This window comes from Pholcus phalangioides, unplaced genomic scaffold, assembly GCF_987345545.1.
Source record: "Pholcus phalangioides strain wild (caught in Gottingen) unplaced genomic scaffold, Ppha-v1.0 ptg000012l_1, whole genome shotgun sequence".
NCBI classification, from domain to species: Eukaryota; Metazoa; Arthropoda; class Arachnida; order Araneae; family Pholcidae; genus Pholcus; species Pholcus phalangioides.
In genome coordinates this window covers 10,303,305-10,547,097 of record NW_028301605.1, presented here as the reverse complement: position 1 = coordinate 10,547,097, position 243,793 = coordinate 10,303,305, and the positions used below count along the sequence as shown (strand labels likewise).

General features: G+C 36.4%; 1 protein-coding gene across 1 annotated transcript; it reads left to right on the top strand.

The window, feature by feature from the left end:
* Window positions 1-13,696: 13,696 nt before the first annotated feature.
* On the top strand, window positions 13,697-109,616 carry LOC149079519 (uncharacterized). Its single transcript, XM_089240165.1, has 15 exons — window positions 13,697-14,199; window positions 29,770-29,839; window positions 33,596-33,904; window positions 38,845-39,114; window positions 42,871-43,149; window positions 43,253-43,501; window positions 46,358-46,648; window positions 48,141-48,398; window positions 60,584-60,759; window positions 87,258-87,391; window positions 88,474-88,616; window positions 95,148-95,229; window positions 101,130-101,283; window positions 101,398-101,620; window positions 108,947-109,616. The coding sequence occupies exons 2-15, from the start codon at window positions 29,785-29,787 to the stop codon at window positions 109,189-109,191; spliced, it is 2,868 nt and encodes a 955-aa protein (XP_089096291.1). The 5' UTR covers window positions 13,697-14,199; window positions 29,770-29,784; the 3' UTR covers window positions 109,192-109,616.
* The last annotated feature ends 134,177 nt before the right edge of the window (window positions 109,617-243,793 follow it).

Genomic DNA, 243,793 nt, shown 5'->3' with positions numbered 1-243,793 from the left:
TTATTTATAAAGGTTCATTTTCTGTGTGATTAATATAATATGATATCAAGGATACATATAACACCTTATTCCATGTTTTATATCATACTTTCAATTAATGTAATGTTTTTAGAATTGCTTGCGGACTAGATAAATTATTTAGGAAAAAGCTCAAAGTATCTCGTAATCCGGAATTTGTGTGCATCTATGCTCAACTTGTCAACCACCATTTTAACAAAATTTGGCTTTATTACCGAGTTGAATCAATCGATTTTATTATTTTATAACAGCGGGAAACAGTTTCTAAATTTTCGGTAATGTTTATTTCGTTACAGACAGTCAGGGGTTAGAGTACTATGCAACATGCCATATTTTATCGTACAGGGTGCTCAGGCTAAAAGTAATGGCTTTTAATGAGAGAGCACCTGATTATAAAAGCGATTCGCAAAATAAAAATACCTGCGTAGCCACTTATGGTGATCACACTGACAAGCAAAAAAACTTAAGAATGTTAAATTTATAAACTTAAATTTATAAGTGCTCCTAATCATCTGTGATTCTCTAACTGTAAGCCGTTACCTATGGGTATTTCGATGCCGAACAAACTGTGTGATCAAGGCTGTAAGAAGTAAAATAAAAACTGTAAGACACCCCAGGAACTTAATTATGATATATTCAAGCGATGATTTAAATCCATTAAAACATAAATATCAAAGTTGGATGTCGACTTTATTTCAGACCGTAGAGACAAACACATGTGTTACATCTGAAATGATATTTACACACACTTTTTTACAGTAATACTAATAATTCAAAAATACACATCATCAAAGAAATGGATTGGAGTGCTTGCTATGTAATTTGCGTAATTCTTCAGGATGCACTAGTCACATTTCCATCTTTGTTTCAGTAAATTATTTTGTAGTAAAGGAAGAGCGAATTTTTTCTTTCACAACTTTTCCATTATTCAATTGCCCAGGGCTGCAACTGGATGCTTGGTCAGCCGGGCGGGGAAAGCACGCATTTTGGCGCCCCCTCATAATGTCGAAAGAGAGGCCAAATAGTGAAATTTGCGCCCCCCTCTAGTCCCGCGCCCGGGGCAGCAGACCCGCCTGCACCCCTCCCCATTAGTTGTAGCCCTGCCATTGCCATATGTATACTCTATTTATTATACAATCGATCTGAAATCGCATTTCTGTTTAAATGAAGATGCCTCTATATATTGTGGTTGTCGATACGCACGGCACATCCTCGGGATTTCAGTGGCCAGAGAACATAGAGCCACCTGTAGCTGATCCCATGTAATGTACTAAACAACTTAATTATCGAGTGCTCACGCGATGATTCAGATCCACTAATTAACCATATCACTATCATACCAGCCTTACCTTGTTTTATACCTTCCCACATACACTGGTACACGTACATAACGCATTGATCCATCAATTTTAATAACATTCGTCGAACCAAACTCAGTTTCTAGTAATTCTCTACATGCGAGTGTTTAAGAGTCCCTCTTCCAGTAGGATTTACCCGTCTATCCCGCAAAGTAATCGGACAATAGACAAGGCATCTCGTTTCCACTCCACGCTAACTCTTCCAATTTAGCGTGTTCTACATACATCTGGAATTATCGAAACGAATAGGAGAGTATACGTATATAATGTATAATATTACAAGTTCCCTACCGGAATGGCATCACGAGTAGCGGGCGGGCAAAACCGTTTTCGTCGAGATCTCACGAAACCTGCCGAATCACTAGAAACTTCACGAGACCGTGCATTCCTGGAACACGGTGCAGCATTCAGTACTGGAAGAGGGTGGATGATGTGCGTATCTACACACACACACATACAGCCCTCCGAGCACAGTTTCCACCATCCTTCAGCAATTAATCAAAGCAACAACTCGTTATCGAGCTGTTGTTTGGTCGGTGTGTATATGGCGGGGTGGGGTGTACATTAACTGTGAGACGGAGGGTAAAATCTCTTATCGCTCGCAGAAATTCGAAATTAAATGCTTAGGCCCTCCTATATGAACTCCAACGTCTATAAATTTACTCTCCCTCTCTTTCTCTAATTGTGAGCTGGATGTTGCAAGCAGTTGCCGTTTGAGCGAATTTTCATAATGCCACTTTAACACGATCAGTCATCGTATTCAAGGCGGCTCCGGAAAATGTAGTTTGGTTATGTTATCTGGAAACGAGAGAGAGGGGTTTTGGGAGAGAGAGAGAGAAGAGGAAAAGCGTTTATTACAACATATACTTGAAACCAGTAATTAATTTACACACTGGTGATGTATATCGGTGAATTTACTTATTCGGCGGTACTGCTGGCGAACGCGCATCCTTTTGAGGACGTGGATCCGAAACCGTTTGATGAATTGGAAATTCGCAGCACTGTAATTTGTCAACAATGTCATATACCGGTCAAATTAGCTGAGTTCCGGACAAATGTCGTCAATGGATTTTCTTATACCGATGACTAAAAGGACCTAAGAGTTAACATACAATACTCAAGAGAAATACATTGTCTTGAGCATTGATGGAAATGGTTTTTGGAGTATGAAATAATATGAACACAATTCCGTTATCAGTAAAACAAATACTATTTTATAAATTTAAGTTGTGCATAATCAGAACCTCATTTCTTTTGTATATAAGTAGAAACAATTATTATTTTTCTACAATTTTCGGTAAAAATTTCAAGGGGGGGGGATATATATATATATATATCGAAATTGTTGAAAATGCACTGTCTTGAGCATATTTTTGTTAATACATAATTTGGAACATCGTTGAAAATACGTTGTCGTAAGCATTGTTGGGAATGCGTAGTCTTGAGCATTGTTGGGAATGTGTTGTCTTGAACATTGATAGAAATACGTTGTCGTAAGCACTGATTTAAGTACGTCATTTTGAGTATTGTTGAAAATGTTCAGTGCCTTGAGTATTGTTGGAAATGGGCAGTGACTTGAGTATTATTCGAAATGGGCAGTGACTTGGGTATTATTAGAAATACTTTGTCTTAAGTATTATTGGAAATACTTTGTCTTAAGTATTATTGGAAAGGCATTGTCTTGAGTATTATTTGGAATACGTTTTTGTTAGCACTGGTGTAAAAATTACGTTGTCGTAAGCATTGTTTGAAATATGATGCCTTGAGTATTTTTGGAAATGACTATCATTTAGAATACGTTTTCTTTGAGTTTGGAATACGTTTTCGTTTGGAATACGCTGTACCGAGAATTGTTGTGTTTTGTTTTATTTTCAAGTTTGTAGGAAATTCTTTGTAGTGATCATTTGTTAGAAACACCTTGTGGTCACCATTGTTTAAAATAGGATATCTCGAGCATTAATACGTCTATAAATTTATATATATATATATATATATATACTCTCCCTCTCTCTCTCGATCTGAATGCTTCAAACAGTTGCGGTTTGCGCGAATTTTCATAATGCCATTTTAATACGATCAGCCATCTTATTCAAGGCGTCTCCGGAAAATGTAGTTTGCAGTTTGTAGTAAAAGCGGTTTATTACAACATATACTTGAAACCAGTAATCAATTTACACACCGCTGATGTATATCGGAGAAATTACTTATTCGGCAGTACCGCTGAGCAAACGCGCATCTCCTTTTGAGGACGTGGATCCGAAACCATTTGATGAATTGGAATTTCGCAGCCCTGTAATTAGTCAACAATGAGATATACCGGTCAAGTTTGGTGAGTTCCGGAGAAATTCCGTCATTGGATTTTCTTATATTGACGGACAATAATAATTATGTCCCAATAGATTATAATTGGCTTCATTTCAAAAATTATTATCTTACAAATTTTTTGAATTTTAACCTTTTGTTCATTTCTTGTTGAATAATGATAATGGGTGGGGTTTTATATATATATACAGTCAAACCTCGTTAGTGCGCCATCCGGTTAACACGTCACTCCGCTTACCGGAACTTTACTTTGCTCCACTTTTTGGAAGTCCCTATTTTCTTCGGGCAGGAAATGGCACAGCTATGGCTTACTCCGTTTAATGAGTCACTCCGCATATCAAGTCATATTTTTGCTTTCCCAAGAGTGACTTATTAACGAGGTTTGACTGTATGTATAATATAAGATGTCTGAGTAACATACATCCTTAAGGTATTAGTCTTTCAAAGTCAATCTTATCTAGACATAACAAGTCTTTTAGACCAGTGGCTCCCAACATTTTCGAGCCCGCGGCCCAGTTTCATTAATTTTTGTCAGTCGAAGGCCCGGTCAAATACATGACCAACGTAAAATGAATAAGGGGAAATTAAATGCTAATCAATGGTGGCCCGGTATGAATGTGGTCAGGGCCCGGTAACGGGCCTTGGCTCGGCGGTTGAGAAACACTGTTTTAGACTCGGGAAAGTCACTCAAGAAGGTCTTTTCACACAAAATCAGTTTTGCAGAGAAATATTTCCAAAAAATAAAGTGTTTTTCCCTGTTATTTATTCCAGACGCGACCAGTCTTTCGGACTCCGTGTGGTGTAGCAGTAGTAGGTAGGGCCTCCAAAAAATGGCTCGGGGATCCATGATGTTCTTAAATCAGCCACCTCGTTGGGCAATTTGCCTGTTGTGGCGTGGTATTTGTATTTGAATTTATTGTATAAGAGAAGGTATTAGTACAGTGCCTTGCTTTTTTGCCCTCAGCTACACAAACTTGTTACGCAGTTTTTTTTTTACTAGTTCTCTTCCTCACTTTTATGCGTAGTATATAATAGAAGGATTATTATATGAGTGTGTGGGGGCGAGATGCCATGGGTGGGGGGGGGGAGAGAAAAGCTGAGGAGAACCGCCGCCATCGTTGTCAGCTGATCGTAATCTTGTTGAGATATCAGGATGTTGGTGAAAGTTTCATATGGTTATAGTAACCCTTCGTAATCAGGGAAAAAGAGGTTGAAGAAATATATGAATTCATTGCACTGGCGTTTGGACGCAATATTACGGCCCTGATCGTAAAGGGGTTGAAAGCTCACTTAGAGACACATTGATAGGGAAAATAATACAAGGCTACGGGGAAGTTGCACGTAGGGAACACATCCTAGTCCGTGTAACTCAATGATTACAAGGGAAAGTGGTACACATACTAGTTCATCATCAACTGCTTGGAGGAAGAAAGCACATCCCAGTATAGTTTCCCTACCCGCTTGATAAGCTTTCAGCTTTTCTATATGCACAAAGGACGCTTGGGGGCGTGGTATCCCAGGTCGATAAGATACTCGCCTAAAGTACCAAAGGATGTTTAGAGGTGTCGCGAGTTCGATACCCGGTTCGTCCTTGTCAGAAAACTTTCCTGACACAGGGGTACAACAGAAACGACGACATGATCGCCGAAAACATTGCTACCGCAGGGAGTCCCCCATCGAGGGGTTAGCGCGCCAACGTCTCGATCAGTATAAAAAACAAGCCTGCCGTTCGGAATCCGCAATAAATTGTAGGTCCCGGTCTAATTAGCCCTCGTGTGCAGAAAATGACCGTGGTGCGACAAAAATGATCAAAGGACGCTTGAAATTATGATGTTGCCTGGGCCAGACTATGAAAGTCTGAAGGACCGTCGAGGTCCACGGGTTCGAATCCGGGCAAGAACATTAGGAATAAGTTCTTTACTTATCTAGCCTGCAGCGACGACCAATAGATGGCGCCTCCATTTTCACCCAACTCAGTTGAATGGAAATTGCCGTATGGCGATATATGACAGGAGTTGGTGTGCGGTAAAAGAATCTCCTGGACATACACATAAGGGGCCATCCAAATATTACGTAAGCAAATTTTCACCATTTTTGAACCCCTCCCCCCTTGTCAGCAATATTTCGTCATCACTGCCTCTTACTGCATAGTCTTAAACAACTGTACTTGGGATATTTTTATATTTATTTATTTGTTTTATATTTTGACAGACAAAATTTAATTTTTCTCGTCGCTGTCCAGTCCGAGGGGACTGCCTTGCGACTTATAGACTGCCCTTGCTGGATATGAAGGGGGTTATAGACAAGTTTGTGCGTGTTTGTGTAGATGTAAAGTGCTTGTAGTTAATGGAAAGGAAAAAAAACACAAACGTACTGTCCGATAAATGCTGCCATCAGAATACTACAATACACAAGGATCAGTCACTTATACTTCATCAAAATGTTACTCTATGCAATAGAGTTGATCAGTGAAATCAATAGTAAGAAAAGAAAGATTATGCGATAAATACCAGTATTATAATGGATAAAAAATGGGATCACTCATGTACAATTCACCAACATGTTACATAATGCATTAATGAGAAACAAAAAAATAATAAATCTAACATGCAAAGGAAGTAAGAGAAAAACAATTGTGTTAGCCGAGATTATACTAATTGGTACAATGCAAGATCAGCCATTGTACATTTAACCACAATGCTACTCTATGCAATAGAGTTGATCGATAATTTCGATAGCAAGATACAAATACAAAAAAATATTATGATATACAAAATTATACAGAGCTCAGTAACTCACACTCTAATGTATTGACCATGGCACGTGCAGCGCGTTTTGAGGCCTGAGAAATTTTAGTCTTTTACGTGGGTTGCAGTCGACCAGCTCTTATTTGTTTTATATTTTGTATTCATTTATATCTCGCATTTATTTTCGTACAATCATTTGGAATCAACTGATTATACATTCAAAAATATTCTCGGAAACATTCGAGTCATTTCTCAGAAAATTATCATCGAATCAAATTGTGTTGAAAATATTTTTGTAAATCTAATTTCTCCGGAAACGACATCAAAATTCCACAAGAAAAAAAAAATCACGAAAATTATATATTTCTTCCGCAGATAAATCAATAAATAGTTCAGGTAACAATTTCCTTATGATTTCCGATAGAGAATTGATCGTTTCTAATAATTCCAGAGTGAAAAAAAAAACCATCATTTTTGATATTCCAAGACATCTATCATATTCCAAGAAACAACTCCGAAGACATCGAAAAATATTGGGAAGAAAAAGAAAAAAATTGCAATTTCGGTTCATATCCATCAACAAATTTTCGTCCGAGAATCGATCACGGACGCTATTGAAATCAGTCATCCGTTCGTATATCGATGATAGAAATATCCCAGACAAAACAATTTAATGATGAAAACGACAACACACTTGTTATTTACATGCCTTTGGAATTTTCCGAGAAATCCAACGTTCGATGACCATCAGTGAAACTTCTTGGAAATGGCTATACTGAGTATTATTTAAGCAAAAAATGAAATAAATTTTATTCGATATATGAATAAATTAATAGGAATAATAACGAAATGCAATTACGTTGCTGTTGAATAAAGATACCGGTGGCAATAAATATTGTCTTTAGAGACATTTATCCTCGACGCCATACGAGTCACACTTGGAAGGCATGTTTGATTACACGGATGTGTCTTGCAGAGCGTTACTATTTGCGCCCGAGTCAGTCAGTGTCCCGCGTTCACGCCACGCGAGTTGACACTGAGCCCTGCCAGCTTTTGACAGCTTGAACGACAAATCTCTCATTATCTCGGCAGAAGCCCTTTAATCTTCCCAGAAGAAATAGGAATGAATAAAAACGGAATAAGAGAAGAAGGGAAAAAAAACTTATTTATAAGAAATACCACCTATATTTTCTATGTGTTAGGACTTTTTTGTTCTTTTGCCTCAAACTTGCAGTCTAAGATATATAGTGTAGCATTCGCTTAGAGCGTGACGGACACGGGACCTGTCATTTTCGTCTTGGGTGGCATTTTCTTATGGTGTTCAGTGGTAGGAATGAAAAATCCCCAGGTAAGTAATTTGTAAGTCACTGAGAGGTGTTTAGAGTTATCGAATTTTTTAAAAGCATTATGCGAGGCAAATGATGCAGGGTGTCGGGCTCAAATGTCACTATATTTGAGCAGTTCCTACACTTTACAAGAGTTTGGAAATGATAAGAAAAGTGTGTACAGGTTGTTTCAGGATTCATGGCGCGTACGTTAGATAACCGTTTCGCCCAATCAGGGCGAAGAATCTGGACTCTCGAACATGTTGTCTGTAGATATGGTGAACTTGCGTCTCTCTCTAAGTCACTCTTTTGGACACTCACATGCTCGCACACTCTCTGAGTCACTCTTCTAGTCATTCACATACACGCACTCTGTTTTGGTCCCCTCCACGTATACTTGCACACGTTCTAGGTCACTCTTTTGATCGCTCAATGACATGGTGCCTTGCTTTATAGGGTACAATTTTGATCATCTTACACGTTCACGCATAGGCCAGGGGCTCTCAAACTTTTCCCATCCGTAGCGACTCCTTCCCTAATCAATGCTTATCCGTGGCTCCCCAGCGCAGTTTAATAAAGAATCTCTTCGCTCTTCAGGCCACAGCTCCGTTGCACCCCTGACAAAAGTTGGGGGCACAGCAGTTGCGCCGCGAGGCACAGTTTGAGAACATACCTCTAGGTCAATGTTTTGGTCATTCAAATGCTTGCACAAGCTCTAGGTCACTCACTGTCCTGGTCCCTCACTCCTTTGTCACTCACGTACTTGCAAACTTTCCGGGTCACTCTCTGACCTAGACCCTTATTGCCAGGGAGGTGGATTTATGAGGTTTTTACAAAAATTTTGCCGTCCTCCACCCTTCCTCTAACTTTGTTGGCCACTCATTCCTAAAATTTCCCTCTCATCTGAACGTGCCACCCTGGAATATAGCCTAGGAAACCCCCCCCCCTCCCACTGTAAATACTCCACTGACTAGAGGGCGCTTCGTAGCGAACGCGATAAGTACGATGTTCACAGCAGCCGTCGCAGGGCTATATAGTCAGGACTGTTTCATCGCTTTGATGCTACACTTGCCGCCCTGTCTCAGCGACCGTGGTCTCGGAGCTGCTGTGCACGGCCCTGCTACTTTTTCTCTCAGACGCCATCAGCTCACAAATCGTACTGCATTGAAGAGATTTTTTTTTTTTCAATTTTATTTGGTTATGTTACTGTTTCAAATGAGTGATCTCTCGTTCATGGAGTCGATTTAATGGTATGCACGCGGGTGATATAGTATTTAATACATTTTTTTCTGATTCTTGTCTAAATAAGTTGCAAGCAAATGAGTTATTGTGTGACTGCAACGTGGAAAGAACTATTCTCGAAAGACAAAGAAACTTGAGATTCAAGTCACTTATCGTACCTTTCGTAAATACCCAGAGACTTGCAACATATGGGTAACCAAATGTATGGGGCTCAATTCGAATGGGCTTCCAATCAACCCAATAAAAGTTAACTAACGTACGTGATTCAAATAAATGGATGAGAAAAAAAAAATATATACATATAGATACAGCCGATGCTCGTTATAACAACCAAGCGTTATATCGGCCATTTCATTACAACGACCAGAAGGATAAGTCTCAAATGTTTTCATAGAAAGAGTATCATATATGTTTTACTTTCAATATGACGACCCCTACTCGTACCATCGAAAACCGACGATGTATTGGGTGGTTCGTTATGTCGGAAGTGAAACGTGTATGATAGTCGTTGTATGAAAACATTTTGGACTTATTATACCGGTCGTTGTAATGGAATGAATAATAGTTGAACGAAGCAGACCAATAAATACATAGTTACTGCACATCCATATTTATTATGGGCATCTTTTTCACAGCCACCTCGTTGGGCATTTTGCCTGTTGCAACCTTGTATTTGTATTTGTAATGAAAATAATCGATGAGATAATTTTGGGAACAATTCAGTTAAATGGGAAGTATAGATAGATTGTTCAAAAAATACCGTAATTAACAAGATAGCCAACAGAGCACACTCGTTTCTGCAGGGTAATGACGTCAACTGGTGCCAACTGCAGCGCTTCATGAGACCGCTCTTGTTATATGGCCCTGAACCGTCGTCATTTGTGCTGTGGATCACCGACGAGATGAATGCGTATACGTATCAGGAGAATGTTGACATGCTTTACATGTACGGGGTTGCGGACGGCAATGCAAGCGAAACCCGAAGATTGTACCAACCATAGATTGTATTGCAATCCTCCCCCCCCTGTCTCTCACCTCTCGACTTTTTCCTCTGGGGTCATGTGAAGCGCCTCATCTACGATAGAAGTCCTGTCGATTTTCCGATGCAGACCTTGTTTTTCGGAAAATCCGTAGCTGCTGCCACCATACGAGACGTGTCTGGTGTTTTCGCTGATGTCCGACAGTCACAACACCGACTGTGTGAAGACTGCGTCACTGATAGCGGCTGCTTTTTTGAGCGTTTGCTGTGATGTCTCTAAGTAATTGAAATCTGTTTTTCCCCGTAAATTCATTAGAATACATTTTGCCTCTGGCTGTCGTCTTTCCTCATCAGTTCATGACACAGCACATGACGCCCTCTAGCACTCAACCACGTGAGTTCCAGGCACGAACTGTATGGTTATTTGTGATTGTCTAGTTGTGCTCCATCTTCCCCCTAACGTATGCGCTATGGGTTTTGAAACACCCTGTATAAATAGAAAGCTTCATTCAGAAAGTTCATATTAAAAAATCAGTGCGATTCCACAAGTGGTCCGTCTTTTACCCGGAGAAACCGATCCGATGTCCATAATTTGTGGAAGCGCCCGACACAGATTGATTTCGGGATCGTTCCTTTCGACTTCAAAAATTGCATAAAATTTTTCTTAGCCTGAAATTCGGCAATAAATTGTGCTTATCAACCCTGTTGAACACGTGATATTATCTCATCTGAAAAAAAAAATAAGCAGGAAATCAGGCTATGGCTCTCTCTCTCTCTTGTGCCTCCAACTACATGGTGTGGCACTATTTTTCTCTTTGTTTGTTAATGCCACAACAATATGTATATCAGTATCAGCGTTCGTAATGACGATTTCGGAAAATTTGTCACCAAACTCTCAGAGTTTGCCAGCCAATTTTTTTCTGATATCGTCAGCCAACGTGGCTCGCTTTTTGAAATTATGGACATTTGATCCGAACATCTTGTATTTTGTAGGACCGTCCGATTCCAGTGCGCAAATGAAAAACAATTATCTCCCAGAAAACATCTCAAGGACCACACAGACATAATAGGCTACCTACCGATTAGTAAAAAATACGTTACACCACTGAAAACCGTAAAAGACTCAAATAGGCCCAGTGATGGTAACTTGTGGGAAATTTTGAGAATTTATCAAACAAAAGAATTTTTGGAAAAAGTAAAAAAAATGAATGCAGTGCAATACTTTTCTATTGTAAAATACTTAACTACGCATTTTTCCCGGTAGATGGCAGTGCATTTTCCGGAATGCGTGGGAAAAATTTAGTCAAAAGTCAAATTTTGCTGGACGAGGTTACCATCACTGAATAGGCCGATTGAAAGGGAAATGTAAATGTACAGGGCTTGTCACTGAATTGACCTTTCGGAGAAGGGCACAAGGAATTTCCTCTACAGTAATTTAGTTACCAATTGTCAAAAACCATTCATCATCATTCAACCATTTTCTTTCGATATTTTAATTTATTTTCTTTATGAAAATGTTTAAAAAGAATTAAGTATTTGGTTGGCTTGGGAGGGAAGCATCAAAAAAGTTTCTTCACTGAGAATGGAGGGAAACTTCAATTTACATAACATAAAACTTCAGGGGAATCATTTATTATTCCTGAATATTTCTTTTCACAATACTAGAAACATTATTCATTCATTCATTCTGAATTTTAATGAATCACGGAATATATTTTTCCATCTATTCCGAAATTATTTCTACCGATAATATATAATGATATTATTTCTTTCAATAGTACAATTCTGTAGCATTTTGTCAGAACATAACTCCATAATCACATTTTTGAGATATAATAATTTTCACTGTCATTCAAAAATGTAAAATAAATCATACACACAAATATTAATGAAAATATCATACATCAGCATGTTATTTAGCCGTACGCACGTATTTGTGCATTCATCTCCCTTCTAATTAGATGTAATTAGCAAGACTTATATACGTTTAGATCAAAAATCAATTTTTTGGAGATATCATGTTCTGACCAAACACAACAGAATTATTCGGAAGCCTTTAACAGCTAGCTGATGCGAAGGTGAATTTAGGAAAGTTAGAAGATTCAACTACCCGCGGGGCACTGGTGGCAGTGTCAGCAATTGTGAGCTTTGGTCTAAGTTAGGTACTACCGTCCATGTGCGGATCCGTTCATTGTACACGAGCTCTAAGGGAAGATTGGGATTCGTTGCATTTATGCGGTCACCCGCCAAGTGGAACAACGTGGGTTCGATTCCCCGCAAAGGCCGTTGAATTTTCTTTCTTTCCTCAATTCATCTTCACATCAGCCAGCTGGCCTTCGTATGGAGAGCGCAGAGTGGCGTCATCCTTTGGAGGAGTAAAATTATTACTCATCAATTCAGAAATTAATTCTCTCATTAGTCCTGAATTGCTTTCTGAATGTGAGTTTTAAATTACTACTATCGCCAGATCTGGAATACATTTCTTTCTGCAAAAAGCCTCGCGGGACATGCGTCTAAACCCCACTGACTTGTACAATATATTATAGAAATTAAAATAATAATAATAATTTTTATATTAAAATTTGAATTTAAATCATTGTAAAAGTTCTATTAATATGAACTAACTAATTTTATCAGATTAAAATTCTTCCGATATCATAATTCCATGAAAACTTCACGTACAATGTGACAGATAAAAAAAATTTAGTTGATCCAGTTAAAAATATACTGATCGAAAATCAAGAATCATCATTAAATTTTATTACGATTTGATTTATATTGGAAATAAATTAAAGAAAATATATAAACTATCATACTCACAGGGCCTTTGGATTCTAAAAAAATAATCATTACTTACAGAATATGTGTGAAAATTATTTGAAAAAAAAAACCAAATTATTGAAGAATCGTCACGCAAATGCAACGGCAGTCAAAAATAGATCGATAAGTATTATAATTACATCTAATTAAAACCAAAACCATGATTGTTAAAATAATATAATCATCCCTTAACATTTTTTTTTTCCTAAGATTGTTGCCGATTAAAAAAAGAAACCGAAAAAGAAACAATGAATACATTACCCTCCAAACAGTGTAATAACGTAACATGACCTCAACCTTTGTTTTATAGACATTTCGACCCCCGTAGCTTTTGTCTGACATTCAAACATTCAAAAAAAAACAACCCCTTCAACAAACACGCAATGAACCAATAAAACAAAGCCTTACAAGCAAATATATTGTTACAATAACGAAAAAAAACCACAAAAAAAAAAGCGCACGAATATCCCATATCTCAAAGACATCTCACGGCTACAAAATAAAGAAGCTAAAAACCGTTCCATCAGATATTTGTAGAGGGAGCCGGCCGCCTTTCATAAGCTTACCGTGCAAAAAAGGTCGATGGTAACAATGCCCGGTACTCGCGTAATGACAAGCGCAAATGTTAGGTAAAGAAGAAAATGGCCGAAAAAAAATAAAAAAAAGACAACTTTCTTATTTTATTATTTTTTCTCCTTTGCCCCGTAGAACCTCTTATGATTATTCCAAGATTTTTTGCTGTTTTATCCTCAAGCAAAAAGGAGTCGTCAAACCCCAGTGCACTTTCGCTACCTTCAAGGGGAGAAAAGGTAAAAGTAGTCAAGCAGGTCCTGGGTACTACTATCAAAACAGAAACCATGCAGACACGGAACATTGTACTACGTGCATAACGCGCATACGCACTCCATACGCAAGTGAAGATCCCCCATCTGATGTGTTGTGTCTTTTAGATCGACCGAAACTCATCAGAGAGTTGGAGCGATCTATGCGGCAGGGAGTTGGTTCCAAGGGTGTTATGGTCCATCTAGTCTTTAAAACATTCAAAACGTAACGTTCGATCGATATTTATTAATACTTCCGTTCATGTTGGACATTCGTACTATCTTGGAGAGAGGGATGTGTATCGGATTCACATAGTTCGACGACGACGATGATGGTATCGACGCCACTGTGATTACGGATTTTTTTTTTTTTCGGCTGTTGTTCCTGGTTCGTGTTGGAAAGTTATTGACCTTTTCCTTGTCTCTTATTCTTTTTTCTTTCTTTTCTTGTTTCTGAGAACTCGTTAACCGTGCTCTTGGCCGTGAAAATAGTCAAGTCAACACCGCCGGAAGAAAGTTCCAACGACTTTCCATTTCCATATAGCATTCGAGACAATAATACAAAAGGTAAGAAACTGATTTCTTTTACTCGTTGTTGTTATTGAAATACAGTCAAACTCACTTTACAACACCTCCCCCATGATGATTCGAGAAACGTGTGTTATAACCGACGTATATCTTAAATTAGATTATAGCAGCTGTATGTGTGCCTACACTGCTTTAATAAAATCGTCTCGGACGGAATTAGCTTATATATAGCACGCAATTGAATTTAATATAGAATTTTTGAGTTGAAAGTTTTAATAAGAGTTTTTGGTTGGTATCTCCTGAGAAATTATTGAAATTAATCGGAGTACACAGTACATACTTACACAAAACATGCGTACGGGTTTTTCTCAAGTTAATTGATTTGACTAGTATTATTCGAGAGTTTATGGTTTATGCTAATGGTTTTCATTCAAAGTTGTCAGCATTTATGCAATAAATTAGAAAAGAAAAGCCGCTAATATTCGTGAATTTTACATATATCGTTTTTGCATGTAGTCTTTTAATGGGTAGAGATTTGATGCTTTGAAAACAGAGATAAAGTGCGGATTTTTCATAATTTTGCCTGAACACAACAATCGTTTATTACTGCCATCTACCAAGTAATCAAAGAAATATAGTATAAGTAAAAATTCTGTAATTTTGAGAGCATGAACCCCATGTACTTTTTCACAGAAATGCATATTGAAAGACCGCATTTTTTTTAAATAACACAAACATTATTTGTTACTAACAGGTGGCGCTTTTTAGCTACAGACTGTTATAGTACTAAGGTAATTATTTTGACAATAATATACAAATATACAAATATACAAATACAACGCCACAACAGGCAAATTGCCCAACGAGGTGGCTGACTTAAGAACATCATGGATCCCCGAGCCCCTACCTACTACTGCCACACCACACATGCACCCCCCCCCCCCGCGGAACCCCCCAACGAATCGGTACGTGCGGGAATGTGCGTGTAAGTGTAGTGCAACCTGACGTAAAGTTTGTTTCTGTGTAATGCTTGTTATGTGTAGTGCTGTCATCTGCTCCCAATTTTACTAACTATGAGTGAAGTGTTATGGTTGAATGATTTACCGTTGTAGGACTGTTGCTCTCTGTGGCGAGACTTTTTAACGGGGAGATCGGCTCGCATTTGCGCCTTGAAGTTGGGAACCACAGAAAACCAACTTCAGCCGACCACCACTGTGGGGTTCGAACCCGGATCCTCGCATCACGAGTCCGGCACTATAACCACTCGACCACCACAGCGGCAAATTATAAATCTTTATTAATAAATCTTTCGTTATTATTAATGACAAATAAATCCTGTTCCGAATTTTTCATAGCCCTCGCTATAGGGGGTCCACTAGAAAAGACTTCACATTCCTGGTGTTTCAACATCATAGCATTCCTTAGCTTCCAAAAAAATGCATACATAACTCCCTGGAGTTCAAACGCTATAATACCCCTGCGCTCAAATGCCCCTATTGCTTGCTTTAAGGTGTAACATCTCTGGCATTCAGACTCCACATTAATTTTCTGGCGTTCAAACGCCACATCTCTTTCATTCTGGCGTACAGGAGAATAATAGATATGATACAGCACTATCTTGTGTCTATGACTGGATCTGAAATGTCATATTATCTCCCCACTTTCAAATGTTACATTATAGGCATTCAGACGTCACATGCTTTGGCGCTCAAGCGTCACATGGCCTCCCAGTGTTCGAGCTACAAATTTAATGATTTATTTTACGAAAATATGAAATGAAATATATAGGTCCGAACCAAATACCCTCACGACATGATTATCCCCAACTAATTTCAATAATGCAGAATTAAATGAAGCTTGCAAAACCTCCAGGTGCTTGCATAATTAGATGCAGAAAACGTTTCATTAGAATCTGAATTAGTGATAAATATGTGTCAAGTCTTTGCTCTTAAAATACACCTTAAAATTATAACATGAAGTAAATTCCAGAAGTTTTCTCTCCTTTAGATAAAAGACGGAACTTTGAATATATAACGAATGCCCGGATTAAAGGGAGTTCTAGATTCTGATCATGCTTTTAGCTTGTAAAGGGTAAAAAAAAGAAGACATATATTAGGGATCTACGATTTCTTGGAATTCTATGCACAAAGATTAAATTCTCATCAACCCGACGAATACATTTTTATTTGTACGGTATGAAAAGAGTATATGGAAAAAATATTACATTTATAACTAAAACTATTAGAATTTCTCGAAGAAACAAAACTGAATCTGAAGCCAAAAGTGCCGAAAATCAGTCCTTCCATTTCCACGATGTTAAGAGCGAATGATGAATCGGTTATTATACATAGTAACCGGTTGTTGTGCATACTTCGCCAATCGTCTCGGCAAGTTAGATGAATTTATCACTTTTAGCCGCGAATATGTATAGGCTAATAGCCAGGCGTCGTTGGTAAATTTGATAAATACTTGGAATTTATCCCCTTTATCTGTGATTATTCATAATATCCTAGTGCAATTTATGAATTTGATAAATATGGAAAAAGTTCCAAATGAGTCTATTGTGTGTGATGTAATTATAACAAGTTGTGCGATCGTACTCCGATATAATGATGCAATATATGTATGAATTATCATCATATAGTACGATTTATCATGCTTACCAACGAACAGACGCAAATTTCCCAACGATGCTTTGATAATACGCATAATGACCGGTAAAAAAGATATATTTAAGGAATTTTTTCAAACTCACCAATAAGCTTGGCGATTATGCGTGGTAAGCGGTTATTATGTATAATTACCTGATTTATCACATTTCCCGTAATATTCTTTTTGTCGTTGTAACCAAGCTTGATCTTACATTAAGTCATCAAAAAATTAGTGCGTTTTTTGAATTCGCATGTTCCAACTTTTGCTGTATTTTGTCTTCCCTCATTATTATCATCATCATATTAAAATACAAATTTCGTGGCAACACATTGAAGTTGAAAATCTATTCTCTACGTTCAGTCTGGTAATTTCATCATAATCCACTTATCTTATATTTACCTTTCTTTCTCATTTTTCGATTTCTCACCTTTTCCTTATCTTTCTTTCTCATTTTCATTTTTTTTATTATTTTTCTTTCTATTTTTACCGTTTTTCTTATCTCTTTTTCTTTTTTTTTCTTAATTTTTCTTATCTTTACCTTTTTTCTTATATTTTTATTTCACTGTTTTCTGATCTTTTTCTTTTCACCTTTTCCCTTATCTTTCTTTTGCTACCTTTTCCCTTATCTTTCTTTTGCTACCTTTTTCCTTATCTATCTTATTTTCAATTTTTTATTGTTTTCACTTTTTTTCTTATTTATGTTATTGTGTTATCTTTGTCTCTCATCTTTCTATTTTTCACCTTTTGCTTATGTTTCTTATTTACCTTTTTCTCATATTTCTTATTTAGGCTACTTTTTTCTTATCTTTCATACTTTCACTTTTTCTTATCTTTCATATTTTCACTTTTTCTTATCTTTCATACTTTCACTTTTTCTTATCTTTCATACTTTCACTTTTTCTTATCTTTCATACTTTCACTTTTTCTTATCTTTATTATTTTCACCTTTTCCTTATCTTTCATACTTTCACTTTTTCTTATCTTTATTATTTTCACCTTTTCCTTATCTTTCTTTCTTATTTTCACTTTTTATTATCTTTTTTTCTATTTTTTTACCGTTTTTCTTCTTTTTTCTCATATTTAACTTTTTTTATTTTATTTTACTGTTTTCTGATCTTTTTCTTTTCACCTTTCCCCTTATGTTTCTTTTGCTAAATTTTTTCTTATCTGTCTAAGAAAAAAGGTAGAAATAGGAAAGTTAAGAAAAAATGTAAAAATAAAAAAAAAGAGTTTATGACTGTTGTGGCTTCACAAGTTTGTGTATTTGTATAATACTTCTTATCCATCCCTACAATTTTTTTTCAAAAAAATATGCCCAAATTAACAATTTATGCTTGTAATATCCAGAAGAAATTTAAGACATGCTTTTCACTTACGCAAAGCTACGCAATTACGGGTTAAATTATAAAATTTGTGTCCGGTTTTCGTGTTTAAAAATTTTTTTCAGTCAATTTGCCTAAGCTATTTTCTTATTTTTCAGCAATCTCTCTGATTTGTTCTTATATTGGTATTAAAATGCGCCGAAGAGTATCATTTCCCGGTTTAGTCACACACAAAAAAAATTCTATAAATGTCGATATTCCATCAAATCCATCATACTTACCAAACATATTGTATCATCTCTCATTTCTATGTAGTTCGCTTTAATTAAAATCCATCATTTAGAATACAAATCCGATGTGTTACCGCCAAACTCCACGGAAACCAACTTTTTATCTCAAAACCAGTTAAACCCTATGAGGTTGGTATCTTGAAAAAGTTAAAAATAGGTTTCGAAAATGGAATAATTCGTACATTAAGGGGAAAAAAAATCCTAAGCCTTTACTCGTTCGCTGAAAACGCGCAGAACATTTGGGAAAATAACAACGGATGCTTTTCTGGTTACAAATATTGACTTCCTAAATTTTCCAAATAATGCCTAATTCTCGAACCAAAGTTTCATGAAAACATTCTGATATTCTACCATGCATATTTTATCCCAGTGATTACCGATTTTAATTCCTACACGAGGAATCATTCGGTATGAATATTAATTAATGACGGTTGTAAAATATTTTCTCCCGGGTGATTATTTTCACAATGCTATACCGGATTCGACATCGAAACATCCGAATAGTTTGAAAATGCGGAATTCCCCCAACCCACCCACGTACAAAATATTATTGTTAATGAACATCAGTTTATATGTTGATTCTTCCCGAAAAATATTTGGAAATATTTCCGCGAGAGAAATTGTTCGTTTCGTTAATCTCGTTGCACGAAAAATGGATTTCACTTATGGGAATAGGTTCGGTTATCAATTATTTATTTAATGATGTGACTTTCATTAAAATTGTTACCAAATGAAACAATTTTGTATCTATGTACGAACAAATTAAGGTTATTAGGGTTAGAGCTTGTATATTCGGTGAACGCTTCTCCGGGAAATCGATCGAAATTTTTCTGATGAAAAGTTATTTGAAGTCGTTTGATGTCATGGCATGGATTTTTCTGCAAGTGAAATATCGAAAACAAGGGATAAGCGAATTTGGCTGTTGTATTGTAGATGTGAGGATTGAGAAGTTTCCGTAATTTGAGATTTTGACGTGTTCATGTGTTCAATAAGCGTCATACACCACGAAGAAATAAATACGCAAATCTTACTGTAAAAAGATGTTGATTATCGATGCTTTAATGTCCTTTAAAGTCAATATTTATAGCAATTAAATTGATTAAAAATCTAAAATTTTCGAAAATGTTTAACATTATCTTCTAAGTTCATACGCCAATCAAGGCAGGACTGAGCTATAAAACTATGACAAAAGTAATTTTATAAAAATGCTACAAATAAGCCGAATATAACCAACAAGATTATTGTTTGTTTTGTTTTTTTCAAGTTTTGTGAAAGAACTTTTGTGTTACTTTTATAGTTCGATCCCGGCGTTACAGTATTTTTTTTTTTTTTGAACATCACTTGATCCATTGCAGATCATCAGATCAATGGTCAGTGGATGATTTTATCATTCCCCCGATTTATACCACACAACGTCAGTAAGTTCCTCTATTTACAACATCATCCTTTGAAGTTCAAACGTTACTCTTTGTTACCAATGTTATATCTTGTGCCAAAACGATATATTATCCCTTGAAGTTTAAACGTCGTGCCATCTCTTGCGTTCAAATATCGTGTTATCCCTTGCCTTCAAATATCGTGTTATCCCTTGCCTTCAAACGCCGTGTTATCCCTTGCCTTCAAACGCCGTGTTATCCCTTGCGTTCAAACGGTATATTATACCCTGGATGGTATGTTCAACGGTATATAATCCCCTGGATTTCAAATCGTATATTATCTCCTGGAGTTCGAATAATACATTATTTCCTGGAGTTCGAATAATACAATATTCCCTAGAGTTCATGTCGTGTTATCCCTATATTTCAGATGACGTGTTATCCCTAGAGCTCAGATGGCGTGTTATCCCTAAAGTTCAGATGGCGTGTTATCCCTAAAGTTCAGATGGCGTGTTATTCTTTGAGTTCAAACTGTTATCCATTGAATTTTAAACGGTAACCTCCTCCGCCCTGGAGTTTAAATGGAATATTATCCCCTGGTGTTCAAACGGTTATCATCCCCCTGAAGAGTTCAAACGTCGCGTGATTCCTCTAATTGAAACTAGTGATATCCTTCAAATTTATACGTATTGTTATCTGTTGAAATCACGTTATCTCCTTAGTGTCCAAACGTTGCTCTATGCGTGTTCAAACGGTATACCTTCACCTGAAGTTCAAACACCTTGTTATTCCTTGAACTTAAACATCACAACATCCCTTGCGTTCGAACGGCGCATTACTCCCTCAATTTCAAGCGTCTCATTATTAGCTGGTGTTCAAACTGCGCATTATCTATTCCGTGGTTTTCAAAAGCCATACTATTTCCTTTTGTCATTGAATTTGTTATATTATGCTCAAATGACTTGATGTTCCATCGATTTTGAATGATTCATTATTTCCCAGATACCAAATGTCACTTTTCCCGTTGGTGTTGAAACGACACATCGTCAACATTTTTTCGGAAGTCTTACTATCTTCCGTGTTGGAACGTCACATAAGGCGTTCAGACATCAAAATATCTCCTGGTGTCCAAACATCAAATCGTTTCTTAGCTTTCAAACAGGGGGAAATTTTCTGCTGCTGAAACGTTCCTTTTTCCACTGGAATTCGAACACCCTTTTACCCACCTGAAGTTCAAACGTCACTTTTTCCACTAGAGTTCAAACGTCACTTTTTCCACTGGAGTTAATACATTACATTACAGATATCCAGACGTTATATTATCTCATTACATCAAAACACATCAGTTTCTCCTGATATTCCAATGGCACGTCACACTAGTATTCATCACATGAACAATAACCTTTATCGTACTAAGTCTCGCTGAGCAAGTCTTCTTACGCTCGCAATAGGCAATTGGCACATGGAGACTTACATTTTCAAATTTATTCCTGAAAATGTCTGCGCTAAGCATAAATGTACATTCCGAAATGACCAGAATGTTTCCCCCTTACAGTAGGGTAGATGACGGAACACACCCACCACCTAAATCTCCCCAATTACTAATATTTTCAATCAAGCATAGCACTCCTGTCTTGTCATTACAGGCAATAGTTATGGCGATTATTTTTATATTAAAGTGAGAGCGTGGCTCTAACAAAGTGAAGGACCCCCAAGCGGCCGCACCTATCACGCACACCCATAAGAACGGCTTTGGGTGAGTTTAAAGGCCTGATATGAAGAAAATATTGGGATGTTCAATACACCCGATAGCCGATATATGTAGGATATTTTGCAATGTAACAGGGGAGGGGTGAGTTGCATTTTATATTTATCGATAGTTGAGGGATGATGTAATTATCAGATAGTGACCAGGTCCCTTCAATACACCGAAATCTCTAATTCGCTGTTAAAAAAATCCGATCAAAAAATCTAAATTAGAGAACATCCCACATGCTATTGAGATTTATAGTCGCTGAATATTAATTAACATCTTAACCAAAAACCAGAGTAACATTCCAAGAGAAACGGTAAGAAAAACCCCTTTTAATCATCGTGAACTGGAGAAAAACAAATTTAATAAATGAGGTATAATACTGATATCATTAAAACGAATTTTAATGCTACCCATGGGAACCGCTAGGTGGTGTGTACGTCATTTATATCAACAATATCTAGAGGTAGACCCTTTCTTTTAGACTCACCCATGAATCTATCCGATAACGGTCAGATTACACTATGTAATTACGATGATTTTTTTTCCTTCAGCAGCCATGAAAGAATCGTTTCATGAATACTAAGTACATAGCCACATATATATATATATATACACACACACACACATGTACATGCAATAGAACCTTAATTAAGTCCCTTCGGCTTGACGGCTAGGCAATATATATTGAACAAGATTCCTATGAGGGCCGAATAAACCGTTAATAGGATATCCATGCAAAATAGCGTACGTAAAAAGCATATGTTACGCATATGGAGACATTACCCGATCAGAATTCGTGGGAAATGCATATTTCTTAGGGCTAGGAGGTGGAGAATTCCTTATGGTCTATTACCTGGTTAATTAAAAGGTATGTACGGGAATGGTTTTTATTACCTATCCTTAAGAAAATTGTCCTTAAAAAATTGTTCACGAAGTTTGTAAGAACCCATTAAATATAATGGCCTTAGTGTTAGTGTTTGGCTTCAAGAAATTTTGGTCCACCATATCATTTTTGGATCTTTCGAAAACAAAGGACCAATGATCATTCGAATAGCATACCTTGTTTTGTTTTACCATCGTTATGTGCATAACGTCGACCGTAAACGGGGCGCTATCAAGTGCGTTTAGATGATGGTGATAGAACAATAATGATAGACTGAAGAGGACACTTCTGGTTGTCCTTGACTTGTCGATCGCTATTGCTATTATTATCATTAATATTAGTCTCTGAATACCGTTATCTGCCCGGTTTCTTTCTCGATCCACGGATTTTTCTAGATCGAGAATATTGGAAGGCACGGGAAATATCCCGATTTCATTTTCATTGTTAAGAAAATAAATCTCGTAAAATATTGTTGGCGACATCGTAAAATATGGTTGTCGTGTTGACAAGTTTAAAATGGCAAACTCAAAATGACGAAATGGTGCACACATAACAAAAATAATATGAAAAATTAAAAATTTGCAACATGATCCAATATTAGATTACAGAAAATTCAAATTTAAATTTTTCAACATGACATGGTTAAGAAAATGTGACATCGTAAGTCATCATAATTCACTAAGTCACTAAGTCATCATAAATTATTGAGAACAAAAGACGGAATCGTAAATTTAAGCCTTCGAAAAATTTTGCTAAGAAAATGAGTCATAGTAAAGTATTATTAAACAAAGACGGCATCGTATAATATGATTAAGAAAATGTGACATCGTAAATATGGTTAAGTAAATACGACATCTCTTAAAATAAGCCATCGTAAAATAATATTTTTAGGAAATGAATAATCGTAAAATATTCTTAGGAAATAAACCATCGTGAAATACTTTTGAGAAAATACGGCATCGTAAGATATTGTTAAAATACGACATCGTAAGATATTGTTAAAATACGACATCGTAAGATATTGTTAAAATACGACATCGTAAGATATTGTTAAAATACGACATCGTAAGATATTGTTAAAATACGGCATCGTAAGATATTGTTAAAATACGACATCGTAAGATATTGTTAAAATACGACATCGTAAGATATTGTTAAAATACGACATCGCTTAAAGCTAACTTTTAGCTAATTTTTAGATCCTAAGCTAAACTTTTAGCTTAGTGTCATTCAAGTATTACGTCAGCATCGATGTGGGGAGAGGGGGGGGTTTCCGCTTTTCTGACTTTTCATGAGAAGGGGGGAGGGGGGATGGATAATGCTTACGTCATCAACCACCCTTTATGAAGATATGAAATATTCTTCATGACATCTTATTCGGTGCGCCATGAACGGGAAAAAAACCTTTCGATAGTTATTGGGCACCAGAACTAACATTCTCCCTGTTGTAAGTCCCCTACAGAGCCACTTTAGTGATCTCTAAATGTTTCACGGATCCTTCAAGTGCTCAGGAAATGTGTCTGGGCCACTTAAGTGCTCTGGAACTGCACCACGCATCACTCAAGTGATCCGTAATTATGCCACGGATGACTAAAGTAATCTGGGAATGTTCCCCGGGTAACTTGGATGGTGTAGAACTGCACTGGGGGTCACTTAAGTGCTCTAAAACTGTGCCACATGCCACTCAAGGGATCTCTAAATGTGCCACGGATCGTTAGTGTGTTCTGAAAATGTGTCGCGGGTTACTTAAATGCTCTGGCATTGTGCCGCTTGGTTCATTTTTACAAAATTAGTTTTGTGAGGCCAAGCCACATCAGATTCAGGGCCACAATTGTTTAAGGGTTTACCATATGTGGCTTAAAGGGTGGGATGTTTTAAAGAGAAATTTGAAGTTCTTACCCTTTAAATGACATTGAAATTAAGAGCAATCGATTATAATAACACATATAAAGGTATTTTCTTTAGAAATTTTAATTTTTTTAAAAATATCTTTGCATTAAAATTTTTTTTTCGTGTGGGGGGGGGGAGGCGCACGAGCCCCCTATGCCCCCCTTCCTCGTACGTTTCTGATCCCACCAATCTGCGTTAAGAGGTAGGGGGCAGTGCTGACGAAATTTTGCTGACAAGGGGAGAAGGGGTGTCAAAAAGTCTAAAAATTTGCTGACGTAATACTTGAACGGCCCCTTATGCATCAAGGAATTTTGGACTTTCATATCATTTTTGGGTCTTCCGAAAGCAAATTACCAGTGGTCATTCGAATAGCCTCCACTCCGTTTTGCTCTTCCCATCGTTCTGTGCATAACTCTGACCCAAACGGGACGCTATCAAGTGCTTTTAGATGATGTTCATTTAGAGCAATAATGATAGAGTAAAGGGGGACACTTCTGGTTGTCCCCCCTTGACTTGTCGATCGTTATTGTCATTATTACCATTACTATTAGTCTCTGAATACCGTTATCTGTTCTGTGTCTTTCTCGATCCCACGGATTTTCCTAGATAGAGGATATTGGAAGTCATGAAAAACACCATATTTCACAAAACTGGTGGTAAAGAAAAAACAAAATTTTAGAAACTGTCGATGAAGCCACAGGTGCGGAAACGTCGATAGTTGGGAGCAGACGCGGCTCAAAAATCTGCATAAACACGTTTCGGTTTATAATCAGATATGCAAATGAGACAGAAAATAGAGATACAGTACGAGTGTGAGGCGCCATCTGTCATCTCGAAGCGGTGGAAGAGTAATGATCGTCATCTCCTGGAGGTAAAAGGGTTTACAAAATGGAATGATACACTTTTGGTTTCATTGGAGCGAAAACTCTCCTGTTGCTCGATAAGCTCTGGAACTCGTAAATTATTGTCCTCGGAGTGACTAATGATTTTGCCTGATAAGTTGAAAGAAACTAATGGCAAAACATAAATATTCATGGGAGAAATACTCCTATTATATTCTGTTTCAGCGTATAATTACGTTACTTTTGGCTTATGTAATTTATTTTTCGTTCAAAGATAACTTCTTCCATCAAGATGACCGAATGATTAATTTTAGTCTATTATATTGAATCTCATAAGCATTTCTCTCTTATTGAGTCATGTTTGAATAACTTTACTCTTATCAGTGTTACTTGTATTAATGTATTTTTTATCTTTCACTGATTTCGTGATTGCAATTGTTCTATGGAATGATGTCTTATAAGATATCCAGATGGAGGTGGTGAGACAAATTAGCTCGTCGTAGTTTGATTCGCATTTTGGTCGTATAGTTCATATATATTTGTTAACAATCCTCAAACTTTTTTAACAAAATATGACTTCGTTAGGAAAAGAACCATCGATTCGATGGTTCCTAACAACAACAAGGAAAAGAAAGATTACGACATATCGTAAAATGTTTTTGATAAAATAAATAGGACATCGTAAAATATTCGAAAGAAAAGACGACTTTGTAAAATATTGTAAAGAGAACACGACATCGTCAAATATGGTTAACAACATGTGGCATCAATATTGTTAAGAAAATGTGACATAAATATTGTTAAGAAAATGTGACATAAATATTGTTAAGAAAATGTGACATAAATATTGTTAAGAAAATGTGACATCATAAATATTGTAAGGAAAATGTGACATAAAAATTGTTAAGAAAATGTGACATCATAAATATTGTAAGGAAAATGTGACATAAATATTGTTAAGAAAATGTGACATCATAAATATTGTTAAGAAAATGTGACATAAATATTGTTAAGAAAATGTGACATAAACATTGTTAAGAAAATGTGACATAAACATTGTTAAGAAAATGTGACATCGCAAAATAATGTTGTAATAAGCCATCGTAAATTATTATTAAGAGAAAACGACATTGTAAAATATGGTTAGAAAATGTGAAATCATAAAATATGGTTAGAAAATAAGAAATCATAAAATATGGTTAGGAAAATGTGGCATCCAAAACTAACATTTTAATTAGACATCGTAAAATATATTGTTATGAAAATAAGCCATCGTGAAACTTTCTAAGGAAAAGACGAATCATAGAATATTGTTAAGTAAAAACGACATCATCGAAAGACAATATTGTAAAAATCCTCGTAAAATATTGTCAAAATACACCATAATATATTTTGTAATTGAAAATATAAACCACACAAAACAAATAAATCACATCACTTTACATACAAACGCATTCATTTCCGTCAGTAATTATCACACAACATCATTCATGTTCCACACCCTTCCTGTACAAACATCGATTTTTCAATCTTATAATGCACACAACACTGAAACAAATATTACTTTAGGTAGATTATGGAAAGTAAATACTAGTATGAGAGTTGCCGCATTTATGTCTAATGGGCAAAGAAATCTTTCCTTTTGTCTCATGCCTTTTTTTTCCTTCCGGTTCAGAAGAAGGATAAGTGTAACATCTCGGACAAGTTTAGTCGAACTCAGCAAGTTTGTTGACTCGATTAATGACTGGTCAAAGAAGAATGCTCACAACCCTTAAAAGAAAGCGGTCGTTCTTTTTGCTCCTTACGGTTATTTCTTGCTCTCGGCCGCTGACAGATGAGGCGTGGTGGCCTTTGTTAATGGTCAGATAAGAAGAGCCATTCAAGACAGTCACTAGAGGAAAAATATAACGAAAAAGTAAGAAATCGATCACTAAAAACCGAAAGTAATCCATAAACGAAAAAAATCTCTCAGGAATTTTGGTATTTATTTACTGGAGAAAAATATTGCGATAAGTACGAGGGGGATAACACGATCAATATGAAAATTATTGCGGAATTACATTTTGTTTATGAGAATAATTCGTGTTCTTGAATGATGATGTTTTGAGATTTTTCCTTGATGTACATTGACATTTGTTTTGTTTATTGGTGAGTTTTTTATAGCCCTCTTTCTGTTGTGGTTGCATTTTGTTGTCTGTGTTGTATTGTCTCTCTCGTCGCTCGGTTTGTCAGCCGTTCTCTAACAATCTATCTCACTGCCAGCCTTTTTCTGCCTGCCTCGCCCTGTTTGCAAGGATTTCTCCACCTGCATTTGACCACTCCCTCAATGTCAGTTTGTGTATATTTGTTTGTTTTCTCATCTGCCGACTTCTGTCTGCCTCCGAACGTCTCTCTGACCATCTGTTCGATTGCCGCGCTGTCATTCACCTGATCATTCCCTGCACTGCTTACATACCAATTTCTCTATCTGTCCATCTGCTCGATTGCTCACTTGCCGACTTTTGTCTGCCTCTGGCTGTCTGTCTGACAGTCTCTCGACTGTCTCACTATCATTCACCTGGCCATTGCCTGCACTTTGTACTTGCCAATTTCTCTATCTGTCCATCTGCTCTATTGCTCAACTGCTGACTTCTGCCTGCCTATTACAGAGTATCTGACCATCTGCTCGATTCTCTCACTGCTATTCATCTATTTCCTGGACTGCCCACATGCCAATTTCTCTATCTGCCCCTCTGCTCAATTTCTCAACTGCCCACATCTCTCTGTCTCCGACTATCTACCTCATTCCCAGCTCTTGTTTGCCTGTACAGCTTCTCGAGAGCCTAACTCCCAACTTCCTCTTTTCGCTGGTCACCTATCTTAATTCCAGCCTACGTCAGCCTGCATGTCTCTGATCATCAACTACAATTCATAGCCAGACCTGAAAATACGCCTCACCAAAAAGCTTCTGTACACCTTCATTAGGCTGGCGCCTTCATTAATAACTTCTGTCTGTATCTGAAATTCTGTCAGTCTCTGTCAGTCTGTGTATGAGCAGCTTGTTGTGGTCATGTGCTTGTTTCCAACGTCCGAGTGGCGCGTTACGAAGGTTACCATCAAGATCTACTGGTTCGAATCCGGGCAAGAGCATAAGAAACAAGTTATTTACCTATTGATCCTGGGGCGAGCACTGATAGATGGCACCTGCATTTCCCACCCAACTCCACTGGTTGGAAATTGCCGTATGGCGATATATGACCTGTGTTGATGTGCGGTAAAGTAGTGTGCCTGTCTCTAACATAAAATCTGCTTCAATGCGAGCTCATGTTTGTGTATCTCTCACCATTCGTTTCACGACGAGCTCGTGCCGGTGGTCTCTTACTGTGAACTTGTATCAGTGGGAATGTGAACAGAAAGAAAAAACATTATGTTTCTCTCTCGAAATAAATTAACCCAGAACACCCATAATTAGGAAAACGCATTGATATTTCTCATAAGATCTGAAGCGGGGTGAATCTGGTCATGCCATGTGTCCGTGTGTCTCTCACTATTTGCCTTAATGTGAGCTTGTATCTCTGACAGTGCCGTCTTAAGGCATGGGCCGGCCCGGGGACCTCTAGGTATGAGGGGCCTCACAAAAATGAGATCTGGTTGAAATTTTCGAGGATTTGCCTTGTAGAGCCTCAGAAAAATCCCTTGACCCGTGGTGCTCTTAAGACGGCCCTTATCTCTGTGCTTCAGCCAACACCTGCCTCACTGCGAGCTTGTATCTGTTGGTCTTCAATCCGCTTGGCTCTCTCGAAAAAGAGTGAATAAAATTTATTCACTTTTCTGTGGTTATGCTGCTTATTATGGTGCAATCAATTTGCACAATAATTCTCGATATCGCAATTTTTTGCCTCGATTCCCCTAATTTCGTAGGTTCGTGCGTCATATAAATATGATGAATTCTTCAACAGAAAAATCGGAAACTAATCATATTAATCTATATTAATCAAATAATATTATTAATATCGTATTTAAGAAATATATCACTCCATAACTACAACCTCCTTAACTTAATGGAAACCGACACATAAAATCACAGCAAACATTATTAGCTTCTATGAATTTCTATCCGGGTATGACATCACAGCGTAAAGGGATAACAAGGAATAGAAATACGTATCGTCTGAAAAGAAATGTTACATATTTAACCAAACTAATAAAGAGGAAACTAATAAGAATTTTTCATCGGGAATTCCAGTGAGAAAAGAATCGTAATTAAATAGAATATTAACTTGATAGCCACATAGGAATATTTCAATGGAAAATTCTCGTTAATCCGCCGTCCTGAAAAAAAAAGAGAAAATAATCGAAATGTGAACCTCGATCAGGTATGAGGTACTCATACGCATGTGTTTATGCCAGTATGCACATTCAGGATACTAATTAAAAAATAATAATCCCTTTAGGGGAAACCCGATTCTCATCGCGATATGCATTAATAACGAAACTAATACCATTGTTTTCTTTCTGTTTGTGGCATATGGCGATGGGGAATCTAATGGAAAACCTTAAAGATGTTGATGAAAATGTAATATATATTGGTTATAATGTTGTTTTTCTTCTTCACTTAGGCTATTCATTTGAAAATGAGCTCATATCTATACTTGTTCCTGATTTATGGTGTGGTTTCTTACGTAAAAGGTAAACTTTGTTTGGTTAATTTGTATTTACAAATACAAATACAAATACAAATACAACGCCACAACAGGCAAAATGCCCAACGAGGTGGCTGATAAAAAGATGCCCATAAAAATATGGTTGTCATATGTTTCAAAAATACAGCAACCCAATTAAAAATGCAATTAACAAACAATTAGAAAAACATTGTGTATATGTATGAGTTTATTTGAACTTGGTAGTATCGTCAGTTGAAATACGTGAATTTCGCAAGTATAAAATCCAAAATTTCATAAAAATATTTCTTATTTGTAAATTTTGTATTTATGTACAAAAATAAAAATATATTTTTTTTTTCTAATAAACTTTGAAACATGAACGAGAGGGGTAATCAAATCTGACTATCCTCTGCATAACTTTGACAGGAAGCATACTTGAGGAAAGTTTTATAAACTCAATGTAAGCTATTTAAATAATGTAAACTCAATGTAAGTTTTTGAGCTTCTACCAGGAACCCGCGTTGATTTTCGGATGCCAGACTTGAGTGAACGTGTTTCCATAGATTTCTGTTTCGTTTTGGGAAAAATAGCAGAAATAAATTCATTTGCATGAGCTCCAGAAATATACAGGTAATGCTTTAAATTCGGATGTTGTTCGGCAGCAACTCTCCCGGCAGCAAGCGTGTTGAAATTCCGGACTTAAAGTGGGGGTCTATGAGACCCCAATAATTATTTTAGTGAGAAAAAAAAAAACCAAAGTAAAAAAAAGTAGTAACACCTATATGTATTTATATATGACATGAATGCCGCTCTCCACTTGTTAATACAAGATATGCGGAAGACTGGATGTTGTGAAGATATTTAGTATTTGAGATGTTAATTTTTTAAGGAAGGAAAAAACTCATCTTTGCCTCTACCGGGAGTCGAACCCGGGTCCCTCGATTGCCGGACGAGTGCTCTGAGCTACAGAGGAGATAGAGGTCATATATATAGCTATCTGGTGGCTCGTCGTCCATGAGCTATTAGCTGATCGGTTCACCGTCCATTGCACGGTTCCGTTCGGCACATATACGCTCTAGCGAAGGAAAACCTCTATCTCCTCTGTAGCTTAGTGGTCAGAGCACTCGTCCGGCAATCGAGGGACCCGGGTTCGACTCCCGGTAGAGGCAGAGATGAGTTTTTTCCTTCCTTAAAAAAAAAAAAATTAACATCTCAAATAATAAATATCTTCACAACATCCAGTCTTCCGCATATCTTGTATGTATTTATATATATATGAAATTTATTTTCTGTGTGTGTATGTGTGTATTTGCTCTATACAAATCTATAATTTTATATCTATCGTCGTTAAATTTTGCATATATACCAAATGGGACCCGACTTGAACGACAGGCTACTTTAAAAGCTTGTCACAGCTGGGAAAATCCCGAAATGGGCGAAAAACTGTCGGGCAAAAATGGTTTCTCGGCCTGAACAATCACTTTCAGAATGTTTACTCTGGTTACCGTGGTTCCCTATCAATGCGTTTCAGACATTAACTTGCCTTTAAAATGGTTTGTCACTTTTTCAATCCTCTCAGTAATCGGAGAAGACCCGGGCACACACACACGTTGCCGGGTATTATAACTAGCTTGAAATAAAATAAAACAAATTATAGAGTAAGGACATTTTTCGAAAGACAATTGCTAGAATTAAACAGAGTTTTCTTCATTTTTAAATTGCGTTTTCCGATCTTTCAATCTGCTTTGCACACTGGAAGTCGGTGTCAATATCGCTGAAAGTTACTGTATCACTTACGTTGTTGAATTTGTTGTTGCTTGATTTATAGAATGTATTTTTTTAAAATCACATTGAGTCTTCATAGAGACCAGTAAATAATTATTTTGAGAAATATTTTCAAAATATGCATCGAAGATTCAAAAAAGTCCATTGGATTTATAGACAACCATTCACTCTCCTTATAAACGGAAAATGAATTTGTAACCAGAAAGATGTGTTGTTCAACTGCACCACGAAGGTAACAAAACCTAAAACTCAGTACATTGAGAAGGAATGAAGTTTACATGTTTGAGTTGGGAGAAGAGGAGTCTATACATATATACATTTACGATCTTCACTTCCAGATATGACGGCATTTGTCTTCAAAATATGAAGTTGATGACGGCACCCGCGAAACAAACACAACTCCGATATTAAATACTTTGGGGGCCCACATACATTCAAAATACATATTCTGGCACGTACCGATTCGTTATAAATTCCGCAAAGGAAAATGTATTAGGCGCATGTGCGTTTATGAGATAGTAATAGTTATATGGTTGGAATATTTTTCAATAAACACATTTTGTGAAAGTGCATTTTTTTTTCAAAGTTTCCATTCCTTCTACTTATTGAAGGATGTTTGGATTACAGTAAATCACTGACTCTCAAATTCTGTGCGTCGCAGCTCCAAGGAGTGTCGTTGTCGCGAGTAGTTGGTGTAATGCTTTGTACCTCTTCAGTGCTTTGAAATTATTCTTTTCTTGACTATTCTGGGGAGCCGAGGATATGCGATGATAACGCCAAAGAAGCCGTGGGTGTAAAAGGTTGAGAACAACTGCTTAACTCATTTGCATCCGTAAACGGAATAGTTCGCACATGGTTGGTTTCGCCAATCCCCCGAGCTCGGCAATGGTCACCGCAGTCATTTTCTGAGGGTAGACTATATCTGGGCAGTGTGGTTTGATTATTGTGGGGAGTTACGGATACGGTTAACTACTGCGCGGAAGCCGCTCGAGACAAGAGTTTGAGAAACACTGCATTAAACCCCCCCCCCCCCCCACGTCGCCGTTTTGTATGACGCGAAGCTTTTGCTTGGGAAACATTATGACGGTTTCTCTATCGCCGTAATCCCTCCACTCCTCGAAGAAAGAAGAACTTTATGAAAGTCTGTTATGAAAAACAACGATCAAGTTCAATGGCAGTGGCAAACGAAAGAAATTACACTGAATTTATGAGCCTGTGGGGATTATTATTATAATTATTTTTGTAAAAAGCATGTTTTGGCCCGATGAGCCAATTTACCTTGTATAATTGAGCGAGTAGTTGTCCTTTGTTACAGCCACGAGGCTGAGGCGTTCCCAGTCAGTTCGCTCTGGATTTTCGACATGTAGTCTATAGTTGGTTCTCAATTTTCTCCGTGTATGTTTTTTTCCCTTAACACTTGTGATGTCGTATTTAATTGTGGATTAAAATGTTTAATACGATCGCGAGTCGCTCATCTCTTTTTTCCACATCATCGGCAATATCCCGATAAGCCTTTTACAAGGACACTTCTAGGATGGTGCAGACGAAAGTCAAGAAGACGCACCAATAAGAACACGGAAATAGCATATTCTCTATAGAGGAAACAAATTATCGTGACTTGTATAGGTTCTTCAATGAATAAATGAGTAAAGTAAGTTTTGTGGGGCTGACACGAAGACATCATCAGGACTGATGCAAAGCGAGGATGACAATTTTGAAAGTTGGAGGATGTTCACGGCATGAAAATAGTGTCGTGGCGGCCAAACATCCTTCATTAGGAAATTCTATAAGGGATTTTTGTCAATTTTTTTTTAAAAAATGAACAAAATAGTAAATATTTTTGCTTGAATGTCTTGAATTTCGATGTCGTGCAAGTATTTACTATTTCCGTAGAGATGAAAACAAATATTTCCTTGTTTCTTTAAGTTTATATAATTTATGTGATATTCATTCATTCATTATGAATCCCTCTGATTTACGTTCTTATTGTCTACAGCGAAATGTGCCAACGAAGGCAAGACGGAATCCTTCATCCTGTCGACTCACCTGAGACCTTCCAACCCGGTACCGTATAGGATCCTACACGGAGTGCCGTTAGTCGAATGTTCCAGGCAGTGCCTTCTGCAGTCCCGATGCAGGTCCGTGACTTTCGTGCGTACGAGGAATGACATGTCTTGTCATCTCTCGGCCTCGTCCGGCGACGCCAGCAACAAGGATCATTCGAAGGGTTCTGGCGGTAGTAGATCGTCGAGTGCTTTCGAATCCGAGAAAGGAATTTATTACTTCGAAAAGATATGCTTGACAGGTAGCGTGAAACGCCAAAGACAACTCGTCATCCTTTGTGGTGGTGGTTGTACTACACTACTTTTCTTTGGCATTCGTTTATAAATGCGTTTTGTGTATACGGCATTTTCTTCTGTTTTAATTTCTCATGTTCTTTTCTTCAGGAATTGTATATGTAATACATTTTTGTTCTTCTTTTCTCTCTTTACGAAAGTGAGATGAGAATGAGAGAGAGGTAGAAGAAGAGAGAAAGGCTGCATGGACAGAATTGATCGTAAACGCCTTAAAGAATTTACTCGCCAACTTTTATTGCTTTTTACGGTCATTGACCGACGTTGCTTCACACAATACTAGTTTCTTTCTATATATGTGTGTATATATATATATATATATACTGTATACAGTGTGTTAGGTCTTTTTAACGTATATAGTTAGGAGTGGGTAATTGATAAGAAAGCCTAGGCCCTATTATTTCGGGATGTATATAAAGAAACAATTAAAATAAAATGAAAAGACAGGGTACAGATTATATATTAATGCTGTCAATGTCATTGGAATGGTCGATTTTTGGCGTGTACCAGCCAATTTTCGTCTTATTATTCATTGAAAAATCAATTATTATATTAACGTTTCTACGCAGGAGAGGGCACGGTAGCCTAGGTCGATAAGATACCCGCCTAAAGTACCAAAGGATGTCTAGAGGTGTCGCGAGTTCGATACTCTGTTCGTCCTTGTCAGAAAACTTTCGTGACACAGGGGTACAACAAAAATGGCGACATGACCGCAGCAAAAATTGCTACAGCAGAGAGTCTATCCATCGAGGGGTTAGCAGAAAATGACCGTGGTGGGTGCGACAAAAATGATCAAATGACCACGCAGGAGAAATTAGTTATTTTATTAACTCTATTCCAGGACAAACTATCAGTTTGGTAACCATTCTAGGAAAAATCATCTAAACAGTTAAAATGTTTCAGTATGCTTTAAATTGAAATACAATAGATATAGATAGTATGAACATTATTATTGTTGTCCAATAGCTGATTTCTAAACCGTTTGCCTTATAAGACTATAAGTAATCTAACAAGAAACATACACTTTTGTCTAAAGCAAATTCCGTCCACTTAAATAATGATAATAACAATAAATAAATGAAAGGTAATTGCTGTTTTTGTCATTTACAGTCATTGAATACAAAAAATAAACTATTACTGTGTATGCGATATAGTTACGATTTTTTTTATGTTCCTCTAGTTTCTGAAAAAGTTATAGTTACTCAGGCATTCTTCAAGCTCCGACGTGTGAAACATAGAACATTACTTTCTTCTACGACCAAAATTTGCTTAGTTGCCTTTTAAAACACGCTCAAAAACTTTAGAAAGTACAAGTAGGACTGCAATGGGTCTGTAATTAGAATGTTGGTTGATGTCATCCTTTCTAAAAATCGGTGTAATAATGTCTTGAGAGAGTACGGAAAAATACCCTCATTTACAAGATCGTTATACAGTCTCATTAAAATATTAATATGAGTTTTAGAGAAAGTGTTTAGTCAATTGGGACATCTACCAGCCAATTCAAAATATAAAAATACAAAATGAAAAGAATATGATCTCACACCTAATGCGAATTTTTAGCTCCCACTGTGTGGCTGCAATAATGAACATTTATCTCTAGAACGGCAGAAGCGGCCATTCTTACCGCTATAGGGATTTTCAACTAATATGATTGCAAAACATGTGAAACGAATATTTTCTTATGCTAAAATTGACATTGTGGGAACAGATGTTCTAACTTGTTAATCGCTTTTTCCCCAGTACTTATTTTGTACTATTCACAGGTGCACTTCGAAAGAAGCACGTCGTCGTACGTTACTCAATTCATTTAGCGTTTTCAGCTTACGATGCGATCGAAATCGAAAAGCTTTCTCACGCTATCATTTCACATTGCTCAGGATTTTTCGGCTATTAACGGATTATTGTTCATTCCGCAAATGCAATCTCGTCGGAAATTTCTTAAGCGTATTATACTCCGCAACTTGCCAATGCACTGCCAACTAAAAATGGAACCACGAACTGCAAGAGCTCAAAAAAAAGTAATAGTCAAACCTATTTTTAAAGTAACAAAACACGAGATTAGTCTTTGTCATAACGAGCCATTTTGTCCGAAATTCCAAAGAAAAAAAAAACCGGCAAATGAACAAGGGTTTATTGCAAAAATAAGTCAAAGAGACCGAATCAGTGTTATCCGAAAAATTAATTTTGAAGAATAACTTCACTCCTCTCCTAAATTTTAAAGGGTAGTTTTGTAAAAAAGAGTTTTAAATAAAAAACAATAACGTTAATTGAATTTTGATGCGTGTGCAATGTTCTGAATAGGTGCGGTCTTAAGAAGTATCAGTAAATGATGTATATGTTAATTTTTCCTTAATACCCGCTGTCCGTCGATCGAAATCCTCGCCGTTCTAATGTTATAATTGTTATTTATATTTTAACCTCTCTGCAGGAAACACAATGGTCTATAATCCCAACTAAAATAAAAATCATATTTTTATCGTGTGAAATGCTCGGACTGTATAACTAATACACCAAACATCAACTCTGAGCATATCGCTATAATGCAATTTACTGCCATTTATGAGATGAGTTGGAAATGAAGGCGCTGTCTATCGATAGCCTAACGCTCGTAAGGGAAAATATATTATCTATTGGGTTTAAACCTAGGACCGTCCGCAGAGAGCAACATGCCTACAACGGTAAAATCATCAAAAACATTATACTTCACTCATAGTTCGAAAAAAATATGTGATAGATGCCAGCACTACACAGAAACACGCTTCACGTTAGGTTCACAACACGCACATTCCAGCCTGTAACAATTCGTTAGAAGTTCCGCAGAGGAATATGGACGAGGTACATGTGTGGTACTCCATTCGGGACTCTCGGACTGTGAATAACGAAAATTATGTCACGTGGATCTTAATGAATATTAAATGTACTTGACTGGCGATAAAACCATTTCGGTTTTCGATTTCGTGAAAATATTTAAAACCTTGGCAAGCGTCAGAATATTCCAAACCAGAAATTTGCTAAATTGTTTGATAGCGTGTCTAGGTTTCTAGTTAATTGTGTAGAAAACTTCGGAGAAAACCCATCGTTCAACGACACATTTTAAACGAAATTCGTGTCTTGTCTTTTTTCCCCGGAGGTTTATATAGTACAAGGTATTTACAAGGCTGACACGGCCCGTCGTCGTCTTTTAACTCAAAACACCTTGTTTTAAGGTGCGTCAAACTTGACAGGAAACTTCCTTTAATACCTCGCAGCCATTTCCATGTTCTCTTCACTCATTCTCTCCCCACCTTTCCTTCGGCGATGGGGCGGAGGGGGGGGGAGGGGGAGGGAGTAGTATGGATTTCACTGAGACCTCAATTTGAATTTGCTTTGGCATGATTAAATTAAGCTGGTCCCTGTTCGAACGACATGGGTTTTAGTACCGGGTATAGAATTAGAGTTGTGTTCCTCCTTCTCTCGTGTCTCCGTCCGTCGCGTGTTAATTTACGGACGAATTCCGTGAAAGGAACATCTGAATACATTACTATGATTCCCGTAATTCTAATAGGTCATTTGGTGGTCGGCGGGCGTTAGTGCGTGTGTTTGGTGTAACGTTCGTTTAAAACCTCCCCGAGCGTTTGGGATAATGTGGGGTCCCGGAAGGCATCGACTATCTCTTGCCATGCTCTAAGTAGTGACACACGTCGTCTTAATCAAAGGCAGTGGGGTTCTCAAGTCTTTCATGTGGCTCTTGCAAATACGTAGGCCGCTTAAGTCCGCTAAATATGCCTAAGAGCGAGCTATTCTGTTGCGTACTCCTAGAAATGCACCCTCTCCCCTTCCCTGAAATGCATTGGAAAATTGCTTATAATTAAAACGTGTGCGTACCGAACGAAAAGTGTAGCAAGTTCGCTTATCCATAGAAAAAAAAAGTGCGCCTATAGATTGAAATGTTGAGGAAGGATTGCTCAATCCAGAAGAAATGCGCGTATCGATTGAAATATGTATGAAGCTTGCTTATTCTTAGAAAAAAGCGTATCGCTTGAAATATGTAGGATACTTGTGTACCGATTAAATGTGTAGGAAGTTTGTATGCCGAGTAGGATGTGTGCGTATACAGATGATTTAAATGTGTGTGAGATGCTTGCGTAGCTATTTAAATGTGTGGAAGCTTTGCTGTCAAACACCTCTCCTCCACTGAAAGTGCATTCGAGGCTCGCGTTTTTCCAGAAATGCGTTTTTAGCTTGCGTATCTCATGTAACGCATGAGGGAAATTGCCTATCTGAACCCCCCCCCCCCCCCCAACATGGGCACGAGGATATATACTAACCGAAATGCATAGGAAACGGGTGTGTAAACCTTGACATATTTAGGAGAGAGAGTGTGTGTGTGTGTTCCTACAGATGCGTTGAATACTAAAAATGTATAAAAAACTTGCGTTCTCCAGAAATGCATTAGAGGCTTGCATATCCCTAGAAATATTTTGGGTGCTTGCGTATCTCTAAAAAAGCATTCGAGGTTTTTGCCCCCGTTGCATAGAAGAATTGCACTAACCTCTCTAAACGTGTCATTTGAAATGCTTAGAAAGCGTGTGTGAAGCATGGGATGTGTATACAATGTTTCATTTTTATAGATATGTGTTTAATGTCTCACTAATACGTGTATAAAACGTGTGTACTCAGTGAAATGCGTAGGCTTTTACAGACCACCTTTGTGCTCGGTTTAGAAGTAAAAGTACCTTCTGAAATGCGTAGGACGCATTCATATCCCTAGAAATACGTCGAAGACTTTGCTGACGCCCTACACGTCAAGCGCATTTCGTTCTCCTAATAATGCTTGAAGTTATAAATACTTGCGTTTTACTTGTTGCGTTTATACTTCTGTACTGATTTCGATTTTCGATAATTCCAATAGGTGCCTGCGACCACTTGTTCGCAGCCGAATCCATCCAGGGTATGGAACTGCAGGGCCACGATGACGTAATAATAGAGAACGCCACGAGGTACTCGTGCCTGGAGAGTTGCCTTCAATCAAAGGAAATAGCCTGCAGGTCTCTGGAGCATGACGCAAAGACTTCCTTGTGCCGCCTCAGCAGCCACGACAGGTTCGACAGGAAATCCAGCTTCAGAAGGGCGTCGTCTTCATCCGTCGAGTACATGGACGTCTCATGCTCCAGCCAAACACGTGAGAATTACATTAGAAAGTCTGTCTTCCTTTTTTGACATGCGTACATACGTACACTTGATTTTACGGCATGATCAATCACCATTATAATACGCACCGTCTTCTATTAGTCTGACTGGTATCGTTACCTTTGACACCTGATTTCTTGTGAGGTTTTAGAGTTATTAGGGGCCAGAAGTCCGTCGTGTATCGTATCCGGAAAGCTCACCGAACACAACTCACGGTCTCTCAATTCACTGAATGGAAAATTCGTCGACAAGGGAATTCACCGACAGCTGTCCGTTACCGGACAATCGAGTGAGTGGCTGAATCAGTGAACGAGCGAATGAACACTCATTAACTTTTCACTTACTTTTCATTCTCTAACTCATTACCTCGTTCTTTCACTCACTTACTCAATTGCCCACTCATTCGCCTACTTACTTGCTCGCTGATTTGTCTATTTACTCACTGATTTGTCTACTTGCTCACTGATTTGCCTACTTACTTGCTCACTCATTTGCCTACTTACTTGCTCACTCATTTGTCTATTTACTCACTCATTTGTCTATTTACTCACTCATTTGTCTACTTGCTCACTCATTTGTCTACTTACACTCATTTGTCTACTTACACTCATTTGTCTACTTACACTCATTTGTCTACTCACTTAATTGTCTATTTATTTGCTCACTCATTCGTCTATTTATTTGCTCACTCATTCGTCTATTTATTTGCTCACTCATTCGTCTATTTATTTGCTCACTCATTCGTCTATTTATTTTCTCACTCATTCGTCTACTCACTCGCTTTTGCATTCCCATTCACCATTCACTTGCTCACTTATTTGTCTACTTACTTGCTCACTCATTTGTCTACTCACTTGCTCACTCGCTTTTGCATTCCCATTCACTTGCTCAATTTTTTTTCGCTCGTTCAGTTTCCCACTCTTTCATGGACTTCATGTACTCGTTCAATTGCTCACTCACTCACTTACTTGCTCACTCATTTTATACTCGTTCAATTGCACACGCATTTTCTCTCTCATTCACTTGTTCACTTATCGGTTTACTCACTCTCTCACTGGCTCACTTGAATTATTCACTCACTCACAAATAAATTCTCTCTCACTTTCATCTTTACTCACCCACTCTATTGCTCAATTTTTTCTTTACTTGCCTACTCACTGACACAATTTCTTCTTCACTCGCTCACTCATTTGCTCAATTTCTTCTTCACTCACTCATACGCTGACTGTGTGTGTGTGTGTGTGACTCAGTTACTCATTCATTCACGGAAGTGAAATTTTTGAAGGTAAAAATTTTCCATCAATAACTTCTCTTTCAGTGAATTTCTATCGGAAAATTTTTCTTTCAGTGAAATTTTTCTTTGTTTTTCATCTGTAAGTGGTTGGCGGTGAATTTGCCGTGAGTCATCGCGTGACTTTCACATGAGGGGGAAAAAGAAATTGTGACGCTTTCTGGTTCATATCAAATTTCCATTCTCATTTATTCGAGTTTGATACCTGGAGGTTGCAATTCTAGAAATTTGTACTAGATCGTAATTTGTCTCCCACGAAACCAACTCCCTGTTCAATCGGGAAAATATCCCATTTGTAAGTACCAGGAAGTTGAATTAATAATCCGTTTCATCCGCGCAGAGAGCTCCCAAACGTCAGATTAACCACGGATGCCTTGAATTCCTCGTTGTTCTTCTGTGAACCGCACCTGCTACTTATACGCTGGTGGTTATTTATAATTACCTTCCATCCGTTCTTTCGAATTTACTTCGCTCCTTGTTTTGTGCTCAAATACCCAAGAAGGAAAAGTACTTCCGAGCCATTCATTCTTTTTAATGTAGTAAATTGATTTTCCCCAATTTTCTTTGTGAAGTATGTTCGATATCAGTAAATGCAATTTTATTCTATCTATTTCCGCCGTATGCCTCTAGGGGCGGGACAGCAATATATATGATTGATTGATATTCTATCTATTGTACATCGCAGTGTGTCTCAACCATGACCCCCCAGAAAGGTGGGACTGACAGGGCACGGGACAATTACAATCATTTTTTTTCTCATGCTATAAATTCACTGTAAAAGGTCTAGTGGAAAGTCTAGCTTAGGGGCCCGCCAAAGAACTCTGCCTAAGGGCCCTGCTCCGGAATGGGAGGGCCATGGTCTCAACCAAAGTTTAGCTGAACGAGATATTGCCAGGTGTGGTCCCGCTCATATATTGTTTTGCACCCGTATCGTATGTAATGCAAGTTGTCTTACAGATAAATTTAGCCCGCATAATGCCTACAACCCACACCGGCACATACCGGTACAGTTTACATTTTTGCACAGTGCCTGCATCGTTTACATCTCTGCTCTGTACGCAGTAGTTGTATATATTTTTCCGTTCCATGCCCGTAGAGACATGATCTTGCATATGCTTTTTTCTCATATTGCCTTGTACACACTGTATATAATATGTCCTGTCATGTATTGACTTCAAATTGTTTCAAATAAAACAGCCTGGCGAACTTTGGAGCAGGACCGCCGGGTGTGTGGCTGGGGGCGCATTTGGCAGAGGAGGGAAATTCGACAGAGAGGAGGAGGGGGGGGGGACTTTCAGGAACAACGGGGTTCGGAGAACATTCAGGAACAACATTGTGAGGCTGCTGGTTTGAATACCATTGCTGCTGGGGTTACAGTGAGATGCCGGAGGTCGGAGGGCCGGGGCGGATCCCCACGGGATATTTTCCCATGGGTGCCCACCCCAGCCTTCCGACCCTCCCCAGCAAGACTCAACCCAATCGGCTTATATCCCTTAAGGGACAGAGTCTGGGTCTTGTCTGGCTCTTCAGGGGTGGTCCCATGATCGATAGTAATGAATAGTAGTTGAAGTAGTTATAGAAATCAATAGTTGTGTAAATATTTTATACTAATGTTGTAACTAAATCATCCCGATCTAGAACTCATATCATGCATGTCTGAGGATATTTTGAAGTTCATCTGCAAGAGTTGTCCCACATGCGTTTTTTTTTCAGATACCAGACGCAAACGGTACTTACGACGACGACGAACCCACACATGCATCTCATCCATTTTTCTCTGTGGAACTTCTAACGAATTGGTACATCATTGGTCCTGTGTGATGCTGTAATCTGCCATCAAATTTGATTTCAAGGGACGATAACGTTGAATATCGATACAACGATAATTCCTGTAAAACTATATTTTCTCTTACTATTACTATATTTCATCATCATCATCATCAACAACTCATTCTCAATCCACTGCTGGATGAAGGTCTCCTCTAAATTTCTCCATTCTGCTCTGTCTGATGCTTTAGCCATTCAGTTGATTCCTGCCACTTTCCTGATCTCGTCAATCCATCCTGCGTGGGGAAACCTTATCGGACGCTTAACACTACGGGGGTAGTAATCTAGAATACTTGTGGCTGCACCACGAGAAGGTGTGGATTAGACTTTAAGCCTCTGCTCCTAGTCGATTCCTTCAAGTCCTTATAATAAGCAATTACTTCTCCTAGTTAACAAGTCAACTCCTAGTTAACCTAGTTAAAGCCTATTCAACAGCCCATTACTATATTCATTACTCATAATATCCTCATATCGAGGTTTCTCTGCACTTTAATTTTAATTTTTTAAATAGACGTAGAATTTTTATTCTTTCCTAACACTACTCCATGAAACACCTGTTATGTCAATACGATATCCTCAATTAACAATACGTAACGATGATGACTTATTTTACGATTCTCTGTGTTTCAGAAAACGAAAAGAATCCATCAGCTGACATATCCGTGCTCGGAAGTTTCGAACACCAGTACAGTTTGTTGGAGTTTTACGGAGTCACGGCAGCGGAGTGCGGCGACCTGTGCGTCCGTAACACTCTATTTCCATGCAGGTCGTTCCTATCCGGACGGATCAATGGTTCCTTGTACTGTGGCCTAGCCCATCAGGACCGCGAGGGCTTCATGCAGAAACCCGGATCCCTGCAGCAATCTTCCAGGAGCCTCAACTATTACGAGATCTCAAGGTCGATTGAAGGCATGTTACATGTTTCGTAAAATTTACTTAAAATTTTGTTGCCGTTGAAATTATTCTCCTAACGCAATATTAATTGTATGCCGTTGTATTTGGTAATTCACAGAGTGCGAGCCAGAAAATTTGCATTTTGAACTGATTTCCGGAATGGTCCTGAATGTCAATCCTTACATGGTGACGTCAGACCTAACTCCGAAGCAGTGCCTGGATTTCTGCAAGAGGGACCGTCGCTGCAGATCATTGGGGATCGATTACAGGAAAGGTGCTTGCCAGTATAACTCGGAAGCTGTCGGCAGCTCTAGCGAGATGCAAAAGAACGGCAACTTCAACTATTTTGAGAAGATATGCCTGCCAGGTAAGAACAGTTTTATGTGTGTGTCTTTTTGTTCTGTAGGAAACTGTAGTTTCAATGTGGTCTCTGTTGCCGTCAGTATCTCTTAAAAATAGAGGGTAGGTTTGTTTCTTCTGATAATGATTAGACCTCCTTCATGGTCTGAATCTGAATGTAACTCAGAAGTTTTTCATATTGATACCAGTAGGGCGCGAATCCAAAGGAAGGGGGTCGATAGGGAAGGTCATTCTCCCCCCCCCCCCAAGAGCAAAATTACATACAGGAAATAGGTCTGTTCCGTTAACACGAGGCTGTCTGTCACCACAACTGTACAACTTACAGGTCGTCCGTCTGACATATAACTGTATCTACACTGTTCCGAATGTGAATTGTATCTTGCAAGTGATAACAACTCCTATAAGCATACTGAACTGTAGAAGTTTCGCCGTTTTGACTGGTCTATATGGGGAGAGGTAGCCCAGATCGATAAGATACTCATCTAAAGTGCCAAAGGATTTTAAGAGATGTCGCGAGTTCGATACCCGATTCGTTCTTCTCAGAAACCTCTCTGACAAACGTTCTTGCTTGATGTATTAAAATGAATTCCTCATCCCAATATATATATACGAGGTAATTAATCATGAAAAATCCCTGCAACAATTTATGAATAATAGAGCACGCTGTTGAATAATTACGCCGAATTGCGCATAAGGTTTCATGGTCACACACACACCTCGTCTACTAATAAATATATTCTCTCTCAGCGCATCTAACCAACGAGTTTGATGTAAAAAAAGACGATGTGGATGCATGTTAAGCGTATGCAGATGTTCCTATAATTAGGGTTTCGCAATATTGTTGACAATGTTTTAATGAGAAAGAATGCAGTAATTTCCCAGGAGACTTTCCTTCCCTCCTCCCCCCATCTTTCACTAAATAGTGTTCATTTTGGCTTCTCGATAATTGGAAGAGGTATTTTCATAAAAGATTGGATCTATATCTCCCTTTCCTCTCAACCGCCATAGTCATTGGCTTCACCCCTGACAAGCCCATTGTCTTTTAGTATTATGTTGTCGTTGTTCGAGTCTTTGGGGGGAATGAATACCTTTAGTTAATTTATTTTACACATTCTCTTTACGCGCTGAAAAATTCAATGTTCTTACATGACTACTGGTGTTTTTTTTTGTAAAGATTTCATTTCTTGTGTTATTTATAGAAATGTGGTGTGTGGTTATTTATGTTGACGATAATTATATGTATGTGTGGTGAAAAATTTGAGTGTGTGTTCTTCTTCTCACATGGGATATTTATGTTCACCGTTTCTTCTGGCGTGTGGAAACATTCGCCGTAACATAATGGTTTGACGTGATGCTTGGGCAGTGATGTTTTGACGTGATATTTCGACAAGCGATGTTTTGTTTGTTGCGACAAGCGATGAATGGCTCGACATGATATTTTGATACCCATGTTTTGATGAGCGATGTTTTGACAAGCAACGAATGGCTCGACATGATGTTTTGATAAGCGATGTTTTGACAAGCAACGAATGGATCGACATGATGTTTTGATAAGCGATGTTTTGACAAGCAACGAATGGCTCGACATGATGTTTTGATAAGCGATGTTTTGACAAGCAACGAATGGCTCGACATGATGTTTTGATAAGCGATGTTTTGACAAGCAACGAATGGCTCGACATGATGTTTTGATAAGCGATGTTTTGACAAGCAACGAATGGCTCGACATGATGTTTTGATAACGATGGTTTGACATGATGTCTTGATAAGCAATGCTTTAACATGATGTCTTGATAAGCAATGCTTTAACATGATGTCTTGATAAGCAATGCTTTAACATGATGTCTTGATAAGCAATGCTTTAACATGATGTCTTGATAAGCAATTTTGACATGATGTTTTGATAAGCAATGTTTTGACATGATGTTTGATAACGATGATTCGACATGATGTTTTGATAACGATGTTTTGACATGATGCTTTGATAAGAAATGTTTTGATAAGAAATGTTTTGATAAGAAATGTTTTGACATGATGTTTTGACATGATGTTTTGATAAGAAATGTTTTGATAAGAAATGTTTTGATAAGAAATGTTTTGATAAGAAATGTTTTGACATGATGTTTTGATAAGCAATATTTTGAGAGACATGATGTTTTGACAAGAAATGTTTTGATAAGCAATGTTTTGACATAATGTTTCGACAAGCTATGATTTAATGGCAATGCTTTGTCGCTATTCTTTAAGAAGCGATTTTTTGACGGACGATATTTTTACAAACAATGTTATGACGGCGATATTCATACAAGCGATGCTTTGACGTGAAACCTAATCCATGGATCACGTTGAAAAAACATCGGAATTCCTAAGTGCGTGCGGATCATATACTGCTCCGTCTTATCTGTTGCTTCTTCCGAGAGGGTTGATTAGAAATAAACATTTTGAAAATTAACCAACTAATTGAAAACGGTTTTTTAAACATGACGTAGATGCGAATATAACTATTTATTTTCATTTATTTCTTACAAAAGTGCAACAACTACGACATCTTTGTCATCGATTTTTAATGGATAAATTCTGAAATATACTAGTAAAGACGCTTTTGTTTATTGCATCTGACGTAGTCACTTTACCATTATCTAAAGTGCATGGCAGTAGATCTCTTTGATCGTATGTTATTCTATGATGATAGGACTTTCCTATGCATTTCACGTAGCCATCTTTCTAAATTTTTTAAAATCTTATTCTGGATTTCTGCGCTTATTTTCTGCATCAAGCCTTTCGTAAAAATTGCTACGTTGCAATATTTGATAAATTATTACATCAACGTCATTGTATTTTTTTCTTCTTCTTCTCAAAACAGCAACTACTGGGACGCATTGCAACCGTGACTGGGCGTTTGAAAGAAGCCCCGAAAAGCAACTCGTAGGCATCGAGCACGAGAAAGTGATCGTTAACGGCGCCAAGAACAAAGAGCAATGTCAGGCCGCCTGCCTTAATCACGCGGATTTCCTGTGCCGTTCGGCAGAGTTTGATCACGGTTCCAAGGAGTGCAGGCTGAGTCCTTACAACAGGTTCTCATCAACCGAGAAAGGGGTTGCGTTGAGTCATTCCAGAACGGCCATTGACTATTTCGAGAACAACTGCATAACCGGTAAATGTGGCTATTATATATATAGTATAATGTTATTTTTCTCTTCTTTCTTGATATTTTCGCTTTTCTTTTTTTTATGAGTGTGTGTTAAAGTAATAATCTAGAAAGTATCATTAAGTGAACCGCTGCACGCTTGCTGCCATTGAAAATGTTACTTTAACGGTACCTTGATACGGAGCGCCATATTTAGCGCATGGCTTGGCAGCGATCAATGAGTAAGTAGATGGATCACTCACCCATCCGCTGTTGATTCTTGTTGAGTCATTCTTCCATGAAACGTGTCAAATACAGTGTGTATGGCATTTTAATTAAGATTTATTAAACACCCCATTATAAAAAAAATGCAGTGTTGTTTCATAGCATCGTGGTAGCCAATATGCCATTGGGTTATCAGTATCTTGAAAACCCTTTGGGAATTTATTTTGTTAAAAATGATTTTTTTTGGAACATTATACGACACACACACACATCTTCCACACAAGTCTCGGTGAACGAACGCTAGCGCATTTGCAGTAGTATAATCGACTCCTACGCATTTCTTGGCAACGCATAACATCTAACTCATTTCAATAATATGCAACTTACAATTATGTAAGTTGAATATTAACTATGCAATAATACATATTTCTAGAAATATGCGTATGGACATATCTCACATTTTTGCTAGGGGTACGAACTTCTGTGCATTTCCTGCACGAAAATGTTTTACCTCATAGGTAGGGGGTACGCAAGATTCCTAGGCACACATATCTACAGAAACAAATGGCCTGGTTGTTTTTAAAGAAATGCCTGCGAATTTTCTACCCCAATGGGAGAGCTTCCTTCGCATACCTACGTGTTCGCACACCTCTTACATAATTCTAGAGGCACGAACACGTGCGCATTCCTAGCGGTATACAAAACCTCTAAGTGTACAGCCGCCTTTCACATATTTCTAGTGATGCGCAAGAGTTCTACTGATTTCAAGAAGTACGTAAGTAGGATGTACGCAACCTTCCAATACTTTTCTAGAGGGTACTGAGGCTGGGAGGCTGGTTCATTGTAATTTTAACTTCCAGACGTTTCGTTCACATCTGTAGAGGTTGATGTTCGGTGGTAATCGAAGAGGAACTGATTTGGTGACAATTAGGTTGTGTTGGCGGCCTATTTGGGTTCCTCCCCTCCCCCCCGGTAGATTTGGATAAAACGTCTGGAAACTTAACCTTTGCTCTACGAGGACACCTTGCCCCCGAGTTAACTTTTTATCATTTCAGTCTATCTCTTCTATATTCGTAGTAATGTAAATCAGCACGTTTTAAAAGGCTCTTCGAAGGATGCCTTTTACGGGCTTGGTTGTTCAAACCTTATTACGATGCGGTAATTATGATTTATGATGAGGAAATGTGTTTTTCGGTCTATTCTTCACAATCCCCTGAAATTTTGTGGCTATGTATATATATTCTTCGTCTTTATACTTTTCAAACATCATAATTTACATTTCGAATTTCTGTAGAGACTCGTGGCTTCTGTAATACCAGGCTCATCAAAAGACTGAAACTGTTACTACCGGAGAAAGTCGTCTCTGGTGACTCGATGAGCGAGTGCCAAGAAGCCTGCTACGCCAACGAGGGTTTCATCTGCAGATCTGTCACTTTCGACCCAAGGTACAGGACGTGTGGGTTATCTCATCACACGAGAAAATCCGCACCTCAAGAATCCATCACTCGCGTCGATAGCAGCGAATTTCTGGAAATATCGACATGTTTCAGTGGTAAGTGTGATGTCAATTCGTCTACTACTAATTTGATCAATGACTTTTACAATCTAATCACGGGCGGCTACTGAAGAGGATGCCAAAGCACGTGCCTCCCTAAACGAATTTAAGTCACTAATTCAATTCTTCAAATGAATTCGATGCCAACATAATGATATTGAATCACTTCCAATCAATTCGAAAAATTTAGGAAATATTTTCGAAAGTACGACAGATGCGGAACATTGGCTGAGTGAGGATATATCGATGTTTCAGGAAAGGGAAATCCATCTCTGCCCACACGGGGACGTTATCTGGTGGCCCTGATGTCATCTGTGAGCTATTAGCAGAATGTTTCCGCCGTCCATTGCACGGAGCTATTGAGCATATGCATACGCTCCAAGGAGGGGAAACGCTATCTGTCTTCATAACTTAGTTGGTAGAGCCCTCGTCCGGAAAACGAGAGACCGTGGTACGTGTCCCCGTGAGGGCAGAGATGAACTTTCCTTTGCTGAAACATCGATATCTCCTCACTCAGCCAGTGTTCCGTGTCTGTCGTATTAACAAGAGAGAGTGACGTCTTTCGTCATATATTCAAAAGTGCTGATCAAAAAACGCCTCCCGTTAAATACGGGCGGGCGTATGGTCACCCCATATTTTTCTCAAATACCAAGATTCGGTAGCTCATTCCAATCACGCCTCCAAGAGACAACCTTAGCAGTCAGAAACATGAGGAATGGAGAAAGGGGGAAAGGATGCTATGTAGGTTATTACACTACTCCAGGCCACGTGGAAAAAAGCACCCACGGATGTTATGCTGCCATCTGCATCCTATCATTTATATATTCATACCATATTTGAAATCAGAATATAATTGCATATAAAATATGTATCTATGAATCTTTATATATTAGTATGTAATGCATCTATTAGATTAGAAAATATTGAAAAATGAGTATTGCATTTTCACAATTTGCGAAAAGTAATTGCCGATGGTTGAACCTGAACATGATGATTTTCAACATTGTTGAGGTACGGTTTCAGGCTCACTATACAAACTATTTAAGTTAATGTTACTACGTTGATAAATAACTATTTGTACTGCATAGATGTCTGGATGATGTGAAAAAATAATTCGATGAACACAAATAGTAGATTACCCGTATCCGGGGTGCCCCGTTTTGATTTCAGTGGACCCTGAGCAAAGCAGAAATTAGTTTTTCACCCCCCTGCAACTGTGGTCAAAGATATTTGGCTAGTCAATGATTTTTTGCTGAAATTGTTTGGTCCCCCCCGAAATCATGAGGTACAGGCAACTCCCCACTTGTCCAAGTACAAATCCCATCCTGCCCGTACCACAATGCAAGACAAAGCCATTTTCCTGCTGCCCAGAATTTTTTGCGACGCGCCACCACTGAATCTCCGTGTAAAATTCACCGACAACAATTCACCAGTAGGAAAATTCACCGCCAGCAATTCACCGACAACAATTCACTGCCATGCAATTCACCGCCGGAAAATTCACTGCCATGCAATTCACCGCCGGAAAATTCACCGCCAGCAATTCACCGCTAGGAAAATTCACCGCCAGCAATTCACCGACAGCAATTCACCGCCGAAAAATTCACCACTAGGAAAATTCACCGCCAGCAATTCACCGCCAGGAAAATCACCGCCGGCAAAATTAACCGCTAGGAAAATTCACCACTAGGAAAATTCACCGCCATTCAATTCACCGCTAGAAAAATTCGCCGCCATGCAATTTACCACTAGGAAAATTCACCGCCGGCAAAATTAATCTAGGAAAATTCACCGCCATGCAATTCACCACTAGGAAAATTCACCGCCATGCAATTTACTACATACAGCAATTCACCGCCGGAATATTCACCTTTCGAGTCCGTGAATCTCGCATACGCACAGATAGCAATCTAGCTATTTAGATTTAACCACGAATTTCATCCATCGATAAGCTGCTCTGACCCTCAAGCGAAATTGCAGGGATTCACAATGAATAGGCGATCGGAAGATTCCCCTCCCCCACACTGAAATTTCAGTCTAGCCGGGCTATGAACGAAATCCTTTGTTCTATCTTGAACTCGGGGTCATAACAAAACACACAGGTTTTTCTTTTATTTTTTGAGCCTGTCTGAGATTGCATGAATAAGTCGTACATCCATATTACTGTAATTATGAAGCCACGATCCTTAATAGCGTGTCTCTTTCTCAATGATACGAACGCAACTTTTCTATTTTTGTTGTTTGCAAGTCTTTATGTAAGTTGGATGTTTTCCGAGCTCCAGACTAGTCTACCCAGACAGTATTTTATACCTGAATTAGGGGGTTCGAGAATATGCACGTCTTCACTCGACAATGGGGTTTTTTTAGTGTTCTTGTATACGTACAATGGATGTCGGGAAAATTTTCATTTAGTCCTCACCGTCTTTTGTACTCGTAAATTCGGATATATAACTATTGTTATAGCCGTTGGATATGGAACTTGATCTTGAATATAACGCTTACAATGCATTTTTGTCCATTCAGGTCCGAGGTATTGTCGTAGATATTATGAAGTTTTTAGTATGTGGATCGCTGCAGATGTGGATGATGTATTATAATTTTAAATTAATTCAGACAACAGCGCCGTCTTGAGACGGAATTTGTAAATAATATGGAAATTCGGTGCAATTAGAATTTTCGAGTTCTCCAATTAAAATACACTTAGTGCTCGAATACCGCCAATTACCAAGATGCCTCATACAAATATGTAAAATAACAAACCCTTGCGCATTTAGGTAAATTCTTTTGCATATTTAAGGGGGGTAAACCCACCTCTTACAGATTTCTACTGATACGCAAACATTCTAATCATTTCAAGAAATCTGAGCATTTATTACGCATATTTCTGGTAGATGGCCAGAGCGCACCTTTTACATATGTCACACCAATGCCGGCGCATTTTCTGTATATATGGGAAATATTTTTCCCTTATTTAGTGAGTACAAACGACACTTTGGCATATCTATAAAAAGGTCACACTTCTCCCACACATATCTAGGGAAACAAATTTCTTCGCATTTTACACTGGTGCAAGTGTTCTTCACGCATATGTACGTGTACAGCTCTACATATATTCCAAGAAACTCTATTTTTTCGTTGTACACCATTAAAGTTGCGCACCCATTTTCAGACGCAATGTATAGGTATAACTGCAATTATTAATTCACTGAACTGCAGTAGCTACCACACCAAGAAAAATCTGCCCAAATCCTTTCCCCTGAAGCTCCTAAATGAGAGCTCATTTACTATTAGCTTTCTATATACAGGGTGGGCAAAAAATCCGTAAAAACTTTAAAAATGAATAAAAACCGGAAAAATAACCGAAATAAAAAAAACTGTTTCCAGGGTTAGCATCGCTAGGTCACAATAAATTTTTTAAGACAGGAAAAAAAAACTAAAAAAACAGCCGATAGGTGGCGCAGGTACGAGCGACTTCGGCGGAAATATGCAAATGAGACGGATATAAGAACTCGAAGCTCCACAACCAGTTCACTGTTTTAAACCGTGTATGTGGACCTACTGCACTCTGCCGTTGCTGGATTTGCTCGCCTGCAATGTGTTATCCCCTCCCCCCCGTGGTGGAGGTGACCACCATGAGGAACACATACTGCTGTAATAAACGATTTGAAGGCATTCTGTTCGTTATTTGCGTATCGTATCTTTTGTTTGACTTGTGTATTTTAGCGCCACTTATCGGCTGTTTTTCAGTTATTTTTTTCCTGTATTAAAAAACTTCATCATGACCTAACGATACTAACCCTGCAAATCGTTTTTTATTTCGGTTATTTTTCCGGTGTTTATGATTTTTTGAAGTTTCTACGGACTTTTTGCCCACCCTGTATATACGTGGATTCGTCTCCCGTAAGTTTTACAAATGTAGACCAACTCACACCGGCTCCGTAGATGTGATTACGATCTAGGTAAGCTTCTTAGATATGGGCTTACTCGCGTGAACTCCTTAATGGGGACCAACAACAACAAACCGACCATGACCCCCACTCTAACCCTATAAGGGATACAGGCTGGCCACCTTTGGTCCGTGGTCGTAAATGCAGACCGATTCCCGTGAACTTCGTAAAAGTGAACTTGATATTTTAAATTTGTACTTGCCTCTCATGCGTTTAGTTCGATGCTAAACCTCTTGAATACTTAACTTTCTATTACTTAGATCCCTAAGCTTCCTCCTGCAGAATTTCTTGTTCTAACATTGTGAACTTAGACACACACTCAATTAGCTCTTAGATCGTGGATTTGTTTTCCCCGTGCTTCTTAAACGCCTGTCTGTACGCATACCTTGTTGCCTTTACAGCGGCAATCCCGAATTATCTCGGGTACTTAAATTCCTCTCAAAGAGGCAATCCCGAAATAACTGGGGTTCTTAAAACTCTCTCAAAACGGCAACCCTGAGCCCACATACCTATGTCAGTTTTCTTCTTCTGATAGCTTGTTGTGATTCCAACCCGTCCTGTGAATCAATTTGCCAGTGTACGGAGTCAGCTTCTATTCAGAGTCTGATAACAGAAGGGGGAAGAGAAAGGATGTTTTCCCTTCGAGATCGTATACGGTAATTCTTACAGCATAAATGACGGAGAACACACGCGGTATTTTTTTTTATCTTCTTTGTTTTATTATTATTATTTGTTTTTGTGCTGAGGGAGAAAGCACTGATCAGAGCTCGCATTCTGGTAAAAAAATATTATTCTTATAATATAGGTGGCAATTTCTAAAACGTTTGGCGATTTATAATGTGACAATCATATTGTGGATCAGGAAAATTCTAAGAACAGCTTAAAGAGTTAAATGTAAAATATAGATTTGTTTGGCTTGAGATTCTTGAACCTAGACGTGCATCCAATGAACAGAAAAATGTACATGCTTTTTTACCGAACATCTTGAAAATGTGCAACTTACTTTTTGGAGTTTTCTAAAAACTGACGCGTTTCCTCCCGAGCTTCCTAAATGCAGATCTGCTTACTCTGGGATCGCTAAACGTGGACGTGCATCTAGTGAGTTTCGAATATGTATAATTATTTACCTCGACCTTTTTAAATTTAGAATCGATTCCCATGACCTCAGCAAACGTAGAAAATACTCCCATAAGTGTCATGAATCTTCACACACTTACCTCACATGAGCTTTCTAAATGCGTATTCGCCTCCCATGAGCTTTTTTGAATGCAAGCGCACTCATCTGAGAGCTTCCTAAATACGTACTCAAGCTACTTCCATGATTCCATGAGCTATTGCGTCTCTACATGGACTCTCTTCCTAAACCTGTACATAGTTACTTCCCATGAGCTTCCTGAATTTGAACACGCTTGCCCTGGATTTATGTGTACGTTCACACCTTCAACAAACTACTAAAATATGTGCTTACCTTCAATGAGCTACTCAATATGTGCGCACCTCTCAATGAGCTTCTCAAATACGTGCTCACCTTCAACGAGCTTCTCAAATACGTGCTCACCTTCAATGAGCTTCTCAAATACGTGCTCACCTTCAATGAGCTTCTCAAATACGTGCTCACCTTCAATGAGCTTCTCAAATACGTGCTCACCTTCAATGAGCTAATCAAATGCATACTGGTTTTTGAATGAGCTGATTAAAAGTGTACTCGCCTCCCAGAAGATTTCTAAATGTATACTTGCCTCTCATGAGCTTCCTAAATATTAACACACTTAACGCTGGGCTTCCTAAATGTGAGCACACTTAACTCTGGGCTTCCTCACTTGTATTTAGTGAGGTACTCAAATGTATACTCGCCTTCAATGAGCTACTCGAATATTTGTTAATCTTCAATGAGCTACTCAAATATGTGTTCACCTGCAATGAGCTACTCAAATATGTGTTCACCTGCAATGAACTACGCAAATATGTGCTCACCTCCAAGAAGCTACTCAAATGTGTACTCGCTTCTCATGGGCTTCCTAAATGTGAACAACCTCACCTCGAGTTTCCTAAATGCATACTCACTTTCCATCAGCTTCCTAAATTCATGCTGACTCCCCATCAGCTTCTTGAAAGTGAACACGATTACCGCGAGTTTCATAAATGTTGAAACACCCTCCTCATATGCCCTACTTCAATGCAAAATACTACTTGAAAAGCTTCTCACTGAGTACCTTCACACATTTGGAGGTTTCGCACCCCAATTTGGAAATTTATTAACCTTTAATTTAATCCATAATTACCATTCTCAAGCTTCGACAACATTCATGCTCATCTTTAGCTCCAAAACACTATATAAATTTTTTTTTTTATAAATTATATTTTCACCTAATACCTGAAAAAAAAAAAAATATTCAGTAACTTTTAAATTCATATAAAAAATAATAAGAAACAAATATAATAGTTTAAAATGTTTTTTTTTCGTAAATTCTCTAAATATTTATCGACGTAACTATTCAAAACACTTCAAAGAAAAAACATTTTTTTTTTCCCGGACCGCATAAGTATCCTTGATACATTTTTCAATGGTTAAGGAGAGAAACAAAAAACTAACGAAGTGTTAGAAGAGAGAGAGAAAAAAATGAAAAAAATTGTTTTTCAGAATTTTTTTTTTCCCGATCCCGGACTTTAGGCTATAAAAATATATTTCATATAAACGAGAGTGAAAAAAAAGAGGATTGTGAGAAAATAAATCACACGTTTCTCCGGGACTATTTTTCTTTCTTCTTTCCCGGTTCTGTTATTGGTAGATGTTCTCAGCTGTGTTTTATGGGAAAAATTTGGGATAAGAAAAAAAAAACATCTTCAAGGGAAAAAAATCCCGAAAAAAAAAACTGGGAACAAGTTTCTAACAATACATTTTTTTACGTTTTTCTTTATTCTTTTAACAAGTATTTTCCCAAAAAGAGTGTTGAAAAATATTTTTTCTCTGTCATGAAAATAGCGGGGGAGATCTTTCCGTTGGAATTCTTTTCTCTTAAAGATTGACAACAAAGAATTTCCATGAGAACTGCTTTCTCCGCTCAAAAAAAATGTGGTTTCGTTATCGTGTGAAAGTTTCTATATTTCTAATTTTTTCCCCAATTCTTTCTTGAGTAGATGTTATACGTCACCGATGGTCTTTTAATGAATGGATTCGTGATTAAGACATTCACTGTTGTATAGAACTGCAAACTGGAGAACGGGGAGGCAGTCCGTGGGCCAGATATGCGGTATTTCCACCACTCGCGGCGCCAGAAGCTTGTACAGGGTGGGCAAAAAGTCCGTAGAAACTTTAAAAATGAATAAAAATTCTCGCCACAGAGATAAACATGCCTACAACGACACGGTTATTCAATCGTTCCGTTTGACTCGTAGTCTGAGATATCGACGGCATATGCATTGCACAGAAACAAACTTAGCATTACGTTCATAACTCATACACGCGCATTTTTCAGCATGGTCCGGCTCTTCTCCGACCACTTGCTTGTGGCTCTTCATTGAGACAGAGTGGCGGGTCATGATTTAGTTTAGGAGGAGGTCGTTTTGTGCACTGTTGCTGTAGAAAGTTTAGATTTGTAAATTCGTATCTAGCAATTTTGGCATGTACAGGGTGTGATAATATTGACGGACCCGTTTGAAAATATAATAATGAAATAGTAGGAAGTATATCAATGCAACCCCCGATGTCTGTAATGTGCTTGGAAAAATGAAAATATTCATTCCGACAAAATTCGAAAATTACTTGAATTTCTGTCCAACAGATGGCACTGCGATCTGAGAAATCGAAAGTACTGTGCCATAAATTCGAAATACCACTATTTTCAGCAACAACATGGTGCAGTCACGGAACAAAACTCCCAGAAAAAAGTGCGAATGTTTCACCCGGGATTCGGGAAATAGCGTATTTAAAATTTTATAGTTCAGATCTCCATCTGTAAATGCATTTTGTAACTAGTTTCAATTCGATTCAAACCAACCCGAATGAGATGATTGCATAAGTTTTAGCGAATTCTGTTCCATGTTATTGCTACAAATGTTAGACATTCTGGAGAATATAATGGATTTTTACATATTATACTGCAGTCAGGAATGACATTTCAAGCATTATCCATCAGTGAATAATTTATTGATATCGAATAAATAATTGCTTTTAACATTAATAGATTCTAGAGATTTTGATAATTCTAACGGTATTAACAGTAGGCAGTTTTTCCAAGCAATGATATACCAAAAAACCCACTAGTATAACAATGACGTTTCTAAATATTTAGCTACTTGGGATAGCATTTTAAACAGTTCACTAGTAAAAATTATTTTCCATTCGATTCACTGATGGCAACGCCATTTTACGATCACCGAGTTTCGCATTAATTGCTATACGCGCATAAATTTAGCAAGAACTGGCTTATCGAATACTTTTCCTATAATTAGGCCTATAATAGTCCTAAATTAAAGCTGAAATCGCAATTACCTTGTCTCGAGCTTCTCATTTGCATAATTGCTGGCTTTCCAGCTCTGAATCCAACTTCACATGGAATTATTTTGGACCTCACCATCATATAGTCTGATTGCCTAACTCATACATAATCTTCTATGCTATCACTTTCTCTACAAACTGTCCCCTAATTGTGTGCACAGGGGATTATTAACCAATCTATATAACCGTTGACTTCGGAATTGCGTTATTTGGACCCATGGGGAAAAAAAGATAACTACGATAAAAAGCGTTACTTTTGCACCAAGTGGTCAAAAATTGAACTATTTTTCTTTTTATTGAATATGTCTATTACGCCCAAGGGCCGCAACTAGGGGTGGGAGCAGGCGGGTCTTGTACCCCGGGTGCTGGACGGAAGGGTGCACCGAATGCACCCTTTAACTGCTTTTTCTAGAAAAAAAAGTTAAAATTAGAACAAAAACTCTAAAATTAGAACAATAAAAATAGTACAGTACGTGCGAATACAACGGAGATTTTTGTGAATTTTTTTCGCCAAAAAAATTCCGCCAAATATTAGTGAAATTACCCAATGTCATCAAGAAAATTACCAATTTGGCAGCTTCAGCTTTACGCAGGGCCGCAACTAGGTGTTTAGTCAGCCAGGACAAGCCTCAAAATGCGTTCTTGCCCCGGCTGAAAAAAGTATCTAGTTGTTACCCCCATGATTCATATATATCCTATAGTGCAGGTGTAGGGCTAAGAAATTCTGAGATCTCCACATTACCAACCAATCAGACTCAAGCAACTGTGACGTCATAGAAACGTCACAGCAGACCGCGAGGCTACCGCAACTTTTGATCCATTTGGCGCCACCGTATTTCCTGGCGACATTTAATAATGGATATACTAAATTCAACTTCAGCTCGGCAACCACCATTGGTACAGTGGGAAGTTCACGGGACGCTTAAAACGGATGTTGTGAGTTCGAGTCCCTTCGAACCCGTCAAATTTTTTTTCCTAACATCGTCGTTTGAAAAATTTAATTTCTTATTGCATTTAATTTCTTTTAATCGTTGCACAGGATAAATATGATTTATTATATTATAATTAATCACAAATTGCCAGATGCACGGGAATGGGTGGGTGGGGGAGGGGGTTGTTTCCAAACAGCGAACTTGCCGATACAGGGGAATGGGGGGCGGGCACCCCCGTACAATAAGTTATCGTTTATTGAATCACTAAAAAATGTTTTCATTTGATTTCTGATTTAATCCAAATGTGGTTCAGTTGCATCAAGTTCACAATAATAAGGGCTCGCGAAGCTGGCCCTGCTATCATTTATTGATTCATAGAGTGCCGACCTATTCCTTTGTTATTGGTTCATAATGGTAATAGATTCATCAGGAAACCAAACATAGAACTTGTGTTTCGGCAAGCCACTGTATTTATTGCATGTCAATATATAATTATTATTATAATATATATATATATATATATCATTATTATTATGATCGTTATATTATAGTATTGTTAAATTATATCATTGTAATATTATCGTGTGAGCAACGAGACGTCATTACAAAATAAAAGCGAAATCTTTAATAAACGCTGGTGCTTGGCGATAAGTTGCCAAACGTAACAGCAGGAGATACACTTTACAACGTCATAGTAGCCTGATTCTGATTGGCTGATAATGTGGTAAGACGAAAAACTTAGAATTTCTAAGCGTTAGTTACAGCAAGTTTTATCAGAATACCTCCATCACAGAATAGGAGCTACATGCGTCTGAGTAGTGTCAGTTTATTTACGACTACCCTGTACGTATTTTCCATTAAAATATTTCGAAAATTACCGAGCAGTGGATTCATGACAATCCACAAATTTCCGGATGAATTAAATGGCTCGTGTTTGAAACGCACACAACGGTACTTTGGGTGATATTAATAGCCGTTATAAAACGAGGCCCAGAACTTTGTCACTAGATGGTGACAAAATTATGAATCCAAGCGAGAAAATTTCGGCATCTTTCCAAAAAAAAACCTTTTTCTTCCTAAAACATGGCGGAAATTTCTAGAGTTTGTATTATATTCACCCGATTTGTCACCAACTACTTATCTACATGTTCCTAAAGGAAAGATACGTGCCAAAAATGTCTCTGTCCTCGACGTTTTGTGGGGTGAATTCCACCGATGAGTTAGTTGGAAGCAAATAATTATGCATGTTATTATTGTTTTAGAGAGATGGTTTTGTGCGTGCCAAAGCATCTGAAGTGAGGGATCTCCGCTATATTGCTAATTAGAGCATTAAAACTCTGCGACGGCTAATTGGGCTCTTCGCTTGTCGAGCGTATAGTTATACTGTGATAAGCACCTAATATTCGGTCTTCTTATAGTCAGAAATTGTGTGGAAGTTATGATAAAGTCCAAATACAATTTTCTCAACCAAGAACAGCGCTATTGAAATTGTTAAAAATTGCCACTGAATGTTCAGTGAGGAATTTGTTAAATTTCATCAGAGCTGTTGTTTCTGTAGTGTTTATAATGAGTGTTAATTATGTTGGTTGTAATTATCTACGTGTTTTCGTTGACACAGATGTGAAATCCGCGTACATGACTCAAATAAGTCTAGTGCAATTATAATTTGTTATAGATTAAAATTCGTATATACAGTCGAATCCCGTTATAACGAACTCCAAGCGACCGGAGAAATCAACGAAATTTCGTTATGAAGGAATTGCACGTTTTTGCATTGTTTCCATGTAAACTTATCTGAGGATTAGAAGTGTTCGTTAAAACGGGATTTTTTCTATAACGGTATTCGTTAAAACGGAATTCGACTGTATATATATATATATAGATACGTGTGATGTGTTCCGACATCTACATGTGGTGTTCCTTAAACTCGTAAATAGTTTAAAAATTCGGGGAAAAAAATTGACTTAATTGGTATATTCCAATGCAGTTTTTGAGAAAAAAATTATTTCCACGAAAGAATAATTTTTTCGGGTATAAAAAAAAAGTCAGTCTAAATTTTTGTCGGTAGAAGACGCTGCATGAAAGCACTAGAAGTATGCAAATCAGAATGCAGGAGCGTAGGATTAAGAGCTCATTTCTGAATTTTCTTGTTACTGGCACTTACATAAGATTTTCATTGTGATATTGACATGGATGGATAAAACCCTATTGTTGAAATTGCTTTACCTCAACCATGTATCGCCTGCTGAAGCTTCACGGACGTTTCAGACGCAGAAGAGATTGAAGAAAAAGGTTCAGGCTCAAAACTCTATGATTTTCTTTTGTGCAGCGCCGTATGTCGACAAAAATTGGTTTTTTTTGTACTTTAGTTCAAAATCTCTATTCGTGTGAATAACTTTTCGCAAACCGCATTCAAATATGCCTATTCCTTACGGCGGCGTGACCACGAAAAAAAATTGTTATCGCTGGAAGTCTAACACCGAGGGGTTAGCGCACCAACCTCTCGGTGATTACGAAAACAGGCTGGCGTTCGGAATCGCAATAAATTGGAGGTCCCGGTCTAATTAGCCCCCGTGTACAGAAAACGACCGTGGTGCGACAGAAATGACAAATGACCAATTCCTCTTCAATTTTTACAAGAAAAACGGGGAACCTCGTATTTTTCGGATTGTTGATGATTGTAATGCAAACTTGGAAGGAATTGATTTTTTTTTAAATATTTATTACCTGAACACCATAGAGTTTTCATAAATACAGTCGAGACGTTATATGATGATTAAAAATAAATCCATGTTTTTCTCTCAGTTTCGGTTGAATGTAAGCCTGACCTCATACTCGCCAAAGTCCAGACAAATGCTCTCTTCAAAGGAAAAGTTTACGCCAAAGGTCGCCCAGTTACATGCTCGACAGATGTCAGGAACAGTTTGGAGTTTGCATTGCCCATACCGTTGACGGGACCCGACTGCGGGACAGTGACAGAGGTAAGTTCCACGATGAAAAAAATGTATTATGGTGTCAAATTGATTGTAACCATTGAAGTAATTGGAAGTGTACTTGGAATTCAAAGACTCGATTCAGTGCAGAACAGTTTTTTATGCTCAATCATGCTCAATCCTTTCCCCCCTCCCCTTTTTGGGCTATTTCATTCTCTTCTGAGGACCGAGCCGTAAGTGTATAGTGAAAGCCGGACCCTTGTCTTTTACCCCTGATTTTCATTTGTGCTCCCTCCTCAGCCATGGATCTCCTCATACGTCGGGTGACCATACGTCCCGTATTTCCCGGGACAGTCCCGGGTTTTCGGGGTTTTTTGGCTGTCCCGATTTTTTCGCAGAAAAGTCCCGGTTTTTCGCGTATTTTCAACGAAGCCAACTTGATTTTTTATTCTTCATTTCATTCATCAAATCAACGAATAAAATTATATTCCCAAATTACGACAATTACTTTAACAAATTACAATGTTCATCTCGTGTAATTACAATTTATTATTTTAATTCAATGAAATGTCAAATGGAGATTCATTTCCCGCGATTGGCGACTTTTCTGTGATTTTCACATGAAATGGTAACTTTACTCACTTTTGGCATTATTTTTGGCGATAAATGACAATGTCCCGTATTTTTCCGTATTTCGAAGACGAATTTCCCGTATTTTTCTCGAACAAATATGGTCAGCCTACTTATGCCTGATTTTGTCGTAGTCACCACTCAGATAACTACCACGGCTCATCTTCTACCTGATTTTCACTCACCGCCTCCCCTTAGCCAACCGTCATGGCTCTCCTTCTATCTACTACTAAACCACACATGCACCTCGTCCATATTCCTTTGTGGAACCTACGTATAACGAATTGGTACATGTTGGAACGTGCCTGTACGTATAGTGAAACCTGGCATGAAGTTTGTTTCTGTGGTAATGCGTGTTATGTGTAGTGCTGCCATCTGCCAACAGTTTTTCTAACTATGAGTGAAGTGTAATGATTGAATAGTTTATCGTTGTAGGCCTGTTGCTCTCTGTGGCGAGACTTTTTTAATGAGGAAATCGGCTCGCATTTGCGCCTCGAAGTTGGGAAGCTCCCCTTCTACCTGATTTTCACTCATGGTTCCCTCAACCAACTGCCATGACTCCGCCTTCGACCTGACTCCCTCGTGGCCTACCTTTAGCCAATTTCCATGGCTCAATTTCTAAATGATTTTCACTCGCGGCCTTCCGTTAGGCAACTATCGTGACTCTCCTTCTACCTGATTTTCACTCGCATCCGCCCCTTAACCAACTATCATGGTTTCCCATCAAACTGTCGGGGCTCTATTTTTACCTGGTTTTCACGTTTTTGCCCCGTTAGAATAGGGGGAAGGGGCGCAAATGGACCATGCGGCACCAGTTTTAGATGAAACCGGAGTAGAATTTAGTCGGTATATAAAATTACTTCAGAGACAAGTTATCAGTAGAAATTGCTTTAATTTTCAGAATCTCGTCGACAGTTTCACGACTCGAGTGATTCGGGGGAATTATAGAGGTCAGAGTATGTACCAGGGTTTAGTGGCGAATGGGAAAGCAGGCAGGAGTCTGACTCATGGAATCCTGTTACGAAACCCCAAAATGCATCTGCACTTACAACTAGAGTGTTTGATTTGCATCGGGAATCGAATTAAATGCCGTAGAATTCCGACCACTAAATCTTTCGAAAGCTATAATTTTCCGTGCTGTTATCTACGTCGGAGAGAAAACGTCTTATATACGTTTCTCTCTTGGGCCACGAGCGTTTACAGAAGTAACGTTTTCCCTCGAAAATGTTATTTTCCATTCCTCCCCCCACTCCATCCAATCTCATAAGATACAGTAGTAGTAGTAGTAGCTCCACCAAGCCGCCGTAGACATTAAAACGAATTCCCAATGCCTTTTACGAATGCCGGCTGTCAAGATGTTTCCGAAGGATTTCCTTTTACAAGATCCATTGGCTTTTCAAACTACGGGTGGTATTCAAGTTGATGTATAACTTGGTAACAAGAAATATTTACAAGGTATAGCAGAGGAACGTGTAAAACCCCTGTATGCGGTACGGAGGACGAAGATGGCGCATATTCTCCAGAGAGATGCGGAGCTTGGGCTTATCACATTGAGTGGATGGAATCGCGGGTACATTTTTCTTGTAGATAAAGATCGCTATTTCAATACCTCTCCCAACAGATAAAGGGGGCCTTCTCTGCAAAGTTCCGAGAGCCGTTCACGTTCATTTTATTTGCCCCTGTTTATAAAGTCAAAGATCCGAAAGCTCTTCGCGAGTAACAATCGCGATACTTTTTCTTAAGTGCTTGACAATGCCTTTGGAAACGAATTTCACTCGTTACTTTTCAAGTCCAGCAGGGAACACTTTTAGAATGGCATTTAAGAGCTTTTCTCTACGAGGAATCGATACCGGTTTCAATTAACTTAATGGATAATTTCATTAGCTCTGGATTATATTTTGATGATTATTCGGGCGGGCATACTTGAGAGTTTTGTTCCGAAAAAGGAGCCTTTTATTTCCACTAATGATTCTAGTCATCAAATTTAAATCCCCGTGTTTTCTAAATAATCGCTTTTGATTCCGTTTTGACTCGGTGTTGATCGATTTCTTTTTCGCGGCCAGAGTACTGATGAAACTGTGAAAACCGCGTGATTTCTTTAGAACAGTGCAGTGTGATCGATCAGCAGAATACACATATCATAGCAGGATGTTCTTTTCTTTATTATAATATACTATATAGAATAACAGAAATGGCCAAACAGCGGTTTATTAGCTCGAACATAGACTTTCAATAAAAAAACTTCTGATGTGTTTCCCAAATGTGTGTGTTGTATGTGTTGTCCCTTAAAAATTTTCATTAGCTTCACCAAATATGTTTTTGAATGAAATTTTTAGTATACTGACCAAAATCTGAGGTATCTCAACTATTGTTTTGTTAAATTCTTTCTAAAATTCAACAGAGCCTTTTGAGACGCTTTGGGGTTACCGAATTGCTACGGAAATCTGGATAATTTGATTTCTTTGGCGTTACGTTCACGCATTATTTAGAGCCGTATTCACCGACATGGTTTAAACTGTAGTCACAATTTTTGGATAAGTGATCAATAAAGATTGGTTGAAAACCTGAATTTAACTAATCCGTGTCGATCTCTTATCAAAAAATTGTGACCATAGTTAACACCATGTCGGTGAATACCGCCCTTACCACTCTTCTAGTCTGTGACCGAAAGCGTAATTTTATGAAAACATTATTATGGTAGCTGGTTACTTGAATAGCGTACTTGAGAAGTTTAAAGAATTTTCACATTAATTGCGTTTTTTAATTTTTAGTTGATGTTACATTTCAGAATAATCATTTTCGTTATTAGTATATATTCACGAATTTTATCTAACTGATGATACGGTGATGTTTAGTGAGATCATGTGACAAAAAGTTAAAAAAATAATTATATTTGTATTTTTTATAAACTGATTTCTGAAAAAAATAGAAAGTAAAAAAAAATTGAAAGTAAATCCGAATTTCGAACTGCAAGAAAAAAATTACTAAACTTCTATGTGAATAAAATTGCCAAAATACTATGGTACCCCATGAATATAGACGAGTAGATCACAACTTTGCCCAAGAAGTCACCAACGAATAAGATAAATGTATGAAAATTTCACACTCCTAATACATTTCGTCATACAGTGGGTGCCGTCTTCAGAGGGGAAAAAAAATTTAACTTTAACAACTAATGAGAAGCTGACCGAGGATCCACTTGCGTTGGATGCCAACTCTCAGTTGCTCAGCGGTAAAAGTACTTCTGATCACTTCAAACGTCGTGGTCAGAATGAAGCTGAAAGCCTGCGTGAAGACTAATGAAACGCCCAGCAGGCGCTCAGCTTCATTCTGACCACGATGTTTCAAGTGAAGAGACGTACTTTTCTTCGGTTGAGCGACAGAGAGTTAAGATTTGGTATCCAACCCAAGTGGGATCCTCGGTCAGCGTGATTAGTTATTAAACATTTTTATTTTCTCTGAAGACGACACTCACTGTGTATTTTTCGTAATATTTGCCTTATTCTTTGGTGACTTCTTGATAGCATTGCATATCTTCTGATTCCCGTAAATGAAAAGATCTCACAAAAATATGTATGGAAGTCACAAGAAGGAAAAAAAAAGTTTTTAATAAAGCAATGCACCAGTCGAAACGACTCAAAAATTGTTTTTACAAAACCATGAAAAGAAAAATGAATGTAAATTTCCATCATGTTACGCTCTCATTAAAGTAGTTGCTGTAAAAAGTCTGAGTAATTTCAGTGTTAGAGCAAATTTGAAGGTAGATGTCATTGATTTATATTGTCTTTTTTTATTAGATCTCAAAATATGTGTTTCAAAAATTGTAAACAGAAAAGAAATTAATATAAATCAATAGAAAAAATTATATATTTAAATTCAATAAAAGAGAAAAATCTCTGTGATAAGATATTCTGGGATATGTACTTCCTAGGGGCTCCACGGCCACTCGAAGATAATATAATAAATTAATAAATTTGATAAACAAACAAAAAAAGAGGCCTAAAGGGTGCCACCATATAAATAATATATTAAAAAGGGTTCCGCCATAGAAATTATACACTGAAAAGGGTTCCGTGAGTCAGAAAAGGTTGAGAATTGCTGATGTAGAGAGGTTATATCGAGAAGTAGCATTGCCATTAGGTGCAACCAAATTCATGGTGTTGTTGGCATCTCTTCTGAATTGGAATTGTTAGTAAAACCATATAACGCATTTATAAACATTTATTCGTCAGGAAAATACTCTAATTGATTACATGATGAATAAAGTTCAGTTAGTATTTGCTTCACCCCTGTAAAGTAGCTTCCTCGGCGTCAACATAACATTTTGTACAATCTGTGCCATAACTACGCAGGTGCAACAGGTGCACCCACTCAACAGGGGCACAGAATGGGCCTGAATGCAAATTCTTGCACAGGGCACAGGAATGGCTAGTTACGGCACTGTGTACAACACAGAAAAGAGCTTCGCTTAACACTTTCGGAGGGCAGATAGTACACAAAATACCCATGTCATTAATCATCCTCGAAAGAACAAATACTGACGAGGAATTTAAAAATATACGTAAGTGATTTTGAGTGAAATATAAAGATTATCGTTGTGTAGCAGTTTGACAATCTTCTCAAGAAAATATGGTTACAGAGGGATTTATCGTAGTAAATGATATCTTTGTATCGAGATGGGTCTCTCATTAATCTATAGGAAATTCCAAAAAAGATTCGAGAAAATATCGTTGTGTAGATGGATTTATCGTTATATCGAGTATCGCTGTGTAGATGGATTTATCGTTATATCGAGTATCGCTGTGTAGATGGATTTATCGTTATATCGAATATCGCTGTGTAGATGGATTTATCGTTATATCGAGTATCGCTGTGTAGATGGATTTATCGTTATATCGAGTATCGCTGTGTAGATGGATTTATCGTTATATCGAGTATCGTTGTAGGGAGGTTTCACTGTATTAATATCCATTGGATTAAAACTTAAAATTAACGTAGAATTTGAAAGAGCAATAATTTTTTTTCAAAAGATTACTAAAAAAATTGAAAATATTATTCAAAAAATTTGAAAATTCGCAAATAAAATAAAATAGCAGAAATTGAATATCAGTTTAAAAAAAGCATACAAAACATAAAAATCTATGAAAATTAAAAGAAAATTTTAAAATGAATGCCCTGAAAAATAATTTTAATCAGAAAGAAATACATAAATAAGACAAAAAATAACAAAAAAATAATAAAAAATTATCTCAAAGCCGGAAAATTTAATGAACATTCAAAAATTAAAAAAAAAAAAAAAATTGAACAAAATTGAAAATATCAGAGTAAAGCCTGAATTACACTATAAAAGTTTGATAAAAGTCCTTTTATAAAACTTGAAAAATCCAACCAATACAATTTATTGGTTACATTCTAGAAAATGCAACCGGTGACCTTATTGGCTGCCTTTTTCAACTTTTATAAAAGGACTTTTACCAAACTTTTATTGTGTAATCCCGGCCTAAGAACAGAAGTTCATGTTAAAACAACGGAATGTATGACTATTGGTAAAATCAGTTTTTTTCTTTTCGTCGGATTTTTTCCATAATTCCTGTGAATTTTTCTCTTCATATTCTCTACGTACGTGTATGTTACTGCCAAATCCCGAAGTGCGGCCAATTCGCGAAAGGACCGAGAGGTTTGGCCAATTTCCGAAATGATTCGGGCTTTGGCAGACAAATTCAGACTCCTGTCCAAAGTTCGATGTACTGATGCGAGACTGTCCGGTAGACGCAAAAATCCATTTATTTTCCTCGCCAACGTATGATACATGGCTATATATAGTTAGCCGTATTGTATTTTCACCATGGGAACGAGAGAAAAAAAAAACCTATTTGTATAATATAGACATGTTTTCTGTCAAATCTTGAAGAAGAAAAATGACTACAGCATCATTACTGCGATTGATTGGTTGCAGTAACTAACGTGGACATAATTATCACGGAAAAGTGCGCCAAATTGGCGATGGCCCCCCCAAATTATGTCTTTTGTTATCCGAGAGAGTTCGACGGGGGATCTTCCGCCACTTCGTAAACTGGCTACTACTTCTACTAAACCACCAATGCACATCGTCCACATTCCTTTGCGGAATTGTCACATGTTGGAATATGCGTGTACGCGTTGTAAACCTGACATGAAGTTTGTTACGAGTAGTGCTGTCATCAACCATCAGTTTTTCTAACTATGAGTGAAGTGTAATGACTGAATAATTGTACCGTTGTGTAGGTTTATTGCTCTCTGTGGCGAGACCTTCGAAAGGGAATATCGGCTCGCATTCACGGCTCAAAGTTGCGAGCGAAGTTCGCGAACTGGCTGGCCCGAAATTCGGACATTGACCAGGTCAATATTCAACGTAGTCATCCAATCGCGAACTGGAGAATTCCCGGCTTTGGCGGTCACAGTACAAAACTGAATAATATTATTTAAATAGTATTTCAAAGTTACTAACCTAGTCTTTCGATAAATGATAATAACTTTCTCCCGAATACTATCTCTATTCCTGGAATTTTTCATCCGGAATACTACAGTAAATACAGAACAACGAGTGCCGAGAAAGTCCCTATTAATATTGCAGTCAAAACAAACAGTTCTGTCTTCACAAAAATAGCTCAGTGGATACTCCGTAAGCTTGTCCAATCCTAGTCACTGCCAATGACAAAAAAAAAAAAAAAATCGGAATCGGATCCGAGATTTGACAATAATAATAAAGGAAGAAAAAAAAGATTTACGTAGGCGGGTGTATACAGTGTGTGAATCCAGGACCCGATCAAGAATTCAGACCCGTATCTCCCGATCCGGAAATCCTGTCTTTTCGATTCTCGTCACATACCCGCTCAGAGCTACAAGATAATCGATGTCAACAGGATCTAAGTTTCGACGATTTTCGGGAAATAGCGGGTAGCGAAAGAAAGAAAGAAATGCCCCGAAACATAGTAGTTTTCGGTGCCGCGTTCGCAGCAGTCAACTGTATTTTGGTTGGAATGTTGTCCGGATTTCTCCGGGTGATAGTTGTAAGCACTTTATTACTTCCTTTTCCTGTTCCATCGAGAGTGAAAATCTTCAGAAGTTTTTTTGTTTTTTAAAAAAAGGGAAGAGAAGGGGGGGGGGGGTGCGAAGCGTAACTATATCCTGAGAGCTCTCTTAAGTTCTGCAATAAAGCGAGGATATTGCTTTGTGATTGAAGTGACAGATTGAAGTGGACAACTCTCACACACACACGTGCGCCGAAAAAGAGCTCCTTTTAGACTTCGATTAACCTGACGTGACGGGTGTGATGTAAAAAAAAAGTGTTGTGAAGAGCTTAGACCTTTTGAGTAAACAGAGGAGCCACATTTATGGTTTTGCAGCCCGTGGGCTACACGAATTTTGCAGCCCTTTTCAAAGTTCTTTGGTGTAATTTTTCCTAAAATTAGCCACCCTGTGGTAGAGAACCCGCTTGGCCTCCCCACCTACTCCTGCAAGTATACCTGTGTCTCTAAGTTACTCTTTTGATAACTCCCATGCTGACGCACTCTTTTGGTCACTCGCATACTTGTACGCAGTATAGTTCACTCTTTTGGACGCTCACTGGCATGGTTCCTTGCTTTATAGGTGACTCTTTTGATCATTTACACTTTTAAACATGCTCTACGTCAGTAGTTCTCAACCTTTGGAAGCCCACAGCCCGGTAGAATTATTCTTTTGAGTGGAAGGCCCAGTCGTGAGCTCGCTTAACTGGAAATGAATTGGGGGAAATTAAAAACGATGAGTCACTCACGGACCGGTTTGACTGATCTCAGAGCCCGGTGCCGGACAGAGGCCCGGCGGTTGAGAAACACTCTCCTAGGTTTCGCCTAGATAATTCTCGAATCTCTCCTTCCTCAGCAAGCCAACTTCTTCTTACCTGTCCCACAAGTCTTCTCTTCACTTCTGATACTTGTGAGCACGGAGCCCACTATATACTATTATCCTTTGCAAACTTTTTCCTACACAACCCTGCCTCTTTTGAGGTAACGGAAGTAAGTTGCTCTGCACCAGTCCGGGTTGTGAGTGGATCTATCTATCTGTCTATATGTACACAATAAAAATCTGCTCTGGCATGAAGCGTCAGAGAAATGGCAACACCATTGGCAAATATGCACAACTGGAAGAAAAGTCTTCGACGTAATACCAAAAGTGGGTAAAATGAAAGAAGTCATGCCGAGAGAAATAGTAATGTTCCTCACACAACACGGTCCATTTGGTGAATACATGCAAAGGTTCAAAATCAGCCAGACCAGAACGTGTAGATGCGGCCATCCGGGAAGCGTAATACACTATGTGACACAGTGTGAGTACACAAAGGGATACCATTTACAGGCGCCACCGGACGGACGAGAGATCTTGTTTAAACGGAACATTATTTTACAAAGAACTGCAATGACAAAACTACAAGACTTGAGCTATCTGATGAACAATAAAGAAACTATTTTGATAATAACTGGAAGCAGTGAACATTCCACTAGTGATTTGGAAGTAGAATCTGAAACAAACGCAGATTCAATATAAAGGGGCGCACTTAGGCTCCCATACCATAATATTTAAGTAATACACACTGCATAATTTATGATTGGGAATCAAGGACATGTTGTGTATATGTGAGCTCTTTATGAAAGTAAAGAATTAGTATCCTCACACACCCTATCATAAAGGCGGCACACGCACACTCAGCGACCCTGTCGTAAACAATAGGAAGAATAACCAAATGTTTTTTTTTTTTCACTTATTATATAGTATAATAATTTTGTAACCTTGCATATTTTTTTGTATGAGCTCATATAATGACATTTGTTCCCAATATATTGCACATTATGCGCATCACCAATTATATAAAAAGGGAAATTTATATTATGTAAATAGCGTATATTATATAAATATATTATGAAATATATGCGAGTAATTCAAACGCGAACGTCAAGCACTGTGAACGGAGGTTGTGTTTGATTATTCCCGTCGCACTTTTATAGTATGATAATAATTTTGTAACCTTGAATAGTTGTATGAGGTCATGGTCATATTTGTTCCCAATATGTATTACCTTCATAGTAATGTTTATGTGCATTCCAATAGTAATGTAAATAATATATGTGAGTAATTCAAATGTGAATGCCCAGCACTGTGAACGGAGGCTCTGTTGATTATTGCCGTTGCAGTGGAGGCTCTGTCTGTTTTCTGTGAGTGGATATTGCATATTCCGTAGAAGGAAAGGGAAACAAACCTGCCCAGCACTGTGGACGGAGGCTTTGTTTCTTCGTCAGACTTTGTTTCCCGTCACCGAGGAGGCGCTGTATAGATAGATAGAACCACTCACAAACCCAGACTAATGCACAGCACCTTACTTCCGTTACCTCAAAAGAGGTAGAGTTGTGTCGGAAAAGTTAGCAAAGATTTATGGGGTGGCTCCCCTTGCACCGTGCTTGCAAGTATCGAATCACTCGCGTCGTTCTCCCCCATGAAGACAGCCATCAACTCGATGCAACGTACAAGCCATTTGACTTAAATGGATAGCTGAACCCAATGACTAGGAGGAAAATTTACACGTGTGCCCAGTGGCACATAATGGCTGGAGACCGCAGCTTGGGATTGAAAAGTGTGGAAAAGACTTGTGGACAAGTAAGAAGTTTGCATGTTGAAGTGAGAGTGATTTGAGAATTGGAGGTGCTGTATATGTATTTTGTGTACATTGTGTATTTAGACCATTGTCAAATATCGCCCACTTCAACATGCCGACTCCTTACTTGACCCACAAGTCTTTTCCACACTTCTTTTGGAATCCTAGGCTGTGGTTCCCGGCCCTTATGTGCCACTGGGTGCACGTATAATTTTTCCCCCTAGTCATTGGGTTCAGCTATCCATTTCAGTCAAATGTCTTATACATTGCATCGAGTTGGCTGTCTTCATGGGGGAACGGCGCGAGTGATTCGAAACTTGCGAGCACGGGGCGCCACCACTATAAATCTTTGCTAATTTTTCCGACACAACTATGCCTCTTTTGAGGTAGCGGAAGTAAGATGCTTTGCGTCACGTCCGGGGTTATATATATATATGAGCGGTTCTACCTATCTCTATATATATGTAAACAAGCGCACACATATTTTGTATGAGTATGTGTTTAAGCCTTAGATGTTTCAGAAACTCGCGAGAATCTATCTCATTGGAGATCTCTCTGAGATGCTATCGACACGGAATTTCTGGTTTTCCGAGCCAATTGGTTGACGACACCTTCATATCTTTGTACAGTTCGATGAGGCGGAAAAATTGTAGTGCTCCAATAGATACAATTCTGGAATTGTTCAACTTAGGTGTATCAACCCGAGTTTCGATGAGGAGAATCTCAGTGAGGTTAAAACTGCAGCTATTGGTTAATTGATAACACAAGTTTTTTTTTTTTAAATATATATATAATAAAATCTTTCGAAATAAAATCAACCGACATTAAATATAAGAATTTTGTCAAAAACATTCAAAAGCAAATAAGCAAATATATTTTATATACTTAAATGTAATTCGTGATGCAGGTAAAGTGATACCAAACTATTTAACAAAATATTATAGGGTGATAAAACACATAACACCAGCAATTTGGTACGACATAAGTCACAAACCGATAGATAGCGCTGTCATATTTCTCTTATCTGAGCTTCCAGAACCGTAACTATTAACTTTTTTGTGTCAAATGTCGCGTCCACCCTAACTAACCCCACCATAGGACGGCATGGAAAAGTACTTAACTTCATAGTTACAACGGGCTTTTATTATAAAGGCTAATCCTAAGATGCTAATCGCTAAGAGGAATTCGGCTTCTTAGCAAGACATTTTACATATAGGCTACGAAAACCACAAAGCAACAAACATTCAGGAGCTGTCCTCATTGTTGTGGACGGCTTTATAAAATACGAACTGTACCAGCGAAGGACCAAAAAAAAAAAACCATCTGGACCGCAATCCAGGGCTATGAAATATTTGGATTGTCTAAAGCTACGAATAGTGGACAATTTTCGAAGATTTTCGAGAGACCAAAAGTCGCTGAAACGTTTTTAGGGTGAAATCACAGTTTTCATGAAAGTGTCTAGCCAGAAAAACAAGCACTTCTAAAATCAACAAGAAATGAGAATGGTTTTGCTGGAGATACGTAGATAGAACCACTCACAACTCCCGACTAATTCAAAGCACCTTACTTCCGTTTCCTCAAAAGAGACAAGAGTTGTGTCGGAAAAAGTTAGCAAAAATTCGTAGAAGTACCCCTCCCCCTGCCCCATACTCTCAGATATCGAATCACTCGCGTTGTTCTCCCCATGAAGACAGCCAACAACTCGATGCAACGAATAGAATCTGAAACAGACAGGGGCTGTTTCAGATTCTACTTCCAAATCACTATTGGAATGTTAAGTGCTTCCAGTTATTATCAAAATTTTATTTTGCTGGAGATGTCTTTAGGGGCCGTTCAAGTATTACGTAAGCAAATTTTTAGCCATTTTTGACTTCCTCCCCACCTTGTCAGCAAAATTTCGTCATCAGCTCTGCCCCTCTGAATCCTAACGCATGTAGGTGGGATCAGAGACGTACACGGGTAGTGGGGCTCGTGCCCCCTCCCCCCCCCCCCCGACGATCAAATTTTTTTTTTTTTAATGCAAAAAAAAATTTTTTTAATTGAAATTTCGGAAGAAAATACCTTTATATTTATTATAATCAATTTCTGTTAATTTCAATGTTATTTAAAGAATATGAACTTAAAATTTATCTTTAATAAACTGATTGCGACCCACAATCTATATAAGCCTTATAATGATAAATCGCATAAAGTTCCTTGGCCCGCGAACCGAATATGGCCCTGCCTTTGGGTTATCTGATGCGGCCTGCCCTCCTCAAACCTAATTTTGTAAAAATGAACTAAGTGGTTCATTTACTTGGTTTATAGCGGTTCATAACTTGTGTCCCGTGGTACAATTCCAGAACATTTAAGCGGCCCGTGGCACATTTTCCGATCACTTAAATGACGCGGGACACAGTTCCAGAACACTTAAGGTATCCGACTACCATTCTTGTCACTTTTCTTTAAAATGTTTCTGGAGTGAACTTTAAATACATTTTTTGATAGAAAGTGTCTCGAAATGGTGAAAACAGTGACAAATTTTGGTCTACCTATTATATTTTCTATGAAAAAGTCGTTTTTATGTCAAATTTTAGGCAAAATTCATGTGGTATTCGAAACACGATTGCAAAAAATTGTCTTAATGAAATGCTTTGTGATTTTCACAGTGCATTAAGCTAGTAATGTTGCAGGTAATGAACCAACATTTAAAGGATTGCATGATATGTTCATAAGTTACACCAAAATATATTTAAGTATGTGTGAATTTTTTTGAAATTTCATCCTACATTTTGTCTACGAAACACTGTAATTAAAAAAATATATGTGATAGACCTTAGATTTTGGTTCATAACCTCAACAATGTATAGCAAAATATCACATTAAAATTTCGTAAGGATGCAATGCATCAATTTTTACGAATCATGCCACAAAGTCAAGTAAAATGTCAAAAATAGCATTCTTCGTAAAACACGTTTAAAGTCTTTATTCGCGTATTACTTGCATGTAAAAACGCAACACTAAAGTGAACGTAACTTCGATTCTAAACATCATATAAAAAAAACAAGGCCCGTTTTGGAATTACAACAAATAGGGCTTTTATAAAAAAAAAATGAAAATCCATATTTTCTTCCAAAATGACATTTTCAACGTTGTCGGATACCTTAAGAGATTCGTGACACATTTCAAGATTCCCCTGAGTGACATGTCACGCAGCTTTGGAGCACTTAAGTGCCCCAATGCGGTTCTACATCACTCAAGTTACTCGCGGCACATTCTCAGATTATTCAAGTGATCCGCCGCATATAATTACGGATCACTTGAATGATCCGTGGCACAGTTCCGGAGCACTTAAGCGGCCCGGGAAAAATTCCAGATTACTTGGATCCGCGAAACATTTAGAGATCACTAAAGTGGTTCTGTAGGGCACTTATCTCAATAGCGGGGGGGAATGTTACTTCAATTCCCCCAAGTATCGAAAGGTTTTTCTCGTTTTTGGAAAGGGTGGTTGATGACGTAAGCATTATCCAAAATCCCCATCGATGCTTTTTAATACTTGAATGGATGAAATTAAAGAAGTAATCGTCAATTCCTTTCCTGACGTTCGCATGGACATTCAGGCACTATAACAACATCCACGAATTTTACCCATGTTACGCATTAGGGACTTTTGGTACATATAATAATGTATTCCAAAATAAAATCAACAAATATTTTATATGAGAACTTTCTAAGAACATTTGAAGAAAAAAAATGCTTTCTATGTTTATAATTATACTAGCTATAATACCCGGCGCTACCCGGGTTTTCGTCAATGAGGCTTTTTGGATCACGTGATACCTATCTCTTCCTTGAAGGGACATACATACCGTGTTAACAAATATGGCGACTTCCTGCGCGACTCATGAAAGAAAACAAATCTAGATTTAAAGAAACGTACAAATGAATATATTTTTTCCCTTTTCTAAGAGGCGCTATGTATTTCGATTTTCTCAACCTCCCTCGAAGTTCCAGTTATCCATCTGCCTGTTTCTGCTCCAAAAAATGCTTAATTAAAGCTGTGGAATTCCTTCGATGTACTTTACGGGACTATAATTAGTTTAAAAACAACCTAAACTATATGAATTTATGCAGTTGAAAATTAATAGATAATACGGAGACATTAATTTGAGTCGCCCCCCCCCCCGTATTCGCGGGGGTTACGTTCCGGGAGTGACCGCGAATACGGAAATCCGCGCATAACAGAAACCATAGGCTTTTTATTGTATATCTCGTTTATTGAATATCATGAGAAACAGCAGGGTGACGCAGAGGTAGAAGGGAATGTAAGAGAGGATGCAGCGATTGTTGGCGATGTTTTCTGAAAGAATGTTGTTGTTGTTGTCATTTTTCTGTTTCCGGTGTCTTCTTCATATCATTAAGTATGTCAGAGTATGTTGGCAAGGCTTCCTCTATTAATTTTTCTACATGTGAAGAACGTAAAATAGAGGGATCTATGTTATGAAAATAACCTATTGCTGATTTCAGCTTGCGAATCCCTTTCGCTATGTTACTTGTGGTGAACTTGTCTTCTACTTCTTTATCTCGATCTCCTTTATCTGGTACTGCTTCAGTTTCAGTACCAGTTAGCTGCATTAACTCCTCCTCGATCAACCCAATATCAAAAGAACTTTGAATAGCATGTATTCACTAACAAGGTACCTCTTGACTTCTTAAACATATGAGACAACCTTTACTTGCATACGATTCTGATGAAATAGACATTTCACCAGCCCTTTCCTTATGGAATAGTAAAATTTTTCGCATTTTCTGTTATAATATTACAATCAATTGAAATACTTTGTACTCTTGTACTCACAAAAAACAGTATTTTCTGTACGTGAAACACATCGATCCCATAGGTGCTGCAAAGTTTTGACTGCCACAGGTACGGCTACAGCTACGACTGAACGAATTTCAGATTCCATTTTCTTGATATAACTCACCGAACATTCGTTGATTCCGTGATGGCGGACCACAGAAGGTATTGACTTCGCCAAGCAGTCAATATATCAAATTTTTCTTGTCAAGTTTTCATTTTGATTTAACTTTTCAAAGCATTATCAGTAGCACTAGAAAAATGGAGCCATCCTAAACAAGCACAACTCAAATTTTGTAAATAAAACACGTGAACGACGATTGCTGAGTATTTTAGAAAAAAATTCCAATAAAGGAAAAAACTGCGAATACGGAAACCGCGAAAACGGGGGCCGACTGTATCATGCTTCAGAAGATATAAACAAATGGTTCAAATCAATGTTATTGCATGAATATCCAAAAGTAGGTCCGGCTAACTACTTCATATTTAGTCTCCTGGGCTTCGTATATCTCTAAGCGAACTCGATATTTCAAAAATCGAGGATTCAATACAATTTTTAAAATTATAGATGTGACAGGAAACCTCCACTAAATTTCCGTATTTATAAAGTAAAATCGGCAATTTTAACACTGATTTCTATGGGGATCATCCTTTGCCTAACTCTCGAAGTGATGCTGATGATGTTCATATGAAAATGTGTTCGCATGACCACCACCACAGATGACGACCACAACTTCACCAACAAAGGTTTAACCTTCGCGCTCAGAATTCTTGTGCACACACACGGTTTGCAACGGTGAACTGCTTGTGGATTAGGAGCGCAAGTTTTTTTTCCTTATAACCGTCTTATTTGCATATTTCCACCGAAGTCGCTCGTACTAGCGCCACCTATCGGCTGTTTTTGTTTTTCCCCCCGTCTTAAAAAAATTGCCGTGACCTAGCGATGCTAACCCTGCAAACCGTTTTTTATTTCGTTTATTTTCCGGTTTTTATTCATTTTCAAAGTTTATGTGGCATTTTGCCTGAACTTTCACGCCCTACTTACCATATATATTCTATTTTGAAATATCGGATAATTCTCTCTTTAAATATGAACTTGATATATTGATTAGCGCAGAAGTATAATTCGATAAAATTGCATTGTATGATACATGGTAGTTAGCTCATCTGAGTAAAGCCATTTTTTTAGTTTTGACATATTTTTTTTAAAATAAAAATGTATTTCTTATTTGGACGTTTTTGTTTTGGAGAATCTCTCGCGACCACCCAGGACATTGAAACGTTGGGAACCAGTGGCTTAAATGATCTGTGCCTTATTTACAAAGGGCTAAAATGCCTTCCGGCACATTTCAACATCACGTTAGCTACTCGTGGCATATTTACAAAGCACTTAGGTGACCCACAGCACATTACTAGATCGCTTAAGAGAACCGTGGCATAGTTGCGAATAATTTTTGCAACCAACGGTGTATGTTTACATATCAGTGGCACGCCCTTAAGGCCGAACACTCTGTTTTACAAAAAACACTTCTGCAATCCATGATGCAAATGACAATAAGTGACAAAAACAGCTTCGTGAGTTTAATGACAGTGCCTTCTAGCGGTCTACGGCTTCCGTTGCTACCGTGTATTTATTGTATGACGGAAATTGCTGGCTTAAATGCGTTCTAACAGCCCTAAAGTTTTTTCCCACGAGGTTCTGATTAACAATGTATTTTTTTTAAATTTATATTAGAATTCGTTAAGAAAGAAAAGCTTGTATTTTTTTTTTATTCTTACAATAGAATCCATTTGCCTAAACGCGAATTTCGATGGTCGCTAATTCATTTCACATGTTCGAGGATATCGGTTATCGGTGAAATCAGCAACCCCTTAGTACTAAATCGTGATTCGATCCTTCCCTAAATCAGTTTCAGTATGATTTTACGTCTAGTGGTCATTCGATGTGAATTCGCGGGTGGAACGAGACCCGCATTTTGATAGAACCGAGATCATCTGTCATCCTGATACTGATCTCTTAATGGCCACGCAAAACACACACACAGACACGCTATCTCCAAGATGAGAACTTGGTTGTTTGTGCATCAGGTCGGTGTCGTATTCTAAGTGAGCGAGTGAATCTATCCGAACACACTTGGAAATTCGATATCCCGATATCAGGTGTTTACTCTGTGATCACCCACATACACACATATACTCAATGCAAATAAGTACTATGGAAATGTACACTCTATGCTCGTGATACCTTTACGTAGGAATGGTCCATTTAAAGTTTATAGGAGCAATACTCGAATTAACCGTTATTTTGCTCACAGGATTCAGTAATTTAATTGGAAAGAGGTGTAATTTTTGTGATGTGTAATGGATAATTAACAAAGATTCTTTAAAGCGGCTGTTTATATTCAAGCTCTTTAATTTTTTAACCCTTACAGTGACAATGTCGAAATATCTCTCCAAACTTTATTTCGGAAATCACGAAATGTCTCACCTTATGAAAACCCTCTTATTTCGGCAATGGCGAGCTTAGCTACTGCGTTGTAGTTGTTCTTACAGTCAAACAATCCGCTTCAGGACCAGCACATGTTCTGCAGAATCGCGTATTGATTACTGTTAAAGGATCCCTAAAGTGTGTTCCTCCCAAGCCCCCATGTATTTTGTATGGTATACTACTTTATTTTGTTGACAGTTGTTAACAGTTTAGTTGACAATGGTTAACAGTTTTGTTGACAATTGTTAACAGTTTAGTTGACAATGGTTAACAGTTTAGTTGACAGTTGGCTAACAGTTTAGTTGACAGTTGTCACTGAAACAAACTTCACAATAGGTTCACAACACGTACGACGCGCACATTCTGGCATGTACCAGTTCGTTGGAAATTCCGTAGGTGAATATGTATGAGGTGCATGTACGTTCACGCAGTAGTAGTAGTAGTGGACTGGGTAGAAATTAACAAATAATTTAAGAGCCGACAGGAAATACGTAAATACGAGAAATAATTTGAGGACAGCAAAAAATATATAGATAGTAAGTAGAGAAGTGATTTTAGGACAGACAAAACCTACGCAAATGCGGAAAAATAATTTTCTGACCAGCAAAAGAAATCCACAAAATAATTTTACGTTGGACAAACAAATGCATAAATACAAGAAGTAATTCGCAGACCCGCTAACGGCTCAGACGAAAATAAAAACGAACACATACACTATATTTTATCTGTTAAATCTAGAACTATGTAGTGGTTACGTGAATTTGACGAAATGTTTCAGGCAGAAAACTCACCTGAACCAACACTACAACAACGCAGCTTTCGTGATAAATCTTTTATATTGAGTTGACGTATTTTGGTTATATTTGACATTCATATTTTTTATGGGCACCTTTTTTCAGCCACCTCGTTGGAAAATTTGCCTGCTGTGGTTTTTGTGTTTGTATTGCATACCATGCGAATCAAAATGACGGCGAATCTGAAACACTGTAAAAATGAGGCCAGGCTTTGAATAGCCACTTGAAATCAATGCCAAGATGAATGGAATTCTACTATTTGGGCAAAATAAATCATGAAATAATGAATGAATTCATTACACACAAATGATTACAAATGACTAATTCACATTAGCATCAGTTGACTCAGTGTTTCTCAGCCTTTTTTTTTTTATCTATGGCCTCCTTTGGGACCCTTTATCTTATACACGGTCCCGTCCCCACCCTCATCCAGGAGTAATCTTTTATACTTGTTTGATTGATTTATAATGAATTAGAGAAAATAACGCGTTGATCTTCCTATCCCTGGGTGGGAATTCTCTCTTGGTTGAGATTCTATGCAGGGCCGTCTCAACGTCATGTCACCACCCCCCCCCCCGGATAAAGTGATGTTCGGGAACTGCAAGAAACAACTTATATATTTTTGCATTCATTTTGGAAAACAACAGTAGTAAGTTTATAGAAACTTATATAGAGAGAATAACCTCAGTATACACCATATCTCATCATGTAGGCCCGGGTTGTCTTAACAGCATCATGGGCCCTCTAGCAGAGTGACTTTTCTGGGGCTCCTCCTACCTCGATAGAAGTATCTGCCAAACAATTTACATGCTCACTTTCAAAAAACTGTGAATAGATCTCATTATCATGAGGATTCCCTCCTGGACCCATCCCTTGATTGGTAGATGCATGAAGGTGATCCCGGCTGTAGTGCGGTTTCGCTGAATTCTAAATGTAGTAACACGTCCCAAAGTAGTCGCCTGACGTCAAATATGACGTGAAAATTTGGTCATTTTTTGTGAATGACGTCTGTCAAAAAAATAATCACATCATTTGAAAGTTATTTAATGACCACGAACAATATAGGTCAGGAAATGACGTGATACTTGATGACCTTAATGAAATGTCAGGTCATTTCATGACCTTCATTAGCCACGAAGGTCATGAAATGACGTGATATTAAATGCCGCAAATGCTTTTGCGTCAGAAAAGTCACGAATTTCTTTCGAACTGAAAAAAATTCTGTTCCGGATGAAAATATCAAAATTATCCAAAATGTTTGTCAAGGAACTTTCAGAGGGTGTTTCAAAATGATCCTAGGCCTATTCGTTACTAGTTGTCACAAGAAAAATGAAGTAATTTTAATTGTGACTTTGTTTGAATGGAAATGTAAGACTTTTGAATGAGAAATTGTTCATATAAATTTATCAACACGTTAAATTATAATTGCATCCATATCATGTTTTTTACGCGGAAGATCAGAGAATCTGAAATCTGTCAACAATTGATGCAACGAATTCTTTGACATGTACATTGAACTAAAAAAATAATTTTTTTAATCTTTTTTTTTCGATAATTATAAATCACGCAAATAATTATATTTATAAGTATATTGCTATATTTTTCAAGGATAAAAAAATAAAAGAAACCGAAAGAATAACTGCCATCGGCTAAACTTAGCAAGAGATTACTTAATGGTAATTGTAACATAACTAATCAATACTTTTAAAGTCTTCATAAAATTCCAATTGGTTACTGACACGATAACGCGATCGGTAGAGGTATAGCGACAGTCCTCGAACGAACTGGGTTCGAATCCGATCTGCACCACAGAGTAACAATTTTTCCTTCTTTTCAAATAGCGCCATCTATCTTCTGAAAGTCGAACTATTTGCAAATGGTCATTTTTTGACGTTTCCAAAATGGACATAATGACCATTTTATCACGTCATGTTTGAGACATTTTATGACTTCCAAAAAATGTTTTTATTGACGTCAGGCGACAACTTGGGCCCCCCCCCCATCATACTTTAGATCGGTCAGACTATTTTAGACTATATCAGATCAACATTTTTCCACAGCACTCTGTAGTTATCTTAAGGCTCTTCTTTCCCTTAATTTTCAATCGTGACTTCCCCCTCCCCGCCTCAACGTTCCAGGACTACAAGGACACATATGGCCCCGGGCTAAGAACCACTGAGTAAACGTAACACGAACTGACAACAGAGATAAGCCGACACTCGATAAACGCCAAAAAAAAATTGGTATTTGACGTAGAACTGACTCCCGTAGAACATCACTTGGACACCAATAATAAAATTACATTATAAAAAAAAAAGAAGAAATAAACGCCTATAAATATGGACATCTTCCGTCACGGATATGCAATTTGCCGCCGATCTTGTTGTCCGGCATCACCTGTAAATGAAGATGGATAGGTCGAAATCGCATAAAGGAGCGAGGAATAGCCAACCAAAAAAAATGCTATTCGTACACACACACACACACACATATATAGATAGACAGAGTCCTCTTGGGCACCCAACGAAGCATAATAAATATTTTCGCCCGGTTCCTTATCCTATCTCCTTCGGAAGTCATCCGGTATTCCGGAGCGTAAAGACAAGGAGCTGCAGCGACTACAGACCCGTGAACAGCTTCCTATGTCTTCGAGACCCCTGATGTAGAATTACCGTATCGCACATTCTATATTATCATCCCTCACTTCGATCAACTCCCTTGGAGTGGAATGATCGTGCTTAGAATCCCGCATCTTACCTCCTTTTTTCCTTTATATTTTCAGCTTTTCTTTTATATATATTATTTCCAGCCTTCTTGTGTTGTCGACGTCTTTGGAGTCCGAATGCCCTCTCTCTCTCTCAGCCCCTGCCGCCTTACTATTTGCTCTCGCCGAGACCTTTCGATTTCTTCGAGATTATTCCATGAAAAACAGCTTAAAGGGGGGATTCTGTTCAGTGCTGCGTGTGACATCGTGAGTGTCTTATTTCTTGTGAGAAAAAAAACGAGAAAAGAAAGAAATCTAACACTCTCTTTATACCTTCGACGTTTCTGTTACTGACAAGGGAAAATATAAATTGAGAGAGGAGTTGAATCAAATCCTTATTTTTCTTTCTTGTTATAGAAACTCATCATCAAGGAAATGCCGTTTAGCGATTTCTTCGAGAATTTCACTTTCCGTTTGCAAAGCATTTTACTCCCATTCAAATATATACAAATACAAGGCCACAACAGGTAAAATGCCCAACGAGGTGGCTGAGAAAAAGATGCCCATAAATATATGAATGTCATATATTTCAAAAATACAGCAACTCAAGTAAAAATGCAATTACAAACAATATATATACGCTTGATAAAATATTATACAATGCCCATAAAGAATACTTATGGTTGTCTTATTCTAAGTATGGATAGCTTCTCTCGATTTACTCATGTTTATCGTATTTCTTTTTAAGAAACTAGTGATGTGTCTCGTAAATTACATTTTTATTTGGATTTCTTGTGATTAGTTTAGACCTGTTTGCTGTTGTCGTATATTTTCTGAGTTGTTCACAGTATTTGAATATCTATTTATTTAATTATCATACATTAGTTAAATATAGGTATTAACTTCTCACGTAAGTTGTCATATCTTAACATGTACAAGGAAACTCCTGATTTTTTGGGTTTAAAATTGGATTGTGGGGAGGTTGATATAAGATATAATTACAATGCTATCCATGCATAAGGAACTCCTATATTTTCAAAAATCAAAGATCATCTAGATGAAAAAAAAAATTTATGAGAGATATGAGATCAAATCAAACTGATCTCTCCTGTATTGCTGAGTTATCTAAGAATGTCGGTTCATCGTACTCAGAGAACTTCAATTCAAAGAACAAATTCTTACTTCGAAAAACTGGTAGAGACAAATTACTAAAGAATTCCAGACATATAATTTTTTTTAGACTCTTTTACATAATACTATAATTTACTCATTAAAGAAGAAAATTCAAAAACAATTTTTTTTTCTGAATTCCTTTCAAGAAATCAGCATAGCATATGCGGAATAACATCCTTTTGTGCGCCGATTCAGGTTCAGAGAGCTCGGGTTCACGGCCACCATGCTCTCTCTTCTCATAATAGTAATAACCATCATCATCTTCATTGCTCTCACACGTATAAACGCATGACCCTGAAACTTATTTTCTCCTATATAACTCATTGTATTCTATACTGAGGAAAGGAATGGAGTTTGGCATGTAAAAACCACCAGCCACCGGGGTTCCCTCCAGTCTCTTCAACCAAAATTACGAGCTTTCATTAGAATGGAGAGGGAGACCGGGTGGGTTTCTAGTTGATGACTTGATGCAAAACTGTTCATGACATTAGGCTTAAAGAGGCTATATTCTAACTATATACATATTTTACCCTTTTATTATCCAGTATAGTAGAACAAAGGATCGACATGATGCAGCTTCAGCTGTCAAAAACAAATAAAAAAAAAATTGAATTAGCTTTTTGACTTTCTTTGTCCTTTTATCCCTCCTTTCTGAGGCTGTGAATTATATAATTATTTCTTTTTAGAGGCTATGCATAATTGGGAAGTGCCATAATCAGCGGAATTTTCGTTAGATTCAATGGAAAAAAGTGTTATAAGATTAGTTTTCATCGGAAAAAAAATAGTAATAATTCCATTCTTTTCTCTTTTATGGGATCAAATCTGATCAGTCGGGAATATATAATTTAGTGGAGATCTGGAATCCTTTTATGAGCTTTATTTTTTTTCCATAATTTGTGATTTTCGGATAATTTTCTTATCTTCAAAAAAGCAACGTCACGGAAACTTCAAGGAGATTAGCCGCATCTGCTTTTTATCAATCAATATAATTCCTTTTTTTTTTCTGCCATTATAAACGCAGTTTTTCCTTTCATTGAATTGAAACTCACTTGACTTTAATTGGGATGTGCTCATTAAAAAACATCATGTTCACAATTTGGTTTTTTAGTTGAAAACTTACGAGAGGGATGATATAATGAGATGAGAATAAGGGGGGACTTTAAGTAATTTTTTCCGTCTCTTCAAGTTAAGGTTTCGTTATTCGACGTGGCTGTTGTATCGAGGTTATTTCTCATGAGTCCGCAGAATAATATGACGTTCCTGAAACAATTTTTTCTTCGTATTTTAAATTACAGTCGAATCCCGTTATAACGAAGCCGGAAAGACTAGAGACATCCCTTCGTTATAACGAAATTTCGTTACAAAATAATTCCAGATTTTTGCATTGTTCCTTTGTAAACTTATCTGGTGGAATTAGAAAAGTGTTCGTTAAAACGGAATTTTCGCTATAACGGCATTCGTTAAAATTTAAATACGTCTGTATGTTATCTTTAGATATTTAGATATCTAGCTGAAATTTGTGAAAATAGTCTTAATAATCAATTTCTTCAAAGGAATACCTGGTTAGATTGCATACATTAAATTGTCAACAATTTTTTAAATTAGGCTTAAGGCTTAGACATTAGGCTTAATAGGTTGCATTGAAACTACATGCGTATTTTGCTCTTTTATTATCCAGTAGATACAATAAAGGATCTACATGATGTAACCTCAGCTGTCGAAAACAAATTAATAAAAGAAAATGAACAAATTTTTTTTGATTTTATTTGTCCTTTTATTCCTTTTTTTGAGGCACTTTCAATTATATAATTATTCCTTTTGGTGACTATGCATAATTGGGAAGTGCCATAATCAGCGTAATTTTCGTTGAATCCATTGAAAAAAAAGTGCTAAGTGGGAAAAAAAGCCCATTCTTTTCTTTATGGGATCAATCGGGAATATATGATTTAGTGGAGATCTGTTATGAGCTTCATTATTATTATCTTTTCCTTTTTTCACAATTTGTGATTTTTTGTATAATATTCTTATCTTTATAGCGACGTCACGGAAACTTCAAGAAGATTAGCCGCATCTGCTTTTTATATCAATCAATAAAATTCCTTTTTTCTGCCATTATAAAAGCCGTTTTTCCTATCATTGAATTGAAACTCACTTGCCTTTAATTGGGATGCGCTCATTAAAAAACATCATATTCATGATTTGGTTTTTTCGTTGAAAACTCACGAGAGGGAGATGATAACGAGATGGGAATAAAAGGGGGACTATAAAGGATTCTTCCATCTCTTTAAGTTAAGGTTTCATTATCCGACGTGGCTATTGTACCGTAGATATTTCTCACGAGTCCGCAAAAAATTATGAGGTTCATGAAATATTTTATTTTTGGTTACTTTAAATTATTATTTCGTTATGGAAATATGTCTGTTTCTGTTCCATGAATGTTCCGATGTATGTCTGGACTTCGTGGAAATAGCTCGTGAATGTTTCAATAATGAATTCGTTTAAAGGAACGTCCAGTTTGTTTCTGATTGCATACATTAAATTACTCTGATAGTTTTTGATCATCTGAGGGTTAGATATTCGGACATTTTTTGTTTGTATGTCACTGGATATGTTCTTTTAGATTTCATTATGGGCTACTAAAGTTTTGAAATGAAATCATTCCACAGTGGTGTGTCTTTAAAAGTTTATGTACATTTTTATATTTTAAATAAATTTTCTGTATTTGAATGCTTTGTTGGATTAGTGTGTATTTTATGTGGATGGTTTATGATTTTTGGACATCAATGGCTGTTCTTGTTAGCAAATACTCTCTCTATTAAGTATCAATGACACTGAACATTTTGTGAGGAAATTTCCTACAATACTCTAATGGTTAGGTCTTTATGAGAGCACTTAATAATACGCATGCTTGTATAATGAATTTGATGAGTATATACGACAAACAGATACTTTAAACTTTCTTACTGTTGGTATTGAGAGATATCTGAGACTTTACTTAGCAATCAAAAAGCTTTAAAAACTTATACTCTTGTCAGAATATCATTAAATATATTAGTTAACCATTAATTTATTTCAAATTTAGTACGCATATTTTGGATTACATATGCTGTTGTATGTATGTATGTATGCATAATTTTACGTAGCTTGAGTACTTATGTTTTTGCGAATTTTTAAACAATGATAAAACAAATTTTAGAAAATTGAATGAAAAATGTATATGTATTGTTAAACCTTGCGAGAATAATAAAATAATGACATCAATGTAATTTAAGATTTAAAATTTAAGAGAAAACGATTTAAAAAAGAGACATTTCATAGGTTCATCAAATGAAACAACGTGTTTGAGATCTTTTCATAAATAATTGGTTTATAAAAAAGAAAAACTATATTTATCTTTGATATTTTTTTTTTCAGTTTTACATCGTAAATAACTGATTTTTTAAAAGAAAACTGCATATTTTTTTATATTTTTCAAATTTTTAATTAAATATAATATTATTAGAGAATTAATTGTAAATAATATTAATAATTATAATGTTATTTGAGATCCCCTCAAAAATAAGATTTGATTTAAAGGAGGAAACTATTTCAACTTACTTTTCAAATTTTGGATTTTATTTTAAATTTAAAGAAGGTAAGAAAACATATCAAAATTTCTAAGTTTTTAATTTTATATAATATTAAGTCAATGGAATTTCAGTCTTTATTTGATAAACTAAACAGTTTTCTTTTTCGAATCAATTTTCATTCAATTAAACTCATTTCTTGCTATTTAATTTTTCGTGCAAAATGTTAAAAACACATTTTCTTCTTTTTTTTATGAAAATTTGCGACAAATATATTCCGGAGATAAGTAGAACATACGTTAAACTATAATACCACATGAATTTAAAAATATTGGTAACAAATTTTGAACAAATCAATGGCTCTTAATGATACTATAGCATAGTTTTTGAGGCTGTTTGAATATGTTACAATGATTTTTAAGCTTACAAGGTACGAATGCGACCCGTAATGAAGCCCGATCCATACCATTAATGAAGAACGATCGAGGCCCTTAATGAGGCCCGTATGAGACCCATTAACTAAACGAAGAACTTTATTATTGATAACATAATAATAACTTGGTGATTCCTCTGCTAAATTTTCATTTAGTTCTACAAAATTTTTAAAACTGAAAAGGTATTCATTAACATTTTAATGTAACTGCATGAAAATGTGAAACATCAATATTATTTTTGCTTCTCTTACAGGAAGAAGGAAAATTCTCCAACGTATTGGTTATACAAAGCAATGACCACGTCGTAACTGCCTTAGACAAAGCCGTCGGAGTCCATTGTTCTTATGACGTTGGGAATAAGACTGAAGAGACAGAAATAAATATAACGTACGTGCGAACTTTGAATATTTTCAAGTAATATACAGTAGTTAATTTTCAGTTTAATATACAGTAGTAATTTCATATTCATGCTTAAGCTCGTTATACTGTATGCAAGTTAAGAATTTTGGGAACATTTTTATCTAAAGCAAGGCTTCTTATTAACCGTTTTCAGCCGCGACCCAAAATCAGCAACAAAATCAGCTTCCCAACCCATGTAACTGTTTGTCTTTAAAAATCCGTGAAACCTTTGACGCGATAAAAGCATTTATAACAGAACTAAATGGATTTGTGCTGCGATTCATCGTTGGAAGCCGCTGCGATGGTCACGATCCATACTCAAGAATCCCTGACTGCAAGTAGATTTGTACGCGCCTTGGCGAAAGCCCCCGTGAATCAATTCTGGGTGGTGTTTGTACAATCCATCTTGGAAGCCGCTATGAATCAGTTTTGGGTCGTGACCGATGGCTCAAGAATTCCTGACTATGAGTGGGTTTATACCAGCGTTTCGCAATCTATGGTCCGCAAACCTGAGGTGGTCCTCGACAATGACAAAGGTGGTCCACGGGCACATTTGATAATTAACTTCCAAATCTATAGCAAAAAAAAATGTTTAATTAGTTGACATTAGTGATACACTTATTGATTCAAATAACAATTGCATCTTTATCAATTGTCATCAATTCTGTGGTAAAATTAATTTAGTTTTTTGCTACTCTTAATTAACACCCTCACTCCCACCACAAGTATCTGCATTTATTGCATGATTGCTTCCTGATTGTGTCTTTTGCAAATGAAATTGGAGTTCATATTACTATTCATGTGATTAACAGTATGGAATAGATTTAATATTTTAGGAGCAACGTTGCAAAAATTATTTTTAAATAATGCTCTATTGACTCCTGGTACCAGTTGATGTTCTATAGATTTTCATTTACAGCCTTATATAATGTACTGTTACAAATTTTATAATTCTATAAATATAGATTTGTCTTATGCTTAGTGTGTGACACTCAAATTTTCAATATAATGTGATTTATTTTTTGTTTTACGTATAAAAATCATCAATAACAAAAACTTTTCCCGTTCAGTGATCCGAACTCTAGTGACAAAACCAGAGGATCTCCAGAGCTTCCTGATCTTTCTCTCCACATTGTGGACATGAAGGGCAAGGAGAGAGACACCGTCTCACTCGGAGAGCTGCTCAGAGTCCAAGTTCGTATGTCTGATGAAGGTGAGTAGATTCGTATCTCAGAAAATCTTAGAATATCTACCATTTTACATCAAGTTTGCGGTTAATGTCTCAAGTCTAGGCTAATCGAGAAGTTAATATAGACTGGACAGCTATTTAATGAAGTGGCCCAAGTCTAGACAGTTCACACATTCACCAGACTTGGCGCTTTAACGTTATCATTTATTATACATACAGGTTTGGTCTTAATTGAAGTGTCTCTATTCCAGTGGTTGTCAACCATTTTACTTAATATGCAACATAAACGCCAGAAATCTTAGCGTGCCGTTTCCTAAAAAAATAAATATAGTTTCACATCCTCTTTTTTTTCAAAACGTTGGAATTAACAATATCATCATGTATTTGAATGACAATCTCCCAGGGTTTGAAAACATTTAAATTAAATTTAAGAAATATGAACTTTTTCCTTCTGGAAATTGTCAACTCTCAATTGTGTGCCCAAACATAACACTCGATTCTTTATATTTTTAGACAAATTTATGAAATTATTACATTTTCAAAACTAATTTTTGGGAACGCGACATAGAATGTAACTTTATTTCTGTTTAAAATTTTAAAAAAAGATATCCCCATGAAACAGTATGTGTCTATATCTCTAAATACTGTATTTTCACTATTCTGATAGGGTTTTATGAACAACTTTCCAGTTGGCCACCCTTGCCACAACCAGAATGTTGGCAGTCGTTTCAATCCTTCAACATACATAACACGAAAAAATTCAAGCATTTACCTTCTTTACCTCAAAATACAGAAGCCAGGTGGCAGCACCAGCGGAACAAAAAACAAGCACAACTGTTTTTACATAAATACGTTTGGGTCTTACACATTCATTCAGGATTCAGGACGCCACGTTCCTTCATGTAGCAATTTCTTAGAAATCCCGCAGAAGAATGTGTAGCACGAAGTTTATGCACGGGTCAAGTTGTAGTCATTTCATGAAGATTTTAGAGATTTTTGATTAATGAAAATACTTGAAAGAAATTCTGAGAAAGTCTATGCAAATATAATCCTATACAACAACTTTGGCAACGATACGGAGACACATAATTCCCATTACCCATTAAGGCTCTTGAATCTTTTGTTTGCTTATGATCTGAAATAAATCCCAGTCGACTTTATTCCACACGTTCCACCCATTCTGTATTCATAATCCTGAATAGGTAGGCCTACATTATAATTTTATTAGAAATACTCAGTATCTAAATGAAGTTACTGAATTTAAAATGCAGATGAAACATTCACTTATGCATGATTGCATTTGAAATTGATTTCCAGTCAATTTTCTTGTACGTTTCTCCCCAATCAACTGATTAAAGTAATAATGCCAAGATCTGGCTAAATCTAGAATCCCGTAGAAGTTTGGAAAAGGGTCTCAAATGACACTAATTAGCTGAAGAATTCGAAAAAAAAACCCCCAATAATAAGTGACGTCATCTTTTGTTCGTGAAAGGAATAACCTAGGTACCAAATCACGTCAAAAATGACTACCAAAGGCCGTAATTTGAAACGTATCACTCCGGTATTGAACTAGATGGATGTCAAATGATTAAACTTCCAATACAAGAGCTGTCGTTGTGTGTTGTTGTTACCATTTCATTTTCGTCATTTTGATCTTCCGCATGTTTCTACGTCTAATCTTCTCGATATCGATTTCGATTGCCAAGGAGAAAAAAAACACACGCACCAAAAAAGACGACATAGTTTTTCCTCTCAGAGAGATAGTAACAAGTCAATTTCGCGTGCGTGTGATCACAGATGAAAGACCCTCCCATCCCGATTATCCTTGTTATCTACCGCGCTTTAAACAGGAAAGACACAATATTAATAAAACACGAGCTGTCTATACCTACCAGGAATTTTTCCTGTTTCCCAGAGATTCATCAATGGAGTGAAAATATTCCGCTTAATAGACGTTAGCGCATAGATTGGTACATCAGTTATGGACATAACACTTAAACAGTGTTTATCAAACTTTTTTGACCCGCTGCTACATTTCCTAACTCATAGTTTCTTCGAGAGGCCTCCAGAATAGTTTTAAATAGATCCTTTTTATAAATGCACAGAATCTATAGTAGCATGTGAGTGGCGCAGTGGTAAGATGTTCTGCTCGTCTTTACTATGAAGGCTACTGTCAAGATCCACGGTAGAATTCGGGCAAAGAATATCAGAAACAAGTTTTTTTTTACCTACCGAGCCTGGGGCGACCACTAATAGATGGCGCCTTGACTTCCCACCCGAATCCACAGGTTGGAAATTGCCGTGTGGAAATATATGACTGGAGTTGGTGCGGGGCAATATATATTATCTGTAGTAAAGGACGAACAAATCGATATTGCCAGCTCACCCCGAAGTTTATGCAAATATTTTGCGTAAAAAAAGCCGTAATTGCCCCTACCACGCGTTTTCTGAACTCTCATCGTTTTCATGAATTCCCCCATGATCTGAAATAAATCCCAATCAAGTTTATTAGATTGAGTTGATTCCTTGTTCCGAATAGGGATATTGTAATCAAATTATAAAAAATCAGTATAATTATGTTAATAAGTCCATAATGAGAAATTCATAAAAAATTAGAATCCATACTTCGAAATGAATTTTATAATATTGATTTTTAATCACGATATTATTTGAATTTGAAATCATTTACTTATATATATATATATTATTATTATTGATAAACTGATAAGGATAACATTTCGATGAATCTGGAATCCCGTAGAAGTTCCAAGGAGGAAACTCCCGGAGAAAGGTTTCGAATGCCACTAATTAGCTCAAGAATTGAAGAAAAAGTAGTCGAAGTGACGTCATCTTTGGTTAGAGGAAAGGAATAATCCGGATACCCCAAATCACGTTAAATACGACTACCAGAGGCCGTAATACTAGACATACCATGCTAAGATTAAACTAGATGGATGTCAAATGATTGCACTTCCAATACAAGAGCTGTCGTTGTTACTTCATCTTCCTCCGCGATCTTTCTACGTCTAATCTTGTCGATATCGATTTCAATTGCTCCCAGCAAACACCCACACACAAAATACGACATTTCATCGACAAAACAGTTTTCGTCTTTATTTTTCCTACCTTCAGATTAGAGTCAGTCAGTTTTATAGTTTTCTCTCAGAGACAGAGAGAGAGAGTAACAAGTCAATTTCCCGTGTGTGTGCTCGCGGATCAGAAACCCTCCCATCCCCCTCGTTATCTACCACGTTTAAAACAGAAAAGTCACAAAACCAGCAAAACACGAAACTTTCTCTCTACCCCTACGATATGCCATGTCATCTAGGAATTTTTCCTGTTTTCCCAGAGATTCACCAGTGGAGAGAAAATCTTTCGCTCAATAGACATTAGCGCATAGATTAGTGCATCAGGGAGGACTCATGATGACAACGATGAAGCAATTAGAGTCACGGACCTCCGATAGCGTAGTTTAATTGTTTTTGAATCGATTTTGAGGTGGGGGAGAAACGGGGGGGATCGTCGGAGAGAAAAGAATGGTGAGGATGAAGGTGCATTTAATCGATCACCTGAGAACGGTGGAGGGGGTTTAAGCGAACTAATGAGTGGGAAACACACTACGAAAGATGGTGGATCGAGAGAGGAGAGAGAGTGGATGTGGGGCCCATTGGCAATAGCGTTAACACAAAACAACGGAGGATGAGGCGGAAGGATGTTGTTTTCGGTAGTGATTCTTCGGATTGATCGTTTCTTCAAGAAAAGGACATACACACGCGTACAAGTAGAAGTCATTATACCCAAAGGAGGGCGTTGGTGAAGGAATGTGAATTCGACAGTCCCTCTCTCCTCTCAATTCTCTGGGTCGTTATCTTGGTTCGTTCGTTCGTTCGTTCGTCGTCTCAGAAACTTGGATGATGATGGTGATAATACGTGGAGCCGTTTATCAGTGACTACTGTGGATGGAGTGTCTCTTGATTGAGAGAGAGCGAGTTGAAAATCTTCCCCTCTTTCTAATTTCTGAGATAGACGATATAGGGGAACTGATGATAGTTGTTGGCTTGTTGTGTAGTTAATGAGTCGTGTGAACCAAACCGCGTACCACCGTGATCAGGGATGGATGGGGGGGGGGGGGTGTTTCAAGCACCGTTGACTTTTTTAATCCTCTCCACGTTGTGGTAATTATTTATGGGTGCACGATTGCGTGAACTGAATATCAGACGGTTGTGAGACCATCGAGAGGGTCCATTAGAGATTTCTGATCATTAATAAAACGTGATGTTTTTCAATTTATTTTTAGTTGATGTCGAAACGTTTAGGAAGAGGTGAAAAATGTTCAGGGGAAAAATGGCTCTTTTTTCTGGTCTTAAAACATTGATGTATTGACACGGATAGTGTGTCGGTATTTTCTGGTAAACGCTTTGTTGAAGGCTTAAACAGGGACATCAAATGGTGTCATGAAGTGGGTAAGTACCGGACTAAAAAAAAATTCCTACAGAGAGAGTAGTCAGGGAAGCAGTATTTAATATTCACGCGTAATGTGTGCAGTCAATAACCTGACGAATTGTTGCTTCTGAATTTGGGGGACAGGTGGCAGTCGGGAATAGGTAACAAGAACATTCCCAAAAACAATCAAAAATTTGATTTGAAGCACATATATGGCATTTACCGACATGCACCAATTCATTGGAAATCCATCGGAGGAATTTTATGAAGAACATGTGTAATCTGGCGATAAAAATTTAAGTATAGAGTAATACTAATCCGCCAGAACTTATCATAAGTATAGGGACCCCAAAGTTTTAACAACACACATCCGCCATCCGCTGACCAACCAACGATCTTTGACCTTATGTCACAAGGTCACTGATTTCTGCATTTTTCAAGGCTCAACATGCATAAGTCGGGAGAGAGCCCCCTTTTATGGTACGAATAAGTTTATCTGATTTATTCGTATTTATTATTATCAAGGGTGATATTATGTGGATTTGCATGAACATTTTTAAAGTTGAAGTCCGGCCACGTGCCGTTCTATTGCCAGAAAAAAATCTTAATTTCAAAATTAATTTCCCATCCCAGTTACCACGAGTGCGACACGCCCACAAACGCTCGGCCAGGAGCAACGCACCTGTAACCAGGGGCTAAGCGGACTATATATAACTCAGAGCGGCAAGCTCGGTGGGGCGGCTAATTTGAGGAATTTTTAAATTTGAAAAAAAGAGTTGTCAAGAAAATTAGACAAGAAAGGCGCTAAATTTGAAAAATGCGTGGTAAAGATAATTAGAAAAGTAGGGTGGCAAATTTGAAAAAAAATGTGTGGTCAAGAAAATTAGACAAGAAGGGCGGTAAATTTTAAAAATTATTGGTAAAGATAATTAGAAAAGTAGGGTCTCAAATTTGAAAAATGAGTGGTCACGAAAATTAGACAAGAGGGGGGGGGGGTGTAAATTTGAAAAATGAGAGGGCAAGAAAATTAGATAAGAAGGGTGGTAAATTTGAAAAATGAGTGGTCAAGAAGTTTAGACAAGAAGGGGGGTAAATTTGAAAAATGAGTGGTCAAGAAAATTAGGCAAGAAAGGCGCTAAATTTGAAAAATGCGTGGTAAAGATAATTAGAAAAGTAGGGTGGCAAATTTGAAAAAAATGTGTGGTCAAGAAAATTAGACAAGAAGGGCGGTAAATTTGAAAAATTATTGGTAAAGATAATTAGAAAAGTAGGGTCTCAAATTTGAAAAATGAGTGGTCACGAAAATTAGACAAGAGGGGGGGGGGTGTAAATTTGAAAAATGAGAGGGCAAGAAAATTAGATAAGAAGGGTGGTAAATTTGAAAAATGAGTGGTCAAGAAGTTTAGACAAGAAGGGGGGTAAATTTGAAAAATGAGTGGTCAAGAAAATTAGGCAAGAAAGGCGCTAAATTTGAAAAATGAGTGGTCAAGATAATTAGAAAAGTAGGGTGGCAAATTTGAAAAAAATGTGTGGTCAAGAAAATTAGACAAGAAGGGCGGTAAATTTGAAAAATTATTGGTAAAGATAATTAGAAAAGTAGGGTCTCAAATTTGAAAAATGAGTGGTCACGAAAATTAGACAAGAGGGGGGGGGGGGTGTAAATTTGAAAAATGAGAGGGCAAGAAAATTAGATAAGATAAGAAGGGTGGTAAATTTGAAAAATGAGTGATCAAGAAATTTTGACAAGAAGGATGGTAAATTTGAAAAATGTGTAGTCAAGAAAATTAGACAAGAAGGGTGGTAAATTTGAAAAAAAATGAGTGGTCAAGTAAATGAGACAAGAATGGTGGGCAATTTCAAGAATATGGGAGTCAAGACAAGTAGACAAAAGGGTGGCAAATTTGAAAAAAGAGTTGTCAAGAAAATTAGACTAGTAGAGCGGAGAAATTTTTGGCAAAACAATTGATCCGCCTCCGTCTGGGCCCTACTCATCCCTTAACTATAAAATTTACGATCTACAGAAATTTAAAAAAAAAAAAAAAAAGTAGAATCCAGAGCAAAAATAAATAAATTCATTCCATTTTGTTGATTCCTCGTTTTTCTTTTTTGCAGACACTTACGGGATATTCGTTCGGAACCTCGTGGCCAAGGACGGAGCCGGTGGGAATAACTTGACCCTGATCGACAACACAGGGTAAGTGGCTCCACCTAACGACTAGAGATCGAAAAATTTCTCCGATCCGAACAACAAAGAACGTAAAAAGAGATCTCCAAATATTCCTAACCGATAGAAAATAATTGTTTTCTTTTGGCAATCTCTATCACCTTTCCAATGATGCTCAAAATGGACATTTTGGTCCCTGTTGTGAAGTCCTAATTATTTCTTTTAGCTTTTTGCGTATTTGTACCAATTTTTTTATTATTAATTTATTATTGAGCTTTTTTTTTGAATATCGACGATATTGAAACGAATTTTTTTTTCATTCACATATCACTTATCAGGGGGCATTATCATGATTATGGCAGCTATTTATACATTTTTTTTTTTCATCAGTTATTTTTGTATTTGTCTATGCAGTGTATGTGGAAGCTTGTTTGTTTTTTTTTTTTGTTTTCTTTTGGTACTTACGTTCCTATTTTTTTTTTTTTTTCAATTTGCTATTTAATTATTAAATTCATGGTTTTTGATTTTCTATTCAATGGTTTTATTTTTCGTGTTATTTTGGAAATTATTATTTTCATGTGTTTGCCTCCTCATACGAGATTAAGATCGATATGAGATTTTGGAGGGCGGTTTCCAACAATAGCAGACCAATAGCCACACTCTAATGGCTAATCGGATCAGCTGATATCACCAAACAACGGAATAACATATGCTCAAATCCTAGTAGAATCACACGTTTTCGAAAATTTTGCAACATTGATGGACCTCCATCATAGGCGGTGATAGACTTGGAAGTCTGGGGGGGGGGCCACGGTCATTATTGCTGGGGGGGGGCACGATGATGATGATGGCAATTCATATATGCATGTATGCATTAGATCAGTCTACTTCACCCTTGACGGGGGGGGGGCTTGCCCCCTCGTATCTCCGCCCATGACCTCCATCAACACAACACGCAACAAATAAAATCACATTGGCCTCTACAGCAACGAATATGTTATAGGTCCTGACCACACGGAACAACAACAGCAAGAAATCACATCGGCTGTGAACAAGCAACATAAAAATTGAACAGATAGCAACGGACACACAACCACCGCTCTCAGAACTGTGACCTCACACAGAAACAACGCTGTCCTTGACTGAAACTATTCACATGAACTCCGACATCGAAAGTAATAACAATTCATATGAGTTTCGAAAGCAATAATTCATGTGAGCTTCGAAAGCAATAATTCCTATGAGCTTCGAAAGTAACAACAATTCACGTGAGCTTCGAAAGCAACAATTCATGTGGGCTTCGAAAGCATTAATTCGAGTGAGCTTCGACAGCAACAACTCACGTGAGCTTTGGAAACAACCTATCATTTAAGCTTTGGGAACAACCTGTCATTTTAGCTTTGGTCAACAAGTCATGTGAGCTTCGAAAGCAAAAGCTCATGTGGCCATCAAAAACAAAACATCAAATTCAAGTGAGCTTCAGAAGTAACATTTCACGATGACTTCGAAAGCAATAGTTCATGTGAGTTCGAAAGAAACACTTCAAGTGAGCTCTGAAAATCCAAATGAGCTTCGAAAGTTCACATGAGCTTCGGAAACAACAATTCATATGCGATTCGGAAGCACCATTTCATGTTCGCTTCGAAAACAACAATTCATGTTCGCTTCGAAAGATATGATTCAAGTGAGCTATAAAACAGCAAAGAAACATGAAGCTTGAAAGCAACAAGGCTTCGAATACAACAATCCCCACGAGTCTCGACAGCAACCCCAATCAGCCCCGAGAACAATCCGACGACACGAATGTCGACAGTATCATATTACATGAGCCCAGCCAGCAACAAACATAATCCCTGACCATATTGTCCGTGACAACAGCAGAACACACGAGACTGGACACTCGAAAATCCACGAAATTCACTTCGAATGCAAGGTCTACATTACTCTCGTTAAAAGCATTGTTTGAAATATTCAGTATAAATATCATCGATCTAATAACATATGGATATTGGCGATTGTGTTCTGAAGCAAAAATGACTAATTACGAACACCTCGATTATCCCTGCTAAATATTGAGCTATGACATCGACATTGCTCTATAATTAAATATCGACAAAAATTCGGGAACACCAGTATATACATATATATATACCATACCTCACAAGCACAAAAATCATCGGAAACATCACCTCAAATTACAAACATTAAATAAATCCATGGCTACGAACCATCCTTCACAAATCTCGCCAAGTATCAAGTCGCCACTCCCAACTAAAAGCCTATTATTACCAGTCAGCTAGGCACTACGTATTTATCTCTAATATGTGAAAATTTTCGAAGGTGAAAATCGTTCAACCTTTTCCACAACGACAAGCTGTTGAAGAAATTTTTAAAAATAATAATAAGGCAAAAATTCCGCAGTTTTGTGAAAAATGCTTCTTTTACAACAGCCTACGGCCCCGGCATTTTCAACAATTAATCTTTGGCCGGTGGTGATTCGAGGTCGCGAGATAAATAAATAAATAAATATATAACAGATAATAAATAAGTATAAAAATTTTCGACCTGAAAATTACGCCTCTGCTTTAAGAGGGGGGAACGCAATCAATCTTCATACCACAAGTCATCTGACAGGTCTTGGGTCGTCTCCCGGTCGCCCCTTCACCCGGGGTAATAAATTGCCGTCATTGGCGGAAGTTTTATCGGGAGTTTGGTTGGATGTTCTCCTGGAAAAATCGGGGAAAAAAAAATATTTTACGAAATAAAATAGCGGTGAGGGGGGAAAGGGTCAACGTGTGAACAAACCATCTGGTGCCTCTCAGATGCACACGAGATAGGCGTGAACTTAATTCATTTTCCACTCTCTTTTGCCCTCACTCTCCGGCTTTCGTCGGATTTTCCAACGGGAGGGCGTTGACTTCTAATGACACTGGTGTGACACACAGCGGAGACAAGGAACTCGGGTGAACGAGAAGCCCCCCCCCCCCCCAAAAAAAAAAAAATTTTTTTTTGTTCATTAATTAAAAGAAATTTGTTATGTTTGTTTTCAACACATGTTAAATGATTGATAGTTTATTTATTTATATCTGGTAACAGTTGCATAAGATTGCAAAAACAAAATTGCTTTTTTTTTTTGTTCTTGATCATTTCGAAGATGTTTTGGAATCGGATTTGAAGCTCCTGATGCAGATTATCTCACACAGAAGATAAATTAGATCATGGACGGACATTTAGAATTATATGAGACTAACTTATGACGAGAAATACGCTCGTGGATTATCAACCAATATGGCGAGGGTCACTCCATTGCAAAAAAACTCGTCGTGGTGTGTTATGTATCAAGCTGGTGCGTACTACTTGTTCTCGACCCGAAAACATGCACCTCGTAAGCATTCCTCTGCGGAATTTCAAAGAATCTGTACATGGCGGAAAGTGTGCTGTATGCGTATGTGTAGCCATAGCTCAGGGGTTCTTAAACTTTTTTTCAGCCGCGACCCCAATATCAACGACAAGATCAGCTTCGTGACCCATGGTGCTATTTAGTTTTCGAAACGAATGATGTAATAAGTGTATTTCTAACTGGACTGTACGTGGGTTTGTACAAATCTTCTTGGAAGCCCCTTTGAATCACGTCTAGGTTGTGACCCATGGCTAAATAATCCCTGGCTGTAAGTGGATTTTTACGACCCATATCGGAAGACCCTGCAAATCAAGTTTGGGTCGTGACCGATAGCTCAAGAATTCCTGGTTGTAAGTGTATTTGTGCGACTCATCTCGGAAGCCTCTGGGAATCAAGTTTGGGTCGGGACTCAAAGCTCAAGAATCTCTAGCTGTAAGTCGATTCGTACGACCTATCTCAAAGCCCCTGCGAATCAAGTTTAATCGGGACTGATAACTCAAGAGCCATGGCCTATTAGTTGATCTAAACGACCCAACCCAGAAGCCCCGGTGGTACATGTTCGGGTCACCACCCACAGGTTAAGAATCCCAGCTCTACTTCGTTTACGTTAGAAAAAAATTATGCTTAATTTGTGTTGTTGCTGGTGCCGGCACCTGTTTTCCATATTTTTGAAGTGAAGATGGTAAAACACTTGAATTTTCATTCTATACAAGTATCTTGTTGAAGGTGTGCTTGTTCTTTGAAAGGGAGAATTTTTCAAATGAGAGGCACCTCGAAGTTGGAAAACACTGATGTATATTGTAAATGATCAGCGATTTCACGTGATTAGATGGAGAAATTTAGAAACAAAAAAGAAATCATAGAAGTGCTTTCTTTGGTACCTTATCAAGAGGCACTCAGAAAGAAGCGACTGCTCCTCTAACAAGCAATAACCATTCCAACCACCCGTAGACAAGTGGCTTCATCTTCACGCGTACTATTATCTGACAACACCATTTGAAAGCACTTGGCGAAAGTCGTTTCATTGTTCCCAGTGACCTGAAAAGTCAACGAAATAAAAAATAATCAAGGAAAATGTAAAAATATGTGGCAAAAGAGTCAGGGAATTACGCAAATGTTCGATAAAAGTCAGTGTTGAAAATTCTATGAAGAGAGGAAAAACAAACTCAATAAACAAAAATTCGAAATTTGGAGGAGAGAAGAAGATTATGATTTTCAATGATATACTTTTTTCCTGGGAGTTCTGGTCAAAGAAATGATTAAGCTGTTGTTACTGGGAGCCTCATTTCCTGTTCTGTCACATTGAAAGCCACACACCATTCTTTTAGATTCATTGTAGTGTTATACAATGGTGAAACTGAATTTCTACGGAATGAGACTAGTCTACATTTTTAGGCAGTGGCTCAGACTTTTGCCACTCGTGGCTCCCTTGCCCCTATTCATGGTTTATATTCGGCTCCCCAGAATAGTTTAGTAAATGTTATGCATTCATAAAAGAAGCTCTTCAAAGTTAAACAGGCATAAACATCAATAATTCTAGTTTGTCACGACGCCGCTAGGAACCGCAACGCACACCTTGAGAAACACTACTTTTAGGGATAAATCAAGGAATAAAATTCCAATGCCGCTTCTCATGATATGAACAAGGTTGCCACATTTGGGTGACTTCTGAAGTGGGGATAATATATATATATATATCTCGAATAAAGAGGGTTGATACCCCTTGGGTTTCATTTTAAAAATTGTTTGTCTTGATGGCGTTCCATCAATCCTCACATTCTGGCGGTGGCGTTTGAGGGGAAGTAGGTGTAGGTCGATTGATATCACGCTTTCAGAAAGACAGGTCATTTGCCCTCACTATAATTTCTGAGAAAAAAAAATAGACCTATTCATCCCGAGGGTAATCAACCAGTTTGGGGAACACTTGAAAACTGAAACCATTTTATTTTGAGAGCAATCGACTGACCCTCGTGTTCTGGGATACCACGTACATATCTGTTCTGGAGATGAGATGACCGCAACTTCTGTTGGAGGTGTCAACGTGTGTTCGCGGTATCCGTTATGTGCGATAGAAAAAATAAGCTGTTGACTTCGACCAACAATTCATCGAACTCTCATCTTCTTCCCACTCTGAAAATCATTAAAGCTATTCTACTGAGCATCGTTTCTCAGAAATCATAGAAATGCCTACATCTTACCGAGAGCTTTAATTGAACCAATAGAGATTGAATGAATTCGAATTCCATGGTCACGAGATCAATTTCAAGGTAAGTATAATTCCAAATTGCGGATGTAGTCTGATCTGTTTTCTTTTCGTTGATATTGCTCCATTTTTTTATTTTGGATGAAGCTGGGAAGGAGGTCGAACTTCACTAAAAAAAATGTGCATGATAATCATGAATTATCGGGTCATTTTTGAATATGGGAGTGATATATTTTCCGCAAGCAGCGGACTAGGAGGCAAAAACAAAAAAGTGAAGTTCGACTTCCTTCCCCAGCCTCATGACACTTTTCTTTTCTCTTCCTCTAGGTGTCCGGTCGAGGTGAAGATGATGAGAGAAGTGAGGACCATCGAACCACAGAGTAAGAGCCTCGAAGGTTACCTCGAAGCTTTCACTTTCACGGGCAGCAGTATGCTTGAGCTCGAGGCTGAGGTCGAGACATGTCTGGACAGCTGCAAACCGGTAATAATTAAAATTAAGTTTTAGTTTTATTGAATGAATTAAGCGTATGTATGGCTTATTCGTTCTGTCGCACCATAAACACCGTTTAAATTCCCACTGTTTCTGCATCTGTAGGTTCTGTGCCAGATTCCGACAGGCCGCAAGGACGATGACATAGAGACCGTATCTTCTTACGGTAGGAAGAAAAGAGAAGCTGGCAAAGAGGGTTCTTCGAAGGTCCTTGCATCGACGAAGTTATCAAAAAGTCTCTCCATAGACGCGAACGACTTCGAAGTTACTTCGAACCTTCTGCCAGAAGAAACATTTGCGTTCCCGGTTACTGCACCATCTGTGATAAGTATGCACTTCGCAGTATCATCTCTGTATGTAATTGAAAATACCCTCACCAAAAACCAATTTTTGTGTTTCTCTCATTGTCACCAGCACTTAAATTATCTCTCGAACTACGACGCTGCATAGCCTTGCATTTTTTGTCTGTCTTTGTAGAATGGTGTCTTAATTCAGGACCAGGAATCTCTCACATAGATAGCTTACTGACATCCGAAACTGAGATGTTAATAGAATAATGCTTCACCTATGGCCGATATTACACTATAAACGTTTGATAGAAATTATTTTGTAAAACTTGAAAAATGCAACCAATAAGCACATCTATTATGTCCGAGCGAACTTGACTAATCTGCCAATTGGTTGCATTCTTGAAGTTTTATAAACGAACTTTTATCAAACTTTTATAGTGTAATGCCGGCCTCAGTCAGAGTTCTGCAACCATTTTCACCGGGCCGCAATTTCTACACTCTCAGACCGGAGAAAATAAGAGGAAAATTTGAGGACAGGCATGAAAGAAATTAATAAGAAAAATAATTTGTGTGTGTGTTTATGGACCGGTAAAAGATCAATAAAAATAACTAGTCAAAAATAATTTACGGACTCATAAAAAGTAAATAAGTAGGAAAAATGATTTGCGGACAGCCAAAAAAGAAATAAATAGGAAAAATGATTTGCGGCAGAGCCAAAAAAGAAATAAATAGGAAGGACAATTTTCGGACCGTCGAAAGATCGGTAAATAAATAGGCAAAATAATTTGCGGACCGGAAAGAAAAATAAATGGGATGAGTAATTTGCGGACCGGAAAAATATCAACAAATGAATGAGAAAAATAATTCGTGAACCGGTGTAAAGTTAGCAAAAAAGTAAAACTGATTAGTGGACTCGGAAAAGATAAATAAATAGGACAAAAATAATTTGCAGACCGGAAAAAAGTAAATGGTGAAGAACGTTTGCAGACCGACTAATGTGTAAAAACAGAAGAAACAAAAACAAATTTAGAGACACGCAATATTTTATTGATACAAAATATGAAATTATGCAGCAGCTATATAAAGGAGGCAATTTTTTTTTTTCGGAGAACACCAGTACATATAGTTCTTAAATTACATACCATGAAAAATTCAATTTAATCCTATTTATAGAAAACACTTGCTCCATTTCTCATTGGCAAGCTGATGTGTGTAACAATAGATATTCTGGTTAGTACTTTTTATGCTAGGCATTTTATTCAAAATCGTTTCATACTTCTAAAATATCGAAAATAATCGACTGCTTTCAAATAACCATGAGTATTGGAAATTGTATGTACCATAAAAGTCACTTGTAACAAGAGCTTAAAAGGAAAAACTAAACCTGAAACAGAAAGAAAAGAAATGTTAAAAAAAAAAAAAAACTTCAAATAACTTTTATAAATCTTTCCAAACATAATACAAAATATATATATACGCACATAAAGATAACGAAATCATTTTGTTTTTCTATAATGAGACTTTCTCCAGGACGGATAGCTGCATGTATGGCAATCTATACTCACAGTGTTTCGCTCTATAACGCTCGAGAAATATTTGAATAAACAAAACGAAGAAGAAGATGAGGTAAATTTAAATTGGAAATACGACGAAAGGGAAAAAATCGGGTTTTTTTCGCTTTATTGAAATATAAAATTTCAGAAATGGAAAGGAAAATAACCCCTGGCAGTACTCATTACTAGAACAAATATTTGAGATTCTTCATACTCTAAGGAAATTTCACTTTCTCCCTTTTTTTTATCCTCCATGAAATTCGAAACAACGGTGAACCTATTACCGATTTGTTAGATATTTTAAATTTTACATTAGAATTCAAATATATATATATATACATATCGATATTTATTTATGAATATATGTACCCGTGTCTTTGTTTGCCCATGGCTGCCTTTGTACTCTTATCCGGAAGACAACGAAGACAATTTTATCGCACGGAAGTTTGTTTAAACATTTTGTGAATGCTTGTTTTTCCAGGTATGACAGAAATTATCGGGACCCAGTAGAAAAATATATATTTGTTCAATATGGCTTTCAATACGTGAACAATAAATTATTCAATAGATATCTATTTAAAATAAGCTTTTCGGTTTTTTTTTTCTCTTAAATTATGATTTCGAGCCTTACATTTTGATGCAAAATCGATTTATACTAATATATTTATAAAGAAAAATAAAACTAGGATATTCAGATGTCAGTGTTCGAGCTGGAATGCTGACATAATCAGGTATGCAGGGAAGGAAAAAGTATCCCCCCCGAACTTCTCGGAAGACCATGATATACAGAAATCAACATCTGACTCTTTCGAGGAGGTCGTTTGTCTCTTTACTTTACGTAACCCGCACCGATGAAGTCCACTGCAGTTATGGACGAAACATCTGGTGGGGAAAATGCTTTATTAGGGCATTACAGCCCAAAAAATCTGAATATTCCTGTGGATTCCACACATAAAAGTCTATACTTTCTCTTTTGAGGAAAAAAATTATTTTGTTCAATATATATATATTTTTAATTTCACTGATGCATTATCCATTTTGGATCAGTGATATTTCATATTGTGTGATAATCAGGATATTTACTTTGGTCGTGATGTCATCAATCTCAGCGATCATGCAAAAAATTATTAATCAGATACAACACTTTTCTTAAATTGCAATTATAGAAAAATATAGGAAAATAAAAGAATGGAAGAAGAGAGTAGAGTGGAATACAGTCAAACCTCGTTAGTGCGTCATCCGGTTAACACGTAACTCCGCTTACCGGGTCACGTTTTGGAAGTCGCAATTGTCCTCAGGCAGGAATTGACTTACTTCGTTTAACGAGTCACTCCGCTTACTAAGTCATATTTTTGCTCTGCCAAGAGTGACTCATTAACGAGGTTTGACTGTATATCATTTGCAGGAAAGGGGAAACATTGAAGGATGAAGAGCAAGAACAAAAATTTTATGGAAGAAGGCACAAAGGGAAATGATGAGGGAAAAAAATGTGTAGATGAGAAGCAGAAAATAAAGGGGAAAGCTGTGCAGATAAAAAAAACCATAAAAAACGGGGGAGGGGGCGAAGGAAACAGCTGTGCAGATAAGGAACAAGGAGGAAAAAAAAGTAGTGCGAATTGCGAATGTAAAGGAAAAAGAAAATTAAGAAAGGAATATCATAAGATGCAGAGTTGTGCAGGTGAAAAAAAAACCCGTGTAAATAAAGTTCTGTCTGCTGGTGAAAAGTAGGGTGCATAAAAAAAAAAAGAGGAGGAAAGAAATGCTACGCAGATATCAAAACAGGGGAAGAAAAAATTCTGTGATTAACAAAAGAAAAACAGCTGTGCAGACAAAAAAGAGGCGAAGTAAGCCGTACAAGCACCAAATAAGATGAAGGGTAAAGTTATGGAGAGAACAAAAGAGGATGAGAAAAGGGAAATAAGAAAGCTGTGGAGAAAAATAAGAAGAAAGTATGTGAGAAAAATAAGACAGAAGAAAACTATAGGTAGATAAAAAAAATGTGCAGATGAAAAAAGACAGGGTTAAAGCTACGTAGAAAACAAAAACACATGAAGCAAAAACTTATGCTGATATCAAAAAGAGGACGAGAAAAGCTATGCAGATAATAAAATGGAGAAAAGAAGAAAGCTGGACGGATAGCAAAACTAAGAAGAAGAAAGTATGCGAATAAAAGAATGACACAAGAAGGCTGGGCAGATAAATAAACAAGTTAGAGAGAGAGGACGAAGGAAACTATGCAGAAAACCAGAGGAGATTGTTGTGGATAACAGAAAAGCTGACGACGAAGATGTGCTGATAAAAACAAAGAAAAGAAAAGTGGGCAGATAATAAAACGGAGAAAGGGGAAATATTTGAAGATAACAAAAAATAGTGAGAGTGAGTGATAGAGTGAATTAGACTTACAATAAACGAAAAGATAACTTCCATCACAAATGAAATGGAATTTTAGTGATTATTTTATGTTCGAGTATTAATGTCCCTTTTCGTATAGTTCATGCCGTCTTAGAAATGATATTAGCGAGTTAACCATTTGTAGTCATGTTTTCAATTTTATTTCATTCTTATAATAAACACTGGTTAAATAAACTCAGAGGAAATTATTTTGAAGTGTTTATGGATCAATCCAATCATTATTCAAGGTTGAAAACAATCATTGAACAACTATATTTATAGGAAATGAAAGCAAAAGGAACGTCTCACCTACAATTCCGGTAACACATTTACAGTATAAAAGTAGGATATAATCGTACAATTAATTCCAAACGGAATTAATGGAAATTTCGAATGGAAGTGGGGTCTCGGAGTGCGTGTTTTATTTTATGTGATTCCACGCACGTATTAGGAAAATCTCGAATCTTCCTTCATGACAGTGTCATCCCACTAAGGATTAAAGTCACGGAGTTTGATAATTTAAGAGAGAATTTCTGTTGTCTCTTGAGACACTCGTTGCTGAATAGTCGAGCTGTATTAACTTCTTACACTAAAGGTGATCAAAATGCAGAGCCATATGATAACGTTCCGAGTTGGAGAAAATATCATTCCTCTTTCTCTCTTCAAGGAACTGTAATTCGGTTAATTACAACATTTCTCGCAAGTCACACCTTCTATTTCTCACGCAAACATTTCGAACATTTTTTTTTCTTCTTGGCCTCAATTCAATCAATCTCTTCAAAACTTTTGGATACATTTTTAGAAATAACAGATCAATCACCTAATTACTTCTAATAAACTGGGATACACTTACTTATAGGAATACTTACTACTTGGGTTACTACATACTTATTAAATACTACTTATTAAATACTACTTATTAAATACTACTTATTAAATACTACTTATTAAATACTACTTATTAAATACTACTTATTAAATACTACTTATTAAATACTACTTATTAAACTTACATACTTATTAAATACTTACTACTTGGGTTACTACATACTTATTAAATACTACTTATTAAATACTACTTATTAAATACTACTTATTAAATACTACTTATTAAACTTACATACTTATTAAACTTACATACTTATTAAATACTTACTACTTGGGTTACTACATACTTATTAAATACTTACTACTTGGGTTACTACATACTTATTAAATACTTACTACTTGGGTTACTACATACTTATTAAATACTTACTACTAGGGTTACTACATACTTATTAAATACTTACTACTTGGGTTACTACATACTTATTAAATACTTACTACTTGGGTTACTACATACTTATTAAATACTTACTACTTGGGTTACTACATACTTATTAAATACTTACTACTTGGGTTACTACATACTTATTAAATACTTACTACTTGGGTTACTACATACTTATTAAATACTTACTACTTGGGTTACTACATACTTATTAAATACTTACTACTTGGGTTACTACATACTTATTAAATACTTACTACTTGGGTTACTACATACTTATTAAATACTACTTACTTACACACTTACTACTTGTTAAATACTACTTACTTACACACTTACTACTTGTTAAATACTACTTACTTACACACTTACTACTTGTTAAATACTACTTACTTACACACTTACTACTTGTTAAATACTACTTACTTACACACTTACTACTTATTAAAGTGGAAGTTTAGGCACTGAAAACGGTAAAAATAGGTAGGCAAGAAAGAACTAAAAATGCATAAAATAGGCTAATAAAGGCGTTTATTGTTTATGAAAGGAAGAAATTTAATAAAAACTGTGATATTAAGTGTTGGGTTCACCTTTATTGGTGGGTGAACTTCAATTCCCTTTTTTTTTCACAATAATAAAACTTTTCACATAATCAACATCACACGTATCTGCCACTTTGCATGATCTTTATTTGATCACTCAATAACGCAAATGGTCTCCATCATTTTACAAACTACACGCCTCACATTCACGTCTGCACATAGGCAGCTCCCGAGACCCACTGATCGTCCAAGGTCTCTCTTCTGTCCTCCTTTGTCCCTCAAAGGCAGGTGTCCCGATGTTTCGGCGATTCCATTTTAAAGAACAAGGAGGGTTCTCTTCGCTTCAACTTCTGCCATTCGTGTCTTTAGGAAGCACATCTCACATTAAGGGTCTAATAACTAGCTGAAAAAAATGATTGCACTTAATCCGTCCACTGTTTTCGTTTTAGTTTACAATAACTGCGTTATTATCCACGTTAAGTTGATTTCAAGTCCAAAATAAAATGTTAGTAGACCATCAGGTAAGGTGAACTTCAGGGCCACCATTACCAGATGCGGAGCTCGTTGAGAAAATCATCTGTGGAGCTCCTTCGAGATGTAGCTATCTTCATTTTTACAGTTGAAATATAGCTATACGAAGGTTTCTAACAGCTGGCTGATGCGAAGGTATATTTAGGAAAGAGAGAAAATTATACTGCCCTCTTGCGGGGGAATGGAACCCACGTCCTCTCTCTGGCCGGGAGAGCGCCCTAATCAACAGAGAGGACGTGAGTAGTGGGATTCTCCGCAAGAGGGCAGTAGAATTTTCTCTCGTTCCGAAATATCTTCGATCAGCAAGCTGTTAAAAACATTCTTATGAATAGCGGAGAGTGACATCATCATCGAAACATAGCTACATTGTTCTTTTTGTTTTAAAAAAGAATGAACTGATTTTTACATTACCACATATGCGGGACTCCTTCAGATGCGGGACATTGTGTGGCCGCATCTGTCTCACACCACATACGAGTGACTCTGGTAAATTTAATTGAATACTGAATAAGCATGTAAAATAAATAGCCATGGTTTCTGGCAGCGCGTTTATGGTGTAAAAACTAAAATCAAAAGAACATAGGCCCCAGAGCCCTGTCTGTGACCATCCCACTTTGCGTGAGTCGTGCCGCCAACTGATGAGCTCTTGGAACAGAGTCAGATATACCTATAAAATACAGTTCAATGCCTGAGCGAGCCATGTTACGTGAAGCATGTGGATCAGGCATCCTCAACCCATTGCCCGGGAGCACCAGCACCCAGAGTGCTCGATGCTAGTGTTCGATTTTCTGTTCGCGAGCATTTGATCAACGTCCCAAGTAAACACCTTGTACAAATTGTATTGATGGATTGAAATCATCCTGATTTCATGCATTCGTACGCCAAACTTGCCGTAAGAGGTGCTCTTCTTTTGATGATGGGTACAGGCAGTGCTCGCGACTGGAAAAAAGGTTGAAGACCCCCCGCTATAGAGTCCACAGTGTATCACTTTCAACACTATAGCTAAAGCGATTGAATCGATTTCTATCATGTTTTGAAACATCCGTTACATCGCATTATGTTGTTTCTTTCCAGATGACCAAATGGACATGTTTTTCGCATTCGGACATCCAGGAATCGACCAGACGTTCTGCTTCGATCCGACATTGTTCACGGTGATTGTGGGATTCTTTTTCTGCGCCGAGTTATGCGGATTCTCGGCGTGTCTCATAGGGGCTTGCAGATGGAACAGGAGGAGGAAAATCGATCACAAGAAACGACATTTGTCCATTTACTACGAGAACAGCATATCGGATGGTTCAGACTTGACCACGAATTAGTAGTCAAGTTATCACCGTGGAATCTGTATCGAAATTCATTTCCTCTGCGTATAAAGACAATTCTATACAAAGAGAATAAAACAATAGAAAAACCATTATATGACTATGAACGCGTATTCGCAAATGTAGTTTTCGAAATTTTATATTTTTGTAATAGAAGTAATTATTTTTATCTTTTATGCAAAACGTTTTTTCATATGGCAGCTATTTTGAATGTTGTGAATGTTTTATAGCAAACTATTTATTTTTTCAACACACAATTCATTGAATGCAACATGATTGTATGATTGTTTCGTCTGACTATATAATAGGGCTTGTGTCCTGTACGTGATTGGGTTATGATTTTTATATGTTCTGGATGGTTGCTTGAAAATAGGTGTAAGCCGATGCTGTATTTGATTTTCAAATAAAATGATGGACTCCAATGATGATGCAGTAATTTTATTTTTAGTGTTCCAGATTGGGGTGTGCATCGCAGGTGGGGTAGCCATACATCCCGTATTTCCCGGGACAGTCCCTGTTTTTTCTGCTTTTTTTTGGCTGTCCCGACTTTTTTGAAAAAACGTCCCGGTTTTTCACGTACTTTCCACAAAGCAAACTTCACTTTTTATTATTTAAATCAACGATTAAAATTATCTTTCAAACACAGAAATTACATTACGACAATTACGACTACAAACAAGAGCATATGCATCTCTCACACATTTGTCTTTTTTTTTTTTTAAATTCACTGCAATTTGAAGCGGTGCTGCATTTCCCGCGATTGGTGCCATTTCTCTGATTTTCAGCACGAGTTGGCGACTTTGCTTACTGTTAGCATCATTTTTTGGTGAAAATTGGCTATGTCCCGTATTTCCCCGTATTTTTCTCGAGTACATCAAAGCCTCAGTGAGTAGCAGTTCCAGGCCAAATTAGATTTTAGAATGAACGTTTCTCTCGTGGAGGAGACGAAATTATTTAGCCGAGATCTTTTCCTTGGAGTTCATACATTTATATGAAGGCTTTAGAGAGAGAAATATGGAAGTAAAACACTATACACAGAGAGCTAAACCGAAACCTCGTCTCAAGCCCACAGAATGACTCCAAAAGGGGATCTAAGTGTGTAACTTGACCCTTAGAGATTCAGTTCTCTTTCGACTCGACAAGTTTACTCTCCTCTATGAAAACTACTCTGGTACGGAAAACTCTCCGAAAGGGCGAATTCAACTCATGCGAGAAATGCATTGGCGAGAGAGAGAGTTAAGTTTGATATGAATTATTCAATCCTCTATAGAGTTTTCGGAAACAGATTATACAAAATTTTCAATGCACTCTATTTTTATATGACACGTACTCGAGAGAGACAAACATTTTAATTCCGTCATCAATTGCAAAAGTGCTTAATCGCCTGTATATTCTGTTAAAATGCCCGTGTTGCGCAGCTGGAATATAAACTTTCGAAATATAGAAATATTTTCTAGATTTTAATATAAATATTGTAAATTTTGTTAATAATATAGATTTCACTCTCTTTACTTTCATATGATCATGGATCTGCGAGCCACATTTGGCCCTCAGAGATGTTTGTCATCGCCCGCTGGCGATATTTTGAAAAGGGTTGAAAACATTGAAAGAAGAATTATTCTGGAATTAATGAAAGAAATAATTCTAGAATTAATGAAAGAAATAATTCTAGAATTAATGAAAGAAATAATTCTAGAATTAATGAAAGAAATAATTCTAGAATTAATGAAAGAAATAATTCTAGAATTAATGAAAGAAATAATTCTAGAATTAATGAAAGAAATAATTCTAGAATTAATGAAAGAAATAATTCTAGAATTAATGAAAGAAATAATTCTAGAATTAATGAAAGAAATAATTCTAGAATTTACCATTTAAAAGCCGAACTAAGAACAAAAACAACATGTTAAGGAAGTCATGTATCCGTCCAGTTTTTTCGAATGTTTGTCATAATAAAAAAATATTTCGGAAATAATTAAAGAAATTTGAAAAAAAATTATGTAGTGAACTAAAAATTGACGGATGAATGAAGGCATGAGGACTTTTATGAAGACTCTTTTTGTTGGTTTTCGAAATGCATTAAAACTTGCTGGGATCCAATGACCCCACGACGCCAGTTACGCACAGGATTTTCACGACGATAGTTAAGGGTTAAGTTGCTAAATAATGGTAGAAAAGTAGAGAGATCATTAAGGTAAATAAGAAGCGCCAACTACACAACTTACAACTTGAGTCTTATTCTGAGACCTTTGTCTGGACATTTTGGACACTATTCTGGACATTTTGTCTGTTGTGAAATTGATATTTGTATTTAAAGATATTATTGCAAGAATCAAATTTCAAAAATCAAAATTTCTGGTAATGAAAGATGAATTGAACACCCCGTATGTTACATATATAGGAAGCAAAGCAAACAGGGTTGCATGGCATTTTACTGGAGATAACTACTGAACGCGATTGGTCGAGATTGCTAGAAATCTTCTTTAATTAAAGACTATATGGAGCTCTTTTAACATAAAAATATCTCATTTTGTGAATTTTCTCCCCAGGAAACGATCTAATTTATGTGAACGCCACTTTCCGAAAACGCACTCGAGAAAACACTACCGCACAGGCCACAAACTCAAGCAACACTAACTTCTACATTCACAGAAAGACAGGAGACTGGAAATTAGGAGGATTCTTCAAGATGAATATTCCATATTCCGGTTATGCTCAGAAGAGAAAACCGTTTCCTTCCTCCATCTCTTCTTTTCCAACTCTTGCCGAGTTCCTGCATTAATTAATCAATGGAACCGGGCATAATTAACGTTGAAAAGGAGCATTGGAAATGGTGAAAATTGAATATGCCTGTCAGAATGTTTATGAAGAACAGACACGCACAAATCCAAGAAGATCCTCCAGCTAATTTAGTGAATGAGAGAGAAACAGACAGACGGGATCTCATTATGGAGTTAATGAGCACTTGCTGTACGGGAGATCCACGTGCACAATACATTCCACATATACGTATTGTTGTCAATTTTTGCGGATTGTCACCGAGAGTTATTATGAGATGGTCTTCTTCCTCCCAATACCAATCTGTAATAACGACTGGAAGGAATATATGACGATATTTCTTAAAAGCGCTGCAGATAATTCCTATTACGTCTGGAATGAATAACGGCGCATTGTTATAATTATTGTTATTATCGCAGGAAAGAATTGCCGAGAAATGCTTTTTGTTGTTGTTTCTCGGAAATTACCTTTAAAGAGAGTTTTGTCGTGGTTTTCGGATGATTTGGACAGAAAATGATTAATGACGAAAGATTGGTTTCAGTCAGTGTTATTAGATTTTTGCGGAGAAGAAACTCGAATTGTCGCGGTTACAATAAAAATTCATCCTTGGAACTGATGGGATGCAACGAAAAATGCGATAATATAATAAATAATTTACTCGGGGTAGACATATTAATATGGACACATATTATCAAAATTTATTAGACGTTTCTCCGGGTTTTTACTATATATACAATAAGGCGCTGCTTTCAACATTTTCTTATTATTGGATCGGTGATATTAAGTTAATAACTTCATGGACTGACATAAATGTGAGAAATTAATGGCTAACCCGTGGAAAAAATAATAGGAAAAACATTTCTTTCCCCTATAACCTTCTGATCATATTTCATATTTATACTAGAGTGGTATATACGAGAAAAAAATATCTGCACTGGGACTCCTGCTGCCACCTATGAAACAGAAACAAAACCATCTGAGATAGTTGTGGAAATGGAATCGATTATTACTTACATGCCGGTGTGCAACAAGAAAACGAACAATATTTAGTACGATACCAGAGTAATGTTTATGAATCATAGTGCCGGTCATGTTTTCATACTTTGCCACAGCATGTCACCAATTACATATATATAGCTGAAGCTATCCAGAGCAATAGGATATTCCCGCAGAAAATCCACTAAAGTGTGCTTTTTTTGTAGATATCAGCAGGAGTTCCACTGTAATAATAATGCCATGATCTATTATTACACACAAAATAAAACTTTGCGGTGAGACCTCTGGTGCCACCTGTCAAAGAAAAATGACTATTTGCCATAATTCTTGAAGTTCGTTTGATTGTTCGTTTAAAACCGGTGTATAGGATCAAAATGAAAAGTAAATCGCAGGATATTAGATATTATTCATTTTCAGGCTATTCACGGTGTAAACTTCATGTTGCATAATATCGGATAGTAAAGATGGCTTTTCTTCCCAAGTTCACCTCAGCATAATATCAAGAAAATGTGTTTCCTTTACTCACTTTGAGCAAACATTTGAGTTTGCCCCCAGAATGTCAACAATTGCTGTTGGAAGTAGCGAATATGAATGTATGTGTACTTTTGAAACCAAATCGGCAGTGTAAAAAATTGTGCGGAGGGCATAATTGAATTATTGTAGGATGTAGCAGGAGTTTTGTGGACAAAAATGGTATATTTTTTATTGTTAAGTATTTATGCGAAAATTAGCTTCAAACCAGGGTACTTGCTGCCACCTATCAATTAAAATCAAACTATTTGTATTTAAGTAAAATTCATTGTTTGTTTTATACTGGTGTAGAGCATCGAAATGAATAAATGGTATGATACATTTTTAAAAATGTTTATTTCATGATACGCACTCGTTTAAATTTTATGCACCGTAATATCCGTTACTAATGTTTTTATAGTTTCCACAGTTGATATAGCTTTACAAACTGTGGCGGCTGTATATATTCTGCTGCTTCTGCGGACCCTTTTCTTCGGCTCCGAAAAAGGGATCGCATCATCTTCACAAATGATTCTCAAAGTCTGAGTCGAGGTTCCTAGGGGAATCGCGGCGAGCTCGAGGAATTGATTCGTATGCCTACTTATGGTTTGAAGCTGTTCTTTTACAAGAGAAAATATCTAATAATTAAACTGGACACCTGTAGGTGGATCATGAATTGGGTAAGGGAGCGATGGGGAAAAAGTTTGGGAACTACTACAAAACGTCCAGGTTCACCATGAAAGCAAAGTGCCACAACAATTTCATCACCTTATCTATCGAAGTTACAATGAAATTGAAAAAAAAGACAGAGTAAAATCTATATTATAAACAAAATTTTAAAGATTTATATTAAATTCTAGAAAATATTTCTATTCCGAAAGTTTATATTTCATCTGCGCAACACGGACATGTAGACAGAATATACAACCGATTAAGTGCTTTTGCATTTGATGACGGAATTAAAATGTTTGTCTCTCTCGAGTACGTGTACATTACATTGAAAATTTTGTGTAATCTGTTTCCGAAAACTCTAGAGAATTGAATAATTCATATAAAACTTAACTCTCTCTCTCTCTCTCACCATTGCATTTCTCGCATGAGGTGAATCCGCCTTTCTGTACCAGAGTAGTTTTCAGAGAGGAGAGTAAACTTGTCGCACCTCGTACTGATATAACGCATTAGTGAGGAATTAATTACGGCGCGAGAGTAATTAATTTGCGACGTGGTAGGAGAGGTGAAAGAGGATTGAATCTCCAAGGGTCAACTTACTCACTTGGATCCCCTTTTGGAGTCATTCTGTGGGCTTGAGGCGAGGTTTCGGTTTATCTCTGTATAGAATTTTACTTCCATTTCTCTCTCTAAAGCCTTCATATAAATGTATGAACTCCAAGGAAAAGATCTCGGCAAAATAATTTCGTCTCCTCCACGAGAGAAACGTTCATTCTAAAATCTAATTTTGCCCGGAACTGCTACTCACTGAAATAAGCTTTAAAAAATTAGCTTTGAAATAAATTTGGAATTAATTTCCAGTTCTCGTGACGACATGCATTTTCCCCCGGAGTCATTGGTGTGGATATGAGTTACTTAGCGGAGAAACGGGAAAAGGAAAAACTAATTCTATTTTTTACCGGAATTTTCTTTTTTATCTGGGAATCATTCCATGTGAATATCGAGTCTTCATGTACAGGGGTGGGGAAAAAAAAACTTCTTCGTTACAAAATCGTTTTTTAATGTCAGAAGTCAAATGTTCAGGAATTTGAAAGATATTTTATCGTTTGAGAAAGATGGCCGTCGTAAGATCAGTTGATTTTATATTGTGGATTTTTTTGTGGCTGCTATACTAAACACCAACTCTCGCCATATCGCTATATTTCAGTTTACTGCCGTTAATGAAACCATATATTTCTCCCCCTCAATCGTACTTTAACATTAAAAAATTCACGCTTGTTTCCTAAATTTCTGTAGTGATGTATTGTTTCGATCAAAAATATGCTAACTGCATCCATTTATCATAGAGGGTTGAAGATATCTGTATTTTCAGTGGTCTATGCTTTCTTTTATTCAGGCTCGTAAGTTGAGAATCACCAATTTAAAGAGAGAGAGAAGTTCCTAGAGAGAGAGAGAGAGAGAGAGAGAAAAGATGCAAAACAATATCTGTGTCAAATACAAAGACCAAATTCACGAAATTACGGGGAATTGAGAGAACTTACTGCGATTAATACGCGTGCATTTTCCTCCCGTAAAAACAAAAATGCAGCCAAACATTCGTTAAAAACGAGGAATATTAAATTAAATTACGTCTCGGTTGAAAAGACTACCTGGCAACTGATTTTGACAGGCCAGAGTGACTCGGGATGCACCAAAATCGAGGTTTGTCCCTGGTTCTAAGAATTCCTTTAAATTAAAACTGATTCTTGCATGTATTTCTTTTCTCCGTGGCAGTTGCCGGTGAAAACTATTCTCGAGCGGAATCTAATTAATGTGCCTCGGACTAATTATTTATGTAGATAATTACATAATATTGCGTTCGAGCTGTTTCCGCCGTCCACGTCTAACGAACTTCGCTAATGATTGTTAATTACTTATTTATTTTTTAACTTTTTCTTCCCTTGAAGGTGGTTGGAAATTGTCACTGAAAATTCCAGTGAAATCCAGCGGAACTCGCATCATGAAGCGAAAAAATAAGCTCGAAGCCGAGTCGAGAGACGCTAAACGTCGCTTTACGCGACTTCTTTCTTAATATTTATCACGAGTTTTCATTGCACTTATTGTTATTTTTTAATTCCGCGTATAATGACACTTTTGAGCTGATTAAGTTGTGATTTTTTTTTTATTGTTGCTAAGTATAGCTTTTTTGAATCCTCGTATTACTGAATATTTTGACGGGAAAAAATAATAATTAAATGCAATGTCTTGCTATTTACTATAACTAGACAATTTGAATACATAGTCTTTTTTAATGAGATACTTTCTGGAATGAAATTAAAAATTTATCAATTTTTATGATTAGGATTCATTGTGATGATACAGTATCGCATTGCGCATATTTTTAAACTGAAAAATAATAGTTAACACGAGTCCTAATTGTAATCATTGTTTTAATTAGGGATAAGTATGGCAATTAAAGCTTCGTATAACGGAGTTTTTTTGAGTTAAGAATAGAATGTGTCTTGCTTTTTACTATAACTAAAAAAATTTAAATACAGAGTTACAGTCCTTTTTTAATGAGACAATATCTGGAATTGAAAATTTATCAATTTTATATTTGGGATTTATCGTGAGTGTAGGAATACGTAAATTTTAAATAATAGATACATAGAGAGATTGCTGAATTTGTATTTTTTTTTCTACGAAGATGGTTGGATTTTTTTGTCCCATTTTTGACTGCTACTTCAATTTGTAACGAAATTGCACAATTTTATGTACACAGAGTCATCCACTAATTCTTAAATTGTTTAAATATTCATAAATTGAAGGAATTGATATACAGTCGAATTCCGTTATAAAGCACTCCAAGAGACCAGAGCAAATCACTTCGTACTAAACTAATTTCATATTTTTACATTGTTTCTATGTAAAGTTTTCGGGGGGGGGGGGGTGGGGATTAAAACCGTTTTCGTTAAAACTATATTTTCGCTATAACGGTATTCTTCAAAACGGGAATCGACTTTATTTGAATAAAAAGTTTCTTCCTCACGGAGGGTTTTCTTTTCACCCTTTTGGTACAGATAAAAGTTAGTTCAAATTCAATATAAACTTTATGTTTACAGTGATCGCAATATGTATTATCTGTTGACGTGTGAAGCGTAATATTCGGTTTATAAAGGGAAAGATAATTGAAATTATCATATTGAACGGGAACTTTAACATTGTCTCTATTGAAGAAATTTAGGTGCCTTTTTTTTTTTAGGATTTTATCCATTTAAGAGTGGTGTCCGCTTTTCCGTTATCCAATTAAACGGAGCCGATTGTTATGGGCGCGAATCTATGATTTTGGCAACAGCTATAAAAAGGTAGGCCACTGCTGCTTTTCACGCTAAAATGTTGAAAAAAGAACAGGCTATAGCTTGGAACTTCTGATACGAAGGCCGGTTGTATCAATTAAAATTAGACAAAAGTACGATTAAAATAAAGTATTTAACTCCAGGTTAATTTATCATCTCTTTTAATCCATCATTCACCACACTTCTTTACTCATTGTATGTCGCCAAACACCTTCTTGTGCGCCAAAACAGCGTAGTGTTCCCACATAACAACTTGCAGTTACGGTTAAATTGAGCAGGGAAATTATCACAAATTATTTAAACTTATCACTTCATACACCAAATAATGTATATAAAATATAATGTCCTATATTTTATCGCAAAGTAAAAATCAAAGTTGCCTGATTTCCACATTTTTCCATCCAGCATAGAATTTTCATAATTTTTTGTCATGATTATAATGAAACGGGAAAGAAATGTAATTGGATATTCATACAACTTATGGCACTGAAATGTAAGTTCTGGTACTCTGGTATCGCTTGCTGAACAGCTGCCAAAATATGTTCACCGTCATAAAACTCTCAAGACTTGTTTGGACGGAAGAAATTCTCTCAATTAAAGGTCTTTGATAACATGCAAAACCTCTTCTCACGCTTGTTTCTTTCAAAAAATTTTATTTCCAAAATTTATATATGACTCTTGGTGAAGATACAAAAACAAGAATCAAGAACGTAGTAGCAGCTGATGCATTGGGATTTCAAAAATTTTCTGAAACTTTTGAATTAAAATCACCTAAAAATTCAATCTGTACAGTTTATATACTTAATTGCAATCGGGATAACATCGTTTACATATTTACGTTTTATGCGTGATTTTCGCTTTTCAATACTAATATGCGATGAAATTCAAAAATAATTCCTACAGCACTTTCGGTGAGATGTTTTTATTAAGAATTTCTCTTAAGATGTTTTCAAGATTCATAAGAATATTTTCTAGCATTTGATGCGTATGAATGACCATATAACCATATTTTAGTGGTCCGAGGGCTTCATTGAAGTTTTCGATGTGGCCGCAATAACTGAAAATCTGAAGACCCCGGCTATAGTGTCTACACATGGAAGCAATGGTTATTCCCAGTGTTTCCCCATTCTTTCTGATTCGGGACATTGCTCCGAATTCACATAAATTAGAGAAATTTGGTTTCTTGTTAACGAAATGTTATTTACAATATAGTTAATTACACCATTACAATTAATTATACAAAAGGAAACAAATTCCAAAAATGGTGGAAAAAGAATAAAATGGTGAAAGAAAGGTGAAAGAAAAGAAGTAAAAATTACAAGGAGTACAAAAAAAAAATTAAAAGAATATTGTCACCATTGAGAAAAAATTGACAAAATGAAAATAAGCCAAAAAAGGAGGATGTAAAAATTATGGAAAATAAAGAAAATCAATAATTGAAATGAGAAAAAGAAAAGACAGTTGACGCTCGTTATAACGACCCCACGTTATTGTATCCATTCTATTATAGCGACTGGTAGGATAAGTCCCGACAGTTTTCATAGAACGACTATCACATACGATTTACTTTCAATATAACGACCTTACCAATACAAACTTCATTTTCCATAGGCCGAATGAGTTCGTTAAATCGAGCTCCGACTGTACTAAAGAACCAACGAAAAGGGAAAATACAAGGAAAAATTTGAAATGCGTGATGGATTTCGGCATTCTATGGGTGCCGTGTTCTGAGGATGATTAGGAAAAAAAAACAGTAAAAATGAGCAAGCAAATAGCAAAAATGATGAACGCAAATAGCAAAAATGATGAACGCAAATAGCAGACATGAACGAGGAAATAGCCAAAAGGAAGGAAAAAATGTTTAAAATGAAGGAAAAAAGTAGCAAAAATTAGAACGGGGGGAAACCAAAAATAAAGAAAAAATAGCAAAATTAAATTTAAAAAGAACAAATGAAAAAAAATTAAGAAAGCAAAAAGCAAACATAAAAATATGCAAAACAAAATGTGCAAAAACAAAAATGGGGAAAAATGGCAAAAAAGGAAAAAAAAAAAAAATTAAAAATCATATTTTTTTGAATAATTAGAATTTCTTCATTATACATTAAGTAACATCCTCGATAGTAAAATATTTCAAACCATAGAAAACTCTCATTAGGCAATAAATTTCATACGCAATTGAAGTTTTTCTCTTTCCACGGTTAAATTTCTTACTTCTGACATGAAACAAGAGAAGACCGCAAAAGTTTTCGCTTTGGAAATTTATGGAAATTGTACGTTCCAAATAGTAACTGAAACAAGAGCTCTTTTCATCAAGAAGAGAAAAAATAGCCCCAGGATGGTGTAATAACTTCCTTCCGTAAAGTCCAAGAAATTTTCCGGTTCTTGTTCGTAATTCCTTTCATTTCATTTTTTATTATCATTATTACTGTATATTTTTTTGTCCATTTCTGGCCGTTACCATTTCTCACGTTTGTCCTCAAAGCTTCGGTTTGCGCGAGGAGCTATTTATCGAGGACAGCAAAATCCCTTCGCGTGGTTAAAACAGAGTTGAAAGATCCCCAAAGAACAATAATGTTTCACTAGATGCCACTTATTTCCTCTCGAGAATTCACCTCTGGCATCAATTGTTCCGTTTGTCTAAAAGAAAATGTGAGGAGAACTATTTTTGTGACTTGCATTGCGGTGCTCGTTTGCACATTTTGGGGCTTTTACATTCCGTACATATTTTGTTTTTGGGTGAGAAATTCACGTATGTAAGAGTAGGTATCCGCACAATGGAAATTCTTGTGATGTTTGGCATGGCTGGGGTTCTTTGGTTCTCGGTAATCCTACCGAGCGACCATGAAATTCATAATTATTATTAAGGAAAGTAATACTTTTTTCCACAGAATTAGTGGCCTTTAGTGGTGAGTATTTCGAGTCATGTTGATTAAAAAAATACTACAGCACTGACAAGATTGAACATTTAACATCCACGAACTGATAGATAAAAAAAAATTATTTAAAATTTTAACAAAATGTTCTGAATACTATTCAACAAGATAAGTATGAATAACAAATAAACATAGTTATAATAAAATTAATACATTTTTAACATAATTAAATACTTCGTTGGTTATCTGTTTATTTCGTAGTGTTGATTCCAGGCAACTCCTGCACGTGTTCCAATAATACTTGTGAGCTGTTCATGAAGTTTCTACAGTAGATAGTCAGACATGATAGGCCATCTTGTTTTGCGCCTTTTCCCAGAGAATGACGCGCGGTCTCGATTAAAAAATAATATTCCCCAGGAAGTATCATTAACATTTCGTGAGCAGAAATTTACTGCCTCTAAGGTTTACATTGTTGCATCAAATTAAACCATACCGAAAACATTCATATACCAACCATCTGGAAACGTTGACAATCATATAAATCTTCCGCTTTCATTAGTTTATATATACATTATTGGAGAAATTTTCAATATTGCATTCACCGGATGAAATATGTTGGCGCAAATCTGTCCAGTTTGTTATAGTCCAGTATGAATTGTCAGTTATTATGTTGATATTAGTACACACTACAAAATCTTGTATTCCAATTTATATGCATCGCATGCATACTGTATTTTACTGTAAAAGAGACACATCCCCACCAACACACACCCCATAATACTGATGAGGATATATGTACATATTTCTTGATATTTATGAATATGTATTCGCCAGCAGATGACTTAAAAGAAAACGTCTCCTAATTGTTAACCAAAGCGAGCATAGTCACCGAAACTTCAAGACAGTCTATTTGTGCTTCCACGATAAATTAAGTCCTCCCTCCCAATAATTGATGAATATACAGTGCATCCCTCCTCTACGAACATGGCTTTGAGTCCCGTAAAAACGAGAAGACTTAGACTTTCAGCCCGTTCACAGTTTCACATTCTTCCAATCTATGTTATTCATATGTACAGTTGCGTTCTGCTAGAACGTTGCTGATTCGAGTGACCTTAGGGCTTTCACTGTATTGAAAACTTTATGGAAAAAGATAAAAATAATATTTTTTGTTATAAATACAACATCTTAGGAAGCACACTTCAGGCCGATAAATGTGAATCCCCACTTGAATTAAACAGACTGCCTGACGAACTCAATAACTGCATTTAGTACTTTAGATGAACTGACTACACGACAGAAACTGTAATCATTTTTGCAACACAATTTATAGGACAAGAAATGCATGCAGCTCTCAATGCCCTTTATTTCAGATTCTAAGAAAATAAAGCGGAAGAGGAACAGCTGTTCTCGAAACTCTAGAAAAAAATGATATTTGACAATAAGTCTATTTTTTAACCGTTGAAACTTTCAGAAAATTGACTTTCGGGTAATGAATGCATGTATCACTAAAAAGAGCGTTGGACAATTACTGAATCTGAATCTTTCGATGTACCATACATAAGGAAATAACTACTGAACGCGGTTGGTCGAGATTGCTAGGAATCGTCTTTAATTACAGACTATATGGAGCTCTTTTAACATAAAAATATCTCATTTTGCGAATTTTCTTCCCAGGAAACGATCTAATTTATGTGAACGCCACTTTCCGAAAACGCACTCGAGAAAACACTACCGCACAGGCCACAAACTCAAGCAACACTTACTTCTACATTCACAGAAAGACAGGAGACTGGAAATTAGGAGGATTCTTCAAGATGAATATTCCATATTCCGGTTATGCTCAGAAGAGAAAACCGTTTCCTTCCTCCATCTCTTCTTTTCCAAATCTTGCCGAGTTCCTGCATTAATTAATCAATGGAACCGGGCATAATTAACGTTGAAAAGGAGCATTGGAAATGGTGAAAATTGAATATGCCTGTCAGAATGTTTATGAAGAACAGACACGCACAAATCCAAGAAGATCCTCCAGCTAATTTAGTGAATGAGAGAGAAACAGACAGACGGGATCTCATTATGGAGTTAATGAGCACTTGCTGTACGGGAGATCCACGTGCACAATACATTCCACATATACGTATTGTTGTCAATTTTTGTGGATTGTCACCGAGAGTTATTATGAGATGGTCTTCTTCCTCCCAATACCAATCTGTAATAACGACTGGAAGGAATATATGACGATATTTCTTAAAAGCGCTGCAGATAATTCCTATTACGTCTGGAATGAATAACGGCGCATTGTTATAATTATTGTTATTATCGCAGGAAAGAATTGCCGAGAAATGCTTTTTGTTGTTGTTTCTCGGAAATTACCTTTAAAGAGAGTTTTGTCGTGGTTTTCGGATGATTTGGACAGAAAATAATTAATGATAATAATTATTTATTATTATTATTTGTACGCGAAAAGGCGGTTTCGGTTAACAGAAAAGCCTGATAAGCCAGAGTTATATAAAAATAGAGACTTCTCTCCTACCCCACAAACCATTTACCATCAATAACAAACTTCTTATACCAAAAAACCCTCTCTTATTCATATTTTCTGACCTCTAAGTACAGGCGAAGTACTTGATAAATGTTTGTTGTGTACTTCTGAAGTGTTCTGTTTCAAAAATTTACTACAGTAAAAGGAAGGAAAAGAATAAAAATATTGCACATATTTCAAGATAAACTCTATAATGTCTAACTTAATTACAGGAAACAGAAAATTATGTACACTGTGCAGCTGTGTTTTTAAACGGATGCCCGCAAGTTCATGGGATAATTTTTAATTTACCATCATTGCATAAAGGACACATATTTAGTGTTTTGAAATTGCAGTTTATTACTTCAATTTTTTATGATATGCAGATTATAAAAAAACACACATATTTTGGATTTCATGGGGAGGTAGCGTGGATGCCTCCAGTTTGGGGGCATCTTCACCAGGCGGGGTGGGGTAGGGTTGAAGGGGGGGGGGCGACTACATCAATAAGTTTAGGAAACACTGATATGCAGTACAAATACATGAATTGTCAAAATTAACAAAGCATAAACATAGAAAACGTCGGCAAAGTTCTTACAAAAATTATTCAAACTGATTTTCCTGATCATTGGTAAATTATTACAGAAATGTGAGAAAGTAATATGTTAATTCATCAATGTACTGGGGGCGCGGTAAACCAGATCGGTAAGATACTCGCCTAAAGTACCAAAGGATGTAAAGAGGTGTCGCGAGTTCGATACCCGGTTCGTCCTTGTCAGAAAACTTTCCTGACACAGGGGTACAACAAAATCGGTGACGTGACCCAGGAAAAAATTCCGCAGGTACTTCCCCATCGAGGGGTTAGCGCACTAACCTCTCGATAAGTATAAAAAAAAGCCCACCGTTCAGAATCGGCAATAAATTGTAGGGCCCGGTCTAATTAACCCGCGTGTGCAGAAAATCACCGTGGTGAGACAAAAATGATCAAAATGATTAATGTACTGTATTAACACACGCGCAGACATGAAGAAACATTGGAGGGGGCTGAAAGTTGCTGGTCGTTCCGTAGATACGGGACTCAAGCGCGTACGCAGGAGGGGGAAGGTGCATTTCATTGTTTTTTTCAGAAATTATATTGAGAGGAGGGTGACTCAGGAAAATTTATTGGGGGGGGGGGTGCTGAAATGGCCTCGACCCCTAGCTTCCGGCGCCTATGCGTATTATTGTTTTTCAACTAGGCCGGTAGTCACTAGTCTATCCATATTGCTATGTATATATAATATTAGAATTCACACCAGTTAGTTCCCAAAGTGGGCAATATCGCCCCCTAGGGGACGATGGAATGGTCCAACGAGCGGTAGAAGTTATGGGGTTAGTATAGGACCCTATGGCCTGACTTGAGTTTGGGAGGCGATGGGAATAAATTTTTTCTAAAGAAGGGGGCGAGATAGAACAAAAAGTTTGGGAGACTGATTTATATATATTGAAAACTTACCGTCATCTATTGAATAAAATCAAAACTATTTGTTTCCAAATGAAATTTATTATAGGTTTCAAACCGGTATAGAATATAAAAATTAATATACGATGTGATATGTTTAAAAAACGTCTATTTTTATTATACAACATACACTGAATTTCACGGACCACTATATCTGTTACTGTTATTTTTAGGTTTATTGCAATATGCATTTTTTAGCTCTATATAAAACGTGATATACATCTGCGGAAAAACCTCACGTTCGGCTTCCGGAAAGGATCGCAATGCAATTCTGGAGCCATTATAATATTACGTCGTTGCGCACCGCATAGGCTCTGTTGACCCCCGGAAGCGGGGTTGGACTGTGTCGGGCGATTTATTATGCATGTATAAATCGCATATGTGCACACACGACAATAAAACACAAAAATGAACAGTAATAATAAAAGAATTACAATAAATTTACAAAACGTTTCAAATATCGCCGATACGCGAACAGCGGCCTCATTCGGCGCGGTTATATGCTGTCAAGGTTGGTAAATTAAACCGGCTTTTTGATTTTAACAGCATTTGCATTAAAATAATATAATTTCGGAAAATTCATCCAACTTCTAAAATAATCGATTAAAATAAAATGTTTATTAACGTAATTAACATATTAATTTATCTACCAAATATTTTTTACATTTTAATAAAACCAACTTTTGCAATTTAGTTATTTTATAGCTTAACTCAAGCACTATGATTTAAGAAAAAACCCAGTTAAAAAAAAATGATTGCAAAAAGGCAAAGCACTGCACATAACAAGCATTACACAGAAACAAACTTCACGGAAGGTTCACTATACGTACACACACGTTCCAACACATGTACCAATTCGTTAGAGGTTCCGCAGAGGAATATGCACGAGGTGCATGTCCGGTTTAGTAGTAGTAGCTCAACTCAAGGAAATATTTTGTGGTTAAGAATTATCTTATATTGTCAATGTTATTAACCCCATAATAAAGCTGTTTTCTCCAGTTACTCTCAATGCGCCTAATTAGGACGCTATTTTGACAAAACTATGATAAAAACTAGGCAAATACAATGTGTTTAATGAAGCATAATTAATACAGAGGTTAATTAGCAATGATTTACGACATACCGGGAGGTTATTACTAAAGTTCTGATTTTGAAACACTGTGTAAAAAGTATAAAAACCACTGACTGGTCAGAATGATTTGAAAATTTGCATGAATGTTCCTGAATCAATGGAAATTTGTATCTGGAAAGGGAAAAAATATTTAAAAATGTAAAAAATGTAAAATAGACGACGCTGTACTCATCCAGCACATGGGAAATTTACTCGCAGAACGGATATGACAGTCAGTCAAGGCGAAATGATAATTCAATTAGAATGGTACAATTTAATAATTCATAGAAACATTACGAAAATGAAGTCATTTAACATGAACAATTAAACAAACAACTACAACTTACATACAAAAATGTCAAATATGTTGTCCACCGTGTTCTGCCTGTGAGGTGGAAGAACAAAAGTGCTTGTTCAACAACAGCTCAGAATAGGCATTTATTTTATATTAGGGGGGGTTAACTTATCCCGTTGCCGAGATCTCTTCCAGCCCGTTTCGTGGCAGAGTCTGGAACACTTTATTTTGAGTCAAAAAGAGAAAGAAAGCTAACAAGAACACAAAATTTTTACGATATATATTTTCCCCGGGCAATTGGGTACTGTTCTATTAACAGGTTTTTTTGGTGATATCAGACGAGATAGAGTTGGGAGTTGGAGAAAAGTTCCAGGGTTTCATTAGAAGAATGAATGTTCATATCAGAATGTAGGTATATTTTAGAAGCAATTGGAGGGAGTGCCATCTCCCATGCCATCTCATCTGTTATCTTACACTTGTCATATTGTAAATGCATAGAATACAAGCAAACAAAACGTAAATCTTATTGTACAGGATCATTATAATTAAAGTTCCGCTTGGAAATCACAATAAAAGGAAAACTACTGGACAAAATGTTATCAGACTTTTGGAAATAGTTTACAGGACAAAACGGGATTCAATTTTCCGCAAAAAAAAAAAAAAAAAAAAAATCAGAAAAAATAATTCAAAAACTCACCACCACCATGGAATGTCTCTGTACGCAATATTGTTAAACGAAATAAGACGTGAAGGCATAGATTTAAAATGTTTTTAATCGTTTCCAAAACGTGTTACAAAGCATGTTCAATGCGGCGTCCACCATTTTCTGAAAGCCCGTTAAATCGCATTACTACGTTCTCAACAGTAGCTCTTAGCAAATCAGGAGGAATGTTACGGACATATCGGTGTATCGCATTTTTCAATTCCACCAAATTGTTTATGTTATCACCATAAATAATAATAATAACGTGATCCTCACGTATTCCCAAGGGATCAGCATGATCCGTCCAGGAAATTTGTTAGTGTTGGTAAACACCCATGCCCGAAACGGGATTCGAACCCAGACCTGCACAGTGATAAGCTAGTTCCCTAACCACTCGACTGCCAGGCGGTAGTGGCTTATTTCGTTTAACAGCGCTATTCCTTGCTAGTGGTGAGTTTTTGAACTTTTTTATGCGAAAATTGAATCCCATGACCTTCTGTAAACTATTACCACAAGTTTGATGAAATTTTGTCCAGTAGTCTCCCTTTTATGGTCATTTCAAAGTCTAACTGTAATTAAAAAGACACTGTATAATATAAATTATCCATCGGAATGGATAAATCATCGTGGCTTGTTTTCTCGTCCACATCATAAAGGAGCACAGACAATACGGAGGCAGGTGGGAGAAAGGTGGCGATCAGCCAATCACGAAAAATTGTAGCACTAGTAGAGGCGGTGAGTGAAAGTAGACAACCCCCCTCGAATCACTACGCACACCGTCGGTGAGCCACGTCTCCCCCTCCCCCACATGCAGAGAGCATGCATACCCTAATGAACGGGAGTCCAGCTAATCAATTAACGATAATGCAAGTGACGTGCTGAGTGGAGACCAAACAGTTTAGACGATCCCCCCATCCATTTCCATAGGATGGGGGCAGTATGACTTCTATAAGCGTGACACAACGTGGAAGGCGGTCTGTACAGACTGAGGGGTCTGCTAGAGAAGGGGGGTCTGCAGAGAATTTTTTAACAGGGGGAAGTTAGTTCAGATTCACACAAACTAGGCAAAGGTTTTTCACGGTTTTTGGCATTCCCAGTTTATGTGTCATAAAGAATATTTCATATTTTTGTAAAAAGGGGTTGAGTTGAGTAAGCATCACTCCCCCTCGTCATCAAAAAGCAAAATTCCGAAATCCCGATCTCTCTAAGACAGGTGGTTTATGCGATAAAGATCGCACGCATTAGTAGTTGCTGGACACCCGGTATAAAACATATCCATCTGCACGACATGGACTTATAGACTGAATATAGGCCTACACTCGATTCGATTTTCGCAATGGATGACGAAATTAAAATGTTTGTCTCTCTCGAGTACGTGTACAGTACATTGAAAATTTTGTGTAATCTGTTTCCGAAAACTCTAGAGAATTGAATAATTCATATATAAAACTTAACTCTCTCTCTCACCATTGCATTTCTCGCATGAGGTGAATTCGCCTTTTCGGAGAGATTTCCGTACCGGAGTAGTTTTCAGAGAGGAGAGTAAACTTGTCGCACCTCGTACTGATATAACGCATTAGTGAGGAATTAATGACGGCGCGAGAGTAATTAATTTGCGACGTGGTAGGAGAGGTGAAAGAGGATTGAATCTCCAAGGGTCAACTTACACACTTGGATCCCCTTTTGGAGTCATTCTGTGGGCTTGAGACGAGGTTTCGGTTTATCTCTGTATAGAATTTTACTTCCATTTCTCTCTCTAAAGCCTTCATATAAATGTATGAACTCCAAGGAAAAGATCTCGGCAAAATAATTTCGTCTCCTCCACGAGAGAAACGTTCATTCTAAAATCTAATTTTGCCCGGAACTGCTACTCACTGAAGCTTTGAAATAAATTTGGAATTAATTTCCAGTTCTCGTGACGACATGCATTTTCCCCCGGAGCCATTGGTGTGGATATGAGTTACTTAGCGGAGAAACGGGAAAAGGAATAACTAATTCTATTTTTTCCCGGAATTTTCTTTTTTATCTGGGAATCATTCCATGTGAATATCGAGCCTTCATGTACAGGGGTGGGGAAAAAAACAACTTTAAATGTTCTTCGTTACGAATTCGTTTTTAATGTCAGAAGTGAAATATTCAGGAATTTGAAAGATATTTTATCGTTTGAGAAAGATGGTCGTCGTAAGATCAGTTGATTTTATATTGTGGGTTTGTGGCTGGGACATTTGTGAATCGGTAAAAATATCATTGAAATTCCTTATACTAAAATGTTTTGGATGATGTCTCATTGAGTCTTCAGTGACGTCTCTTGTGGAAATGTTTGCCGATAGATTATATTTAGTTTTTTTTTTTAATATTGTCTTTTGAAGGTTCTATCTTGAGTTATTCCTTTTGCTTAAATACGCTTCATTGGGAATTAAATGAGTGAATGAATGAACGAATGAGCGTTGAATAGCATTATAATGTCTTAAATGAATAAATTTCCCATCTTTAATGAATGAATGGATTGATTTTCAAAAGCAATAAATGTCTCATCAATTTGGGAAAGCAATGAATGTCTCTGACTCATTCAATGAAGTTTGAGAGAATCACATAGAGTCATTCAGATTTCTGAAGAAACATATAGCGCGGTATTCACCGACATGGTTTAAGCTATAGCCACAATTTTTTGATGAGAGATCGACACGGATTGGTTAAATTTAGGGTTTTAACCAATCTATATTGGTCTCTTATCCAAAAATTATAACTACAGGTTTAAACCATGTCGGTGAATACGGCCCATAGAGTTGGTGAGACTTTTAATGAGACAATGATCCCTAAATTCATTGCGATCTCTGGTGACAAAGAGCATAAAGAAAGTGTTCAAAACAATGAAACAATGTTTATTGGCATTTTCCCGCACTTGGTCCCCTTCGAACCTTGTTTTTCTTCTTTTGAACACCTGCACTAACAAGCCGCCTACATGTAGAACTCCGACTTCTACTTATTTAAGTAACAAACTTTTTATAACTACATGCATATTTTAGGAGAATGCATATTTTAGTGCAATTTCTCAAGTTAAAAATACGGATATTATATAAGTAAAATAATATAACACTGCTTTTTTATCTAGAAAGATATTTGATCCCTTGTCGGTGTGATTTTTTTAGAGCTGCTGAAATTACATACGTGCTCGGAGATCCCTAAAACCGCACTAAATTGAGGGGATTGAAATAAAATTCAAGGAAACAACTATTCAATTTTGCTAGCAAGTTTTTGTCTATATTATAATAGATTGATAACATAATGGATATAATAGATATTATAATGGAGGTAAACCCCCCCCCCATATATTTCACCCTCAATTATCCTTTAACATTAAAAAACGAGCATTAATTAACTAAATTTCTGTACTGATGCATTTTCGATAAAAAAAATATGCCAACTGCACCCACTTACAGCAGTTGTATGATATAAAGGAAAGCGAGTCGAACTCAATTAAAATAATAATGAAAAACTTTGATAATATAAAACGTAAAAAAAAAATGACGGGCTCACGCTATTCGAGTCACATCTATCTCGTTGCACCATCATACTCATAAAAAACAGGTGACAATTATGTACACAACAAAAACCAGTCACAACAATACCGTCTGCTGATAACACACACTTTCAACAGACGAGTTAGATAGTTCTCTTGGCACCCAGGTCGATAAGATACTCGCCTAAGATTACCAAAGGTTGTTTAGAGGTGTCGTGCATTCGATACCCGGTTCGTCCTTGCCAGAAAACTTTCCTGACACAGGGGGTACAACAAATACGGCGACTTGACCGCAGCAAAAAATTGCTACCGCAAGGAGTCTCCATCGAGGGGTAAGCGGACCAATCTCTCGATGAGTATAAGAAAAGAAGCCTGCGGTTCGGAATCGGTAATAAATTGTAGATCCAGGTCTCTAATTAGCCCTCGTATGCAGAAAATGAGCGTAGTGCGACAAACCGCATCAAAGGATAGTTTTCTCTGCTAGAACTTCTTTCTTCTCTGATAACTTCTCATGTAGGCTCCAACAGCAGTATTTGTTTTCAAATTTTTTTTTAAAAAATTAATACGTTTTATTAACGAGGGCCGAACATATCTTTATTTCCACAGGTCTGTACGGTCACTTATTCAGGTTTGCAAGCTGATTTACTGAGAGAGAGGAGTTCTTAGAGAACTCTCTCTCGGGAAAGAGATGTGTAAAACAATAAATGTGGAATCTAATAGCTGTATTCAAAAACGTCCAAAGACCAAATTCCCGAAATGAAGAATTGAGAGAACTACTTGCGATTAATATGCGCGCATTTCTTCAGTAATTTACACTTTGGTTGAAAAAAATGCAGATAAACATTCGTTAAAACGAGGAATATTAAATTAAATAATTTCTCGGTTGAGAAGACTACCTGGCATCCCATTTTGACAGGACACGGCGATTCGGGTCGCAGCAAAATCGAGGTTTATTCAAATAGTTCTAAGAATTGCTTTTTAAATAAAAACTAATTCTTATATTTTCTTTTATGATTTTTTCTCGTGGTAGTTGCCCGTGAAAGCTATTCTCCAGCGGAATCTAATTAGTGTTTCTCGGGCTAATTATTTATGTAGTTAATTACTTAAATATTGCGTTCGAGCTGTTTCCGCCGTCCACGTCTAACGAACTTCGCTAATGATAGTTAATTATTTATTTTTATTTATGCTTGTTTTTTTAAACTTGTTTCCTTGAAGGTGGTTAAAAATTGTCATTGAAAATTCCAGTGAAATCCTCCGGAACTCACATCATAAAGTGAAAAAATAGGTTACAAGCCAAGTCAAAGAGACGCTAAGCGTCGCTTTAACGCGACGGCTTTCTTAATAATCAACACGAGTCTTCATTGTACTTGATTTTCTTTTTATTTCCGCGTATAATGACACTTTTAAGCTAATTAAGTTTTTTTCTTTTTTTCTAATTAGAGCTAAGTATGGCAATTTAAGCTTCGTATTACCGAATTTTTTGACGGGGGGGGGGGGAAACGTTAAAAATGGAATGTCTTGCTATTTGCTATGACTAGAAAATTTAAATATATGCACATTTGCAGTCTTTTTTTAATGAGATACTTTCTAAAATTTATCAATTTTTATAATTAGGAGTTATCGTGATGGAAGAGTGTAGATTTACGCTGTTTTTAAATTACAGATACATATATTATTAAAGTTGTATTTTTTTTATATGCAAGATGGTTGACTCTTTCACCCCATTTCCGACTACTCCCGTAATTCGTAACCGAATAGCACATTTTTTTCATGCACGGGGTCCAATAAATTAGTAAATAGTTTGAAAATTCATAAGAATTAAAGCTATTGGTTTACTTGAATGTGGTGTGCAAAAAAGTTTTTTTTTTTTTTTTTTTTTCACGAGAAGGGATTTTTCCCTTTAGAAAACAACCTTTATTTCAAAATTTTGTCGATAGAGGCCACTGCAGGAAAGCAACTTGCAGAATTTAGAAGCCGAACCTTTCTTTAATCTCTTCTGTGTCTGAAAGGTTCATAAGACTCCAGCCGGTGATTTGTGGCTGAGGTAATTAAGAGAACTTCACTAACAGTGATTTGTCCAACAAATATATCAATATCACAATGGTAACTTCGTACCCTGCACTTGGAATAGGAACATTGAGAAGTGAGCCGTCAATCGTATACACACACCCTGCGTTTTACAGAACTCTGATATGCAAATTTCCAGTGCTTGATCCATGTAGCGTCCTCTATCAGCAAAAATGTGGACTTACCTTTTCCTGTAATAAAACAAAAAAACCCTTTCCATTAAAAACTCTACCAATTCCTTCAATTTTTCATGTTTTTCAAACTATTTACGATTCATGGGACATCACACTCTGAACGATGACTGAATTTCTAATAAAATATTTGAGACGGTTAAAAAATTTGACATGATTTTAACATGGCATACTTTGTAGTTTAGGCAATTCTCAAATTGATCATCTTTTCCAAGAAATGAAAATTAATAAAATTAGTTTTGATATAATTTAATTACAATGTCTAGCAATCCACGGTTATACGAGATTTTACGAGATTCTAATAAGCCATGCTTTCATCCGCTGTAATATTCCACACACTTTTTATATCTCTCTTATGTTTCTTTCACAGGTCTCTCTACCCTCCTTTAGAAGCTGCTATGATTTACCTTGCACTCGATTTCTACCCGTGGGCCCCTCTAAGAATGTCACAAGGCCGTAAGTTCTGAATCACTAGTTTACGGAACACAGAGATGCCTGAGGAAAGAGATACGGGACCATATCACTGAGATATGAAAAAGCGGTATATATATTCGGAATCTTCCAAGACGAAATTCTCGAAATGACGGGGAATCGAGGGCAATAACTGCAATTAATATTCGTGCATTCCTCCCGTAAAAACACAAAATGCAGCCAAACTCTCTCGTTGGAACGTGGAATATTAAATTAAATTACTCCTCGGTTGAAAAGACTACCTGGCAGCTCATTTTCACAGGACGGAGCGATTCGGGACGTGTAACAAAATTGAGGTTCATTCATAGTTCTAAGAATTTCTTTAAATTAAAACTACCTCTTGTATTTCGTTGTTGTTATTATTATTTTTTTTTTTCGTGGCAGTTGAACGTGAAAACTATTCTCGAGAGGAATCCAATTAGTGTTTCTCGGGTTAATTATTTATGTAGATAATTACTTAATATTGCGTTCGAGCTGTTTCCGCCGTCCACGTCTAACGAACTTCGCTAATGATTGTTAATTGTTTATTATTATTTTTTTTAAACTTGTTTTCTCTTGAAGGTGGTTAAAAATTGTCATTGAAAATCCCAGTGAAAATCCTCCATAACTCGCATCATAAAGTGAAAAAAATAAGTTGCAAGAAAAGTCAAAGAGAGACGCTAAGCGTCTTCTTTCTTAATAATTAAAACGAGTCTTCATTGTAATTATTTTTTTCATTTTCGTGTATAATGACACTTTTTAGCTAATTAAGTTTTTTCTTAAATTAGAGCTAAGTATAGGAATTTAAGCTTCGCATTACAAGATTTTTCGACGGAAAAAGAAATTAAAAATTTAATGTGTCGTGCTTTTCAGTATGACTAGAAAATTTTAATACAGAATTACAGCCTTTTTCTTAATGAGATACTATTTGGAACGAAATTAGAAATTTTATCAGTTTTTAGAGTTAGGATGTTTACTGTTATAAACTGATTATAAACATGTTCTATTATAATTGCAGATTTCACGAAGAGGTTCCTAGTCAGAGTTGTGTAGAAAATCAAAGCACTTTCTGGAGAAATTTTAAGCGTGATCCATGATTGTGTTTCAATCTTGGTATATCTGCGTATATGCCTATTTATGATGACCCGGAGGGGTGGACCTGGTAGAACCTCGGAGTGATACGTTTTGGAAAAGTTCAAGAGCAATAATATTAGGATTTCTAGCATACATCCAAGAAGGAGCTGCGTACAGTAATGTAGGACGTATGATTAATTTATACGAAATGAATTTGTTGTTGATAGAAAGGGGCGTGATAAGCCCCTTTCTATCAACAACGTATCAACAAAAGTATCAGAACTATTATAATTGGAGATATCACGTATGGACACTTTTAGATTTAAAAAGCATAAAAATGTTCCTGAGATGTCCAGACCCAACGTTACAGACCTCTGACATGTACTTGCATTGTATGGCTAATTTCTCGCTTCTCGTACTGTCAGAATTGATACACTGCATATATCAATGTAAATATTTCATGACTTACACATATTATATTACCTATTCAAACACAAGTTGAGTATTATTCACCACTATTATTTTAATCTACATTATCATATTCATACATCATTAATTACATCACTATTAACATGCTGTATCTCCATCGTAACATCTTATGGTGACTTCATTGCGATTTTTTCATATATTCGTGGTATTATCACATACAATTAGTTAGCATCAACTATCATCAATATATGATATCTATCAGTTCCTGTGGAGGTGGATGTTAATACCAGGGATAAAGATGTACTTCAGCCACATTTTTAAAATTTTTGCCATCTTAGAGATTGTGTGATCATCTCTTAAATGGTGATCACCCCTTTTCTTTTATATCAACCATGGCTTCGATGCACTACTGCATTTAATTGGCAGAGCGATGATGAAGGGATATGAACAGTTAAAGTCTCATCTACCACGATATGCGAGTGAAGGTTCAAGGTTGAAGGTCCTACAATGTTGGAAAAGATACGGGATATAAGCTCAAGTACTTGATACAACAAATAACGGCAGAAATACGGTACACATATAAAATGATGTCCTGTATTTCCTCGTAGAGTAAAAATTAAAGTTATCGAAAATCAATAATTTTCCTTCAATACTGAATTTTTTCGGAAATTTTTGTCATGATTATAATGAAAAAAGAAAACCAAGTAATTGGATATTTACACAATTTATGGCACTGAAATGAAGTTCAGGTACTTAATATTCGTTGCCGAACAGCTGCCAAAACGTGTTCACACTCATAAAACTCTCAAGACCTGTTTGGACGAGAAAACTTCTCTTAATTAAGTTCTTTGACAATATGTAAAAACCCCCCTTTACGTCTTTTTTTTCCCAAAAAAAAAAAATTTAGTTCCAGAATTTAAATATGATAATCAGCGAAAAGACGACAAAAAAAAAATAGTTTCCTCACAAACAAGAAAAGCAAGAACAATTTACTTTTTTCCCAGTAATTTCAAAAGTTGTTTATCAACTTATTAATAATCAATTTAGAATTTTCCTTCGTCATTGATTTCATGGTGTATTTTTTCTCTCGGGAAGCTGATGAATATAAATTCCCAAAAATTTCTTACACTAAAGTATGAAGAAATCATTTAAAAAATTTAATTTATATAGTTTATTCCCAAATAGATAAAAAAACAATATCGTTTATCACTGGATATTTACGTTTATCTATGATTCACTCTTTTCGATTTCGGTGGGACGGTCAAATTTGAAAATATTTCCGAAGTAATAGTAGGAATTTTATAATTATTTCTAGATTCGAAAGTATTTCAACGCATTTGATACTCATATCAAATACCGTACGCATGGATCGTGCACTAAATACTGTAGTAGGACTTGTTAGCCCACGGGAATCATTGAAATTGTTGATGTGAACCGGAATGGCTGAAAATTCGAAGAACCCAGCTGTTGAGTCTAGATGTGGATGGAACAGTTATTTCGAGTATTTTCTGAAATTGTTAGAATCGTTCCGAATTATTAGACACATATTGCTTACAGATATTTGGTTTCTTGTTGATGAATTGTTGCTTACAGTAACTTTAAACCATTGCCATGAATTTTCCGAAAAAAAAGTAAAAATGAAGGAAAAGAACAGCAAAAACACGAAGGGAAAGCAAAAATGAAGAAAGGAAACAGCAGGAATGAAGAAAAGATAAATACAAATATCGGAAAATATATAAAATTTCATGAATTAATAAAATAGAAATGAATAAAAAATAGAAATGAATAAAAAAATAGAAGTGAATAGGAAATAGAAATGAATAAAAAAATAGAAGTGAATAGGAAATAGAAATGAATAAAAAAATAGAAGTGAATAGGAAATAGAAAAAAATAGAAATGAATAAAAAATTGAAAAAATTGAAGTGAATAGGGAATAGAAAAAAAATAGATAAAATATGAAAAATAGGTAAGATATAAAAAATAAACAAAAAAACTGCTAGAAAAATAACAAAAACAAGAAAAATAACAAAAAATTAGACAAATATCGAAAGTAAAAAGAAATAGCAAAAAGGGAAAAAAAGGAAGAAAGGAGGGTAAAAAAAATAATAGAAAAAATGAAAAAGGGTAAAAATGAACAAAACCTGCTTTTTGGAAAAATTCAATTAATTTATTATAGGTTAATTAGTATCTCCTTGGATGTAAAATATTTCAGATGATCGAGAATACATTAGGCAATAAATTGCATACGCAATTGCCGTTTTTTTTTTACTTTTTCTTCCCACGGTTAAATTTCTTACTGCTGCTGACACGAAACAAGAGAAGATCGCAAAAGTTTTCGCCTGGAAATTTATGGAAGTCGTACGTTCCAAATGGTAACTGAAACAGGAGCTCTTCCCACCAGGAGGAAAAAAAAAATAGTTCCAAGAGATGGCGTGTAATAACTTCCTTCCGTAAAGTCCAAGGAAATTCTCCGGTTCTTGTTCTTATTTCTTTTCCCTTTTTTATTATCATTATTACTGTATATTTTTTGTCCGTTTCTGGCCATTACCATCTCTCACGTTTGTCCTCGAAGCCGCGGTGCGCGCGGGAGCTATTTATCGAGGACAGCAAAATCCCTTCGCGTGATTAAAACAGTGAGTTAAAAGATCCCCAAAAAACAATAATGTTTCACAAGGTGTCACTTATTTCCTCTCGAGAATTCACCTCTGGCATCAATTGTTCTGTTCGTCCGTAAGGAAATGTGAGGGGGAAGTATTTTTGCGACTTACACATTTTGCTGCTCTTTTGCTCTCTCCGAGGCTTTTACATTCCGTGCTGTTTTCTAGGGTAAGGAATTTATGTATATAAAGACTAGGTATCGGAACAACTAAAGTTGCAGTGATATTTTGACATAGCTGGGATTCTTTGGTTCGAACTAATCATACCGAGCATGAAATTCATAATTATTTTCAAGGAAAGTGATACTTAGAAGAGATTGTATTTCTTCGGAGTGAAATATACTGAGAAATTTAATTTTCTGGATGTTATGCCGAAACTGATATTTGGAAAGAAAAGTGATTCCTTCCCGGAATGGACAAATCACTTAAAATCCAGATCAAATCCAAGATCAAAAATCATAACATCCAGAAAATTCAGTTTCTCAGTAAAGTAATACTTTATTTTCCGAAAATTAGTGCCATTTGTGGTGGGTATTTTAAGTTATGTTGGAAAGAAAGAAACATTACAATACTCACAGTGACGGAACTTGCTCTTTCTTTTACTTGGAAAAATGCACAAAATTAAAGAAAAATATGCTTTTTTAAAAAATATTAAACAACAACTTATTAATAAATGAAAAATAATTAAATAATATTTTCGGTTTTATAATTAATTATACTCTTAATTCGCTGTTGAACACTGTTAACTTAAACATAAGAATCACCAATATTTCTCAAGTTAAAATACAGGATTTTTTTTCCTCTTCAAAATTCGCGCACATCGTAGTTAATGGATGTTTACTCAAATAAATATGAACAATTCGTAAATTACGTAGTCAGTAATATATTAACGTCAGTATTCACCGACAGAGTTTAACTGCAATGACAGTTTAATAAAGGATTGCAAATCGAAATACGCGGAATACAGCTAAATTCTGTCGGTGAATATGGCCGTAATTTATAAAGGGGTCAGAAACTATGGGGAATCTTAAAAAGTACAGATTTTTTTTTTTTTAGAAACTTCTTTTCCCCGGAAATTTCTTTGAGTTACATTACCCTATCGAATAAAAAATGACGCCATGCAAAAACCGCATCTCCAAAAAAGAAATATCAAAATTAATAACAAATCAACCATTCGGCATAAAAAGGTGTGGTTTGCACTACGATAACTTATTATGACCTAGACCAGTACTTCTCAAAGTGGGCAATATCGTTCCCTGGTGGGCGATGAAATGGCCCGGGGAGGGGCGATGTAAGCTATGAGCGTAATATAGCATTAGAGTTCTTTTCGATAAATAAAAGAGAGTTGAAATTTCACTCACGGATGGTGCTGTAAAACGAAAACCTCGGTACCAATATGTATAAAAACTGATTTTCTGTATCTGCGCTCGCGCGTATGTTCTCCATACAAATCTACAATTAGATTGATAGAATTAGATCCATAAATGGTCAAAAACCTACCCAGGACTTTTGGAGGGTCCCTTGGTTCTCAAATACTGGTTTTTCACTTTTTTAATGTTCGTAGTATATGAACAAATTCTTCTCTCTCTGAAAAAAAAAGCTTCTCTTTAAGAAATCGATTGCTGCCTTGTCGTCCATTTAAGCTGCTAGTGGCACATTTTCCCATCACTCAATTAGGCCCGTGGCACATTTTCCCATCACTCAAGTAGGCCCGTGGCACATTCACAGATCACTTGAGCGACCAGCGGTACAGTTCCAGAACGCTTAAACGGTCCGTGACACATTTAGAGATCACTAAAGTGGTATGTGGTGCAGTTTTCGAGCAGGCAGCCCGCATTATATCACGACAGTTTTACTTAGGCAGCCCGCATTGCAATTAATGGATCTACATCACTCAAGTTACCTGCGGAGCATTACCAAATTAATTAACTGATGCGCGACATATTTACGGATCATTTTAGTGACGCGCGACACATTTCTTGAGCATTTAAAGGATCCGCGGAACATCACTAACAGTAATCCGCGGACAAAGATCACTAAAGTGGCTCTATAGAGGACTTGTCAACAGAGGGAATACCAAGTCGAATGCCCGCAAACTAGGCATTATTGGCCTTATCCACGGAGTCACACAGATCCCGTCCGTCTTGCTGGTGTTAATCCATTGTTGCCAAGTTTCCATCAAAAACCTAATTACTTTTGAAGATGATGAATACATTTTACATTGTTAAACTGATATTTAGATTGCATATTTTATGTTTTTGCCAGCCCAAGCCCGTATGGCTGAGAAATTGGGGGGAAAAAATTGATTCTGGTTTGGATTTTAGATTGTTAATCTGATGTCCGGATTTCAACATCAACAAAACAGCAACGCAATGGAAATTATAAATCATTCGCTAAATCTACGAAATTACGTATTTTCGTCATTGTGATAGCATTCTCAGATAATAAGATCTCCACAAAAAAATAAATATTTTCAAATCGCATTCCAATTCCAACAATGAATCGAGTGGGGATTTTGTGATAGTTTTTGTTTTTCCATCGAATCTATATTTACCAACCATTGAAAATTTTATACATACAAATAGTGTTATAAATTCCAATTGTCGAGTCAGTTTTATTGCCATAAAGTTGATAACTCGAAAGTTCTGAACGTTGTGGGAATACGACCATCTTCAGAAATGAAAATGAATGTTTACGAGCCACTAAATTTTGCCAAGTATCGCCAATAAAAGCCAATAAAGAAAAAGACAATGAAACTCATATATTTTAGTTTTTCTATGTAGATTCATTCTTGGGGTATTTCAATTGCATACTTATGTTCTCAATGCATAATAATATGAAAATTTTAAAGTTTAAAGACGAAGGAAATGCAATATTGCGAATAAAAGTATCTGGATATTCTAAAAATTAAAGCATATAATATTTCCGACTTTAGTTTGACATAAAAAAATCTTGTTATTTGAAGAAAAGAAAGGACATATAGTTCTCTTTCTGAATTTTCAATTATCATAACTTAACATAAAATTTAAATTGTTTGATATATGCTGTCAAACTCTGTCATAACGATATCAAAGACTCCACGAAATTTTGTCGTTATAACGAGTAAAGGTTTTCCAGTATCTATAAGTATGAATAACTATATTCAGGTGGGATTTAACGCTATGCTGTATAAAATGAATTTTTTTTTCATTATAAGCAAGGCTATCATATTTTAGCAAGAAAAATATTATACAAATACAAATACAACGCCACAACAGGCAAAATGCCCAACGAGGTGGCTGAGAAAAAGATGCCCATAAAAATATGGATGTCATATATTTCGAAAATATAGCAACCCAATTAAAAATGAATTAATAAAAATTATAAACAATATATACACGTGATAAAATATTTTACAATGCCCATAAATAATACTCATGGTTGTCTTATTCTAAGTATGAATAGCTTCTCGATTTACCTGAACATGTTTATCCTATTTCTTTTTAAACGTGCCAATTGTTACAATTTACTACCTCCGGGGGTAAGCTATTCCATTTATTAACAACCCTATTAGAGAAACATTCCCCCTGCGACACCATAGCCTTGCATTGTCCCTCACCAATCGATGCTGGTGTCCCCTTGTAAAACAGTCGATTGGCGGTGTACTAAAAGTTCATGGTCCATCCTATCCATCCCATTGAAAATTTTGAACACTTCGATCATATCTCCTCGACACCTGCGTTCATCCAATGTAAACATATTCAAAAAATGAAGTCTCTCTTCATAACTCAAGCCCCGTGTGCCAATAAGGACACGCGTAGCTCTTCTCTGCACCCCTTCAACCAAGTTTATGTCCCTCTGTAGGTATGGTCTCCAAAACCTTACAGCATACTCCAGTCGAGGACCAACTAAGCCTCGAAGAAGCGGAACAATGACTTTAGGAGAACGCGGAAAGATCTTTTTGAAAATGAGACCAAGCATTCTATTCGATTTTTTGACCACCGCTGAATAATGTTCAGAAAACCTAAGCCGCTCGTCAATGAGAATTCACAAATCGGTGACCCTAGTTGAGACGGGATAGTGACACCATTCAACTCGTAAGAGAACCGTGGGTTGTTCGAACCAAAATGAGCGACCATGCACTTATCAACACTAATCGTCATGCTCCATTCATTTGCCCATGCTGCAATCCTGTTTAAGTTGGTTTGGAGCAACTCCCTATAGTTTTGATTCCCGATTACGCCCATTAGCTTCACATCATCTGCGAATTTGCTAATAATCCCATCGATATCCTGATCGACTTTATCGATAAAAAGTGAAAAAGGTATGGGACCAAGGACACTTTCTTGAGGAACTCCACTTGTGACGCCTGTCCAACTAGAGAATTCCCCGTTCACCATAACTCGTTGCAATCTATCTCTTAACCATGATTCTATCGAACTCAGGAAGTTGCCCCCAATTCCAATCTCGTGTAAACGCTTTAAGAGTTTGCCATGTTGGACCCGATCGAATGCCTTCTGGAAATCAGGGTAAACAACATCTACATTTTTGCTCTTACCCAAAGCCTTATTCACGTGATCATAGAAGCAAAGGAGGTTAGTTACACATGACTTCCCCTTCCTGAACCCATGCTGATTATCCGACAATACATTATTCTCGTCTATCCACTTCACAAACTGCCTTTTGATGATAATTTCCAAAATTTTCGAGAGGGAGTTCGTCAAACTCACTGGACGATAATTGGACACCGCTTCTCTACTACCCTTCTTAAATATCGGAACAACATTAGCAAGTTTCCAATCTCTTGGGACGATACCCTCAGCAACACTACTCCTGTATATCTGTGCGACTGGCCCCAACAATTCATTAGCACATTCCCTGAGGACCCTGGGATAGATATCATCTGGTCCTGGTGCTTTGCTTGCACATACATTTCTTAGAAGATTTAGGACCTCCACGTCTTCTACTTGAATATCGCTGAGGGTTTTATTACCCCATGCAACACCCGTACATTGAATATCATTATCTACATGAAAAACCGACGCGAAAAAGTCATTGAAAGCACTACACATGCCTACATTGCTCTCTACCCTAGAGCATCCTATCGAGAGGGGGCCAACTGTCCCCTTACATCCATTATTGACGCATCGAAAAAATGATTTTGGGTCAGAGCCAATGTTATCTGCCAACCTAGATTCAACTTCCTTTTTACTATCCCTTATCGCTTTCTTCAACAGTCTTCTTTTATCAGTAAACAATGATAGGTCACTTCGTCCACTTTTATACTCTCTGAATGCCCTTTTATTTTCAAGATAAAGGTTCCGCACGCTATCCGTGAACCATAGAGGGTGCGATGTACAAACACGCTTTTTCGAACAAAGGGTATGACGTCGTGCAGAACAGAGGACAGCTTCATACTAAATTCTTCCCATTGACTTACCACCCCTACTGATTCCAACCGGTCTTTGAAAACTTCCTCTCAAAACATCAAAGTTCTTCGAAAAGAAGGAACCAGTCTTTTGTTATCAACTTTACCCAAGGAAAAGTTACAGTGAAAGCTGACTATACGATGATCACTGGAAGAAAACTCTTCCCCCACCGAAACATGTTCAACAATATTGTCAGAACTAGTAAGAACTAAATCCAAAATAGCAGTACCCCTAGTGACTTCTGATACATGCTGATACAAAAAATTTTCGAGCACCAACTTAAGAAAGTCTTTTTCATACTGATTTCCAGATGAAAGTTTCTCCCAATCAATACCTGGGTAATTGAAATCCCCTAGTATGAGAACCCTCTTACACTTACATATGTAGGAAATTTCATCATGCAATTTGGCGATGTAGTTTGGATCCCTATTCGGTGGATTGTAACAAACTCCAACAATGATGGGGTTTATGACGTGATTATAAGTTTATGACGTCTTTTGTTCTCAAGTTCAACCCATATGGTTTCAATATGACTTCTCTGCACGTTACACTCTCTAACCTTCAAACAGGATTTCACTTATATCAACACTCCACCCCCTTTCCTATCAGATCTATTTCTCAAAAAAGTTGAAATTATTTCTCAAAATCTCTTAAAACTAATTTTAAAATTACTTTTTACTTATTTAAAGTTTTAACCGCTTCTCTTACGAGGTTTCCGCGAGAAATTCGGATGATCTCTATATGACAAATGGGCGAAAAATATGCTAATCTAGGTCCTAACCTAACCGCACGTTAGAGAAAGGTAAAAAAAGTTGAACGGGGAAAAAATTCAAATGAAAGGAAAATAGTGTGATTCATAAGTGCAGATACGATATAGAGATAAGAGAGGGTAATTATACGAAGTAGATTTCTCTTTTCTTCGATACCCAACCAGTTCTATTTCGCTCTTATACGTATATAGTAGAAGGATACATCACGCGTGATGTAGGATAAAGTCATTAATAATTGTTTAAAAATAAAAGGAAGGTAAAAAGAACAACTTCGTAGGGTTACAACCAAGCCTGACGGTGGGAATACAGGAAAGAAAACAGAGAGGGCTTGTTTGGCTTTATCCAAAGGCGTTTGGACGCAATACTACACCCTTGATCTTCCCCTTCTTACTCGCCCCACAAGACTTCTCCACACTTCTTTTGAAATTTCAGGCTGCGGTCTCCAACCCTTATGTGCTACTGGACGCACGTGCAATTTTTCTACCTGGTCGTTGGGGTCAGCTATCCATTTTTAGTGTAATGCCATCGACTTGATAGGTGTCTTCATGGACAGAACGACGAGAGTGATTCGATACTTGAGAGTACGGGGCAGGGGGAGCGGCGACACTACTATGAATCTTTGCTAACTTTTCCCGACATGACCCTGCCCCTTTTGAGGTAACGGAAGTAAGTTGCTTTGTATTAGTCCGGGGTTGTGAGCGGTTCTATCTACCTATCTGTCCTTGATCGTAAATTGATTATTAAGTTATGAAATAGCATTTGAAAATATTCGATTGAAGTTTTTGATTAATTAACCTGTTAAAAGTTTTAATCGAATCCCAGCCCTAGTTTTAATGTTTATTTTTGTATTATAAGAATTGTGTTTTTTTTTTTTTTAAGGATTTTCTTCCTTTAATTTTTTTTCTGAATTTCGTCTTGGAAAATTTCCATTATTGATAATTACAGAAAAATCGAAATTCATTATATCTAAATAAGTAAAAATTCATGCAGTACTCATTGAAAAATTAAAATTATAAATAAATATAAATAACCAATAAGATAATGAATAACTCGAGATGAATATTTTATTATTATAATTCTAATGAAAAAATGAGAAATGAATTAATAGAAATACGATTATATATTATTATGAAATTCAATGAAGATAATAATTGCGTGAAAAAATAATAAAACACGTATTTCATCAGAATTTCGTAATAAATTCGTTGTAAGAAAAACAATTTTGAAACTAAACTAACTCTAATAAAAGGAATATGTGTAACGGTGGAAATATAATAATTTTAATTATTTCTATACTAAACCACGTTTAAGCATTATAGCTCACTCTTGAATTTCATTAGGGGTTTTTGTATTTTAGTAATAAATTCAAGTACGTTAAATGGAACGAATGATTATAGATTTAAATAATTTCAGTGAAATTTAAAAGATTAAAAATTCATCATAAAAATATGTTAATTTATAAAAATTCATTTAAAATTTTTGATTATTACAAATTTCTACGAAATATTGGATGTTATTTTTTTTAAATTTCAAATAGTAAATAAATAGTTATAAACTTAATAAGTTTTTTAGTTAAATAAGGGGTTATAAACTTAGTAAATTTCAGTTAAATTAAAGAGTTATATCACAAAAAAATTAGAAACTTTGCCTGGCTTTAATTTCAAAAAGTTTAGCTTAGTTTCTTAAAGGGTTATAAATTGTCTAAATATCTATTGAAGGGTTTATTATACCCAATTTTCTAAATTATTCAAACAGTTTTGGTGGAGTAAATTATCATGAACTGTAATAATATAAAAGAAATAAATTACAACACATTCTAGTAATTTCATTGAAATAAATATTTACAAATTATTTTCGGACAAATAAATTAATGATGTATTCTGAAAGCATTAGTTTCAGATGAATGAGCTTTGATACATTGAAAAAGTGAACGCAATTTTAGGACAAATCGCAAAAACCAAAACGTAATTAAAGAAACTAAATCACAGTATCTTTTATAATGTAATTTCACAAAAAATAAACCACAAAACAATCAATTAACCAATAATTTCGGAAAAAAAACAAATGCGTAATAACAAACAGAAAAGATTCTGCGAATAGATTTCGTTATTTTTTATACGACTTCTTTCAAATCACTTTCCCTCATATAACATATTTTTTCCTTTCATTTTTAAGAGATTTAAAATATAAAATATGTTCCATATTTTAGTATTCCTTCGTTTCTAAGAAATTTCACCTGATTGTAATTTGCCACACAGTGCGATATTCCTGAGAGAACGGCTGTTCACACGGTCCTTAAATTATTTCTTGGAACAGGAAACCTCCTAATTTTTGAGATACGGTCTCTCACGGCTCCATAATTGATCGTTACTGTTTAGAAATGAGATGATCTAGTGCATGATTACTCTAAATTTCAGTTTTTTCCCCCTCTCTAGCATTTTCCCACTCGAAATATCCCTGACTAATTAGAGTTTTACGGATATCCATATTTCAAAAATAAATTATGTGTTACAGACATCATTTAGAAAACTTCGAGCTTTCCCTAAAAAAAGAACTGTTTTTATCTTCATTATATATTTATGTGGTAGAAAGTCATCGTATATAGGATATAAATTCACTTTTTTTTTCGTTCAATAATTTATTTTTTTTGGGAAATTTTTACTTTTTCTTATAAGAAAGATTTAATGTGTACGATATGTATTATATTTTAGAGAGGTGGAAATTATTGCTATGCTCTGGCTGTAAATTTTATGGCTAAATTTTTTGTGGAAACAATTATAATTTTGTTTTTTTTTTCCTGTGTATAAAAACATTAGGTCATAAATCGCTTTATGGTTTTCACCGATTATGAATTGAATAATTTATTAACTGATAGTCGTTTTCTCACTATAATTTTCTTCCTAAACGCGGCATTCGTGTGGATTATTATTCGAAAAAAATAGTATGGTTATCGATATATATTTTACTTCGAAATTTACGACCGTTCAAATTGTCATATGGGAATGGCTTGATTTTCGGGTAGCCGGAGGTCATTGGTATGAATAATTTCACTGATGGAGAGATACACCGGTCCATGTAGTTTTAAGTTGCTTTGGAATTTTTGCATACGTAATTTCATGATACGACCAGTTCGAGATTATACTATGCTATAGATAAATAACGGATTATATGCACTAAAAAGTGATGAAACATGTTTTAAAATATGCAATTATTCACTTTAAAATACCAAAATATGCACTTAAAAATGCCACAATATGCACTCAAAAATGTCACAATATGCACTTAAAAATTTCACAATATGCACTTAAAAATGCCGCAATATGCACTTAAAAGCCCAAAATATGCACAAAAAACACAAATTAAGTTATGTACTAAAAAGATCCTGGAAGGTTAAATATGTACCAAATTGCACCATTACGTATCATTTATTCCGAAATATGTAGGATATGCATATATTCCTACCAAAAATAGGAAAATATGGATTAAAAAATCAAGGAACAAAACAAAAACAAATGATATTTTAAAACGCACATATTTTCTATTTCTTAGTGCATATTCATTTAGAAAAAAATATACCCACACACAAAAACATGTTGTACATGTAAATAACTTATACATATTTTTTGTTTAGGCATTTTTAATTTCTAGTTTGTTGTAGCTGCTCATTACTGAAATACCTGTAACAAAAGAATTTTGCCGCTATCTCTAGAAAGAGCGTTACAATAAAGTAATAAAATAGTGAATGTTTGGAAAAATTACAAACACATCTGTAAAGTCACTAAATCACACCTCCCGGGGGTAAAACTATTATATAAAAATATTATGAGCAATATTTATTTAAAAAATTATAAAAAGTGAATGTGCTTCAATAAATCTACAAAAATATGCACTTATTTTGAAAATTCTTTAATTTTATGCATTTATATGAATTAATGCTAAAAAGAGCCAAAATATGCAAATTAGGCATTTCCATATAATCCGGGCTCTAGAATATATTGCAGATTAATCTCATCTTCTAATCAGGCTTAGTTCGTCCTGGACTGGAGTATGCTGTAAGGTTTTGGAGACCATACCTACAGAGGGACATAGACTTGGTTGAAGGGGTGCAGAGAAGAGCTACGCGTGTCCTTATTGGCACACAGGGCTTGAGTTATGAAGAAAGACTTCATTTTTTGAATATGTTTACATTGGATGAACGCAGGTGTCGAGGAGATATGATCGAAGTGTTCAAAATTTTCAATGGGATGGATAGGATGGACCATGAACTTTTAGTACACCGCCAATCGACTGCTTTTACAAGGGGACACCAGTATCGATTGGTGAGGGACAATGCAAGGTTATGGTGTCGCAGGGAATTTTTCTCCAATAGGGTTGTTAATAAATGGAATAGCTTACCCCCGGAGGTAGTAAATTGTAACACAATTGACACGTTTAAAAAGAAATACGATAAACATGTTGGGGTAAATCGAGAAGCTATCCATTCTTAGAATAAGACAACCATAAGTAATCTTTATGGGCATCGTATAATATTTTATCATGTGTATATATTGTTTGTAATTTGTGTTAATTGCATTTTTAATTGGGTTGCTGTATTTTTGAAACATATGACAACCATATTTTTATGGGCATCTTTTTGTCAGCCACCTCGTTGGGCATTTTGCCTGTTGTGGCGTTGTATTTGTATTTGTATTTGTATTTGTATTAATCTCATCAAATGCTTTTTTTAAGATATGTGTTACCATATTGCTATTTTTCAGTCAAACCGTTGGAAATGTTTTTGTATTAATCTAATCATAAATAATATGTCTTCGCCTTAATACATTGCTATTTCAAAGAAAAGAAATTGATCACATGAAATGATGCCCAGTGATCTTGATCTTTTAAATAGCATATGTATGATGTTGGGGAAAAAATTGAAAACTATAAAGATTGTTTTTTCATTCATTAACAGTGGCAGTAAATAAAGTGAATCCTTGATATCAAACATTGATTAAATTTTTCAGTTTTCTCATCACCAATAATATTGAATACAGAATTTATTTCTGTGGAATGTTTTAAAGAATATTTTTATACGTATGTGATGTTTCAGTCTGATGTGTGAGCCCTACGTGGAATTAATTAATTTTACCAATTATTTTTTTGGTAGCAAAATATTAGACTTTAAAAAGATACGAAAATTCACTTGCTTTCATTTACAGGTTTCCTGTATTTGGTATGTTACTAAAATAATAATAAAAAAAACCCTATATTTCACAAAAAGCTATTTATGAATGGATTTGTACCTATTAATACCGTCTAGAATGAGCTAACAGTAGCTAGCATGGTTAAAATGCCCGTTATTAGAATGCACATTGAAATCGCCTTTGATGAAGGTAATGCTCCCTGTTAATCCGAAATTTGGCGTAACAACTGATTTGCATTTAATAAGTGTTTACAAGTGTTTATTATTAATAATAACTGAATCACTTCATTCTATAATTTTTCGATGAAATTGTTTCCTGAACCCCGAACGACTGGTGATGCTATGTTCACCATGAATAAGAGATGATATGTTTAGTCTCTATCTGTCTCTCTCTGAGCAAAAACTAAAATGCTGTGAGCTATTCTTGTATTGCATTTATAACGAGTCGCTTGATATTTAAATTCACTGGCTATATACGGTGCGCATTTTTGAAGTTTGAATGAGTAGCTTGATATTTACATATATGAAATGTAATTGTAAAGCGTGTATATGTGTTTGAGCTATCTATTAAGAATTATTCGAATGAACCAAAGGTAACTGAAGAAAAAACTTAGAAATCGAAATATGCATCATCTTTGTCCGGTATATAATCCTTACTATATTCGAACGAGTCTTCATATAATGAAGCAGGTTCATTCCGTTTTCTTTATGAAAACAGGAAAAATTCCATTATATTTTCAATGTATTTGAATGCAGTATTAACTTTTTTTTTTCAAGCCCTTCTCTTGGAATAGATAAAGTAATTTTTACACGTGCATTTTTAAATTCCATCAATGAATATGTATGAAAAGCGGATAGAGTCACATCACCCTAGGATAAGTCGCCATCTGGTGGCAGTATCAGCAATTGCGAGCTTTGGCCTGAGTTAGGTCCGACCGTCCATGAACGGTCCCTTTCGGCACACACACGAGCTCTAAGGAAAGATTGAGAATCGTTGCCTTTCTGTATTCTAGTGCGCTCACCCGGCAAGTAGTGCAAATAATATATAAGCTAACTTTTCTTTCGTACCCTTTATTCAAAATTTAAGAGATAAAACAAATAAATTAACCACACAATATCCCGCCCATTTCAATCCTTGATTGCTTTCTTATTTTAGCCATTTACAGCTAAAGACGGAGCTATTTTATTTTGTATTTTATTTACTTTTTTAACAGTTGGCTGATGCGAAGATATATTTAGGGGCCGTTAAAGTATTACGTCATCATCGATGGGGGGGGGGGGAAGGGGATTTCCGGTTTGCTGACTTGTGATGACAAGGGGAGAGAGGGGGTTCGGATAATGCTTACGTCATCGACCACCCTTTATGAAAATATGAGTTAGAATTCAGAGGGGCAGAGCTAATGACGAAAGTTTGCTAACAAGAGGGGGGAGGGGGGGTCAGCGTTTTGCTGACTTTTGCTGACAAGGGGGGGGGGTGTCAAAAATGGCTAAAAATTTGTTTACGTAATACTTGAACGGCCCCTTAGGAAAGAGAGAAAATTCAACTGCCGTTGCGGGGAATCGAACCCACGTCCTTTCACTTTCCGGGTGAACACCACTAGACTACAAAGGAGACGAACATCTCAATCTTCCCGTGGGTCTCGTATGCACTGAACATGACCGTGCATGTACTCAGATCGAAGCTCACAATTGCTGACACTGCCACCAGATGGCGACTTATCTGAGGATGATGTCACTCCGCTATCCACAGTACAGAGTGGTCTACGGCGTTCACCCGGTCCGATTCCCCGCAAGGGGAATTGAATTTTCTCTCTTTCCTAAGTATATTTTCGCATCAGCCAGCTGTAAAAAACCTTCGTATGGATAGCGGAGAGTTCCATCATCCCCGTATACGGAACTTTTTGCACATTGCCATGATTTACAAATAGCACACAAATATGTGGATTTATATTTTATTTTATTATAATTGTTACTTTAAATCTCACATAGTTGTAATTACACTGAATACAAAGATTAATGTTTTCCGGGTTTTCGTGACTCACAAGTTACTTTTGCCCTAAAACGCTTTGCATTCTTTTGATTATATAAATAAATATATAACTGGAAATTACTATTATTTTCATCGTTTTTCTTATCCTTAATGGGTTCAGTTCTTTATTTAAAATGAGGAGGGGGGGGGGTTCTTATGAATTACTCACTGTCCATATTAAAAAAGTTCAAGCATGCCTTAATATAGATGGGACGTAATAAATTATTAATCAGTTGATTTTAGGGTCGAAGAATTCTAAATGTGATTAGGTGGAGGCGAAGAAGAAGAAGAGACGGCAAACACATCCACGGACAGTGTTAGCGGAGTTAGAAATTGTCAACTCTTATGTGATTCCGAGAAGAATAAACAGAGTTTTAACAAGAGATCGGTGTACAATAGCCTAAGATCACCAGAAGAAACGAACGCAAACCCTTTCCCGGAGTAAATAAGCGGGAAATAGAACCTCCGGGGCGTCAAGATTCCCGAATCCAAACCAAACAGTACAAAAGCCAAGAAAGTGCCAAACCTCCTCCACATGCCCGTTGCCACTAACCCTCTTTTCTGTACTTTTCCGTCATTGGACCAACAGCCAATTACAATCCTTGCGGTTACTCCATTCGGACAAAGGGATTAATTCAATGTGATGTGAAGAGACGTTCACGGAATCCTTAAACGGGATTTACAGAGGAAATCAGGAGAGGGAACTAGGAGAGGCTCTATCTTTTCTGTGTGCGTGTGTGTGTGTGTGTGTGTGTGTGTGTGTGTTGAGATGACTTTACCACTGCTGACTCTGAATACAACTGCTGGAAACTGTTCCCCGATACCCCCCTTTCTCTGGTGTGTTTGATGGCTCTCGGCAGTTTCATTCGAAAGCAGAATATTAATGGGATGATTACCCGTTCAGACTCCGGAATATGCACGTCGGTCGCTGAGGTTTTATTCTGATCCTTTCTTCTATTGTTAGTTGTGAAGGGGGGGTATACCGGATTATATTCTCTACTTTAACAATATATATTCTATTGACTTCAATATCGCGGTATTATATAACTTACTTCTAGAATATTAATATTATCACGTATAATGACGGTAGAACATCATTAATTAACGAAGTTTAAGCTTGGACCTAACAGAAATTGATTTACTATTTGCACGTTGGGGTCTTTGGGGTTGTGTATATGGAACTTAAAGTAATAGGTGGAGGCGGATTTATGGGTTTGCCACCTAATAGAAAAAGTATACCGGAATTCTGTCATTCTAATCTAATTTTCTTGACCCACTCGTTCTTCAAATTTGCCCCATTTGGCTTTTGTCCGCTTAACCCACTCTCCCTGTGAATATGTACATATCTCTGTCACTCTTTTGTTCCCTCACATGCTTACACACTTTCTTGGACGCTTATTGACCTGGTCCCCATCGCTTTCTAAGACACTCATTTGGTCGTTCGCTGACCTAGTCCTTCGCTTTCTAGGTCACCATTTTGATCATTCGCATGCTTGCATACTCTAATCACTCGCATGATTTCTCACTTTAATCGCTCTTTTTATCACTCGCATGCTTTCACACTTGTCAAAGCATGACCAAAAGAGTGATCAATTACTCTTGAGTGATTCACTGACATGGTCCTTCACTTTATAAGACACTCTCATGCTCAAAAACTCTCTAGATTTTCCTCTTGATCACTCCCATGCCTACATACTCGTACTTCTTTGATTGTTCTTTTAGCCACCAAACGACTTTTTTTTTCCTCTATAGGTCACTCCTGTGGTTGATTTTAATAAATCAACCAAAGTTTGATCAAAGAGTTTAAATTGATACACCGGTGGTTATGCATAATCATCAATCGTCTTGATAAAGGAAGTTTGATTAAATTTCACTACATTTTTATCACTTTTACCGGCGATTATGCATAATCCTTAACTTAAGGTGGAAAGTCTGATGAAAATATAGAAAAATGTTTAACTTTCCTTTGTTTCATTAAACAAATTAATTATCTTTACCCGCACATGATACGTGCGTGTTACATATCTATGTTTTGCAGTAAAAATTAAACTAAAGTAAGTGTAAAGAGGATAAAAACATTCACAACAGAACATTATTAGTATTGTAATGCCAGCTTTCTTCACAGGTATCAACAAACGAAACCAAGATTATTATTCGAATTCACCGTCCTGAACTATAGTTACGTTCCCTTAATCAAGTAATTAATTGACGGATTATCATATTTTCCAATAAGAGCTTTGGATTATACATAATCTTAGTTGAATATGATAAATTTTCGATTTATGAACAAAAGTTCACAAATTAGAGATCGGGGAAAAAATTAGTTTGCCAGAATTTACTGTCCTATTATACATTAAAACCCTATTCCATGGGACCGGGGATCAGAAAATTCTACGTTAACGGGGAGTGAAACACGTTAAAGCCCTATTTCTCGGGACCGGGGATCAGAAAATTGTACGTTAACGGGAGGTATCCACTAACAGGGAAATCCGTTAAGTAATAATACTGCAATAACTGGTTATTATGTAAAAACCGGATTTATCACATTTACCGTAACATATACATTCAATTCTTAAGCCATAAATATTATGCGTGAGTTATCTATTTTCTTGCATTTCCTAAAGAAAAAAAAAACAGGTAAAAGGTTGAGATAATTCTTTAAATTAATTTAGAATTTTTTTGTTTTCAATTTCTCGTCAAAAAATTCAAAAGAACTTCGGGCGAAAGTAATTTTTATTTTTTCCTTCCGAAATTTTAAGAAATCGTTTCCTTAAACAATTTTTACTTTCCGCTTTCACGAGAAATTTCATCAGCGTTGAAGTAAAATGCTTTAAGTGGTTTTCGACGTTCCCAAGTACTTAACCAAGAGCTTTTCTAAACCAATTAAAAAGTTTTGGGGAAAGTCTGGCACATCTTTTGTCTTTCGCATTCACTTCAATGTTGTCGTCATTATTATTATTATTATTATTATTATTTTTAATATCCCGCTTTTGTGTGCAAGAATTGGCATTTTAAATTGATTTATTTCATAATTTCCGGTACAAAACTATAAATTACCTTATGTACATGGTGTCCTGTAAGTGCTAATGCGGCCTTTATCTCATCAACCGTCAGTCGTAGAGGTATCGTTTCAGTTTAAAAAAATGCTCGAGAGGGTTCCAAAAACTTCCCCGTACCACTATTGAGATTGAAAATACAGTGTGTCACAAAATAAAAAAATATATAAATTTTTATGCGATCCCTTGTCCTTCAACTTCCAATTAGAAAGTTTTTGCGCTTAATGTCCTGAGGCCAACAGAAAAAAGTTCCACGTTTCTAAGTGCAGTATTTGCTAAGATATTTGGATTCGAAACGCGGAGAAAAGTTATGAAAGAACAGCAACAAAAAACTAAAGGATACAACGCTCTTTCCTCTCGTTTATGCTGTCCTTTCCAAACTTTTCTCCCATTTTTGAATCCGAATATCTCAGCGAAAATTGCACTTAGAAACTTGGAATTTTTAGGTTGGTTTCGGAAGAGACAGGGCAACAACTGTATGTTTAGAAATTAGAGGGCGGGGCACTATAAAAATTTAGATTTTTTAATTTTGTTACACACTGTATTTTCACTCTCAAAACTGGCACAAGGTAATTTTTGAAACCCTTTTGAGCATTTCTTTAAACTGAAGTTCTACTTCTATGACGAACGGTTGATGAAATAAAGGCCGCATTAGCATTTACAGCTCACTCTGAGCGTCTTTGGTAAATTTAATAAATACTAACTAAATATATCACTTTCATCGGAGATTGTACATAGGCCTGATAATGAAGTGTCGTTGGTAAATTTGATCAGCACTTAAAATGTATCGTATTTATCTGTGATTATGCACAGATTATGTAATTGATGAATTTGATAAATTTGAGGAAAAAACATCCAAATGAATTAAGAATGTGTGATGACTGATGAATATAGTCGGACCCCGATATAATAGTAACATATTTTACAACCGTACCCCGATATAATGGTAACATATTTTACAACCGTACCCCGATATAACGATAGAAAACACGGATGATTTATCATGTGTGGTCTATCATATAGCATGATTCTTCATGTTTACCAACAACGTTGGCAAATATTTATAATCTCGCAGTGAGAGTGATAATATTTTTTGAGTACTTATTAAATATACCAAAGATGCGACGCTTGGGTAGTCTGCATAATCACTGGTAAAAGTGATAAATACAGGGAAATTTATCAAAGTTACCAAAATGCTCAGTGATTAAGAATAACGGGTTATTGTGTATAATAACATCGTTGGCAAATTTAATAAATACTAAAAAAATATATCACTTTCATCGGAGATTATGCATAAGCCTAATGACGAAGTGCCGTTGGTAAATTTGATCAATACTTGAAATTTATCATACTTATCTATGGTTATGCACAATGTCACAATGTAATTGGTGAAATTGGTAAATATGGAGAAAAATCCAACATATCAGTTAAGAATATGTGATGAATACAGTCGGACCCCGATATAATGATAACAAATTTTATAACCGTACCCCGATATAACGATAGAAAACATGGGTGAATTATCATGTGTAGTCAATCTATCATACAGTATGATTCTTCATGTTTACACACAGCGTTACGCTTGGAAATTATGGACAATCGCGCGGGCCGAGTGATAATATTTTTTTGAGTACTTACTAAATACACCAAAGATGCGACGCTTGGACAGTCTGCATAATCACCGGTAAAAGTGATAAATACAGGGAAATTCATCAAACTTACCAAAATGCTCAGTGATTAAGAATAACGGGTTATTATGTATAATAACTGGATTTATCATATTTAAAGTAGCATAGGTATCACAGCAGTTTCACCTTATATCAATCTAGAACAAATTGTAATTTTTTTATACTAAAATCTATCTTCTATATATATAAAATTGATTTTCTGTGTGTCTGTGTGTGTGTATGTTCTCTATACAAATCTACAATTTTAGATCGATCGTCGCCAAATTTTGCATATATACCAAATGGGACCCGACTTGAACGATAGGCTACTTTAAAATTTCGTCAGCCCAGGGCAAATGCCCCAAATGGGCAAAAAACGGTCGGGCAACAATGGTTTTTGGACCTCAACAATCACTTTCCGAACGTTTACTTTGGTTACCGTGGTTCCCTAGCAATGCGTTTCAGACGTGTATATGCCTTTACAATGGTTTGTCATTTCTTCAACGCTGTCACTTTATTCAATCCTCCCAGTAATGAGAGCTTTTTGAATATACACCATCATCAGCATCACTTTGAGGGTCAGGCAAAGGATGATGTCCCATAGAAATCAGTGTTAAAATTGCCGATTTTACTGCAGAAATGCTGAAATTTTGTGGAGTTTTCTGTCACATCAATAATTTTAAAAATTGCATTGAATTCTAGATTTCTGAAATATTGAGTTCGATTAGAGATATACGAAGTCCATGAGATCAAATATGAAGTAATTAGCCGGACCTACTTTTGAGTTGGATATTCATGCAATAACATTGATTCCAGCTTTTTATTTATATCTTCTCGAGCATGAAAATTAATGTCTCCGTATTGTCTTTTGATATTCAACTGCATAAATTCATAGTTTAGGATGTTTTAAAATTAATTATGGGCCCGTAAAGTACATCGAAGAAATTCCACAGCTTCAATTAAGCATTTTTGAAAGCTGAAACTGGCAGATTTAATAACTTGAAATTCAGGGGGAGGGAATCGAAATACCTAGCACCCCTTAAAAAAGAAAAAAATATTCGTTTCTATGTTTCTTTAAATCTAGATTTGTTTATTTCATGAAGTCGCGCAGGAAGTCGCCATATTGGTTAACTTAGACACGGTTTGCATGTCCCTCAAAGAAAGAGGGAGATATCACGTGATCCAAACAGCCTCATTGAAGAAAGCCTGGGCAACGCCGGGTATTACAGCTAGTCTTATATAAAATAAGAATTTTCTAATATAAATAAAATAAAAGCATCTGTATTTTTTTTTTTTTTTTTCAAACCGATTCATTTATTTTCGAGAATTTTCTTTGGAACTTCAAATATTGGATGATGGGGGGGGGGGGGGGGCAAACACTCAATTTATCAGTAAATAACGAAAAACACACGAAATAGCAAAAAATATTTGTCTTTCCAATTTTCGATATGTTTTTTTCCCCCTTCTCATATCTATATGTTCTACTTCATCCGAATACAGTTTGTTTATCGAATTCTTTTCATCTCTTTTTTCCGAAAAAACTGGAATTTCTGTCTCGGAAACACATTAAGAAGATTAACCCGATCTTTGAAAAAAAAATAAGAAGCAAAAATGTTTCTCCCTTTTGACCTTAATTAGAATTCGTTTCAATGCCGATTGGTTTCTAATTAATAAGCATTGACATTGTATTAAATGGAAATTTTTGCCGATATTTAATTGCGATATTAGGATATGAAATATGGACTATTTATTATCCGAGAATTTTTTTTTTTTTTTTAGTAATTATTTACGTATTTACTTTTTTTCCCTTTTTTCAAAAAAAAAAATTTCTATAAAAAAATTATTTCTTTTTAGAAATATGTGATTGTGTGTTGCGTAAATATTACGTAAGATGTTATAGAGCAGCGATTCTTAACCTTGTTTTGACTCGCGGAACCCTTTCTGGTGTGTAAATTTCTATGAGGGAGCCCCGTAGGAACATTTTTTTATTTAATTATCAAAGTTACTGATTTGTTTTTATCATTTAAAAATATTTATAATTATTATTTTTTTTTCAATTTTACTGTTATTTTGTTGTTGTTTTCCTTGAGCGGCCATGGAGCCCCTGGGGAGTGCACACGGAGCACCGGTTGAGAACCACTGTTACAGAGAATCATGAATTATCATGAATGTTGAATAATGTTTTTTGAAACTATACATATTAGACTTTTTTCAATCTATATTTATTTTTTTTTAAAGAATACAATCAAATTCAAACTTACATAGTAAGCCAATGGAAGAGAGACATATGAAATAAAAATAAGTTCAATTTTTGACCACCAGGTGAATAAGCGGCGCTTTTTTATTGAATTTTCTTTTTTTCTGTGGTTTATATAGCGTATATATACCAAGTTCCGATGGAATATATCTATCACTTAGTCACATGTTGGTCAAAAACTGAACTATTTTTATTGTATAAATCTCTCTGCCATGGTCTCATTAAGATATCCTAAACATTTGCCTGTATTTTGATGATTACGGTAACTTCAGTTATAATCACCCTGTACATACGATACACTTTTTCCTCCAAGCTATGAATACATAAATTTTTTTCCAAACTATACGTAGTTTTTTTTTCATACGTACATAATTCAATTTGTTCAAACAAATTTTTTTAATATTTTCTCATATTATAAATTTTTTAATTCTTTCAAACTATATACATTTCAATTTTTGAAAGTAAGAATATTTTAACTTTCAATTAAGAAATGTCGATTAATTTCATGAAGAAATTGGATAGAATATGTCTGAGAGACTGGTTAACAATTTCTTGAAGAGCAGCTAATTTTATTCTGAGTTTATTTTTTCTTATAAAATTAGTGTGGATATACCGTCTTCGTTAACGGATCATAGAGGAGAATTTCAATAATTCAAGATCTGAAGCACAAATGTCTTCAGATAAAATTGCGAACAGAAAATTTACGCCCGGAACACTTCATAACAGCCCTAAAGGTATGAAAGGTACGCTTTTGGACAAGTTAGAAATACCCACAATAAAAGAATAGGAGGTCCACATACATTGTGTTCCAAAAAGGCTTCCCTGACCACCACTTGCGAGTACTCACAGTGAGGAGATTGGCCTTTGCTAGTACTTATACTACGTACTTATTTCAAAGGGTATATTAAATGAAAATAGAAGGCACAGGCTTCCACGGCCGGTGTTAATAACAAATTTGATAATTTCCGGGCTGTTATGAAGCGTTTTCGGTTTTTTCGCAGCAAACGTTTTTTCCGCTACTGCGGTGGACATATTCAGTACTGTTTTGGACAAGCGAGGAGACGAAATGACCTCCCTTGGATGACTGTATCCAGCAAAAGTGTCAGTGGGCAACAGCCATCAAAGGAGGTCATTTCGCCTCGTCGCTTGCCCAAAATAGCACTGGAAATGTCCACAGGAAATGTGTACAGTAGTGGACGGAACGTCTGCTGCAAAGAAGCCCGGAACACATCATAACAGCCCGAAAAATATGAAATTTATTACGCTGCAGTACATTTTTGAAATTTTATGTAGTCCTTAAATGAGTTATAATCTGAAAAAAGCTATATTTTTTACCATTCATTCTTCATAAAATGTAGTGCTTTTAGCGAACTCCGACCTCATAAATGTGTAAGATGTAAGGCGTAGTCAGGGAAGGTTTTTCTTTCCTAACACACAGTATGCGGACCTCTTATTCTTCTATTCTGGACATCTCTACAGGTCCAATAGAATTCCAAAATGTTCGCAATTTTCACTGCAGACATGTTTTTGTTCGCATCTTGAATTATTGAAATTCTCCCTTACGATCTGTCAACGAAGACCGCCTAACCACACTTTTATGCTCAGAAGCAGAATAAAATTCGCTGTTCTTCAAGAAATTAACCAATGTCTTAGGCATATTATCATTCTATCGAAGCTCTCGAGAAATTGATCTATACTTTTTATAAAACGAGGATCTTACGTTTTTACCTCTTTCTATAAGAGGAAGCTTCTTGTCTCGTCCCAATTTTACGAATCAAGTTTCACGAAAACAACCACGTCGAATTTTTTGAGAAGCTCCCAGAAATGACACCTAACTATAAGGATATGCAAATAAGGTAATAGAGAGTAAAATGGGAGTGGCTTTTCACATGCATATACTTTTAAATTGCATTGATAATCGAAAAAAAAAATTAACCATCGTATTCATCCAAAAAATGTGGAAAAAGTTCTGGAGGTTACTTTTATTTAATTGCCTGGCCCAATAATTTCTTCCACCCAGAGCTGAAACTAGATGAGGACGTAGGAGCAACTGTCCCGGGCGTCAGTATTTACGGGACGGGTGGCAGTTTTATAGTTGGGAACAAAGGATATAAAATTATAAAATTCCTATAAACTTATTAAGTTTTAAGTTTGTTCGGGGCGGCAAAAATCTTAGTTACGGCGCTGTTTCCACCACTGTTTTAAATTTTACACACACACAAAAAACACATTTTAAGTAAATAAAATCACACCATTTGCCGCTGTGGTGGTCGAGTGGTTATAATGACGGACTGGCGATGCGAGGATCCGGGTTCGAACCCCACAGTGGTGGTCGGCTGAAGTTGGTTTTCTGTGGTTCCCAACTTCAAGGCGCAAATGCGAGCTGATCTCCCCGTTAAAAAGTCTCGCCACAGAGAGCAACAGTCCTACAACGATAAATCATTCAATCATAACACTTCACTCATAGTTAGAAAAAAAATACTGGTGGCAGATGGCAGCACTACACAACAAGCATTACACAGAAACAAACTTTACGTCAGGTTGCACTACACGTACACGCACATTGGTTGGGGGTTTCGCGGAGGAGGAGGAGGAGGAGGGGGGGGTGAAGCAGTAGTAGGTAGGGCCTCCAAAAAATGGCTCAGGGATCCATGATGTCTTAAGTCAGCCACCTCGTTGGGCAATTTGCCTGTTGTGGCGTTGTATTTGTATTTGTATAAATTCCAAAATAAATGAATACATATTATTATAAAAACGAATCTCAATTATTCCATTATTGTGTCATATTTCCCAACTTTTATATCTGAATCAATACAAACGGGAAACGACTTTTATTTATTCAAAATAAATATTTTCCAATTCCTTCGCCAACAGCATAAAAACTATTCCGAATATATTCCAAGGGCTTTAACTCGCAGTAAAATATCTCTACATCGGACTCAACGTGTAATCGCAGTGACAATAACTCCGCTTCGATACTTTCAATCCCCACCCACGGTACGAAACATATACATCAGATTTATTTTCAATTTTAATAAACAAAGTTATTGCACGATTCGATTTATTTTATATACGAAGTTATTCTCCCATCTATTCAATTGTCTGTCTATATTTCCGGGAATTAAGACATACACAGCCTTTATTTTATAGTATTTTTTTCAGACGTCCTTCAAATTTACGACATCATTTTACAGCACTTTATATACACGTATGCAATCAATTCTATCTGGAGAATGAAAACGGAGAGAAGAGAGACCATTGACAGTAAAAACGCAGTGCAATACAGAAATACGCACTCGCAATAAACTGCAAGACCTAAGCTTTTATATTGTATTTATGTTTTTTTTTTGTGCTATAGCAATGCGAGATGATCGCTGTAAAATTTAGTGCGACCATAAAAGTTCGTTTTCATTTCGTTTGTGGCATTTTTATAAGCGATATTCAGAAGACGTTCAGGCTACGATATAAATCGTAACGGAATTTAGAATGTAATTTCAGTTTATCATATGCGGTATTCGGAGAAGTACGAGGATCCCTCCGAATGGGTCCTGGACTATTACTGATTTTGATATACACAGAAACAATTCTTTACTGTTATAGGGATTTCATCGAGTCCATCTCTATCTATTTTGTTTCTTTCTTCGAGCGGTAATAAAAATGTTCTCAATTTTGTTTATGACTTTAGGGACTTTATACGGAAGGGTATATCTTGTGGGTACTCTGTATAAAGCTATAGGAGACATTTGCATTATATGTATTATGACTTGTTTTAATCAGAATTGAATGTGTTTTTTAGGGCTTCGAGGACGAATTTCAAATCGTTCTCAACATTCGAAGTTATTGATTGGTTGTGAAGAGTGAAAGTAATGGAAAAAATGGAATTTTGATGTTTCCCGACTGATTTAAGTCTAAAGAATGTAAATATCTCAAATGAATTTATTACAGTCGAGTTCCGTTTTAACGAACAACATTATAGCGAAAAAAATCTCGTTTTAACGAACAACATTAAAGCGAAAAAAATCTCGTTTTAACGAACAACATTATAGCGAAAAAAATCTCGTTTTAACGAACAACATTATAGCGAAAAAAATCTCGTTTTAACGAACAACATTATAGCGAAAAAAATCTCGTTTTAACGAACAACATTATAGCGAAAAAAATCTCGTTTTAACGAACAACTTTATAGCGAAAAAAATCTCGTTTTAACGAACAACTTTATAGCGAAAAAAATCTCGTTTTAACGAACAACATTATAGCGAAAAAAATCTCGTTTTAACGAACTCTTTTCTAATCCCCCAGATAAGTTTACATAGGAACAATGAAAACACGTGGAATTCGTTTATAACGAAATTTCCTTATAACGAAGTGATTTCTCCTGTCTCTTTGAGTTCGTTATAACGTGATTAGACTGTATAAGGTATTACCCCAGCCACATCCTGAAAACTGATCTGGATAAAAAAGTTTCCATGGAAACGACACGACTTTTCACGCACTTTACTTTCCAAATTCTATCTTCTTATCTATTTTTCTTTTCATTTTCTTAGAATTTTATAATAATACTGATTAAACATAAGGCAATGTCTGGAAAAAAGTTTGGTTTTTATGTTAATGAAATAAATATAAAAAAAATATTCGATTATCAGGGGAATAATTCAGGCCACGGATTTGCATTAGCCTCGAGTTAAAAATCAACTTTCCTTAGCTATTTAAGTGGCAAATTTAGTATAGAAAAATTACAGTAATGACCCTAAATAAATAATTCCAACAATGTAATGGAGTGAAAACCTGGCTTTTATGGTATCAGAGAAGCGTACACTCTCATACAAAAGGTTAAGGACGTCAGTGTGTAACACATGCATAATAATCATTATTAAATAACGAAGATAAAACTTTGATGATGCCTTGTATTATGAGTTCTGGATTAGACTTACGGAATTGAAATCCTCTTAGGCATAACGTAACGTCAGACGTTCTACCAGAAACGAACAGTTCAATTATCGAACAACTTCTATACTATTTGCAAAACTTCTGATCAATTAACCAACTCTCTCGTTAACCATTCGATCTCTCAACCAGTTTTCCCAGAGAAAACATTTACCGCCCAAAACGTTCAAAAGTTTCTGGTCTTAGACGTGAAACAACTCTCAGAATGAAGAACAATCTATAAGAAAACATAATAATAAAAAAAGGTCTCTCTTTAGATAGGAAAACAAATTATCCAATAATCTCCCCGTTGTTTTCTACGATTAAAAGGGTTTTGCAATTAATGCCCGAAAGCGAGGGTCGCGAGATCCTTCCAGATCCCCGGGTAACCAATTCCTACACCTGATAGATCCATCCTCTTCTTTAGATTCTTAACTAGGAATCCATCAAAGCCCCTCCCGTGATTAACATCTTGAAAATTCCGTGTCTTAAGTTCTTAACTGCAAAACTTCTTGCATCAATTAAAAATTGGGGAGCCTAGTAGGAAATTTCATAGAAAATGGCGGGCGGCTTCATTGGACTAATTTTGAATATAAGTACGTGACGTCCCGGAATAATTGCTTTAAGCTTCATTAACTTTGTAAAATTTAAAAATCTACGCGCGTCATGCATCGAATTACACGTGCATTTAATACCCATTTATTTAAAGTATTAAAATTTTTTAACCACAAAAATTACTCTTTTTTGGCTTTAATTATTACCGGGGAAAAACTTTTTTCAGAAAGTGATTTAAAAATATTAACCGAAAAAGAGTAATTAGTTCATTAGTTAAATCAATATTATGTATATCATTTTATTCATGTATAAATCATGAAAAATTTTATGAGGGTTTATGGGATTTTGTTGGGAAATAAAGTATAATTCCTCTAGAATTTCTTTCCTTATTTAATGATTTATTGACTTTTGTGAATAAGTCAAGTTTAAATTGTCACAATTAACTTCAGCTTATACTAATTAATATATTTGTGCTTTTGTATTTCCGTAGAATTTACGGAAAAAATCCGTCAAAAAATTGGATTTAATTTCATTATCCCAGTGATTCTTAACTGGGGGGTGCGGGAGAGCATATTTGGAGGAGGCGAGATAGGGGAAAAAATTGCATGTTGACTGATTATTCAAAAAAATTGAAATGATGCGAAAAATTAAATTTTTTGAATCACGCTAATATTTTTTGACACCTCTTATTTTAGCTATGATCATTTGATCATTTTTGTCGTGCCACGGTCATTTTCTGTACGCGAGGGCTAGCTCGACCGGGACCTACAATTTATTGTCAATTCCCAACTGCAGCTTCTTTTTTTTTTGTACTCAGCGAGAAGTTGGTGCGTTAACCACACTATGTGGTACTCCCTGCGGTAGTAATATTTTTCTGCGGTCATGTCGTCGTTCCTGTTGTACCCCTGCGTCAGAAAAGTTTCTGATAAGGACGAATCGGGTATCGAACTCACGACACCTCTAAACATCCTTTGATCGTTTGGGCCAGTGTCTCTCAACCTGGGACCATATGACCCCCTTGCGGTCCTGGGGTGTTCTTGGGGGGGGGGGGGCACGGATGAAAATCAGAAGAAATTGGAGCTACGGCAAGTGGTGGAGGGAACCACTGTGAAGAAATAAGTTTCCATGTGAAACATGGTGGCCAGAAATGCGACTACTTTCTGAATCTAGCAGAACTACCGTTTGTGCCAGGGCAACATTAACCCCATGTGTTCATATCCCGGGGCTTCATGACCACAGGGCCTACATCATGAGATCTGGTGCTATGATTTTTGCGTGCAGCATGCAAAAATGTAAGTTATTACCTAGCTAAGTATGGGGCCCCCCATAACATCACTCTGCCTGGGCACCCATAATATTGAGACTGTCATGCATAGAACCCCCACATGAAGGAAGCTTACTGAACTCTAGTCCAGGGTAGACACGGCTCCAGGGTGAGATCCCATCGGATCGGGATGATTGATTTATTGCGTACGTTCGTTGGATCGTTCCGTATAACAGGTGCTTATTTCTCCCGTACAATTCGCTTATTTGGTTTGAATGAAAAGTGGATCTGTGCTTGGCCTAGGGTTCAAGAGATCGACTGTATTTACAAATTTCAAAATTTTGTTCATTATAAATTCAGTTCCGACTGAATTCAATTCAATAAGTCTCAGATGAGAGTATGGGGAGGGGGTAACTTGATAAGACTGGGGGCCACGAGAAGAAAATATGGTCAAAAGGGGGCCACGGGCTGAAAAAAGTTGAGAAACACCGGTTTAGGCGACTCTCTTATATCGACCTGGGCAACCGCACTCATTTATTTTAGCTTTCGTTTATAGAAATGTATCACGTGGAAAAAAATCGCGTTTCAAAAGGTTTTTTTTTCGGTTAGCGATCGTCTTGTTTTGAATTTAGATTGAGGAAAAACATTATGTATTAATATCAAAATATTTTATATCATAATTACATCCGTAACTCGTGTTAAATTGGGCTCTTACATTTGTTTCTAACATGAACATGTTACAGTAAAAACGTCAGAAAGTTCAATCAAGTACTGTACTAAAGAAACATACACATACATTATTGTTATTCCGGTTGGAAACAATTCATGTGAAGTTCATGGACTCTTTTTTTTCTCTCAAATTTCGAAATATGCTAAAAAATATTTATTTTTGTTAGTTTTTGAATTAAATTTCGAAAGAAAAGTCAAAGCCAACTGTTAAATGTCATTAATGCAATCAATTGCAAAACGCTAAATTTTATAACAAATAGAAAACTCATTATCCAGAGGGGGTAGCAGAATGGGAAAACGGTTTTTTTTTTTGAGAATCGCTGCTTTAGAATAATTTTCAGTTTGAATCGATGAAAATTGAATTTTTTCGATTCTTAAAAGCATGAATCATACAGACATTTTGATACCTAATCTTTAAACTTTCACTGGTAGAAATGAAATTCACATGAATTTCGCGTTGCAAAAGTTTCTTTTCCGATTATCGTTCGTACTTGATTCCCATTTTGATTGAGGGAAGACACCATTAGTACCCAAAATATTCCGCAATTTAATTACATTATTGTACCTCTTGTTATTAGCATGCTGGATCGGATTTGATACTGTCGGTGCATCTACAGATCAGTTGAGTGGCTCGCGACTTGTTTTCAAACCAATGAGTTGACCCCCACTATCTTAAAACTTTAGCACCCTTGATCTAACCCTAAGGCATCACAATTACTGTGCTCCATGCTGTAGCTCACGAAGTGGTATGATGGAATATTTTCTCAAACTGGAATAATTGAATATTCTCATGAGTGTAAGTGTAAGTGAAAAGTTCTAAGATTGATTATCTCCGAGATGACAGTTTTGTGAATAGGTGATGGATGATAATATACAGTTAGAGAAAAGCATAGCACAGAAACGTATCTTCAGAGGTTAGGTTCCATTCGAAAAAGTAATCACGTTGACGCGTAATGCCATCCCTCTCATTTTGGCGTTAGAGTTTTCTGGACACACTGTATTTGCTTTATAAAATCCATCTTTCCGATCACCAAGGATCTTCAAATTACCATTAATGGATTCCAGGCATCACTTATTTCGATTTGCGCTCACAACACTTCGAAAACGACTTAATGAACTATTCACACCATCAATAAAAATCCAAAACGATTTCCCTAAAACGTAGCGACTACATTGCACACGTGTCCGGACGATCGAAGTAATTAGATAGCACGTAGGAGCGGGGAGTAAGGTACACGTAATAATGACAGAAGGAGCTAATTACCGCTAATGAATGATATTCTAGACGATAAGTCATAGCAATGCATCTCCCTCTTCGCGTGCTACGATACTATTTATCAGTTCACTTGGATCATAGGTGCTAAGGGGCAGTAAATGCCATCTACCGAATATCAAGGCAAAAATAACACGAACGAGGAGAAAATATAGTCATTAAAATAATTTGTTAGTTGAGAGAGAAAAAATATTAACGCAATCACGAAGGGAACATATAATTCATACATTTCTGGAAACACATTAATCAAATACACAAATACATTTACGTAAAACATTCCTATAGTTATCAATAGAATATTCTACTCCTTAATCTACAGTAAGTCACCTACAGTACAGTCACCTTTAATGAAACACAGGATGCCCCAGAAATTCATAATTACTTTAAAAATCAATAAAACTGGGAAGAATTGGTGTATTTGAAGGAGGTTTGAGGGAAAAAAGTACTCTCACGAAAGAGATTTTCCTTTTTTTTTAATAGAGAAAAAAATGTAGTTCAAATTTTCGTCGATAGAGGATACAAAATCACTAGAGAAATATGCTAATTAGAGACTATTAAAAGCAAGGATGTACGAATAACAGCTTATTTCTTAATTGCCCTGTAACTGGTGCTTAAATAAGGTTTTCATTGGGATGTTGACTTTTGAAGATGCAGCAAGCACTACTGGTGAAATTGTTCTACCTCAGCCGGTTGAAACTTTAGGAACTATTCGGACACAGAAGAGTTTGAAGACAGGTTCTCAGGTCCTATCTATCGACAGACTGGTTTACACCGCTCTCTATCGCCAAAAATTTTAAATAATATTTTTTCTGTACAAAACAAAAAGGGAAACCTTTTCGTGAAAATAACTTTTTTCGCAAATCGCATTCAAATATACAAATTCCTTCAAGTTTTATGAATTTTGGAACTACTTAGGAAGTTTTGTGGGAGACCCTGTTTTACAATATTATAGGTACCAGTTAGGGAACTTTCGAGTTGCGAACAGAAATACTTGACGCTCTTGGCGCATATCGGATACTCTTTGATGGCATTTGGCATGTTTTACTTGTATTTTCTACCAACCTGCTACCCCCATCTTGGCAGTAGATTTCTGTGTTATCGAGGAAAATGTAACATAAAATTTACTTGTACTAATTGAATTAGTGGTTCTCTCCATCAGTAAATCTTGGGCCCTAGAGAAGTCAAAAGAAGAATCATGGCGTCGAATTTCCTCTGATACAGATTTGCTGTATAAAATTGAATTCATCGTTAATAATAGACTAATTACAAAATAAAAACACTGATGTGACCAAAAATGTAGAGCTGCAAATCATTGATTCTTATCTGAAAGCTAGTACGAATTTGATCACATGATGATAGCTTTTGTTCATCAAGACTTTGCAAAATACTGGAGCAGAATAGTACTATCTTGGTAGGTATAATAATAGAGAATCGGGAAGAAATATCACGTGAAATTTAACAGGTATCCCTTTATATGGAACGCGTTTGCACATAAAGACGTTACATTTTGTGTTAACTGGGTAAGAAAACTGACACAAAAAACTTTCCTTATCTAACAAAAAACTTGGTTTTGAGAAAAACGCACTTTAGTGAAAAACATTAACACGTGTAATGCCTGCCAGCAGCTTGTATTAAAATATTTGAAAAAATATTTCTAGTACAGGTGGAACAAAGACTTGAACATAGTTAGATGCAGAAACTTTCGCAGTATTTTAAAAATGGAAAAACGTGTTTTTTGTAACATTTTCACCAACCCCCCCCCCTTAAATTCCTAGACACATTTTAATAAGTATTTCAATACTTATCCAGAGAGAGATTCCATCTTCATGCGACTTTGAACCTGAAGTTTCAATTTTTAGATGTTTCGGAGAGGAGAAAAGGAAAAAAGAGGAGATTAAAATTCGGGATCTTTCAGGCTCAGGAAAAAGTAATAGTCATTTTTTTTTTCTTTTTACATCGAAAGCATGAATATAAACGTGTATTTCCAGAATAAAATGTTTCATTTAAGTTCTGTTTAATTGCTTTCTAAAAAATGTAGTTATTTCAAAATACTTTTGAATATAGGGAATGACTTGAAGAATGTCTTTCTAATCTAAATATAATATTTCTAAATATTTCTTTCTTACGAAAAAGTATAAAATATAGAATATTATGCGATGGGCTTCATAATTCCTTAGGGACATTAAATTTTCTAAAAAAGTACGGTTCAAGCGGTATCATTGTATAGGTGCAGCAAAAATTTTCCCAAACGTTAGCACCTTGGTGAGCGGGTGAACAAAGTGAAATACCGCAAAAAATTAATTGATAAATCAATTGAATTTCTGTGTGTATTTTTAACTGAAAATATGATAAAAACAATCCATATTTGCAAACAAAAGAGTGATTTTTAATTGCACCTTATTATTTAAAACAGAAATTTTTCACATCATTTTCTATCAGAATCAGCCGGAACCAGCGTTAACGTGATAACCAAAGTCTTAGTAATCGAATTCCACCATTATACCATTGGGATTTATAGAAAAGTTCACAAAAAAAATTATAAAAATAAAATCAATAAAACATTTCTCACGAATCGGGTAAAAGAGAAGTATTAAATTCCCAGACTATTGTGAATAAATACTTCAATACTTATCCAGAAAGATTCCATCTTTATGCGTCTTTCAACGTGAAGTTTCAATTTTTAGATTCCTTTCGGAGAGGAGAAAACGACCAGGAGAGATTAAAATTCGGGATCTTTCAGGCTCAGGAAAAAAAGCAAAAAAAAGTCAATTTTTTTCGTCTTATACGGTAGGAAGAGAGAGAACTCACGCCATGTTTACGACCTCGAGATTCGTTTCTACAATACGACAATTTTATTGTCAATTTTGAGAGACCCGACTGATTTACTGGGGATCTTATAGTAAGCGGGGGAAATATATATATATATATATAAAGGGCATGTGTGTGCCGGGGAACGAAAATATCCTTGAAATCCCAGGAAAAAATAAAATAAAAAATATCTTTTGAATTCTCTGATGTTTCTTATTTTTCTGATCTCAGCATTATAAAGTCAAGATGCGAAATAGATTTTATTTTATTTTTTGGCTTGAAGGATATGAAAGAGACATTCAAGAGAAAATAAAATTGGATCTCATTTCTCAAAATCCCGCAACTACAGGAACGTGAAGAATATGTGTATGGTATATATATACGTGGAAGCACTTTGTCATGTGCATTTGATTTCCGACGAATTTCATCTCATATGAGAATATAAATCGTTGGAGAAATTTCTTCTCTCTTTTTTTTTTTGCCTTTTTTTTTTGAATTTGAGATATCTGTCGTGGAGAAGAAAGCGAAATGATTTATTTAATTTATTTGAATTTATAAATTTTATTTCGTTTTATGGGAATTTATGCAAATTGAAAAAAATATACTCTTTGGAGTTATATCTTATACGGCTATTTTTGTTATGGAAGTTTCGATAGAGGTTATTTCGAAGAATATTCAGAGTCAGGAAATGAATAGATTCATTTTTTTTCCCCTTAAGTTTTTAAAAAGTCTGAAGTTGGTACGCACACAAATAAAAATAATTTCAGAAATTATTTATATATATTCATTATTATTACTTATCTATATTCATTGTGATTACTTACCTATTACTTTTGTTGTGATTATTTATCTTTTTTTTAGACTGAGCACAACACATAAAACATACAATCAAAACAACCGAGAGAGATACAAAAAATGACATTACAATGACACAGACACATTGTGACCACAAGGGACTACAAGTCCTTTCAGTGGGTCAATATAAATTACATTAAAGAGTAAATTGGATATTATGCAACAACCTTGTTAATGTACTAATTGGTTAAATATTTTATAAAGTCGTGTTATTTGGTTGTTTTTTTTTCGGTTGAACAAAGAACACACTGCTGTAATAAACGATTTACAGGCTTGTGTGTTCGTTATTTGCGTATCTTTTCTTTGACTTTTGTACGTCAGCGCCACCTATCGGCTGTTTTTGAGAGTTTTTTTTTTTTGTTCCTGTCTTAAAAAAATCCTCGTTACCTAGCGATGCTAACCCTGCAAACCTTTTTTTATTTCGGTTATTTGCTCCGGTCTTCATGAATTTTTAAGGTTTCTACGGACTTTTTGCCCACCCTGTATATATTATCAAGTTTTTGAATATTTGTTTTATAAGCACCTCTCCAAGCAATGATTCCATATGTTACTATTGAGTATATTCAAGCATAAAATAAATCTTTTATAAAGTTATTGTCGATTGTGTTTTTTTATATACAGTCGAATCCCGTTATAACGAGCTCCAAGAGACAGGAGAAATCACTTCGTTTTAACGAAATTTCGTTATAAAGGAATTCGAGGTATTTGCATTTCTCCTACGTAAACTGATGTGGGGGATTAGAAAAGTGTTCGTTAAAACGAGATTTTCGCTATAACGGTATTCGTTAAAACGGGATTCGACTATAGTATATAAAATGGCGGCATATATTCTTAATTTCTTTATTACTTTTTCACATTGCGAGTTCCATTTTACGTCATCTTGTATTATTATTATGCCTAGGTAGTTGTATTCATGAACTCTCTTTCAATTGCATGACAGTTACAATGTGAAATATACCGGCATGGATCGTGATCTTTGATTTTGATATCAGTTAAATTATTTATATTAAGAAGACACCAACGAATATATAAGGCAAATACACGAAATGCAAAAAGTCCTAATGCTTTTCAATAGCAATGGGTGCCGTCTTCAGAGGAAAATTTAACCACTAGTCACGCTGACCGAGTTCCCCACTTGGGTTGAATACCAAATCTTAACGCTCGGTTGTTCAGCGCAAAAAATTACGCCTGTTCACTTCAAAGGTCGTGGTCAGAATGAAGCTGTGAGCCTGCGTGAAATACTAATGCAGTGTCCTGATTGGACGCTTGCGGAATAGTGCTATCCGATTGGTCTATTCGAATTTTCTTATAATTCCCGCTCGAAATGAATTTAAGCCATTGTGTTGCGCGCGATAGGGGTATAGATTTATTATCATTTACTAGTGTAGTTTTGTAGGTATCTTCAACATACTGTATTGAAGTACTTTCGTTGTGATTATCTATATATTGTAAGATATTTTTAACAAGTTTAAATAATTTTAATTATATTTATTGTGAGATTACTTATCTATATATATTTTATGAGATTATTTATCCATATAATTTTTCTGTGAGATTATTTATCTATTTTTATGCTACTGCCAAAGCCTGAAGTGCGGCCGATTCTCGACGGGGCCGGCAACTTCGCAAATTGGCCAAGCGTTTTCGACAAAGTCCAAATTGCAGAAATGATTCACACTTTGGCCAGGCCATTTCGCGAAGTGGCAGGAGATCCCTGGCAAAAATTCGATGTGCTGATGCAAGACGGCCGGTACGATCCAAATCCATTTGCTTTCGATCGCCGACACGTGATACATGTCGAATTTTTGAGAAAAAAAACGATTACTGCATCGTGACTGCGGCTTGATGGGGGTGTCATAACTAACGTGAACATAATTATCACGAAAAAATATGCCAACTTCACGATGATCCCGAATCGTTTCTTTCGTTATCGGAGTTCCGATAAAGATCACGAACTGGCCGGTCAATGTACGAAATTCAGACATTGTCTGGGCCAATATTTTAACGAAACTGTCCATTCCACGAAGTTGCCGGCCGATCGCGGAATGGCCAATTTCGAACTTTGGGCAGTAACATTTATAATAAACAACTACCTGTGTTGTTTTAATTTAATTAAATACAAGTACATGTAATCACGTGTAATGTTTTTGTTTAATTACATGTATTAAGATTATTCAACTGTGTTTTCATATAATGGCTTCTAACTTCACATTCGGTTCTTGAATTGATGAACGCTGAATTCTTGGAGAAAATTAGCGTAAAATGAATTCTAAAGAAATTGTTGTGGTCGGTGAACTTCTTGAGTTATGATTCTCAGACGGAAACATCGCCAGAAACCGAAGTTAAAAAACGGGAGAGAAAATCACTGTGAATATGACAACCATATTAGTGGGCACCCTGTATATATTCACGTATGCACGTTTCATTTTTATTCTTCCGTTACTCTTTCCCCATTTCAATTCCATCCCAAATGCAATTTTCTCACTAAAATGAAATCGAGAACCTTACGCGTAAAACAGATTCTTCTAAGAAAAGAGACGGGAATAAAAATACTTACAAAAAAAGGAAATCCAGTTTACCAGTATCATTGTGTGCAGAAGGTATCAACGAAAAAATGTAAAAAAAAAATAAGAATACATTATTCCTCTTGAAAAGTTACTTCCAAGTATTCACTGAGAATGTAAGAGATATATATAGATTCTCTCAGAGCGCCGCGCGCGGAAGTTGACGAGATCTTACGTGAAAGTGAATCTCGATCTCAAACTCAGTCTCGAGAATAAGAATATTGAATGATGTGTATGTTGATATTAATAAATGAATAAAATAGGAAATGTATGTATATATATACCCATCCATATATTCTATATCTCACAACTGAATTATGTATTAGTGGCTTCTATGCATTTGTTGAGGGTTCACATACCCCTTAATATGGAAAACAGTAAAGACATCATTAGAAATAATGTTCCGGATAATTTTTCTCAATACTTCGAGATTGCAAATCAAGAAGCGGTTCGACGGACAAACACAGATTTATTCACAGAACAGCAACTTACACGTATTTGCAACCTTATCAGAGAGCTAACAACTTTGTCGCAAAGTTAAATCACAACTGACTGTTCATCCAGTCTCTCTCTATTCAGGAACCTTGTCACTATTTATAACCCAGGTAGAAACTTCGAGAAAAAGAACATTCCACAAATTTCGATTTCCTAGTACCAGGTGTGTGGCTCCACTGTCTGGGGGGTAGATCTCTCTGGAATTTTCTCTACACGCCCTCCGCCAGTTCTCCACCAATCGCACATCCTTGCGTTTAACCGAAACCGGTATCAACTCGCGTTGCCAACAGAAGATTGCGATAAAGAATTGCGTCATCTACCCTCCATAGTTTGTAACAATACAATTTAACCATCGATTTATTAGAAATCGTTTCACATAATTTTTGATTAAATATGCTATCCTATGATAGTATAAAATTGTACTACATATCTTTTATAATTTTTTTTTTAATTTTCAAAAAATACATCAAAATTAGCTTGCGCGCATGATAAAATGAGGTGACATCAATGTAACCATAGAATATTGAAACTAAAATGAAGAAAACGGCGCACTTTTTTTTTTCATAGACACTCTTTAACACACTCACGTGCTTGCAAACTCTCTCGGTCGCTCTTTTGCTCACCCACGTGCTTGCAAACCCTCTAGATCACTCTTTTGCTCACTCACGTGCTCGCAAAATCTCTAGGCCACTTTTTCTTCTGTCACTCACTGGCCAAGTCCCTTATTTTCTCGGCAGAGGCGAATTTATTTAGGGTTATACAAATTTTGCAGCATTCTCCCATTCTTGGAAACTCATTCCTCAAATTAGTCGGCTCTTGAAGCTTGCCTCCCTGGTCTATAGCCCACCAAACAACCCCTCCCCCCGTAAATACGCTACTGCTTCGGCGACAATGAATCTTTTTTCTTTCATTTCTGAAGCCAAAAGTGGCCGTTATTCGGATATCATTTTGATATTAATCCAATGGGATACGTACTGTGCCAGGAAAATATGTTCCCGTTGTTTAGAGGTTAGCGTTGTTCGGAGCTGAGTGTTATAGGAGGGGTTCCACTCTCTCTCCCTCTCTGTGATTAATTCATTACATCATCATGCTATGACCACTTGTTCGATGCATCTTTGGGCAATATTGAAGAAATATGTACACGGTATGCAAAAAAAAAAAAAAAAAAAATCAACCATTTTATTCATCTATCAGTAACGGCGAATTGAATCATCAATCTGTAATGGAAAAAAAAAGAAACAAAAACACTTTTATATACAAAAAGCCATCAAAAATCATCCCCCAAAGTAAAAACAAAGAAAAGTAATATCTTTATCACCGATTACATAATTTTTCATTTTTGTTTCATTATAAGCGAGCATTATTATCTAATAATATTTTGTTTTTCTTTACCATAATACGAATACCATACTTACCATAAATACGAAAACAATTGAAAAAAAAAAATAATGCATTAGAATTTTTCACAAAACTTCCACCTCAAGGCATTTTTCTCAAAAATTTAATTATTCTAAAAATTTTTGAGAGAATAGATGAATGTTTAATTTTTTATATGAAGGTAATCTTTAAAACAAATCATTTGACTTGAATAAAGATTTACTCTTGAGTCATTTAATTTGTATTAATTATAAAAAACCCTAATATATTTTCACTCAATTTATTTCATTTTTATTAATTTAAAAAAAGGACCATAATAGTTTAATGCACTTTTAATTAATTAATTTAATTATTTAAATTTGTTTAAAAATGAGGTCATTTTATTTTTTTCATGATTTATCCTATCTTTATTCAATTTATTTAAACAATGATGGAAGTATTTCTATGTAAATAAGTATGCACAGAGAAAAACTTGAAATCATTTACATTTGTTTTGAAATGAAATTTCTGGAAAGTAGAAACAAGATATTCGGAATTTTCTTAATCGATTTTAATTGAGCTTAATTTAAAAAGGGAAAATTCCCACTTTTTCAGCCCCGAAATGCACTTTTTAACGGTTTATGTATGTTTGAGATAAGCTTTGTCAAATTATGAAACCGGGATTATTAAAACGGGAATATTTTTGGTAGATATGGCAATGTAAAGTTAGCCGTTTCAATCAAAAGGGAATATGTATCCGCCTTTTTCTTGAACTTTGGTGTCTTTCAACTTGATGACGGACCTCTCGATAACGGACACCCACGGCAATGATAAGGTTATCTGCTAACGAGGAGTGTCCATCAATGTGTAGTAAGATACATTGAGTTCCGTCTATGTTATTCAAAATTGTGCTCGTCAGTGGAGCTCTCAACTAACGGGAATGTCCGTTATGGGAGGTCCTACTATAGAATGATTGTGTTTTTTATGTTAATGACATAAGGGCAGTAATGGTACCTTCGTGGGCTAGTTGAAACTTTCTGGAATCAACGGGTCACGTAGAAATCTGACGAACGTATTTGACGCACATTATTACGTATCTGACGAACGTATTTGACGTATATTATTACGTATCTGACGAACGTATTTGACGTATATTATTACGTATCTGACGACGTATTTGACGTATATTATTAAGTATCTGACGAACGTATTTGACGTATATTATTACGTATCTGACGAACGTATTTGACGTATATTATTACGTATCTGACGAACGTATTACGGATATTATTACGTATCTGACGAACGTATTTCGGAGGATTTCTTGTTTATTTCTACTGTAAATTTGGCTCTATTTGAAAATAAGGCCTTCAATTACTGATATTGAGATGAAAATATCATTTTTTTCGGGTAATATTCTCTCCAGGAACTCGTTATGTACAATCTAATATTTCGCTATCAAGTAGAAATATTTCACAATTCATCGATAAAATCCTCTGCTACTAGTTAATATTTGTTCATCTATGAAATTTTCCATTATTTTTTAATTGCAAATCTAGTTTTATTAAAATAGAGTGACTGACCTATGTTACGTATTTTTTTTTTTCACAAAGCTGTTGAAAATTCACCATAATACCTGAAGATCCATTATGATATACAAGTTCAAATTCAAGTTTGTTTTTGCTTTTTTCAATTCACGAGTTAATTTTGTTGGTCCGTCACGATGTCCGTTACTAAATCAATCCATTATAGGGTTGTGTTATTCTTGAAGGTAAGGTGGTGGGAAAATTAACATTTTTAAGGACAACAGAAAAATCGTCATACCTCGAAAACTTATGGATGCAAATATGTGAAAAATGTTAAGAGCGATGATTATAAGTGAAATTGAACATTTTTCATTGTAATAATTTTGATGAGTGCTGCACTGCTACAGTAAAAAGATTGCTGTAATTAGAGCAAATATCAAAACCTCGAAACTCAAACAGCCGATACGGTTTTGATGCGTGACTATAGAATCGAGTCTTTTTGGTTGAAATTGTGAAGATAGCAAAAATACAGTATATTTATTGGACATCGAAAATGCAAAATACTTACTCTCAGAGGAACTGCGCTGTTTAGCCATGAAGTTTCGAGAAGAAGTAAAAGATTGAAAACTTTTTTTTGGTTAAAGTTCCATAAATGTGCCTGAGAATTATGTACTAAAAGCTTGCACAAAAAGGCTTCTCCCTCACCATACCTAAAAAAAGACGATTATCAACAGCTTTTACGCAAAAAAAGAAATGTCTCTGTGTAATTCAGAAGAAATGCAACTTGCTTTGCACACGTCTAATGTGATAAAATAAATTCAAATGTCTGGTATGCAAAACCGAAGAAGACCCTCCCCCCTACAAAACAGCACATAGGAAAAGCGATGCGAATTGGCCAAACGCCACGTGTCGTTTAGTGCCAAGTGGGATGAGGATGTTTTCTTTATTATTACTGGCCTATACAATGATAGAGTCATAGTTTGAAAATATATTCATACAAGACAGCTTAAGCAGAATTTCTATTTTCTGAGGCACCTCTCATAAGTTTTTGTTGTTGTTCCATCAGGACAATGCTACTGTACATGTTTCAAATTAGAATTGGTTTGAAACCAATTCAGGTGGAACCATTCGAGCGGTCATTGACGAGTCTCATCCTATATAGCACGAATCAGTGATGGATATGCTAGCTCTGACCTAACCTAACCGCATGTTAGACAAAGGAAGAAAGAAAAAGTGGAATAGTTATACTCTTATCTCTCCCTCTTTCTTATGTGTAATACTTACAGATTATAGAGTAGGTGCGAAGTAGATTTTTTTCTTTTCACCCTCACCTACCTCTTCTCTTTCGCTCTTAGATGTATTTAGTAGAAGAATACATCACGGAGGTTGCAACAAAGCTTCGCGGTGATGAGGAGACAGCAAAAAAAAAAACAGAAGGAACGTTTTTTAATTTATTCCACTGGTGCTTGGACGCTATATTGACATCTTTGATCGTAAAGTGGTTAAAACAACATTTTACGCAAACTACAGGCAAAAGCTCAGTTACAGTTTGCATATATAAACACAAGATCAAGATAAATACACATGTATATATATATGAAATAAAAATAAGATAAAAAAATTTTAAAATCATCATTATTATTGTATGTTAGAAATCGGTACAATGGAGAATTTTTAAAACATTTAGAGAGAGAGAGAACGATATGTAGGAACATAAAAAAAGATTACGGCATCTAAGATGGATTCGTGGGCAATAAAAAGTAATAAGGTTTAGAATTACATCAGGTGCATCACTATATCAAAGTGAAGAATTTTTACGAAAAAAACCTAGTAACGGCCGTGAAACGGCGAGTTTCAATTGACTGAACTATGAGCGAAGTACGTCCTGTGATAAGTAATTGATTATATGATTGATGTTTCTTAAAATTCACTTAGCGTAAAAACCTGTTTTAAACACGTTCAATTTTAACTGTACATCGAATAAGCAATGCGGATTCCAACTGATGCTACAGTATGCCAAAACAGATCGAACATAGAAATTGAAAAGCAACAAGATAGTTTCCACATTGTGAAAAAGCTTACTATTACGAATTGTAATATACCAAGACTTCTGAAAGTGTGTTTCAGACACAATATGAATTTGATTATCCTTATACTTTTTCCTGCTTTTGGCCTATATATACTACGATTTAAACATTTTTCTAAACAGCACTGATCAAAATTATTTTCACCGGAAAATATTTAGTTTCACTTGTAATTATCACTTTAAAATTTCCATATATTTACATCCACAGATTTATTAGATATATATATAGCAATATTCTTCCGTTGTCCTTAATTTTTTTCCCACCACCTTATTAATGACAACCACCAATGGTAAAAAATATAAAATTCTCGAAAATCTTAATTAAATTTATATAACTTCCAAACAATGCATTTTTCAGTAATGCTGAAACGTGAGTGTCAATATAACCATTTTTGACTGTATAACTGAAAACTCGGTATTAAATCTACAAGTAAAAATACAAAATAGATAAGTAACGTAGCGAAAATAAAAAAAAGTTTTTTGCAGAAAACTTTTTAATAAAGTCGACGTAAGTGGATATCGAACATGATATCTTATCAATACATTCTAATAATAAAAAAAACGAAAATATCAAATGCACTTATCACTAGACAGCGAAAGAAAAAATTTTTTTCCTCACAAAACAGCAATAAACTAAAAGTTCATGTCTCTCTTTCACAAGACTGTATATAAATATCTAGTTTATTACTCCCACTTAAAAGATGCAGCGAGAGGAAAAAAGTAAATAAATAAATTATTTACTTCATGTCAGTTTAGTGAAAAAATATTCCACGATAATTTCGTTACATGATGGGAACTAAAGGATAAGAGAGAGAGAAAAAAAAATTAGAATAAAGGTGTAATATCTTAAGTTGTTTCTCGCGTCAAACAAAACATCGTAAAATTTACAACATCGTAAACATTTTAAATGCATTTTTTTTTTCTTCTCTTTTTACTCTTTTATATATATTTTATCATTTTCAAGAGGAGGGAGAGAAAAGTTTCCCAATAAATATTCCCCCGGATAAGAAGAAGAAGCTTCTTGAGTGGTTCGGAATTGAATTTTAAGAGCGTCGCGTTTTTTTACGATATAATCATTCCGTTGCGCCTTGAATTAGAATATTACGAGATCATTTGCAATGTTCATCATCTTTTAAGGATATTACTTTCTCGGTATGGATCGTTTAACTTTTTTTTTTATCCTTATATTAAAATTTTTTTACGTCGTGGATTTTTTCATTTATTCAATTTTAAAATTTTCTATATTTTTTTTAAGTGTTTTATGTACGTTGTTAGTTGAGTGAGGAGTTATTTAGAAGATTATTATTATATATAGGAGAAGTGTGTTAACTGCGAAATTACGGTTCATTGATCGTGTCGACTCATCGAATGGATGTCTGAAGCTATGTAGCTTGAACTGATCTTGTTTCGTATAATTGGCTTATACTGTATCGTAATTAGACGAGTGTTCTTCAACTGCTTGTTCGGGAAACATTCCGCCAAATGCTTAGGGCCATCACGTAATTAGAGAGCTGCATTGTTACAGGGTGGAGAGAAATATGTGTTTTGAAATTTGTATATTCATAGGGGGACGAAAATTTCAGTCGTGTCATTAATAAAAACCGTATCCTTCAAAACGATTACCCATCAATTTCGCTCGCCAAAATAGTAGTCATTCTCAGCCACCTCGTTGGGCATTTTGCCTGTTGTGACGTTGTATTTGTATCTGTATATAGAATGTTGTGACAAACACCTGTGAAGTTTACAGCCGTAATTTCTTTTATTTATTTACTTATTATAATTATTTTTTCTTCTTGGTTGTAATTCTGTTTATAATGCTATTTCTCTTGAATATTTAGGTGTTAAATCGTCCAAGGCGCTATCTGCCCATGTTCTCTAAATATTTTCAGGCCCGTCATTTAAGGGGCTTTTGAAATACACTATAAATGTACATATGTATATATATAATTATAAATACATTGAGTACATGTTCTCTGCCCCCCCCCCCTGGAAAAAGTTGAAACGACGGCCCTGATTATTTTGCATATTAATGTTTCTATATCCTTCTATTATTCCGGAAAGGATCTGCGAGATGCAAGTCCAGCATCTACAGTCATTGCCCTAATTGTTATACATCTGGGACCTCTTCCCTTCTCGTACTTTTCGGGTGGGCTTTGTGGCGGATGCGATGGGACAATGTGTTGGGTTTATGCGCCTAAATGAGGTGCTCTGGTCTGGGCTTCCGTGGGAGGTTTGACTGCTTTCCTGCATGCTCCCTATACGTTAGATGTTTCTGTTGGAATGTTAACGTGGGAGTGTGTGTGGTTCTCGGTCGTAATATACAGGGTGTCCTGCAATTGCTAACGTGGCTTTTATCTCATCAACCGTACGTGGTAGAGGTATAGTTTCAAATTTAAAAAGTACTCAAATGACGTTCAAAAATTGTCCGGTGCCAGTTTTAAGAGTGAAAATACAGTGCGTAAAAAATAAAAAAATCTAAATTTTTATACGCCCCCCGCTCTAATTTACAACTGGAAATTTGTTGTCCTGTCTCTCTTGAGGCCAACAAAAAAAATTCCTAGTTCCGAAGTACAATATTTACCGAGATATTCGAATTCAAAAATCGAAGAAAAAGAAGGACAGCAAAAATGTGAGGAAAAGGAGCGTTTCCCGTTAGTTTTTTGCTGCCGTTTCACAACTTTTCTCCGATTTTTTAATTCAAATACCTCAGCGAATATTACCCTTATAAACGTGAATTTTTTTTTCTGGTTGCCTCAGAACATACAAGACAACATCTTTCTAATTCCAGTTGGAATTTAGGGGGGGGGGTACCGTATAAATATATGTATATATATTTTTCTTTCGCGGCACACTGTATTTTTACTCTGAATGCTGGTACAGGGTAATTCTTGAACGCCTTTTGAGCATTTTTTTTTAAAATTCGAGTCATATCTCTACGATAGGCGGTTGATGAGATAAAGGCCGCATTATATATATAACGTTATATGTATACATGGTGTTCTGTTAATGGACCGACGAACTCAGAAGGTTGCGAGTAGGCATCAAGTGGAACAATAATTGCAATGCAACATGGCGTCGCAAACAACGTTGGGAGGGTGAAAATCGCGAAAAACGCAAGCAGGCTCTGAGTCCAGAGGAGAGGAAAGGTGAATGCCAGTTGATCGCTGAATGCGTTCGTTATCTGACTTAAACAACGTCTGCTTACGCTCATAGCGCGGATTGTCGCAGCTGCGGCAGAGATCAAAAGCATGCCTGGTATCTTCGAGCGTGCGTCCGGGAATCATTTTTACGTCGTTGTAGACTCTGCAATGACGTCAGCGGCTGTCACTTCCAACAACTTCTGTAATAATCAATCAAATAAATCTTTTTTGTAATTATTATTGTATTTTTTTTGTCGTTCCAGCGTGACGTCGACACCTCTCTGCATGGGTTTTCCGCTATTCTCACCCTTTCAATCTGGTGTGCGGCACCATGTTCCATCGCAATTGTTGTTCCTCTTGATGTCTAATAACAACCCTCTTAGTTTGTCGGTCCATTAACCCTGTATATGTAGCACTTATGTTATAGGCAGGGCCATAACAAGGATTTTCGCCGGTCGGAGCGAATATGATTCAGCAGTCCGGGGCAAATATGATTCAGCAGTCCGGGGAAAATATAATTCAGTGGCCAGGGACAAACATTATTTTGCCGCCATCTCCTGAAACTTTAAAATTCGATAATTTATTTTGTAATGGTGTTCCCTATTCCCACCTTAAAATTTCTCTGTCACCTTCTAAATTTTCCCGCCAGTGGCAGTCCTTCCCGGTCCTGTTCATTGGACACCCATTATCTATGCCGAAACACATAGTAATAGTACTCATATATCTAAAATGATCAATATACGCTGTTAGAAATGCGTCGTTTTATCGATGATTAATTCAATGCATAGAGAGAGAGAGAGAACTTCGGTTAGAATTTTCAATATTTGATCAGCAGAGACCTTCATAAATCGCAATTAACTTCCAAGAGATCCAAGGTCGTGAGAATTTGCATCTTCCACCGTGAATAATTCGCTTCCGTTAAATATCAGTCATCACCGCTGGAAATTCCGAGATCCAGAGTCTTTTGATCAACGACATCCTACAGCACAGTGTATTCAACTCACGAAAATCAACACAATTAAGACCTTTTAGAGTTCATTGGATGTAAACTTCTGCGGACGGCGATTCATCACGAGTTTCAAACAGGGTTGTTGAATGTTTGCCTACGAGCCTACAGAGGGAATGCGAGTTCGATTCTCACAATCCTACGAAATATTCTATTGACATTTGGAATTTACTGCAAACTTTTCAGCGTGAACTCTTCGTGGAAAGTCCGAGCTTGTGAGCGATCGGCATAGTTTATAACGTTGCATAGCATAAATCAGTGTGTGGAAGCAAGTGAATTGCATACCGTGGGACTAGCGGAAATATCCGGTGTTGCCTGAGTAAAGCGGCAAATGCTGAAATTTCGTATGGCAGTTATAGTTTATTAGAATCTCTGAGCATCTTTCACGGTTCAGATCAATAAAATATTGTCTCCGACTCAAGTGCATTGTGAGAAAGTGGTGCTGTCAATGACTATAGAAGGAGTAGGAAAGTAGATTTAACTGGTTACCTATTTGGATGTATTTTCCTTACGAGAGAGACTAACATAAGATGCGAAGTCCTGCTATTTTGTTTCCTTTCAGTCCATCAGTTTTGGATTTAAAAAACAAATAGTAATTACCAATTCATTGGCATGACAGGACATTCTCCTATCATGGACATTCATCACGCCAATTAGCGTGATTTTAATGAATCTTGACACACCAGTTTTGATGTTTCTTCGATCGCCATCTTACGCAGTTTTGACGTTAGGGTGAATTGGAGTAAATGGAAGCTGTTTTTTCACTTCTGAAAATTTTACTGTGATGTTCTGGTCCCAAACACATTATATTTTTGACGTCCGAATTTATATATAAGTAAGTTACACCACAGTCTTTGAGATAGGCTTGAGATTTTGAATGAAATAACAAATATTTTAAGAAAAAATTAATATCTTTTATTATTTCGTATTCACATTTACTCCTGACCCACCGGGGTAAATGGGAACGGGTAGCTACTTACTAAATTACTCACCTATATTAGGGGTTTGGGGTGCGGATAATATTAACCTATACTAGGAGGGCTAGATTTCATAGAAAATTGTAAATAATTTCCAATTTACTTCAATCTTTTCTTAGTTTTGCAGGTGTCCTGGCTTTTTCAAGGAAAGACAACGATTTCATCTCCTAATACCAGTCTTCTCCCGGTACCCCATTTCTAAAAGGACGTTTTTCAAACATTTAGCTTTAATATACTTCCCAATTAGCTATCTTCGTTAGCTAATTGGGAAAGTTTACAAAGAAGTCACATTTTTTTTTGGCTGGCTAATAGTTATTATTTAGCCGTACATTCACCTCCTCCACATTCCTCTACGTAATTTCGAACGACTTGGTTAAGCCGGATTATGCGTGTACGTGTTGTGAACCGAACGTGACGTTTGTTTCCGTGCAATGCTCTTTATGTGCCGTGCTGCCCTTTGCCATCATTTTTTCTAACTATGAGTGAAGTGTAATGATTAGGAACGACCTGGCTCAGTCGCATTCATTGTAATTTTTTTTTCTGTCGATTATGTTAGAAATTACGACTCTCTTGTAGGGTATGTTCTGTTGCTTAACGGCAGCTTTTATTACTGTAAGACCAGCCGAGGCCCAGGCTCTGTCCCTTGAGGGATATAAGCCTTTTACCCCGAGGAGTTGGACCACGCTGGAGACATAGATTTTATTACCGGTCATCATATCTGCAATAGCATTTGCGACATCCTAGGATATGTAGAATGGCTTTGTCTTTTTCCGGACATAATTTCGGCGCATGGTAACTGCGATAATAGCAAAAATATATGATAAAAATAGACATGTGCAATGACTTTATGCCCCCAATAACTTAGGAATGGTGTTTACAATTTACCCCAAAAACTCGTTCCAATTTCCCCCGTATGAGAAAAAAATATGTAGTAGATATGTGAACACTATAACCTCAAGCTTTTCATTCACGCTCTGTGTATTAGGTCGGGAATACACTATAAAAGTTTGATAAAAGTTATTTTATAAAACATGAAAAATGCAACCAAATAGTGTGTCGGTTACATTCAAAAAATGTACTCGAAACAGGAAGTTTTGTACGGTAACACAAATTGAAACTCGGCTTAATAAACAAATCAAAGTAAATATGCAATAAGAGATTCTAACCACCGGCCGGCAAATATTGTTCACCATACGGGGTTCCCCGAAGGGAGCATTTATTTTTTCCACAAAATATGACTTCAATAGTGCCACATACCGATTGTGCTCGATTTCGGTCCCTACCATTCTTTGCAAAAGTGAAAAGAATACCAAAATGATAACATTATCCGTGATTCTAATAAGCAGCGTCCATTGTATAACTTTGTATCGTCCATTGTATAACTCGCTGATCATTTGCGTGGAACCATTGCCAGACAATAGATAGATAGATCCGCTCACAACCTATATGCTATAAATATAGCTATAAATAGTTATTGTAGATAGTTATTCTAGATCTATGCTATAAATAGTTATTGTACATAGTTATTGTATATCTATGTTATAAATAGTTATTGTACATAGCTATTGTATATCTATGTTATAAATAGTTATTGTATATCTATGCTATAAATAGTTATTGTACATAATTATTGTATATCTATGTTATAAATAGGTATTGTATATAGTTATTGTAGATCTGTGCTATATAAATAGTTATTGTAGATCTATGCTATAAATAGTTATTGTAGATCTATGCTATATAAATAGTTATCGTAAATAGTTATTGTAGATCTATGCTATATAAATAGTTATCGTAAATAGTTATTGTGGATCTATGCTATAAATAGTTATTGTAGATCTATGCTATATAAATAGTTATCGTAAATAGTTATTGTAGATCTATGCTATAAATAGTTATTGTAGATCAGTTATGTCAAACGTATCGAGTAATATATGACATGATGTCGCTCTTCACTTGTTACTGCAAGGTAGAGGCAGAGATGAGATTTTTCCTTCCTTAAAAAAATCAACATCTCAAAAAATAAATATCGTCAAAACATCCAGTTTTCTGTATATCTTGCATTATCGAGTAATGTGTAGATCACACACACACGCACACGCATACATACACTGTGTGTGTGGGGGTATGTGTGATCGGCACATTATTCGTTAAGTTCGACGTACTGATCTAGAATAAATATTTATATAGTTCATACATAGTTCGTACAAAATTCTACTTATCGGGGGATAAATTTTATTCTTTGTATTGCTTTTCAGTTAATCAATTTCATAAAAAAAATTTTTTTTCGTTTTTCCAAGATCAAACGCTTACTTTAAGAATAAGGAAAAAAAAAAAACGATTATACGGATCATCAAGAAAATTATAAATCTAAGAAAAACATTGAAAAGGAAAGCCTTTCCACGTGCAACTCGTATTTTAATCAAAGTAAAATGGGAAAATAATTCGACAGCCCTCATTAAAATAGGATAAAAACTGGAAGAGCTTCCTTTTTTTGCTTCAGAAGAAAGTGATTTAGCGGTGAGCTTACGATCACGAATCAAATAAAAAGGTATATTTTTGATCTCACAATTAGAATTTTACGCTTTGACGAATCTTAAAAATCCTCTTCCATTTCTTTTTCCCCCTCGATTATTCATTCATATTTATTATTGCTATTATTATTATTAATTATTCACAGCTACAAGTGGATTTACTTCGTAAAAAAACGAAAAACATTAAGAAAGTAGTTTCAGCAATTTCATGAAAAAGTGTCCATAAAATGTCAAAGATATTCATAATGAATGTCTTCCCATCAAGAAAGTAGTTTGTGTAATCCTCTTAAAATTTTTTGATCCGATTAATGTTTTCCCGGAGAAAATAAGGAATTTCTCCCGTTTTTTTTTTAAATTTTCGTACGTTTTCGGCCACTAATCTCTGTTCTTAGTGGCGTTACAAAGTGAGTTAAAAAGTAATGCATTTTATTTTATTTTTATACATTAATGTCCGTTTTTGGAGGAGTTTTATTCATGGAGGGTGTTATTTTATTCTTATACAAGTTTATCCAATGAAATGTGTTAGCAGGGGTATGAGTTCGTAGTGATGTTCAAGTATTTTTGATCCCTGAAATATTTTTCAAATTTTTTATCTATTTAGGTATTTGAATTCAGTAGTGAAAAATTTGGTTTGGATGAAATCATTTGCAAACGATTGGCGAGAAATTCGGATGTTCCATGTTTGAACGACCATGTTTGAATCGTCGATAAATACGGTAAGCTTATCCTAGCTTAACCGCTTGTTAAAAAAAACGAAGGAGAAGGAAGGGAAAAAAATGTAGTAAAGTGCGAAAAAAACACAAATGAGAAAGGAATACATATTATGTATAACAGATAAGTATAATATAATGGATACTTGTCTATTATACTATACCTCTGTAAGTATTACAGATAAGAGAGTACGCACGAAATAGATTTCTCTTTCCACCCTCACCTACCTGTTCTCCCATGAACACCCATCAGAGGAGTAGAGCTGATGACGGAATTTTGCTAAAAAGGGGGGGGGGGGGTCAGCGTTTTGCTGACAGGGGGTAGGGGGTTTTTTAAAAATTTCTAAAAACTTGCTTACGTAATACTTGAACGGCTCCTTGAGAGATTCGGTGCCTCTGTAGTCTAATGGTCTAGGGCGTTCACCCGGAAAGTGAAAGGACGTGGGTTCCTTTCCTAGCAGGGGCAGTTGAATTTTCTCTCTTTCCAAAGTATATCTTCGCAACACACACAGCTAGTTATTAAAAAACCTTCATATATATATGTATTAAATGCTATTTTTAGTGTATTTTTTTCAAAAACTGAAACCCCCGGCCTGGTCTGGAGCAACTCCCCCTATCGCTTTGATTCCGAAATATATACCTAACCAACATTTTTATGATCATCTCCTAATATGTGGTAAGGCCCTGAGGCAAAGAAATATAAGGTACACACATATACACACGGTACATATAAATCGTGGAATATTTGATGAGTGTCATCGTATCGGTAGTAACTAAACCAAATATACGCCATCCCGTGGGAAATGATGAGCAGGAAAACACAACCCGGAGTAACATGCATAAGTAAAACGAGGAAATACTTTTTGGATGGAAATATATGTACCTCGCTCATCATGTCTGAGAACCTGGTTTCCTTGTCCCTATAGAGGAATGTTATATTACACGCATCATATTATATTGCAAGGTGGGCAAAAAGTCCGTAGAAACTTTAAAAATTAATAGAAAACGGAAAAATAACCGATATAAAAAGCGGTTTCCAGGGTTAGCATCGGGAACTTGTTTTAAGACGGGAAAAATAACTCAAAAACAGCCGATAGGTGGCGCTGGTATGACGAATTCGGTGGAAATATGCAAATGAGACGATTATAAAGAACTTCCGCTCCTAATCCACAATCAGTTCACCGTTGTAAACGGTGTATGTGGACCTGCTGCATTCTGCCGTTGCTGGATTTGTGACTCTCCTGCAATGTGTTATCCCCTGTGGTGGTGGTCATGTGGAACACATACTGCTGTAATAAACGATTTGGAGGTATCCTAATCGTTATTTGCATATCTTTCCTTTGACTTGTGCTCGTCGGTGCCACCTATCGGCTTTTTTTAAAGTTATTTTTCCCTGTCAAAAAATTCCCGTGACCTAGCGATTCTAACCTTGCAAACCGTTTTTTATTTCAGTTATTTTTTCCGTTTTTAAGAGTTTCTAAAGTTTCTACGGAATTTTTGCCCACCCTGTATTTTCTTAATCGGAAACGTTCTACAGAAATATCTCAACAGCTTTACTTTTCAATCACTACTTATTTCAAGCAGAATAGTTAAACATTTGCACGAAATGGAAAATATACTTCTTAGCCTCCAAAAACTGTTTTCTACCCTGAATACACGTACCCTTGGGAACGTGAAGTATAATTCAGGGGAGAGGGAGGTGCGTGAAATAAAATTTTCATTTAAGTGCCAAATATTAATTATGACATAATAGAAGAGTTGGGAACACATCCTAAGCATTCGGAAAAGTACGCTCTACATATTTCTAGTGATATGAGCACGCTTTCTACCCATTTCCAGTGATACGCAAAGCCTGCCTTAAACATGATACAGTGAAATTCTTTCTCTTAACGGTAACCCCTCTTTTACGGGCGAATTTTCTGTTCTACCGGTGTCCGCAAAAGAGACGTTTTACTGCACTTACATAAAAAGAAAATTCAAACATTTGCAATCTTCACTTCAAAATATGGCAGCCAGATGGCAGCGCAAGCAACAACATCGAACATGCACAACTCAGATAACATAAATACGTTAGGACCATGCATATACATACACACACCCAACACGTTCCGGCATGTATGTGTGCGTGTGTGAGCAAAAAACATACAAATAAAAATACGCTGAAGCTATAAATATGAATTTCGGGCAGAAGTTTTATTTTATAATGTAAAAAAATTCAACCCCAAAGGGGATCATAAGGGGGACGGGGGGGGGGGAAGTTTCACAAAGGTTATACAGAGAAATCTCACTGAGCCCAACCACTGAAGGTATAAATATAAAATTTGGTCATGGGGGGGGGGGTGTCCAATTATAATTAGGAATCATCGCCGAGCAGTCTTCACATTACCCTCATAGTTCGAAAAATTTAATTATGGTTGGCGCATAGTCCGCATTTTGCCTGTTGTGGCGTTGTATTTATTTGTATTTGTATGCATAATGTGGTAGATGGCAGCACTATAACAAGCATTACACGGAAAACAAGCTTCCCGTTAGGCTCACAACACGGGCACGCACATTCTAATACGTACCAATTCGTTAGAAGTTCCGCAGAGGAATACATACGAGGTACATGTGTGGTTTAGTAGTAGTACTATTTTGTACAAATATAAGTGATATCATGACATGTATCGTATAACATTCCGTGACCAACTTTCTTCAGAATTCCTGTTACCGAACTAAATTAACCATTCTAATTGGGATGTTTGAGGAGAAAGAATGTTCTCAAAATAACTTAACATGAACGATATTCTACAATAGCTTTTGTACCATCCACCCTCCCGTAACTGTGATGTTTGCCATTAATTGCCCTGCGAGGTAACTCAACGTCAATTTTCCACTTGTAACTCCGGTCTTATTTCCATATACTGTGTTTTGTTGTGTATGTATATGCGCATGAAATGATCTCTTTCCAGAATGATAGACACCGGCGGCCGATGGGTGGTAAGGGACAAGGTGGGGTGATGGGAATGGATGGACGTGTGTCGCAGGATGAGGACAGCCACATGGTTCTTTCTGTCTTGTTGGTTCAATGGACTGGAGAGAGCTGAATGGTAGCATTCTTCGTGGACATGGTGACGTCTTGGGTTCGTGGGTATTTTCGCTGGATGATTGCGTGGGTCGGAGGTGCAGTGCCGGTGGGTGTTCCGTCAGTGCTCCTCGTTGGCCTCTGTGTGCTTCCGCAAGCGTGCTTATCGCTGTCTTGGAACGGCGGGGCCCTCTGCGGGGTTGGATCCTGCGGCTCTTGCATCGAAATGCCAGCTGGGCGTGGATACCGGGAGTGTTTTTTCTAGCATGGCCCAGCCGCAAGGTAATCTGCTTATATCCCGCAAGGGACAGAGCAGGGGCCATGTTTGGTTTTTAAGTTTAGTAGTAGTAGTCTTCAGATTACCAAATCCACGCGAGAGAAAACTCTGGTAACAGCTGCATATCCTGCATATCCAACCTATAACTGCATATCCTCGCACATCACATTCCAATTGAATATATAGTATCGTCGATTCAATTCTTCTGATCATTCTTCTCAATTATTATGCATCGAGCATTGCCCGTTACACGTAAAAGTACATCTCGGAATTCAACAGTCAATTCCAGACGGTGCCCCTCGAGCAAAAACAAAAATAAATCACAATTCCTTTCCATTATGTACACGGAATTATTCTCAACGGAAACTAAAGTCTTCACAATCATTACGTTATATTCGTACGCAATTATTTATTTTATCTCTTTCTCGGTAATTGCGTGCGAAAAATAGCTTTTCTTCCTCCGAGTAATTTTCTTTCAAAAATGCAAAACTTTAAACAAAAAAAAGTGACATGTACGCACACACATTCAGAACATCACCCCTTCCATACCTTAAAAATAAATGTTTTTCTCGGGCTAATTATCTTCCAAGAAAATTACCAAATATTACACTTCACAATGAACATGCTAATGAGGACGCAAAACTTATTTGTTTTCATCTCATTTTCTCTTTTAAAAAAAAAAATTAAAAAATTGCCAAAACGACTCCCGCTTCATCATCTTAAGGGTGTATTATGATTATTTCGACAATTTTTGAATGTAACAGTATTATACTGTCGGAGGGGGGAAAAAGTGGTCTAAGTATTACCACATAAAATGCTTCCACGTTCATAAATATTCAACCGGATCGCCCTTCGTCGTCATTATTTTTATAACTTCAGGGTAGAGAGGGGGGTGGAGGGAAAATTTTCTAATTATACGGGGTTCCAATTACGTGAACACATGCTTTAATTATTAAAATACTGAGGAATTTTCAAAGTTCTAAATACATAGGTAAATTTTTTTTTTATATATTCTTGGTGGAACTTCTGAAATGATCTCAGGTATCAATATAACGTGGAATTTTAATTGTGGAATATCGGATTTTTTTTTTTTCTTTTTTGAAAATATTTCCTGGAAGATTTTTCTGGAATATTATCGATTGAAATCTTAAGGAAATTTGACTTTGTGTCGTGTTTGAGTTTTAACCGAGAACAAAAACCTGATATTCCCTCAAGGCAATTTTACGTCACAATGGGAGAATAGTTACGTGAATTCGTTATCATTAAATATTCATTGAACTGAAAAATGTTTACTTGAAATGGTTAATTTTTGAGATAAATATTTTCTTAGTTAGCTAACTTTTGTGTTTGCGGAGGATATACTGTGAATGATGAGTCGGTTTTTATGAGTTGGTTGTGCAGATATACTCTAGTGTTAACGGGGAAATCGAATTGTAATACTTGCATTATTTGATTTGGCATATTGTAAGATGTATTTGTATAATTTCTTGAGGAGAAATACACACCGATGTGAGCCATCGCAATATGACTAACATCTGCTTGCAAATGGAGTTTTCAACATTTCGGACATTGGAGGGGGCTCAAATTAAAATTTCCCATCAAGTGGCTAAATTCGTTAAAGTGGTATTTAGAATTAATTATTAGATGATATACATATGACTTAATGCTGTATTTAGTGGCGCGTTAAGGGAATAGGTTAACCAAAAGTGGAAGTGTGGGTGTGGGGACGATTCGTCCCCCCCCCCCCTCTTCCTCCCGTTCAGTGAAAAAGTTGTAGTATTGGTATAGGCGGAAGGGCGAAGAAGGACATTCCCTCTGCCCGTTCACTATACAAACCGCCGATAATACACCCCGTTCCTATTCGAGGAGCCTGCATCCGCGTATGGATTCAACCAGCACCTCCTAGAGATCGAAGGCCTTCAAACGCTGCTCGTGATGTTACGTAAGTAGTACATCCTCAGAACATTTAGAGAAAACAAATCCGCTGTACGTGCTAGTATCATCGTTATGAGAAAAAAAAAAACTATTGGGCTCAGAATTGACGATTTCTGTGCCTCACATTCAGTCACAATGCGGTATTTGTGAGCCAACCCGGAAGAATCTACGCCAAAATAAGAAGAAACGAAATAGGATGCTGTGGTTCAAAATGTGTCAAACTTGACAGGTAGTTTTTTATTAGACTACCACATCAATAGATTATCAATACATTAGACTACTACTACATCTATCTCTCTGCGATATGTTCCGTAATTTTACAAAGCATATAGCACTATCACTGCTCGATTACTATAGTCTGTAGAAAAAAAAATCATAAATACAAAAGTTGTGGAAAATATTGTCTTCTACAATATTGTAACATACACTTTTGCTGTCTGAGGTACATAAACAGAGTTTTTGAGAAAAAAGCCGAAGAAAGCCGAAAATATCGACGTTTTTTCAATATAACTCAGCCTGCACAGGGCGTTCGTTTCTGCAAACTTGGTTTTTCACTAGAGGCATTGGCTCTTACAACGTATTCAAAAATTAAAAATACTCAACCTTTTGCAAGGAACCATGTATAATTTAACTGGGCTATACTCTCATGACGTTCAGATGAACTTGGAAACCCGTGCGGAGGTCTTCTATCTCTAGGAGTTGCTGGTTCCACAGGCCTCGACTTGAGCAGGAACACCGAAATTACTGAATAGGCTCGTTTTTTTAATCTGAAATTGTGTCTTTCCAACAATTCTGAGGTTTTTTTCGGTTACTACGTAATTCTGAAGTTATTTTCATGAACTGTGAAATTATTTCTCTCATGAAGTTATTTTTACAGCATTTTTTACTGCATGAATAAATAATTTCCTTTCATCGTCAGTTTTGTGTAGGTGATACATGACAACAGCTGAACGCATACATGCGCAATAAAATCACACGACAAGTCTAACACAGCCAGCTGTTTGGATTACTGTTGAATTATACTAAATTGCCTGTGGTGACAAGACCGCGACAGTGCATGGTTAATGACAAAGCAGGGGTGTCTTGATTGGTTTAGTGTAGTGTATGTGGTTATCATCATCGACACAGTAAAACCTGTGCGGTCGTGTGGCTATCGAAATCGTATCGCGTGTACTTTGGATCCAATCACAGCAAGCGGAACCTTGAGGGTTGGTTCAAGTGGATTTTTAAGGTTTTTGTAATATTTTGTTATTTTCACGGTACATTTAAACTGTAATAGTGCGGGTTATGAACAAATATTGAAAGGATTTGATTATATGCTCACCCAATACGTTAGACATAAAGTTGCACCCATATACGTTAATGAACGTGTGAATTTTTTTTGCAATTACATCCTACATACCCCGTCTATAACACACTGAAATAAAAATATATGTAATAATCCTTAGATTTTGGTTCACGACCTCAACAATATGTGTCCTAATTTCCCAATGATGCAATGAATAGATTTTTAGAAATCATGTCATAAAACTCATGTGAAATGTCAAAAATATCATTCTTCGTAAAACACGTTCAAATGTTTTATTCACGCATTACTTGTACGCAAAATCACAACACTAAAGTGCATGATATAACATGAGTGCTGAGCGTCATGTAAACAATACAATGCCTGTTTTGGAATTACAAAGAATTTGGCTTTCATAAAAAATATTAAGACAAGTAAAATAAAAATCTATATTTTCTTCCAAAATGACGTTTTCAACTATAATCATACAATACTGGATACATGCAAACTGTTAGTTGCACTCACACACAGTTCTAGCAAACATCACTCGCACCTCAAAAAGATTGAAATGATAATAAACTGCCTTTTGCCCCCCCCCCTATACTTCTGATGGGCAAATTACGACCCATGGGCAAGATGTGGGGCGCTTAAGGGTTCTATCCGGCCCGCCGCGCATTTCTAAATATAGTATAGAAATTTTCAATTTCTGTGTTTTTAGAAAATTCATTTAAGTGTTGTTCTTTTTGCATATGAAAAATATATTTGTGAGAATTTGAATAGAAATTGGTTTGAAAAACTTTGCATATGGCAAGTTAATGTTGCACACATTATCGTACGCAAAGGGGTGGAAGTTCGGGGTTCTAAACCCCACCCTTGAGCTAAGATTATTATTTTACAGGAAAAAACGTAAACACCCCCCCCCCCCCCGCAGAAGTAAAAAAATCTGAAACCCCCCTTCAAGAAAATTCTGCGTACGCCTATGGTTACAGATGTGCAATAAATATGCATGAAGTTTTTTTTTTAAATATACTCATTTTTTTTTCACAGTTGTAAAAGATGAACCATTGTGTCTCATTTGCAATGAAACCGTCGCAGTCTTCAATGTACCGCAACGCATTCTGCCACTCCATTTCAAAGCATACAATTCCAATTGCCGTATTCCCTCTTTTTAGCCGGCATGCCGTTAAATAGCGAGAGAGACCAGCACGCTGGGAATACCTGTATTTTCCGTAATGCCGGGAAATTCAAGCCACGGATTCTGAGAAATTCTTATATAAATACTGTGGTTTTTATTTAAAAAAATCATTGGATTTGTTAAACGCATATTGTGGTCGTTATTGAACCTTGAACCTCGCTGTTCCCTTCACGCTGGGAACGGACCAGACTCCAACATTCAAAAAGCGGATTCCCCTCGGGTTTTACGGGGAATGCCGGGGAAATGAAGGGGGGGGGGAGGGGGTACGATATGAATCAATGTCCGAATATGACCGGCCCGCCGAATGTTTTTGTTTTTCGGTCCGCTTGTAGCAAATGCGAGCTGATCTCCCTATTAAAAAGTCTCGCCACACAGAGCAACAGGCCTACAGCGGTAAATCATTCAATCATTACACTTCACTCCTAGTTAGAAAAACTGATGGCAGCACTACACGTAACAAGCATTACATAGGAACAAACTTCACGCCAGATTTCACTACACGTACACGCACATTCCAACATGTACCAATGCGGTACAGGCTCTGCAGAAGAATATGGACGATGTGCATGTCCGGTTTAGTAATAGTAGTAGTCCGCTTTTAGAAAGTTTGTCCATCACTGCCCTACACTACGTATTTAAAGAGACATTGTCATATTTTCTCCTAATTTTGTGCACCGAAGACTTGCGTTCTGAACACATATCAGCGTATCCGATCGATGTGTAATATGACGTAGATAGCAAACGGTGTAATGGCAATAATACGATACTTTCAGACCCCACTTCACGAACATGTAAGGTTCTCTACAGCGTACATTACTGGCACAAACGTACGCACAACAACGGCACTGCTGCCAAATTAGATTCATTCGGTTCGATTCTCCGTTAAGTGGTACATCTCAGCGAAGTGGCTGTCTAGCCGTTCAAAATCCCCTCCGAATGTTCGAATGCAATTAACACTAATTGGGAAATAATGAATCATAACTAAATGAACAAGTTCATACTTAGCCCGTGAAGGATGCTTATCGGGCTAAAAAGGTTTATAAGCGAATATCCTGTTCGACTCTATTTATATATCGTATGAGAATTCTTTTTTAAAGTCGCTATCTCTTTCTACTTCCAGTAAATCCGTAGTAGTAGTAGTACTTATTGCTACTGGAAAACGCAGAAAAGAGTTTATGGCATCGGCATTCAAATTTGAACTCAATTAGATTATTAGCTCGATTAGCAGATTTTGCCGATTCAATTGACAATGCACTGATTTTGAGTTTAAAATATTTGAATCGGAACTGAAATTAAGGTCAGTCAGTGTTTCCCAACCCGTGGTCCGCGGATCCCACGGAGGTCCACGCGCAACGCAGTCCCTGTAAGGCATCTAATGATCATTATCATTTACTTCCATCGCATGAATAATACATTTTGTGCTGTGAACTTGTAATTTTTCAATTTTTTATGTATAAAAATTGGAAAAAAATACATTTTGGAATTTTGGGGGGGGGGGGGGAGTTGACCTTCGGTCTCTACAAGGGATCCGCCGCCCATTGACCCATGCTAAAGGGGAGGGGTCCACTATATCAAAAGTGTTAAGAAACATTGGAATTAGGACAAGGTCCCATAAGTCCCACCTTAAACAAATGGTTCTCAAACTGGGACCATATGGCCCCCCTTGCTATCCTAGGATAGTCTGAAGGGGCCACGAGGGGAAATCAAGTAAAAGAAAGAAATATGGTAAGAAAAAATGTGATTAATTCCAGATTCCAGTTAAGCCTGGACCCAGGGCCGTTTTCATAAGGCCCCCGGAAAAAATGATTTTTATGAGGCACTTTACCCGACTAGAAATGGCTGCTTACCAATTCACAAGCTGAATCTCGAAAAAGCCTCATCAGATTCTATTATAATGAGAACTTCCTATGCACTTGAGGCACTTGGGTAGGGCCAGGGTGAGCCCTCACGCTTCAAGACCGCAATGCCTGGATTTTATTAATGAATAGGCCCATCTGGGGATCACACTGGTAGCCTTTTGCTCACAGGAGACCGACGTGATAAGATCTGATACTATGATTTACACAGCAAATACCGGTATAGCTGTTTAATTCCAACTAAGTATGGGGCCCGGAACATCACTTTGCTGCGGAGCCCATGATTTTGAGACTGACCCTGTATCCCGTGAAGGGAAGTCCTTCATGCCTTTCTCACAAGAGGGAAGGAAGGTTGCAGAACATTCTAGCCCATTGTTTTTCAACATATTTTATACAAAGGCCCAATTTGGACAAAATTTTCTTCTCGTAGCTCCTGTGCCTCATCCATCCCCCCACCCTCATCCAAGGGCAAGACGCTTTCTGCTTATCGAATTGAATTTAATCAAATTTAAATAAACAAAAATGTACGATCAATGTCTGGAACCCTGGGTGAAGCAAGGATCCAGAAAGCTGGTGATCATCCCTCCTAAAAGCTGACTCATATGGGAAAAATAGGTCTATGTTAACTACGAGATGATCCAACGAACCAACACAATGACACATCACCCTGGATCCACACCTACCCAGGGCTGGACTTTGGTGAAATTTCTTTTTTATGGGGATTATATGCATAACCGTTTCAACGTCATGGGTCCCAGGGCGAAGTGATGTTTTGAGAGGCACACGCTTAGCTGGAAGTAACCGCTTCAATTATTACATGCATACATTCGAAAATCATAATATCGGTCTTATAGTGTATATGAAGCCCGAGGCAGGTCCACAAAGACCTGTGTTTTTTCTATAGACCTTTATGGCCCTGATTCTATGTAGAGCCTTGCTGTATTGTGAAAAATAGACACATTTTTGCCATATTTTACTTGAAAGCTTTATTTCTTCACAGCTTTCTAGTCCAGTATCCCTCCCTCCCATCTCCTCATCAATTATCGTGGCTCTTCTTTCACCTGATTTTCACCCGTGGCCGCCCCTTAGAATACCTTAGAATACATATATAACACTATCCTAGGACCACAAGGAGATCACATGGCCCCAAATTGAGAACCACTGCCTTGAGTGACCATGATGTAAGTAGACTAATCAAATAATGATGACCTCAGAAAAGATGAATCGATTCGTAATTATTGACGAACAAGTGATCGGTTTTACATACAAGGTTACACAAATAGTTGGACAGGTCAACGCATAATAGATTACATAATTGTTTTTTTCGTCTAAATTCAGAGTTCAGATGTCGTAGTCTTCTCATGATAACGGAAGATCCAGGTCCTCGACTGGAGCTCCATTCTTCTTGCTGTGTTCTATGGGACCTCGAACAGGTCAGCGCACGAAAATTCCATTTCATCGGAAGAAGTACTCACGTCTCCTATACTTCCCAAGCAATGGTGCATCGGGCGGTACTCAGCACCAGTTCTGTCGTTCGTCTGGTTCTTCCGGCCCGTAGGCGGCAAGCACCAGCACGTGCTGAATAAGTCGCGTATCGACGCTAGGTACCGATGCAATCTATCTTGGATACTTTTCTTCATTCCTGATGTCGGAAAATGGACCGGTCTCTTGATAAGTTACTAGTCGTGGAAGCGGTGTTTGAGGTTAGATTTTTCGATTCTACGATAACAAATCTCATAAGGTCAACAATATGTTGCAGAATATATCTGTTAAAAGAAAAATTTTGTGTCTGTATCTGTATTTGTAACCATTAATTTTTGAACCTTGTATTTGAATGCACATTGGTAAAGGGCCCTCTAGGATCCCCCGAACCCTTGTATAACCTGATTATTTTCTTTTGTCCCTTTTTTTTCTTTAATTGTACCTGAATGAACATGACTCGGAGTCTTTTAGGCCCTACGACTGTATGAGTGACCAAGTATGTGACTGTATGAGTGACTATGTATGTAACTGCACGAGTGACTATGTATGTAACTGCACGAGTGACTAAGTATGTGTGACTAAGTATGTAACTGTATGAGTGACTAAGTATGTGACTGTATGAGTGACTAAGTATGTGACTATATGAGTGACTAAGTATGTAACTGTGTGAGTGACTAAGTATGTGACTGCATAAGTGACCAAGCGTATGATCATATGGGTGACAAAGTGAGTGACCAAGTGAGTGACTAAGTAAATGACCGTATGAGTGACCGAGCTAGCGACTAAGTGAGCAGGACATTCAGCTTCGGATATTTCTCCCCATATATAAATATTATGTGAGTTATGTCACTCACTTGGTCATTGGCATGATTATTCACTCAAGCTTACAAACATTCATACTCACACACGCATATGGTCACTCACTTCATTATTCATCGACTACTGACTCACACATTGTCAACCGCACACTCACTTGGTCTGGAAGAAAGGTCTTCGACGTTATACCAAAAGTGGGTAAAATGAAAGAAGACATACCCAGAGAAATAGTAATGTTCCTCACAGAACACGGTCGATTCGGGGAATATATGCAAAGATTCAAAATCAGCCAGACCAGCACGTGTAGATGCAGCCATTCGGGAAGCGGGATACACTATGTGACTCAGTGGGAGTGAACAAAGTGGTACGATTTAGAAGCACCACCAAACGCACGAGAGATCTTATGGAAACGGAGAACTATTTTACAAAGAGAGATCGTCAACGAGAAAAGTCTTGAACTATCTGATGAATAATGAAGAAACTGTTTTGATAATAACTGGAAGCAGTGAACATTCCACTGGTGATTCGGAAGTACAATCTGAAAAAGATGCAGATTCAGTATAAACGGGAGCACTAAGAGGCTCGTATACCATGATGTTCAAGTAATACACACTGTATAATTTATGATTGGGAATCCTGGGCATGTGTGCATGTGCGAGCTATTTTTGAAAGTAAACAATTAGCATCCTCACACAGCCTATCATAAAGGCGACATACTCCGCGACCCTATCGTAAACAATTAGAAGAATAAACAAAGTTTTTGTATATACAATTTCATAGTATGATAATAATTTTGTAACCTTGAATATTTGTATGAGCTCATAATGACATTTGTTCCTTGTGCTGTTTTTTTTGACAATCTCATAGATCTAAATTATTTCCCTGAGACGTATGGAAACAAGTTATCTTCAAACTCATACCAAAACCTGGTAAGGACCCACATTTTGCCAGCAACTGGTGTCCGATCTCTTTGCTCAGTTCTTTGAGTAAACTAATTGAAAGGATCATTGTTGTAAGAATTGAGGACTATGCCAAAGATAATAATGCTGTTATTCCGCAACAGCATGGTTCCCGGAGAAATCACTCTACCATTACACAGCTTCTCAATGCTGTGGAATGTTTACAGGAAGCTAGAATTTACAAAGATACAGCAGAACTGGGTCTCTACTCGATTTGAAAAAGAGTTGCGATAAAGCATGGCATGGTGGTTTGCTGTACCAACTAATTCACATGAAAATGCCGTATAACATAATGAAATTCACGAGACGTCCTATCAGAGCCTCATTTACGTAAAGGAGCCTTGGGCCATTATTGCGCAATTTTCAAATGAATGACTTTTCTATCGCTCCTAAGGGTATTATAGCTCTTTACGCAGACGATCCAATCATAATCTCTATAGAGAAGAAAGGGTGCTCACAAAAGCACATAGCAATCTTCAAGAAACCCTTCCTAAGGTTGAGAACTGGTGTGGAAGTATTAGAGTCGAACTTATAAATCGATCACCATGTAATGAATGAAGGACTTGCCTCTTGATGGTACTTTTGAAATTAACGGCATTCCTTTCCTGACGTCTATATGCACATCCAGGATCAAATATAATTTTTTTTACTAGGTGAAATTGTGTTAATACATTCGAAATTTGATTTTTTTTTAAATAAATATAATAATATATTTCAAGCTAAAATCAACCAACATTTTCTACAAGAATCTTCTAAAAACATTTAAAAGAAAAAATAAATTCTATATTGATGTTATATTCCTATAGTATATACACAAGGTGATTCAGAGCTCATGGGTAGAACATTATGGCATGTAAAACGGGATAAAACACGTAAAGCATGCAAGTTTTTCCAACGTAAGTGGCAAACCGCTACATAGCGCTGCCATGAGCTCTCTAAAGCCGTAAGTATTAACCTTTTGCAGCCCTATGTCGAGGTGGACAGGACATAACACGGCATCAGGAAACAACGCTACCAAAACAGTACTTCACTGTTACCACGGTCCTTTACAATAATATCAGGGCTCTATGTGAATTCGGCTTCTTAACAAAACTCATAACCTACGCAAAAACCTCAACGAGACAAACATCATGAGGCCTTCCTCATAAAGAAGGGTTTACAACGTACGAACTGTACCAACGGAGTGCCGAAAAACATCTGAATCTCTAAGCGCTAATACTAGGCAATGGAATAGATTTGGATTATCTCAATAAAGATATGATTGATGTACATATAGAGAGTGTTTCCTGAATGCAGCACCCCCTTTGAACCAAGTTTCAAGAATTTTTTTTTTTTGTTCCAAAAAATAAAAATAAATAAATATCCCTCTTCGTGTGAGTTTTTATCAAATCGCATTCAAATGTAAAAATTCCTTCAATTTTTATGGTTTTTAAACTATTTACGAATTTCGTGGGACACCCTGTACATAATTAAATTTACTTTGTTCAGGCTGCCCCTACTGTCTTCATGTCTTCATTATTCATCAGAAAGCTTCAACACTCCACGAATGTCTTAATAAAAGCATGGTGACAAAATTTCAACCAAAATTATTAGGTTTTGAAATTCACCAATAGAGGACGTTTTCTTGTAGATTTTTGAAAACGCGTAATTAGACTGTCGAATTGGATGAACAACTAAACATCTTGTTGGTTTGCTGTCTAAACCGCTGTATAAACACTTGAACATGCCGTATAGCAGCATAAGCAAATTGGAGCAGAATCTTGGTGCTCGATCCTTTCGGGTTCAAATCAATGACTCAGTTTCCAACTCACTTCCTATCAGAACCTCATTGCACAAGGGTGCAATTATTGCACAATTTTCAAATGAATGGCTTTCTTATCACTCCTAAGGCTTATTATTCAAGCACAATCGCTTTAGACAGGGTATAACAGTTTTCCAACCTTCTTTGTCCCGTCGTACCCTTCTTCAGAATTTTTTTTCTCCCGTCACCCCCCCCCCCAACGCAATCTAACACATAGGATACTATGTTATACCCGTAGCTTACACCGCCCCCGGAATATTCCATTCTCCCCCAGGGGGCGTTAACTCCCACGTTGGGAATCACTACTGTATAGGTACCAATAATTTACGAATACCGAAATTCAATTTAATTCACATCTGGATTCGTTCACATTAAAAAAGAAAAGCAAAAAAATCCCCGTGTCTTTTATTCAAATCAAATCACGTAACGTTTCTCGAACATTCCATTATTATCATTCGTTACCTTCTCTATGAAATTCTTTCTTTCAGAGAGAGAGAGAAAAAGCAATTGTTGCGCCCGAGTTTCGAATTTCTCAAAGATCTTCGGTTCGAATGTACACGTATATACGTACGCATTTCTCTCTTTTCTCTCCCATGACTAAATTAGACATCAGTCCAATGCTTCCTTTGACACAAACGCGCGCGCGCGCGCTCTCACTTCAAAGCAGACAAAACGCCAAGAAGATAATAATAATAATAATAACAATAATACAAAAAATATATTAAAAAAAGGGGAAAAAAATTCAGGAAACAAGATTGAAATTCCGCAATCGAACTCAAAGTTGGAACAAACCTAGAACCAGATCAATTTATTTCCAATTTGTAAGGAATTCCATTCCCTAGAGGATTCGTCAAAAGAAGGCTTTTTTTTGGAAACTATTCTTTTGAAGAGAAGAAACTCGAGAATCTTCCTCTTTTTCTTATATATTTCCTTTGTTCCTTACTTCTTTATATATATATATATATATATTCTTGGAATTAGAAGAAAACGAGATATACACGGGATTAACGTGTTAGTTTTGTCGTATATTTTATAAAAGTCGAAAAAAAGAAATTGAAGATGTTTGTGTGGGAGGGGGAGGGGGTGCGGGAGAAATCAGAGAAATCTCTCTTTTACACATCTCGACTCGACAGTCCGGATAATCCCTCCTATATTTGATCAGATTCTTTTCAACGAATTCTATTGTCAAGTGTTTACGGGAACTCGAAATAGAAATAAATTGGCATGGAGTATATGGGACGTAAATAAATAAATATATATATTGTTTGCTTAAAAATTGGAATTTTATTTGATGTGTCGGGAAATGCTTGTTTATGGAAATTTTGATCGAAGGAACTGATTTGTTTTTGTGCAGCTGTGATCCGGTCAGAATGAGAAATTCATGACAAGAATGTTGATGCAAATCTAGGGGTGCCATCAATTGGATCATTTGAGCTGTATAGCTGTGGTCAGAGATGGCCAAAAGGCAGCTGTGTAGTTCATTTCATCTTTGCTCTTGTCTTCATGGGTGCGTCACAACAGTTTCGGGATATCCAAAATGATCCAGGCCCGTCGTTTCGAGTATTTCGGGGAGCAAAGAACATATATATACAGTGCGTCGTGTAAGTGTTAACGCGACCTTTATCTTATCAACCGTCCGTCGTAGAGCTACGGTTTCGGATTAAAAAAATTCTCAAAACGTGTTCAAAAATTATCTTGTATCAGTTTTGAGAGTGAAAATAAAGTGTGGCGCAAAATAAAAATAAAAATCTAAATTTTTAAACGGTCCCCGTTGTCCTTTAACTTCTAGTTAGAAAATTGTTGTCCTGTATCTTTTCTGAGGCAAACAGAAAAAAAAAATCCATGTTTCCAAGTTCAATATTCACTGCGAAATTTGAATTCAGCAATTGTAGAAAAGTTAACGAGAGAACAGCAAAAACTGACGTACAATGCTCTTTTTCAACCAGTTATGCTATCCTTTCCCAACCTTTTTCCGATTTTTTAATTCGAATATATCAGTGAATATTGCAGATAGAAATATAGGATATCTTTTCTTTGGACTCAGAAAAGACAGATCAACAGCTTTCTAATTGGAACTTAGAGGATATGGAGACGTATAAAAATTAAGTTTTTATTTTATTTTATGAGACACTATTTTTTATTCTCAAAACTAGTTCCAGGTAAATTTTGCGAATCTTTTGAGATTTTTTTAAATTGAAACTAAACTAACTCACGGACGGTTGATGAGACTAAGGGCGCACTAGTTCTGACAAGACACCCTGTATATTTACTATTTAAGCAGTTTCTAACATCCGACCTGGCGTACTTAATTATAATACGTAGTGGTAAGATGCTTGCCATGGTCACAGGTTCGATCCAGGAAATAATATAGATAACAAGATGTTCTTTCCCTAACGAGCTTGAGGCAACCACCGGTAGATGGCGTCTTCATTCCCAAACCAAATCGTTAACGGCAGTAAATTGCGTATAGCGATGCGGCCTGAGTTAGCGTGTGGCGAAGTAGTTATGCTGTGGTTTAAATTTGGGTGAAATTCCATTGTCAAACACTTTGATAAACAATAAAAATGTATTGTACACTTCTTGATAAGGGACACCCATGGGACTAATACTTTTGTCCGCTAAAGGGAAGTGTGCGCTATTGGGGAGGTATGATGTAGAACTTCGTTTATACGACGTTTGGATTCGGACGCAATCAGTTCCTATGTACATGTTAGTTAGTATGTGTAAAATGGTACACCGATGGTTGTACATAATCATCAATCGTCTCGAGAAAGTTTGATTACATTTTACTACATTTATTACATTTACCAGTGATTATGTATAATTTCCAGATAAAGTCTGATAAATAGGGAAAAATTTATAGCCTTTGTTCCCTTCATTAAACTAATTAATTATTTTTACCCGTACATGGCACGTGCACTACACAATAAATTGCACATTGTATTAAAAATTAAATTCAAATAAAATATGTTTGAAGAAGAAATAAGGCCGGTATTACACTATAAAAGCTTGATAAAATCCCTTTTATAAAACTTAAAAAATCCAAACAATAAGATTATTAGTTACATCCTAGAAAATGCAACGGTGACCTTATTGGCTGCATTTTTCAAGTTTTTATAAAAGGACTTTTACCAAACTTTTATAGTGGAAATGTATGTTCATAACACAACATCATCAGTTACGTTTGGCTTTCTTCACACGTATCAACATGTGCAAACAAAACCAACATTACTATTCGGAATCAGCATATCCTGGATAATAGTTATATTTAGTTAATAAAGTAATTAATTGACGGATTATCATATTGACCAATACGAGCTTGGGACTATAAATAATCACCTTTTAGTATGATAAATTCTCGATTCACAAATTAGAGTTTGAAAAAAAAGAAATTAGAAATTATCTCATTTAACTGTCCACTAACGAAGAGTGAAATACATTAGAGCCCTATTCCATGGGACCAGGAATCCGAAAAGTGTCCGTTAACGGCTGGTGTCCGCTAACGGGGAGAGTCCGTTAATGGAGGTTCTACCGTACTATTTCTCACAAAATAAATATTATTCAACTCAGTATTATAAACCCGATAAATCATTATCATAAAAAACACCCGAAATCTAATATTAAAACTGATTTCACGTAGTTTCAAAACAGTTCGACGCAATTTACTTCATACACCATAACAAAACAAAAATCAAATCTCTTAATACATGGATATTAAGCTTTTAAATTTAATGAAAAAATTCCTGATGTATATTTATTATCTCATAACAGGCAGGAAAATATGGACATTAATTCTGGTTATGGAAAATTAAATTCTTTCCGTTTACGTATATAAGTATTCCTATGAAGATTCTTTAGTATTATAACGAGACAGGACATGGAGAAATAAAAAATTTCATAGAATTTTTATATATTTCTTTTAACTTTATAAAAACTTGAGCCTTTCAGATGGGATCGTAAAAAGTTTTTCGCTCTTTCCTCCCGGCACTCTTTAAATTTAATAGCACATTTTAGTCCCGCTTCTGATCTTATTTTTATTATAAGATTTTTGTTTAGTTTCCCTTTTTTCTTAACGTGTTTATCGCAAAGATACTACCACCGAGTGATTAAGTACGAGCGTTTTACTGAAGTTTACGATGTTTTAACGATCGTATTTCTTTTTTTCAAGGAGTTGAGGTAAAAAAAAACCAGAAAATAAAGGGATATAATCTCGTTTCTTAAGGTTAAATGAAAATTCCTGCGAGTTTTCGCTCTCTTAAATTCGCCTTGCCTACTGCTGCTATCTAAGCGATTGCGGTTCCAAGAAATTGTGGTTCTGTCTTTTTTTTGTTTTTCGGTTCTATTTTACTTTCGGTTTCCAGGAGAAATATATATATATATATATATGTGTGTATTGCAATTTGTGGTGTCCTAAATTCCAAAGGGGAGAAAAGTTAAAAGGGGCAGAAAAATGTTTTTAATGGTTTTTCCTTCTGTTTCGATTTCTTTTCTAGTTTTCATAAGAATTCACACTGACTTATATCAATACTTTATCTCACGAATTTTTGAATTAAATGGATAAATAGTGTTGCCTTTTATAATTTTTTTTTTTTTTTTGTGGTGTTGATATAGAGTAGTGATTCCCAACGTGGGCGTATGGAATGTTCCAGGGGGTCGGTAGAAGCTATGGGTATAATATAGGATTCTATGGGTTGGATTGCGGTGGGAGAGAAAACTTTCTGAAGAAGGGGTGCGATGGGACAAAAAAGGTTGGGAAACTCTATATTATAGAGTTTGAATAAAAGAGGTGAAATTTATATTAGGCCTTATACAGTGGAACTTCGGTTAACGAGCTTGATGCGTTCCGCCAACGTGCTCGTTATTTGAATTGAACTTCCCTATACGAAATAATGGAAATTCGCATAATTCGTTCCACAATTATTCATTGACATAAAAGTGACTAATAAAAATGTCTTCATTCAATAATACAGCACAATAATATACTTATTCTGTTTGTCCGACTTTGAAAAAGAATGTATCTAATGACACTTGTTTTTATCTCTTTTTTAGGACTTCTCAAAAATGGAGAATTTGCATTTTTCTTGGACAGATTCATTTCTCGCACACTGACTGCTACAGCTTTACTCGACTAGTTTTCTACAGCAATTTCCACAGATTCCCACATCTCTGTAACCTTGTATGAAGTGAGGCACTTCTCTCTTCCTCAGAAAAGATACACTCCATAAGATCTTGCTGGCTGTTGCAGGCAATGGAGGTCCATCAGTTTGCCCACAGTCACCTTCTAACCATGCATAATTTATGTTTAAAAAAGCGCTCGTAGGCGTGATTACAATGCGACATCTAGTTTGGTATCGTAAGCAGTCAAGCCCGTACACGGGTGTTCATTTTTCGAGTGAGGCACACTTACTAGAGACTGTAGGGGGAGAATATCACCCACAGTTTCACAGTACGTGTATGGACGAAAGCGAAAAACCATCAGCTCAGTTGTGAAAACATGGCAATAAATAAACAAACAAATAAACAAGCGCAATTTTGTTTTGCTCGTAATGCGAATCATCGCTCGTTGATCGAGTTAACTTTTTTTTTTTTTTTCAACATTTTTTCTCGTTATGCGAATTGCTCGTTAACCGAACGACTCATTAACCAAAGTCCCACTGTATTCGGTGTTGATGTGTTGCTAGGGGAAGGGGGGATACTCCAAATGCAATGCTCTGTACAATAGTTTCTTCCTTAGAAAGGAAGTTTTATTCTCTCGTTTTTATCTGAATGCAATGAATATGTACCAGCTTCAATTCAAGGTTCTTGTGAAATAAAGATGATGACTGTATAGCCGTTGGCTTTACTCTCTATCCCAAGTAAACAATAGCATTCAAATTTTCATTTCATCCGAACAATGACGTCCAAGTTTCCGAATTCTCATTTCATTCTAACAATAACTTCAAAAAATTCTCTAATTTCCAGTTCATGTAAACATATGGTACAAACCGTTCTGTACAAACCCACCAAACAATAGCGCCCGAATCCGGTTTCAATTTGAATACATCGTTCAAATTTCCATTCCATCCAAAAATAGCTTTCAAATTTCTTTCTAATCAAGTAACAGTGTTTGCTCTTCTATTCCAACAACACAACAACGTCCGAGCTTCTATTCCAAATAAATATTATTGTCCTAACAATCATCCTCAAAATATATGTATTAGGGCTGGTCCGATTAATCGATTTATTGGATCGGTTAATCGACCAATTGTTAATTGCAGTTGAAAATGTTTATTTAATCGACTCGATCAATTCGATAACAATTCGATTGAAATTTAATTAAAAAATTTTGAATTAACTTGATTTTTTTGAAAAAAACCCCGATTAGATGTCATAAATCATGTTTTATACAAACATTTTGGATAAGTAACCATATTTAAGATATTTGAATCAATATTTTTATGAAATTATATTCAACGGAACTTGATGATTTCTGTCTCAAATTGAGTTTGATAGGCATTTTAGAAGACAAAATCAAAATATATTATTTACACTACGAACAGTACATTTTCCGTATTCTTGGAAGCATCAGCTCATCTCCTCACTATTACCATTCGAGAGGAGTTTCTAGTCAAGAAAGTAACACTATAATGGAAAGTAGAGTTCCCAACTGAGTGAATAATAATCAAAAATAACTGATTTCTTAAAAAAAACAAGATCGAAGTGAAGAAATTACAGGTTTTGGCAATTATGTTCAGCATGTTAAATTGCTTGAAGCGAACAGCCTTCATTTCTTAACTTATACCTATATTTGTTCACATGTACAGAATATAGGTGAGTGATATCAATAAAATATATTTTTGTACCATCTTAATATTATATGTTCACAAAAAATATTCGATTAAAAATCGATTAATCGATTAATTTTTTTTGGTTAACCAGTTAAAAATTTTAATCCATTCCCAGCATTAATATATGCACAGGGTGTTCTGTTAATGAACCGATAAACTCAGGGGGTTGTTAGTAGACATAAAGAGGAACAAAAATTGCAATGGAACATGGTGTCGCAAACCACGTTGAGAGGTTGAAAATCGTGAACAATGCTTGCAGGCTCTGAGTCCAGAGGCAAAGGTGGATATCAGTTGATCACTGAATGCGTTCGTGGGTTCATTCACCATATATGACGTAAGCAGCGTGGCGAAACGCATGCGCTGCGGTAGGATCACGCGCTGCGGACGACGTAAATTAGCGCTATTGCGGTAAGCCGGGTTTTCCTTGGAGCAGGTTTCCTGTGCCACGCGCAACGTGATTCACCCAGCGCGACACGCCGTCCACTCACCAATAAGAAAATCAGCATGGCTGTTTTCCTACAGAGCGCAATACGCCTCACCACAGCGCTTTACGTCGGGTGTGCTTGACCGACTGCTTCCGGAGAAGTCAAATGCGTCGTGTGCAACGGTTTTGCCGATAATCCTCTTTATTCTTGTGTGTTTTCTTTCCCTTCCCTTCAAACAGGAGCATGCAGACGACAGAGTAACCGATGCCAAAGTCATATACTTTATATAGTCGCCCTGATCTGATGCACCTCGCTAGGAAAACACAAACGCGTAGCGTGATTATGTAACACGTTTCTGTCGGCCCGAAATAGTCTAATTCGGTTCACGCTGCGCAACAAACCTATTCCTAGGAAAACCCGGCTGTAGTAAGCACGTGTAGCAGTTAAATACCTGGTACCTTCGAACGCGCGTCCGGGAACCGTTTTTACGTCGTTGTAGACTGTGTAATGACGTCAGCGGCCGCCACTTCCAACAACTCTTGTAATAATGAATCAAATAAATATTTCTGTGGTTATTATTGTACTTTTTGTCGTCCCAACGTGACGTCGAAACCTGCATGCGTTTTTTCGCTATTTTCACTGCGTGAACGTGGTTAGCGACACCATGTTCCATTGCAATTTTTGTTCCTCTTGATGTCTACTAACAACACTCTGGGTTTGTCGGTCCCCTAACAGAACACCCTGTATATCTTTCGAGTTGTGATTCCAATCAAATAATAGCGTCTGTACTTCTATTCCAACTGCACAATAACATTCGAATTTCCACTCCAACCAAACAACAGCGAATACATTTACTAGAAACCAAACAATGGTGTACAAACTCCCATTCCAACTGAACGCTAGCGATGAATTTAACTTTCAATTCGAACAGTAGTGTCGGAATTCCTGTTCAAACAATAGTGTACGAATTTCCATTCAATTTGCACGTATCGTTCTTATTTCCATTCCAAATAAAATGATAACGTTCACACTTCCATTCCTACAAAACATTGTCCGAATTGCCAGTAAACAATTGGCATCGTCCAGTAAAACAATTGCCACCCGAATTTTAAAATTTCCGTTCCATCCGAACATCGGACCTTTATTGTCAACAAGCAATAGCTTGCAAATTTCCTTCCATCCGAATACAAATACAAATACAAATACAAATACAACGCCACAACAGGCAAAATGCCCAACGAGGTGGCTGATAAAAAGATGCCCATAAAAATATGGTTGTCATATGTTTCAAAAATACAGCAACCCAATTAAAAATGCAATTAACACAAATTACAAACAATATATACACATGATAAAATATTATGCAATGCCCATAAAGAATACTTATGGTTGTCTTATTCTAAGAATGGATAGCTTCCCGATTTACCCCAACATGTTTATCGTATTTCTTTTTAAACGTGTCAATTGTGTTACAATTTACTACCTCCGGGGGTAAGCTATTCCATTTATTAACAACCCTATTGGAGAAAAATTCCCTGCGACACCATAACCTTGCATTGTCCCTCACCAATCGATACTGGTGTCCCCTTGTAAAAGCAGTCGATTGGCGGTGTACTAAAAGTTCATGGTCCATCCTATCCATCCCATTGAAAATTTTGAACACTTCGATCATATCTCCTCGACACCTGCGTTCATCCAATGTAAACATATTCAAAAAATGAAGTCTTTCTTCATAACTCAAGCCCTGTGTGCCAATAAGGACACGCGTAGCTCTTCTCTGCACCCCTTCAACCAAGTCTATGTCCCTCTGTAGGTATGGTCTCCAAAACCTTACAGCATACTCCAGTCCAGGACGAACTAAGCCTCGAAAAAGCGGAAGAATGACTTTAGGAGAACGCGAAGAGACCTTTTTGAAAATGAGACCAAGCATTCTATTCGCTTTTTCCACCAATTCGCTATTCGCACCAATTCAAAAATTTATTATTTCTTATATTAAAGTTTGTATTCAAAACTATCTTATTTGCATTTGGAAGAACAATCAAATGCACAATGATGCCTGCCTCACATGCATGAATGGGAGGAAAATAAATTTCATGTATGTTTTAAATGTACCATTTAAGCTTTCACACACACATTCCAGCCAAACAATAACGCCTAAATTCCCTAAAACGAAACAATAGAGTTGTAACTTCCATTCTAACCGCGCAATGGCGTCCGAATTTCCAATCCAACAGAATAATAGCTTACGAATTTCCATTCCAAGAAAATGATAAGTCCGGACTCTTCTCTCCCAACCGCACAATACGTCAAAATTTCCATTCCAATCATACATAATGATCGAAAATTTCATTACAACAAAATAATATATACATCTAAACTTTTATTCCAACCGCACAATAACGTTCAAATTTCCATTCCAATCGTACAATATCGTCCGAATTTTCATTCCGAGAAAATAATAATATTCTGAACTTCTATTCTAACCACACAATAGCGTCCAAATTCCCACCCCAACCATACAATACAGTTCGAACTTCTGTTCCAATAAATGATTGGCATTCAAATTTCCATTCCATCTAAACAATAGCATCCAAATTTCCTAAAAATGAAATGATACCGACCGAATTTCCATTTAAACCAAACAATAGTGTCAGAATTTCGATTCCCATCCAAACGTACTCTGTTCGTATTTCTATTCTAACCTAAAAATAGGGCTCGAATATGCTGCAAGCAAAAACAAAGTAAAATTGCCGTGTGAATTTCCATTCAACTAAAACAATATACCATTCGAACCATTCAATACCATTAGGGATTTTAACATGTAACATCATACTCCATCCAGCATTGTAATTAAATGGTGAAATATTAAATATTATAAATTTATTATGTATTATTATATATAATATGCATAACAAAATATTGCATGATTACTTCAAGACATTGAGTATTTCAAAAATTCGACACGATTCGAAGTACGAATACTTCGAAAAAATACGAAATTTTTAGTTTTGCATGATAATTTCGATGTAATTTTTCATTGTTGATTTTCATGAAAATTAAGAGAAATCCAATGAATTTGTTTTTTTGAAAAGGTTGATAAATGTAACAGAAATATAAATTGTAGAAAAATTCATACTGCGTTTTCTATTTGAATTTGCAGAACTTTGAAGAACATTCAGGAAAATATTCCGAATTTAATATTTTGTAACTATGAACACCTCATTCTTTGCTTTTGTATAAATCAAGCAATAGAATGTGAATATTTCAAGTAAATTTGATGAATTAAAATTTTTTATGATTAAAAAAATTATAATTAAATAAGGAATTACCGTGGTATAGTTTTTTAAAATTGTATAATTAAAAAAAAAAAACTTGTTATACTTTTTGAAACTACACAATTGAATATAATCACTCATCAGTCAATCAATACTCAATCATTCATTAATTTCATTTAATTTCGCATATTAAAAAAAATTATATGTGAATAATTTCATAGATCGATATGATAGTAAATATTGGAAAGTAGAAACTCATAAAATATATGAAATCATTGAAGTCCATGTTAATAAAACAGCAAAAAATTGCATAAAATACCCCCCCAGTACCTTTTTATACTTGAACTAGACTATGTTTTTGTCTATTACATGACGACAAATTCACAACATGATATATTGGCTCATAACGCATTCATTCGTTTATTTACCTGCATTAGCCATGTACTGTACAGATCCGGTACTTATTCTCTACCGGAAAAGGATTCCCGTCATAAATGATTCAGGAGACGGCTCATATCCTATTACAACGTGGATCTAGTTCTTTTAATAGAGAATGCATGGCCACGCTATATCGTGTACACAGGGAGAGATAGAAGCTGTCGGCAAGAACACACCATACCGAAACTGACGCAAACTCACATCTTTCTGAATTAGCATTGGCTCTCGTCGCGACGATAATAACAATTGCCTCTCACACATCCCGAATACACACAAAGTTCCGCTCCTCGTCTGCCCCAGGGACACATGCATGGTCGTCTTACCACTTATTTAACTTATTTATTGCAAGATGTTTTTGGGTGCATGTTCAGTTCACGGTTGTTTATCCCATATCTTATTCGATTTTGTTGTATTTTATGATGAAGTTATGAACAAGTTTTATATATATTTATTTTGAATCATGGGTTCGGTAAAAAATTACGGGAAAACAGTGGAAACTAGTTTTGTTTATTGATTTCTACATTTACATATCGTAATCGCTCATGGGTTTTTTTACATTACGTCATGCTGAGTTGGATGATTCATATCATATCCTTGAAAATCCATGGGTAATGTGTACTGCTTGGCAAATGTTAAGAAACAATGCTATTTTTCGTCATACACAATGACAGACATCCTTCAAAGAAATGAAATTTGACACATTTTAATAGACATCTCGAAGTGTATTTGTAATGCAAAATTAAGATAGCTCTGTATGACAGAAAAGAAAAAAAGTTCCTTATAGTAATTGTAAACAGTTACGTAAAGTGTTCGTTCTGTTGGAAATAAGGACAGATACGAGTTCTTTTAGAACAGATGTCAAATACATTTGACATCTTATTTTGTCATTTTATTTGACATCTCCCTTAATGGGCAGCATGCAAAACAGATGTCAAATACATTTGACATCTGTTGTGCATGCTGCCCATTAAATTGTTGAGGAGAGCATGAGGGATTTTGTCCAACTCGAGTTTCAAAACGATTTTGAGCTCCTGTATGGACCAGGGTTATGTCTTTGAGCTATACGTCTGCCGGAAGCCGCGGCAGGATCAGTACATCTAAAGAGAATAAATATGCCAGCCTAGTGGAAAAAAAAGAAACAGAAATTCCACTCCTGGCCAGATAGTCGCAGAGCTTACTAATGCTACTGGCTCTCTCGTATATGCGAGAACAGTTCCTCGGCGATTGAATAATTTTGGCCTACATGCATGGAAACCTGTAAAATGCATTCCGCTGCGAGCACATTTTACGTTGGTGTAATGAGCGTATTCATTGGGATAAATAACAGTGGTCCAGAGTCACGTTCCCTGACGAATCACGCTTCAGTACCAACAGTGATTCTGGACTCCAGCTACTGTGTGGAAAGAGCAGGGAACTCGTTATCATCAGCAGAATGCTCAGGAAAATGATCGCTATTGCCGAGGAGTAATGATATGGGCGGCTATCATACACAATGGTAGAATCTATTGCATATCTTTGATGGAGGTACAGGAAAATCACAGCTGTATTGCACGAGATTCTCCTGGGTGATGTCCGTCTTTTTCCGCGGTGCAGTTGGTTCAGACATTCGGCTCACGGATGACAATGACCGTCCGCATGAGATGAAGTGGATGACGTACTTGAAAGTGAAGATATTGAGTGCATACCATGGCCTGCATATTCGTCGGACTTATCCCATAGAGCACTCCTGGGATACTCTGTAGACGTATTGCTCAAAAACCTAACCCTAGTTGAACCATACAAGAACTCAAAATCGTACCGAAAGAAGAGTGCGGGACAAAATACTTTAACCTCTCCTCAACAATTTAGTGCACAGCACACACAACAGATGCCAAATGTGCACCTGTGTCCGAGAAAATCACACTGGAAAATGAAGAACTCGTATTTGTATTTAAAGCAGAACGATCACTTTTGTAACTCTTCACAATAAAAGCAGCAATAAGTAACTAATACTGTAAGAAGCTTTATTTTATTTTGCTTATCTTTTTTTGCTATGTTTCGATACCTGTTTCATTTTGCATTTCAGAGATATTTGAGGGTGTCTATAAAAAAAATGTGTCTGTTGGAGACAATTTTTTAATTGATGTATAATAAACAATTTTTGTATGTATTACTATCTGTACTTTCATTGATGTACACTCTGTAGCATTACATCCCTATAAGAATTGTGTTTTATTAACCGGACTTAGATTATAACGGGCAACCTTCAGCCCTTATTAGTACGTTATAACAATATTTTTTGCTGTATGTCATAACAATAAAAACGAAAAAAAAATCTGATGAATCTTTTTATATATACATTGTTTTCTACAAAAATAACTTTTAAAAGTACTTGAATTGCGAAAAACACGTCCTGAACGAGGCTATCCAAATTGTTGTTATTGCTGTCAAAAAAGGTTTAAGACAGAAAATATACAGTAGAAACGTTTGAACTTCCGAGGTGTAAAGAAAGTCGTCTTACAAAGACGACGAGGTCTTTATTGAAAACATCGAAATTTCGATTTATTGCACTCGATTTTTGAAAATTACTTTCTATACGGTCTACAGCCGAGGTATACAAGTATTTCTGCGGATTGGGTGAGAATTCCCATTTATTAAGGCATTGGTTAACAACATGTGCACCGTGGAGCCTTTTGGGACTTCGTAGCCACTCCAGTCAAAATCAAATGATATTCAGCAAATTCTGGTTTTTTTTTAAAATTTAATTTTAAACGTATCAATTATGTTAGAATTCACGACCTCCGAAGGTCAGCCATTCCATTCATCAACATCCCTATTGGAGAAAAAATCCCTCGGGCACCACAACCTGAAACTGTCACTCACCAAACGATACTACTACTAAACCAGACATTCACCTCGTCCATATTCCTCGTCCATGCGGAACTTCTAAGAATTGGCACATGTTGGAATGTGTGTGTATGTATAGTGAACCTTCCGTGAAGTTTGTTTTCTGTGTAATGTTTGTTATGTGTAGTGCTGCCATCTGCAATCAATTTTTCAAACTATGTGCTTTTCCTCACCTCATAGTGAGTGAAGTGTAATGAATGAATAATTGTAACGTTGTAGGTCTGTTGCTCTCTGCGGCGAGATTTTTCAACGAGGAGATCGGCTCGCATCCGTGCCTCGAAGTTGAGAACCGCAAACAACCAACTTCAGCCGACCAACTTGACCACCACAGCCGCCACCAAACGAGACTGGTTTTCCCCGTCAAAGCAGCTGATTGACGCTTTACTAATAACTCGTGATCCATCCTCTCTTTTCCGTTGGAAATTTTACATCTTCGATCATATTTTCTCCGACACCAGCATTCTTCCAATAATAAAGATACTCAAGAAATCGAGTCTTTCTTCATAGCTCAAGACCTGTGTGCCAAAAAGAGCACGGTAGCTCTTCTTTGCACTCCCCCTCAACCAAGTCTATGTCCTGTAAAGGTATAGTTTCCACAACCCAACGGCATGCTCTGGTCCAAGATGAACTATGCCTTTTAAAACATACGCAACATAGACAATCTGTATATTAAATTAAGAGAACTAATAATAAAATAATACAGTGCCATATATTGACACTGAGACAGAATTACAAGCACAGAATTTATAAATTTATCACCAAAAACGAAGAATGGTTAGTAAAAAATGAAAATAGAACATCGAATAGGTATAGAAATGTTTATCAAATGCCTAAAAGTAAGAAAACATCATTTTAAAAATGTTTTTGTTACACCGCACCAAAAATAATGAACTTTATCTATTGTAGTAATTACACAATTTATAATAAAAATACAGATTACAATATCTTTAATACGATAAAAAGACACATATTAATGCAATACTTTGGAATAAATTATTGTACCAAATGCATATATATATACACTAAAATGCATCTAATGAAGAAAGCTTGCTGAAGAAGAAAACCATATAATAAAAATCATATAGGCCTGCTTGGAATGACCATACAGTCCCTTGGGGCTACACAGTGCATGCAATATATGTGTGTGTTTAGTGTCGTTCTCTTTGCGTAACTCATGTTTGTATTTGTATATTATATTATATATTTGTCTTTGTATATTGAATATTTGTATCTTGTAATTTGCTCTGTCTGTCCGTTAAAAAAAAAACCACAGCTTAACAATGTTCAGAAAACCTAAGCCGCTAGTCAATGCGAATTCCCAAATCGTTGAACCTAATTGCATCCGAGATAGTAGTACCATTCAACGCGTTAGTGAAACGTGGATTGTTCTAACTAAAATGCGATCATGCACTTATCAATACTAATGGTCATGCTCCATTCATTATCCCATGTTGCAATCATATTCGAGTTGTTCTGGAGCATCTCTCTATCGCTTGGATTCCCGACTATCCCCTATTAGCTTCATGCCATCTGAGAATTTGCTAACAATCCCGTCGATACCCGATCGGGTTTGTCGATAAAAAGTGAAAAGTATGAGCCAAAGGACACTTTCTTGAGGAACTCCACTCTTCACACCTATCCAATCAGAACATTATCCGTTCACCATAACCCGTTGTGGCCTATCGCTCGATCACGATTCTGTCCAATTCAACAAGTTGTTCCTAATTCCAATCTCACGTAAACGCTCCAAGAGTGTACCGGGGTGGACTCGATCTAATGCGTTCTGGAAATCAAGGTAAACAACATCGACATTTTTGCCTTTTCCCAAAGCCTTAGTCACGTGACCATAGAAGCAAAGGGGGATAGTTAAACATGATTTGTCCTTTCCGAACCTTTGTTGGTTTTCTGACAATATGTTATTCTCATCTATCCGTTTCCCCCAATTGCCTTTCTATAATTATTTACAAAACTTTCGAGAGGGAGCTCGTCAAAGTCCCTTGACGATATAAATACAAATACAAATACAAATACAAATACAAATACAACACCACAACAGGCAAAATGCCCAACGAGGTGGCTGATAAAAAGATGCCCATAAAAATATGGTTGTCATATGTTTCAAAAATACAGCAACCCAATTAAAAATGCAATTAACACAAGTTATAAACAATATATACACGTGATAAAATATTATACAATGCCCATAAAGCATACTTATGGTTGTCTTATTCTAAGAATGGATAGCTTCCCGATTTACCCCAACATGTTTATCGTATTTCTTTTTAAACGTGTCAATTGTGTTACAATTTACTACCTCCGGGGGTAAGCTATTCCATTTATTAACAACCCTATTGGAGAAAAATTCCCTGCGACACCATAACCTTGCATTGTCCCTCACCAATCGATACTGGTGTCCCCTTGTAAAAGCAGTCGATTGGCGGTGTACTAAAAGTTCATGGTCCATCCTATCCATCCCATTGAAAATTTTGAACACTTCGATCATATCTCCTCGACACCTGCGTTCATCCAATGTAAACATATTCAAAAAATGAAGTCTTTCTTCATAACTCAAGCCCTGTGTGCCAATAAGGACACGCGTAGCTCTTCTCTGCACCCCTTCAACCAAGTCTATGTCCCTCTGTAGGTATGGTCTCCAAAACCTTACAGCATACTCCAGTCCAGGACGAACTAAGCCTCGAAAAAGCGGAAGAATGACTTTAGGAGAACGCGAAGAGACCTTTTTGAAAATGAGACCAAGCATTCTATTCGATTTTTTGACAACCGCTGAACAATGTTCAGAAAACTTAAGTCGCTCGTCAATGAGAATTCCCAAATCGGTGACTCTAGTTGCATCCGGGATAGTGACACCATTCAACTCGTAAGAGAACCGTGGGTTGTTCGAACCAAAATGAGCGACCATGCACTTATCCACGCTAAACGTCATGCTCCATTCATTTGCCCATGCTGCAACCTTGTTTAAGTTGGTCTGGAGCAACTCCCTATCGCTTTCATTCCCGATTACCCCCATTAGCTTCACATCATCTGCGAATTTGCTAGTAATTCCATCGATACCCTGATCGAGTTTATCGATAAAAAGTGAAAAAAGTATGGGGCCAAGGACACTTCCCTGAGGAACTCCACTTGTGACGTCTGTCCAACCAGAGAATTCCCCGTTCACCATAACTCGTTGCGACCTATCTCTTAACCACGATTCTATCCAATTCAGCAAGTTGCCCCCTATTCCAATCTCGTGTAAACGCTTCAAGAGTTTGCCATGTTGGACCCGATCGAATGCCTTCTGGAAATCAAGGTAAACCACGTCGACATTTTTGCTCTTACCCAAAGCCTTAGTCACGTAATCATAGAAGCAAAGGAGGTTAGTTACACATGACTTCCCCTTCCTGAACCCATGCTGATTATCCGACAATACATTATTCTCGTCTATCCACTTCACAAACTGCCTTTTGATGATAATTTCCAAAATTTTCGAGAGGGAGCTCGTCAAACTCACTGGACGATAATTAGACACCACTTCTCTACTACCCTTCTTAAATATAGGAACAACGTTAGCCAGTTTCCAATCTCTCGGGACGATACCCTCAGCAACACTACTCCTGTATATCTGTGCGACTGGCCCCAACAATTCATTAGCACCTTCCCTGAGAACCCTGGGATAGATATCATCTGGTCCTGGTGCTTTGCTTGCACATACATTTCTTAGAAGATTTAGGACCTCCACGTCTTCCACTTGAATATCGTTGAGCGTTTTATTACCCCATGCAACACCCGTATATCGAATATCATTATCTCCATTATCTCCGGATAATCCGACACGGTTTCCCTACTATATTATTTTAAATACTGGAACATCGTATATTCAAAAAAAAAATGTAATTTTTAAAATTTGAAGTAAAAAAATTAAAGTTCAAGTGTAAGTTCATGTAGGCTACGGGATAGAAGAAGGTTGAAAAACGCTGCCTTAGGGCAATCTAGGAAAAGTTTTAATGTAGTATTTAAATTAGAATATTTAGCATTTGATGTACTCGATTTCATCAGTTTGTGGTTCTATTTCCATCTTCATTCAATTGTGAAATATGAATAACTCAGTACAAATTTATCTACAGATATATTACGGCATTCTAGTTTTTTAGCCATCTATTGTTATTTGAGTACTAGTTGTATTGCACTATTATACATATTATCTAGTTCTATACAATGGGTACAATATTTATTTTGCTCACTCTATATTTTTTGAAATAAAACCATAATTGAAGCTATTGGCTCAAGTTCACATCAATATTTTCCAGTATTAATTGTAGATTTCAGAAATGCATATTCGAAACCGGAGCCATTTTCGATTAGAATTCCCATACATATCAAGTACTAGAAGGACTACAAAGGAAATACAATAAGGACAATATTAAAGACAAATGAGATGAAAAATGGAAAGTTACAGCATTGTCATTTCTAGTCAAGAAAAATTTCATTTTTAATTTAAAAAAAAAGAATGTAAAAAAACAAATTTTGGAACTCATTACAAATGAGTTTTCTTTCCTTTTTGTCCCAAAAAATTTTAAGTTGCTGGCTTATGAAAGTGAAAGAAAACTAATGGACGTAATTTTTCTTTCGTAATTAGTTCTTTTGATTTCTTATTCTCTTCCACTTCTTTTCTTACATGTCTTATATTTCACCCTCTTTTACTTTGATGAGAAATAACGAGCTGTGGAATTAGAAAGAAACAGGGCAAAAGAATGGAAATACATACAGATATGAAAGGGAAAAACTAAGAAATTGTAATAATCATTATTTAAAATACAAATGTCCTTCTTGAAAAAATAGGAAAAGTAGCAACTGCTTTGTTACGTTTTTAAGAAGAAAAAAAATTGCGTAAAAAATGATTTTTCGGAACATTCGTGAATAAGTTTTTTCTTCTTCTAAGAACAGAAAACATCCTGTTCTGACAAAATGTTGGAAATAAGGGATTAAAGACAGAAACCATTGTAATATTTTGTTTTTTTAAGTCTTTTGTGTTTTTATATGTAATATACATTCTCTTTAGTCGATTTATCAAGTCCAGCAACAGTAAGTCTCCAATTAATGAGGATGAAGATGTTCAAAGTTGGAAATTACTTAAAACTTGAAGTTGTATTTGAAATATTTTCATTCTAATATACATTTATCTTGGAAAAATATTTTTGTTTTTGTTATAAAAACGACTACGTGCTTCTATGTCTCTATAAAGGGCAACAGATTAGGTTTTAGTTAGAGCCCATGTTTTTTTTTTAATTTCCAGAAGAAAAAGGCACATGACGAATTCCTCAAATTACTCGACCACATAACTATGCAAGAGTAAGGTGAACCTACCACGAGAGTGACCGCTTTTATATCACTTGTTTAATATAAAAATGAAAATAAAATAGAGTAATGGTGCTGGATGCTTGAAAACTTGGCCGATAAGAAAAGAAAATGCTGAATCATGTCTTTCCTCTTTTTCCATGTGTAAACCAGAGGTTCAAATAAATTGATGTCATAACATCACCCCACTCCCTTCAGAATTTAGTTTCCTCGTCGCCCCCAACGAAAACCAGCCCATAGGATCCTATTTTATACACGTAGCTTTTACCCCCCCCCCCCTAGATCTTTCTATCACTCCTTATTGGAAACACTAGTGTGAAATATTACATTCCTGTTATGTATAATTTTTGATGCTTCAAAATTACGTATTTTTAACGTATACATAGAAGCGTCGCTACAAAGATACTCGATATGGGCAACTTTTTCTAAGCCACTTCGTTGGACACTTTGCCTATTGCGGCGTTGTATTTGTATTGCATATAACGATAAATCCCTATATAATGATATTTTTTTCAAATGTTGTTTGAAAGCGCCTATAATGTTAAACTCCTCTCTATGCAATGACATCCTTCTCTAAAATAAACTCTTCTATAACGATATTTTTTAGAAATAGGTTTGAAATAGCTACAACGATATTTTTTCTAATCTCAAATTCACTTTCAAAAAAATTTTAAAACTTTTCATCTGTTTTTGTTCTTCCGAGAGCGTCTAATAATATCGGTATTTTGCACTACATCATCAGTAAAGTGTTCTAGAAGATGTGGATGTTGCGCTACATTTTCTGTGTAAGATAAGAAAGTGCAGTGCAGTAGACCTCTTTACAGGGGCGATGCTTTTTAAATGAATTTTCTTCAATCAGCTAAACAATTACAATTTTTCACTGCGAATAAATATTTTAAAAAGCACATTTTCTAGTGGTGCTTGCAACGCCGATTTCAAAAGATTTTCACAACAGCAAACATTTGGTGGGACGTGATTGTAATGTAATATTGCCTCTCGATATAATGATAATCCGTCTACAATGATATTTTTCCTTGGTCCGCAGAGTATCGTTGTAAATGGGATTTCACTGTATAGGGAACGTGCAATTTTTTGGGCTTGGTGTTGAACAGGGTGTATGACATTTTACTTTCGAACCTAGAGGCATACTTTCAATTAAAAAAAGTATCCAAATAACGTGTAGTACTCAAATATGTCATTCTTGTTGCATGGTAACTTTAGTACAAAAAGTAACTTTTTATACAATCCCGTGTGCCCCAAAACCCTATTAGAAAGTTGTTTTCCTGTCTCTTTTGATGCCAGTCAAAAACATAACACGTTTATACAAATACAAATACAACGCCACAACAGGCATATTGCCCAACGAGGTGGCTGACTTAAGAACATCATGGATCCCCGAGCCATTTTTTGGTTTTCTGTGGTTCCCAACTTCGAGCCGTTAAAATGTCTCGCTACAGAGAGCAACAGTCCTACAAAACTGTGAAAATATTCAATCATTACACTTCCCTTCTGAAATATAAATGGTAGCACAGAAAAAATCAGACACAACACTAGATACGCACTCGTAGTATTAGGTAGTTACACTTCCGGCACAAATTCACTAGGTAATAAATTGGCCATAGATGGCGGTAGATCTGAGTTGTACTCAGTTTGGACGAAAGGAAAAGTCAGGAAAATAGTCAAATATTTACACAATTCATGTACGAATTCATTCATTTATGATAAATTCATAACTTTACAAGAGAGAGATTATTAATATTAATAATATTAAGGTTGATTATTAATATTAAGGTGAAATTGACATGAGAATGACCAAGGTTTTAAGCATTAGAAAAAAAGGGAGTACGAAACTCATACAGGAGCATAATACTAAATTTATTGCAGGAATACAGAATATCCTGTAAGTGCTAGCGGCTTTTATCTCATCAACCGTCCGTCCTGGATGTATGATTTACAATTTAAGAAACGATCAAGAGGCGTTCAAAAATTACCCTGTACCAGTTTCAAGGGTGAAAAAATACAGTGTATAACAAAATAAAAATATTAAATTTTTAAACGCCCCCCCCCGTAACCTAACTTTCAATTAGAAAGTTGTCGCCCTGTCTCAAAAAAAAACTCAATGTTTCTAAGTGCAATATTCATAAGCATATTCAAATTCGAAAAACACAGGAAATTCATGAAAGAACAGCGATAAATACGGAAAAACCACTGTTTTTCCTCAAATTTTCTCCATGTCTATGAATATTGCACTTAGATACATTGAATGTTTTTGTTGGCATCAGGAGACAAAGGACAACAACTTTCTAATTGGAATTTGTAGCACATGGGACTGTATAAAAATTTAGATTTTTTTTATTTTATTTTGTGACACTCTCAAAACTGGTATAGGGTAATTTTTGAACTCCTGTTAAGCATTTTTTTTTAAAACTGGAATCATACCTCTACAATGGTATGTTTGATGAGATGAACCCCTGCCCTTCATATCAAAATGTCACTAAATTATACGAGTTGTTGCCCAGGTGCGGTTGGTGCACTAAATTTTCCAAAACAGCTCATTTTCTATTTTTTTTTTAATACTATGAAATTTTCTTCATCTAGCTGTGTGTGTGTGTGTTCAAGTGCTTTTCCTGCCCTCTGTACTAGAAATATATATATTTTTTAATATTTTAATATAAACTGCCGGAAGGCATTACATATGCTAATGTTTTCACTAAAATACTTAATTTTTTCTCAAAACTAAGTTTTATGTTAGATAAGGAACATTTTTTCGAACACCACTCATTCGAACTTTGTAAGGCTCTCAACACCATGGTATCACATACTTTAACACGAGCTTTGATGATTTTAATTGTTGGTTATTTTTTTACCGAATTTTAACTTTAAGAGCATGTAGATTTTTCAGAAATCGCCAAAATTTACCCTTTATTTGTACCATAATTTATTTTAATGATTCTAATAAAAAAATCCTCGCGTTAAAGTATGTACATAACACCATAGTGTTGAGTGACACATAAAGTTTAAAGCCATTTGAATGAGCGACAGACAGACAGAATTTAATTTTTCTCGTCGCTGCCCAGCCCAAAGGGGCTGCCTGGTGGCTTACAGACTGCTCTTGCTAGCTATGAAGGGGGTTATAGACAAGTTTGTGCGTGTTTGTGTAGATGTGAAGTGCTTGTAAGTTAATAGAAAAAAAAAAACATACAGTCCGATAAATGTTACCATCAGAATAGTAAAATGCACAAAGAACAGCCAAACTTCATCAAAATGTTACTCTATGCAATAGAGCAGTTGATCGGTAAAATCAATAGAGTAAAAATATACATATATATATACATATACACATATACACACACATATATATACACATGCATATACATATTATGCGATAAATGTATATTATAATTGACACAAAAATGAAATCACTTATGTACAATTCACCAAAACGCTACATAATGCACTAATGAGAAAATAATAATAAAAAATTAATCTAACATACAAAAGAAGTCATAGAAAAACAAGTGTGTTAGCCGAAATTATACAAATTGGTGCAGTGCAAGATCAGTCATGTACATCAAACCACAATGCCACTCCATGCAATAGAGTTGATCGATAATTTCGATAGCAAATTAAAAGTACAAAAATATTATGATAGATAGACAAAGATTATACAGTTCAGTAGTTCAGACCCTAACGCACCGACCATGGCACGTGCAGCACGTTTTGAGGCCTAAGAAATTTTAGTCTTTGACGCGGGTTGTAATCGACCAGCTCTCTCAGATGCTCGTATTCTGAGTTCCTTATCCTTTCAAAGTGATCCTCTGAGATTTGTTGGATGTAGCTGAGGATGGTTGGAATCTTCAGGTCTTTTCTAATGTCAGCCCCTCTGATGTACTTTGGGGCACACACAAGAGTTCTCAGTATTTTATTCTGTTGACTTTGCAAACACTGCATGTTGGTTTTTGAAGCATGAGCCCAGACTGGGGCGGCGTAGGTCATGATAGGTCTAATGATTGATTTAAACAATATGACTTTGTTTTTAAGAGTTAGTCTTGCACTTGGAAATGTAATGCGTGACATCATTCCCATGGTTTGGGTAGCCTTAGTTCTTACGTGATTTATTTGAGGAACAAAGGATAATGATTGGTTTAGAATACATACCAAATATTTCACTTCCTGCCCAGGTACATTGGTGCTATAGTGAATTTGGTTCTTCTTGTTAGCCAGATGTACTGACACTTGGCATGATTAAGCTCGACAGCATTATCCTCACACCAGTCTTCAACCTCCTCCAGATTTTCTCATTTGATTTGAATGAGCGGTGTTCGAAAAATGTTCCTTATCTAACAAAAACTTAGTTAAAAAAAAACATTAGCACATTAGCCTGCAAGCAGTTTATATTAAAATATTTTAAAAATATTTCTAGTACAGAGGGTAGAACAAAGACTTGAATATGCAGTTAGAAGCAGAAAATTTCATAGTGATGAAAAATTGGAAAAGGCGTTTTATGGAAAATTTGCATGCACCATCCGCTTTAATCACTTGTCGCAGGTATGTAGGACCTGAAGTGTGTAGTCAAGTTTTGATGTCCCTTGAAAGAATGGAGATTTTTGCATTGGAAAGCCAAGATTCCCCCTTAAAGAGAGAAATCATTCCTGAAATAACGAAACTTCAGAATTCATGAATTAGGTTTGTACAAAATTTTTCTAATACCAGATGGCAGCACAAAGGTATCAAGATTCGTAATTTCGTTTCCACATAATATTCATAGATGGCAACACTATATATCACCAAATGCGAATCCCTTTCTTCCAATGAAACGAAACCGCATTTTATCTGAAGATTCGATATTTCACAAACCAAAATTGTGGTAAAGTTTTGTTTCGGTTTTTTTTTTTTCCAAATTAAAAGAAAATTATTTCAAATTGGATGCACTGCAAACAACCATGGCGGCTGTTTATTACACATGCGTATTTAATATTTGATTAAATTGTTCGGAGTCGCCCCCAGGGGTGTGCGGCAGATACGGCCGTAACAGAGCAATGCGTTTGGAGTCCAGCATACATGGCGATATTTGACAAAAATAGAACAGGATAGCCATGCTTCAACTATAGAAATGATAATTATTCTTAATAAACGAGAACCATTAGTAACTCGAGGCAGCCCCACAGACCATTTCCCCTACGGGCTCTGCGTCTGGTAATGGTGGCCCTGGAATTGGCCTAATCCTGAGGGTCTACTAATATTTTATTTCGTGCTTGAAATTAATTCAACTTGGGATGGATTAACAGCAACCAATTTTTCAGCTAGTTTTTGGACTCTTAATATCTGTGTTTTAGTCATTTTTTCTTCCTTCCAAAAATTATAAATGCCTATTTTAAGCATTTTAGTGTCTTTTTTGCCTGCCTATTTCGATCATTTTTAGTGCCTAAAATACCGGGTTCTAGTCATTATCATTGGATTTGTCCTTGGAAAAGCTAAAACAAACGATACCAATGTCGTGTATTTTGGTTGTAAACTGCTGGATATATAGCAGGATACAATTTGTTACGAATCAGGGAAGCTGGCCCGGTACCCAGACGGGTAGAGATATTGAAACCGCGGTGATGTCAGTGAATGCAGCTTTTTATAATGCACCTGAAGATGTCATTGTTTTTGACTTGCGTTGCGTACTTCTTGAGATATAAGCGTTTAGAGAATTCCGTCACGCAACTTTTACACGAATGTTCCCAGTATAGTCAGATGCGCCGGAGTGGTGCAGTGGTACGATGCTCGCGTCTTCTGCTATGAATGTTACCGTCAAAGTCCACGGGTTCGAATCCGGGAGTAACAAGTTCTTTACCTACTGAGCATAGATGACGCCCCTGTTTCCCACCCAACTCCATTGGTTCGAAATTTCCGCATGGCGATAGATGACCGGAGTTGATTTGTGGTAAAGAAATAATGGCATCGTGTCAAATGATTCAATTTACATGATTCATTCGAAACACAAATTCTTAATGTTGAAATTTCGAAATTTCACCCTTGTATCATCACGAAAGAGATGAATTTATGTTGGAAGTTCTATTGTCTTATTCTCTTCGAGTAATTCATACGAACAGGGTGTCACATATGTCTGTGAATAGTTTGAAACTTCATTAAAATACATGAAATTTGTATATTTGAAAACTGTTTTTGAAAGGGTATTCTCACGAAGGGGTGTTTGGTACAAGAAAAACAAAATTGCTCACATTTTTGTTGATAGAGTGCACTGCACGGAAGCAAATCCGAGAATTCAGCAAATCACAGAATTCTGGGCCCGAACATTTCTCCAACCTTTTCTGTGTCCGAAGCATCCGTGAAGCTTCAGTCGAAGATGAGTCGCTGAGGTAAAACAAATTCACAAATAGTGCTCTATCCACCATCGCGTCAACATCACAACGCAAACCTTAAGCAAGTAGTAGTAAAATTCAGAAATGACGTGTCAATCGTACACCCCATTTTGTAGGATTCTGATTCGCATTTGGCTCTCACTGACCTGGTCACTTAGAATCTCTGGGCAGAGGTGGATTTATGGTTTTGAACTTGTCGTCCTCAGCCCGCTAAGCCTTCCCCCCTCCCGTAAATGCGCTACTGTTCTGCACAATTACGATGCGGAAGATACACATTTCGTTCGACCTCGCGGCTGTGTTGACGACACCGTCCGTAGGATTCAATGGTAAAAAAAAAAATGTAGGTAGTTTGGAATTTCATGACAAAACACTTCTGCAACTTGAATACTGAAAAACAATTTTTGTGCATTCCATCATTCATTACGGATGTAAAAGAACATTTATTAACAAAAAAGTAAATTATGTCCCTTAAAACTATAATGCTCCGGAAACAGTGCCGTCTTAACGCCTGGGGCCCGTGGCCATCAAGAGAGGAGGGCCTCACAAAAATGGGAACTAATTGAAATTTTCGAGACTTTTCTAGGTAGAGCATCAGAAAAATCAATTGGCCCGAGCGCCCTTGACGCTTTTAAGACGGCTCTGCCCGGAAAACCGCGAAACATGGTTATTCCATGCAGGTGGTCAATGATAATAAAACTTTTGTCAAAAGGGGGACAGCACTCCAAAGGGTTTCGGGACCACGGTCGTATTGCTTAAATATAGCCCAGGGCGACACTTGACAAGCATGGCTCAAAAGGCATCAGCAAAATATTTTCTCCCTACGCTTGCTTTTTCCTGATACAGAGAACCAGCAGTGGCATAAGCTGGTCCGATATTCCATGGCGAATATTTGCTTCCAGAACCGTTCCACTCCACTTGTGACTGTCGGCGTTGCTCGACGTGTGTGTGCGGCCAGATTGGAAGGTACTGGTTAACCAGACTTCCGATCTCCAGCATTTTGCGATCATTACTTGCCCCCTCTTCTCGAGAGTGCTCACGTAAATTTAAGATATTAACCATAATTTAATGGACCTAAAGACTTCTAAAAAAAAATATGTCATTTTTAAATAATTTAATATACAAGTAATTGTTGAAAAATTTTCTCTTGATGGTTGATTAACACAACTTTTGTACAAAAATAAGTAATGGCATTCTGTTTCAACATCAATGAACGTATGTATGGAAATATAGATATCAAAAAAATTGGACGTTCTTACTAAGGATGACAGATATGGCAACACACATCTTCAACAAAAAAAAAATTCTCCTATTTCCTCAATCCAGGTGTCTTTAACACATGGCCTGCATTGCAGATTTGGCCTTCAGAATTATTTGTCATTGATCATTTTAAGAAAATGGTTGAAAACAATGAAAAACGATCGATTCTCTAGTAGAATTTAATTAAGAAATAATTTCGGAATGAATGAATAAAATATAATTCTAGAATAAATAAATAATAGACTGGCCTTCCGATCTCCTGCATTTGGCGGTCATTGCTAATGGTGGAGCGGCCACATTGCTTGCCCATGACCAACTTTCCCCCTCGAGAGTGCTCACTTAAATTTAGGACAATCCCAGGCACTATCTAACTGAACATCCATCACAATAATGATTGACGTCACTAAATGCTATCGAAGTTATACCATCTCAAACATTTTGAAAAACAAATATTTTCTATGTATAAATAACTCAATATACAAGTAATTACTAAAAATTTTCCCGTTAAGGGTAAATTAATATAATTTTTCGTTATAGAATTAGTAGTAATATCGTATTTTAACATCAATATTGTATATATGAGAATAAAAAAATGAAAAAAATTAGACATTCTTACTAAGAATGATAGATGGCAACACATCTTCAACAAAAAATTTATTCTATTTCCTCAACTCAGGTGTCTTCAACACATGGCCCGCAGTGCACATTTGGCCTTCGGAACTATTTGTCGTGGCCCACTGATCAGTCAGTTTAAGAAAATTGTTGAAAACATTGAAAAAAGATGGATTCTAGTAGAATTTAATTAAGATATAATTTCGGAATAAGTGAAAGGAATAATTCTAGAATAAATATATCAGTTTATTGTGATAAGCAATAATCGGGACACAGAAAATATAATTACTGTTCCGGGTAATGTCTGTCACAAGTACCATAGGCGGAGATAGACTTGAAAGTCTGAGGGGGGAGGGAGCATGATGATGATGTCAATTCATATATACACAAATACATTATATCAGTCGGCTTTACCCTCGATTCTGGGGGCCCCCCGTATCTCCGCCCAATACAAGTACTCTAGATGAGAAAGCACGAATACATTTCCGGGAAAACGCAGATTTATTTTACAGAACAGCTATTTACTCGTATTCACAAGCAGCGATTTGACGGAACACGCTACACAGAAAGCGGATTCTATCACATTCAAGAGATCTATTGTAAAAAAAACTCACAACAGTATTCCACATAGTTCTTCTGTGGCGGCACTTATGTGTAGGCGAAGAGAAAGATTCGAAAGAGTTCTATCACATATGGTCGTGAGATCCTATCCTTTTCCTTGGCGTCATAACAGCGCCAACTTAATGACACAGTCGCCAAACGTGCTAAGTTTATCGTTTGGGATACGTAAATTTCGCAAAAATAAATCCGGAATTTCGCAAAAAAAATTTTTTTAATCATAAATAAAATTTAAGTCAGAAATTTCGTATTTGTTCACAATTTTTTTTTTGTTTTTTCACAAAAAGAAAAAGTAAAATAAATAAATAAAATACATAAAAAAAAATATCATATATAATTTTCCTTCGTCTAAAATGATTTTTCTGAGGTTCTCTTCCCCCTATCTTGCTAGAAATGCTTACTCTCGATAATTTGAACCAGATCTGATTTTCATGAGGCCCCTCTGCACTTGAGGTTTCTGGGCCGTGCCCGGTCGGGCCCATGCATTAAGACGGCACTGGTTGGATGCCATGTGTACAGTCAATTTATTTTAACTTTTTTCTGCTACTGTGCCTCGAGCAGAATACCACGCTGTTCATCAATTCCAACATACAGTAAGTAGAGTCTCGTTTATCCGAACTTCCGTTCCGACGTCTCCACCGCAAAAAAAAAGAAAGAAAAAAAGATCAAACGCCAACTGTTGATTTCTCAGAATTTCACATAACGACAGAGTTAATCCTCTAGAAACTGCAATTAAATACCTTGAGCAACAAGAAGCTACAGGAATCAAAATAATGCTGCTGCAAAGATGGCGAGATTTGGCAGCGAAGAAACGGCACTCGTCAGGAAAAAAGCAGACTACGATCAATTTTTTTTTTAAATCATCACGAGGACTGAACTTTTTTAAGTACTGTATTTAGCTTCAAAATCCTTTTAACTGAGCATGGTCCATTTCCGACATACTTGCAGCGCTTTGGATGATCATCTCACAATGCTTGTAAGTGTGGTGCTACGGGCTCGCTATGGCATTACGTCTGCCAATGTCCACACACATCAGCGTTTCATTTTGGTCAGATGTCACAAAGTCAGATGACGGCATTCAAAAGAAGAATACTAAAAAGTCCGATGAACTTCTCGCGCATTCAAACTTTGATTCAATTTTTAGACCGTAACCTATATTTGCTGCACGACAAGAAGGGTGGACTACGGAAGAAGCCAGATGAATTTCAGCCTTCCAAACCAGTAAAGCTGATACCAGGGAGAGTCTACAACTTGCGGCCACGTAGGGGTACTGGAAATTCCCGAAACTGATACGTCGTTGAACGGCGAACTTTATTGGAGAAACTATAAACACTTAACATGCTAATGAGGTGAATCAATGCCACCCATAATCCAGCTAGCCAGCCGATGTAGCTTCGGGAATAATGAAAATCTCCTAATTGCCCAGGAGAATTAAGACGTAGGATGCTTATTGAACAGGAATGTGTGCCTAGAATGAGCTAAAACATCTGGGTGTCCGAACATTGGCTGACTTGGACACTTGGACCATGACATGTGACGCAAACATGACATCGATTCGTCGTTGTACGACCTACACGACTAGTGGCATCCAATGAACGCGGACGGACCGCCAACAACGGAATTTGATTATCGAGTCCCGACGTGCCAAGGACGTTATAATATCAATTTAGATTTCGATTCTTAGATCACGATTTATCATAATTATTCCGTTGATTTATACTTCTGTAATTGGACTTGATATTCTGTTATACAAATTTATATATATATATATATATATATATATATATACATATTTAATAAAATTCCGGATGCACCCATCTTTCGGAACGCTTTGATATCTCCTTGAGATGGGAAGCGGGGTGCGTGCGGTCCTTCAATGTTTAATGTAAACAGGATTATTAGGTTAGCAATGTGCAAAATTATAACACAGTTTGACGTTTAATAGGCTTTTCCTTAACACCTACGTATTTTCCAACGTTCGGCCGGCCCGTTTTATGTCGGATAATTAGTTAGACTCTACTGTACTTATTTGTCGATTATTTTTTAGTAAAAATGCCCTTGAAATTTGAGCCCAAAAGATTTCAAATCTACTAACTTACTCCATAAAACATGTGCGAATGGAAAGTTTGATCCTTTCAAAATTGTCGATTAACATGATTTTACTACAGAACTCGGAAACAAAGGTCAACTGAGCCCGTATTTTTGGAGCTAGAATTTCATTGTCAAGACTTATTTTTAAGAAACTTACGGAGTAATCGTCATATTTATTGAGAAAATCAGCAATATGATATTCGCTCAGATGAGTGACACCTTTGAACCACGACTCATACTGTGATACTTTTTTTCTTTTCAGTAGCTTAAATACGCACTGCTCATTTTTCTTGAGTGCAAATAAAGTTATCTTCGTCTTGGCCAACAACAGTTGATTCTTCTTTGAATTATTTAATGAATGCGTCACCCACAAGATTCACGTTATGCGCCCGACGAAAAGTAATAAGCGTACGAGTATGTGCCGTAATAAATATTTGAATATAAGGCCAATATTAGATTCGACGCTAAATATTTATGTGAAAAGACATGCGGATACAATCAATCTAATGGAAAAAGCTTCCCGAGTGATTCTTGGGGGAAATTTAAACTGGTTCTCGAAGCTTCCAACTCAAAAGTAAAGGTAAATATAAATACTATACATATGGTGTGTACGGGTGGAAAAGAAAAACAAATTTGTCACATTTGATCAGTGTAGACTATTTTTTGAGACAATTTTAAGAATTACAGACCTTTTATAGTCTCTTCTCATGTATATATCATTAATAAACTTTTTTTAGTGCACGATGTATTTGATGACGTGCTGGTGCTTTGAAAGAAAAGTGATTTTTGGGTATTTGATCATTTTAATGTCTATAATATTAGATCATTGAATTGCTTATATGGAAATCTAGTTTGACTGATAGATTAGAATTGATTAAAAAGTCTCTACGTAAAGTAAAATGCTGCAGTGTGTTGTTTTGAATTGATTTCTGTGCAGCTGCCTGAATGGAGTACACTATGCAACAGAAAAAACAACAACTTTATCTTTGTTCCCGAGTTGAAGTTATGTCTTCTCCGCACATGGTATTTCCTATGCAATCATCAAGGTTGCGATGCTTTGATAGAGCTCGTGATCCTGTGTTGGACGCTGTAGCCCGTCATAATCCAATTTCTCAGCCACCTCGTTGGACATTTTGCCTGTTGCGGCCTTGCATTTGTATTCGTATTTGTGTTTCTGTGTTCACTTCAGCCCCATCATCATATACAAATACAAATACAACGCCACAACAGGCAAAATGTCCAACGAGGTGGTGAGAAAAAGATGCCCATAAAAATATGGATGTCATATACTGTATTTCAAAAATATAGCAAAAAATGCAATTAACAAAAATTGTAAACAATATATACACATGATAAAATATTATACAACGCCCATAAAGAATACTTATGGTTGTCTCATTCTAAGAATGGATAACTTCTCGATTTACCCCATCATGTTTATCGTATTTCATCATCAATCATTTTCAGTCCACTGCTGGAGATGAAGTTCTCCTCTAAATATTTTCATTTTACTTTGATGCTTTTGCCATCCAGTTGATTTCAGCCACTTTACGAATCTCATCAATCCATCTAAGTGGGGGGGATGCCTTCTCGGACGTTTAACACCACGAGGGTACCAATCCAGAATACTTGTGGTCCCTTTGGTGTCCTGTCTTCTTGCAATATATGTCCAGCCCATTTCTATTTTAAACGTGATATCACATACCTTTGTGTGGATTCTTATCCAAGTGAATTGTTTCCTTGTTATGCCTAACATACATGTTTCCGTGCTTCTTTGTGATGTTCCATGCTGCGTTTGTATTGTCTTGCTTGCGAGTGTCTATGTTTCAGCTCCATAAATCAGTGCTGGTAGCACACGCTGGTTAAACGCTGTGTTTACTTAACCTGAATAGTTATGAAAATGGTGATTGGTCTCACCCTCAACCATTGCTTTTTTGGTAAGGGGGATAGATGTTTGTGAATTGGCCATTTACCATTGACTGATTGGTTGACTTGAATTTTAAAACTGACGAAATAAAAGAACTTTCCACACTAACAATCATTTGAAAAATTTCTAATAAGTTTCGGAATATAAGTCAGGTATTCAGACATTTCACAGAAAATAAAATAAGAATTTGAGTAAAATTTTTTAAACTTTAAAAATGATAGAACTATTCCCACATTTCATGATGTCTTTGATATGTTCTTCCTAACATAGTTGCTAAAGGTTGAGAATTCCCTAGTGGAGAAAGGTGCTCTTCTCAGCAAGCACCCATGCTTTCTTTGAGTTTGTCGAGATGATTATGGACGATGAAATGTGCAATTTGGACAGACAATGGACATTCTATTTTTGTATATATTTTAATGTCTTTCCACAAGACTCAAAATGGTTTTTGATCATGAGTTTTTGGTCACGCTAAAAACATATCCCCAGATTTTCTTCCGAAGAAAAGTTCCAAGTTTCTAAATGAAATATTCACTAAGATATTCAGATTCGAAAAACGGAGGAAAGTTGGGGAGAAACAGCTTTAAACGCGGTTTACCCTTATTTAACGATGCTTTTCCCAGCTTTCCTCCATTTTTCGAATTCGAGTGTCTCAGTGAATATAATGCACTTTGAAAAGTGGAATTTTTTTTTAGCATCAGGAGAGACAGGGAAACAACTTTGTAGTTTGATTCTTGAGCACGAGGTGTCCGTGTAAAAAATTCACTTTTTTTATTTTAATAACTGCGCAACCCTTGTAAATGACATATCTTAGTACTACACGTTAAGTATGCCTTTAGGATCAACCGTTCCCAATAAAATATCATACACCCTGTTAGCTATACACCCTGTTTATATCCTGCGGGTGATTATAGAAACTTCATGAATAGCAGAAGGTTCAAATAATAGCACGCACCACTTTCTACTGGCGAAATGTTGATCGTAGGGAGGCATATTCTCAATTAGAAAAAATATGTAGTTAAAATATTATGCAGGATGTGGGCAAAAAGTCCGTAAAAACTTTGAAAAACCGTAAGATAACCGAAGTAAAAAACGGTTTGCAGGGTTAGCATCGCTAGGTCACGGGAAATGTTTTGTGGTAGGAAAAAATAACTCAAAATACAGCCGATAGGTGGCGCTGACGTACACAAGTCAATGGAAAGATGCGTAAATAACGAAGAGAATGCTTCCAAATCGTTTCAGCTCGTACGGAGCAGCATCAAACAGGGAAGCTTATGGGAGTCTTAAAGACTCGGTACTCCCTGAGAAAATGTATCTACCTCAGTCAGTCAGTCAGTCAGCCAAATCGTTTATTACAGCAGTATGTGTTCCACATGACCACCACCACCACAGGCTGTAACACATTGAAGGCGAATCACAAATACAGCAAAGGCAGAGTGCAGCAGGCCCACGTACACAGTTTACAACGGTGAACTGATTGTGGATTAGAAGCGCAAGTTCTTATAACTGTCTATTTCATGGTTTCCCAACCTTTTTTGTCCCATCGCTCCCTTCTTCAGAAATTATTTTCTCCCAACGCAATCCAACCTATAGGATCCTATGTTATACCCGTACATAGTATACACTCCTGTTTTTGAGGTTCTTTTCCTGTTTTAAGAAAATTCCCGTGACCTAGCGATGCTAACCCTGCAAACGGTTTTTATTTCGGTTTTTCCGGATTTTATTTATTTTCAAAGTTCCTAAGGACGTTTTGTCCCCCTCTCCAGTTGGAAAAGTTATATAGTTTTTAAAATAAAAAAAATTTACTTTTTACACAGTCACCCTGTGCCCGAAAATGCAATTAAAATGTTGATGTCTTGTCTCTCTTGACGCCAAAGAACATTCTGTGTTTCTAAGCGAAATATTCGCTGAGATATTTGAATTCGAAAATCGCAGTGAAGTTGTGGAAAAAAGCAGCATTATAAAAAAAGATGGGGGTAAACAGTTTATTTACCACATTAATGCTGTTTTATTCCCAAATGTAGCTATTGAGGAGGCAAAGAAATGGCACACTTGTATCGCTAAATTAAAGACACCACAGAAAAGACTTGGCGATAAAAAGTGATATTTTATTAAGAGTTACGCCATACTAGCTTACTGTTCTCGAGCCAATATATAGGGTGTCCCATAATTTCATAATTAGTTTAAAAACTCATGAAAATTGAAGATTTGAATGCAGTTTGCGACAAGTTATGCTCACGAAGGGGAAAGATTTTGGAAAACAAAAGTTCATATTCCTTCTAATAGAAGGCACGAAAGCAAATCACAATTTCATGGAAATATCTTTTTTTCGGTATCATCTCTGTCCGAAACGTTCTTGAAGCTTCAGCTGGCTTCATTGGCTGAGGTGAAACAACTTTACCAATAGTGCTTTTCCCACCAACGTCAACATTACAAAAAACCGTCTGCAAGCGCCATTAACAGGAATATTCAGAAATGAGCAGTTAATCCTACAACCTGCGTTTTATAGGACACTGATTTACATATTTCCAGTGATTTGCTTTTGAGCAGCTTTACTATCGACAAATATTAGAACATATTTTTGTGCCAAAAAGAAAATTTTCTTAGAGGGAATAACTTTTCCACGTTAGCCACTTTCAAACATGCCAATATTCCTTTAGTTTTTAACTGAAGGAATATAAATTTTTAAACTATTCACGGATTTATCGGACACCATGCAGTATGTTATGCTGTTATCGATTGTTATAAATAATATAACGGTAACCAAAGTTTAATTTATCATGTAGTTCATTTTGATGAAGTGTACGTGACTGATATCTTCGTGTATTTTCTGATGATAGCATTTACCGGACCGTATGTTTTTGTGTGTTTTTTCTCTTCCTATTAACTTACAAGCACTTCACATCTACACAAATACGCACAAACTTTTCCATAACCCCCTTCATAAACATCAAGGGCAGTCTGTAAGTCCCTCTGGCTGGGCAGCGACGAGAAAAATTAAATTCGGTCGTTTGGTATTATGTAAGTTCATATATATTCCGTTATTACTGTTATTTAAGATAGATATTCGTATCTATTTTCTTGCCAATCCTTCATTTGGCAATGTGCTTTTTTTAAGCACACAATATGGCTCCCATATTTTTGAAGTGAACGTATCTCATATTTTGTGGTCGTTTCGGCATTGATGCTTTTAAGCAATTCCTAAACATACGATTTTCACTTGTGAGATGTTCATGAAATGTTTATAATTATCAGCAGAATAGCTCAAAGGTACAGGCGTCTCCCGTTTCCTCACAAGCCAAGCCGGAAGGATTTTTGACAATTGCATTTTGTAGGGCAATGCATATGTGGCGGTGGAGACATTTCTTTGCATTCTCCAACGATGTAGAAAAGTAACTTGACTAACCAAAAAATAGATGGAATTTTTTTACTATTCAAATCTATGCAAACCATATAAATGCATCTTGTTCTCTGAAGTGCAACATCTTATATTTTTAATATTGGCAATAACTTTTTTTTCATATAATAGCATTCAGGGTACCACCTAATTTGTTTAAAAAAAATTGTACTCTGGATATTTCAATGCTTGCCAATTAAACTCCAGAGTTTTCAACAATAATAATTATGCATTTATGGCAAAAATTCGTAATGACTGAACTATCTTGCTTTTCATCGAATGCCACGAGTGTATGGATATTTCCACAAAACGATCGATTCTAGACGCGGAACATGAATTTTTGCGAGATACCTGATTCTCCGGAATATTTCTTAACAGATTCACCGCCGAACGTCATCCAAGACCTTATCCACATGACTTTAGAAGAAAGTAAAACCGACTGAAGATGTGTTGACTCTATTTCTTAGGGAGTCTTCCAAAGCACCATATGTATATTCTAGATGGATCCGTAAATCGTATTCGATGCGTGTACGAGAGAGACCGAAAGAACCCCAAACTTTTCCCATGGACTCATGGAAAACTCATGTTTACAGACAAAACACATGGAGGGAAAAAGAAAAAAAATATCCTACGCATCGACAAATTCCTGGATATAAAAAGGTGGAATAGAAAGATCCTAAAAGATTTCTCCTAGAGAATAGACTTCCCTGTATGTATTTATATGGATATGCAAACGCGTCCGTCTATGGATGTTTTCATGGTATTTTCGGGATTTTTCCCCCCCTCAGCCTCGCATTTTCACGTGGAAAGTAAACTTCGGAGAATAAGTAAAATATGCTCATGTATGTATGTATATATACATATATATGTTGTTTTCTCTTTACTTTTCTTCTCTCACATAAGATGTTTTTCCACCGTCTAAGTTTAGGATGTGAAAAATGTATTTTACGATCTCTCGAACACTTTACCGAGGAAAACGAATGGGTTGACGGATATATACATGCCACTGTGATAAAAACTATGGAACTCGCTCTCAGTATGTCGAATACATTGACGTAATGGGAAGAGATTTTTTACGTTTTCCGGTGATGGGAATGTACAGAAGTATAAGCGATATGACTTATTTATGACTTTCAATCCGATAGAGCATATATGTGTACGAAAATTTTTAAGAATATTCAATTTTTAAGAAATATTTATCATGCTTCGTTCCAACAACAGTGTTAGAAATTTTCCGAATGAAATCCGGTAACAACTGTACTTACAGAATAATAGAAATTATCTCATAATGTACCGAGCCGGTACGTAATTAAGTTATTGCCACCACCAACGTAATATGAACTCTAAACCGGCAGATTTTTACATTAGAACTTTTAATCATTTTAAGGAAAAAAAATTTACTTCTCCCATCGTGAAATTTTTGTGATATAATTTTGTTTTTCGCCCTTACCTAGTTCAGAGTAATTTAAAACGACAAGGAAGCGAGGAATAGGCTCCGAGAGCCGAAAGCTTACATTTTCAGAGGTCATTTGAAAGTGAAAGCATCCTCTTAAGCACTCCGTATGAAAGCGAACGCTCTATGGTCATTGGTCTAGTTCCGACGAATAGCTTTTTTTACTTTAAGTGGTGCTCGAGATTCTCCACGGGACGTACCGTCTCTAAATTAGAGCTCATTTGCCTAATAATCCCGGATAAGAGGCAACTGCGATGACGTTAATGGACATCCGGTAAAAGGTTGCGTATCAAATCCTCGCGTAGAAAAAGGTCACGTGTAGATCTCGGTATTAATGGTATGTATTATCGAGGGCGGAGGGGCATAATGGTATCTCTCGGACGCGGGATCATCATCATCATTTCTGTTTAAAGATTTTTCATGTTTTATTCCAAGTTTTTCAATGTCTAATAAGATAAGAATACATTTAGATATGATTTATACAATTCCGTTAACTAATGTCTGTCAAAAACTTCGCGGAGTATTTTCAACACGCAAATAGAAGACAATTGTGTAATGCAATGCAATAGACATTTTTAAGAAAAATCCGATACCTCTCTAGTTTTTATACCTTTATTTTGGTCTTGACAGGCCCATGGACCGTATTCGTAACTAAATTGTGTTACGCTATATCTGTGGAGGTTTGCAGCAATAGTATAAGTCTGATAATTATTTTTTGAGACAAATACAGTATATCAGTATGATCGAAGATTAATAGTAGTGTCCCGTGGCCGCCCTTGCCCCGTGTTCGCAAGTATCAGATCACAGGCGTCATTCTAGCTATGAAGACAGCTATCAAGTCGATGCAACGTAGAAGCCATTTGGCTAAAAATTGATAGCTGAACCCAATGGCCAGGGAGAAAAATTGTACGTGAGCCCAGTGACACACAAGGGCCGGAGACCGCAGCTTCAGATTTCAAAAGAAGTGAGGAGAAGACTTGTGGGGAGCGTAAGATGATGAAGTTGGCATGTTGAGGTGGAAGATTCGAATGATCTGAATACACAATACATACAAAATATATACAACACCTCCACTGTGACGGGAAACGAGGACGGAGGAAACAAAGCCTCCGTCCACAGTAGTGAGCAGTTTTCATTCCCTTTTTTTAAAGAATATGCAATATATACAACAGATGAAAACACACAGAGCCTCCACTGCGACGGGAATAATCAAACAGAGCCTCCGTTTACAGTGCTGGGCATTCACACTTGAATTACTCGCATATATTGTTTACATAGCACATGTTTCCCTTTTTTACATAATTGGGAATGCATATAAAGATTACTGTAAATACAATACATACTGGGAGCAAATATTATGTGCTCATACAAATATTCATGGTTACAAAATTATAATCATGCTATGTCAGTGTATACGTTGACATGGAACGCATCTTCAAGGCTCATGTGAAAACTGAATATCTTCTTTCAGGGTCGTGTAAAGAAATGGTAATTTCCCTGGAGGTCGTTGAAAACCCTTTTACCAGCATAACAAAAATCATTAAATCTCACGTAAAAATGACATTTTTTTTTTAATGAATTAGGTTTCCTTCCAATTTTCAGCAGATTCAAAGTAAAGTAGTTGATGAATTATCCGCCATTCAGAAATCAGATTTACAAATACCAGTGCATTAACAAAACAAAAAAGTGTTCCCTGACTAGATATATGGCCTTGCCTGTTGAAGAGATGAAAACCTGTTTTCACAATTATGAAATAACTGAATAGCTTCTTCAAATGTAAAAAAAACTAATAATTTCTTTAAATTAAAAAAAAAAAAATCGAATAACTTATTTGAGGTTCGTGTAAAAACTGAATAACTTCTTAGAAAATCGTAAAAAAACTGAAAATATTTTCTCAAAGAATTTTAATAAACGTAAATAAATTCTTAAAGAATTGTTAAAATTTAAATAAAAGCTGAATATCTTCCCAGCGGCTCGTACAAAACATGGAAAGTTTCTCCAGGTATCGTATAAGGACCAAGTAATACAGGGTGTTTCAAAAATAATCATCTGATTTAAACAAAATTATAAATATTTAGCTTTTAATCCATTTTCATCGAATAACGTATAGGTAGAAAGAGGGAAATCTCTCGAGTTTCACGCAGTTGCCGACAGGTAGCGCTAACTCTCTTTTTTCGGCCGCCATTTCAGTGTTTATCAAGGATCGGCCTGGTGATTCAGTAAAATATCACTGACCTTTAAGATACCACAGTGAGCGATTTCTTGTTGTGGGGGTTTATAAAAGACTATGTTTATGTGCCTCCCCTTCTTTATACATTAGCCGAATTCAAGATACGTATAACAGCAGCCGTGAATGCAATCATGCTCGCAAAAGTTTGGGACGAATTTGACTACCGTATAGGCATATGCCGCGCATCCCAAGGTGGGCATATTGAGCACCTATAATTTGGTTTGTGAAAAAAAATTATGTTTAGTCATGTAATATAAAATTAATCTTAAGTGTCTATGTGTTAATATTTTCGGTAATATACGCATTTCAAATCGGATGATTCTTTTTTGAAACACCCTGTATCTTCAAGAGGATCATATAACATATACTTAACTATTTCGAGCACCAAATATGATTTGAATGCCCAAATGAAATCAATTCGAGTGGATATTTTAAATTGTTTTTCTTCCCCACAGTATAAATAATCTGAATAGGCCGGAGTTTGCGCACCTACGTGATAACCATTTTTCCACATTATTACAATGCACTCTGATACCCCATTTCTTTCATTATTAATTCACGTTCTACGCAACTCAGTTCAAAGAAAATAAATACCCTGAAAATTTTTATGATCATAAATGATTAAAGGCTGCAAAAATTAAGGACAAGGAAAATCCAATTATTACTACTCAATGCATCAAAATGGAATTTTCAAACAACTATTTTATAGGAGGAAAAAATACCATTCCCTTTCCTAATAACACATTATATATGCATAAAACTAATTTCTTATAATGAATAATTCCATTACCCTTAATCTCATTGCGAGATGTTTTCCAAAGGTTTAAGATTCGCTGAACTTGTAGGGGAAAAATAATGACAGTAATGAGCATAAAATTTCCGCTCCTTTAAGCTCTTTAAGTATTAATAAGTGTTTCTATATTTGTGTTTCTTTACGAAAATTTCCTTTTTCTTTTTAGGGCGGCATTTGAAGTCGAAATTCCAGAAGACATTTCTTCCGGAAGATTCAATTATAATGTTTATCCTGTCATCAGCAATAATGCGTTAAATGTGTTAAATAGTCATTTTAGGGAACCTTTCCGTTCTCTTTGGACTTCCCGGGCTTTCCGTTTGGATGAATTGTATTTTCTCATTAATTTATTTATCAACCAATTTCTGTATATTGGAATTTTCATTATAATGGACTTCAAATTCAACCTCCAAAACCTTGGCCACAATTACTCAAATATGTGGAATCCTCCCTTCCCTTACTAACCAGGGTGACCATACGTCCCGTATTTTTCTGGCTGTAGCAGTTTTTTGCAAAAATGTCCCTGTTTTTCATGCACTTTCAACGAAGCCAACTTGACTTTTATTCTTCAAATCAACAATTAAAGTTATTAACGATTAACCAACTCCCGGAAATTACATTACGATAATTACGACTGCAAATAAGAATATTTATTTCGCATATTTGTCATACTTTTTTTAAATTTACTGAAGAAATTTCAAGTGATGCTTCGTTTTCCTCTATTGACGACTTTTCTGTGATTTTTTTTTAGCATGAGTTAGTGCTTTTGCTTACTTTTGGCATAATTTGTGGCGATCATTGGCGATGTCCCGTATTTTGAAGCTGAATTTCACGTATTTTTCTCGAGCAAATATGGTCAGTCTATTACTAACCACAGTTAGTTTTGCTTGTTTCAAGGTCATATCTGGCACGAATCAAGGTTCGGTCCTCCCCACCTTTATTTTATCCCTAATCTATATTCATAACTTACCTAACTTCATCGATTGCCTCATCCACATTTTCGCAGAGGATTTTATTATTTATCAAACGGTAAACAACATATCCAATCAAGAAAATACACAACGTAACATCAATATTATATCTGGAGGATATTCGTAATGGCAATTGGCCTCAAAAGCGTTTTTTATGAATCTTAGTCGCGAAAGATTTCCATTTGGATTCCGTTACTCGATCCATAATTCTATAATCACCGAAGGATCCCATTACAAAGACCGGGCGAGATAATTTCTGCCGGCATCTGTTAGAACCTCGTCCACAACGATTATATGTATTTCAAAAATGTCTCCAATTAATTTTCTTCGTCGAAACCATGAAATTTCGACTTACCATCTCCGACACATCTGCTTGCTGACTTATATCCTTCCAGTCCTCTGCTATGTCTGTAAAAAAAAGTTTTATTTTTTCCTATAATTATAATGAAAACCCCTCTTAACGGCCACCCCCTCCCCCCTTTCTGTTACAAACAATTTCTTTTGTCTCACTGTGGTGTCTGAAAAAAAAAAAGAAGAGTTTTACTGTAATTTTGAGTTATTTAAAAAACAATATCTTAATTATGGAGGAATATACAAGGTGTACGCGTACGCAAGTTTTCTGCTCATTTCTGTAAGTATGCACACCCTAGGTGCTGTTGAAAGTATGAACGCTCTCTACGTGTGCCTAGGAGTATGTATGTTCTCTAAGCGTTTCTAGGATTATGTATGTTCTCTAAACGTTTCTATAGGAGTACGTATTCTCTCCAAACATTTATAGGAGTTCTCACTCTCGACGAGTTCCTAAAATTACAAATACAAATACAAATTCAAATACAACGCCACAACAGGCAAATTGCCCAACGAGGTGGCTGACTTAAGAACATCATGGATCCCCGAGCCCCTACCTACTACTGCTACACCACACATGCACCCCCCCCTCCGCGGAACCCCCCAACGAATCGGTACATGCGGGAATGTGCGTGTACGTGTAGTGCAACCTGACGTAAAGTTTGTTTCTGTGTAATGCTTGTTATGTGTAGTGCAGCCCCCAGTTTTTTACTAACTATGAGTGAAGTGTTATGGTTGAATGATTTACCGTTGTAGGACTGTTACTCTCTGTGGCGAGACTTTTTAACGGGGAGATCGGCTCGCATTTGCGCCTTGAAGTTGGGAACCACAGAAAACCAACTTCAGCCGACCACCACTGTGGGGTTCGAACCCGGATCCTCGCATCACGAGTCCGCACGTGTTTCTACGACAACGTGCTCTTTGTACGTATTTATAGGCGTATGTATGCTCTCTACACATTTCTACAAGTAGTAACACTCTCTACATATTTGTAGAAGTAGTAACAGTCTCGCTATGAGTTTCTTTACGAATCTGTATTACATATCTAGAAGTACGTATGCTCTCTATGAATTTCTTGGAGTACATATGCTCTCTCTCACTCTACGACCTTCTACAAGTAGGCTAAACATACAAAGGGTCTCTACGCGATCAATAACAACACACGCATCCTACCTTCCTTACTAGGCATATTTGCGCTCTCTAGCATTTCAAGAAATAATAACTATCTCTATACGTCACGAGCAGATACGGTCCCCTACGCAATTGAGGGAGTTCGTAAAAGAAAGGGGGTGCAGTGTGAAATTTACTAGCTGAGCAGAAAGTCTAAGAAGTTTTATTGATATTGCACTTCAAAATTGTGTAGTCATTTCAAGGGCATTCAACGTCACACTCACAGAGGCGCCACTCATTAAACCGAAAATGTCATCGAACTTACCACATTGAAAAACAATGAGAGAAATAATACAAGTTCTGGTCGTTGATCCATCGAACAATGACCATGTGTCATGTGGATGTAGTTGCTGTCAACAATACAATATTTACAAGTGACACATTCCGGAAAAAAAACTAACTAGCAATATATAACTAGAGTTCTTTCGTGCATTTCCGTATTTGTGTGGATAATTAAGGTACCAGCACAATCAAAGAATTGCCTTTTACCTATAATGTGACGATCCATGCATACCAGAACGCTGGGGAAGCAGGGAAAAAACACCTTTCGTGATCAGAACATTGATGACCGTCTGCATTGAAGCGTATCTCTGACCATCGAAATAATCATGCAGAGAGGTAAAGGGTGGATCTATTGTGAGTTTTAA

Excerpts from the sequence above, each read along its gene's own strand:
- LOC149079519 (XM_089240165.1), top strand. The coding sequence starts at position 29,785 with ATGAGCTCATATCTATACTTGTTCCTGATTTATGGTGTGGTTTCTTAC. Across the intron at positions 43,150-43,252 it reads GATCTCAAGGTCGATTGAAG|AGTGCGAGCCAGAAAATTTG; the intron begins GCATGTTACATG and ends GGTAATTCACAG. Across the intron at positions 48,399-60,583 it reads AATATCGACATGTTTCAGTG|TTTCGGTTGAATGTAAGCCT; the intron begins GTAAGTGTGATG and ends TTTTTCTCTCAG.